This window comes from Dendrobates tinctorius, unplaced genomic scaffold (assembly GCF_039654945.1).
Source record: "Dendrobates tinctorius isolate UK_male_01 unplaced genomic scaffold, ASM3965494v1 ptg000084l, whole genome shotgun sequence".
Taxonomy (NCBI): domain Eukaryota; kingdom Metazoa; phylum Chordata; class Amphibia; order Anura; family Dendrobatidae; genus Dendrobates; species Dendrobates tinctorius.
Window position 1 is genome coordinate 2,512,991 of NW_027361752.1, and position 288,358 is coordinate 2,801,348.

General features: G+C 44.5%; 1 protein-coding gene across 3 annotated transcripts; it reads right to left on the bottom strand.

Annotated features, from left to right (window-relative positions):
- Nucleotides 1-393: 393 nt before the first annotated feature.
- ST3GAL6 (ST3 beta-galactoside alpha-2,3-sialyltransferase 6) lies at nt 394-171,912 on the bottom strand. 3 transcript variants are annotated; one of them, XM_073584401.1, is made up of 12 exons: nt 171,655-171,911; nt 121,759-121,888; nt 84,424-84,523; nt 80,062-80,133; nt 71,677-71,742; nt 54,083-54,183; nt 33,920-33,983; nt 32,623-32,718; nt 26,182-26,368; nt 9,610-9,747; nt 7,313-7,465; nt 394-4,492 (listed from the first exon to the last, which is right to left on the bottom strand). In XM_073584401.1, exons 2-12 carry the CDS (start codon nt 121,766-121,768, stop codon nt 4,412-4,414), a joined length of 1,068 nt encoding a protein of 355 aa, XP_073440502.1. In that variant the 5' UTR covers nt 121,769-121,888; nt 171,655-171,911; the 3' UTR covers nt 394-4,411. The 3 variants fall into 3 exon arrangements, with proteins under 3 accessions (XP_073440502.1, XP_073440503.1, XP_073440504.1); XM_073584402.1 differs by lacking the exon at nt 171,655-171,911 and adding an exon at nt 171,500-171,635; XM_073584403.1 differs by lacking the exon at nt 80,062-80,133 and having other exon boundaries at nt 171,655-171,912.
- Between the last annotated feature and the right edge of the window lie 116,446 nt (nt 171,913-288,358).

A 288,358-nucleotide genomic window follows, 5' to 3' on the forward strand; every position in this document is an offset into this window, starting at 1 on the left:
AAAAACCTGTTCTCTCTAGACAAATCACACATAATCTGCAGCAAGAAAACAAACGCAGCTAAAAATGACACAAACACACAAAGAAAACATCAGGAACTGCATTTTGAATGGAGCGTTCCTACTGCCAAGAGTGCAGGAAGAAAATGCTGTAAAAACGCTGTGTGCAAACAATAACCTACGGGTCATTTTTGCAGTTAGAAAAATTGCTTGTAATTAGTGCCAATCACCACTCATCTGCTTTCCATGCTACATATCATTTGTACGCAGGGTCATTTAGGCAACGTTCACTTCCCCTCAGTTCACATGTTTGCGTTGGCAGAAATCCTGTGTACATAATGGCGTGTGCTGCCAACAAGCGATCGTTTTTTATGACCCAATAAAATATGCATTCGATGACAAAAAAGTTTTTTTTTTTTTTAATTTAATGACTGGGCAGGTTTACAATGAGCAACGGGCAAATACAAACATCGGTATGAGACATTGTTCTGCTGATCACTTCCGTGCGTAAAAGGCCTTCCAGAGTGTGACGTGATCACATATACGGTAAATGCAGTCAGTGACAACAATCGTGAGCGCTCACTGCGGTTCAATGCCATCTCTCCTAATGTGCAGGAATTTTTAATAAACAATAACATATAGGGTGTAAAATCCTCCGTTCATACATTTACAATCAAAGTGTCCCTATAACTACACAATAAATCTCCTGTTCAGTTTACAGCTTAAAGAGACTGAATGACTGATCAAACCAAGTCCGGCCGTTAGGTGCATCATGGCGGGGCTGATCATTTATATACACCTTCCAACCTGCTTGTTTTCTCTGTATTGCCATCTCACCTCTTCTTTTGATTGCCAGCTCTGGCTTGATAGAGCCAGAGAAGGGCTAAGAGAAGTGGAAAACAAGTAAGTGGGAAGGGGTAGTTAAATGATTGGCCGCACCATATGCCGAGCGCCTGAACTTGGCTTGGTTTGAACAGTCATTCTGTGCTGTCAGAGTCCCTTTAAATCAGATATACATGAATGACAAAAAGGCAGATATAAGGATTCAGTCCCGCAACATGCAGAAAAAACTTATTGGCCTGATAATTCTGAGAGATATATATATATGTGATATTATAGAAGTGATGTCAAGCACATACAGTTGTGGCCAAAAGTAGTCACACCCCTGCAATTCTGTCAGATAATACTGTTTCTTCCTGAAAATTATTACAAACACAAATTCTTTGGTATTATTATCTTCATTTAATTTGTCTTAAATGAAAAAACACAAAAAGAATTGTCCTAAAGCCAAATTGGATATAATTCCACACCAAACATAAAAAAAGAGGGTGGACAAAAGTATTGGCACTGTTCGAAAAATCAAGTGATGCTTCTCTAATTTGTGTAATTAACAGCACCTGTAACTTACCTGTGGCACCTAACACGTGTTGGCAATAACTAAATCACACTTCCAGCCAGTTGACATGGATTAAAGTTGACTCAATCTCCGTCCTGTGTCCTTGTGTGTACCACATTGAGCATGGAGAAAAGAAAAAAGACCAAAGAACTGTATGAGGACCTGAGAAACCAAATTGTGAGGAAACATGAGCAATCTCAAGGCTACAAGTCCATCTCCAAAGACCTGAATGTTCCTGTGTCTACTATGCGCAGTGTCATCAAGAAGTTTAAAGCCCATGGCACTGTGGCTAACCTCCCGAGATGTGGACGGAAAAGAAAAATTGACAAGAGATTTCAAAGCAAGATTGTGCGGATGTTGGATAAAGAACCTCGACTAACATCCAAACAAGTTCAAGCTGCCCTGCAGTCCGAGGGTACAACAGTGTTAACCCGTACTATCCGTCGGCGTCTGAATGAAGAGGGACTGTATGGTAGGAGACCCAGGAAGACCCCACTTCTTACCCCGAGACATAAAAAAGCCAGGCTGGAGTTTGCCAAAACTTACCTGAAAAAGCCTAAAACATTTTGGAAGAATGTTCTCTGGTCAGATGAGACAAAAGTAGAGATTTTTGGGCGAAGGCATCAACATAGAGTTTACAGGAGAAAAAAGAGGCATTCAAAGAAAAGAACATGGTCCCTACAGTCAAACATTGCGGAGGTTCCCTGATGTTTTGGGGTTGCTTTGCTGCCTCTGGCACTGGACTGCTTGACCGTGTGCATGGCATTATGAAGTCTGAAGACTACCAACAAATTTTGCAGCATAATGTAGGGCCCAGTGTGAGAAAGCTGGGTCTCCCTCAGAGGTCATGGGTCTTCCAGCAGGACAATGATCCAAAACACACTTCAAAAAGCACTAGAAAATGGTTTGAGAGAAAGCACTGGCGACTTCTAAGGTGGCCAGCAATGAGCCCAGACCTGAATCCCTATGGAGAGATCTAAAAATGGCAGTTTGGAGAAGGCACCCTTCAAATATCAGGGACCTGGAGCAGTTTGCCAAAGAAGAATGGTCTAAAATTCCAGCAGAGCATTGTAATAAACTCATTGATGGTTACCGGAAGCAGTTGGTCGCAGTTATTTTGGCTAAAGGTTGTGCAACAAAGTATTAGGCTGAGGGTGCCAATACTTTTGTCTGGCCCATTTTTGGAGTTTTGTGTGAAATGATCAATGTTTTGCTTTTTTCTTCATTCTCTTTTGTGTTTTTTCATTTAAGACAAATTAAATGAAGATAATAATACCAAAGAATTTGTGTTTGCAATCATTTTCAGGAAGAAACTGAGTATTATCTGACAGAATCGCAGGGGTGTCAATACTTTTGGCCACAACTGTACAGGATATATAGGAACATTGGGTACACCAAGGGATGCAGGATAAGTGCAGATATCCGGAGTGCCATGCATCGGGGAGGCACAGATGGTTGATGGTAATACTGATAATGAATAGCTCCTTCTATCGATAATAAATATACTTGTTATTCTGTCTGACAATACTTCACACTTCCACTACTTTAAGGCAGTCTTGAATGAAGGCAACAAAAGGTCTAGAAATGTTGAGCTAGATAAAGCAAGGGCATCCACTAAACGACATCACAGTTGAGGAGTACCATACTTCTCACTTACACTAAGAAGGGCTCAGGCTGACGTCTGTGCAACATGATCCGAGTATGGACCGGCGGTGGTTCCCCCAACACGAACCGCTTCAATTAAATGAGGCCATCAAGCTTGGGTCAGGAGACCCGCGGCCTGTCAACACGTCAGCGTGCATCCTAATGGTCCATCTAGATTGGCCGAACACTGACGAGCTTTCATAGGAAAATTCATTGCTGTTTATCCGCTGGCGCAAACGTGCGATGATCATCCGACGAGCAGGAAATTTGCCTGTTCATTATCAATAGCCAATCGCCCACTGTACGGGGTCCGAAAGAATGGCCAAATGATCTGAAATGTTCTGTTCCCATCAGTTATATTCGACCTGTGTAAACAGATCACGGCGCAGGTGACCACTGACTTGTTAATAACTAGAACTCTAAATAGACAATGTATAGACAATCCTCTGGGAGCTAAATAGTCTGGGCTCCGGATACATTGCAGAAAACTCAAGAAAGGAGAAATAAATTACTCTAAATAGGAATTTCGCTCACAGAGCATTGCCCAGACCAGTGTTTCTCAATCCAAGTCCTGAAGATCAAGACCAACACAGATCATGTTTTAAGGATTTCCTTAGTATTTCACAGATGATGGAATTATCACCTGGGAAATACTAAGGAAATCCTGAAAACATGATGTGTTGGTGGCTCTGGAGGACTGGAGTTGGGGGAACAATGTCTGAGAACTACACATTTAGATTCCTCAACTTTCAGCTATGAATACGATTACCCAAATTCTGTAACGTTTTTAATATTGAACAATGTTTTCGGTCAATATCAACAAAACAGATCTTAAAAACGGCATCAAACCCGCTTCAGATCCAGTGACGGTTCACATTCAGTTCATGTGAACGGGGCTTTATCACACAATGGTTTTACCAAAGTTACATTAACTTTAATAAAGGAAAAATTAAGATGATTCAACAGATTTGATCCAAACAATTAATGACATGACTGAAGGAAACAAAACAAAAAACTATAATACATAATTGTTTTACAAAGTATTTTCATTACAGTCATATACAAAATGAACGGCATTGCATCTCCTTGTGCTTTAGGATCTGGGACAGTCCTCAGAAATAGTGGTTCAGGAGTCAACGCTGCAGTCTTTAGTTTACCCAACAACTCAACCATCCAGGTCCATACAGCGGGGTCAGCTGTGTGTAGTCTCCGGTCAGTCAGACACTCAACAGGCAAAATAAGACCTGGATCATTTTCACAAAAACCTCCTTGGTTTTTATTACAAAAAAAAAAAAAAAGTCCAAAATATATATATAAAAATATGAATACTGTACAGAAGAGTTTATTTGGTGATATTCCGGCTCTTGTTCATCTCTACGTCAAATTAGTTACTGTTTTGTGTTCAATAAGGTCTCTAAGAAACATTTGCTCTGCTGATATGTTGTGGTATTCATTCTGCCAAAGAAAAGAAAACAATGGATGAAAGTCATGTCTGTGACGTCTCACGGTATTAACCCTAATGATGACTAGAAAAATGAATCATCAGGTTTGACTCTGACTGTACACATTACATGTTGCCATGTGCTGCAGAATATGTGCAGCAGGGAGATGTAACATCATCAAGAGCCATCAAGTAGCCACAGGCCGCTCCTGCCTGAGACAGGGGGCATAAATACAAGGGCTGTGCAGTGGTCACAGGCCGCTCCTGCCTGAGACAGGGGGCATAAATACAAGGGCTGTGCAGTGGTCACAGGCCGCTCCTGCCTGAGACAGGGGGCATAAATACAAGGGCTGTGCAGTGGTCACAGGCCGCTCCTGCCAGAGACAGGGGGCATAAATACAAGGGCTGTGCAGTGGTCACAGGCCGCTCCTGCCTGAGACAGGGGGCATAAATACAAGGGCTGTGCAGTGGTCACAGGCCGCTCCTGCCTGAGACAGGGGGCATAAATACAAGGGCTGTGCAGTGGTCACAGGCCGCTCCTGCCTGAGACAGGGGGCACAAATACAAGGGCTGTGCAGTGGTCACAGGCCGCTCCTGCCTGAGACAGGGGGCATAAATACAAGGGCTGTGCAGTGGTCACAGGCAGCTCCTGCCTGAAACAGAGGGCATAAATACAAGGGCTGTGCAGTGGTCACAGGCAGCTCCTGCCTGAGACAGGGGGCATAAATACAAGGGCTGTGCAGTGGTCACAGGCCGCTCCTGCCTGAGACAGGGGGCATAAATACAAGGGCTGTGCAGTGGTCACAGGCAGCTCCTGCCAGAGACAGAGGGCATAAATACAAGGGCTGTGCAGTGGTCACAGACCGCCCCTGCCTGAGACAGGGGGCATAAATACAAGGGCTGTGCAGTGGTCACAGGCCTCTTCTGCCTGAGACAGGGGGCATAAATACAAGGGCTGTGCAGTGGTCACAGGCAGCTCCTGCCAGAGACAGAGGGCATAAATACAAGGGCTGTGCAGTGGTCACAGGCAGCTCCTGCCAGAGACAGAGGGCATAAACACAAGGGCTGTGCAGTGGTCACAGACAGCTCCTGCCAGAGACAGAGGGCATAAACACAAGGGCTGTGCAGTGGTCACAGGCCGCTCCTGCCTGAGACAGAGGGCATAAATACAAGGGCTGTGCAGTGGTCACAGGCAGCTCCTGTCTCAGACAGAGGGCATAAATACAAGGGCTGTGCAGTGGTCACAGGCAGCTCCTGCCAGAGACAGAGGGCATAAACACAAGGGCTGTGCAGTGGTCACAGACAGCTCCTGGCAGAGACAGAGGGCATAAATACAAGGGCTGTGCAGTGGTCACAGGCAGCTCCTGCCAGAGACAGGGGGCATAAACACAAGGGCTGTGCAGTGGTCACAGGCCGCTCCTGCCTGAGACAGGGGGCATAAACACAAGGGCTGTGCAGTGGTCACAGGCCGCTCCTGCCTGAGACAGGGGGCATAAACACAAGGGCTGTGCAGTGGTCACAGGCAGCTCCTGCCAGAGACAGAGGACATAAATACAAGGGCTGTGCAGTGGTCACAGGCCGCTCCTGCCTGAGACAGGGGGCATAAATACAAGGGCTGTGCAGTGGTCACAGGCCGCTCCTGCCAGAGACAGAGGGCATAAACACAAGGGCTGTGCAGTGGTCACAGGCCGCTCCTGCCTGAGACAGGGGGCATAAATACAAGGGCTGTGCAGTGGTCACAGGCCGCTCCTGCCAGAGACAGGGGGCATAAATACAAGGGCTGTGTAATGGTCACAGTCCGCTCCTACCAGAGACAGGGGGCATAAATACAAGGGCTACGTAGTGGTCTCAAGCTGCTCCAGCCCGAGACAGGGGACAAAAATACAAGGGCTGTGCAGTTGTTTCAGGCAGTTCCTACCAAAGACAGGGGGCATAAACACAAGGGCTGTGCAGTAGTCACAGGTCACTTCTGCAAGAGACAGGGAGCATAAATACGAGGGCTGTGCAGTGGTCACAGGCCGCTCCTGCGAGAGACGGGGAATAAATACACAGGCCGCTCCTGCCTGAAACGGGGCATAATATATACAAAGGAAGACGCAGTTTGTAGCATTTATGCAGCAGTTATTGGGCTGGAGTAATTTTCATGTTTTTTTAATTTTGTTTCTACATTTGGGTGAAAAAAACCTGATGTTTTACACACTATCCACCAAGTTTAATATTAGACTCAACTCATACTTCTCGCTTTAGTAGCCACAAGGTAAGGAACAAAAGACTGGATCTGGCCCTATTGAATTACATGGAGGCATTTACTGCTCATGCTCCGATTTGTGTTATCTACTGTATATGACGGTGTTATCAGTCATTGCAAAGGAGAAAGGAGGTGGTGTGCTGTGACATCACTTATTGTGAGTAGTGGATCATGTATTCTACCTTATACAGAGGTTTTATGAGTCATTGTACCAGAGAGGAAGGAAGTGAGCTGTGACATCACCTATTGTGAGTGGTGAATCCTGCTATCTACTGTATATAGAGGTGTTAGGAGTCATTGTACTGGAGGGGAAGGAGGTGAGCTGTAACCACGTATTGTGAGTGGTAGATCCTGTATTATCTATTGTATATGGAGGTGCTGATGATAATGAGACTGCTGAAAAGTCTTTACTATACATTGTGGTGCTGTTGAAAATTTCAAACAATATTGAAAATGATTTTATATTTGCTAACTTTTTGAATTTTAAACCTGATTTACACAATAAGCCAGTTTCTGATGGCACATTTCCTTGAAATACATGAGATTAGCTTTTAGATTTACAGATAAATTGCAGCCAATCTTTTACCTGAGCCATTACAGACATTGTCTCATTTCCATAATAATGGAGGGAACTGTTTAGAGAAGTCAGGTTGTATTTAAACCCTGCGATATGGACTTCATTGCATATGTGCAACGCCAGCGTGATTGCAATGATGCCAGTGGTTGGATGCTTTGGCTTCTAGAAAACAAAAGAACAAGAAGGAGACGGAGTTATTAATCCACTATCTGCAGCTCTACAACTATTGCCGGCAGATGGCGACATTATTGCACTTACTATTCCAGCTATTCCTTTATTTTTTCCTTAGGAATCTGTAAATACCTTTTGTAAGAAGTAATCACAAAATTTAGCTTAAAGTGGACGGTTCAGCTTTCCTGACATTGCTGCTTTAGGAAGTAGTGTCTTTTCTCAGAACGCTTCTCCCCGCTGTTCTTCTGTTACCTACAGTTCTAATCACTTGACTGATCTATCATTTATAGACTAGAAAAATTACATAGTCTATGGAGCGGAGTGGATTTCATTTATGTCAATCCATACACAGCAATGAAATGCTTTATTTGGTGCTCTATTATTGCAACACTTTCCACTAAAGGCAAAAATCACTGCAATAAAGCAACTATGAAGAAGCCATGATTCTTCTTTAGTTTTATTCATTCAGAAGTCTCCAGTATCACAGAGGTACCATAGTGCCCAACAGAAGAGTATGGGTGCGGAATTATGGCTCCATACTCCAGGAGGTTGTACAGAGCGGCACCTGGCCAGGTACATTAGAGGGCTGCTGTCTGCCAGCAGTTAAAGGGGTTATCTGCTACTTTGCCTTTTTTTTTTTTAGCAATGAGGCCAAGAACTTACCAGGAGGAAGTTGGTAACTATCTGGATGCTCTGCCCTGTGACTTCTCTGCCGGCTCAGAGCAGCGATACATGTGACCTCACATTAACAGAGCAGCTCTTCTTCTTCTAGGCAGCTCTGTTGATGGGGCTTCACTACTGAAATAACGCTGACTGACATCCGTCTCACTGCATTAACACACTGGAGAGAGAGCTGTCAATCAGCAAGCTATCAGCGGTTATATCCTGCCAACACAGCAGAGCGAAAGAGAAAGAGCTGCTCTGATGACGTGAGGACAAATGAAGCAGAGGCATCGCCGACAGGAGATAATCAGCAACTACCTGCCGGTAAGTTAATTCCATTGCGAGAGAGAAAAAAACCCACAAAGTCCTGATAAGCCATTTAATACACCGAATGACCCAAATCTGCATAAAGAAATTAGTTTTTTGTAAATGCCACAGAACCAGCCTCACATATTCTCACAACAATCAAAGACTTAATTCGCCTCCCCAGCATGTTTCACCAGACACTGGCTTCATCAGATCAAAGGGATATAGCCTCAAACCCCCTGATGAAGCTTATCCTGGTGAAACATGCTGACAAGGCTTCTGTGTGTGCTTTAGTCTAGGCATTCTGTGTCAATGGTGTTCTTAAAAAAAGTAACACTAATTAAATGTAAAAAAAAAAAAAAGGCAAACCATAGCACACTGCAGTTCTCCGCTGGATGCAGTAAAAAAAAAATGCACAATGACTTTTTCTATCTTAAAGCACCACTACAGCTGTTTTTTTTTTCACCGCTGGAGTGGTGCTTTAAACTTAAGTCCCCTGCCCCCAGCCAAATACTCACCCGCCGGCGTCTTCGCCGTTTTCAGCACCAGTCCGGTCCTGCGGACCCATCTTGTGAGCACAGCTTCTGGATGGCCGCAAGTCAGAAGCTATGTCACAAGCTCTCAATGCACATGTATGAGAGCCAGAACAAGGATCCCATAGACTTGCATTGAAGAATGACCTCTGGCTTGCTCCATGAAACACTGGAGCAGTCTGCAGGTCACAAACTACAAGAGACAAACCGGAACGATGGCGGAAACAGATCAAAATGCCGGAAGGCAAGTATCCGACAGGGGGCTTGGATTTTAAGCACCACTCCAGTGGTGAAATAAAAAAAAGAACACTTGAGTGGTGCTTTAATATTACGTATTGATATATTAATAGGATTACTTTTGACACTCTTTCTTGAGTTTCTAAACACAATGCAATATACATCACATATATGGTTTATTTATTAAGATTGAAAGTAATGTTTTGTTAATGGTACAGAAATAGGTGGATTTGCCCTTTGGTCAAATTACAATAAAGCACAAGTAACTCAACATGGCCAATTTAGTCACCTTCCTCCAAGGAATAGACAGCTCATAAGGCCTAATAAGTCCCAGGACATTAAGGCTGGTGAGAGCATGGGGGTAAAGAAATAACAGGGAGGAGAAGATGGACTTACTTCTGTCTTGGGAAAGCTTGTGGGAAAATTCAATAGATTTTGGGACACTTTTTTCAGTATGTAAGGGTTCAGGACTCGCATTTGATGAGGTTGGTAAATTAAGTTCATGGCAGGTTTTCTCCAAAAACCATAAGTGCTCTGCAATGAGAAAAAAAATGTATTAAGTCACAAGTAAATACATGGAATGGTAGCAAGAACAATACGTGTACTATTATAGTAAACTTTCTCCTGATGACACATCGGTTTTATCAAAAGCTTTTCTTCTTTCATGAAATAACATTCTCCACTTAGGCTATGTTCACACGTTGCATGTTTTGCAGCAGTTTATTTTTAATGCAAATTTTCAGCTGTTTCACAGTACCAGCAAAGGCAATGAGATTTCAGAAATATCATACACGCAGTTTGCTTCATCCTGACTATTGTCAAAGAGCTGTGTTTTTGCAGCGTTTTTCACCCATTGTAAGCAATGGCAAGTATAAAAAAAAGGTGCAAAAACGCAGATATCAGGTTTTGCTGATGAAGCTGAATCAGAATTTTTTTTATGCACTAAACTTTATCAGCATGCATAAGAGACAAGTGTACCCTGATATAAGCGCAGCAATAAAAACGCAGCAAATACTAAGCAAAACCTGCTTTTAGTAAGCAGCTTAACCCCTTAGGCTACGTGCACACGTTTCGGAATTGCCGCGGAAATATCCGCGGGAATTCCGGAATTCCATTACGTGGGAAATATGCGAGAAAACCGCATTTTAATTCCCGCCTATTTTCCCGTGGGAAAACTAGCGATTTGCAAGCGTAATTAGCTTGCAAAATGCTAGCGTATTCCAAGTGATTTGTAGCATCGCTTAGAGAACTGATTGACAGGTTGGTCACACAGTGTTTGACTAGTGTGACCAGCTTTTTACTACTGATGCTGCCTATGCGGCATCAGTAATTAAAAGATCTAATGTTAAAAATAATAAAAAAAAAAAAAAATCGTGTTTTTCTCACCTTTTGACGTCCCGCGCAGCGTTCCCGTTCTCGCGATGCTCCCTGCAAGTCCCGTTCCCAGTGATACATTGCACTAATGACCTTTGATGACGTTGCAGTCTCACGAGACCTCTACGGTGTCGCGAGACCGCGACGTCATAAAAGGTAATTGGCGCAATGCATCACTGGGAACGGGACCTGCAGGCAGCATCGCTGAGGCCTGCTGACACTGCGAGGGACGTCGGAAGGTGAGAATATGATGATTTTTTTATTTTAATTCTATTTTTTACAGTGATATAGTACCCACAGCCTGGAGGAGAATCTCCTCTCCCCCAGACCGTGGGTACCATCCGCAGATGTTCTGTTTACTTTTCGCATGGTGGGCATAGCCACATGCGGAAAGTAAGCAGAACAATGCATTCCTATGTGTGCGGATTTTCCCGCGATTCTGCACAAAGAATGATCCTGCTGCATATTGTTCCGCGATACAATTCCGCCACGGAAAAATCCGCAGCATTAGCACAGCATGTGCGGAATCACATAGGATTGCATGGGATGCTTTTTTCGCGTTTTCATGGCAAAATCGCGCGTTTAAAATCGCTGCGAAAACGCAAAAAAAACCACTACATGTGAACACAGCCTTAATGACTGGAGCTTTTTTCAGTTTTTCGTTTTCTGCTCCTCTTTTTCCTCAGAGCCATAACTTTTTTTTTTTTCCGTCATTATGGCCATGTGAGGGCTTATTTTTTGCGGGACGAGTTGTACTTTTGAACAACATCATTGGTTTACCATGCCATGTACTCGAAAATGGGAAAAAAATTCCTAGTGTGTGAAATTGCAAAAAAAAGTGCAATCCCACACTTGTTTTTTGCTTGGCTTTTTTGCTAGGTTCACTAAATGCTAACGCTGACCTGTCATTATGATTCTCCAGGTCATTACGAGATCATAGACACCAAACATGTCTAGGTTCTTTTTTATTTAAGTGGTGAAAAAAAATTCCAAAATTTGGTAAAAGAAAAAAAAAAGAAAAAATTGCACCATTTTCCGATACCTGTAGTGTCTCCATTTTTCATTATCTCTGGTCGGGTGCAGGCTTATTTGTTGCGTGTCGGGCTGACGTTTTTAAGGATACCATTTTTGTGCAGATACGATCTTTTGATCGCCCCCTATTGCATTTTAATGCAATGTCGCGGCGACCAAAAAAAACGTAATTCTGTCGTTTCTATTTCTTTCCCGCTACGCCATTAAACGATCGGGTTAATCCTTTTTTTTTTATTGCTAGATCGGGCAATTCTAAACGCGGCGATACCTAATATGTGTATGTATGATTTTTTTTTTATTGTTTTATTTTGAATGGGGCAAAAGGGGGGGTGATTTAAACTTTTATAATTTATTTTTTTCATATTTTTTAAAACATTTTTTTTAAAATTTTGGCATGCTTCAATAGCCTCCATGGGAGCCTATAAGCATCCACTACTCGATCGCCTCTGCTACATATAGGCGATGAGCAAAACGCCTATATCTAGCAGAATTACAGCATTGCTATGAGCGCCGACCACCAGGTGACGCTCATAGCAATGCCTGATCAACAACCATAGACCTCTGGTTGTTATGGCAACGCATCGCTAACCCCCGATCACGTGACAGGGGTCGGCGATGCGCAGTTCCAGCCCGGCGGCCGGAAGCACTGGTTAAATCCCGCTGTCAGCGGGATTTAACTAGTTAATAGGCGCGGGTGGATCGCGATTCCACCTGCGCCTATTGTGGGCACATGTCAGCTGTTCAAAACAGCTGACATGTCCCGGCTTTGATGCGGCTCACTGCCAGAACCCTCATCAAAGCGAGGGTACTGCCATTGGATGTATTATTCCATCCAATGGCAGTAAGGGGTTAAACTTTGCATTTTAAAAAAAAAAGCAGCAAAAACAGAATGTGTGAACATAGCCTTACTCTTCCTGGAAAAGTATGAATAAAATGACAACAGGGTTACAGAACTGCTCTTGTGAATGGGAAATGTCTAAATATAGTCTGGCACTGTCAGCAATGATTTGATTAATCTACAAACAAATCCTTTTGACAATGGTAAGGCTATGCTCACATGTTGTGTTTTTGCTGCTTTTTTTTAATGAAAATTTTAAGCTGCGTTTTATAGTACCAGCAGAGGCTAAGAGATTTCAGAAATCTCATGCACACACACATTGGGTTTTTTCCTGACCGAATTGGAAAACTGCTGTGTTTATGAAAACTGGAGCATGTCACTTCTTTACACCTATAGAAAGCAATGAGTAAGGGCAAAAACGTAACAAAAAAAACGCAGGTTGGATCAGGTTTTGCTGCGCTTCTGGAGCAAAAACTTAAAAGATGATGCTGAATGTTTTCGGGGCACTAAACCTTATCAGCATGCACAAGAGACAATAAAAATACAGCAAAAACAGCAAATAGACTGCAAATAATGCAGCAAAAACTTAGCAAACAAGCAGCAAAAAAAAAAATAAGCATCAAAATCTGCTTTTTGTAAGCAGCTTCTTTACTGCCAAGAAAGGAAGTTTTGCCCGCAGCAAAAAAAAAAAAAAAAAAATTGCAGGAAGCACACGTGAACATAGCCTGAGACATCCGCTTCTGAATTTATGAGAATTTCCTAAAGGAATAACAGAGGAACACTGTGCAGGGTTTTGTGAAAATACGATTCAAATGAATATTATGGGAAATACAACTAATTATTAGAAAGTCAGGAGAGCGACCTGAATAAATTGACTTTGACGCCGCTAGTCCTTCTATCACTTTAGTCTTCACTGAACTGGCCTAGATTCCTGTCTATCAACAGGCCGTAAAGGGGTTGTTCACTTTTGTGGACTTTTTTGTATATACTCAAAGGCATGTACAGTATTTGGGGCTAAAATATCCAAATATCCTTCATGCAATTGCGCATCATACATTTTTTTTTCTTTTTACTTTTAAATGCTCTTTGCTTTGCTCCACATTTGACTTTGATGTGGTCAGTGGTTATAAATAATCAGAGGGGAGCTCAGAAAAGGACAAAGATAAGAGTTATAAACTCCCCCCCCATCATTCAATCTGGATGAGCTTACTGACAGATTCTCAGTTAACTCATTTTACAGCTATTATTTGACAGTGCAACACAGAGGCTGTAGAAAAAAAAATGTAAACCTTTTGCAAAAATTATTTTTAGTTCCAAATGCTTGCATTTAAGTTTCAAAAAGGTGGACAATCCAATTCTTTTAAGAGGGTTAGAGAAGTGGAAAGAAATTAAGAGCATAATGCACAAAGAAGTTCTGCAGTAGCAAAGGACTGAAGTTTAAGATACACTATCCTATCCAAGCTGCTGCAGAACCTCACACGCTTAACTTCATGGCTACGGCAAAAACTCTACTGGAAGAGAATGGCAAGATGAGCGTCAAGCAAGCAGTCAATGACTGACGAGACACTCCTCGTTTCTTAAAAGAGGTACTGCAGCAGCTATGATGACAAAGGTTAAATCTGCAAATGAGGTATTCTTGAAGCTCAACGGACTTGATGCCAAATGCATTAATAATGGAAACAGACACTGAAATAAACTCTTTAATGACACAGGATGTAATACAGGAGATTAATTGGCACCGATCGTGTTTGCTCTTCAGTACGGGTAAACGGATCATGCAGGAGGCAAGACTGACTTGTTAAAACATGAAGTTTTATAGGACACGCTCACGTTTAGCATACCGTGTATAAATACACAGGGTGTTCACATTAGTGATGCAAACTAAGTAAACTGAAGTCAGCTAATGAAAGTTAATGCAGTTAAAGAAAAAAAAAATATATTTGAAAAAAAGGGAACGTCCAAGACAGAAGAAAATATGAAGAAATTTCCAGTTGCACTACAAGCAAGAGATTTCACACACTGCGCTCCGAAAGCAACAAATGTGAATATCCCAGCAATAAAGCGACACAGCAGAAAACAAAAAAAAAAGTGGCATTATCAGGGGAATGCAAAGATTTTTACAAGGTAATTAATTTAAGTGACAGTGTATGCATGCACTGGGGACAGTGGACATTAACGCAAAATTCACTTTTAGTTGGAATACAGACCAACAATAAAACACACTGTACCTGATATATCTCAAGCAAACCACCGATTTCAATGATAACCATGTAATACTTAATCTGACCTATGGAGGCGCTGCAGGGTGGGGTGCAGCAGTGGGATACTTTTTTTTTGTCTAAGGCATGAGCTGACAAAAGCCACCTCTCATCACCCCCATGTATCCAGTGCAGGCCGAGCCGGTAGCGGTGACTGTGCCGTCTGGATGTCACAGGACTGCTGAAGCCTGTGATTTGCTGCACTGATCATGTAATTCTCCGAGTCAGCACGCCATTGGAGAAACCTCTGATGATGCACTGTTCTAATCACCTGACCACTGCAACCAATCACAGGCATGTCCGGTACTGTGACATCTGGACATCGCTTTTGTAGCTAACGTGCCGCTTATTGGAGCAGCCAGCATTAAAGGGAATCTGTCACCTCATTTTTGCCCTATGAGCTGCGGCCACCGCCATTAGGGGCTTATCTACAACATTCTGTAATGCTGTAGATAAGCCCCCGATGTAACCTGAAAGTTAAGAAAAACGAGTCAGATTATATTCACCCGGGGGTCTGGTCCGATGGGTGTCGCCATCCGGTCCGGCGCCTCTAATCTTCATGCGATGAAGTCCTCCTCCTTACTTCTGCCGCGGCTCCAGCGCTGGCATACTTATCTGCCCTGTTGAGGGCAGAGTAAAGTACTGCAGTGCGCAGGTGCCGGAAAAGGTCAGAGAGGTCTGGCGTCTGCGCACTGCAGTACTCTGCTCTGCCCTCAACAGTGCAGATAAAGTACGCCTGCGCAGGAGCCGAGGGAGAAGCAAGGAGGAGGACATCATCGCTAGAAGATGGGAGGTGGCGGACCGGACCGCGACATCCATCGTACCGGACCCCCGGGTGAGTATAATCTAACTCGTTTTTCTTCTCTTTCAGGTTACATCGGGGGCTTATCTACAGCCAGCATTACAGAATGCTGTAGATAAGCCCCTGATGGCGGTGGCAGCATCTCATATCAGAAAAATGAGGTGACAGATTCCCTTTAATACATGTGGGTGACAGTGGGAGAGATTGCCTCATTTTGTTATTTATTTTATAATAGCTCAAGTGTTAAAAAAAAAAATGTTTAGCGCCAGGCACCAAGGCCTAGAAAGAACTGCACTTCTGCAATAAAAGACGACCTATCACCAGGTCAAAAGTTTTTTTCTCTTGACCATGCGTGTCTGAATAATTAGCCACTACCCTTGAAAGGAAAAAAAATAGCATCAAATAAAAAAGGAACTGTATTGTGGAATTAAAAACAAAAAATACCATGGCATATTCTGTAGCGCAACAAACAGAAATATATATACCATGTATATAGATAGATATATAGAGTGAGGCAGTGAGGGGGATCATACATGAGGGCCGGTATGTGTCCCCCAGGGTGTGTAGAGACACATATTAAACCCGCTGGAGCGAATTGTGATTACAGGACAAAGTAAAAGCGAGTGTGGATTTGGTCAAAGTAGTTGACCAAGTCAGTTTTTAGGAAAACCCGACATTGGCTTTTATTTTTAGAGGGTTTTGCAGGTTTGGTAGTGAGGTGAATCCCTCTCTCCACTCCGGGTTTTGGAAGTGGCTCTATGGCCACGATTCCATTTAACACCTTCATGACATGCGCCATATTAGTACTGTGCATGTTTTGTCTCCCCCTTTGATGTGGGCTCCATGTCGCTGAGCCCATATCTTTTCCAGCACGTGTCAGCGGTTTTGAACAGCTGACATGTGCCCGGAACAGCTGCGGGTGGAATAGCGATCCACCCGCAGCTGTTAACCCATTAAATGCCTCTGTCAAACTCGGACATCGGCATTTAACGTGCGCTTCTGGCAATGGAGCTAGAAATCTGCTCATCGGTGACCCCACGTGATAGCGCGTCACCGATGGGTCGGCATGAAAATCAGAGGTCTAATGCAGACCTCTATGGTTGTCAATGCCGGATTGCTATAAGCGCCGCCCGGTGCTTATAGCAAGGACAATTCTGCTACATAGAGTCAATCTGATCTTCGCCTGTATGGAGCAGAGCCGATTGGTTTACGGCACCTCCTAGTCTCCCATGGAGACTAATGAAGCATGCCAAAAGCCAAAAAAAAAAAAAAATGTTTTTAAAAATATTCAAAAAATAAAAAAATAGAAAAGTTCAAATCACCCCCCTTTCAAAATAAAAAAAAAAAAATCAAACATACACATATTTGGTATTGCCGCGTTCAGAATTGCCAGGTGACTATTAAAAAAAAAAAGAATTAACCCGATCGCTAAACGGCGTAACGGGAAAGTCAAAAATGCCAGAATTACATTTTTTTGGTTGCCATAACATTGCATTAAAAATGCAATAACGGGCGATCAAGACATCGTTATCTGTACCAAAATGATATCATTTATAAAGTCAACTTGGCACACAAAAAATAAGCCCTCATTCAACCCGAGATCACGAAAAATGAAGACGCTACGGGTCTCGGAAAATGATGCAATTTTTTTTTTTTTTTTTTTTTAAACAAACTTAGGATTTTTTTTTCCCCACTTAAATAAAAAGGAACCTATACATGTTTGGTGTCTATGAACTCGCAATGACCTGGAGAATCATAATGGGAAGAAGGGGAGCAAAAATCAGAAATGCAAAAATGAAAAAGGGCCGTGGCATAAAAGGGTTAATTCTATCAGTTTTGTCTTGGGGGTGTCAGTTTTTGGGTTTGCAAGCTGCAAAGCAGGAGGCTCTGTGCAACCGAGGCCTGTGTGAAGCTAACACAGAGCCCGGAACAACAAACCAGCTGACGCACCCAAGAGATACGGCGCTGCAATTGCCCGCAGCAGCGGGTTTGAACATGGACAGTTTGGAGAACCCGGCAGCTATCCGGAGGATATTGTTTACCTGTTCATGTGAGTTTTATGGAATAAAATACATTTTATGTTGCACTTTCTGTGGTCCATATATATACACACATACAAGTACAGACCAAAAGTTTGGACACACCTTCTCATTCAGAGAGTTTTCTTTATTTTCATGATTATGAAAATTGTAGATTCACTCTCAAGGAATCAAAACTATGAATTAACACATGTGGAATTATATAATTAACAAAAAAGTGTGAAACAACTGAAAATATGTCTTATATTCTAGGTTCTTCAAAGTAGCCAACTTTTGCTTTGATTACTGCTTTGCACACTCTTGGCATTCTCTTGATGAGCTTCAAGAGGTAGTCACCGGAAATGGTCTTCCAACAGTCTTGAAGGAGTTCCCAGAGATGCTTAGCACTTGTTGGCCCTTTTGCCTTCACTCTGCGGTCCAGCTCACCCCAAACCATCTCGATTGGGTTCAGGTTTGGTGACTGTGGAGGCCAGGTCATCTGGCGTAGCACCCCATCACTGTCCTTCTTGGTCAAATAGCCCTTACACAGCCAGGTGGTGTGCTTGGGGTCATTGTCCTGTTGAAAAATAAATGATGGTCCAGCTAAACGCAAACCGGATGGAATAGCATGCCGCTGCAAGATGCTGTGGTAGCCATGCTGGTTCAGTATACATTCAATTTTGAATAAATCCCCAACAGTGTCACCAACAAAGCACCCCCACACCATCACACCTCCTCCTCCATGCTTCACGGTGGGAACCAGGCATGTAGAGTCCATCCATTCACCTTTTCTGCATTGCACAAAGACACGGTCGTTGGAACCAAAGATCTCAAATTTGGACTCATCAGACCAAAGCACAGATTTCCACTGATCTAATGTTCATTCCATGTGTTCTTTAGCCAAAACAAGTCTCTTCTGCTTGTTGCCTGTCCTTAGCAGTGGTTTTCTAGCAGCTATTTTACCATGAAGGCCTACTGCACAAAGTCTCCTCTTAACAGTTGTTGTAGAGATGTGTCTGCTGCTAGAACTCTGTGTGGCATTGACCTGGTCTCTAGTCTGAGCTGCTGTTAACCTGCGATTTCTGAGGCTGGTGACACGGATGAACTTATCCTCCGCAGCAGAGGTGACTTGTTCTTCCTTTCCTGGGGCGGACCTCATATGAGCCAGTTTCTTTGTAGCGCTTGATGGTTTTTGCCATTGCACTTGAGGACACTTTCAAAGTTTTTCCAATTTTTCAGACTGACTGACCTTCATTTCTTAAAGTAATGATGACCACTCGTTTTTCTTTGCTTAGCTGCTTTTTTTCTTGCCATAATACAAATTCTAACAGTCTATTCAGTAGGACTATCAGCTGTGTATCCACCAGACTTCTGCACAACACAACTGATGGTCCCAACCCCATTTATAAGGCAAGAAATCCCACTTATTAAACCTGACAGGGCACACCTGTGAAGTGAAAACCATTTCCGGTGACTACCTCTTGAAGCTCATCAAGAGAATGCCAAGAGTGTACAAAGCAGTAATCAAAGCAAAAGGTGGCTACTTTGAAGATTTGAAGAACCTAGAATATAAGACATATTTTCAGTTGTTTCACACTTTTTTGTTAATTATATATTTCCACATGTATTAATTCATAGTTTTGATGCCTTCAGAGTGAATCTACAATATTCATAGTCATGAAAATAAAGAAAACTCTTTGAATGAGAAGGTGTGTCCAAACGTTTGGTCTGTACTGTATATAAATCTTACTTTTATTAGTCAAGTAGTTTTTAGTAAGTTTGCCAAACTAGTATACAGTTATAATGAGGTAACCAATAAACAAAAGGGAACAGAAAGGGAAGGGGTGGGGGAGAGGGAAAAGCAACATAGTGGAAAGAAAGAAAAGGTGGCAAAGGAGTCAATTGTCATTTAAAGTGTTCAATATTTACAGAGTGAAAGGGAACTTATGTAAGGAATGCTATTAGTAGCCCTGTTTGCCTGTCCTAGGCATTAATCTATACAGAAATGATTCATGACAGCCAGCACTCGAGATAAAAGCTCATGAGTTATGATGGATCTATGATAACCGTATTCAAAGCAACAACAAATCCATAATGGCATTACATAGGTACATAGTTACTACATAGGTACATAGGTTGAAAAAAGACCTCGGTCCATCAAGTTCAACCTCTCTCCAATTGTTCATTTTGTCACTAATTTAACATTGTCCAATTTGTCCTGAGTACGCTGACACCCCATATGTGGGAGAAAACTACTGTATGGACACACGTCGGGGCTCGGAAGGGAAGTAGTGACGTTTTGGAATGCAGACTTTGATGGAATGGTCTGCGAGTGTCATGTTGCCTTTTGGAGAGCCCCTAATGTACCTAAATAGTGGAAACACCCCACAAATGAACCCATTTTGGAAACGAGACCCCCTAAGGAACTTATCTAGATGTGAGGTGAGCACTTTGAACCCCCAAGGGCTTCACAGAAGTTTATAATGCCCGGGCATGAAAATAAAAAAATTGTATTTTTTCCACAAACAAGATCAATTAGTCCCCAATTTTTTTATTTTCCCAAGAGTAACAGGAGAAATTGGACCCCAAAAGTTGTTGTCCAATTTGTCCTGAGTACACTGATACCCCATATGTGGGAGAAAACGATTGTATGGGCACCCGTCGGGGCTCGGAAGGGAAGTAGTGACGTTTTGGAATGCAGACTGTGATGGAATGGTCTGCGGGTGTCATGTGCGTTTGGAGAGCCCCTGATGTACCTAAACTATTGAAACTCTCCACAAGTGTCCCCATTTTGGACACTAGACCCCCCACGGAACTTATCTAGATGTGTGGTGAGCACTTTGAACCCCCAAGTGCTTCACAGAAGTTTATAATGCCCGGGTGTGAAAATAAAAAAAATCATTTTTTTTCCACAAAAATGATATTTTTGCCCCCATTTTTTTTTCCTAAGGGTAACAGGAGAAATTGGACCCCAAAAGTTATTTTGCAATTTGCCCCGAGTAGGCTGATACCCTACATGTGGGGGTAAAACACTGTTTGGGCGCATGGCAGAGCTTGGAAGGGAAGGAGCACCATTTGACTTTTTCAACTCAGAATTGGCTGGAATTGAGATCAGACGCCATGTTGCATTTGGAGAGCCCCTGATGTGCCCAAACAGTGGAAACCCCCAATTATAACTCCAACCCTACCCCAACACACCCCTAACCCTAATCTCAGCCCTAACCCTAGCGGGAGAATGGAAATAAATACATTTTTTTTTATTTTATTATTTTTCCCTAACTAAGGGGGTGATATCGGGGGGTTTGATTTACTATTTATGGCGGTTTTTATGTTTGGCGGCTGTCACACGCTAAAAGACGCTTTTTATTGTAAAAATAGTTTTTGCATCACCACATATTGAAAGCTATAATTTTTCCGTACTTTGACCCACCGAGTCATGTGAGGTCTTATTTTTTGCAAGACGAGTTGACGTTTTTATTGGTACCATTTTCGGGCACATGACATTTTTTGATCGCTTTTTATTCCGATTTTTGGGACGCAGAATGAACAAAAACCAGCGTTTCATGAATTTCTTTTGGGGGGGTGCGGTAACATCGTTCCGCGTGCGGTAAAATTGATAAAGCAGTTTTCTTCTTCGGGTCAGTGCGGTTACAGAGATCCCTCATTTAGGTCATTTTTTTATGTTTTGTCGGTTTTATGCAATGAAAACTATTTTATATAAAAAATTATTTTTGCATCGCTTTATTCTGCGAGCTATAACTTTTTTATTTTTTCACTGATGATGCTGTATGGCGGCTCGTTTTTTGCGGGACAAGATGACGTTTTCAGCGGTACCATGGACATTTATATGCGTCTTTTTGATCGCACGTTATTGCACTTTTTGTTTGGCGGTATGATAATAAATCATTATTTTTTGCTTCGTTTTTTATTTTTTATGGGGTTTGCTAAAGGGGTTAACTAATGGGACAGTTTTATAGGGCGAGTCGTTACGGACACGGCGATACCTAATATGTGTACTTTTATTGTTTTTTTTTATTTCCAAAAAATGGATTTATTGGGGAATTTTTTTTTTTTTTCTAATGTATTTGGCGATTTTTTTAAAATTATTTTTACACTTTGTTTTTTTTTACTTTATTACATAGTCCCAGGTGGGACATCACTGTCCTGTGACAGATCGTTGATCTGTCACATCACAGATCACTGTGACAGATCAGCGATCTGTCAAAGGCACTGCTGCAGACTTCCTCATGCCTGCGCTTTGCAGGCACTGAGGAAGTCAGCTCCCTGCAGGCCCCCGGTCGCCATCTTGTATTCGGGGGCCTGCAGGGAAGGAGCCCCCCGCAGCAGCGCTGCACATTGCGCTGCCGGGGGGGGGGCTCAGGGAAGCACGGAGGGAGCCCCCTCCCTGCCGATGCTTCCCTTTAACCCCCGATACAACGCGATCATGTTTGATCGCGGTGTGCAAGGGGTTAACGTGTCAGGGCGGTCCGTGACCGCCCCTGACACATTGTGCCGGGTGTCAGCTGTGATTATCAGCTGACACCCGGCCGCGATCAGCGGCACTCACCACGTGGGCGCCGCTGATCGCGCTAGACGTACTATCCCGTCCATGGGCATAGGGGCCCGGGTCCAATGGACGACGTAGTACGTCTGATGTCAGAAAGGGGTTAAGAGGCCTATACTTTTTTTTTCCCTTTTTGGCATTGATGTATTTGTAAAATTTGTGGGAATTTATTTCAATGTCACTGGCAATTTGTTTCTCTGTGGATAACTTTGCCAGCTTAATTTCTTTTTTACATCTCTTACTTGGATCTTTATACTCCTGAAATGCTTTTTCTGGATGGTACGGTGACCATAAAGGCATTGCACACAGGGGCTTCTCACAAAATTAGAATATCATCAAAAAGTTAATTTATTTCAGTTCTTCAATACAAAAAATGAAACTCATTATATAGTCATTACACACAGAGTGATCTATTTCACGTGTTTATTTCTGTTAATGATAATGATTATGGCTTACAGCCAATGAAAACCCAAAAGTCATTATCTGAGTAAATTAGAAAAATTAATAAACACCTGCAAAGGCTTCCTATGCGATTAAAAAGGTCCCTTTGCCTGTTTCAGTAGGCTCCACAATCATGGGGAAGACTGCTGACCTGACAGATGTCCAGCAGGCAATCACTGACACAATCCACAAGGAGGGTAAGCCACATAAGTTCATTGCTAAAGAAGCTGGCTGTTCACAGAGTGCTGTATCCAAGCAAATTAATGGAAAGTTGAATGGAAGGAAAAAAGTGTGGTAGAAAAAGGTGCACAAGCCACCGGGATAACCGCAGCCTTGAAAGGATTATTAAGAAAAGGCCATTCAAAAATTTGGGGGAGATTCACAAGGAGTGGACTGCTGCTGGAGTCATTGCTTCAAGAGCCACCACACACAGATGCATCCAGGACATGGGCTACAAGTGTCGCATTCCTTGGGTCAAGCCACTCATGACCAATATACAACGCCAGAAGTGTCTTACCTGGGCCAAGGAAAAAAAGAACTAGACTGTTTGCTCAATTTTGCATTTAATTTGGAAATCAAGGTCCCAGAGTCTGGAGGAAGAGTGGAGAGGCCACAATCCAAGCTGCTGGAGGTCTAGTGTGAAGTCTCCACAATCAGTGATGGTTTGGGGAGCCATGTCATCTGCTGGTGTAGGTCCACTGTGTTTTATCAAGACCAAAGACAGCACAGCTGTCTACCAGGACATTTTAGAGCACTTCATGTTTCCCTCTGCTGACAAGCTTTTTGGAGATGGGAATTTCATTCTCCAGCAGGACTTGGCACCTGTCCACACTGCCAAAAGTACCAATACCTGGTTTACAAACAACAGTATCACGGTCCTTGATTGGCCAGCAAACTCGCCTGACCTTAACACCATCGGGAATCTATAGGGTATTGTCAAGAGGAAGATGAGAGACACCAGACCCCACAATACAGACAAGCTGAAGGCTGCTATCAAAGCAACCTGGGCTTCCATAACACCTCAGCAGTGCCACAGGCTGATCGCCTCCATGCCACGTCGCATTGATGCAGTAATTGATGCAAAAGGCGCCCCGACCAAGTACTGAGTGAATTTACTGAATATACATTTCAGTAGGCCAACATTTCGGATTTTAAAATGATTTTTCAAGCCGATGTTATAGAGTATTCTAATTTATTGAGATAATGACTTTTGGGTTTTCATTGGCTGTAAGCCATAATCAGCAACATTAACAGAAATAAACACGTGAAATAGATCACTCTGTGTGTAATGACTCTATAGAATATATACGAGTTTCACTTTTTGTATTGAAGAACTGAAATAAATTAACTTTTTAATGATATTCTAATTTTGTGAGAAGCACCTGTAGGTAATGTTACCATATAGGTACGGTGACCATGTGAGGAAATGCAGGACATAAGACACTACACAAATAAAAGTGAACTTTCATCAATAAATACAAAAAAAAAACGTAAGCGCTGTGGACTGAAAATTCTAGCACCCGAAGTGAAAGGTCGCTCCGGATCCCACATAATTAAATAGATAACTGCATTTTTACTAACTCCCTTATGTATATGCACCTTCTACTCGACTTTCTGACTGCACAGCAGGAGTCTCCCCATGTATAATAATAATTTTTATATAGCGCTAACATATTCCGCAGCACTTTACAGTTTGAACACATTATCATCGCTGTCTCCGATGGGGCTCACAATCTAAATTCCCTATCAGTATGTCTTTGGAATGTGGAAGGAATCCAGAGAACCCTGAGGAAACTCACGCAAACACGGAGAGAACATGCAAACTCCTTGCAGATGTTGTCCTTGGCGGGATTTGAACCCAGTCTGGGGGTCTCTCTCTGGCAGCACGGGAAGAGATGATGTCCTGTTCTTTGGTCCCCTAATTGCTGTGACAAATCTCAAGTCTCTGCAGTCTGATGACCAAAAAACAGGTCTTAACCACTATGAAGGGTGTGTCTACTACTGGACTACAGCTTCTTGACAGCTCACTCTGCAGCACAAAAAAATACTGCTTACATAACTCCGGGAGCGGTGAGGTTCCCCCAATCTCTGCAATTTGTCTTCTGGTGGTCATGTATCACAAACGTCACGTGACAGCTTCAGCAAATCAGCAGAGATGCAACGCAAAGATCAGAGGGATGGCACTGGACCAAGAGGGAGGTATGTTGTTTTTTTTAAACTTAATTCTTATTTCGTGCCGCAGAGTGTTAGGAAGTGGTTGTCCAATAGTGGAGAGTGTATAAGGCACTGTCCTTAATGCACCAAAGAAGATGTGTAGTACTAAGTTTTCACTAGCAGTCCCGCAGAAACGAATGATACAGAGGGTGACTATATGCACCACGGCTCCACTTTAGATGGCTGTTCTTGAGAGAGTTTGGGAGTTCCAGCAGTTAGGCTATGTGCACACGCTGTGGATTGGTCTATGGATTTTTCCGCACGGATTTAGCAAAATCCGCAGGTCAAAAGACCTTCGGTTTATCTGTGGATTAGCCTGCGGTTTTGCCCTGCGGTTTGACACCTGTACAATGGAGCAGGTGTAAAACCGCTGCGGAATCCGCACAAAGAATTGACATGCTGCGGATTTGAAACCACAGCAAATCTGCGCGGAAAAACCCGCAGCATGTGCACAGCGTTTTTTGTTTTGCATTGATTATAATGGTACTGTACAACGCAGCAGAAACTGCTGAGAATCCGCAGGGCCAAAACAGCTGCGGATCCGCAGCAGAATCCGCAGCGTGTGCATATACCCTAAGACCGCCAAAAGTCAGCAAGCTAACCTCCATCCTAAGCATAGAGAATAACTTGAGATTTTGGAAAAAAAACTATAAAAGTATTTCTGAATGGGTCCAGAAGAGAGAGGGGGATGATGATGATAATATGCTAACTTATCAGTCTGAATGATCCCAGCAAAGCACAAACAGATGAACGGCATACAAATCACCACATTAACAGACGGAGCTATTTATCTGAAGTATTGCGGTATATATTTCAGTCAAAAAACGGAGGTGCTTGCATGAAAAAACATGAATATTTCAACGTGAAGCGAAAAAAGGAGAACTATGCAGCACTCACCAATATAGCTGAAAAACTGTGCGTCTTTATTTCACATGAATTCCATCAATAGATACGTGGACATGCAGGACGGTAGAGGAATGCAAGGGGAGGGAGGTGCCGGACAACGGCCGTTGTCCGGCACCTCCCTCCCCTAGCATTCACACCAGGTGAGGGTGTTAGTTGTACAGAATGTGAAGGTTGCAGCTGATCAATGGCAGTGGTCACAAGATTCCACTGACCGATGTTTATGCCGGCAGAGCGGTGGCATGCAGAGTATAAATCTTTAGGGAGTGATTCCATTAAAAATAGTTTATTAGAAAATAACTTGTAGCATTTTATAAATTCAAAGGGTAGAGTCATAAAAGGCCAAGTTAAACGTATGACAAGTCCAAAAAATTTGCATGTTCATTTTGGCGAATTTGCTCTGCCCAAATTTTGCATACACGTCCTTATGTAAATAATTTCAAAGAACAAAAGTCAGATCAGCATCTACACAGCACACATGATAGTGTACTACAGTGTGCGCCGCCGTGTCACCACTCACTTACCACAGCTCTGTGTAACAGTAATTCTGACAACCATTTCACATCATGAGGCTTGAACATCATAAGCACCACTGTGGTGTTAGGATCATAGTGCAAACTGTCTGCAAAGATAGATTCTGGATAACATAGGCGGAAAGTAGTCTTTTGTCCAACATCATCTTCATACCCCAGGACAGGACCATCATTCATCCTTAGAAATAAGAAAAAATATTTTGATTATTTTTATAATATAAAATTTTATTATGACTTCCTTATAGGGAATGTGTAATCAGTAAGTTACTTATTTTGTTAAAGGGCCGTCTTCCCTGGTGAAATCTGATCATTAACCCCTTAGTGACGGGAGCTTAATGACTGGGCTATTTTTACAATTCTGACCACTGTCTCTTTATGAGGTTATAACTCTGGAACGCTTTAACGGATCCCAATGGTTCGGAGATTGTTTTTTTTGTGACATATTTTACTTCATGTTAGTGGTAAAATTTCTTGTATATGACTTGTGTTTATTTATGAGAAAAAAACGGAAATATGGCGAAAATTTTGCCATTTTCAACCTTTAAATTTTTATGGCCTTAAATCACAGAGATATGTCACACATTTCTTAATAAATAACTTTTCCCACATGTCTACTTTACATCAGCACAATTTTGGAAAAAATTTTTTGTTAGGAAATTAAAAGGGTTAAAAGTTGACCAGCGATTTCTCATTTCACAACAAAATTCACAAAACCATTTTTTTTTTTAGGCACCACATCACATTTAAAGTTATTTTCAGGGGTGTACATGACAGAAAATACTAAAAAGTGACACCATTCTAAAAACTAGACCCCACAAGGTGCTCAAAACCACATTTAAAGAAGTTTATTAACCCTTTACGTGCTTCACAGGAACTGAAGCAATGTGGAAGGAAAAAATTAACATTTAACTTTTTTTTGCAAAACATTTAGTTCAGAACCAATTTTTTTTTATTTTCACAAGTGCTGAAAGAGAAAATGAACCACAAAATTTGTTGTGCAATTTGTCCTGAATACACCGATACCCCATATTTGGGGGTAAATCACTGTTTGGGCGCATGGCAGAGCTTGCAAGGGAAGGAGCGCCATTTGACTTTTTCAACAAAGAATTGGCTGGAATTGAGCTTGGACGCCATGTTGCATTTGGAGAGCCCCTGATGTACCTAAACAGTGGAAACCCCCAACAAGTGACCCCAAAGTTCATTTTAATCAACAAATCTTGGAATAATAACAATTTCCACAATTGGATGTGTTTAAATAAAATGTCCCTGTGCCAAGATAATCTTATAAATGTGCCCCTGCTGTGTACTGTGTAATGGCCGTGTCTGACAGTGCAGGAACATGCTCTGATCATACCACAGCTCCTGGGCAGGGGAGGGAGGAAAAGAGTGTAAAAGCATTGCTTAAAAACAGGCAGTTCTTGTAAGGTCAGACACAGCCATTAGACAGACAGTACATTTCAGGGGCACATTTACAACATATCTCAGAACAAACTTTTTAACACATCCAATTGTGGAACATATTTTTAGCCCAAGATCTATTAAATCAAATGTACTCTGTTTGTGGGAACACCCCTTTAAAACCCACACCGATCGTCAGAATGGAGTACTTTTATCCCCTCTAGAATGGAGTGGCAAGCATTCATCTAGAATGGAGTGGCAAGCATTCATCTAGAATGGAGTGGCAAGCATTCATCTAGAATGGAGTGGCAAGCATTCATCTGGAATGGAGTGGCAAGCATTCATCTGGAATGGAGTGGCAAGCATTCATCTGGAATGGAGTGGCAAGCATTCATCTGGAATGGAGTGGCAAAGCATTCATCTGGAATGGAGTGGCAAAGCATTCATCTGGAATGGAGTGGCAAAGCATTCATCTGGAATGGAGTGGCAAAGCATTCATCTGGAATGGAGTGGCAAAGCATTCATCTGGAATGGAGTGGCAAGCATTCATCTAGAATGGAGTGGCAAGCATTCATCTAGAATGGAGTGGCAAGCATTCATCTAGAATGGAGTGGCAAGCATTCATCTAGAATGGAGTGGCAAGCATTCATCTAGAATGGAGTGGCAAGCATTCATCTAGAATGGAGTGGCAAGCATTCATCTAGAATGGAGTGGCAAGCATTCATCTAGAATGGAGTGGCAAGCATTCATCTAGAATGGAGTGGCAAGCATTCATCTAGAATGGAGTGGCAAGCATTCATCTAGAATGGAGTGGCAAGCATTCATCTAGAATGGAGTGGCTGCATTCAGGCTCGACGGCCGCTCCTCTCATTCTCTATGCGGCTGCTTAAAAAGCCAAATGTAGTGCTCGACCGCTACACAGGGAATGAAAGGAGAGGAGGTCATTGATGCTCTTTGCAGCTCCATTCTAATGGGAATAAAAGTGTTCCCCATTGTACCGATGGGTGTGGGTCACAGCGGTCAGACCCCCATTGATCTATATGCTATCACCTATCCTTGCAGTGACTGGTAAGCACATCACTATGTGGAAGGGTGATGGAGCCGGAGAAGCCGTTCGTCAACTTCCTATTCTGGCTCATGGAGTCCAGAGCCACACAGACCACCTCTATGATGTTTACGTCCTGCAAAAGGCTGTGTCACTACAAGCATTTTGGAGTTAAATACATGAAATCAAGAAACCTAAAATGTAATGATATTACAGGGACCACTCTGAAAAGTAACTGTATACTTGGCAGGAAACCTCCATTTTTCTTAAATATGTAACCAACACATTCCAAAGCGCAGTATATACAGGGTGGTCCAAAAGTAGGTGGACATAAAATGATAACATTTGTTTTTATCTATATATAAAATTATATTTACTGACACAAGCATAACATTGACAATTAAATTTTATTCTTCTGAACAATAATACAAAAGCCCTTAAGTTTTATCAACGCAGGGGCTCAAACCGTTTTCCATCACAGTTTGCACAGCTTTGAAGTCTGCCTCTTATGATTCCACAAACATTTTTGCACAAGTCTCTCTGGGTATTAATTTCTTGAAATGCATCTCTTATGTAATTTTTCACTGACACTTTTTGGTTTTCGACTATAAACTTTGTCATTGAGTACTCCCCCAAAATAAAAAATCCATTGGGGTCAAGTCTGGTGAACGTGCCGGCCAATCAAGTGGGCCTCTTCGGCCAATCCATTTATTAGGAAATGTTTCATTACCCTATTACACATACTGTCCACCTACTTTTGGACCACCCTTGTATATAAGAACCACATCAACTTCTGTTAGCAGCAGAGACAACCAAGAGCTGAACTCACAGGAAAACAAATGACTAACTAGAATATTTTTGGTCTGCGAGAGGAAATCTCAGCGCTCAGACCAAATGTCAGATACCTAATGTGGTGCCTGAATGGTAAAGATCAAAAACCTGCATCGCTGCAGTGCTAACCACCAACTAGCTTGCATGAGTCAATGTGCAAAAAGAGACGGAAGGTACTGGTAAAAATAGGATTATTCTACAAAAAACCCACACACTTAAAATAGACCAACTCTAATGCCCAAGAAATAATGGGAGCTGTAGGACGTACTCACACTGTCTTCTCGATGTACGTCAGGCATATGCACCAAGAGAGTGCACGGAGGCATCGGCAGAGGTTTATATTTCATTTTCATGTTGGTTAAATCTCAGGATGTGTCAATTTTAGGGAAAGTGTCATTAATTAAAGATCTTTTGTGAAAATCAGATTTTTATGTTCAACCCATTCCCATACGTCAATTTTAATTTTTGCTCTTTTGCTTTTAACTCCCCCTTATAATAACAGTAATAACTTTTTGACTTTTCCGTAGACATAGCGGTATGAGGGCTTATAATTTGTGGGATGAATTGCAGTTTTGATTGACACCATTAATTTTTTCCATATATAGTATTGAAAAATAGGGGAAAAAATTCCAAGTGGGTTAAATGAGACGCAACTCTTGTTTTTACGGTTGTTTTGTTCATTGAGATTCTTCAGGTCAGTATGATTATCGCGATACCAAATTTGTATAAAAAAAAAAAAAAAAAATTTAGAAGTTTTTTTTAAAAAAACATTTCTGAAAAACTTGTAGTTTTTTCTTTATCTACCAATGCACCAGTGTAAGGGCTTTAGTGCGGCACATTGTAGGTTTATTGGTACCATATTATGGCAATAAGACATTTTGAATGCACGGTATTGTACTTTCTGCAATAAGTGTGGTGACAAAAACATAGAAATTTTGGTGTTTCTTTTTTTTTTTTTCTTTTACTTTATAGCATTTACGTTAAAATGCAGACTTTTATTTAAAACCAAACGTGTTTGCTTATTCTCAAACTGGGAAAACACAGGACATGGAAATTGTTATTTTTATTTCTACTTCTGAGATTTAAAAAAGTTTTTTAGTTTTTTTCTTCAAATACTTTTCACTTTATTTTTAAGTCCTTCCAGAAGATCAGTCTAGCCTGTGGCTAAATTTCATACATGTACCAAGATGATGGTAGTGGGGACCATCAGTAGCCTAACAGCTGCGATTTAACACTGAAAAAGTTCCATCGGAAAGTTTCGAAATTTTTATCTAAATTATTAAACAATTTAAAGGGAATCCGTCAGTAGGATAACCCCTTCTATGCCGTCTAAATGGACAGGAAGGTCATAGGAAGCTGAATAAAATGATGCCTATATGTGTGTGATCCGATGTCTTATTCCAGAGAAATCTACATTTTTCTTATTTGAAAATGAGCTGTTAAAGGGAACCTGTCTCCTCATTTTTTGCATATAAGCTGTGGCCACCGCCATTAGGGGCTTATCTACAGCATTCTGTAATGCTGGCTGTAGATAAGCCCCCGATGTAACCTGAAAGATGAGAAAAACAAGTTAGATTATACTCACCCGGGGGGCGGTCCGGTCTGTTGGGTGTCGCGGGTCCGGCGCCTCCCATCTTCATGCGATGATGTCATCCTCCTTGCTTCTGTCGCAGCTCCTGCGCAGGCGTAATTCTCTGCCCTGTTGAGGGCAGAGCAAAGTACTGCAGTGTGCAGGCGCCGGGAAAGGTCAGAGAGACCCAGTGCTTGTGCACTGCAGTACATCACTCTGCCCTCAACAGGGCAAATCAGTATGCCTGCGCAGGAACTGCGACAGAAGCAAGGAAGAGGTCGTCATCGCATGAAGAAGGGAGGCGCCGGACCCGGACCCACAACACCCATTGGACTGGACCGCCCAGCGGGTGAGTATAATCTAACTTGTTTTTCTTATCTTTCAGGTTACATTGGAGGCTTATCTACAGCATTACAGAATGCTGTAGATAAACCCCTAATGGCGGTGGCCGCAGCTTATATGCGAAAAATGAGGTGACAGGATCCCTTTAAGATCTGTGGGCCGGACACTCATCTGCATGATACTCTGCCTCCTGAGATTATGTTTAATAAAAGGAGGAGTTACCAGTGTGATGTGTAATGGCCGCTCTCTGCTCTCCTGATCTCAGTGCAGAGCTGTGTGAGACTATACCTCACACATCTACAGTTTCCTCTCAGCTTCCATCTCAAAGGCAGACAGGGCTGCAACACAGCAGAGATGTGAGAGCTGAAACTGCTAAAGTGTGTGTTATGAGACAAAGTTCAGTTCTACTGTTCTGTGCTAGTTACATTTCTCCTTTTATTAAACATAATTCATGGAATCAGAGTCTGATGCAGATCAGTGTCCGGCCCATAGTCCATTTATAAGAAAAACTTAGATTTCTCTGGAATAAGACATCAGATCGCAGATATCAAGATCACATTTTATTCAGCTTCCTATGACCTACATGCCCATATAGATGGCTTAGGTGGGTTGATCCTATTGAAAGATTCCTTTTAAAGGGAACCTAGGAGCCGATACATGCTGCTGATGTACGGACAGCATGTATCAGGAACTGGCTATATGATTTTAGCCATGTTTATTTGAAAGATGTACTTTAAAAGATGCCGGGGACCAAGGCTGCATGGGACACTAGTTGGAAAGAGGGGGTTTTGGAAAATTCTTGCTGCCCTTAAGTGATGGGTCTCTTCCCGTGTATACTGGGAGAGACATGTCAGACTGACAGCGAGAAGCCGCCGAGGACCCGCCATTCCGACTATTCTCCCGTGCGGCTCAGTTCTTGGTGGCTTCAACAGTAAGTTTCTCTCTAAGAAGTCAAAGTCAAATATATACGTAGCTGAGATCATACACCAGTGACTGATATATGCTGGCCACGATTGGGGGCTGCATGTATCAACTGTCCGGTTCCCTTTTAAGGGTAACCGAAAAATTAAGTGTTCTGCCAATAACATGAAAGTAAAGCATATGAAAGAGAAGAGCAAACACCCATCCTCCCATCCATTACATTAGTTCCAGTCCAGTCCACTAAGACACAATATAATCCCCCCACATGCCTCCTGCCCACAAGTATAATAACGAGTGCTAAAATGAAACAGAAGAGTCGCTGTACCTTATTATTACATCATAAGCATCAATTTTCTTTCCTAGAGTGCTGTTTCGGAGTACGCCACCATTCCCGACAACAACACATTTCTTACAGGAAATACTGGAGGAGAGAAAACAAACAGAATTGTTCACGAGTTAATGAAATAAACTAATGGGCTCATCCTGAGTGCTGTTATTGGTCAACCTTTAGTGGACTGTAAATTGTCAATGGGCTGTTAAAACAGCGAGTCCATAGACCGTGCACTGTAAATGGCCCTGTTACTGATTGACAGCAGCATTTAACAGCCACCGGCAGCGCTCTGCTCACTGCTGTTGATGCAGATGATGGCCGCATAATATTGCCGGAGGCCTCATTCAGGCAGCCGTTTTTCACATACAAGTTCTATCCATATTTTTTACGGATAGAACACGTACCCATTATAGTCTATGGAGCTGTTCACATGTCCATGTTCTATGTGGACCATGTGTCCGCCACAAAATCACCGACGTTTTTGATCAAAATCACCCTTACAAGTGTACGTGTCCATGACAAAGCCTAGACGGCACATATTGCCATTTGAATAATGTCTGTTTTAAACATTTATAATAGAGATAGGAAAAGTTTAGCAATTTTATTTAACCCTTCATGACATGGCGATTTTCAGGCTTTTTTTTGTTTGTTTGTTTCCGATTTTTCCTCCCCTTCTTCCGAGAGCCGTAACTTTATTTTTCCGTCCGCATAGCCGTATGGGGGCTTGTAATTTGCGGGACGAGTTGTACTTTTGAATGACACTATTCACTCTACAGCATGGCGTACTGGAAAACAACAAAAAAAAATTCCAAGTGCGCTGACACTGCAAAAAAGTGCAATTCCAGAATTGTTTTTTTGCTTATTTATTTTTTTATTTAACATGTTCACTACATGGAAAAACTGACCTGGCAATAGGATTCTACAGGTCAGGACGATTACGCAGATACCAAACAAGTACAGTTTGCTTTTTATTTAATTGGTGAAAAAAAATTCGGAAATTGGTTAACGATTGTTAAAGGCTCATGATGGCTGATAAAAGCAACCATCCTCTTCCAGGAAAGATGCGAGCTCAGCAGGGCCACGACATATGATGTACATGTATGTCATATGTCATGAAAGAGTTAATTAAAGAAAACTAACACAGACTATAAAAACTGACACAGTGACCACACACTGGTGACACTTTGTCCGTGCTTTTCCGTAGGAGAAAAATCACTGACATCTGAATGAGGCCTTAACAATACTTTCAATAAATTAAAAGCGGAGCCCGTCTCCATCTGACGCTACTTACTTCCTGATCTCATCCGGGAGGTCACATCTTGGAAGCTTTTTCATTGCCACATCGAAATATCTTTCTGTTGAAACAGAAAAAATAAACATGAAAAATTCTGATGCCCGTAGTAACCCACAAGAGTATTTTATTTTTTTTACTATACAGCATTGGTCTCTGCTGGGTTTACGCTATTATTCTGTGAATATCAGACCTGTGATCCCATTATAAGAAATACCAGTGATTTTACAAGTCCCTATCCACACAGCAATCTTCTATTTACTATTTTGATCGTTCACAACCAAAATGGTTTGAGAGCACAAGATTTTTCAGGTTAAATGGTTAAAAAGGTCCCGTATTCCATGTAAAGGCTGGGCGCCAAGCACTTGCGGTGCAAACTGAATAGTATAAAATACAGGCAAAAAGAAAGCTGAAAACCTTGGCAAGTTGTGAATGAGGATAAAAAAAAAAACAAAAAAAAAAACTCGACGCAATGGATTACAGTCTAAAGAGGTGACAATCTCCTTTTTTTGAAGCATAACGTGGCCATTTGGATCAATTCACTTTGGGTGAAGAAAGTATATTGCACGTTGGTTTGGAAAGTATATCTACTAATATATGTCCAGATTCCGAGCCGCGCTGTAATAGAGCCATTATTAAAGAATAATGTGTGGTCTGTAATGAAGGAAATGTAGAAAAATAAATAACTGCACTAATCAATGACGCTTGACATTTCGGTTAGTCTGAGATTTTACTCCCGAGACGTGGTTCTTCCACTTTAGAGAACATTTTTTTTTTCTGTGCACAGTTCACAAAACAGACATGCTGGCATTTCATGGTATTTGGCTCCAGGTTACTATTCAAGTCTTGTGATCAGTTTGACGTTTTTTTGTATATGTAAGTAAGAAAGTCATATGATAACTGGGAAATTCCCGACTCGCATATCAGCTCACAAAAAACACCGCAGCTTCTTGAAAAGAAAAAAAAAAGTGAGATGTATACAGAAAAGAAATGCTCACCTACATGACAAAAGGAGCAGACGAACAATGAGCCCAACTTCATGCTCGAAGGCAGCCAATATGGCTGCAGTTGGTGTAACAGTTCTTACAAGCACGACTGGTCTACTTCCAACATGTTCAACTAGCGCTGAGATATGCCCCTAAATGAGACCCCCAGTGTGCAACCTCCATTATAAGATGCTTCCAGCACAGCTTTTTGCTCACCAAGTTATTGGCACTGATAAAGAAGCTTTGTATTGTTTTGTGCTTTTTTTTTTTCAGGGTCTACAGAAGGTCCTACAGGCTGGCCACCTTAACTAAGGTAAATCCAAACCAGACAACCCCAATAAAGTGGTTATGTCAAGTAATGCCCCCTCTTCAAATGGAAGCCAGTGATCAGGTCCAGCTTCTCTAAGTCGCCAGGGTAATCCACATCTTGCCAGACAATTCTACATGTAAAGGACAGCACAGAATAAATGTAGCATCACAAGTAGACACTGAATTATTGACCAACTTGGGCAAGTCAAGAGATAAGTGAACACACAACTCCATAAAGCTGGTTCCATAAATTTGATCTGTGCTGTCTGCAAGTATATGTATCTTCTAAGACTTCTCAGGCTTGCAAAATCCATTACAAGGAACCAAATATGTTAATGATTTCAATGATCAGAATAACCCCATTATTTTGTCTAGTATCATGCAGCTTTCATCTTATATTTATTCTTCAGCTCTGTAGTGTTCGATTTACTACTTCTCTAGAATATATCATGGAGGATAGTTTAGTCATTAGATTCCTAGGGTATTTGGTTTGAATTCAACCACCAAATCATGCACACCTGGAATGTTCTCCACTTTTCTGGTTTTTGTAGGTGTTATAGTGCTCTCCATATCATCTCCAAAATCATTGGTTTCCTATTAAATTAAACATATTTTGGACAGTTGAGAAAAAAATTGCAGGAAATTGTTCCAGCTGCCAGGTCATTAGTTCAGGTTCCGCTAAACCAGAGCCCTAAGAACCTCCTTCTACCTGTCAGAAACATTGGTGTCTTTTCTAATTAGTAGGTCCACCATGATGTAACTGATCATTGAGGTGTGATGCATGCATGATGTCACACCAGGTCTTCGTATCAGAAGAGGCTCTGGGGATGTCGGCAGGTGAGTCACAGCGACTCCAGTGGCCTCATGCAGCCCGCTATGCCATTGTGAGTGGCCACCAACTCTTTGGTCACCAATATGCTTGTCTGTACCTAGTGACTGCTCACATGCATTTTGGAGAGGAGAAAAATGAGGAATGGAACATGGCTCTGAAGAAGAGGTGGATAACAATGCACTGTGGCCATCTTTGGGACTCCCATACATTGGCAGAAGGAGGTCTCCTATCCCCTGTGTAGCTTACCAACAAAAAAATAGATGGAGCAGGAGTCCAGGAGTTGGTGGATGCTTTAGTCCAGGTCTGGGAGGAGATCCCCCAGGAGACCATCCGCCGCCTCATCTGAAGCATGCCCAGGCATTGTTGGGAGGTTACACAGGCACGTGGAGGCCACACACAATACTGAGCATCATTTTGACTTGTTTTAAGGACATTACATTCCACTTTAATTTTGTGTGTGACTCCAAGGCCTCCATTGGTTAATAACTTTGATTTCCATTGATGATTTTTGTGTGATTTTGTTGTCAGCACATTCAACTTTGTACAGAACAAAGTATTCAATGAGAATATTTCATTCATTCAGATCTAGGATGTGCTATTTGAGTGTTTCCTTTATTTTTTTGAGCAGTGTATATTATGACTGTTTAAAAATATTTTTGAATGAAGATTTATAACCATAGAATGTAGGCAACAAAATTCTCAATTCTGCACAATATAGTGCTAGGCAAAGCAGAAACAATGAACACAGGTGAAAGCGAATAGCTGGCGGTTTGTGCCAAATGTGAATCACATGGTCCATGAAACAACTGCACACACAGACCACAGTTTGCTCAAGGATCAAGTGGGTAAGTCACAATGCAACGTGCTGTATTGTCTATACCGTTTATAATGGGACTGTACTGGCTTGTTAGAGACTCTATGGCGGTATCAGGAGATAAGCAGTAAGCCAACAGTCAATGTGTATTATTCAACCTCCAGTTCCATATATTAATGGTTTTACCTCTTTTTCTGCACAGAAATAATACCAGACGTTGTCGGTGGCCATGAATAACCGGAATAATCCTGTTTTTGGCCTCATAAAAGGCCAAGGTGATGGCGTAAAAAGAAAACATTTCTCTAGGTGTTGGAGGATGTGTCACGAAATCACAGCAAACTCTATTCTTGCCTGGGTTTTCCACCTAACAATGAGCAACTCTACTTTGCATAATAGCATTTTATGGAATAACGACTTCCTAGGAATACAATATCGTGAAAAAATTGGTCTGTACTCAAAAAGAGTAAAAGTAAGCGAGGTGCCGATGAAGTAGGTTATTAACCTTGTAGAAATATCCACCGCACGCTCAAATTATCAATTGCAAAGTGATGAACACACATAGATGTGAGGCAAATAATATAAAACCAATAAAGTAGAAGCGACTGATCTATAGAGGACGTTTTGACCCGTCCCGGGCCTTTGTCAACAGACTAAAAAGTAAAACAATATTGCAATCATCCACAGTGTATAATACATATAAACAGTGCAAATTCAGGAAAAAATGAAGACTATAACTCCCTAAATACATCAGATCCACTCATACAGACTAATAGTCAGTCCTTCCCAAACATAATGTAGCATGTGGAAAGGGTTAACTTAGCCGCACACAGATGTATTTATAGGGTACCTGTTGGCTACTGTGCAGGAGTATAGGTCTAAGGCCAGGATCACACTTGAGAGAAACTCGCACGAGTCTCGCGTCTCAGTACCCGGCACTGCCTCTGGCAATTGGGACAGGAGTGCGCGGCTGCATGTATTTCTATGTAGCAGAGCGCTCCGGTCCAAGTGCCGGCGGCAGTGCCGGGTATTGAGACACGAGACTTGTACAAGTTTCTCGCAAGTCTGACCCCGGCCTAAGGGAGTTTCTTGCCTTATTTGAAGAGATGGTCCTCATTACAAATGACTATTAACCCTAGCATTGCCCACTACTTGACTATGGTTAATATAATCTCTGTGTGAATCACCAGATGAGAGATACACCATTAAGATCTGGTAATTAGGTCTTAGGGCCCAGGCCTGTATAGTGTCTATCCCGATTTGTTTCTACTTGGTTTCACAACTATTTACTGTATTTTTAGGCTGTGAGCACACGCTGCGGATTAGGTGCGGATTCATCCGCGCGGATTTTGTAAAATCCGCAGGTCAAAATACCTGCGGTTTTACCTGCGGATTGCTCTGCGGTTTTGCCCTGCGGTTTTTCATCTCCTCAATGGAGGAGACGGCAAACCGCAGCAGAATCCGCAGAAAGAATTGACATGTCAATTCTTTCTGCGGATTGAAAACTGCAGATAATCCGCGCGGAAAATTCCGCACCGTCTGCATTGCGGTTTTTGATTCCCATAGGGAATCATGGTACTGTACACCAAAACCGCTGCGGAACCGCAGCAAAATCCGCAGCGTGTGCACACAGCCATATTCTTCTTTTTGCTGGTTATTGAATAATCGGGAGACCCGATGAGGATTGGTGGCGCCACTATCGTGACCCTAGAGTGCCAGCCTGCACGGCTCAGATAGGGGTCGATATTGGGGTAAGATGCCAGCTATAGGATACACACAGACATTATGACCATGCTTTTGAATTAATTTCAAGCTTGGGAATGGGACTTGGTGTGTTTTAATCTCACTGGATTATTGGTTGTGTGTTCTTTAAGGGTATTTTTAATATATATTTAATAAATATTTTTTTTAAAGGGTAATTTACGTAAATTGGGATAATAACCTAGAAATTGAAAACAAAAAAAAGAAAAGACCTACAGGAGCGGTGTACAAGATATATGTTCTAACCTGGCAGAGCTCCAAGGACATCATTTTTGGACTTAAAATGGTTTTACCTTTTAACTCATCGCAGCGTGACACTACACTTTCCAAGTTATTGCTAAAAAAATACATATTCATTATTTTAACATAAAAGCTTCATATAAACCAAGCAGAAATGCAATCAGGCATCTGTTTGGGTCATTAATCTTGATCTTTGTAGTGCATAACAAAGTCCAAGACACCATGAAACTAAAGATTGTGGTGTAGTGACCACTGTGTCCGCTAAGGGGCGCTGTGTGGGTGTCCCAGGACGAACGGATAGCCTTGTCCAGAGTGCTAACAGGAGCAGGGTGCTAAAAGATCGTTAAGAATCTCAAGGTGGGTGGCCTTGGGATGGAGGCTTGCTTATGTGCTGATCAGCAGAGCTGATCTTTCGTTCCAATGTGTCAGGGAGAAGTCTCCAGGTAGCTGGTGAGATGGGCGGAGACCAGTTACCTACAAACCCACCCAGTGGGTGTGTTTAAGAACGCTATTGTAAAGTGTGTATGAGTGGTTGAAGGACCTGTGATGAGGTCATAGCCATATGACCCAGTGGGCGTGGCTACGGACCATATAAGGTGGCCTGGGTAGGTCACAGAGTGAATGCAGGGACCTGGTTGGTCCGTTGTGGAAGGTCCCGTCTGAGAGAGATGGGGCTGTCTGCCTGCCAGCAAGTGAACGCTGTGTTTAATGGCTGCACGTGCCTGATGGTTCCCTGGAGGGAATGTATGTCTGCAGTATGAAGAAGCAGCCATGAGGTAAACCCTGAGAGGGGATATAACTGTGAGGCTAAGAGAGCCTGCGTATGGTATAACCTGTGTGACCACAGGGATAACAGAGGGAAGCTCTGTCATGGACGCTATGCTGTTAACATGAACTTTATGTTGCTGGTCATGGTTTATGATGCCTAAATAAACCGCATGGACTGTGATTGTTTTTATGGAAAACCTGTGCCGGATGTGATTTATTGGCTGTCAAGCGAGTATCCCCTACCCGAATGACAGCGCTACCTTACAAGATGTAGAACAGCCAAAGTGCAATGCAATCCAAAAAAAGTCATTTCAAGCAGGTGTCAGATCCAAGCAGCAGGCACCACACTGAGCGGTGAAACAAGCGTGTAAGCAGGCCAGGTTTAGAGGTACACCTCCCTTCATCAGGGATGAAAAAAAGATCCAAAACAAAAGGAGACAAAATGGTAGTGGAATGGCAACAACAGCAGCAGAAACCACTGTGACTCGACATTTTCCTGAATGCGGCCACAGGGCACTCGAATCTAAACAGTCTGTGCTGCAAAAAGCTGCAGGAGGTAACAATGGATAGATTAAGACCTGCCACTCCAAAAAGGGGCGTTTAGGAATCCAAAAGGTATGAATGAAATGTCACTACCTAGAGCTGCAAGAGTTGCGTATGCAAAGTATGAATGAGTATATAAATTTAGAAGGTATAGTGTATAGATTTACTTTGCTTGGTTGCGCCGCTTTGCACTTTTTTGTACGATAATAACTTTCTTCTTCAGCTGTGAGAAAGGCTGGATTTTCTATTTATTTTTAATCACTTTTATTTTTTTTTTTGCTGTTGTAAAAAAAAAAATACAAAAATAAAAGAATATCAAGACTCTGTTTTAATATGGAGGACTTGCAGGCACAACAATTCCTTACTTGGCATACTCCGGTATCTTTGACAGTCCCATAGACTCAAAATGGAGCAGCAGGAGACACGGTCAAATGTTCTTCCATTCAAATAGGAGTCCTGTGCACTTCAGGGTAGATTTGGGACATGGTCCTCGCTTCACCATTGTTGCTCTGGTGCCTATATTTTGCACACACACATTGTCTGCTATATTCTCATTTCATCATACCTGAGGTTCATATATATGATACACACATAGCTCTGCTACATATACACCGCAAACACAGGTCTGCGCTGTTACTATTGCATGCATGGTTACTTCTGCTTCCTATATATTACATGCACACAGCTCTGCGGGCTACACATTACATGCAATCACACTTCTGTTTCCAACAAAATTGCAAAGGCAAAGTTATGTAATTTTGTTCATATCAGAGCTCTGTTTGCAATGTATAGACATCAGAGCTGTGTGTGCTTGTATTATGTATTAGTGATTAGGTTCTTTAGAAGGACTTAGATCTGGGGATTTATTCTGACGGAATATAGGCTGAACTGGATGGACAAATGTCTTTTCTCGGCCTTGCTAACTATGTTACTATGTAGGCTGCAAAGGTGCAAATGCATGTTGTGTGTTTGCAAAAAATAGAACCCTTTTTTAAGAGTGGATCAATTGCTTTGAAGACTTCAGAACGCCCCAAAAAAGTCTCCTAAAGAGAATTCAGTGAGGAGATTGGCACCATTGCAGAGCTTGCTTCAGAATTGCAGCAGGCAGGAGTCCGTGTATCTGCTTGCAAACGGAGGTGAAGGCTTTTGAAGGTTGACCTGGTGTTATGAAAGGCAGCAAAGAAGCCACTTCTCTCCAAAGAAAAGATTAGTGACAGAATGATATTATTCAGGAGAGAAGCTTGACTTTAACGAAGCCCATGCAGGCTGTTTAGGACTTCTGGAAGAATTATTGTCTGGAGAAGAAAAGGTGAGTAATACCATGAGTCCTGTGTCATGCCAACAGTAAAGCATCTTGAGACCAATCATGTGTGGGGGCTTTACATCCACGTAGTGGGCTCACTCACAATTTTGCCTAACACTGCCATGAATATATAATGGGATCTAAACCTCCTACAAGAGGAACTGAGTGATGAACCAGGAGCAAATTGGTGATGAATAATACATTTTCCAGCACGATGGAGCACAATATCATCAATCAAAATCGATAGCCAAGTCGCTTGATGAACAAAACAATGAACGTTTTGTTCCATGGCCAGGAAACTTCCTTGTTCTCAATCCGTTTGACAGCCTGTGTTCAAATCCTCAAATGGGTGGACAAACAAAAATGCAGAAATTATGGTCGACTTCAATGACTGGTTAGGTAAGAATGGGTTGTCATCAGTCACGATTTGGCCCAGAAGCGGATATCCAGGTGCCAGGTGGAAGAGCAAATGTCATTATTGAGTCCTTGCAAAAACAAATTAGTCTAAAAACTTCTGAAATGGTTACAAATGTAATTCAGTTCTTTATGAAAATCAGACTTTTGACTGCACAACATTGCAAACACAGCTCTAGACAGTCCTCAAAATTGGCTGAATTAGGTTAGGCTCACATTGTATTAGGGGCAATCCGCTAACGGGATCCGTTACATAGCGGCACTAACGCTATGTAACGTATGCGTTAGTGCACCCATTGCCCGCAATGATAGTAGCGCATCCTAAATCGGCATGCGTTAGCGAGTATGCGTTACTTCTTGACGCACCCTCGAACACGGTATGCAGCGTTTCTGGGTGTGTCTGGACTAGCGCACAGCGAACGGACCCGTTCGCTGTGCATAGACTGTATGGGCTAACGCATGGTAACGAGCCGCTACCATGCGTTAATGCATACCGTTAGCGCTAGGTCACAAAAGATGTAAAAAATGACATCGGCGTTAGCGCATCCATTTAACAGATCCATTAAACGGATGCCCTAACGCAATGTGAACCTAGCTTTATTCACATTGACCCTTGCTACCGGTTTTTACTCCTTTACAAATGTGTGTTCAGGAAAGTGTTTGTGGACTATCTGGAAATAACTCTCAGTCTGCCACAGCTATGGGTCTCTTCCCTGCTCTACAATACAGTGAGTGACCATTGGCCTTCTCATTGATGGGATTACCGGCACCAAAGCCCGGGGACAAGATTTATTGGGCACCAGGAAGGCTTGCTCAAATTCCTGGTGCTGAACAGATTCTTCTAAATCTGTTGCGTCAAAGCCTGGCTAGACGGCATGTGCGAGTCAAGTGCACATTACACCGTCATGGGGATTAGTAGTGTGGACAATAACTTTTTCCCAGCTGTGCCTGGCCCGACTTGCAATAGATCTTTATGTAATTCTTAGTCCCTGTTGACACTTTGCCTCTGCCCTGATAGTGGCCCTACATGGCAGGCAAAGATGGAAATCAGAATCATGCGACTTTGAACCATCAAATTCAGCTGTATGCATCTGGCATAGTAAATATTGGATGATGGGACCCATCAGGCATGCCTCATAAATGGGCGCACCATTAAGCATTGCAGCAATGCTTTCATTTCCCAATGCCACATCTTCTGCTTGGGTCTACTACACTCTTTAAATTTGCCTGTGCACACGTGGAAAATTTGTTGCGCTTTTTTCACATTTTTTTCTGCGCAGACTCGTCACAAAACCTGAAGGGTTTCCTGATGCCAGGAAAGTGAATGACAATCCTAAAGCCTTGTGCACACGTTGCTCATTTGTGACTTGCAGATTAAATCTGCGGGATGGCAATTCTTTTGTTTTTTGCTGCAGATTTCACTCATACTAACAAATCGAGAAAAACCTACAGGGAAAAAAAGCGCAACAAAAAAAACGCCTATTTTACGGAGCATTTTTCCTTCCAAGAGATACAAAAACGGTGCACAAATTGTTGCACCAAATACGAAACGTGTCCACATACCCTTAGTGTTTTACTTTGTGCATTACGTGTTCTGCTTCACTTATGTATTATACAGATAAGATAAAACCTAATAAACTATATATATATATATATATATATATATATATATATATGCGCATATCTACTTGGTTTACTATATATTCAAGGACGTTGACAAGAGTCATAAATGTGCCCGAAACTGCAGAGTCCTGTGGACATGTTTATACAGAATATGGGCTCCATACGGCACGTAGGATCATCATGACACGTGGTAAAGATATTCAGGTCTTCTCAATATCTATACTACAAACATTCTCAATAAAAAAAAAAGGAAGTGAACCTTTACTATTAACATTGTTCCTTCCAAAACGCTCTCTTTAATCTCGTCTCTTGGCGTCAAATGTCGGATTGGCTTCTTTTCCCGCTTATAATGTTGCCAGTGTCTAAATTCAGATTACTTATTACTTCAGGCTGATTAAAGCAACTTATCTCATTTCTTCAACACAGATTACGGAAAGCTGCAAAGGATGTGAAACCCAAGACAACCGAGGGAGGATTAGGGAACGTCCACAAAAGATGCAGAAAAGTCTCTCCAAAATACAAGTCTGAAGGCTGAATTATCTACCTGGCTGAATATTCCCCATGTAGCTCTCAATTCAATAAAGTTAATGAAAATTAATAGTCATATCAGATAATGTGGAAATGAACATTGATCCTGCCGGTATGTCCAAATACAGAAACCCTACAATGGTGTTAACACGGTGGCTCAGTGGTTAGCGGTGCAGCCCTGGGGTCCTGGGTTTTAATGCTACAAAGGACATCACTTGCAGTAGTTTGTGTGTTCTCCCCGTGTTTGCGTGGGTTTCCTCCGGGTTCTCTGGTTTCTTCCCACACTCCAAAGACATACTGATAGGGAATCTAGATTGTGAGCCCCAATGGAGACAGTAATGATGATGTCTGTAAAGCCCTACGGAATAGGATGGCGCTATATAAGAAAGTAAAATAAGTAAATCTTCACACACTTCTATCAATCATAGATACTAATGCCTTTGTACCAATCGTTCAGATAATCATGTCTAAAATTCATTCCGTGTACTAAACATTTATCAGATTTACAGCGTGTCACTAACAATCATCTTTTCGTGGCTAACACCTGAAAAAATATAAATATATATTGCTTTGTAATTTATCCAAATGACCTATATGAGCTTGCCTGTTACTGATGTATAAAATTCTGTGGCATACTAGTGGACTCTGACTACAAAAAGTCTCATTTGTAGTCAGATTTTAGCAGCAGAAATTCTTCTGAGGCTCTACAGACGCTTCCCTTCAGGATTTAGAAGGGAAACCAACCAAATCTACCACAAATGACAGACACTGGTAGCCGGTGGACCCCTTTGAGTTAAAATTAGCTTGTGTAATAGCTTCTGACATTTTAACAAGAATAGTACTACATACAGCAATATTCTTTCCATCACATCGGCCACGAAACAGCCGTAAGTCCTTAAACACACAATACTGTTCTCGCTAGTTCTTTGCTTGCAATTTTATTATTATTGAGAAATAAAATATTTTTTTTTTAAATAATTTTCGGTGACCGATTATTGTATGTAGTTTGTATAGTCGAGTCTCAATCAGTAATTATTCATACATATAGGAGGACAGCGAATATTATTTAAAATAACTGAATAATCTAAACTCGCCGTATTACTGTCTGCTATTCAAGTGATGTGTCCCTGATCTCCTCGCTCACCTTCTGTTTACTTTGGCTGAAGACATCCAAGCCCAATATACACCAGTGCTTTTTACCATAGAGGCCAGCGATTGCCTGCAGCGGTCACATGGGTATATGGTACATTTGGAGCCAAGGTAAACAGAAGACGAGTGTCAGAGATGAAGTTCTGGAATGACGCACAGTAAAAGATGATGTACATGTAAGACAATTACTTTAGATGTTTGGAGCTTCTTTTTTTTTTCTTTAAAGGGAAACAGTCACTATAACAATGCAGTCCAATCTGCAAACCCTATATTACAGATCAGGAGAAGCAGAGTACAATGATATATAATAGCTTTGTGAGAAAAGATTCAGTAAAACCTGTGTTTTCATCATTATTCTTCTGCTCTTTTTGGGATTTTGGGTCCAGTGGGTGGTCTTATAGTGACTGACGGCTTTCTATGCAGAGATAGCGGCCAGTCACTGATCGGACCGCCCACTGGACTGAAAATCCCATAAAAAGCAGAAGTTTTAATGATGAAAACAGGTTATTCTGAATCTTTGCCAGAACTACTGTAGAAAAAAAAAAAAAGACATGGACCGCGCGTGAACTATCTAAAGCCGCTAAGCAAAAATTTCCAAAACGGAACATGTGGTTCTGAATTTATCATTCTGATCAGACCATGAATGATCCCACAAAGAGGAGAAGTTTTAATGAATAAAACACTGATTATTCTCAAAAACCTATATATCAGTCTATTCAGCTCCCCCTGCTCTATAACATGGGGCCGGCAGATTGGAGGGGCTTTTCATAGAGTCAGATCCCTTAAGGGTATGTGCACACGCTGCGGTTATTGCTGCGGTTCCGCTGCGGTTTTGGCCCTGCGGAACCGCAGCAGTTCCGCAGACATGGTACTTTACCATGTAACCCTATGGGTTTTCAAAACCGCAGTGCTCACGCTGCGTTTTTTTCTGCGCGGTTTTGCTGCGTTTTTTTTTCCGCAGCATGTCAATTATTTCTGCGGATTCTGCTGCGGTTTCACACCTTTAACATAGTAGAGGTGTGAAACCGCAGGGCAAAACCGCAGGCCAAAACGCAGCAAAACCGCAGGTCACTTTACCTGCGGTTTTACCTGCGTTTCCGTGCGGAAAAAACCGCAGCGGAATCCGCAGCTTGTGCACATAGCCTTAAAATTCACCTGACTCTACAACCAAGACCGTGAAAATAGTATTGTTACTACTTGCATATAGTGAAAAGAGGACAGAAAACATACAAACTATAAAACAAGCATTATTTGATTTTACTTTTTTTTTTTTTATTTTCCATATATTAAAAGCTAAAAATCCCCTAAAGAGAAAAGCGGAACTTGATGGACCTAGGTAACTAATTACAGAGTGACGTTGGGAGGCAGTCCAAGGTGTTTAGGTCACCATTATAATCCCAGAGACACGTAGCAAAAAAAAAGCATCTATAATGTAATCTCTCATGTAAACTATGGTACATTTGTTGACTAACAGCATTGCTAAAGCAAGAAATACAAGAAATATGTCTTGATCACGAGACTTCTGTATAGCTCTGATACTATTACGTTCAATGCTGACGACAGCTCATATCAGCCGAAAGTATCATATAGGAGGGTCGGGTCAAATGTGAACGGAGTACAATGTACAGGACTGGTATTGGGACACTTATTGCTATATCAGATAGTATTAACCACTTAACGACCAGAGGTATTTTTCGTTTTTGCATCTTCATTTTTTGCTCCACTTATTACAAGAGCAAAAACGTTTTAATTTTTTGGTCAAAATGGCCATGTGAGGGCTTGTTTTTTGTGGGACAAGCTGTACTTTTGAACGACACCATGTTTTACCATGTTGTGTACTTGAAAACGGTCAAAAAAAATTCCATGTTCTGTGAAATTGCAAAAAAAGTGCAATCCCACAGTTGTTTTAACCATGTTCACTAAAAGCTAAAACTGACCTGCCATTATGATTCTCCAGGTCATTACGATTTCATAGACACCAAACATGTCTAGGTTCTTTTTTTTATATCTAAGTGGTGAAAAAGAATTCCAAAGTTTGCTTAAAAAAGAAAAAAAAAATTGCGCCATTTTCCAATACCCGTAGCGTCTCCAGTTTTCGTGATCTAGGGTTGGGTGAGGGCTTATTTTCTGCGCGCTAAGCTGGCGTTTTTAATGATACCATTTTGGTGCAGATACGACCTTTTGATCGGCAGTTATTGCATCTTAATGCAATGTTGCGGCAACCAAAAAACCGTACTTCTGGCATTTTTACTTTTTTTCTTATTACACTGTTTGACGATTGGGTTAATTATTTTTTTTTGATTGATAGATCGGGCAATTCTGAACACGGCAATTCCAAATATGTGTATGTGTGATTTTTTTTTATTGTTTTATCTTAAATGGGGGAAAGGGGGGTAATTTTAAATTTGGGATTTTTTTTATGTTTGTAAAAATATATATATTGGTTTTTTTTTTTTACTTTTGTCATGCTTCAATAGCCTCCATGGAAGACTAGAAGCTGCCATAAACCGAACAGCTCTGCTACATACAGGCGATGAACAGATCGCCTGAATGTAGCAGAATTACTCACTTGCCATGAGCACCAGGCGGCGCTCATAGCAATACGGCAGTGCCAACCATAGGGGGCTGGATTTCCAACGCGTTTGTCGGAAGCGCAAGTTAAATGCCGCTGTCAGAGTTTGACAGCGGCATTTAACGGGTTAACAGCCGCAGGTGGATCACGTTTCCACCCGCAGCTGTTAGAGGCACAGACATGTGCTGGAAAAGATGTGGGCTCAGCACCTTTACCTTATCTGTTGCTGAACAAAAAAAGTGAGGGTATCGGCAGAAATCTGCAGCAGAACCTCTTATCTTAGAAATACAGAGCAGCTTTGTGTAGGCAGAATTCGCATGTACAATAGAGTTAATCAGTCTTTATACTAGTTTTTATTTCCAGCATTGGGAACATTGTACATTGTTTACGAGTTCAAAAGATGGAGAAATGGACCGTATTTTTCAGATTATAAGACGCACTTTTTTCCCCGAAAAATTTGGGGGGGAAATGGGGGTGCATCTTATAATGCGGATATACCTTACCGGTCGTGGTGGAACAGGATCCCAGGGTCACTGCTGGAATGAGGGAGGAGGCAAGAGTGGCGCATTGCCGCAGGCCGGGATGAGGGGGTGTTCTAATGTGCACCGCTACGGGTGAAAATGGCTGCAGTGTTCTGTGGTGCGGGGGGGCTCGGCCAGGATTTTGTAAAAGCCTGGAGCCCCCCACACATCCATTACTGTGATGTGGTGACCTCCGGGGGGAAAATGGCCGCCGGGGCAGCGCATGCTCAGATTGAGAACTCAGCAACGAGATCTCAGGTGCCGAGATCTAGTTGCTGAGATCTCAATCTGAGCATGCGCTGCCCCCGGCGGATATTTTCCCGGAGGTCACCGCATCACAATAATCACAAAATGCTGGCGGAGCCCCCCAGCACCACAGAGCACTGCAGCCATTTTCACCCGTAGCGGTGCACATCAGAACACCCCCTCATCCCAGCCTGTGGACTGCAGCAACGCGCCACTCTTGCGTCCTCCAGCAGCGACCCTGGGGCCCTGTTCCACCGTGGCCGGTAAGGTATATCCACATTATAAGCCGCACCCCCATTTTCCCCCCAAATTTGGAGGAAAAAAAAGTGCGTCTTATAATCCGCAAAATACGGGATATAGTTTTTAACTACTTTACAGAAAATAACAAAAAATTAACATTGGGCTGTTCTAAAAAAATGGCAGTGTTTGCATTTGTCATTACAAACTCACAATATGTATTGTTTTGGTGGATTTAGCATTCCTGTGAATTACTAACCTACTATTTATTTATTTGTATATTCACAGTTTTTAGATCTGCTTCACATCTGCATTGCATGCACCACACATGAAATTCAGACATGTAAATTAGGACAGGACATCGCCTCCTTTTAAAAAAAGCCGTTCTGCAGCAGCTGGTGAGCATACTAGTAATGGTGGAGAGGGCACGGGGTGTTTTGCAGTTGTAAATAATTCATTGCCAAGCGTTGTGTGTTGTAAGAATCTGCTGTGGGCAGCAGCTAATCTGCACAGATTAGTAGCTAAGCAAATAATCTCTTATTACTGATCAGTGAAGTATGTTAATCTGCATTACAGTGAGAAATTCCTGGTATTGTGTATTTCACCACAAAATTGAGAAATTGCTTGGGAAAAACAAACAATAGTCTAAAAACTTTGAGGATGAAAATATCCTGCGAGCGGCAGATCCAGATGAGCGCAGATTGTACGGCTCCTGTACGTTGAATACTGTCATGGCTGCACGCTGTGGAGAATGGGTAATGTGTAGGGTTCCCTGGAGTAAGAGGGAATCTGTCACCAGGCTTACACTGATCTGAGGGCAGACGCTCTGTAGGGGAATGACGGACACGGATTACGGCAGTGTCACTTCTTTCTCAGACGCTATAGTTTTCTTGAAATCAAAATTGAAAAAGTTGCAGGACGAGTTCGGAGTCCTCACATTCATGAGCGCTGACTGACCGCTTTCACCATATAGCGTGTACAAAGGTTTAAAAGAAAAAAAACCCAGTTTTCACATTAACCAATTACATTTCTACTTCCCATTCTCCACATGGACATTAGCAGCAATACACCTACTCGCACCCTATTTATTTGTATAAAAACATCACCTGGGAATGCTCTGATCCGGGCATTGGTCATGGTGGCGGGTGCTCTGGTGCTAACCAAGTGTCTTTGGTGAGCTCGAATAATATGCTTGAGTCCCCGCGGCTGCTTGACAGCATGCATGGATTGCCTAACAAACAGACAGGGACTGCCCTGTACCTGCCGTAATGGTACTGCGATGAAGACCCGTCGGTGGCTGGTGTATATAGGAGACCGCTATTTTTATTGTATTATGCAATACTGTGGTACTGAAGTATATAGCAGAGGTGATCGGAAAATTGCAGGTTTCAAAGAAAAAAAGAAGAAAAATACACAGAAAATATCACAATTAAGGCCTGTTTCACACTTCAGTTGTTTGAGGTCAGTTGAAATCCGCCAAAGTGTGAAAAAACGGATTCACCGGATCCATTTTGTGGACGGATCCGCCAGTGTATGAAATTTAAAGAAACAGAACTCTGGAAAAAGGAGAGAGATATAGAGAGAGAGAGATATATAGAGAGAGAGATATAGAGAGAGAGAGAGATATATATAGAGAGAGAGAGATATAGAAAGAGAGATATAGAGAGAGAGATTTTTCGCCGTTGCAAGAACGGCATTTAGGGTTAAAATGCATGAGACGAAAGATCTTCCGGGCATGCGCATTTAAAAATAGCGGTTCCTCCGCTGAAAAAAACGTTCCTCTTTGTCCGTCTACTCCAGACGGCGGACGCTATAATTGAAACGGATCCGTCAAAAAACGTATGAAATGGACAACCATCAGTCATAATCCGCCGCTAATGCAAGTCTATGGGGAAAAAAAACCGATCTGCCAAAAAAAATGGCGGATCCGCTTTTTTCTAAACACGGCGGATTTTGACTGACGTCAAATAACTGAAGTGTGAAAGAGACCTAAGATCACCACCTTTTCCCAACTAGCAATAAAAAACTAATCATATTTGTTTTAGATGCATTCATAATAGTCCAATCAAAACATTAAAGTAACCCAAGTGATAAACACTGTAGTGAGAAAAAACAAAAAACACCAGAATACTTTTGTTTGTCGCAATTCTGTAAAAAAAAAAAAAAAAAAAATGCAATGAGAAGTTATCAAATTTGCCCCAATTATTTTAATTTTATGAACTGTAACTTTTTTTTCACTAAGTAAATGAATACTGTAAAATCAAACCCCAAAAAACAATAGCAGAATTGTAGGTATTTTTTTTATTTTTTTTTGCATTCTCCCTGTATTGGAATTTTTTTCCCCATTTTCCAGAACATTAAATGGTAAAATGAATGATGCCAGTCAAAACTACAACTCCTACTGCAAAAATCAGTCCTCATAGGACTATGTAGAAGGAAGGAGAAAAAAAAAAAAAAAAACAGTAATGGCATTTTTGGAGAAAAAAAATGAAAGCACGGAAAGGGATTAGAAAGTGGCATACCGCTGTTATCAGCATTTCTGTCACTACTTTATACGGTCAGGTAGGACAACATAATCTGAATAATACATATACAAATATCTGAACTGAATAAAGCTTTTCGACAGTGAGGGTGATCAATGAGTGGAACAGGCTGCCACGAGATGTGGTGAGTTCTCCTTCAATGGAAGTCTTCAAACAGAGGCTAGACAGACATCTGTGTGAGATGGTTTAGTGAATCCTGCATTGAGCAGAGGGTTGGACACGATGACCCTGGAGGTCCCGTCCCACTCTAACATTCTATCATTCCATGAATATAAACCTGGTGACAGATTATTCGGCGACTGCGGATACAGCAGTTGTATTACATATTTATGGAAATCATCAAAAGCATTCTCTGCTCAGGCTAGTGCACACGACAGACGAGTGTGATTCATCGTTTTGACAGATAGAACCACTATCTATGATATTCTGTGTGTGGCGCCCCTGAGGGTTCAGTTGCCACAGAGGTACTGCACCTCCTCCTGAGGTGTGGTACCCCACCATCCAGGTAGGTTGGAGGCTCCTGACCACGCTCCAACACTCGCACCCCACACAACACAGTAGTTCAGGAAAGCCACATTGCGGCTCCTTGCTTGGAGTGTAGCAGAGCACCTTTGGTGGTTCCCTGCTTGGAACACGAAACGTGCTGGGAGGCGGGTGGAGTTTAGAATACATAAAAGAGTGGGAAGGTTTAGAATTTCAGTGAGTTCGGGGTCAGTCAGTCAGAGAGACACTCAGAGAGGAGTGAGGAAAGAAGATCCCTGGAAGAGGGATGGAGGAAGGAGTGCTGCAGCTGCCTCAGTGATCAAGCTGGCACGGGAAAGGAAAGGAGAACGACGTTGAACAGAAACCTGATCTTCCATAAGAAGGAAACACTAGTAAGGAACGTAGGACTAAAAGGGAACAGAGGACGTGGGTTAGAGGAAGAACCCTGCCTAGTAGTTCTAAGCGCAAGGCCGGGGCCCGGTCCCCGAGGTTGTATGGACACTAATGGTTCTGCAGCAGACACCTTGGGGAGTAGTGGGCTGCAAAATGCATTACTCCCATCTAAGACTTGGGGGCACAACAGCAACATTGATAGTGAGCCGGGACTCAGGAGTAGAGAGTCCCCGAAGCAGGCTACAGCTGTCTGCCGTATAAGTAGAGTTCTTGGCAACATCGTCAGGAGGAACTCCAGTGTAACTCAGTACTAGGAGATCTTCACACTTAAAGGCAATATAGAGGAGACCTTCAGAAAGGTACATGTTGGCGGAGTGTTGGAAGGGAGCGTCCTATCTTGCCTGGAGGTCGACTGAGTCCCTGACCCGGAGGACACAGCACGGAGGCAGGCATCTGTGTGCACTACAGACTGTGAGTAAAGCTTTGGAACTACAAGCCCTGGTGTCCTCCATTCATCCCTGCGCCAACACACCTGGTACTGCTACATCTGGGTACCAGCTTCCACACTGCCCGCACCTCTCAGCTACCCCTACATCTACACTGCCCTGGGACTACAGCTCCACCTGTGGGGAGCTTCACCACCTTGGCTGCAACACACCAACAGTCACAGAGGATGTGCATGCAGCGTCGGCTTAACATCTCCCTTGCCGAACACCACAGGTGGCGTCACAAACTATTCATCAATTCTATTTCATTGTTCTTTCACCCCCTTTTGCCATGGAGCCCTAGGGCCACAGACCGGGTCACAGCTTCCGTGACAACTCCCATTGAGATCAACGGGCCCGGTGCAGAGTACCCCGATAGCCCTGGCCGGGGCGCTCCATGTGCACATATCTGATCTCGCAAAAATCAGAGTCAAGTCCAATTTTGATCAAAAATAGGTAATGCAAATCTAAGGCTCAGTGAAAAAAAACTGGACCGCACTCGGATAACATCCGATTTTCACAAACAGACAGAATGGAGAAGATGGAGACCCTTTTCTTTTTTGTGCGCCATGTCCGAGAAAAACTGATGCCACTCTATTAAGTCTGATCAGAGTAAGCGGTCCAGTTTTCTCAGATGTTGAGAGAACGGTTGTGTGGCCCTACTTTTAGACTGCCCACACACCCAGTAAGCAGTCAGCCGAAGGCTCGTTCGGCTGATGGACATCTCTCCTGACTGCTCCATAACATGCACACTCAGCCAAGAGAGCAAGTGCTTTCAACGTGGAGATCACAGGAAGCCACTGGTTTACACCTCTGGCAGAGGATTATCTCCTTTGGGAAATAATTGGGTGTTAGAATTTAACATGTCCGATTATTCTGTCAACTTTAGGGGGGCAGAGGTGAGACCCCTCTTAACATTAGATGATTAGCGAGTCTGGCCATGTGTATGGAGGCTTCTCGTAAATGAGAAACCACATAACACGTTACTTTCGGTAAAACCTCACACAGCAGACCTGTTGTAGTAACTAGTCGCAGAAGCGTCTGCAAACCATTTCACATGTGAACATGCCCACACGTGGGCTCCTGATCGTACGTGGATGCGTGGTTCTCACTACTTCCATATCGGAGCTGACTTTTGCCCAGGAATCCCAGTGTGGACCTCCATGCCAGTATAACAGCTGGTGGAAAGGTTGGCCCCACTGGGCTCTGAACTTACAGCTCCAAAAATAAGAATATCAGAAAAAGCCAGTCTTGGAAAAAAAAAAATCAACGTAATACAATCTAGGAACACAGACAAATAAGGTTAATCACATTATGATGTTCCAAAGCTACATACGTCCATGTTACTTACTAGGCAAAACTAGAATGTGTTTTAAATGTAGAGGGAAAAAAAATTACTGAGAAATGAAAACTTACCTCCTCTCCGGGTTCCATACGGGAGATCTATTTTGTTGCTGCCAAAAATTGCGGACTGTTTCCTGTAGTTTTCGCATAGAAAAGGCTCAATCTCAGACATGCTGTGAACGAAAGAATATGTCAGTGAAAGGTGGACAGTTCTGCAGGCACCAAGAACACATTCACAGCACCGTGCTCCCTCGCTCTTGATCAATATAGCTCCATTTTCTAGCTAATAACATGATATTTCTGGCTGTTTTCAGAAGACACTAGGTCAGTATTCCAGCTCCCAGCACACCAGACAGCCCCCAGGGGCGACCCTTTATAATCACCGTACTGTCAAGTGATCCTTCTAACAAGAAGGAATTGTTCAGAGCAGAGAGCCCTTTAAAGGGGTTGCCCCCTTTCAAAAAACCTTCGACCACGGCCTTAGTTTACTCACTGTGCCCAGGTCCAGCACCGAGTCTCTAGTTTCAGGAAACAACACATGTACAAAGGGTTGGGGTTTGATCTCTGTGACAATCTTTTGCAGGGAAGCATCTAATGAGCGTGTGCAGGCGTCATTGTGAAGGGAGGAGGTGGTGAGGTATGACATCGCCTATTGTGATCGATGTACTCTGACTCCTCAGCTGTGTATAAAGGTGTTATCTGTCATTATAATCCTGCCTCTGATGATAAAAAAAAACTCATGTAAACTATTCACACATACAATTTTTGTTGCATCTTTTTTCTCATCCTTTTTTTTTTCTTTAACAAAAAACAGGAAGTAGGAGATTAAGGTCCTGGTGTCCACTGTAAATATTGCAAGATTACTACGGTATTTTAGCCTTTTTAATTTACACCGACATGAAAAAAATTAAAACTGCCAAAAATCCATGCAACGCAAAATCCGGATTCAAACAAGAAGTCATTTTTTGATGAAAGCTTAGCTTTAATAATTACATTCCTAGTGCGTGACCCAATTATTTACACATGATGATGCACCGCTGAGAATTATGATCTTTTGCGATGATCAACTTAAGATTATTTCTCCTGATGAGCGAGCATTTGGCTCGTTCATCTGGTGATCGTCCGCCTGTTTACACTGAAAAAGATTATCGTGAAATGAGCGTTTGAGAGAAATTGTTCCCACTAATCAGTGTGAAAGCATCTTAAAAGGCCCACTAGAGGCGACAACACATACACTCAGCAAAGCAAAGATATTGCTCCAGAGCTTTAGCGGTTTCTTCTGATGCAATTTTTGAAGCCAGGATTGTGCGGCTATTATCTTTTTTTCCTAGGTACTTTTGTACTGAAAGCCGTAGTTCTGTCTTCCTGAAATCAAAGGGTGCTTCTAGTCAATACTGAGCAAAGGGTATGAATACTTATGACCATGTGATATTTCAGTTTTTCTTTTTTAATAAATTTGCAAAAATTTCTATATTTGTTTTTTTTTTTAGTCAAGATGGGGTGAAGAGTGTACATTAATGAGGAAAAAAAAATGAACTTTTTGGAATTTGCCATGTCATATATGTTCACTGTGGATTGTAAATACCGTAAATACTCTTTTTTTCTACATCAATTGAGGCCCAAGTCATAGATTATATACTACAGATTGGGCTCCTACTTGTGCACCTGCCGTCAGGAGGCATGCTCCACTACGACAGGTAATGCCGCCAGGAGAGCCGTGCTCCACTACGACAGGTAATGCCACCAGGAGAGGTGTGCTCCACTACGACAGGTAATGCCGCCAGGAGAGATGTCCTCTACTACTACAGGTAATGCCGCCAAGAGAGATGTGCTCCACTATGACAGGTAATGCCGCCAGGAGAGCCGTGCTCCACTACGACAGGTAATGCCGCCAGGAGAGATGTGCTCCACTATGACAGGTAATGCCGCCAGGAGAGCCGTGCTCTACTACTACAGGTAATGCCGCCAGGAGAGATGTGCTCCACTATGACAGGTAATGCCGCCAGGAGAGCCGTGCTCCACTACTACAGGTAATGCCGCCAGGAGAGCCGTGCTCCACTATGACAGGTAATGCCGCCAGGAGAGCCGTGCTCTACTACTACAGGTAATGCCGCCAGGAGAGATGTGCTCCACTATGACAGGTAATGCCGCCAGGAGAGCCGTGCTCCACTACGACAGGTAATGCCGCCAGGAGAGATGTGCTGTACTACTACAGGTAATGCCGCCAGGAAAGCCGTGCTCCACTATGACAGGTAATGCCGCCAGGAGAGCCGTGCTCTACTACTACAGGTAATGCCGCCAGGAGAGCCGTGCTCCACTATGATAGGTAATGCCGCCAGGAGAGATGTGCTCTACTACTACAGGTAATGCCGCCAGGAGAGCCGTGCTCCACTATGACAGGTAATGCCGCCAGGAGAGATGTGTTCTACTACTACAGGTAATGCCGCCAGGAGAGATGTGCTCCACTATGACAGGTAATGCCGCCAGGAGAGATGTGCTCTACTACTACAGGTAATGCCGCCAGGAGAGATGTGCTCCACTATGACAGGTAATGCCGCCAGGAGAGCCGTGCTCCACTACTACAGATAATGCCGCCAGGAGAGCCGTGCTCCACTATGACAGGTAATGCCGCCAGGAGAGATGTGCTCTACTACTACAGGTAATGCCGCCAGGAGAGCCGTGCTCCACTATGACAGGTAATGCCGCCAGGAGAGCCGTGCTCCACTACGACAGGTAATGCCGCCAGGAGAGTTGTGCTCTACTACTACAGGTAATGCCGCCAGGAGAGCCGTGCTCTACTACTACAGGTAATACCGCCAGGAGAGATGTGCTCCACTATGACAGGTAATGCCGCCAGGAGAGCCGTGCTCCACTACGACAGGTAATGCCGCCAGGAGAGATGTGCTGTACTACTACAGGTAATGCCGCCAGGAAAGCCGTGCTCTACTACTACAGGTAATGCCGCCAGGAGAGATGTGCTCCACTATGACAGGTAATGCCGCCAGGAGAGCCGTGCTCCACTATGACAGGTAATGCCGCCAGGAGAGATGTGCTCTACTACTACAGGTAATGCCGCCAGGAGAGATGTGCTCCACTATGACAGGTAATGCCGCCAGGAGAGCCGTGCTCTACTACTACAGGTAATGCCGCCAGGAGAGCCGTGCTCCACTATGATAGGTAATGCCGCCAGGAGAGATGTGCTCTACTACTACAGGTAATGCCGCCAGGAGAGCCGTGCTCCACTATGACAGGTAATGCCGCCAGGAGAGGTGTGCTCGACTACGACAGGTAATGCCGCCAGGAGAGCCGTGCTCCACTACGACAGGTAATGCCGCCAGGAGAGCCGTGCTCTACTACTACAGGTAATGCCGCCAGGAGAGATGTGCTCCACTATGACAGGTAATGCCGCCAGGAGAGCCGTGCTCCACTACGACAGGTAATGCCGCCAGGAGAGATGTGCTCCACTACGACAGGTAATGCCGCCAGGAGAGCCGTGCTCCACTATGACAGGTAATGCCGCCAGGAGAGATGTGCTCCACTATGACAGGTAATGCCGCCAGGAGAGCCGTGCTCCACTACGACAGGTAATGCCGCCAGGAGAGATGTGCTGTACTACTACAGGTAATGCCGCCAGGAGAGCCGTGCTCTACTACTACCGGTAATGCCGCCAGGAGAGCCGTGCTCTACTACTACCGGTAATGCCGCCAGGAGAGATGTGCTCCACTATGACAGGTAATGCCGCCAGGAGAGCCGTGCTCCACTATGACAGGTAATGCCGCCAGGAGAGATGTGCTCTACTACTACAGGTAATGCCGCCAGGAGAGATGTGCTCCACTATGACAGGTAATGCCGCCAGGAGAGCCGTGCTCCACTACGACAGGTAATGCCGCCAGGAGAGATGTGCTCCACTATGACAGGTAATGCCGCCAGGAGAGCCGTGCTCTACTACTACAGGTAATGCCGCCAGGAGAGATGTGCTCCACTATGACAGGTAATGCCGCCAGGAGAGCCGTGCTCCACTACTACAGGTAATGCCGCCAGGAGAGCCGTGCTCCACTATGACAGGTAATGCCGCCAGGAGAGATGTGCTCTACTACTACAGGTAATGCCGCCAGGAGAGCCGTGCTCTACTACTACAGGTAATGCCGCCAGGAGAGATGTGCTCCACTATGACAGATAATGCCGCCAGGAGAGCCGTGCTCCACTATGACAGGTAATGCCGCCAGGAGAGATGTGCTCTACTACTACAGGTAATGCCGCCAGGAGAGATGTGCTCCACTATGACAGGTAATGCCGCCAGGAGAGCCGTGCTCCACTACGACAGGTAATGCCGCCAGGAGAGATGTGCTCCACTATGACAGGTAATGCCGCCAGGAGAGCCGTGCTCTACTACTACAGGTAATGCCGCCAGGAGAGATGTGCTCCACTATGACAGGTAATGCCGCCAGGAGAGCCGTGCTCCACTACTACAGGTAATGCCGCCAGGAGAGCCGTGCTCCACTATGACAGGTAATGCCGCCAGGAGAGATGTGCTCTACTACTACAGGTAATGCCGCCAGGAGAGCCGTGCTCTACTACTACAGGTAATGCCGCCAGGAGAGATGTGCTCCACTATGACAGGTAATGCCGCCAGGAGAGCCGTGCTCCACTATGACAGGTAATGCCGCCAGGAGAGATGTGCTCTACTACTACAGGTAATGCCGCCAGGAGAGATGTGCTCCACTATGACAGGTAATGCCGCCAGGAGAGCCGTGCTCCACTACGACAGGTAATGCCGCCAGGAGAGATGTGCTCCACTATGACAGGTAATGCCGCCAGGAGAGCCGTGCTCTACTACTACAGGTAATGCCGCCAGGAGAGATGTGCTCCACTATGACAGGTAATGCCGCCAGGAGAGCCGTGCTCCACTACTACAGGTAATGCCGCCAGGAGAGCCGTGCTCCACTATGACAGGTAATGCCGCCAGGAGAGATGTGCTCTACTACTACAGGTAATGCCGCCAGGAGAGCCGTGCTCTACTACTACAGGTAATGCCGCCAGGAGAGATGTGCTCCGCTATGACAGGTAATGCCGCCAGGAGAGCCGTGCTCCACTACGACAGGTAATGCCGCCAGGAGAGTTGTGCTCTACTACTACAGGTAATGCCGCCAGGAGAGCCGTGCTCTACTACTACAGGTAATACCGCCAGGAGAGATGTGCTCCACTATGACAGGTAATGCCGCCAGGAGAGCCGTGCTCCACTACGACAGGTAATGCCGCCAGGAGAGATGTGCTGTACTACTACAGGTAATGCCGCCAGGAAAGCCGTGCTCTACTACTACAGGTAATGCCGCCAGGAGAGATGTGCTCCACTATGACAGGTAATGCCGCCAGGAGAGCCGTGCTCCACTATGACAGGTAATGCCGCCAGGAGAGATGTGCTCTACTACTACAGGTAATGCCGCCAGGAGAGATGTGCTCCACTATGACAGGTAATGCCGCCAGGAGAGCCGTGCTCTACTACTACAGGTAATGCCGCCAGGAGAGCCGTGCTCCACTATGATAGGTAATGCCGCCAGGAGAGATGTGCTCTACTACTACAGGTAATGCCGCCAGGAGAGCCGTGCTCCACTATGACAGGTAATGCCGCCAGGAGAGATGTGCTCTACTACTACAGGTAATGCCGCCAGGAGAGATGTGCTCCACTATGACAGGTAATGCCGCCAGGAGAGATGTGCTCTACTACTACAGGTAATTCCGCCAGGAGAGATGTGCTCCACTATGACAGGTAATGCCGCCAGGAGAGCCGTGCTCCACTACTACAGGTAATGCCGCCAGGAGAGCCGTGCTCCACTATGACAGGTAATGCCGCCAGGAGAGATGTGCTCTACTACTACAGGTAATGCCGCCAGGAGAGCCGTGCTCCACTATGACAGGTAATGCCGCCAGGAGAGCCGTGCTCCACTACGACAGGTAATGCCGCCAGGAGAGTTGTGCTCTACTACTACAGGTAATGCCGCCAGGAGAGCCGTGCTCTACTACTACAGGTAATACCGCCAGGAGAGATGTGCTCCACTATGACAGGTAATGCCGCCAGGAGAGCCGTGCTCCACTACGACAGGTAATGCCGCCAGGAGAGATGTGCTGTACTACTACAGGTAATGCCGCCAGGAAAGCCGTGCTCTACTACTACAGGTAATGCCGCCAGGAGAGATGTGCTCCACTATGACAGGTAATGCCGCCAGGAGAGCCGTGCTCCACTATGACAGGTAATGCCGCCAGGAGAGATGTGCTCTACTACTACAGGTAATGCCGCCAGGAGAGATGTGCTCCACTATGACAGGTAATGCCGCCAGGAGAGCCGTGCTCTACTACTACAGGTAATGCCGCCAGGAGAGCCGTGCTCCACTATGATAGGTAATGCCGCCAGGAGAGATGTGCTCTACTACTACAGGTAATGCCGCCAGGAGAGCCGTGCTCCACTATGACAGGTAATGCCGCCAGGAGAGATGTGCTCTACTACTACAGGTAATGCCGCCAGGAGAGATGTGCTCCACTATGACAGGTAATGCCGCCAGGAGAGCCGTGCTCTACTACTACAGGTAATGCCGCCAGGAGAGCCGTGCTCCACTATGACAGGTAATGCCGCCAGGAGAGATGTGCTCTACTACTACAGGTAATGCCGCCAGGAGAGATGTGCTCCACTATGACAGGTAATGCCGCCAGGAGAGCCGTGCTCTACTACTACAGGTAATGCCGCCAGGAGAGATGTGCTCCACTATGACAGGTAATGCCGCCAGGAGAGCCGTGCTCCACTACGACAGGTAATGCCGCCAGGAGAGCCGTGCTCTACTACGACAGGTAATGCCGCCAGGAGAGCCGTGCTCTACTACGACAGGTAATGCCGCCAGGAGAGGTGTGCTCCACTACTACAGGTAATGCCGCCAGGAGAGCCATGCTCTACTACTACAGGTAATGCCGCCAGGAGAGCCGTGCTCTACTACGACAGGTAATGCCGCCAGGTGTGCTCTACTACTACAGGTAATGCCGCCAGGAGAGATGTGCTCCACTATGACAGGTAATGCCGCCAGGAGAGCCGTGCTCCACTATGACAGGTAATGCCGCCAGGAGAGATGTGCTCTACTACTACAGGTAATGCCGCCAGGAGAGATGTGCTCCACTATGACAGGTAATGCCGCCAGGAGAGCCGTGCTCCACTACGACAGGTAATGCCGCCAGGAGAGATGTGCTCCACTATGACAGGTAATGCCGCCAGGAGAGCCGTGCTCCACTATGACAGGTAATGCCGCCAGGAGAGATGTGCTCTACTACTACAGGTAATGCCGCCAGGAGAGATGTGCTCCACTATGACAGGTAATGCCGCCAGGAGAGCCGTGCTCTACTACTACAGGTAATGCCGCCAGGAGAGCCGTGCTCCACTATGATAGGTAATGCCGCCAGGAGAGATGTGCTCTACTACTACAGGTAATGCCGCCAGGAGAGCCGTGCTCCACTATGACAGGTAATGCCGCCAGGAGAGATGTGCTCTACTACTACAGGTAATGCCGCCAGGAGAGATGTGCTCCACTATGACAGGTAATGCCGCCAGGAGAGATGTGCTCTACTACTACAGGTAATGCCGCCAGGAGAGATGTGCTCCACTATGACAGGTAGTGCCGCCAGGAGAGCCGTGCTCCACTACTACAGGTAATGCCGCCAGGAGAGCCGTGCTCCACTATGACAGGTAATGCCGCCAGGAGAGATGTGCTCTACTACTACAGGTAATGCCGCCAGGAGAGCCGTGCTCCACTATGACAGGTAATGCCGCCAGGAGAGCCGTGCTCCACTACGACAGGTAATGCCGCCAGGAGAGTTGTGCTCTACTACTACAGGTAATGCCGCCAGGAGAGCCGTGCTCTACTACTACAGGTAATACCGCCAGGAGAGATGTGCTCCACTATGACAGGTAATGCCGCCAGGAGAGCCGTGCTCCACTACGACAGGTAATGCCGCCAGGAGAGATGTGCTGTACTACTACAGGTAATGCCGCCAGGAAAGCCGTGCTCTACTACTACAGGTAATGCCGCCAGGAGAGATGTGCTCCACTATGACAGGTAATGCCGCCAGGAGAGCCGTGCTCCACTATGACAGGTAATGCCGCCAGGAGAGATGTGCTCTACTACTACAGGTAATGCCGCCAGGAGAGATGTGCTCCACTATGACAGGTAATGCCGCCAGGAGAGCCGTGCTCTACTACTACAGGTAATGCCGCCAGGAGAGCCGTGCTCCACTATGATAGGTAATGCCGCCAGGAGAGATGTGCTCTACTACTACAGGTAATGCCGCCAGGAGAGCCGTGCTCCACTATGACAGGTAATGCCGCCAGGAGAGATGTGCTCTACTACTACAGGTAATGCCGCCAGGAGAGATGTGCTCCACTATGACAGGTAATGCCGCCAGGAGAGCCGTGCTCTACTACTACAGGTAATGCCGCCAGGAGAGCCGTGCTCCACTATGACAGGTAATGCCGCCAGGAGAGATGTGCTCTACTACTACAGGTAATGCCGCCAGGAGAGATGTGCTCCACTATGACAGGTAATGCCGCCAGGAGAGCCGTGCTCTACTACTACAGGTAATGCCGCCAGGAGAGATGTGCTCCACTATGACAGGTAATGCCGCCAGGAGAGCCGTGCTCCACTACGACAGGTAATGCCGCCAGGAGAGATGTGCTGTACTACTACAGGTAATGCCGCCAGGAAAGCCGTGCTCTACTACTACAGGTAATGCCGCCAGGAGAGCCATGCTCTACTACTACAGGTAATGCCGCCAGGAGAGGTGTGCTCCACTACTACAGGTAATGCCGCCAGGAGAGCCATGCTCTACTACTACAGGTAATGCCGCCAGGAGAGCCGTGCTCTACTACGACAGATAATGCCGCCAGGTGTGCTCTACTACTACAGTTAATGCCGCCAGGAGAGGTGTGCTCCACTACTACAGGTAATGCTGCCAGAAGAGCCGTGCTCTACTACTACAGGTAATGCCGCCAGGAGAGGTGTGCTCCACTACTACAGGTAATGCTGCCAGGAGAGCCGTGCTCCACTACTACAGGTAATGCCGCCAGGAGAGCCGTGCTCCACTACTACAGGTAATGCCGCCAGGAGAGGTGTGCTCTACTACTACAGGTAATGCCGCCAGGAGAGCCGTGCTCTACTACTACAGGTAATGCCGCCAGGAGAGCCGTGCTCTACTACGACAGGTAAATACTATAAGACCAGGAGGGGCAAGAAAATTAGTTCAGTAGCACTACTCCAGCACTGCCATTAAAAAAAAACAACAACAAGAACAATGGAGTAGTGCTTTAAGTCAAAAGCAATAGCAGCTATATGAAAGAATTACACAGATTTTACAGCAGTAAAATGATAAGGAAAAAATGAATTTAGAAAATTTAATTTTACATTTAAAGAGGAAGTTTCAGTTGATATTTTTTCCATAAACCTTCAATTGGTGATGTTCCACTGATTTTGAAAGATTTTTTTTTTTTTTCTTTGGTGCCCCTCTTCCCAAAGCGATGATCCCAGGTAAAAAGGTGCACATTTTCCCTCCAACCAGCTGGGACTGTACCACAGAACTTACCTGCGGACACGGCCATGTTTGATTGGTCAGAATTAGAATAGAAAAAGCAAACCCTCACAGAGAAGTCCCGTGGTACTCGCCCAGTTGAGTGGAAGGGACAACTTGCACATTTCCAGGGAGCATAGGGTTGGAGCAGAAGAAAGAAAAGAAAAACTTCCAGAATCAGTGGAGCGGCACCTATGAGGTACTCGGCCTGAATGAAAAAACCCAGTGGAAGGAAGTGAAGAAAAACGAGAATCAGAGAACAATATCATTTACCACATCTTTTAATGACGGTTACTTAAGAAATCATTTACTGCAAAAACAACATAGTGAAATAAAATGTCACAACACAGTGTTACAGCACAAACTGGTATAAAACTGTAACGGACAGCACGACTTAGAACAGTCACGCGAGGGAACAGGAGACTTCGTAAAGCCCCGCTAAATAGGACACCTCATTGTGTGGAATGTGTGAGATAGGAAGGAGACCTGACAGAGCCAAGGTTACAACGCAGAACATTGTGATAACATTACAAAAGGTACACACACGAGTTGAGCAATAAGTAGAGGCCGAAAGCTCTTTATTGTCAGGCAATGAATATAATACGGCTTGGCAACAAGCCATCCCGCGTTTCATAGCACTGGGCTATAATAGCATCTATTGTTATGGTTTCAAAACTTCAGTTTAAAGATACTTTGTAACTTGCATCAGACGCTTTTTTTTTGTCAGGTTGATCAAAAATGGGACCGTTATTCCTGACTTTAGATGATGGAAACAAGCTATAACATACTTGTACCCGGTAACAGAAGTCCCCACAAGAATAGCGTCCTAAAGACCAGAGGCTGTCCAAACTAAACTGCAACCATATTCCATGCCGTCCCGACCTGAACATATGCCCAGTTCCAAAATGATGGTGTACCACACTGGCACAGAGCAGATTAATCACTGGAGATTTGTGATGTATTTTCTTCCTTACATTCTCTGCCTAAGGCCACGTTCACATGTTCAGTATTTGATCAGTATTTTACATCAGTAAACCAGGAGTGGAACAATCAGAGGAAAAGTCTAATAGAAACACATCACCACTTCTGTATTTATCACCCACTCCTGGTTTTGGCTTACAAATACTCATGTAAAATACTGACCAAATACTGAACGTGGCCTATCCCCATACATGCCATTGCCACTATAGACCATTGCATCTATGCATGCACATTGCTTATACTAGTCTTTTGGCAATCCATCAATCTAGCTTATAAAGCATCAAGCAACACTAATCAAAGGAAACAATAGGTTTCCAATCCAGTGCTTTCATTAAAATATGTAGCATATGCATATAAAAATCATTTTCTGACGCGTTTTGAGTCTGTATGAGAGTCACAGATCCTGAGAATCGTATAGACTCAAACCAATAGAAACCTATGCCATGCTGAATGCAACTGAACATGAAGATCAACAAGATGTGGCGTTGTCAGCTCCCCTGTAATTTCTGACCAAGGACGTCCCAGATGTGCTGGATGGGAGACGCTGCAGGCCATGGTAGCACATTTAGGCCACACAGGCTGCTCACTGCAGCATGAACAATATTTGGCCTGATGGTTTACTGTATAAAAATGGCCTCATGGGACACTTATGTTCCTTTGTGAATGCTTCTTCATAACGTCGCCTCCAGGACAACATCCGGCTGTCACTGCGCCCAAGGCAAAAGCAGGACTCGTCACTGACGAGGGTAGACCTCCATTCCAGCTTCCATTGCAGTCTAGCTCTGGACCATGATAGTCTTTCAGAGAAGTGGCTTGAGGTCAATGGCACTGTAACTGGATGTCTGACGCACAACCCAATGTTGTGCGAATGCCTTTTGATGATGTGGGGTTCAGACAGGTTCTCAGGATGCAGTGACGACACACGAGACTGAGTGTGATTTGGTAATTGGTAATAAATATTTATAAATTGGTGCCGCTGGGGCTGTGCTGAACAAATCAAATGGGCAACAACAAACTGTCCTCGCAGGGACTCAATAACATTTACAACACTTTTCCTTATACTAAATGTGACTAATCCGGCTAGTCCGGGTGTTGTAGGCCACGTACGGCCGAACTAAGGGTCCTTATTTCCTATGGACAACTTATCCTTCCAGGCATCGTTCAGGATCGCAGATGCGGCCGCTCAGAGGTCGCTGATGCGGCTGCCTTGACGCCCCGATGTCCCGGGATGATTTGGATTCGATGGGCCCTGGAGGATCTGAGCTGGTGGGGCACGACAGGCCCTGAAGAATCTGTGCTGGCGGGGCACAACAGGCCCCGAAGAATCTGTGCTGGCTGGGCACAACAGGCCCTGAAGAATCTGTGCCGGCGAGGCACAACAGGCCCTGAAGAAACGGTGCCGGTGGGGCACAACAGGCCCTGAAGAAACGGTGCCGGTGGGGCACAACAGGCCCTGAAGAATCGGTGCCGGTGGGGCACAACAGGCCCTGAAGAAACGGTGCCGGTGGGGCACAACAGGCCCTGAAGAATCTGTGCTGGCGGGGCACAACAGGCCCTGAAGAATCTGTGCTGGCGGGGCACAACAGGCCCTGAAGAATCGGTGCCGGTGGGGCACAACAGGCCCTGAAGAATCGGTGCCGGTGGGGCACAACAGGCCCTGAAGAAACGGTGCCGGTGGGGCACAACAGGCCCTGAAGAAACGGTGCCAGTGGGGCACAACAGGCCCTGAAGAATCGGTGCTGGTGGGGCACAACAGGCCCTGAAGAATCTGTGCTGGCGGGGCACAACAGGCCCTGAAGAAATGATGCCGGTGGGGCGCAACAGGCCCTGAAGAAATGAAGCCGGTGGGGAACAACAGGCCCTGAAGAAATGATGCCGGTGGGGCGCAACAGGCCCTGAAGAAATGATGCCGGTGGGGCGCAACAGGCCCTGAAGAAATGATGCCGGTGGGGCGCAACAGGCCCTGAAGGAATTATGCTGGCGGGGTGCGGTGATGACGCAGTCTCTAAATCTACCGTTCACCAGTCTCTGCCCAGAGTCCCTCAGCAAACCAGACGGGGGCCTCTACTGCCGCCTGTAGTGAGGTGGCGCCCCCTGGGGCCGGTGATGACAGGACCGCAGTTGTGGAAGAAGGCAGGGGGGCAGTGTCCTGACCGCTGTAATGGAATGGTCTATAGTCACAGCGGTCAGTGGAGGTCGTGGACTTGTCACAGCAGGACGGGAAACAGCGGGGGGCGGCTGTATGCGACCGTATGAGGGGAGCGGCCGCCGGTGCAAGGCTCTCACGTGTCACTAGTCGGTAAGTCCGCAGCTTTCCTTTCACAGGGCCCTGTTGGTCTCTCCACAACACTCCGTTCGCTCCCTCGGTCCTCTCTGTCTCACCCGACTTCTTATCTGTTGTCCGGCTCTCTGTCAACTGCCACTTCAACGCGCCCCCTGCTCCTGTTAAGCTTGCCCCGCCCCCTGTTTCCCTGACAACTTCAGTCAAGTCTTTTCTTTTACTGTCCTCCCAGCATCGTTCCCTCAGGAACCCTGATGGCGGTCCCCTGGGCACCTGCTCCTTCACTGTCTGGGAGTCCTCCTCCCCACAATGGTTTGTGTAGACACTGGACTTAGCCTTAGTATGTGACGTCTAATTTCATTACAGTACAGCATGGATCACTACGCTCCATTCCTTCAGTCTGAGATGACAATGTGGGCAAGACCATGAAGAGGCCTTCAAGACACCGGTCCTACTCCCAGGATTAAGTGTGAGGTAGCATAATGTAAACCAGCTGGACCCCTCTAGTCTTTATTCCAGGTACATTAAAGAGCTCGGTGTTACATTACTTTGATTGTGAAACCAGTTTTAAAAAAAAATTTCCCAGTGTCCCAGAAGCCATTTTTCAAGACAACAATTCCAGGCCTCATGATGCTCCTGATACGGTGTGTAGCCTGTGTGGCCTAAACGTGCTACAATGGCCTGCAGCACTGAGGACTTGTCTCTCATTCAGCACATCTCAGATGTCATTGATTGGCAATTACAAAGGGAGACGCCAGCAGCGGATCTTGATTATTTGTGTCTCAAGTACAGTCGGCGTGGCACAACATTCCTCAGACTACTAATACACTCATTGACTGTTGACATTGAAGTTAAGTGCGGGCATTTCTGCATTTTGCAATCATACTCCATACTGAAAAAAACTGATATTTTGAAAATTTTGCTTATTTTTCATTATTCGCATATCATTAACAAGCCTGTGATTTCCATAATTCCACAACTTTTCCATCTTCATATAGTAATTTTAGTGTTGAGAAGTCCATGAGGTTTCTATACACAGTACAGACCAAAAGTTTGGACACACCTTCTCATTCAAAGAGTTTTCTATATTTTCATGACTATGAATATTGTAGATTCACTCTGAAGGCATCAAAACTATGAATTAACACATGTGGAATTATATAATTAACAAAAAAGTGTGAAACAACTGAAAATATGTCTTCTATTCTAGGTTCTTCAAAGTAGCCACCTTTTGCTTTGATTACTGCTTTGCACACTCTTGACATTCTCTTGATGAGCTTCAAGAGGTAGTCACGGGAAATGGTTTTCACTTCACAGGTGTTCCCTGTCAGGTTTAATAAGTGAGATTTCTTGCCTTATAAATGGGGTTGGGACCATCAGTTGTGTTGTGCAGAAGTCTGGTGGATACACAGCGGATAGTCCTACTGAATAGACTGTTAGAATTTGTATTATGGCAAGAAAAAAGCAGCTAAGCAAAGAAAAACGAGTGGCCATCATTACTTTAAGAAATGAAGGTCAGTCAGTCCGAAAAATTGGGAAAACTTTGAAAGTGTCCCCAAGTGCAGAGGCAAAAACCATCAAGCGCTACAAAGAAACTGGCTCACATGAGGACCGCCCCAGGAAAGGAAGACCAAGAGTCACCTCTGCGGCGGAGGATAAGTGCATCCGAGTCACCAGCCTCAGAAATCGCAGGTTAACAGCAGCTCAGACTAGAGACCAGGTCAATGCCACACAGAGTTCTAGCAGCAGACACATCTCTACAACAAGTGTTAAGAAGAGACTTTGTGCAGCAGGCCTTCATGGTAAAATAGCTGCTAGGAAACCACTGCTAAGGACGGGCAACAAGCAGAAGAGACTTGTTTGGGCTAAAGAACACAAGGAATGGACATTAGACCAGTGAAAATCTGTGCTTTGGTCTGATGAGTCCAAATTTGAGATCTTTGGTTCCAACCACCGTGTCTTTGTGCGATCAGAAAAGGTGAATGGATGGACTCTACATGCCTGGTTCCCACCGTGAAGCATGGAGGAGGAGGTGTGATGGTGTGGGGTGCTTTGCTGGTCACACTGTTGGGGATTTATTCAAAATTGAAGGCATACTGAACCAGCATGGCTACCACAGCATCTTGCAGCGGCATGCTATTCCATCCGGTTTGCGTTTAGTTGGACCATCATTTATTTTTCAACAGGACAATGACCCCAAACACAGCTCCAGGCTATGTAAGGGCTATTTGACCAAGAAGGAGAGTGATGGGGTGCCACGCCAGATGACCTGGCCTCCACAGTCACCAGACCTGAACCCAATCGAGATGGTTTGGGGTGAACTTGACCGCAGAGTGAAGGCAAAAGGGCCAACAAGTGCTAAGCATCTCTGGGAACTCCTTCAAGACTGTTGGAAGACCATTTACGGTGACTACCTCTTGAAGCTCATCAAGAGAATGCCAAGAGTGTGCAAAGCAGTAATCCAAGCAAAAGGTGGCTACTTTGAAGAACCTAGAATATAAGACATACAGTATTTTCAGTTGTTTCACACTTTTTTGTTAATTATATAATTCCACATGTGTTAATTCATAGTTTTGATGCCTTCAGAGTGAATCTACAATTTTCATAGTCATGAAAATAAAGAAAACTTTTTGAATGAGAAGGTGTGTTCAAACTTTTGGTCTGTACTGTACGCACATATAATGTGTGTGTATATGCACATATAAATATAAAATATGCCCACATACAATCTACTTCTTTGACCTGTATGTTTATTTAGCAGTAGGGAAAAGTTTTATTTAGGGAATTTTGTAAATCTAGAAAGTAATCCGCTGACAATCTTTCTAAATTTCATCTTCTACATTGGTTTTGTTGTAAACAAACCCTTTAATCATTCATCGACAGTTCATCCCTAAAATGCTGAATCAATTATTCCCGTTTCTATTTCCTACAAAACACAGATTACCAGGAATTGAACAAAATAAGCTAACGTAGCAATCACCAGGAAAAGAAAGGCAATGACTCGTAAAACCATAGTGACCATGCACACCGTAAGAGAATTGTACAAAAAAAAAAAAAAAAAGCTGCATTGCGGGAATCCAGTGGAAGTAAAAATAAATGTTTTTCCTGCCAAATACCAATTTTAATGACTCAGAATATATATATTTTTTTTTTCCTTTCTCAGTAGGCTTACCCTAGGAGATGTTGCCCACGTGTAAAGGCCCCTTTACACTTAGCGATGCACCAGCGATCCCGACCACGATATGACCCGGTCAGGATCGCTGGTGCATCGCTAAATGGTCGCTAGTGAGCTGCCAAACAGGCAGATCTCACTAGCGACGCAGCGACACAGCAGCGGTCGTTACTTACCTTTCAGACACGGCGACCATGACGTCCTCCTGTCCGCGTCCACAGGTCGCTCGTCGGCGCCAGCAGGAAGCGCCAGACGAGAAATGGACCTGCACGATCAGCAATCGCCAGCGGGGGAGCCGGTCGGAGACAAGTATCACACATAGCGATATCACTAGCAATATCGCTGCTGCGTCACAAAACTGGTGACGCTTTAGCGATATTGCTAGCGATATCGCTATGTGTAAAACCCCCTTAAATTTACTTCTATTTATCACTCATGTCATGAAGCCAATCTCTATCTGCCATGGTGATGTGAACGCAATAGTGACGTCACATTACTCTGGTGGTGACCGGCCTTCGGACAGTAAATGGGCATGAAGCCTTAAGTGACAACAGGTCATGACACTTGGTTGTATATAAGAGCCATTGGGGAGTGCAGAGTCAGCCTTTGGTGGGAACTCTGTAAGGGTTAAATATTGAAATATTTGATAATTTTTTTGTAATACTCTGTAATCCTTTGTAAGACCATATGAGGAGTAATGAATGACTATAGATGTGGCAACACTTTGTTGTCTAAAGATCCCCATCTTTATGACATGGTCTAGTTTAGAAGAACCATTTTCAAATACCCTATAAGTCATGTAAGGTCACGACTAGTGATGAGCGAACGTGCTCGAATAATGTGTCAGAGTATCTTGGGCGTGCTCGGATAATATGTTTGAGTCTCTGCGGCTTCATGATTCGCGGCTGATAGGCAGCCACAACACATGCGTTGCCCTTTCGTGATGCAATCCCCGCAGGTGTTGCGACTCGCTAACAGATGCAAAACATGCAACCGCAGGGACTCGAACATATTATCCAAGCACGCCCAAGGCACTATGACAACACGTTATCTGAGCACGTTTGCTCATCACTATTCACGACATTTGTCCATTGCTAAAACACCAGCATCTAAGAGTGGCCTTCACTCCAGAGGAACATTAATGATTTTAATGGAAACTGCCATTGCTAATTTCACCACTAGTGGCGCTGTAAAAGTCAACACTAAACACCAACAATCAGCAAAGATTTCAACTTTTTTCTAATTCTCAGTATTGGAGCTCTTGTAATTGGTTTATAATCAGGGATCGTCCCAACAAAAGGGGACTGTCTGATGTGGACAAACCCGTTAATAAAACCAAGAATAAAACAAACATTTTAATTCAAGAAAATGGCTTGTATTGTTGTAATCCATGGTGACTAGCTGCAACTTCCAAGAGTGCAAGTACAGAATGGACTTTTTAACCTGTAGTAACGGTAGGCCCAGGATTAAGACATTGGTGACCTAACATGCGGGGATTGCCTAGTAAACAGGCGAGCAAGCAAATAGCGCAACTGCAAGAGAGACACAGATTTATGACATCCAGACTCTTGAGGATACAGGATTTTTGTAGGTGATGAAACACAAAATGACGACGGATCTATACAATGGACTTACTTCAAGAGGAAGTGAAACTTCTCATTGTAACATGACTTTATTTCTTTGATTGGGTCAGTGGGTAACCTGCGAAGAGAGAAACAAGTTTTAATCCACAATAAATCTAAAATTCACGTCTGCACACAACGGTAAACGTAAAAATGTACCGATCTAGAGCGATTTCTAACATTTGTCCATATTATTTGATTAACACAATACAAGGCAGGGATTCTGCACTGCTATATGTATTATTAATTATAATCTCAGAATGATTGTGAACACCGAGTAACAGCCATCACCCGAATTTGACACTTTTTAAAGAGGCTGTCCAGCAAAACAAATGTTTTCTATTGGGTATGAAATATTTTAATTCAACTTATAAAACGTTAATCAACAAATTTATTCTGTCCGAGAGGCTTAATAAAGTGTGCGCAGGAGCAAGCTGCACCAAAACCATTAAGGGGTGTGCGCCAGTTAGTGAAAGTGGTGCATCTTCATTTGTCGGCGGTGCTCAACAATGTCCTTCCTGGAGCAGCTCACTTTAGAGCAACCTACTTTAGTTGGTGAAGCTGGAAGGATGGGGCCAAAAGTAGCAAAGTTTTTGCAGAAATACAATTTGCGCCAAATGTTTGCAACATTTCAAAATAGTTTTACACCAGAATTCTGGTAAAAATCTGATTGTTGAATCTGGGACATAATCCTTTACATTTCTACTCTAAAAAGATCTTGAAATATTTTTCAGGAAATAGAAAAACATGGCCTCAAAGTAGGGTTGGATGGTGCAATTCCCTTACACAGGCAAGATCTTTACTTTTTTATTCTGGAAAACCGCTATTCATTCATTTTCCTATGGTGGAAGATAACTAAAAAGACATATTCAACCCCGGAGAAACTGTCGTCACAATACAGAATTCAAAGGAAATATAAACAGAAGCGGAGCGGCTCCTGAAGAAGTGACCCGCAATAATAATATTGTCAGTGTTCTTCAGCAGTGTTTAGGTAATGTGTACAAAGTAGTTAAAGATCAAGCAGGTGAAAGCCCTGTCCAAATAAACTTAGGCCCTATAATGCCTCCTAACGTCATCTGAACCGGTCGATAACCGCGGGTTCGGCATACAGTCTAAGGTAAATGGAGGTCTCCCAACTCTCCCTTGACAAATAATGCTGGGGGAGGAAGGAATCCAGCATGCCTGATTCCGGAATGCCAATCCTTTCATTCTCCACAAGATAAGCCACCACAAGAAGAGTACAGCAGCGGCTCTCTCGTACCAATGCTCGGCAGAGTGAGCGCTCCAGAATATGGAGGACTTGGGACAGACAGCCGCCAGCTGAACGTTTGCAGAGACATTGTTTGGCAACAGCTATCTACTGTGTATAGGGCTCCTTACTGTCTAAAAGGATTGGGGATGAAGATACACAGTCGGAAAAGAATATAAATTACTTGGCTCAGTTGAAAGTCATTTGATGAATTACTTAATAATTGGGTTTTTAAAGATTACTGGTAATAAATGTGTTATTGGTGAAGATAAAAAAAGACTGACTGTGACTAGGCATAGAAGACAAAGAAGGGAGTCCAAGGACAGAATTTTCAACGAAAGGGTGGAAGGTTAGACGTGCTCTATAAAGTGGAGCATACATGACCAAAAACTAGGAAACCCAGGACAGAATAAAGTCTATAGTAATAGACCGTGTCAAAGCCCAAAATAAGGACCGTGATTTCTGAACCAACCGTATGTCCCCTGACCCTCATAAGGCAGTCGAGTTTCTTGTCAGTGAAGAAAAAAAATCTGCAGCCTAAAAAATTTCAGCGAGACACAGGCAGCAAATAATAGAAAGCCCATTGACAACTGGGCATTGTACTTCCATGGCCTGGTTGTACACTTGGCAAGTCAGATTAGTCAGCTAGTAGTAGATCGGTGCTGCAGCATAAAGAAATGTTAAAAAGTGTGCTGAAAAAACAGGTAGGACAGAAGATTTAGTCCTATTCAGGAATCACTGAGGGCGGGTTCGTGGGTTCATCAAGTTAGTGGCTGCTAGTCTCCATTGTCACATCTGTGCTGTGAGAGGAGTAGTTTAGTGGAGAGCAATTTGCAGAATTAGTAGGGAGCAGCCTAGTAGAAGAGGGAAGCAGAAATAGTGGACTGTTGGGAATCTGTTATTTGGAGACACTGTATTAAGGGGAAACCAGTGCTACAAGGTGTAGGAGATAGTGATGATCAGAACTGTGTGATCACAGAACGGTACTACTACATGCCATGTGAAAAACACTTAACTTGCAGATATGGGGATAATCTGCTGGATACTAAAGAGCCTCATCACTGGGAGGAAAAGAACTTTAAGGGTATGTGCACACGTTGTGGATTCGTGTGCGGAATTTTCCGCGCGGAATCTGTTATTTTTGGCAGAATCCGCAGGTCAAAATCCACGCGTTTCACCTGCGGATTTAGTGCAGATTTGGCATGCGTTTTTACACCTGCGGATTCCTATAATGGAATGGGTGTAAAAACGCTCCAGAAGCCGCACAAAGAATTGACATGTTCACGGCGGTTTTTATTTCCCACAGATTTACATTGTACTGTAAATCACTGGAAAATCCACTGCGGATGCGCAACGTGTGCACATACCCTAATCCTCCAGGCAGCGTTCGGAGTTCAGTCATAGGGAGGCACCGATAGGCGTTTGCTCTTGAGGAGTGGGCCAAAATACCTGTCGAGGGGTGCAGAAGTCTCATCGACAGTTACAGGAATTGTTTGATTGCAGTGATTGCCTCAAAAGGTTGTGCTACAAAATATTAAGTTAAGGGCACCATCATTTCTGTCCAGGCCTATTTCATGAGTTTTATTTTTTAAAAATTCTGTGGAGCCATGGTTGAAAAGCAATGTCTGACTTTCATTCGTTCATTTTCATAGATTTTTGATTTACTATTACTTTTGTCAGATTCAAGGTATTTTTGTCACCATTGTGGGTTTTCTGTCATTAAACGAGGGGAACCAACAATTTTGACCACGTGTGTAGCTAGCAGATAAAACTGTTCTGTTTTACCCACTGTATTATTCTGAGATATGGATGGCTTAAATATGAACATGTACAGTAGGAGTAGGGTGGGCCCCTGAAGTAAATTCCACCTGTAGGCCCTAGTCCCCTCAGTCCGACCCTGACTACGTCTATGACACTGATAACTAATGTTACATTGTGTCTGTAACTACACCGTATATAATGAAAGGATGAGTGTTTTATTTTATTCCTTCTTCCACATTTGTTTACTAAAGGTGCTGACAACCTCTTTAAGGGGAATCTGTCACCAGGTTTTTGCTACCTCATCTGAAAGCAGTATAATGTAGGGGCAGAGACCCAGATTTCAGCAATGTGTCACTTACTAGGCTGCTTGCTGTAGTTATGATAAAATCCTTGTTTTATCGGCTTCAAATCTAGCAGTTCTCTAACTGCTGAGCGCTGTATAACCCCACCCACACCACTGATTGGAAGATTTGTCCGCTCTATACATGGGCAGAAAGCTGCCAAGCCAATCAGTGCTGGGTGGTGGGGTTATATGACGCACATGAATATGAAGGACTACATGGCAGCACAAAGGAAGGTTTACTAGTGATGACCTCCTGCTGATAAACAAAAGATTTTATCAACACCACAACAAGCAGGCCAGTAAGTGACACATCGCTGGAATAAATGTTTCTGTCCCTTCATCATGCTGCTATCAGACTAGGGGCAAAAACCTGGTGAGAGATTCAGTATTTAACTTATTATAGATTACGGTAATATATATGCAAATAATACACAATCATAAATACATAATACCTGCTGAAAATAAAAAGAAGGGTCATAAAACAGTACAGTAATTAGACTATGCTCTTAATAGCTTTCAAGAAGCTGTGTACCTAAGGGCAATATAACATAAACCAGGAAAGTTTTTTTTTTCTCCTATTAAAAGGTGAAAAAAAGTATCTCGTCCCATCAAGACAAGCTGTGTTCCGGTTGAGGGAAGTCCGCCGATTAACTGAATGCCGTGGGGCCAACTTCATAACCCCCTGCGTCATCATCAGCTGTTATTGCAGCTGCAAGTTCTGGCAATCCGTACATTTACACCACAGGGAAAATGTAGCTTACCCACATGCCAGCCTGCCAAATGAGTACATGGACAGACCAGATTAGGGATACTCTTTGCGAATATCCCTCCGATCTGGCTAAAAGATGTCAGAGAGGTGGTACTGATGCCCAAATGAGTCCAGCCAGAAGGAGGTTGTCTTGTTGAAACTTTAGACCAACATCAAGTGAGATTGCAGTAATTAATATTCCGATCCCCTAGGTGGATAAAACACGGACTATTCTTGGGTCCCGATCAGGAGACACAGCGATTGGGCCACGTATTGCCATCTGAGCACAGTCCGTGTTTCACCGACCTGTGAAGTCAGTCTTATGATGAGTGATCAGGAACACAGGACCTATGACAAAAGGTCTTTGAATCACATACAACTGATTGCATACATTACATATAAACATGCTCAGTAGTGACCAGTGCTGTGGGGTCATAGATGAGATGAATCTGTGCTGCACTTTATGTACATGCTCAGTAGTGACTGATGCTGTGGGGTCGTAGATGAGATGAATCTGTGCTGCAATTTATGCACATGCTCAGTAGTGACCAGTGCTGTGGAGTCATAGATGAGATGAATCTGTGCTGCACTTTATGTACATGCTCAGTAGTGACCAGTGCTGTAGGGTCATAGATTAGATGAATCCGTGCTGCACTTTATGTACAGGCTCAGTAGTGACCAGTGCTGTGGTGTCATAGATGAGATGAATCTGTGCTGCACTTTATGTACATGCTCAGTAGTGACCAGTGCTGTGGAGTCATAGATGAGATGAATCTGTGCTGCACTTTATGTACATGCTCAGTAGTGACCAGTGCTGTGGAGTCATAGATGAGATGAATCTGTGCTGCACTTTATGTACATGCTCAGTAGTGACCAGTGCTGTGGAGTCATAGATGAGATGAATCTGTGCTGCACTTTATGTACAGGCTCAGTAGTGACCAGTGCTGTGGAGTCATAGATGAGATGAATCTGTGCTGCACCTTATGTACATGCTCAGTAGTGACCAGTGCTGTGGGGTCGTAGCTGAGATGAATCTGTGCTGCACTTTATGCACATGCTCAGTAGTGACCAGTGCTGTGGAGTCATAGATGAGATGAATCTGTGCTGCACTTTATGTACAGGCTCAGTAGTGACCAGTGCTGTGGTGTCATAGATGAGATGAATCTGTGCTGCACTTTATGCACATGCTCAGTAGTGACCAGTGCTGTGGTGTCATAGATCAGATGAATCTGTGCTGCACTTTATGCACATGCTCAGTAGTGACCAGTGCTGTGGGGTCGTAGCTGAGATGAATCTGTGCTGCACTTTATGCACATGCTCAGTAGTGACCAGTGCTGTGGTGTCATAGATCAGATGAATCTGTGCTGCACTTTATGTACATGCTCAGTAGTGACCAGTGCTGTGGGGTCGTAGCTGAGATGAATCTGTGCTGCACTTTATGTACATGCTCAGTAGTGACCAGTGCTGTGGGGTTGTAGATTAGATGAATCTGTGCTGTACTTTATGTACATGCTCCGTAATGACCAGTGCTGTGGAGTCGTAGATGAGATGAATCTGTGCTGCATTTTACGTACATGCTAAGTAGTGACCAGTGCTGTGGGGTCATAGATGAGATGAATCTGTGCTGCACTTTATGCACATGCTCAGTAGTGACCAGTGCTGTGGGGTCATAGCTGAGATGAATCTGTGCTGCCCTTTATGTACATGCTCAGTAGTGACCAGTGCTGTATAGTCATAGATGAGATGAATCTGTGCTGCACTTTATGCACATGCTCAGTAGTGACCAGTGCTGTGGAGTCGTAGATGAGATGAATCTGTGCTGCATTTTATGTACATGCTAAGTAGTGACCAGTGCTGTGGGGTCATAGATGAGATGAATCTGTGCTGCACTTTATGCACATGCTCAGTAGTGACCAGTGCTGTGGGGTCGTAGCTGAGATGAATCTGTGCTGCCCTTTATGTACATGCTCAGTAGTGACCAGTGCTGTATAGTCATAGATGAGATGAATCTGTGCTGCACTTTATGTACATGCTCAGTAGTGACCAGTGCTGTGGAGTCGTAGATGAGATGAATCTGTGCTGCATTTTATGTACACTCTCAGTAGTGACCAGTGCTGTGGGGTCATAGATGAGATGAATCTGTGCTGCACTTTATGCACATGCTCAGTAGTGACCAGTGCTGTGGAGTCATAGATGAGATGAATCTGTGCTGCACTTTATGCACATGCTCAGTAGTGATCAGTGCTGTGGGGTCGTAGATGAGATGAATCTGTGCTGTACTTTATGTACATGCTCCGTAATGACCAGTGCTGTGGAGTCGTAGATGACATGAATCTGTGCTGCATTTTATGTACATGCTAAGTAGTGACCAGTGCTGTGGAGTCATAGATGAGATGAATCTGTGCTGCACTTTATGCACATGCTCAGTAGTGACCAGTGCTGTGGAGATGTAGCTGAGATGAATCTGTGCTGCACTTTATGCACATGCTCAGTAGTGACCAGTGCTGTGGGGTCGTAGATGAGATGAATCTGTGCTGCACTTTATGCACATGCTCAGTAGTGACCAGTGCTGTGGGGTCGTAGATGAGATGAATCTGTGCTGCACTATAGGTACCTGCTCAGTAGTGACCAGTGCTGTGGGGTCGAAGTCAGAGTCAGGGAAATTGAGGAGTCAGAGGTTTGGCTTACCAACTCCACAGCCCTGGCCGAAAGTCTCTTTTACAATATAAGTCTATGGAGTCTTGTTCTGACGCTCAATAGGCTTACACTGTAAAAGCCACTTTCGGGTTATGTAGAGCGCAGCGAGACCTGTAGAGCGGTGATGTCACAGAGAAGAGGAACAGAACAGTGAAGGATTCTGGTGAAGGCGGCGGTAGAGGAGTATATTAATACAGTCACACAAAGACATGTATTTAGTAAAAGAAAACAAAAAACTTCATGGCAAGACTTCTTTAAGTTGCGTGTGACCAATCAGTAATTTAGCCAATTTCTACAGCCAAATTGCATCTGTACACTGGTCTCACAAGTCATGCACATGCTGGTCTGAGAATGTTGTGTGACCAGTTTGGTTGTGTTGCCCGGTCCTAAATCGAGAGCATGTTAGTAAATCAGAAGTTGCAGTGAAAACCTCAAGTTTAGGCATTGTGATTGTTTTATACATAACCACGTCCACAATCATGGCAGTTTTTCTTATTTTAATTGATCCAACCGCAGACAGTCTTGATTAAAAATCTTTTACCATTTATTGTCTGAAGCTCTTCGTTAGCGCTCTCGCAAAAAAATGAGCTGACGTGCACATTACCGCCTGAACTGACATTAATGAGAAGTGAGGAATACACAGGAGGGAGTACCACTGCAGGACGTGACTACACAAGGGGCTTTTGTCAGCTGTAACCATGAAGGCAAACGTCTGCACAGGAGATTTACACAATAACGTCGATGTTTAATCAAGACTAGTTGGCTAATTGGACATGCCGTACACGTCTAAAGGCCCTGTTCCACATAACGATGTCCCAGCGATCCCACCAATGATCCGACCTGGATGGGATCGCTGGGACATCGTTAGCTGATCGCTAGTGAGCTGTCACATAGACAGCCCCACCAGCGATCAGGACCAGCGAAAGAGCTGGTTTCCAATGCAAACAGCAGGTATCTAAGAGCCGCTGCTCCTGGATACCCGCTATTTACATTGGAAACCAGTGTGCAGCGTCGCTGAACGCTGCTCTCCCACTGCCACACGCAACGATGCATGCTGGCCAGCGGGAGACCAACGATCAAAAAACGGCCCAGAACGATCCTGCACAATCAGCGATAGCCGGCAGGGCGGGTGGTCGCTGATACAAGTCACACACAGCGATCTCGCTGGCGAGATCGCTGTGGCGTCACAAAATCAGCGATCTCGCTGGCGACATCGCTGTGTGCGAGGGGGCCTTAAGGTGAGAACACCCCTTCGAGGCCCTAATAACATAATATTGCATATTTTGGTTAGCATTTTGCATTATTTATTTCTCTCTATAGGTTTTATTCCTGATTTTGGCTTACAAATACTGAAGCAAACGGTTCCCAAAATGTGCAAGAGTGAAGAAGAAAGCATGTATAAAAAAAAAAAAAAAAAAAAGCGAACCGTAGAACGTTAACCAATCAGAAAGAAAAAAAAGTAAGCTTCTGTATACCTATGGACAAATAGAAAACACACATGCAAGTAATGCATTCATCCTCAGGTAATTAAAAATAATAGGAAAAGAAAGGATTTTTTGATTACAAGAGTATTTTGATGAAAGGGTCTCATTGAATATACCTTATGGAATATCTCACAGATTCTGCAGTCGATGATTTGAGTGTGGTGAAAGTTTCTTGGGGCACAATGGACCTGCTCATAATTTCATAAGTGACAGAATTGAGACAAAGGGAAAAAAAACAGTTTTATAATTTGTGTTCACAAATCATTATTACAGATACATTAGTGAGTCAGAGGCACGTGTACCCCGGCCTAGGCACACATACAAGTGCTTCTCACTAAATTAGAATACCATCCAAAAGTGAATTTCAGTTTTTCAGTACAAAAAGTGAAACTCATATATTATATAGAGTCATTACACACAGAGTGATCTATTTCACCTGTTTATTTCTGTTAATGTTGATGATTATGGCTTACAGCCAATGAAACCCCAAAAGTCATTATCTCAATAAATTAGAATAAATAACAAACACCTGCAAAGGCTTCCTAAGCATTTAAAAAGGTCCCTTAGTCTGTTTCAGTAGGTTCCCCAATCATGGGGAAGACTGCCGACTTGGCAGATGTCCAGAAGGCAGTCACTGACACACTCCACAGGGAGGGTAAGCCACATAAGGTCATTGCTAAAGAAGCCGGCTGTTCACCGAGTGCTGTATCCAAAATATCAAGGGAAAGTTGAGTGGAAGGAATAAGTGTGGTAGAAAAAGGTGCACAAGCAACCGGGATAACCCCAGCCTTGAAAGGATTGTTAAGAAAAGGCCATTCAAAAATTTTGGGGAATAGCCAGCAGGACTTGGCACCTGTCCCTGCTGCCAAAAGTACCAATACCTGGTTTAAACACAACAGTATCACTGTGCTTGATTGGCCAGCAAACTCACCTTACCTTAACCCCATAGAGAATCTATGGGGTATTGTCAAGAGGAAGATGAGAGACACCAGACCCAACAATGCAGACGAGCTGAAGGCTGCTATCAAAGCAACCTGGGCTTCCATAACCCCTCAGCAGTGCACAGGCTGATCGCACCCAATGCCACGCCGCACTGATGCAGTAATGGATGCAAAAGGAGCCCCGACCAAGTACTGAGTGCATTTACTGATCATACATTTCAGTAGGCCAACATTTCGGATTTCAAAATCATTTTTCAAGCTGATGTTATAGAGTATTCTAATTTACTGAGATAATGACTTTTGGGTTTTCTCTGACTGTAAGCCATAATCATCAACACTAACAGAAACAAACACTTGAAATAGATCTCTCTGTGTGTAATGACTCTGTATAATATATGAGTTTCACTTTTTGTATTGAAGAACAATTAACTTTTTGATGATATTCTAATTTAGTGAGAAGCACCTGTAGGTCACTTGTCATGTGTTGGATGTTAGCAACATTTCACTTTAGAATTAATTTTACCTAGTTTTACTACACTTAAAGGCTATGTACACCTTGGCACAGGATTTTTTTTGTTTATTTGCATCACATTAAGCAACTTTTTATTTATTTCTAAACAGTCTTCATTAATAATTTTTCAACCAACTATGCAGCTGCAGTGCGTCTGTCCGTCCTTTATCTACCTGAGTGTCCTGCAAAAAATATTCTCAATGATAGAGAGAACAGTAGGGAGGAGGTTGCATATAGAACGCCAGTGGAGAGGGGGAAAAGTATGCACAGACTCAATGAGAGAAGAGAACACATGCTATAAATAAGGAGGAAAGCAAATGTAGTGGAAACAAGTGAGGGAAAAAAAGCGATATTGGAGCTGTGCTGACACATGATAGCCGCACCCTGAACACACGCAAACCTGACATCCAGTCTATATGATATGGAGAGGAACTAAGAGTAAAGTCTGACACCTGGATCAAGCCGCTAATTGTATCACAGGATCTGAAACTGAATGAAGACATAGAGATTGTAAACCTAGTGCAATATTTTTAACGTAAAAGTAAACCCATTGTTTTCCATTGCAAAGGTGCCCATAGCCTTTAGTTATGTGGAAGAACCTACAGGGGGTCTCTACAAAGCTTGCACATAGGGGGGATAGCGGACAAGTCAATGACCCTAGATAAACAAAAAGGGACACAGCAGTAATTAAGAGTGCAGCAGCTCCTCAATTCTGAAGATTTGGGGGCACCATTTCATTACCCAAAATGATAAAAAGAAAGGAAATATCAGTGTTTTCATTCAGGAAAATCTCTTGATGGGCTTATTCCAATATTGGAAGTTATTACTTATTCACAGGACAGGGACCTAACTTTTGGAATTGTTGGGATCCAACCACTTGTCCCTAGAAATGGCCACTTCACTATTCAGTCTCCAGGGGACTGCATGTCAACTCCGATCTGCTGACTAAAGGAGAACGTTCTGATAAAATGAGTAAAAGGTACAACAGGGAAAACTTGCATTGCAAGAAATACCAGAGCGTTTGTAAAAGGTCAGGGTAGCACCAAGTATAAAACATAGTACTTCATTTTTTGGTGACCCTGCATCTCTTTAAAAGCAATTCCATTTCTCAGTAAGTGAGTGTAAAAGTTATGCAGCAAAAACATATTTTACCAAAAAAAACAACGAAAGATATTAAAAATGAAAAACTGAAAATATATTTATGCTGAAAATTATTTTAGAAGCAATATGCTTCTGCAAAAGTTAAAAGTCAAACTTGCCTACGCCTACTCATACTGCCTTTGCTCCCATTCATTTTGGTGTACATAAGGTTTATGTAAGATACCAGGGCAGGTGGAAACCGAATGCAGGTACCAGCAGCATCAAAAACAGAGGTATCTCGGGTTACTGTGCAATTTTCTGGACACCTGTTTAACCCAATTATGGACAGAAAAAAAAATAACGCACAATGAAAATTACTGAGCCCTGAGTATTAGTTATCATACCCAGAAGCGTTGATTCTAGGGCCACGATCACACATCCACATGTGGACCATTAAGTCTAGATCAGGAGTGGGCCCAACATACAGAATAGGTAGTGGTTAGTGATGAGTGAACGTGATCAGATAAAGTGCTATCTGAGCATGCTCGGGTGCTAAAAGAGTGTCATCGGTGTACTCGAAAAATATGTTCAAGTCCCCGCAGCTGCATGTCTCGCGACTGTTCGACAGCTGCAACACATGCAGGGATCGCCTAAAACAGATAATACCTGCATGTGTTGCGGCTGTCAAACAGTCATGAGGCATGCAGGCGCAAGACTCGGACATACTTTCTGAGCACGCCGAAGACACTCTGTAAGCACCCGAGCATGCTCGGAAAACGCCTTATCCGAGCAAGTCCACTAGCAGAGGGGTTTCCATCTTTTTTGCTCCGTAGCCTCCACTCCTGGTTTTCCACGTCCAAACATTGATCAACATACTTATGTGTGAAGGTGGCCTAAAACTTAACATAATGCAATGGAAGTAGGAAAAAAAATGTATTGCTGCCTATATATAGTTGTGTAATAAGACTGTGGGAGAATTTCCTGAACGTGACTCGCTTCACTTCTCTAAAGAATTTAATTGTTAATGATACGAGCATTTGTGGCCCGTTTTTCCATGACCGTCAGTTCCTAATAGTCTATGGTTTATACCCCATTTTAGTTGGTTTACACTTCAATAAATTTGTGCCAAAATTTGGCAATGTCAGGGGATCGAGACATGACCTTTTGTCAGGAAACGTTGTCTAAACACATATCCAGTTTAAGGCATGTAAAGAGTAATTTTGCACATAAGCTGTAATTTTGGCTCTTTCGGCATAGTAAGTGTCCCCATTGTGTAATCTGGGATGTCAAAACTTCTGATCGTTTTAGTCAAAAAACTAAAATGCAGCGAACAGAATACAGTCAAATAGTTAAAGGGGTTTTACCATCTAAGGACTCGTTCACATCCTTAAAATGTTGACCTATCTTAGAAAGGGCAGAGACTGCAGGCCTAGACATGAGGGCTTTATGGGATCAGTTTTGGGATGCTTAGAATGTTTCTCTGTCTGCGTCTATAGGCACAGAGCCCACAACATTTTTATCATCCAAAAAATAAATGGCCAGACAAACCGATTTACGTAAAAACTAGTCATACAAAATGGCAATATCAAGAGTAAGTTCCTGAATGGAAGGAAATGTCTGGGACCTTTATTCCACCAAGGCAGTGAAGTCAGGAGGAGAATGGCTTGGCCATGTCTACATTTATGTTCTACCAGGGTGCGGTTATCTGTGAAAGGTGAAGGTCTCTTATGCTATTAAATCCGAATACGGAAACCGTTTAACATCACTAGAGCCAAAAATGAATGAATAGTGTAAAGCATGGTAGCAGCTAGAAATGGTGCAGGAGATGCAGCTACAGTCGGCACTGGATGAAAGAAAAGGGGGGGGGGGGGAGCATAAAATATACATTTTTTTTAATATAAAGTTTATAATATATTTTATCCTTAGGGGAAAGGAATAGCACTTACGTCGAGATGGTTTTCTTTTGGACAAATATATGAAGCATGAAATGGAGCAAAGCCGCAAACACTATTCCAACAAAGAGGAACTTTCTCATGACTAAAAAACCTAAAACAAAAGAAAACAAAGAGATATTGTTAGAAAAGCGTAACAGGGAAATCACACCCTGAAATCAGGGTCCAAGAGGATACAGCCATGTTGACACATACTGAGATCGTGCCAGATGATCCAGGTTCTCCATGAAGAGGTAGACATTTAGATCATTAGCGTGCGATTCCAAAAGAGACAACACACACAATGTACAGAAACCCCACTGCTTACATCTCTACAGTCCTGTATCACTAGACGTTGAAAATGTTCTCCGTCCCAATAACAGCAAAAAACTGGAAGGAAGCCTAGAGAGGGGCAGTGCAGTGAACTGTGGCCGCACACTTGCCACCTAATTTCGGAAGTACAATGAGCCAATTGACGGGATGTAGATATATCAGGCAAGGACTCCTTGTGTAAACGTGACCCGTGCAAACAAAGAAAACGTTTGAGCAATAAACTCTAGAGATGAGCAATGTTATTCATCCGCATGCCAAAGATACAAACAAAAGAGGCCATTAACCTTTTATTTTCTAAATAAACACTTATCTACAGGAAGCAAGATCACTTGGGGGGTACATACCCTCCATCAGTACACGGGAGGTGAGGGGCACCCGGCTCCTCCTCACTGCGGACACCATTACATGGAGCACATACCCTGCCCCAAATACGGTCATATATAAGGGATGCATGCCCCCTACAGCTTCATTTAGTGTCAAGAGGGCTGTTGGAAAGTCTGTCCGTACGATATGGTCAGAACCAAGTGTTCCCATCATATGGTCCTCCGGGTGGGCTGACTTTTATCGAATGTGTGTGCAGTGCATTGCCAAGGCTTATTTATATGTAACCACTACTACACACTAACTTTGTAACACTGATGGTGCACCGCTGTATTTAATTAAAAAAACAGACCCCGATATGATTTGTGCCTTGATATATATTGAATTAATCAGCTTCCACCTCAATAGTTTCTCTTCCTGCAGCGGCTGCAGACACAGGACACTGTGCGGCTGTTCCTGCTAAAACAAGTCATTTCTGGAAGGAAATGGGAGTAGTCAGCATAGGTGCAAGCAGCTGCTGCTAATATGGCACTAAACCTCCATCCCGCTGAGGAATAAAGAGGCAAGTGTTTGTCAGAAAAAAAAATAACGTGGCCAGTGCGCCAGTAACGTATCCAAAAATGAAGACCCGTCCTACAATCCTTATTATTCTTCTCGAGAAACAGTATTCAATGACACTTTAAGCAGATTCTCTTGCTACAAATTAAAACAGAAATTACATATGAAATTAAAAATATCTCTTAGACCAGATGAGGCTGATGTACTTGCTCTGAAATCATTTTAAGAATGACTTTATAATTCTCAAATTAAAAGGAGCACTTTATGGGTAAAGTGAAGGACAGACTCATCAAATGTGCATTTTAGCATCAGGGGAGGAAACATTAAAACATGGATTAGACAGTCATTCTAACAGCTTTTAAAAAATAAGGACACTGGCCTCACCGGGTTTTAAAGATGATTTACCGTAACTTTATGTGTCTCCAGACTTGTGAAATCTTGGGCAGGCAACGTGACCACAAGATTTGCATACATGCTGTCACGTGTCGACTAGACATGTGCGGCCTCATTCAATGCAAAGTGTATTGAGTGAGGTCGGACACAGGTCTAGTCTGAATGTGGCCAGAAGTATGCAAACCGCATATTTGTGATCACATGACCTCTCGCTCCTGGCGACTTCTCACAGTGTGCAAGTGCGCGTGATGTGAAGATTGACAAGCCTACAGGTACATAGAGTGCCTGCACAATTTCCGCCTAAGGCCGGACAACCCCTTGAAAGGGAATCTGTCACATGCTCTGAAAGCAGCAAGATGTAGGGGTAGAGATCCTGATTCCAACAATGAATGACATACATTACATTACTGTGTAACTGTGGTAGACCTTCGAGTTCTCAGAAGGTCTCAGAATGCGGAGCGCTGTATAACCCTGCCCAAACCCCAATTATGCAGCTTCTGTGTACACTCTGCATAGGCAGAAAGCTATCAGTTGTGGGGGAGAGTTCATACAGAACTCAAATATGGAGGACTATATGGAAGCAGGTTTACTAGTCCTCTAGTGATATTTTCCTGCTGATAAAACAACGATTTTATCAGAACTACACGGAGCAGCCCAATAAGTGACATCGCTGGAATCGAAGCTTCTGTCTCTCACGATGCTGCTTTCAGTATAGGTGGCAAAATAGTGATAACAGATTAACTTCTCAACCTTGGATAAAAGTCAAAGTCAGGACCATGGTCACCGTAAAAATGACAAAGAAATCTATCCCCGGCATTCGGATACAGATTTATTATGTTATTTGTCAGCAGTTCTATTTTTACGATGTCCCACCATAATACAGATCTCGTCATTTACACAAACCATAAAGCAGATAAAACTTTTACAAGTTAGCACATGTTTGTCATATGTCAACTGTTTTGTTTGGTTTCAATCCATAGGTTGTCATGCGTCCCCATGGAGAAGACGACACTTACACTGTGCAGATGAACTTTCCCGAGGCAATAAGAATAAAATTAGTTAGGAAACTGAAATCCAGCTCTGACACATGGACAGCCCAACATGACCCTCACTTATTAGAGGGGATGCGCCTCCGTACACTCCGTGCCTCTTACTCCAGCGTTGCACAGTATGAATGCCAGTCTTCAGAAATCTCTTCATTTTAGGTCACTCCAGGATTCACAGCATTACGTCCGCCAATACTATCTTTCCTAATGATCAATGTAACTGAAGACATTACCCCCTTGTAGGTAGGCACATTTTAGGCAGAAGAGCCACCTGGCTAATGGGGTTTATCCTCTTCGTCTATCAGAGATCATATTTCTAAAGCTCTAGCACACAGATGCAAACAAATGAGTCACTAGGTGTTAACCTGAAAGCCGCAAGCAATGTGAAGAGTAGCCAAAAAGTACAATAGAAATCCACAAAATGTTTTCCTTCTTCTATGGTCTTTGTTTGACGTTGGCTCTGTTGTTAGGGAGTACAGTGAACTTGCAGGCTAGACAAACATTTCATTTTAGAGCTATTGTTATTGTAGAAACAATTGTGCTCTGAGGCCGCCATACACATTAGATGGCTGCCAGCCATCTCGCCGGTCTCTGCCATACACAGGCGGGCTAGTTTAGCTGGGTGATTCAGCGTTCATTCAAGGCCCTTTGACACGGGCTGATGGTGATACAAACTGTATGGGAACAACCCGATTATCAAAGGGGTTGTCCACTACTCTGACTACTCCTTCTGAATCCCCATGTCCCCCCTCCCCCATTAAAATAACACCTATACTCACCTCCGGTGCCATTTCAGCGGTGGCGGCACTGGCTCTCACGGTGCTTAATGTCACGCGATCTCTGCGGCCAATCAGCGCTGGCTTCACTCTCTTACTGACATCTAGCTGCTTTTAATTTCTCCAGACATCTTCCTATTGGCCACAGGGATCACGTGACAATGTCATGCGATTCCCGGGAGAGCCAGTGCCGCGCCACTGCTGGAACGACGGCAAGAAGTGAGTACAAGTGTTATTATTTTACTGGGGGGGGGGGAATAGGGATTTAGAAGGGGTTATCCAAGCAGCGGATCATTCATCCCTTACGGGTCATGAATCAAAATCACTAATATAATAAGTTTCTGGGTCCATGAAAATCATGGACAGCACATGGAATCCACTCATGTGAAATCTGTGTTTTCAACATTGTAAAGGGTAGGAGAAGCTTTGCATTTGCCACTGACCAAACACTGACAAAATCCATGTGATTATTTCACGTTTGAAAAAAACAGACATGTGAATGAGACCTCAATGTCAGAAAGCTGTAGTCAAATATTCTATACTATGTGGTATACATTTATTTTTTTTTAGCATAGTCAGTGCAGACATGACATCACAAGATCGTAAGATCGTGGTGGATAGTTACTGACCTGACATAAGCATGATGAAACATTACTGTAATGTCCGCCACACTTAATCTCTGTGTAAGAAGTTATTACGCATTCTATGATGCAAAGCAGAATAGTGAGCTGTAGGTTTCCTCACAGGTGACTACAACCTCATCAAATCTAAGGTAACCAGACGGAATACCCGACTGCAGCCAGTCTGACAAGTACTCCGCTGTACTATGCTCAGGGACATAGGACACGCAAGCAATAGGAGTTTTAGCCAAAGCAAGTTTCTGTAATCTGAAAATACCTCGGCCCGAACTGCAGCATGAAGTTCTACTCAGATCTTCCCTTCTGTAAGTTTGGCTTGTTTCTTTCTCCCCAGCTGTCCATGACTTGCTGAGTCGGTGACCATGAGGTCCATACTTACAATAGACATAATGGCTGTGGTCATCACAAGTTATCCTCTGCCGCACTGTTGACCTGCCCATGCCTCGGCCAGCAAAATGGTGCCCAGCCACTGTGTAAACGGAGGACAGGTGCAAGCGGAGTGATATTTTTACTTCCCACTAGTCATATGGGAGTGACGCGAGAGTCGGCCATACATATGGAGTAAACGTTAAAATGTTATATCTCATGATATGGGGAAACTAATGTGGCATGTCAGATGGTAAGTACCAGGCTAACGTTTTCTACGTCTGTGTATCACAGAGGAGGCACTTGTGCACATTGTCAGCTGTCTCCTGCTTCACCTCCACACTCCACCCAGCATCTAGCACAAAACAGCGGGCCTACGGATTAGCAAAAAGCCAAGCGAAGCCCCGGTGTTTCCAACAGCAATCACAACAGTTTGCTTTTCAGTGAATTGAATCAGTCAGCGATGAGGAAGGCGCAGTTCCTGCACATTGTCCTCCTCCCGTCTCCTATAAACCTCTATATAAAGAGCTGCTGAGCTGTGATCAGAACATTGCGGTTCTCGCAAAGTAAACCGGCGCTGTCCGCTGGGAACGGTCGGAAATTTGCAATCTAGTCTTTCCTCCAATGAGTGTTCAATTCTCACAATCCTCAAAGAGGAAATAGTTTCTCTTCTGTCATCAGTTTTTATCAACAAAATCTCATTCACTTGGCACGGAGAAACCAAAGCAGCGTACAGTGATCGGTGGGTGAAATGTGCAGAACTGGTGCTAGGTTTCCACAACTTTTTTTTTTTGCCATTGCAAATTTTATGCTTGGAAAGCTCCTGTGTGAATGCATACGTTCACACTAGGTGTTTTTTCAGTGTTTTTTTCTGCAGCAAAACCTGATTTTTTGGCAGGAAAGAAGCATGTTTTCCATGGCATTTTTTGCGGTGGTTATGCTATATTTGTCTCTTATGCATGCTGATAAAATTTAGTGTTGGGGAAAACAAAGTCCTATTCCAAACCTGCGTTTTGGTGCGTTTTTTTCACCACCCATTCAAGTCAATGGTTGAAAAACGTTGAAAAAAGTGACATGTTCTATGTACAAAAAAAACCCACACACAGCACAAAATCCTGATGACAAAAAAAAACAATGGGTGTGCATGAGATTTCTGAAGTCTCATAGGCTTTGCTGGAACTGTAAAATGCAACTGAAAATTAGCATTAAAAAAATGCAACAAAAACGTCTAGTGTGAACTTAGCCTAAATGTTTTATTGATAGGAGATTCTATGGTACAGAGTACATAAAAAGGTCATTTCTCTCCAGTTAAAAGTCATAAAATCCCTTCCAAAATAGAAACATGGGCCCTCAGTACTTATGGCCATCAAAACAGATGTGACTTCGAGCTAATGATTCCCCAGTGTCAGAGACAGTACTGAATGGATGAGGAAGACGTGACATTTGGCGAAGTCAGAGCTTGTAAGGGTATGTTCACACGTGGCATTTTTGCATTGCCTTTGCCAAAGTATTTGGTGCAGCGTTTTACATTAGCAGCATAATCAATGACATTTCTTAATCTCACACCCAAGCTGTGGTTTTCTTTCTGCAAGGATTTTGAGCCCTGACGTGTTCCTGAATGGCAATTCTTTCAGCATTTTTGCTGCATTTAAATCAAGGAATGGAAAATGTCATTTAAAACGCTGCAAAAAAAAAAAAAAAAGCATGTATTCTACTAGTCTGGTTTTTGTTGTCAGAAAAAAAAAGTGTGAATGTGCCTTAATGAGAGACCATTATATTTGTTACCATTAGGGTAAATGATCCAAGTTACTGGTCTATTTGATGGGGATATTGGTCTGATGGGAATAGAGCAATTATTAACACGATTGCTTTGCCCCAGAACACCAGAAAAAGTGCTGCAAAAAGCCTTCTAAATAGTCTTCTGCCAGATCAAAGGTATGCAACGTCTGTTCTTATTTAATTCCTGCTGCTTTCCGGAGTTTTTTTTTTTTTTTTATTATTAAAAGTCCACCATACGGTGATAGATATTTGGTCACTTATATCTAGTCCTAACTTTATGGTCATTACTAGTGATGAGTGAGTGTGCTCAGATAAGGCGTTATCCGAGCATGCTCGGGTGCAGTGTCTTCGGAGTGCCTGAAAAGTATGTTCGAGTCCCCGCAGCTGCACATCTCCTGACTGGTCGACACGCAGGGATTGCCTTAGGCTATGTGCACACGTATGCAGAAAATTCCTAACTAAAAACCGGACTCCTTCCCAGGAAACGCGCGTTTGTTGCTCGTTTTTTTCCGGAGCATCCCCAGTCTCATAGAATAGAGTTAGAAATGTGGATTTTTCCACAAAATTAATGAGCATGCTGTGTTTTTTACCGCAATGTGTGTATTTTGTGGAAAAAAAACGCATCAATATGCACAAAAAGTGCAGAATTCATTAAAATGAATGGGATGCTTCTTGTAAGCGTTTTTGCCGGTAAAAACGCTTACAAAACATGAAAAAACGCTTACGTGGGTACACAGCCTAACAGGAAATGTGTTTTGCGGCTGCCTAACAAACAGGCAATCCCTGCATGTGTTGCGGCTGTCGGACAGCCGGGAGACATGCAGCCGCGGGGACTCGGACATATTATTCGAGCACGGTGAAGACACTCTGATAGCACCCGAGCGTGCTCGCTCAGCACTAGGCATTACATTTTAGGCTGCTCTGCATTATTACTTTAGTAAAGACCATAAAAATTACCTTCAAAGAGAAAAAAAAGGCCCAGATTTCTTGAACCCGCATAAAATCAAACATACTTCGGGGAACAGTGGGGTTAAAATAGGGGTAAAATTGGGTAAATTTTGAGGTGGTGACAGGTCCTCTTTAAACCAAACACGGCTGGGTCCTCAGGGAGTTAATATCTACTAAAGAACAGCTTTGTTTTCCTCTAGGTACAGGACCGTGCTGTAATTCCAGGTTGGCGGAGTTGCTTTTTTTCTGTTACTCCTATTCTATACAATGATGTTTCTGAGATTCTCCTGCACTTTGTGACACCGCTAACAACGCCTGAGTGAGCAAACATAGAGCAGGCAGTATGTACGGCTCCTGAAGCCGCGGTAGGGTCCGGATGTACAGAAGATGTAAAACACACCACACAACGTACACACACCACCAGACACACCGTACACACACCCCACCGTACAAACACCCCACACACACACACCCCACACACCATACACACACCCCACACACACACCGTACACACCATACATACACACACACCACACCGTACACACACACACCATACACACCGTACACACACACACAACAGACACACCACCAGACACACCCACACCGTACACACACCCCACACACACCACCAGACACACCGTACACACCATACATACACACACGCACCACACCGTACACACACACACACCACCAGACACACCGTACACACACACACACACACCCACCACAAACACACCCCACACCGTACACACACCCACCACACACACTCACACCCCACATGTCCAGCAGATACTGCACAGCACAAGGTGAGCATTGAGCAGAGGTCGCTGCACGGTATCTATGTGTATCATCTGCACTATAAAAAAAAAACCTGTACGTAATTTAGAAAGAGCGCAGATTCCCTTAGTCGCTATCAATTCCAACACTTTTTAGCAACAGAGCGGAGCAAGCCCTCATTCACACATCTGTCTTTAAACACATACGTGAAAAAAATGGTACCGGTGTCATCAGTGTTTGGTCCGTGTGTCCATTTTTGCTATATATTACAATACTGTGATCGGACAGTAAAAAAGTTTAAAAAAATAAATAAATATTACTGAAATGTGGGTAACGCAGACATAGAATAGCAAACAATAAGAATGCAGTTCACATCTTTAGGAGACCCTTTGGAGAATAAAAGCTGAATCCCGATTGGTTGTTATGGGTACGGTCTTTCTTTGCACTCGTTTTGATACATTTCCCCCAAAATGAAGGAGAAGAATAAAGTTTTTGGCTGCCACCGAACACAGTGATGGATATAAAAAGAGAATATAGGAGACGTCATACCCTCCACAGTCAGCAGTTTACAAAACCACCAGCGTTTTAAGACGAAAGAAAAGAACCGAGCCGAAATATCAAAACCATCTAGAAATAAAGAGTCTGCCTTTGTTGCCCCATATCAACCAATCACAGCGCAACTTTCATTTTACCATAGCGGCTTAAGAAATGAAATCTGTGATGTGACTGGTTGCTATTGACAACTGAGCCCCTGTTGGTTTAAAGGCCCCGTCACACTAAGCGATGTCGGTAGCGAGATCGCTGCCGAGTCACAACTTTTGTGACGTAACAGCGATCTCACCAGCGAGATCGCTGTGTGTGACAGCGATCAGCGAGCGGCCCCCCTGCCGGGATCGCTGGAAGAAACCTCTGGACATTTCTTTGGTCGCTCGTCTCCTGCTGGGCAGCACGCATCGCTGTGTGTGACAGGCGGGAGACCAGCGATCACATGTAAAAAATAATAAAAAAAAATATAGTTATTCTCACCTTCCGACGTCCCGTTCAGCCATCTTGCCTCTCTCCACGCTCCGGTCCCAGTGATCCTTTGCACGAATGACCGCGAGACTTTGTTATCCCTCGAGACCGTGACATCTCGCGGTCATTCTCGCAAAGGATCACTGGGACCGGAGCGTGGAGAGAGGCAGGATGGCTGAACGGGACGTCGGAAGGTGAGAATAACTATATTTTTTATTTTGATTCTATTTTTTACAGGGATGGCCAGCGATGCCGGGCGCTCGGGATCGCTGGTGAACCTGTCTGTGTGACAGCTCACCAGCGATCACATAGCGACTTACTAGCGATCCTGACACTGGTAAGCCGCTTAGTGTGACGGGGCCTTTAGGCAAGTTTTGACAAATGAGGCCCAGTAGCCCGGATTACAATATTACAATGGCGCTCAGCACACAACACTGTGGGAAAACGGGGAGAGGAGAAGATCTGGGGGGGAAGAGGAGGAGAAAGATTTGGTGTTACTATGGCGGGTTGTCAGACAGGTCCCAACCAGAACCAATCTCTTGAAGTCAAATGCATTTTTATTTTTTTTTTTTAGCTACAGCCAAAAGCGTATCTGGGTGGCTGAGAAATGATGCACGTCAGTCTAAAGCCTGTCCGGACGCCATATTTTCTTCTCCTCTGACCTTCCTATACACATGCACGCTCTAATGTGTTCTCAATGGGGGGTAAGGGAATACGCCACGGTCAGACACCCCCGGGTGGGTTTGTGGTGTATATCAATTACGGGACCGCTTTACTAAAGTGCCACAATCCAGGACGCTCCGGTTGTGTGACATCCTCTATACACAGAATCATCTGTTCTTCTGAGAAGGCCTCAGGCGCTTGGTAACTCATCTCACCATTCTTCTACAAACATGGGCTCCACGTCAGGAAGGTTCTGCTAGACCGGAGCCAACCGATGACCCGTATATTGTGCAAAGCTTCAGACATAGGAACAGCGGCTGAACGCATCCCATTTATGTAGTTCTGCAGCAGCTGAGCTAATCCTTGTACTACAGCCGTTGTGAATATTACAGCTTCCCGTCATATAGTTATGTAGCAATAACAGCAGTAATAGCGCCACTCCTTCCTGATCTCGGGGGGCTTCTACCGACATGCGATCATAGGAAAAACTGGAATAAGCTTTACAATTATATCAAAATATAAAAGGTCATTACAAAGACTTCCAGAAATCAGACGGCAGAAGTCTCCCGATGAGTCACATATTGCGCATTTGGTGATGATTTTCGGCAGGTAATATTTGCAGTATGTTACAGTACCAGCAAAGGGGAGAAGGGTTATCTTAATAGGGAACCTGTCAGGTTGAAAATGGTATCTGATCTGCAAGCAGGATGTTATAAAGCAGGTGGTGGTGGTGGTCAGATTACTGTTTATTTTTGTTCAAAAGGCTATGTAAAACTTACATACTAAAAATCCCTGGTGTTCATAGAGAGGAGTCCAGTGGGCGGTCCCTACTAGTGATTGACAGTCTTCCCTGTATGACTGCACGTGCATAGATAGCTGCCAATCACTAGTAGGACCGCACACTGGGCCCATATTGATACATGCACCGATGTTTTAAACAAATACTGAAATTTTTCAAACAAATCTATAAATCATTCTCAGCTTGTCCTTTTCTATCCCATGCTGCCTTCAATCTCATCCACACACAGTAATATGGCTTGGGGGTATGACAGATAAATTGACACGGACAGATAAATTGACCTTTAAAAGAGGGGAAAAAAAAAGAAAAGCAGTTTGATAAGTACCAGGTGCTTGTTTACTAGCTTACCGTGTTTACTTGCATTTATAGGTTTCTACAGTTTTGAGGGTTTTCATACTTATCTTTGTGACGATCAGTAGTTTACACCCCCCTCCAATAGTTTCATTATTTTCAGCAGCACACCCCCCATTTACATTATAAAATGTGCTGATGACAAACAATGACTTAATAAAATAAAGGATTAAATTGATATTTGATTGTTGAACATAACTGCACTAGGCAATGATTGTGACAGATCGTTCACCAGAATGACTGGCATTTTCAAATAACAGGCCACCGAAATAAATCAAGGTGGGTCTGAAAATGGGCTTGGGTAACTTTTAGTCCGTTTTCACAAGTAACATAAAAGCTGCATTATTTTTTGCTTCTTTTTATCTGCATGCTTTCTGATGGTGTCCACACCAAAATTAGCAATTACAATCCTCTCTGACTATCATGCTTTTGCTGCAGTATTTTGATGCGATTTCCCATGCAGATCTGAAGTAGTATGCCAGTGGTGAGGTCAGTAAGGTGACTGGGGTTCATCAGCTATGAACTCCGGTGACCTTACCTACATCAGCGCTACACACTGCAGGAGCATAATCACGCTCCTGTCTCAGTGTGTTCCATCTGGCTTGCTGAGCGGTCGCATCATTCCACCACTGAACAAACCATCTGAGCTGAAGTTCTTCGTAGGACAGCATCACATAGGGCTCATCTGCGGACAGGTGAGGAATATGGTGTTTTATTATTTTTTATTTTTACTGTAATAAGAGAGGGTTGGGGAGTTTTTAATTCAAATAAAGGACTGTATGTTTCTTTTTATAAAATGGACTTTACTCCGTCCTGTCTTTTAATTACATTTTACTATGGGGTTAGTAATGGGGGTGTCTCTCCATTACTAACCCCTGGACTTGATGTTAGCTGACATTACAAAGCTGACAAACTCCAAGACTGTTATCCCACTTGCTACTGTACCAGGGTAAGTGGAAATAGCAGAGTCTATGGGCCAGAATTGGCCCAGCTAATTGATGCCCCATTTCTGGGGCGGCTGAGGCCTGATGTTCTTACTCTGGGGTCTGGGAGAGGGCCAATATCCATGGCCACTTAGTAGCCTATTAACATCAACCCACAGCTATTTGCCTAGCCTTTGCTTGTTAGTAATTATTTTTTTGGGGGTGACCCCACATTATTTTTTTTTACTGATATACCATAATAAAGATATAAAAAAAAAGCTCATAAGGGCTATGAAAATAAAGTTTCCATATACATTACATGCCGTCTCCAGTGCCTGGGGTACCAGCAATGCCATCATGTCAACATGGGTAGGGCTTTAGAAGAACTGCCAATGCACCAACTACATAGATAACTATAGAATTATATCCTCAGCACAATCAGAAACTAATAATCACCACCTGACTGGACTGCGACAAATCTCTAAGAGTTATTTGCAAAAACAAGAAAAAGATTAAAAAGCCGGTACAATAAGGCTGTGTGCACATGTTGCGGATTTGCTGTGGATCCACCACTGCAGATCCGCAAGTGATTTACAGTACAATGTTATGCTATGGGGAAAAAAAATTTGCTGTGCACATGCTGCGGAAAAATCAGCGCGGAAATGCAGCGGTTTATTTTTCGCAGCACGTCGATTCTTTGTGAGATGCAGATTCCATGCAGAAAATTCCGCACAGCAATTCGCAACGTGTGCACATACCCCTATAGTCTACACTCACTGTCTGGTAACCAAATGTACTGAATACGATGATCTCAGGACACGGGTGTTCTGTGAACCTCGGATGACAGCACACAAAGACTAAGGGTATGACACACGTTGCGGATTGTGCTGCGGATTTTCCTAAATCCGCAGGTAAAATGACCTGCATGTTACCTGTGGATTTAGTGCAGATTTACTACCGATTTTCTGCAGATTTTCTGCGGATTTCCCCTGCCTTTTTGCACCTGCGGATTTCTATAATGGAGCAGGTGTAAAACCGCTGCGGATTCCGCACAAAGAGTTGACATTCTGCGGATTCAAATCCGCAGCAAATCTGTGCGAAAAAAATCCGCAGCATGTGCACAGCGTTTTTGGATTTACATAGAATAGAATGGTACTGTACAACGCAGCTGAATCTGCTGTGGATCCACAGGGCCAAATCCGCAACGTGTGCACAGACCCTTATACTTTGTTTATATACAACTGATAGATGACGTTTAGGCTTTTCAGCTGATGGGACAAACCCAGGACCAAGTAGCAGCCACAGGGCTAGACAGCCTTCATTCACCTGCAGGTTGTAGATAACATGGCACTGATCCAGCAGCTCAGCTGTGTGAGCACTAACAGAACCTCTCCAGGTAAAACAACCTGAACATTTGTTCTGTTGAAGGCTGTGAAACATTATAGCAGAGGTAAACCACAAGTGCTCCTGTAATCCACAGCGGCTCAGTTGTTAGTGGGATTGTCCAGGGACTGACACGTATAGTATAGTAGCTGCACAAATGTGAAGAAAAATGTTTTCTTTAGACTGCCACAGAATTGTTATTGATGAGATTTAAAAAAAAAAAAAAAAAAAAAGCTTCACTTTGCTGCAGTTTTGCAGTAATCAACAGCGTAGTGTGAATATACCACAAGCTGCTGAAACATTTTGTAATCCCCTGATAATAAAAACACATTGAACAAATGGGCATTTGATATCAATGTAAATACAAAAAGTAGTGACTCAGCAAAAAAATTTAAAAAAAAAAACCCACCATGGTTACTTACCGGTAGTCGCCTCACCTAAGAGAGGGATCCGCCTCGCCAGGACAGGAACCTACTGAAATATAAGGGGCGGCACCTCTCCCCCGCTTCAGTTGGCTACAGAGCATTGAGAGGACTTCCCGGTTAGTTACATATTTATCCAACGCCACATCACACAAATACACCATAGTAATGTGCACACCCATACGGTGAAAAAGGGGGGGGGGAAATATACGGGTGCTGTCATGGGTTCCGGAAAAAACGGCTACCGGTAAGTAACCATGGTGGTTTTCCCTTCACCCATGACAGCACTCCTGAGAGATTTTTGGAGACTTCGAACACCTTAGGGAGGGACCACCACTTGCAGCACCCTTCTACCAAAGGTTAAGTCAGCAGAGGAGGATAGGTTTAATCTATAGTGCTTAAAGAAGGTTGATGGTGAGGCCCAGGTAGCGGCCTTACAGATTTTCTCAATTGATACCTCTGTCTTTTCAGCCCAGGAGGTCGCCACGGCTCTGGTGGAATGAGCCTTGATGCCGTCAGGAATCGCAACACCACTAGCTGAGTAGGCTACACTAATGGCCTCCCTAATCCATCTGGCAATAGTCCCTTTTGATACTCCATAGCCCTTTCTGGCACCCTGGAAGGCTACAAATAGGGACTGAGACCTCCTCCACTGGCTAGTCACTGATATATATTCTAACAGGACCCTTCTAACATCCAGTTTGTGGAATTTCTCCTCCCCTGGGTTTTTTGGATTCTCACAGAAGGAGGGGAGGACAATCTCCTGGCTACGGTGGAAATCTGATACCACTTTAGGTAGATAAGCGGAGTCTGTTTTTAGGACAACCCTGTCCTGGCACACCTGGGTATAAGGTGGATTCACTGAGAGGGCCTGCAAGTCACTTACTCTACGGGCCGACGTAAGGGCCACTAAAATAATGGTCTTTAGGGTAAGATATTTTACCGGCAGTTGCTGAATTGGTTCAAATTGCTCTTTTGTAAGGGCTTTTAACACCAGGTTTAAATCCCATGGGGCTATTCTTGGTAATGGGATTGGTCTGGACCTATGGCAGGATTTAATGAATCTAGCCAACCATCTGTTTGCCGCTATGTTGCACTTATATAGTGCGCCCAGTGCGGACACCTGAACTTTAAGGGTATTTACCGCTAGTCCTAGCTGTAATCCTGCCTGTAAGAACTCCAAGATGGCCTTAATCGGAGGCTTTTGGTCTAACGGCTTCCCCAGGAACTGTAGAAACTTATTCCATGTTCTACCATATATGTTAGTTGTTACTGGCTTCCTACTTTTCAACAGCGTAGCCACCAACCCCGGAGAAAAACCTCTATCCCTTAAAAGTGACCTTTCAAATTCCACGCCGACAGATGGAATCCCTTGACTTGCGTGTGGAATATTGGACCCTGAGCTAGCAGGTCTGGGATCTCTGGTAGTACCCATGGATCCGAGAGGGACATCATTTGCAGCAGCGAGAACCAGGGCCTTTTCGGCCAGAACGGGGCTATTAAGATCACTCTGGCTTGATCTTCCCATATTTTCTTCACAACTGTTGGGATCAACAGGTACTGGGGGAAACGCGTAACCTAGTTTGAAATTCCACGGAATTTGCAGCGAGTCCACCGCCCATGGTTTTTCTTTTGGGTTTAATGAACAAAACCTCTCTACCTGTCTGTTGCTTTTGTTGGTAAAGAGGTCAACTACCGGTTCTCCCCAAAGTTGTACTATCTTCTGGAATACGAACTGATTTAGGGTCCATTCTCCTTGTCTTAGTATATTGCGGCTCAGGAAGTCGGCTTCTACGTTTTCTACCCCTCTTATATGTAGTGCCGTCAGGGAGAGTAGATGTCGCTCTGCTCTGTGAAAAATCTCGTTGGTCGCGTTCATTAAGGAGTGACCTTGTTCCCCCCTGGTGATTGATATACTCCACTGTCACTTTGTTGTCCGACATGATCCAGACATTGTGGCCTTTTAGATGGGGAATAAAGATTTTTAAAGCTTTGTTTACTGCCCGTAGTTCTCTTAAGTTGGAGGATGCGCTTTGCTCTTGAGGCCCCCAGGGTCCCTGGGCCGCCTGTCCCCTTAGGTGCTCCCCCCACCCCGAGAAACTTGTGTCTGTCAGAATTATATGTCGGACACTGGTCTGTGCCATAACATTCCTGACATCAGGTTTGTCCTGTCTAACCACCATCTGACAGAGTTTTTGATCTTTAAGGAAAGCTCCAGCCTTCCTTCCAAACGCCCTCTTAGCGATTTCTGTGGTGATAGAATTTCTGCCTGAAGTTGACGGGTATGAAATTGTGCCCACCTGACCGCTGGAATACATGCTGTCAGGGTGCCTAGTAAGGACATTGCGCCTCTCAGGGTCGTGTGAGGTTGGTCTAGGGCCGCCAAAGTCATATTCCTCACCTTTTCCATCTTGGCCTCTGGTAACAGACAAGTTTGTTGTTCCGAGTCCAGGATGAACCCTAGAAAAATTTGTCTCTTTAGGGGTTGTAGTTTTGATTTTTTGATGTTTACCATCCACCCGAGTTTCTGTAGGGTATTTGTTACCCTTTCTACCTGCTCTGTGCAGTGATGTTCTGAGTTGCCCACTATTAGAAAATCGTCCAAATAGGGTATTATAATTGTGTTGAGGATTCGGAGGAAGGCTGTCATCTCCGCTACGACTTTCGTAAACACTCTCGGGGCTATGGATATGCCTAATGGAAGAGCTCTGAATTGAAAATGTCTGAGATTGCCCTGGATGTAGAGAGCTAGTCTTAAGTATCTTTGATAATCTGGGTGGATCGGGATGTGATAATAGGCATCCTTTAGATCGACTACGGCCATAAAACAACTGTGGTGTAGTAGTTTTATGGCCGAAGTTACCGATTCCATTTTGAAGGTCTGATTTTCTATCCACTGATTGAGGCCGCTGAGGTTTATAATTGTTCTGAATGACTGGTCCGTTTTTTGGTTTTTTTTTTTATCAGGAGAGGGGTGAGTAGAAGCCCGTTCTCTCCTGTCTGCTTGGGACTTCGGTCAGAACGCGTTTGTCTAGCAGACTTAAGATTTCTGACTTCAGGGCCAATTGTTCCTCTATCCCCTTCCTGACGGGGGTCACCACAAATGATGCTCTCGGCCGCTGAAAAAACGGGATTTTGAGGCCTTTTCTTATAATGTTTAAGATCCAGGCATTGGAAGAGATACCTTCCCAGGCCTTGGAAAAGAGAATCAGTCTCCCCCCTACCGGGATGTCGGCGTCATTGTGGGGATTTTTTTGAGGATGAGGTGGCTCCCCCCGAACATGAATCCGGACTCCTTCCTTTTGTCCTCCTATCTTTTCCTATCCCCCGGAGGACGGCCCCTGTTGAATTTTCCTCTCCGAAAGGACGGCATTCTTTGATCTCCTGGAAACCTGGGGAAGCCATTCTTTCTATCACTTGCTTTTTCCAAGATGTCATCTAGATTTTTCCCAAATAAAAATTGACCATCACACGGAAGAGAGCACAACTTAGCTTTAGACTGCAGGTCTCCTGGACAACCTTTAAGCCATAATGCGCGCCTTGCGGCGTTTGATAACCCTGCTGCTCTTGCCGTCAGTCTCATGGAATCGGCGGAAGTGTCGGCCAAAAAAGCTGCTGCTCCGTGTAGAAGATACATATCCGCCAGAATTTTTTCCCTCGAGACCTTTGAAGCGAGTTTCTCTTCCAGCTGCTGTAGCCAAATCATTAAGGAACATGCTGTGCAGGTGCCAACTATTGCCGGTTTTAGCCCTCCTGCCGCTGCTTCCCACGTCTGTCTTAGGTAAGAATTCTCTATTTTATCTAGCGGGTCTCTAAGCACACCTGAGTCTTCCAGGGGCAGGGCCGATTTTTTTAGACGACCTAGACACTGCTGTGTCAATCTTTGGGACTTTGTCCCATATCTCCGTGTCTTTATGTTCAAAGGGGTATCTCCCTTTTAGAGGAGGAGGGAAGTGCTCCTGATCTTTCAGACTTCTTCCATTCTCTTTCAATGAGTGCCTCGACTTTCTCATTGACTGGAAAGGTGTGTTTCTTTCTTTCCTGTAGACCCCAGAACATGACGTCTTCCAGAGACTTAGCCGTTTTTTCCTCCTGTAGGCCCATGGTTACTCTAATGGCTTTGAGGAGAGCATCCGTACCCTCTACCCGAAAACACGGCCTGCCAGCCGTGTAACTATCCGAGTAGGAGGAGGACAGGTGTTCGGCCTGATATACAGCCGAGGAGGAGTCTGAGGAAGAACTAGGGGAGTCTTTCCTACTCTTTTTCTTTAACAACACTTTAAGGGAGCCTTCCACCTCAGACCTGATGACCGATCTGAGGTTAGTTGCAAAGCTTGGCGCCTCCTCCGCCATGGTTCGCTGGATACAGCTGGCGCAAAGGTCCTTCTGCCAATCTCTCGCTAGGGGGATCCTACATATGGCACAATCCCTATTGTTTATCTTGCTCCCTGCTTTTTTGGCCTTTTCCTAAGGAAATTATCACACAAGAAAAACCCTATTAACAACATATTAACATTCATGGAGATCACTCACCACCCATAAAGTCGGGTACCGGACTCTGAGGCTGTGGTGGAGCACGTGACCTGTGCTCTCTGGACATCGAGGAGTCTCCCAACCTCCTCCTTTAAATAGGTCCGTCCCGGTGAATGTTCTTTCTCCCCTCCCCCCTGCGACCGCCGGGCCAACCGCTATTCTTCTTAATGCAGCCGGCGTCACACCAGGCGCCATCTTGCCGTCGCCTCTGTGACGTCATCCGGCGCGCTCCCAGGATGCCCTGCGCCGCTGACGTCAGTGGCCGGAAACCGCCCCCCGGCTCTCCCTGTCATGTCGTGAGGGAGAAGGTTCGGGACACGCGCTGGGGAGGGAAGCACGGACGAGCGCCCCAGACCACTGAGGCCGCCTAGCCGCACCCGCACGAACCCGAAGCCTGAAGGAGGACCCCGGGGACTGCGCTTCCAGGAGACCGACGGCTGGCACTGCAGGTAAGCCAACCTGCTCTTCCCGCACCAGGACGACCCTGGGCTCTTCATCCATGATAGGTACCGCCGCTGTCAGACTGGGATTCCCTTCCTTCCCTTCCTAGGACAGGAACCCAACTGAAGCGGGGGAGAGGTGCTGCCCCTTATATTTCAGTAGGTTCCTGTCCTGGCGGGGCAGATCCCTCTCTCAGGTGTGCTGTCATGGGTGAAGGGAAAAAAGGCAGTTTAAGATAATAGATGAAATGTCAATGGCTTCTCAGCTATGTGCGCCCTCAAGCTATGTTCAAATGCAGCATTTTTTTCTGCGGAACACTGCATTTTTTCAGGTGCAGATTACATGAGTGCTTTGTCTACAGCACTTATTTATTTTATTCACCAAATATGCATTAAAAAACAATGTAAAATGTGCTTACGGTGGGTTACTTCTGCATGCCCTCATTGCTACCTAAAAAATATAAAAATACAGTAAAAATGCTGCAAAAAAACCAAACAGAAGTGACATGCTGCAGTCATAAAAAAAAACAAGTAGATGCAGGAGATTTCTGAACACTCACAGCTTTCGCTGATACTTTTTTTTTGTGTACACAATGCAGCAAAAAAAAATGATGCGTCTGAACATAGGCTCAGTGTATGTGCAGACATACATGACGATACTTGTTTTTTAACAAATCCTGAACGGGAAGAAAAACACCGTTACGTCAAGTTCGTGCACGATTTATTTCGGTGCCAAGAGCTGAAAGCAAATTATCTTGACTCTATTGGCAAACAAACCTTATTTCTGAATTTTTACAGAGGGATTGTTGCTTTGAGCTATAGAAAGTCTGCTAAACCTATTGCTCAATATCTGAGCGACTGGGGTACAGAGAACATATACGAGTCTAGATAACCTGTATACCGGTGATATAAAATTGCTCTCTTGTTTCACAGAGAAAACAACTCGAGCATTGCATCAAAATAGTGTTTCCATAGCAGTTGCCATTGCTATTCCATATACTGAATAAATGTAGTCGCACATAGATTCTTCTAAAGCTACAAGCCACTTTTCATCCCTAGGAGTCACTAAACTGGTCATGTGTAACTGGAGAAAGTGGAGGTAAAAAAAACGCTCTGCCAATAGGAAAGAATACAGTGGAAAAACCATGAAGGTGACAATGCGTTCTTTTTGTCTGACAACGTGTTTACGAAGCACACTTGCTTCTTCATCAGGACAAACCATGTGGCTTGTCCTGATGAAGAAGCAAGCGTGCTTCGACACCACATGGCTTGTCCTGATGAAGAAGCAAGCGTGCTTCGACACCACGTGGCTTGTCCTGATGAAGAAGCAAGCGTGCTTCGACATCACGTGGTTTGTCCTGATGAAGAAGCAAGCATGCTTAGAAACCAGGTGGTCTGTCCTGATGAAGAAGCAAGCATGCTTCAAAACCAGGTGGTTTGTCCTGATGAAGACACAAGCGTGCCTCGAAACCAGTTGGTTTGTCCTGATGAAGAAGCAAATGTGCTTCCAAACCACGTGATTTGTCCTGATGAAGAAGTGTGTTTCGAAATGCGTTGACAGACAAATAAAAATAGCATTGTCACTTTCACAGTTTTTCCACTGCATCCTCTCCTTTTGGCAGCACAGGTTTATTTCCACTTTCTCCAGTTGCACGTCATTTCCTTCTGTGGATATGCAGCAGTCAAATTCTCCAGTGATTACAATGGTTGTGCCTTTCACGACTCTTGAAGGTGAGCATAATCTTTGCTTTTTACTTTCTCATTTTTAACCCAGATAAGAATCTATCACCCTCATTATCTTTACAGTTTTCAACTACACTGGTCATGGCCAAGCTCTCTTTTCAGATTCTGATCTTATGTGGGTTCAGAGAACTGGTAACTTTCAGACAAACAAGTGCAAATTCTATTCACAGTGAAAAGAGGAGGAACACAAATAGGAACTGGGCATTTTACAAAACAGTGAAAAAGGACATCAGTAATAAATTAGCATAGCACAGTCCTCAAGAACAAAGAAACAAGCAGTAATAGGATTAGCACACTCACTAATGACACACTTCCTCCACTGAGGGGGAAGGACAGTACACACCACTTACTGCAATCCTGCTGATTCTGTAACAATAGGTTCACAAGTAGCTTTTGTTATGCATTCTTTTCTGCTTGAAATATATGTCCAGAAAACCAAACTGAAAATTGTGTTTTTTCTAATGGATTTTCTTACGTTTTTTTGTGCTTAGCCAAGTTTCTGACAACAACATTAAAAAAAAAAAAAAAAAAAAAACTACAAATCAACATCTCAAAATGTCAAAATCTGAAACATTTTATTGTTACTTTGTGAAATATGCTATGGAAAAAACAAATCAAATACATTACACGTTAAAAAGTCCTTCGCGGTCACCTATGTTCAGTGGTGTCATTCTCCATTACGGTATATTAGCTCCTGTTCAAAACTAGTCTTTTTGTTATACGTTTGGCTAACAGCTCCTGGTGCAGACAGATGCCCAATGTGTCACCATGACCCCATGAACCCAATGTATGTCAGCAGTGTATTTTAGGTATACATCTGCCCATGAACAGCACATTAAAAAAAAATAATGTATAGAGTCAATAGCAGACACACTGCTATACACTGACGCCCGTCGGTGGCGCCCAATGTTACCTTTGGAAGAAGGATAAAAAGTGACCACAGCCTTACCTAGTGGCACACTGCTTACAATGGTTTCATGAATTAAGGAAACAAGATGTTTGACTTCCATAAAATGCAAAACAAGAATCAATTTGGCCAGTGACATGGTTTGGCTAATGCAATTTTAAAAGTGTTTTTCCATAATCCAAAGTAACACCTATCCACAAAAGCTCTCAGAAGTCAGAAACCCCCATAGATAATAAAATGACAGTATAACCTCAGTCTGTGTGCAGAACACCAGAGGATCCACCTTTTATTCATGCGAAACCAATGCATCATTAAAGGGTTTTTTATTTGTTAAAGATGAGGGCTAATTTCACATTATTTCCAAAATATACACAATGTTAGGACTCAGCTTTTCTTGCCGGTTTGATGGGTCATCATCATTTGATCGCTCATATACGATTTCCATATTTGTAGTCACCTGCCAACGAGCTAATTTTCCCACTTCCATGTTAAAGCATTGAGAGCAGCAGTGAGAGAAGTTAATGACAAATGACTACAAGTAGGCAAAATCACATATGCATAACTGTACGACGACGGATCAAACCAGCAAGTAGAGCAATCCTAACAGCGAGTATACTACACAATGTTAGACTTCGACTTGATACAGTTTTACCTGTAGACAGGGGTGGATTAAGGGTAGCCAGGGCCCGGGGCAGTTCAGACTCTGTGGGCCCCCCTCGTCACGTGACGGGGGTCACGAATCGTAGAGCCACACTCTACATAGAGAATAATGGAGCCTCCAGCACCGACCTCCACCCGCAGAGCCACACTCCACATAGAGAATAATGGAGCCTCCAGCACCGACCTCCACCCGCACTCCACATAGAGAATAATGGAGCCTCCAGCACCGACCTCCACCCGCAGAGCCGCACTCCACATAGAGAATAATGGAGCCTCCAGCACCGACCTCCACCCGCAGAGCCGCACTCCACATAGAGAATAATGGGGCCTCCAGCACCGACCTCCACCCGCAGAGCCGCACTCCACATAGAGAATAATGGGGCCTCCGGCACCGACCTCCACCCGCAGAGCCGCACTCCTCATAGAGAATAATGGAGCCTCCAGCACCGACCTCCACCCGCAGAGCCACACTCCACATAGAGAATAATGGAGCCTCCAGCACCGACCTCCACCCGCAGAGCCGCACTCCACATAGAGAATAATGGAGCCTCCAGCACCGACCTCCACCCGCAGAGCCGCACTCCACATAGAGAATAATGGAGCCTCCAGCACCAACCTCCACCCGCAGAGCCCCACTCCACATAGAGAATAATGGGGCCTCCAGCACCTACCTCCACCCGCAGAGCCGCACTCCTCATAGAGAATAATGGAGCCTCCAGCACCTACCTCCACCTGCAGAGCCGCACTCCTCATAGAGAATAATGGGGCCTCCAGCACCGACCTCCACCCGCAGAGCCGCACTCCACATAGAGAATAATGTAGCCTCCAGCACCGACCTCCACCCGCAGAGCCGCACTCCACATAGAGAATAATGGAGCCTCCAGCACCGACCTCCACCCGCAGAGCCACACTCCACATAGAGAATAATGGGGCCTCCAGCACCGACCTCCACCCGCAGAGCCGCACTCCACATAGAGAATAATGGAGCCTCCAGCACCGACCTCCACCCGCAGAGCCACACTCCACATAGAGAATAATGGAGCCTCCAGCACCGACCTCCACCCGCAGAGCCGCACTCCACATAGAGAATAATGGAGCCTCCAGCACCGACCTCCACCCGCAGAGCCGCACTCCACATAGAGAATAATGGGGCCTCCAGCACCGACCTCCACCCGCAGAGCCGCACTCCACATACATGGCTGCTCTCAGTGCTCGGTGCTGTGCGCACAGGACCTGTGATGAGGTCACAGGAGGGGAGGAGTCAGGGGTCACATGATCGGGGGCCCTGACACCTTACCTCCTGTGATCTCATCACAAGCCTTTGCACGCTACCAGCAGCATCAGCGTTCACGCTACTTGTAGATGCTGCTGGTAGCAGAGCACATAATGCCGCCCCCACGGTCACTCACGGTCACTCACTTATACGATGGACTACTTGCTAGAGATGGGGTGCACCTTACGAAGACTGGAAAGCAGGTATTTGGAAGTCGCCTTGCTACACTTGTAAGGAGAGCTTTAAACTAGAACAACATGGGAAGGGAAGCAAAAGACCAGAAAAAGCCATACACCTGACAAATGCTACTGAGAACTCTGCTATTAGAAGTGGAAAGGAAGAACAAAGACGAAAGAATCTAATTAAAAAAAAATATTGGAGAAAGAGAAACCAATCACAAACTAAAATGTTTCTATACTAATGCACAAAGCATGGGCAACAAACAAGGAGAATTGGAACTACTAACACAGGAAAAGAAATATGATGTCATTGGAATCACTGAAACTTGGTGGGACAATACACATGATTGGAATACAAGACTAGAAGGATACAACTTATTTGCAAGAAACAGACTTGATAAACGAGGAGGGGGTGTCGCATTGTATGTTAGAAATGCGTATATCTGCACAGAGATTGAAGCTTCAGAGACTGGGAGTTCTGTGGAAACTGTTTGGGTAAGAATACAAGGACAGAACAATGGAAAGGACACCATTGTAGGCATTTACTACAGGCCGCCTGTGCAAGCTGAATATATGGATGAACTCTTTATGCATCAAATGGCCAAGTTCTCCAAAAAATATGACATAGTTGTCATGGGAGATTTCAACTATCCAGACATTTGTTGGGAATCTCTCTCAGGCAAAACTAACAGGTCAAGGAAATTCTTATCCTCTCTTGCTGACAACTTTATCTTCCAAAAGGTAAAGGAGAAAACAAGGGGAACTGCTACCTTGGATCTAATCCTTATAAACAGGGAGGAAATGGTTGAGGAGGTAAAAGTGGCTGGGACCCTAGGAGGTAGCGACCATGCTATTTTAGAATTTTGGATAACTAGAGGCGGAAGACCTGTGAAGACTCAGACGTCAAGGTTAGAGTTCAGAAAGGCAGATTTTAAGGGATTCAGAAAGAGAATTGGAGGGATCCAATGGCTGGATATCCTTAAAGACAAAAATGTCCAGGAAGGATGGGAAATCTTGAAAAATGAAATTCTCAAAGCACAGTTGTTAACAATTCCGAAAACAGGGAATAGGAAGCATTTAAGGAAACCAGGATGGATGAACACAGAACTTAAGCACATGCTAAAAAGGAAGAAAAAAATGTTTATAAAATGGAAAGAAGGAGGCATATCTAAAGAAGAATATAATGCTGTCTGCAGAACCTGCAAGGCACAAATCAGATTATCTAAAGCTGAAAATGAATTGAGGCTTGCAAGAGATGTCAAAAGCAATAATAAAGGATTTTGGGGATATGTCAAAAGTAAAAGAAAAGTCAAAGATGCTATAGGATTTTTACAGGATGAAAATGATGAAATGGTAAGACAGGATGTTGAGAAGGCTGAACTTTTAAATTCCTATTTTGCATCTGTTTTCTCTCAGAAAGGAAATGTAACATCAACTGTTATTCACTGTCCTATTAAGGGAATAGAAGAATCCAGGATATCTATAAACAGAAAGATAGTGAGGAAACACTTAGCTAACCTAAATGTATTCAAGTCTCCAGGTCCAGATGAATTACACCCCAGAGTACTGAAGGAGATAGCAGAAGAAATTTTTGAACCCCTCTCCATAATCTTTGAAAATTCTTGGAGAACAGGAGAAGTGCCAGAAGACTGGAGAAGAGCAAATGTTGTTCCTATCTTCAAAAAGGGGAAGAAGGTGGTCCCAGGCAACTATAGGCCGGTGAGTCTGACTTCTATACCAGGAAAGATCTTTGAACAAATTATTAAACATGTATGTCAATACCTGGATAAGAATGAAGTGATTAAACAGAGTCAGCATGGGTTTGTAACTAATAAGTCATGTCAGACTAATTTAATTTCCTTCTATGATGGTATTACTGATTGGGTGGATCAAGGAAATGCTGTAGATATAGTATATCTTGACTTCAGCAAAGCATTTGACAAAGTCTCTCATACAATCCTTATTGAAAAAAATGACTAAGTATGGAATGGACAAGGCAACTGTTAGGTGGATTCACAACTGGCTTAGTGATCGGACCCAAAGAGTGGTCGTAAATGGCTGCACATCCAGTTGGAAGAATGTCTCAAGTGGGGTACCACAGGGCTCTGTCCTGGGCCCTGTATTGTTCAACATCTTTATCAACGATTTAGATGAAGGAATTGAGGGTAAACTGATTAAATTTGCTGATGACACAAAGCTAGGAGGGATAGCTAATACTAGAGAAGAGAGAGAGAGGATTCAAAAAGATTTAAATAAACTGGAGAAGTGGGCAGCAACTAACAGAATGGTTTTTAACAGGGAGAAATGCAAAGTACTACATCTGGGCAATAAAAATGAAAAAAGCATATATAGAATGGGAGGAATAGGGCTAAGTGACAGCACATGTGAAAAAGACTTGGGTATACTAATAGATCACAGACTGAATATGAGTCAACAGTGTGATGCAGCAGCAAAAAAGGCAAATGCAATTCTAGGATGTATTAACAGAAGCATACAGTCTAGATCACGTGAAGTAATTATTTCCCTCTACTCCTCTTTGGTCAGACCTCATCTGGAATATTGTGTCCAATTTTGGGCACCACATTTTAAAAAAGACATCAACAAACTGGAGCAAGTTCAGAAAAGAGCGACCAGAATGGTGACCGGTCTGCAAACCCTGTCTTATGAGGAAAGGTTGCAGGATTTGGGAATGTTTAGTTTGCAAAAGAGAAGACTGAGAGGAGACTTAATAGCTGTCTACAAATATCTAAAGGGCTGTCACATTGTAGAAGGATCAACTTTATTCTCATTTGCACAAGGAAAGACTAGAAGCAATGGGATGAAGCTGAATGGGAGGAGACACAGATTAGATATTAGAAAAAACTTTTTGACAGTTAGAGTGATCAATGAGTGGAACAGGCTGCCACGAGAAGTGGTGAGTTCTCCTTCAATGGAAGTCTTCAAACAGAGGCTGGACAGACATCTAACTGGGATGATTTAGCGAATCCTGCTTTGAGCAGGGGGTTGGACCAGATGGCCCAGGAGGTCCCTTCCAACTCTACGATTCTATGATTCTATGATTCTACCACTGAGGACGTGAAGTGCTATCCTGGCAGTGTGGTGTCTGAAAGGCAGCGGTATAGCGCTGAAACACATTGGTACAAAAACCTTATCTAAAGCTCCAAGGCACCTAATTACCCAAAGAGCAGCCCACCTAATGCGATTCTCTTCATTCTGGTAGATGCCTATTTCAAAGCCCCCTTTGAGTATGATGGAACCCCCACAGACAGTGCAATACCCCCACAGTGAATTCCCCAGTTCAAGCACAGTACAATGAGTGACCACAGCTCCCTATATATGAGATGGCCCCCACAGCTCCCTATATATGAGATGGCCCCCCACAGCTCCCTATATATGAGATGGCCCCCCACAGCTCCCTATATATGAGATGGCCCCCCACAGCTCCCTATATATGAGATGGCCCCCACAGCTCCCTATATATGAGATGGCCCCCACAGCTCCCTATATATGAGATGGCCCCCACAGCTCCCTATATATGAGATGGCCCCCACAGCTCCCTACATATGAGATGGCCCCCACAGCTCCCTATATATGAGATGGCCCCCACAGCTCCCTATATATGAGATGGCCCCCACAGCTCCCTACATATGAGATGGCCCCCACAGCTCCCTATATATGCATATGAGATGGCCCCCACAGCTCCCTATATATGAGATGGCCCCCACAGCTCCCTATATATGAGATGGCCCCCACAGCTCCCTATATATGAGATGGCTCCCCACAGCTCCCTATATATGAGATGGCCCCCACAGCTCCCTACATATGAGATGGCCCCCCACAGCTCCCTATATATGAGATGGCCCCCAAGAGCTCCCTACATATGAGATGGCCCCCACAGCTCCCTACATATGAGATGGCCCCCACAGCTCCCTACATATGAGATGGCCCCCACAGCTCCCTACATATGAGATGGCCCCCCACAGCTCCCTACATATGAGATGGCCCCCCACAGCTCCCTATATATGAGATGGCCCCCACAGCTCCCTACATATGAGATGGCCCCCACAGCTCCCTACATATGAGATGGCCCCCACAGCTCCCTACATATGAGATGGCCCCCACAGCTCCCTACATATGAGATGGCCCCCACAGCTCCCTACATATATGAGATGGCCCCCACAGCTCCCTACATATATGAGATGGCCCCCACAGCTCCCTATATATATATGAGATGGCCCCCACATCTCCCTATATATATATATATATGAGATGGCCCCCACAGCTCCCTATATATATGAGATGGCCCCCACAGCTCCCTATATATGAGATGGCCCCCACAGCTCCCTATATATGAGATGGCCCCCACAGCTCCCTACATATGAGATGGCCCCCCACAGCTCCCTACATATGAGATGGCCCCCCACAGCTCCCTATATATATATGAGATGGCCCCCACAGCTCTCTATATATGAGATGGCCCCCACAGCTCCCTATATATGAGATGGCCCCCACAGCTCCCTACATATATGAGATGGCCCCCACAGCTCCTTACATATGAGATGGCCCCCACAGCTCCCTACATACAGTGGGGCAAAAAAGTATTTAGTCAGTCAGCAATAGTGCAAGTTCCACCACTTAAAAACATGAGAGGCCCCCACAGCTCCCTATATATGAGATGGCTCCCCACAGCTCCCTATATATGAGATGGCCCCCACAGCTCCCTACATATGAGATGGCCCCCCACAGCTCCCTACATATGAGATGGCCCCCACAGCTCCCTATATATGAGATGGCCCCCCACAGCTCCCTATATATGAGATGGCCCCCCACAGCTCCCTATATGCCATATATTGGCCCCAATACCATGTCACTGCACGGTCAGACACAACAGGGGCACACTTATAAGATTATCTCAGCACAGGAACATTCCCTCCCATTCAGGTGGCTGGGGATCGGTCTTGACCCTCATGTTTCTACTAACATCAATTACTAGCATGTCTGTAAGGCTGGGTTCATACTGCATTTAGGCAGTCCGTTTGATGGACTGCGTAACACCACAGCATAACGCGGTGTAACGCAGTCTGTTAACGCTGCTATTGCCCTCAATTGTCGGGCGCATCGCAACGCATGCCGTAAAGCGGCATGCGTTCGCGACGTGCCGTCAGTGACGGAGCCTCGGACGCGGGCTGCAGCGTCTGAGGCTCAGTCACCGCTAACACAGATGAATCATCAGGGCTAGCGGGTATAGCATAACGCGATCGTGTTATGCTATACCGTTTAACCAGCCCGTCAACGCTATGCGTTGAACAGGCTGCTTAACGTAATGTGAACCTGGCCTAAAGCATATCGGAGGAGCACAGGTACACTTTACAAGGGATGTGATCTCTGGGATAGATCTCCTTTAACTTGGAACATGCAAAAGATCTGACTCGTAGAAATATTTTTTTTTCTATATATGGTAATTTATGACTGTATGACTGAAAATAAAATATTTAAACTGAAATTGTTTTTTCCGGAGCTCAAATGCCGGTAAAGTGCGAGTTTCGTTTTTCATTTACATTTTTCCATTGCACATCATGAAGAGCCGGATGTGGTCACTAGAGCATTAGTTATAGGTATTAAAGACATTTTCTTACACAAGTTTTTAGACATTTATTAATCCAGTTACTATCAGATCCTCCTAAAGGTACATATGAGAACAAAAATATTTGTGACTGCTGCAGTAGTGGCTGTATGCAGGCTTGGACTGGCCCACAGGAGAACCGGAGAATCCTCTGGTGGGCCACCACCCTCTTATATGGGGAGTATTTGGCCCAATAAACTTCATTTTATTGCTATGGAGTTTCGTGAATGAGGATAAAGTCATATTTTCATGTAGCTGAAAAGTGGAGCCCTGGAGCTGATGTTACTGGTGGGCCCTACATTGGCTATCTGTGCGATGCTCTAGTCTGGTCCAATTTGCGGAGCAGATAGTGCACGAGAAGAAAGTCACATCTGCGATTTACTTCACGTATCAAACAAAAATGGAATTCAACTACGATGGTCTCTGACCACAAAAAAAAAAAAGACAATAGGTCTCCATTTCTTTGCAGTAATTATCCTCATCCTGTATACGGTATTGTACCTGCCTATATTCCTAGCCTTAGGCCTCTTTCACACTTCATTTTTTTTGCATCAGTTGAAATCCGCCAAAAAGTCAGACAAGCGGATCCGTTCTTAACTGATGTCAACGGATGGCCCAGGATCCGTTTTTAGACGGATCCTGCAAACGAGGAAGTTTAAGGGAAATGCTGTCCGGGAAGGAGAAAGAGAGAGAGAAAGAGAGAGAGAGAGAAAGAGAGAGAGAGAGAAAGAGAGAGAGAGAGAAAGAGAGAGAGAGAGAAAGAGAGAGAGAGAGAAAGAGAGAGAGAGAGAAAGAGAGAGAGAGAGAAAGAGAGAGAGAGAGAAAGAGAGAGAGAGAGAAGAGAGAAAGAGAGAAAGAGAGAAAGAGAGAAAGAGAGAAAGAGAGAAAGAGAGAAAGAGAGAAAGAGAGAAAGAGAGAAAGAGAGAAAGAGAGAAAGAGAGAAAGAGAGAAAGAGAGAGAAAGAGAGAGAAAGAGAGAGAAAGAGAGAGAAAGAGAGAGAAAGAGAGAGAAAGAGAGAGAAAGAGAGAGAAAGAGAGAGAAAGAGAGAGAAAGAGAGAGAAAGAGAGAGAGAAGAGAGAGAAAGAAAAAGAGAGAGAAAGAGAGAGAAAGAGAGAGAAAGAGAGAGAGAGAATTTTTTTCTTGTCCGGCACCCAGAAAGAATTTGGGGTTAAATCAGTGTCTGGAGGATCCGCCAGAGAAAAAAACATTACAAGCTCCGTTTTGAAATCTTTGAGGATGGTGACGGATAGCAACTTTTGGCGGATCCTCAAAAAAAACGGATGCAACGGACAGCAATCCGTCACAATCCGCCATTAATGCAAGTCAATGGGGAAAAAAACGGATCCTCAAAAAAAATTGAGGATCCGTTTTTTTTTTTTCAAAACCTGGCGGATTGTGACTGATTGTAAAAAACGGAAGTGTGAAAGAGGCCTTACCATTCAGTGTCAACTATTTTCCTAAGATCATCCTTTTCACAGGATTGCCAAGACTCTATCCTACTGAAATTTTCACATTTTAAGGTTATATGTATGCCACATCTAGTTTCCAGTACATTTTTTTTTTGCAAGTGGGTTTTACAGCACATTACTTATTAACCCACACTTTTACATACATACATATATGTATTTGTATCTCTTTTCACATACTATTACCGTATATTAATAGTACGTAGGTATCTTTCATGTACAGTTTTTTCACTTAAATTACATTATCTATTGCTCAGGCGTTCACTCCACGTTTCCGGATTATATTTTCTAATCCTCTTATTCACTTAATGTAGTGGTCTCATGATTAATAAAATTGCTCATTTAGTTAAAATTGTCCCTAAATATAGCATACCCGAATTCTAGGATACCGCATTCATTATTTATTTTATATCTTCAGTCACATACAGGTCTCCTTATTGCAGCAGGCAAGCGTGGACTCTCTTACTCTCTTTGTTTAGTTTGCAAAAGAGAAGACTGAGAGGAGACTTAATAGCTGTCTACAAATATCTCAAGGGCTGTCACATTGTAGAAGGATCAACTTTATTCTCATTTGCACAAGGAAAGACTAGAAGCAATGGGATGAAACTGAAAGGGAGGAGACACAGATTAGATATTAGAAAAAACTTTTTGACTGTTAGAGTGATCAATGAGTGGAACAGGCTGCCACGAGAAGTGGTGAGTTCTCCTTCAATGGAAGTCTTCAAACAGAGGCTGGACAGACATCTGACTGGGATGATTTAGCGAATCCTGCTTTGAGCAGGGGGTTGGACCAGATGGCCCAGGAGATCCCTTCCAACTCTACCATTCTATGATTCTATGAGTTAGGACTTGTACACTAGTGATGAGCGAGTATACCCATTGCTCGGGTTTTCCCGATTATTTTGGCGTGCTCGGAGATTTAGTTTCTGTTGCTGTAGCTGCATGATTTGCGGCTGCTGGACAGCCGCAAATCATGCAGCTGCGTCGACAAAAACTAAATCTCCGAGCACATCCAAATACTCGGAGGACACCCGAGCAACGAGTATACTCACACATCACTATTGTACACACATTTCCAAGTCCAGTGCGCAGACCCGATCTCACTCGGACCTTCCCGATGTGCTCACATGGGCCGGCGGCATCTCCTGCTGTTTAGCAGCGGTGGAACGCTTACGGTTGAGGTGCAAAGGAATAAGCTCCATTTTTGGAGTGTGTTTTGGCTGACGCATGGGCCGTTGATGACGGATGTTATACACAGTCTCATATGATTGGCTGGCGGTTCTAAATATACATTAACCTTGTAGTCAAGATTAGCCACGCCTCCTGATGAAGACATTTGCGAAATGCGCGTAGGGGCGGCAGGCAGGTGTCCAGTCACTTGAAATTACCAATAAGTAATTGCACAGTATTCTCTTTATTGTGGCACTCATAGGGCTCTATATCATTGGCACTACTACAGCACTTTACTTTTTCTACTGATTACATCAAGCCCTTGCTGCACTATTATATGGTCCTTTGGAAGCACTATTTTGAGTTGTGGTTATCTTATATCCGCTAGGCATGTTTTAGCCTTAATTCTTATGGCGGTCTATATATTCTTCTTGGCCACATTCATAACTCTTCCATTGCATTCAATCATATTGGAGAATTTAACTACTGGTTCTTTATGTTTAACCCCTTAGTGACGGGGCCAATTTTTTAAATTCTGACCATTGTTAATTTATGTGGTGATAACTCTGGAACGCTTCAACAAATCCCATTGATTTTGAGAATTTTTTTTTTCATGGCACATTATAATTTATGATAGTGGTAAATTTAGGTTGATATGTTTTGTGTTTATTTATAAAGAATATCAGAAACTTGACAAAAATGTAAAAAAAATTGCAATTTTCAAACTTTGAATGATTATCCGTTTAATCCAGATAGTCATACCACACAAAAACATTAATAAATAACATTTCCCTCATGTCTGCTTTACATCGGCACCATTTTTAAAATGCTAGTTTATTTTGTTAGCCTTTTAGGAGGTTTAAAAATGTAGCAGCAATTTTTCATTCTTTCAAGGAAATTTACAAAATTTAATTTTTTGAGGGACCTATCCAGGTTTGAAGTGACTTTGAGGGTCCTAAACATTGGAAAACCCCAAACGTGATACCATTTTAAAAACAGCACCCCTGAGATATTGAAAACTGCTGTCAGATAGTTTATTAACCCTTCAGGTGATTTTCAGGAATTAATGCAAAGTGGTATAGCAAGAATGAAAAAGTGTTTGTTTACCACCTACATGTCGCTGACTTCTGAACTGACCGCGGCGGTATATCCAGGAGACTCTAAGGCCGCTATTTGGCCATGAACTTCTATTTCAAACATCAGGACCACACAATCATGATCTTGGTGTGTCAATTAGATTAAAGTGGAAGCCCCCACAATCTATTAACCATTTGATTTAGTCACTTTTGACAGCAGCAAATAAGGGGTTAAACAGATATGGACAGTGAAAACACTGATCATTTGTGATACAGCAAGTTGTCAGCTATAGTGGACAGCCGACAGCTGCTGGATTGTCACCTGTGTGGGGATGATATTCTCTTATATCTCAGGTCAGTAAAAAGACGTATCGGCTGTCATTAAGGGGTTAATTGTGGATTCCCCATTACTCCTGCTACGGCAGATTTTACTCTGCTATTTTTTTCACTATATATACATTTTGATTGAAATAAAAGTATTAATTGGTATAAAATACTCTTTTTCCTCTTTGTCTGTACTGGCTAGTTAGGGGGTCGGTAGTACTATGTGATTTATATTGAGTTATTTACCTACATTAAGCTCATTAATTTGGGGCTATCCTTAAGTGTTTAATTGGGTTTTACAGTTGTAGCACTTAAAAAAAAAAAAAATGTTTACGTGTCAAAAAAGTGCCAATCAAAAAATGCGTGTGGTTTTGTACATTTTTTTTTTCCTTTAAAGATTCTGTCACCACATTTTTGCCACCTAACCTGATATCAGCATAATGTAGTCAGACACACTGATACCAGCGATGTGTCACTTACTAGGCTGCCTGCTGTAATTTTGATAAAATTACTGTTTTATAAGCTGTAAAATATCACTAGAGGACTAATAAACCTGCTGACACGTAGTCCTCCATATTCATGAGCTCTGTATAACCGCTCCCCCCACCACTGTGAGCATAGGCAGCATTCTGACAGCGTTTACAGAAAGCAACCAATCAGTGGTGTGGGCGGGGTTACACAGAGCTCAGCATTTAGAGAACTGCTAGATCTGCAGCAAAGAAAACTGAGATTTTATCATAACTGCAGCCATCAGCCCAGTATATGGCAACTTGCTGGAATCAGGGTCTCTGTCCCTATATCATCCTGTTCTCAGATGGGGTAGCAAAAACCTGACAAAATATTTCAATTACGGCTGCCTTAACTGCTCATGTAAGTATATCCTAACTATTGATCCACAGCTGCGGACCAGGGAAATGAGTGACAAGTATCAGGTTGCTGCCTCGCCAACAAGTTCTTCATGACTGATACATATGCATGACGAAAAAAAAAGCTAATGCCGCCTGTAAAAGAAATCCTGGTGCCCTAATGAGAGAATTCATGTTGAGCAGGAAGATAAACATCAATTATGAAAGCGTTCTAATAAATTTACAAATCAAACAAGAAGGCGTCCAAAATCTCCAACCGATTTCACTAATTTTTGGCACAGAAAGAAGTAAAAGTTTTTAACTCCTTCACAACCGACAGCGGCATTTAACAAGCGCAGACAGAAGTACATTATTGATCCAGCCCATCGGCTTCCCCGTCACGTGAGCAGGGGGGCACTGATGGGTTGTCCCGACAGTCGGGGGATCGTCTGGAGACCCCCTCCGCCTGTCACCACGATCCACCTGTTAACGCCGGACCGTGGCCAGCATTCATAGGAGATAGTGATTTTTGCTGTTCATAGCAGGGCTGAAACACCACTATGGGTAGCACAGGCGATCGGACGATCGCAGCTTCAAATCTCCTAAGATTAGGAGGACTAATTAGTCCTAAGGGGACTAATTAAATGCAGTAAAAAGGCTGAAAAAAAGTATTGAAAAGTATTAAAAAAAATAAGTTCAAATCACCCTCTTTTTCCTCAATTAAGAATAAAACAATTTGAAAAACAAATAAATTACACATATTTGGTATCGCTGAGTTCAGAAATGTCCAATCTATCAAAATATAAAATAAACTAATAAAATCGACAAACGACCCAATGAGAAAAAAAAAAAAAAAAAAAAACGAAACAATTACGATTTTTTTGATCGCCGCGACATTGCAATAAATGAAATAAGAAGTGATCAAAACATGGTATTTACTCCAAAACGCTGTCAGTAAAAACGTCAGCTCAGGGCGCAAAAAGTAAGCCAACACATTGCCCCATATCACGAAAAATGAGAACGTTTCGGGTCTCGGAAAATGGCGACAAAGGGAAATTTATTTTATTTTTTTTCAACAATTAAACAATAAAAAAAAAAAAAAAAAGAACTATACATGTTTTGTATCTGCGTACTCATACTGACCTGGGGAATAATATTGCGTGATCAATTTGACCATATATTGAACGTAGTAAATTTAAAAAAAATTTAAAAAACATTGTGAAATTGCATTTTTTTTTTTATTTTTTATTTTGCAATTACACCACACATGGGATCTTTTTTTTTTTTCAAATTTTCCAGTGTTCTATGTGGCAGAATGTATGGTGTCAATGAAAAGTACAACTTATCTAGCAAAAAAACAAGCCCTAATATATTTTTTTTTATATAAAAATAAAAAAAGTTGTAACATTGGGAAGAAAGAGGAGGAAGAAACAAAAGGAAAAAAAAAAAAAAAAAATCACATGGAGGGGTCAATAAAAAGTGGCAAAATAAACGTACACATAAAAGCTTTGGTTTTGCTTTTGAAGGCCAAGAAAATAAAAAAAATGTTAGTTTCCATAAGATTGCAACAAGTATTACGAGGCGCTAATGTCAGCCCTTCTGCTGGCGGACAGTTTTGCACTATTGTCAAGAAAATAAATCCTAAATAAAAAAAACAAAAAAAAACGTATATATCATACTGTACCCCGATACTAATAATATTTGTAGACACCGGTAATATTGATACGGAGCAGTAAATTATCCCCTCTCCACAGCACAGTTGAAAACCGATATAAATAGTGGGGGGTCCGACTACTGGAACCCGCTGCAATCACAAGAACCAGACACTATCACCATTAGAAAGGAGATGCACTGTGCATGCCCGACCGCCGCTATATTCATTCCTTTTGCGGCCTCCAACCTGTGCGCCATTTTGTAACGGGGATAAAGTTAATCTGCAGGATAATAAAGTTTTGGGACATGACTGAATCCCTTTAAGTGGTTGAAGGATAGTAATGAGAGCACGAGCCAATCGCTGCAGTTACAGGTGGATGTTGGCGATGTAACATCGGCATCGCAGGATCAGCTCTTCGGCCCCCCCACCTACCCGGTTTTTCCCCCTCTGAATTTCCCTAAATCCTAAAGTAAAAAAAGTGACCCTAAACCTCAAATAAAGATGCAGATGGTAACGACACTTCCCTAAAGGTACTGTCACACTTAGCGATGTACCAGCGATCCCGACCAGCTGTATGACGCGGTCAGGATCGCTGGTACATCGCTAAGTGGTCGCTAGTGAGCTGCCACACAGGCAGATCTCACTAGTGACATCGCTGGGGACGGGGGTCGCTACTTACCTGTCACACCAGGCGATCCTGCGTCATAGGCAGGAATAGCCGTCCCCGAGTCTGACGGCGAAGTGACGGTCCGGCGCCTCCTAGTGGCCGAGACCGGAACAGCAGGCCCCGAGTCTGATGGTGACGTGACACCAGGGATCACGAAAAATCTAACAATTTTTATTCGTAAACAAAAAAATTAAAAACACTTAAAGTCCATGATGATGGACTATGACAATTGATCCATAATAATAACCATACAAAAAAGTTCATGACAATAACATCTGAGCAAAACTGATTATATATATATATATCTCTCTCTATCTTTATTCTCAAGTATAGACTATGCAACTGTATTGTGCTATTTTTTTGACCCCCTGGTATCTTGTGATTTCACATATGTATGTCTTTTTTAATCATTGATTTAAAAATCACTGATGTCTGAATGAGCCCAAAGAGTTTGTTCATACTGATTTTTTTCAGAAGTATAAAGTAGATAGTAGTAGTAAAGAAAAAATAATGAGGAATTTAAAAACCACCAGTTTTGATTGGAGAGTTGAAAAGATTCTGCTCTGAAAACAATGAAATCTTAGTTTTCCCTCACCCTCATATCTCATAGTCTTAAGGTACTGTCACACTTAGCGATGTACCAGCGATCCCGACCAGCGATATGACGCGGTCAGGATCGCTGGTGCATCGCTAAGTGGTCGCTCATGAGCTGCCACACAGGCAGATCTCACCAGCGACATCGCTGGGGACGGGGGTCGCTACTTACCTGTCAGACCAGGCGATCCTGCGTCCTCCCGCCCGGCTCCACGCGTCGCTCATCGTCACAGCAGGAATCGCCGCAGGAAGCTGACGACGAGATACAGTCCTGAACGTTCTCGCGCGATCAGCGATAACCAGCGGGGGAGCCGGTCGTAGGTAAGTATCAGACACAGAGATATCGCTAGTAATATCGCTGCAACGTCACTAGTTATAGCGATATTGCTAGCGATATCTCTTAGTGTGACAGGCCCTTAAGAAACGCAACTTCATAGAATAAATAAATGACATATAATGATACATCTCACATAACCATATTGTAAATGACCTCACCCGAGCCTGAAATTACTTCTAAGGCTTTTGTTCACATCTTGCAGCAGCTGCGTTTTTTTTATTTTGCCACAAAAACGCACCGTTTACAAGAATATTTCCGTAGATTTCACATTTATCGAACTATACATTTTTTTCCCCATATATTCTGATTTTTAGATTTCATGTGCAACAGCAAACCCAATACAAAAGGCACAAATCTACATATATGTACCTTGATACATGATATCGTCTCCCGCGACCCGTATGGAACGGCTAATCTGAATCAGTCAAATCCTCATGGCAGTCTTTGGACCTCCCATTCAAAGCAGAAAACGTCCACATTGAACCGCACTTTCTGGACTCTAGAAAAAAGGAAGGAAGAAAAGAAAAACATTAAGATCAACAACCGTCATCACCTTCTACAGAGTACATTCTGAGGAACTAAAATGTCAATAGTTATCAGGTTTTGAAACTGCCAGGTAGAAAAGAGGGGCGCAACATACAAGTGTACTATGGACAGGCAGTGTGAGTGCAGAGGTAGTGTAGCAGAGCTGACAGTGCTAGGAGAGCTGATAGAAGCATTTGTAATGTGACACAGCTAATCTCAGCTGCACTACCCCTCCCTCCACACGGACTCCCTCCGAAGTGGAGGGAGAAATCGGGGATACTTCTTTATACATAATCCCTGGAGTAACATCAGAGGGGGTCCTGACACTTTGATCGGAGACACTTCCTTGGGAGTTTCATCTCTGCCGCCTGTTGTAAGCCTCGGAAGAAGTATTCTGGGACCTCCTCTTCCAAGACTACCTAATTTTAAAGTTAATGCTTCAAGTGGCTTTTGTAAAGTATATCTCACAGAATGTGCAGCAACATAGTAAAGATGTTCGACCCATAACTATGTACACAGAAAATAGAATAAAAAAATGAGATGAGCCTCCTCACTTCTGCATCGGAGGATCAGCAAGAGCCAACGTAACAGATTCCCTACTTTTGTACAAAAGAAATAATGAAGTATTACTGTGCAATATTATCCAGCAAAATGATGGATACCATGACAGAATTCTGATTTTTGGCTCATGTACCTTAATGTAGCCTTAAAAGCAAAATTTACATACAGGCACTACATTTCTGTTAGGAACAGGGAGTAAATGCAGATCTTATTCTGACCGAAACCAGAGAGGTAAAATAACAATACTGCGCTTCCATTCACGTGCTTTCCACATAGAGCGAGTTTCGTTTGCCTTCTAGGCCATGTTGACACACAGTCTAAAGGCTGCAGGTTATTTTTTCCCTCCTGCTTTTTATCTGTATAATTTCTATAAGTGTCTGCACAATAATACAGAATGAAAATCTTCTCCGATTATTGTTATTTTTTTTATGGGGGGGGGGGATTTTTCTTTTCCTAATGAGTTTTTGGTGCAGATTTCAAGCAGCATTGTTTTAATACAGAAAAACTTTGATTCTGCACTTAAAAATGCAACTGCCCTTTTTTACATACTGGTATATTTTTTTTTTCCAGGTTCCCCATAGAAGCCTAGAGGGGAGGAAAAGAAAAAAAAAGCACCAAAACCGCACAGTTCAACAGCGTCTTTAGATGCACAATGGGCTGGAGCTTTTCATTAAATCACATCCACTTTGCTTGGACGATTAGGCCAAGGTCACACTAGGCGTTTTTGCAGCTTTTAAGGCTATGGGCCCACGTAGCGTTTTAAAACGCACAAAGAAAACCGGACTCCTTCCCAGAAATCGCGTGTTTTTTCCGTGCGATTTCACCGCGATTCTGTTCGCGATTCTGCCGCGTTTTTCTCAAGCACTTTCCAAGCGATTTGAAGCATCGCTTGGAAAGTGATTGACAGGTTGGTCACACTCGTCAAACATAGTGTTTGACAAGTGTGACCAGCTTTTTACTATTGAGGCTGCCTATGCGGCCTCAATAGTAAAAGATAAAATGTTAAAAATGATTAAAAAAAATTACTTCCCGCATGTGGCTATGCCCACCATGCACGAAGTTAAGCGTCTCATGTGCGGTTGGTACCCACGGTGTGGAGGAGAGGAGACTGTCCTCCAGGCCCTGGGTACCATAACCCCTGTAAAAAAAAAAAAAAAAAAAAAAAAAAAAAAAAATCGGGGTATATTTACCTTCCGGCGTCCCGCGCTGCATTCCCGGGCCTCAGCGTTCCCAGCGATGCCTTGCGAGACCTGTGATGACGTTGGTCTCGCGTTACTATAGCGATCTCTTGAGACCGCTAGAGTCACGCGAGACTACGTCATCACAGGACCTTGCCGCAAGGGATTAATGGGAACGCTGAGGCCCGGGAATTCAGCGCGGGATGCCGGAAGGTAAATATACCCCTTTTTTTTTATCTTTTTTTTACAGGGGTATGGTACCCAGGGCCTGGAGGACAGTCTCCTCTCCTCCACACCGTGGGTACCAACCGCACATGAGACGCTTAACTTCCCGCATGGTGGGCATAGCCACATGCGGGAAAGTAAGCGATTCTCATGCATTCCTATGGGTGCGGAATCGCGGCAATTCTTTGCGATTCCGCACAAAAGAATGATCATGCTGCGATTTTTTCCACGATGCGATTCCGCCGCGGAAAAAAGCGCAGCATTAGCACAGCATGTGCGGAATACCATAGGAATGCATGGGGGGCGTTCTGTACACGATTTTTAAACGTTTTTGCAGCGTTTTCGCACCGAAAATCACGGCAAAAACGCTTAAAAATCGCATCGTGGGCACACAGCCTTAATGTATTTTTTATGCAAATAGAGGATGTCACTTCCTTCAGCATTTTTCTCAGTGTTTTTTTCAGCATTTTTTACCAATTGACTTGAAAGTGTGGTGAAAACACGCTGAAAATAATAAAAAAAACACACCAAAAGCACAGGTATCAGATTTTGCTGCGTTTTTTTGTGCCCGAATCCTGATTCTATAGAATAGGAATTTTTTTTTTTGCAATACTTTAGTAAAATCAGCACAAATCTACCATGCCAAAACCACAGGAAAAAAAAACACACACAAAAAAGCAGAAAACACACAAGGAAAGCATGTTATTTTTACTGTAGCTTCTTACTCACCTAGTGTGTACTTACCCTTAAAAACAAAAAATTTTCTGCACAAAAACCGCAGCAGAAAAGAGTGCTGTATTTACACAATGTTGGACCATGGCCTTAATCTGGAAGCACACTGTCACCTACATTGACCCTCAGCCCTCTGATATTAACAGCAGAAACCAGAGATACAGGGGAGAAAGTCAGAAAAGCAACATCCTTGTACTAAAACCTGCTGGAAACTGGATGACCACACACCCAAAGCAGAAATGAAGAACAGAATGATATTAAACACATGTGGCTTTGGAACCAGAAAAAGCAATTTTTTTTTTACATTGAGAACACCAAATACATTTACTCCCTCAAATACTCCACCCTTCCCAAGAAAAAACATTATGTCACAATCTCGCCTTCTTTCTAGAAGAAAAGCTCTTTTCACAGAGGTCGATTTGTGAGCTGCAGGAGCTCACTATGTACCAGAACAGTGACCTATACACCGCGAGAGTGACACTGTGACGTGCGCAGTCAGTGACCCTAGGGACGCAAGAATGCTCCGAGGGTAAAGACATGCGAATAGGTAAAGATCGCGACACTGATGTAAAACCTTCTTTCTACATTCTGCTTCTGGATCAGTGCAGAGGATACATACAAGATGCCAGAGGTCCTGACACCCCAGACACGCAAAACCAAGGATAAAAACAATGAGAAAATACCCTGTGGTGTCTTATCAAAAAAGGGCAAAATCCATCCCACCACGACAAGGTTTAGCCAGTCGGGACAGTCTCTAACTCTAGAACTTCCTTTTACTATGTGCCATGAGGCCTCATAATAGACGAGATCAGAGTGGGGACCTACACCTGGCCATTTTGCACCTGCCCGTGAAAAGCTGTATAGATCCACAGCCCAAAAAGGGGGAGCCACCTCCCTATATGTACAAAGCACAAGGAACCAAAGCAAACGCGAAGAAATGAACCTGCACACCCGTGGAAATAAGTGCAATGTGTAGCTGCACATTCACACTGCAGCTATTAGCAGACAATAATAATAAATTGTATTTCTATAGCGCTGACATATTCCGCAGCACTTTACATTTCAGTGGGGATTTGTACAAACAATAGACATTACAGCATAACAATAATCACATAGATTATAACAAATACCAAGAGGAATGAGGGCCCTGCTCGCAAGCTTACAGTCTATGAGGAAAGAGGTAGACATGAAAGGTGGGTGGTAACAGTTGCCCTGATTGTATGGACCAGCCATAATGTTAAGTGTGTAACAGTACAGGCACAGAGGGCTAATGGAGGCATAAAGCATGTGGGAACATGATGCGGGGAACCTGGTTATGGTAAAACTTTTGGCTGTGCCACACAGGGATAGATTAGGTTAATGTGTTGAGGCAATAGGCCAGTCAGAATAAATGCGTTTCAGGGCACACTTAAAATTGTGGGGATTGGGGACTAATCGTATTGACCAGGGAAGTGCATTCCAAAGAATTGGCGCGGCACATGTAAAGTCTTGGAGACGGGAGTGGGAGGTTCTGATTATTGAGGATGCTAACCTCTGGTCATCAGCAGAGCGGAGGGCACGGGTAGGGTGGTATACTGAAACAAGGGAGGAGATGTAGGGTGGTGCTGAGCCATGGAGGGCTTTGTGAGTGAGGGTAATAAGTTTATACTGAATTCTGGAGTGGATGGGTAGCCAGTGTAATGACTGGCACAAGGCAGAGGCATCGGTGTAACGATTGGTGAGGAATATGATCCTGGCTGCAGCATTCAAGACAGATTGGAGAGGGGAAAGTTTGGTAAGAGGGAGACCGATTAGAAGAGAGTTACAGTAGTCGAGACGAGAATGAATAAGAGAAACAGTAAGAGTTTTTGCAGACTCAAAAGTAAGAAAAGGTCGAATTCTAGAAATGTTTTTGAGGTGCAGATGACAAGAGCGAGCCAGTGATCGAATGTGGGGGGCAAAGGAAAGCTCGGAATCAAGTATGACCCCAAGACAGCGGACATGTTGCTGGGGAGTAATAGTGGAGCCACACACAGAAATGGCAATGTCAGGTATAGGTACATTAGTAGCGGGAGGAAACACAAGGAGTTCAGTCTTTGACAGGTTCAGTTTCAGATATAGTGAGAACATGATGTTAGACACAGCGTTTAGACAAAACCTAGAATAGACAAAATGAGCGTACAACCTGTAGTAAATAAATATGCAGATAGTAATAGCACATGTAAATAATATAGTACTTAGACTAGTTTAATGTAAAAAGCGCAAAAGCCATCCCACCATAAGACCCGATTATTGGGCAATCCCTGCATGTGTTGAGGCTGCCTAACAGCCGAGGGGACTTGTATATATTATTCGAGCATGCTCTAGATACTCGGCTAACAGTCTAGCAGGCTCTAGATACTCGGCTAACACTCGAGCAGGCTCTAGATACTCGGCTAACACTCGAGCAGGCCCTAGATACTCGGCTAACACTCGAGCAGGCCCTAGATACTCGGCTAACACTCGAGCAGGCCCTAGATACTCGGCTAACACTCGAGCAGGCCCTAGATACTCGGCTAACACTCGAGCAGGCCCTAGATACTCGGCTAACACTCGAGCAGGCTCTAGATACTCAGCTAACACTCGAGCAGGCTCTAGATACTCGGCTAAGAGTTGAGCAGGCTCTAGATACTCGGCTAAGAGTCGAGCAGGCTCTAGATACTCAGCTAACACTCGAGCAGGCTCTAGATACTCGGCTAACACTCGAGCACGCCCTAGATACTCGGCTAACACTCGAGCAGGCTCTAGATACTTGGCTAACACTCGAGCAGGCTCTAGATACTCGGTTAACGGTCAAGCAGGCTCTAGATACTCGGCTAATAGTCGAGCAGGCTCTAGATACTCGGAAAACACTCGAGCAGGCTCTAGATACTCGGAAAACACTCGAGCAGGCTCTAGATACTCGGAAAACACTCGAGCAGGCTCTAGATACTCGGAAAACACTCGAGCAGGCTCTAGATACTCGGCTTACGCGCGAGCAGGCTCTAGATACTCGGCTTACGCGCGAGCAGGCTCTAGATACTCGGCTAACAGTCGAGCAGGCTCTAGATACTCGGGCTCTAGATACTCGGCTAACACTCTAGCAGGCTCTAGATACTCGGCTTAAACTCGAGCAGGCTCTAGATACTCGGCTAACAGTCTAGCAGGCTCTAGATACTCGGGCTCTAGATACTCGGCTAACACTCTAGCAGGCTCTAGATACTCGGCTTAAACTCGAGCAGGCTCTAGATACTCGGCTAACAGTCTAGCAGGCTCTAGATACTCGGGCTCTAGATACTCGGCTAACACTCTAGCAGGCTCTAGATACTCGGCTTACACTCGAGCAGGCTCTAGATACTCGGCTAACAGTCGAGCAGGCTCTAGATACTCGGGCTCTAGATACTCGGCTAACACTCTAGCAGGCTCTAGATACTCGGCTAACAGTCGAGCAGGCTCTAGATACTCGGCTAACAGTCGAGCAGGCTCTAGATACTCGGCTAACAGTCGAGCAGGCTCTAGATACTCGGGCTCTAGATACTTGGCTAACACTCAAGCAGGCTCTAGATACTCGGCTTACACTCGAGCAGGCTCTAGATACTCGGCTAACAGTCGAGCAGGCTCTAGATACTCGGGCTCTAGATACTCGGCTAACACTTGAGCACACTCGCTCATCACTACAGAGAATGTTTCGCTGGAAATGATGAGTAACCCATCTAACAGCGCGTTGTATCAGTCTGATTCCAAAGTTCTCTCAATATTCCGAAGAAAAGGCTAATCTCACGAAGGCTTGGTCGCCTGCCATGCTGTACACATCATGCTTTATTGTGGCAGCAGAGCTGAACTTTGCATATGTAATAAGCCCTTATTATTGCACAGCTGGCGAGTTATCAGTTTCACAAATGTTTGATTCTCTGTAGTCAGGAAGATATGTAGGTATACACGTTGCTGTTCATTGACAATTATTTTCCCTAATGAGTCATATAGAGCTCCCGGTGTGGCTTAGTTTACCCTGTGCGTTGCCTGCAGATCACATTGTGCAATGTCAGGCTAGTGCTGCCATTCGGCACATCTCACTGGAAGAAGGGGCTTTACTTGGAATAACAAGTCTGTCACTTGTCTGAAAACATAACATTCTCCTGTAGTGCTAGCAAACTGGAAGCAGCGCTTACATCGTGACATCATGTCTGGGTATACATGACTGTATCCATGGCTGTAATGCCTCCTGTAATAGCTGCAGTTTGTCATCTTGTATACATTTTATGGAGATGCAATATATATATAATTCACAAGTACAAAGCACAAAATCAAAGAGATTTACAGGCAATTATCACATGACTCTGGAGGGAGGACGCAGATACTGCTTACCTACAAAAATGAGTGAACTTTAATAATCATTTGAGGGTCACGGCAATCTTAGCGAAACACTTCATGTCAGAACGGCATCCAGCATCACTGCCAGAACTGCACCCAGAGCTATTGTAATAAAGTGCCCGGAGAAGCCGTTTCTGGGTTCAGTCCCGTGGTTTGATCTTCCCATCAGTGATTTTGTGGGACCGAACGCCTGAACATACTGAACAAAGCGTCCAGTTAAATTCAAGAACTCCTAAAATAAACTGCGTAAAGGCGAGGCCAAAAGGAGCTCCCAGGTCTCATTATTTCTGGCCGTTGCGATTTTCAATTTGCTCGTTAAACAATCACTTGATTTTGCCGATGAAATTATAGTTCTCTCTCAAAATTGCAGCAACTAATGGTGCTGAGGTGTACGGCTACAACCTGGCGTCCCTGTATGACCATAGTGTATTCATAAGGCAGGGCCAAAATGGTGGGCAAAAATGATGCAAAACCCACATCCAGCCACAAAACATGCAAGGATTTCCCGACATATACATGCAGGCTCGCAATACTCGGTGCATATCCGAGCACTCTAGGCAAACTCGGAAAAACGAGCACTTGCGCTCATCACTAGTAGACTGGCAATAAGGCCGGAGTCACACAAGCTTATAACATCCAATGAGATGTGCTAATGACCCTCGGCTCCAGCTCTGCTGTGAGCGTGATCCGAGTATCAGTGCTCCGATCCGCTCGCATCAGAGAGACACAGCACAGGTGCAGAGAAGGAGGAGGAGGAGAAAGTAATTTCTCCATCTCCTCCATTGCCTGTCTTGGCACATATGGGACTGCACTGGGATGACATCCGATTGCAGTATGGGTGCCAAGATGCACCCACATTACGGCCATTTGCATGAATCGCATGCAGTTTTAATGCATCATCAGATCACATAATCGCATCCTTACTACTGAAGTAACACAGGAACGAAGACACAAAATGTAAGGGTGTGTGCACACCACTCCTTTCTTAGATGGATTCTGCCTGAAATCCACCTATTGCGAGAAAAAGCCACTAAGGGAAAACGACCACTGACTTTCCAAAAGTGGCTTTGCCTAGAAAAACCTTGAGGGTTCCAGCAACGTCTTAACATTTTAATCGTTGGTTGCACATATACTAATGGTAGGTTCACCTGGAGCTTTTCTATTTTTCTGTGGCAGACGAATCACACATGATATTTAAGAGAAATCCAACCAGGAATCCATGTGGACTTGGACAAAGTTTTCGGTTCTGAGGTTTTTTTTTTTTTTTTTTTTTCTTTTACTCGCTTTTGAATCAGTACTTGATCCATATTATGATTTAACAAGTCAAAATTCACGTATAAAGAAAAAAAAAAAAAAACAACAAGTGTGAACACAGTAACAAAAGTTGTGGGTAAGAAAGAGTAATTCCCCCCAAAAGGCTCAACTCAGTTGACGCTATGTGTAGTCAAAATCTTAAATAAATTCTTATTGTTTAATATTTTACTTGGAGTGAAAAAACACAAACAAAAAAATAATAAAAAAAAAAAAAAAAAAGCAGCTAGATTTATCTGCAACCTGTCACTCATTGTGTGTATTTTAGATTTCTTTTGTTACATGAAGCTTTTGCAACAAAGTCTATACATAGCACAGTTCACCGAGAAAACAAGTGGCTTCAGAGGAGATAGCAATTGGAAAACTCAGCATTCCGGCAAAACATTAGAGAACTGTGTTCTCCTCTTTCTCTCCAAAGGGCAGCACATCAAGATTTCCTCTAACGTTAATGGACACGTAGCGCCGATATGGCATGGCTACGGTGTATGTAGGCGCCATCAGGTGATTTACAGCTGCAGCACCTGAGACCGCAGATTATATGGCAGGAAGCACAGAGGACGCTAGCTTTGTGTATATATATTTATATGCACACACAGCTTAGTAGGATCAAACACTTGATTTTCCCTGTATGGGAAACGCTCTCACAATAGCCGTGCACAGATTTTTCTTTTTACTTCAATTATTTTTATTTGGTTTTAACAACATTGATATGAGAAGAAAACATTCAAGAATAACCATAAAAAGTGGACGGCTGTTAATATTAAGTCATCGCTAACCATTACAATATGAGTATAAATTAGCTTCATGAGGCCTTAATATAAGATCTTACATGAACCAAATAATCATGAGTGTGCTGGAGGAATGCAAAGAAGAAAGGATGGTGGAAAGAGAAAGAATGGGAAGGAAAATAAGTGGGGGGGGGGGGGACAAAAAACAAACAAACATACAATTTATAGAAACCAGCACTTCAGAGGCGACCACATCTACCACGACATCCTATTATTGGCCAGTAACCAGATTGCCAGGTCATTCCCCTCACTGAATAAGAGCCAACATGTACACTGGCAATGAAAAGCTTTGAGGCGATTGTCTACATGTGCAATAATATTTTCCATTTTCATTACATTGTTAACCTCTTCCACCCAAAGTGGGAGTTTTTGTGTATTTTAGGTGATGTGGAATAATTGACTTTTGAGCATTGGAAGTATAGATAATTTGTGAAAGACTATGAATGCTTTTTTTGCCAATCCGCCTCTGAAATTTGACTACCCAATTCCTTCTCCCAAGCCCCTCTAAAGGGTATAGGGTCATTGCAGGTGTTCCTTTGGATATACAACATAGAAGTTTACTACAAGGACTTACTTGAGTGACTAAGGTTTCAAACAAAGGTTCCTTTATACTAGTCAGAAATAAGCCAGCCAGAGCAGACACCTACCTGATCAAGAGCCACCAAAAATACTGGAAATTAAGGAAGAGAGTCCAATCCCATGCCTCAATCTAACCCCTGCTGATCTGTTGCAGTTAACACATAAGCCAACTCCTGAAGAAGGGGCGAAACCTGGGTCATCAAACGAGGGCATTATGGACCCAACCTAGGTGATACAGCTGAGATTAAGGCTAGAGTCACACCAGTGCATGCTATCGGCTGCAAGAAGCTAATGACACTCAGCTCCAGCTCTGCTATGAGCGTGATCCGAGTGTCAGTGCTCTGATCCTCTCTCAGGTGTGGAGGAGACAGAGAGTAATTTATCCATTTCCTTCTAGGCCTGACTCGGCGTATATCGGACTGCACTGGGTTGTATAGACTTGTATGGGTGTGAGCCTCTCCCCGCTGCCAATCGCAGCATGCTGCCATTCTTCTCATGCAGAATCAGCACGAAAAAAACAATCACAGATGTGAGCTGCCCCATAGAATAACACTGGGCCGAGTGTCATTAGATAAAACATAACATTCGGCCCTGTTATAATACACTAGTGTGACCCCGGCCTAAGACTTGCTCCCATGTTTGCAAAAAGTGTTGTGTGAGTATTCGTAATTGTTCATGCATTTTGTCGCTCCAAGGTAGAGACGCTGGTGCACAGAATTAATTAGGAATACCTAGGAGCTGAAAATAGCTGCAGCAAAAGAAAAGTTCATACAGAAGGCTTCCCATTTCTACTGGGGATGACCGGCACCTTCACGGTACAGCAAAACACTGAAGAGCGTCTTTTTTAGCACATTGGGAAATCAGTCGTATATTACAATAGACAGCAGCAGAATTAAGGGAAGACTTCACCAAATCTTATCTACATGCTGTGTAACAAATAGTCAGATCAACTTGTGGTGTGGATCTCCAATCCGCTTCATGTCAGATATAAGCAGAAAGTCTCAAGCATTTGCAAAACAAAATCCACAACAAAGACTGCATTATTTGCTGCAGATGTCACTACTGCGAATTCTCCAGTGCAGAAAAGACGCAGCGTACAAGTCCCATAATTGAGAATTCGCTATATTTTGCGTATACAGCTGCCACTATAGACGTTTCTGGGATAACGACTAGATGCCATAATGCAGTGTAATCAGTGAGGCTGACAGCCTTGAGAGCAGGCAACCTGGTCTCTGATCCAGCTACATGATGCCAGAACTCTGGGTCGGAGTCTTCCCCAAAGGATTTTTGAACATGAAGGTCCTCATACACATGAGAGTAAAGTCAGCATAACAAGCAGATACCGGCAGACATTATACGGTAATGTGTACGGGGGCCTCCCAATTCTTCCTCCACAAAGGGGAGAGAAGGATCTGGCATGCAGGATTTCTAACCCATCTTTTTGTTTTCTGAGAGATACAGTAACTCCCCGCCAGAGAAGTCTGACAGCGGCTCTCTAACAGGGGACACTGCGGCACTAAACATATGGAAAGATAGTAGTCAGTCAAATGGCTGTTATTTAATGTGCATGATGGGCATTACCTGTACAATCTAAGGCTGCGTGCACACTGTGCCTGTACGCTCAGCACACATTACACATTAGGAGCTTTTTCCTGATGTTAACTGCAATGTTCCCCTTAGACCCACATTCACCAGACAAGGTTACAACCATGTTCTCCCGGCCCTCAGCCCGGCACGTACAAGTCTGAATACACAGTTATACTATAGAAGAAAGTGTTTTCCTATATGGAGGGACACTGCAAAGAAGGCACCAGACAGCGGGCACGGGCACAGACACAGGGAGGAAAGACGACATTCACACGTTCTCCGAGTTACCATCTCAGAATAATGGACAGATTCTGTTTCTCAGGCGTCATCCTAGTTGCATCCTATTTGCTTCCATTGTTCCCCATGCCTTTTTCTCACTGAAGCACAATGTGTGAACGTCTCCATCCATTGACTCTTAATAGTAGCTCAGTTTAGAACAGATGAAACTCAGAAGATCTCTGGAGAACAAGATGTCTTCAGTGTGTCCTCCGTTTAATACCATTGCCCATAGACATTAATCGCCGAGGTCTGATCCACAAAATGGAAGAACATAGGACATGTTCGGCACCGACTGGACGTTCGGATCTGTTATTAATCAGGTGTGTGTGTGGCTCAATGAAACTATGCACCAGGACGCGGCACACAGGTGTGTGACTGCACAGTTATACCGGATGACACTGAAGACTTTGCACTGCAGAAATCCATCTGCTTTTAACCAATACATCGATAAGAGTCAACGGATAAGGCTGGGGTCACACCAGAGTTTCACATCCGACGCGAGATGACAGAGGAGAAAAAAAATGGGAGCAACTTGCATGACACGGTGGCTCAGCTGGAGTCCTGGGTTCGAATCCCACCAAGGACAACATCTGCAAGGAGTTTGTGTGTTCTCCCCGTGTTTGCGTGGGTTTCCTCCGTGTTCTCCGGTTTCCTCCCACATTCTAAAAACATACTGAGAGGGAATTTAGATTATGAGCCTCATCGGGGACAGTGATGATAATGTGTGCAAACTGTAAAGCGCTGCGGAATATGTTAGCGCTATATAAAAATAAAGATTATTATTATTATTATTATTATTATTATTATTAAAATAAAGATTATTATGACACCTGGGAACAAAGAAATTGGTCTATTTGTCGCCTATGGTCACACTAAATAAACTTACTTCCAGCCTAAGGCTCACTAAACGTCAGAAAATTAAAAAAAAAAAACTTTTTTAAAATCGATTCATGCTGCCAACACAACGGGTACATGTAGTTTGAAGAGCCAGCCAGAAACTATAGGGAGAGACAAGACTAGTTTGGTGCTACCCTGGCCGGCTTCCTCCCCTGCCTGACAGGCTTCTCCTACGACCCAACAGTAAAATAACCTCTCTAGAGGTTCTGGGAGAAGGCCGGCCCTGCAAACTAACTTGTCATAAACACCGAAGAGTTTCAGAGAAAAATATACCTGGCAGCAATGGGGCAGCCAGGCTCGGAGTGGTGCCGCCCACGGTCTGGGCAGCATAAATCTAGTGGCAGGTTCCAGTTAACAGCTGACATTTTATGCCATTTTAATAGCAGAAAACATTATGCTAACTCTAAAGAAAGAAAATGTACGGTCGACCTCTGACAAGAATCCATTTAGCAACAGATGTGAGTGCGGGAATTCATACACGACGGCTTTCTTTCCCTAATGGCTCTGCTACATGTGACTCACTCCGAGCTGCAGTGATTGTATCGGTCAGGAAGGAAGGAAGGAAGGGATGGATCGCGCTTTTCCCTCATGCTGAAATCAGTGTTCGGTATTACTACTATATATCCTTCAACACCTGACGAAAAAAGAAAAAACTGAAAAATTCAGGTTTCTATTTTATAAATATTCTTAATGTGTAGTTATAATTTAGTATTAGGATTTCCGCTGACATCTCAAAATAACTGCATTGTATTGTGCAGACGGTAAACTATTTTCATTTGCGGATATCGTGTGGGGCTGGGGCAATGTCACCGCTGCCAAATATTGCAATACTGGGTGTTCCTTTCATCCCATTTTCCTGTCCAACCTGAGGACCATCAGATGTGGAGACTAGTGATGAGCGATTATACTCGTTGTCCGGGTTTTCCCGAGCATACTCTGTGTACTCCGAGTATTTTGCCGTGCTCGGAGATTTAGTTTTCGTTGTCTCAGCTGCATGATTCCCAGAGGTTATTTGGGACTCTTTAAAAATTTGCCGCAACTTTGCTCCAGTCGTACCCCTACCCCAGGGGCACTATTTTGCAAAACCTGTGACTTGACAGCAAAGCGGTTCAAAAAGAGTTCAAGGCAGGGGAAAAAAAAAAAAAGAGAGAGAACATTTTTGACGTTGCACCAAATTCATGACTCACTTTTGAAGAATTTGGGGCCAAAAGAATGGCAACTAACACAACAAGATAAGAAAAAAAGGCAAATGATGAATCCGGGCCAAAAAGGATTCTATTTATCAGAATAAGGACCATACAAGAGACCCTTTCTGGTGTCAGATGGAGGCCTCCACAACTGTACCACCTCTGTCTATAGCTGAGCTCATAGTTATGGGGCGGATTGATTTAGGCTGGGGGCACAAGTAGTGTTTTCGCGGCGTTTTTAAACACGCGATTTTGCCGCAAAAAAAAAAAGCATCCCATGCAATCCTATGGCATTACTCACATGCTGTGCTAATGCTGCGTATTTTTCCGTGGCGGAATCGGATTGCGGAAAAATACGCAGCATGTTCATTCTTTGGGCAGCACGGTGGATAGCACTGGAGTCTTGCAGCGCTGGAGTCCTGGGTTCGAATCCCACCAAGGACAACATCTGCAAGGAGTTTGTATGTTCTCCAAGTGTTTGCGTGGGTTTCCTCCGGTTACTCCGGTCTCCTCCCACATTCCAAAGACATACTGATAGGGAATTTAGATTGTGAGCCCCATCATCCACAGTGATGATAATGTGTGCAAACTGTAAAGCGCTATATAAAAATAAAGATTATTATTATTCCTTGTGCGGGATTACGTGAATTCCGCCCACATAGGAATGCATTGTTCCACGTACTTCCCGCATGTGGCTATGCTACCATGCAAAAAGTAAGCGGAAAATTTGCGGATGGTACCCACGATCTGGAGGAGAGGAGCTTCTCTGCCAGGCTCTGGGTGCCATATCCCTGTAAAAAATAGAATTAAAATTAAAAAAACGCTAGTTTTTCCACGGGAAATACACGGGAATTAAAAATGTGGATTTCTCGCGTATTTCCCTCAGCATGGAACTGCGGAATTCCCACGGAAATTCCGGACGTGTGCACATAGCCTTAAAGCAAGTCTGTCTGCACAAAATGACTGTTCAGACCAAGTAGAGGCGCTGGGTGCACCCTTAGCATTGCCGATCACTTCAGTGCATCTTACCATCTACTTGTGTCCTCCGCAGGCTCTGGTAAAGCCAGCTCTGTCAATAATGATATAGTGGAGGGCAAGTTTGTGCTGACGGGCACCCTTTAAAATGTAAGGAGGGCAAATGCATTTGGTGGACAGCCTTTAGTGCCTACTCCCAAAGGATTGAGCATGTTGATCAGTGGGGGGAAAAAATTGGCTAATTGTTCTACTTGGAGCATTTTCACAAAATGTCTAACAATGTAGGGCAGCCATCACAATAGCCATCGCCAATAGCAATGACAAAGAAAGCCCACAACAGCTTTGTAAAAAAAAAAAAAAAAAAAAATTGACCTTCAACCTGCGTGTCTCAGGCTGCTGTAAAACAACGACTCCCACCATGCAACCAGACATCTGTCAGATCCACATGCTGTAGACCACTGGTCTAGAACATCAGCTGAAGTGTCAGGTAACCAGGAAAGGCAAAAGAAGTCTTTGTTACGCTCAGGTCAACAAGTGAAACGACAGGACTTCTGGGGATCCAGCTGAACACATCAGTGATCTCAAAGAAGCACAAGGCCTCAAGGGACCTCTACGGCTCAATAATCAGCTGGAAAGAAGAAATGGCAACATCACACAACGGGCAATGCTGGCACGACTTACTGTTAGAAGTACAAGCACATGTCCTTCGCGTTAACCACAACCATAAACAGGATGTGGTAAAGTAGAAAGTAAAGACTCAACCTTTCTTCTGTAATTACACCCGTCCGCATGGCCATTGCAAAGTATAACAAGTGAAGACTGAACTTCAATTAGTTGTTTTTTTTTGCTTAAAAAAAAACCAACATTAAATGGATACGTCCAGAGTGTTGTCTTTTATTAAATAGGCTTGGCAACCATAGAAAACACACTAATATCCACCCACCCCATGTCCAGCTCTGCCTCTCTGGTCTTTGCTAATAGGTCGCCACTTCTTAACAGTAGTACATGTGTCTGCCGCAGCCAATCACTGGGCTCAGAGGAGGCGCCGCGGTAGCATGACACATGCACTGTAGATGTGACGTCACTGCTGCAGCCTGTCAAAGAGCAAAACAGCATCGGAGAGGCAGTGCTGGAGGAAAGCAGGGCAAGTTTTCCTGCGTTTCTTATCTGCAGCCCTATAATAAATATAAAATTATTCCCAGACAACCCCTTTTATATGGATTCATGCACAGGCCCCGATTCATCAAGACTGGCATTGATGGGGCGCGTTTGAGTCAGAAACTACTGATTCATCAAGAGGCGAAACTTCTGAGTGGTGAGTGAAAGTCAATGGAGCCAGAGAGAGAAGGAGAGAGAGCGAGAACGCGAGCCACCGAGAGAGCGAGCCACAGAGAGAGCGAGCCACAGAGAACGCGAGCCACAGAGAACGCGAGCCACAGAGAACGCGAGCCACAGAGAACGCGAGCCACAGAGAGAGCAAGAGTGTCCGGTTAAGCAGACATTCAGAAAAATCTAGAGCTATTAATGTTCCACTGGGAAAAGTTTTTATGACATGCACACATATAATCAGGGACAACCTCTTTATGACAGGTTAGACCTCAAGATCTACACAGGTTAAGCAAAGTTAATTATTTGTAAAGTTTCTCTGCATTATATATAGAGAATACCTAATCAGTAAAGGCTCAGAGACCAGAGCACTAATGCACGGACTTGCCGTCACTGAGCATGACAGTTTCATGTACCGTATTTCTATGACATTGTTTGGCCCCGATGAAGCACCATTGTGCGGGGAAACGTCCGTCTTGTACCTGCATTCTCCTGCACCCATTTTTTTTTTACGATTTTGCAATACGGTTTTATAGGACAGAGAGCGCCACCTTTCCTCTTTTTGAAGTTACATTTCTATGACGTTGTCCGGCTGCCACTCCGTGAACTACACTGAAGAATCACAAAAAAAAAAAAAGAGGTCAAAACAGAAACAAAGACCATTTTGGATTTTGCGCAAAATCAATGTACGACCCCGTGATATTTTGAAGATTTTGGCACAGAAAAATGACAACGAATAACACAAGGCAAAAAATAATGGACATTAAAAAAGAAAAAGAAACACACACAAATGAATCCTATTTCTATCCACAGTCATAGAGCAGCTAGTGCTGGAGACCGTGGAGACTTCCCAAAGGCACCACGTATGTAAATATGAGATACGCAGTCACACCGCTGTCGTGGGCGCTCACTACATTTTGGGTGACCATTTTAAAACAAAACAAAAAAAAAAATGTAAATTGAAAAAAAAATATGTAAAAAAAAGTGGAATTCACTTTTTTTTTTGCAAAATGCAACAGATTCAGGAGACCATCCGCTTTATCACATTCAGGCGCGTGTGTAGGAAGCCATATCACAGCTCAGTTTAGGCACAGGGCAGTAATAGCAGTGAATGAGGCCTGGGAACTAGCAGCCAGAAATTGGGGCAGTCCTCCATACATACAAGCTGCGCCGGTGTGCTATTGTGACCTACATGTTACGGGATGACTGCTGCTTATCCTAAGCGTTTCCTATTATTTCAGCGCCGGTCACATACATGCTGTAGCATGCTTTCTTCTCGTCTAGCCATGCTGGATCGTGTCAGCATAGCTTTATGACAGCTTCTCTTTACAGACCAGTCGCACAGACATTGTGAAGGATCCTGTATGCTGTAAGAGCACATGGACGAGCGTCTCCCAACAGGGTCATACGACATAGGAGACCATTACATAGAGAAAAAAGCCACACAATGATCTTCACACAAAAATAAAGCATATTCCTATATAATCTCTGTACGGGCAGCGCTGGTTGGTCTGGTGGGAGGGGACGCCACGCACGCTTGATATGTGAAATCATCTCTGCCAAGTACCAAACATTCCCACGAGAATTGACGGGAATATGGAGCTGTAAGATAAGGCATGCTATAAAAAGAAAGAATTGCAGGGCAGGCTTTTATCTGCAAAAACACATAATAAACTAAAGTATCTGAGCCGCTGTGCTATCTGTAGCAGTACTTGCTGGCAGCTGATTAACACTATTACTCACTGGTGACCCCGCTATCATATATACCAGTCCATCCTGGTTCATAGAGCACTGCAAAACCAGTTTCTGTCAGCCAGATGTTAAGTCTCAGTCCCTAATGGCCAGTGATTTATACAGTATCAGTCACTAGGTTATAGAGAACCAGTAACTGATGACCCCTGAATAATATAGAACCAGTCCCTTCTGACCAACAGGGCATTACAAAACCTCTGGCTGATGGCCAGATGTTTGCCCCTCCAGTTTAATCACCATTGGATTATGGAGAATCACTCCATGAGGTTCAAGCAGTCCATGATAGTCACCTTCAGATGATTAAAAAAAAAAAAAAATAGAAGGCAACCCAAACATGACAGCCTAAAGAGCAACTCTCGATTTAATTACTACATGAATCAATATTTGACGTGAAAATAAACTTTGTGGCGCATCTTTGCTTTTTTGTCCTCCTGGACTGATACAGTTCATTCTCAATTCACTCGTAAAAGCTCTCCACAGTGGGTGCAGACTTACTATTACTGAGAAAGAAGATGACAGTTGGTGCTCATCATGTTCTATGGAGAATTGGAGCGGAATGTCTGTGTCGGCCTCTAGATCCTCCCCGCGCCATATAGTTTTAAAAGCACCAACTGTCAGCTCCTCTCTCAGTAATGGGGAGTCTGTATACACTGAATACAGGTTTCATAGATTTTGCCACCGAATTAAAAGCAAAATATCAGTCCAGGATAAGATGGAAGCAGTTTTTCTTGAATATATATCTATCTCAAGTTACTTTTTTTGATGACTGTCAATATCTTATTGATGGGGGTGATTCACCTGATCAAAGTCCACAAGGGCGAAACGCGTTGTTTCTTTTATATCAGTTTTTATTGCCTATATTTATTTTATTATACATTGCTTATATTGCACCATTAATTCCACAGCGCTTTACTTTTCAAAACATTTTATTATTATATTATAATAATGATAACATAGTAGACTCAATGTCTGCATAATGTGGGAGAGGGGTGGGGGGGGAAGAGAAGGGATGGAGGAAAGAGGGAAGGGGAAACAAATCAGAGAACTTTGGTTCATGGTCAATACCACGTTCAAAGAATAACATAAGAACAATAATACAAATAATTAGTTCAAGTGAGTAATTGGCACATTATATGATATACAATACCAAAATCTGGCTTCTAATTAAAGGGTAGTTTCCTATGTAATGGGTGTAGGAAAGATGTGATGCCACTTAGACCATTTCGTATTAAACTTTGAAAAATGATCATTAGCCAGAGCAAATTTAAGTTCGTATGCTCGGTGTTGAGGCATGATATCTATGATGTGGCCACAGTGCTTTACATACTTTATCATTGCTGTCCCCATTGGGCTTAATCTAAATTCCCTATCAGTATGTGTTTGGAATGTGAGAAGAAACCCCCTCAAACAGGAGGAAAACATACAAACTCCTTGCAGATGTTGACCTTGGTGGGATTTGAACACAGGACCCCAGCAGTAAAGCTGGAGTCACACATAGCGACTTACCAGCGATCCCGACAACGATATCAACGTGTCAGGATCGCTGGTAAGTCACTATGTGATCGCTGGTGAGCTGTCAAACAGACAGCTTCACCAGCGATCAGCACAGCGATGCCAAGCGCCCAGCTAATAATACCCAATCCATCATCAGAGATATGTTATTCTTTCAGTTAGACAACCCGTTTTTGTCAACATTGGGTTAAGGATCCTCAGAAGAAAGCTCCCCGAAATATCTTTGTAATTTATCGATGGAGTGACACCCAGCATCTCCGCTGATCCACTGTTACCGCCGGTAGCAGGTGAAAGTTCTTATATTCTGCTGGAACTCAGCAGCTCCATCATTACTATAGTGGAGGCGGGAGGGTAAAGCAGATTCTCCCCATATTCACTTGAAAAGTAGTGAGCCGCCACTGTAGAAATGACAGATCCGCTATGTTCCCGCAACTTGCGAGAACTTCCGTCCGGCGCCAGTAACAGCGGATCAGTGGGGTGCCGGGTGTCGCATCCTCACCAATCAGATATTGATTGCCATCAAATATAAAACAAAGTAGTGGCCAGCATTTTCATCTGAAAAACAGCACCACAGTGGAACACAGGTCATGAATGGTATTGCAGCTCAGCCATTCATTTACAAAGCTTTCTATATAAAAAAAAAAATATATAATTGCAAAACTGAAGTGCTGATAAGAAACAAGCCTACTCCTTAGTTTCCGCACTGATCCTCTGCGCCAGATTCATTATCGTTATCCATCAGTGATTGTGAAAAGCTGCCTAAAGGCAAGACGTAAAAAAATGCAAGTGTTCACTGGCAGTGACTCATGCACAGGGTCTGCCATATTACTGCCCCCCTTCGTAACAGATCTGTAATAAGGCTCCCATAGAAAATACAGAAGAAACAAGGATCCAGGTATGTGTAAGATGGATTCCTTTATTATCAAAAAGTTAAAATAACAAAAGAAAAATAAATGCACACCAACTAGCTACACTGTAATAGGGCGACCTGGGGTCTAATCAGACGCGTTTCAAGCACTACCAGGAACCTCGACAGAGCAGTGGCGTCGATCACAGCCTTCCGTACAGATTGTTCCTTGAAAAGTTGAGCTGGTCTTTTTCCTTTTACAAGTCCCATAGAAAATACATGGGGCCATATTGTGACACAGTGCGGCTCTGATTTTGTATAACACCATGCAGATGTTTATCTTTTCGGAGTTTGCATTTTCCACTTGATTTTGTATTATTAACAATTTTTTTTTTAAAGACAAAGGGCAGATGGCAAGTAGCAGGGAACACAGCAGTCAGATATTTTAGCTGTACGCTAGCAATACAAAACCGAAGTCTATTGTAAAGGCCCCGTCACACTAAGCGAGATCGCTAGCGATATCGCTTAAGCGTCACTGGTTTTGTGACGCAGCAGCAATATTGCTAGCGATATCGCTGTGTGTGATACTTACCTCCGACCGGCTCCCCCGCTGGCTATCGCTGATGGCGCGAGAACGTCCTGGGCCGTTTCTCGGCGGCGGCTTCCTGCTGGCGCCGACGAGCGACGCGTGGACGCGGGCGGGAGGACGTCTTCATCGCCGCGTCTGACAGGTAACGACTGCTGCTGCATCGCTGGTGAAATCTGCCTGTGTGGCAGCTCACTAGCGACCATTTAACGATGCACCAGCGATCCTGACCGGGTCGTATCGGTGTCGGGATCGCTGGTGCATCGCTAAATGTGACGGTACCCTTGGGCAACAAACTCAATTGCTGCAAAATAGCAAGAAAGCTAAAGCAATTAAACATGCAAAATGTTGAGTGCAGAAAAGCACTGCAGACAATCAGTTTCTGGTGAAGGTTCTCGCTCGCGTTTCCTTGCAGTTTAGAGCCCTTTGGTTTAGTTACGGAACAATCTGAGAAGTGAGATCTGTCATTGAATACAAGGAGACCTGACAGTAATTACACAAGGGTTTCTGCTTCACTTTAGCACACAATGTGTGAATGTTTTCTAGGGCAAAGACCCAACATTCACTATAAACACAACATTCTGTACAGAACCTATCACCTTTGCGGTTTTAGTCGATACATGCAGTCTCCAAAAATAACTACTTGAGGCATCGAAGCCCCATTCTATTCCTCTTTTCTTCCTAAAATGGAAAAATAAATTGGTATTTAGGTGCTGAAGGTCACAGGTCTGCACAATGAAAAAATTAATCTTCTGCTCTTTTTGGGTCCAGTGGGCGGTCCCATCAGTGACTGACAGGAGTCTTTGTATATGTGTGCACACGGAGACACCTGTCAATCACTGAGAGGACCGCCCACTGCACACAAAATCTCATGGGGCCTGCAGATTGGACGGCATTATCACGGTCACAGCTTCCCTCTAATATAGAATCATTTGTAATCATGAGCTTATCATTTTCCAGTTGAAGATCATATTCTAAGATACAAAAGTTTTCTCGTTTAGCAAGTTGTGTTTTTTTTTTTGGCAACAAATTAGAAATTTGCTGTTCGTTACACAAGGCTGAACATTCAGGCCTCGTTACTTAGAGATTAAATCTTTACACCATATTACACCAGAACTGCAGAGTTTGAAGCCGTCAAACTTATAGGTATATAGATACTAAGGGACAGATTTAGGGTATGTGCACACTTTGCGGATTCTGCTGCGGATCCGCAGCTTTCTTCTGCGGTGTACAGTAACATTCTATTCTATGTAAACCCAAAAACGCAGTACACATGCTGCAGATTTTTCCGCGCAGATTTGCTGCGGTTTTGAATCCGCAGCATGTTAATTCTTTGTGCGGAATCTGCAGCATTTTTACATCTCTTCCTTCAAAGGAATCCACAGGTGTAAAAACGTAGGCAAAATACGTACAAAAACGGCACAAAATCCGCAGGAAATCTGCACTAAATCCGCAGGTAAAACACAGGTCATTTTACCAGTGGATTTAGCAAAATCAAAGTGGAAAAATCCGCAGCAGAATCCGCAACATGTGCACATACCCTAAGACCGGCTTCCGCACACAAATCTTAATATATATATATATATATATATATATATATATATATATATATATATACATATACATATAGTGTTTGTTTTTAAAGATAAATTAGAAAAGCTCAATTTACTTTCCTTTTGCCCCAGTCAAAATAAAATAAAACAAACATTTGGTTATCGCCGTTTTCAGAAATGCCTGATCAAAATATGAAAAGAAGTAATCTGATTGCTAAACAGTGTAATGAGAAAGAAAAAAAAAATCTCCAGAATAATTTTTTTTTTGGTCGCCACAACACTGCAATAAAACGCAATAACGGGTGATCAAAACATTGTATCTCACTCAAAATGGCATCAAAAATATCAGTTAGTCATGCAAAAAACAAGCTCTCACCCAGCCCCAGATCACAAAAAATTGAGATGCTACGAGTCCCGGAAAATGGCGCCATTTAATTTTTTTTTTTTCACCACTTAGAAAAATAGCCTATACATGTTTGGCATCTGCGAACTCATAATGACCTTGGGAATCATGCTACCGGGGCAATTTTAGCATTTAGTTAACATGGTTAAAAAAAAAAAAAATGTGAATTTACACTTTTTTTCAATTTTACAGCACTTTTTTTCCCATTTTCCAGTACACTATCTGGTAAAATCAAAGAAGTCGTTCAAAAGTTCAACTCATCCCGCAAAAAACAAGCCCTCATATTAACAGAAAATAAATTTACACCAACACAACAATGACTCTGGGAAGATGGGGAGCAAAAACTGAAATTTCCAAGGTGGTGAAGTGGTTAAGGCACCGATCTGAGTAACAAACACACCTTGATGAATCAGGCCCTCAAATTTGAGAGTGAGTAATCAGAAGAACTGGGTTCCTAATCTCTCAGAGCACTCTACAGCAGTCAGGGTTAATTAGAATACATTGTCGCACATGTTGCTTAATTACCGTATATACTCGTGTATAAGCTGACCCCCCTAATTTTGCCACAAAAAACTGGGAAAACTTATTGACTCACGTATAAGCCTAGGGTGGAAAATGCAGCAGCTACTGGTAAATTACAAAAATAAAAAGAGATACCAATAAAAGTAAAAATAATTGAGACATCAGTAGGTTAAATGCTTTTAAATATCCATATTGAATCAGGAGCCCCATATAATGCTCCATACCATTCATGATGGGCCCCATAAGATGCTCCATACAAAATACGCCCCATATAATGCTGCACAAAAGATAATAATTAGAGTTGAGCGACTTTGGTCGGATCGGGTTTCGTGAAACCCGTATGAAACAAAATAAGTTTCAGATGAAACTCGTCCGACTAGAGCAAAACAAAGTCGGAGTTTCGTCCAAAACCCGACCCCAATGCAAGTCAATGGGAAATAAAAGTCGGACGAAACTCCGACTTTTTTTGCTCTAGTCGGACGAGTTTCATCTGAAACTTATTTTGTTTCATTCGGGTTTCACGAAACCCGATCCGACCAAAGTCGCTCAACTCTAATAATAATGGCCCCATAAGATGCTCCATAGAATAATATGCCCCATATGCTGCTCCATAAAGGTTATGGCCCTATAAGATATTCCATAGATTATGCCCCATATGATGCTCCATAGATTATGCCCCATAAGATGCTCCATAGATTATGCCCCCATAAGATGCTCCATACATTATGTGCCATAAGATGCACCATAGATTTTGCCCCATATGCTGCCGCTGCTGCAAATAAAAAAAAAAATTACATACTCACCTCTCATCGCCGGGGGCCAGGTGCCAGTGTACTGAGCAGGCGGAGACAGGTGCCGGTGTCACCGCTGGCTCAGGGCCCCGTCACCTGCGATATTCACCTGTCCCCGGTCCATCGCTAACTACGTCATTGCGCCCTCTGCTGCCTGAACGTCACTAACAGAGGACAGAACGGTGAGCAGCGACGGACCGGGGACAGGTGAATATTGCATATACTTACCTCCTCCTGGCGCAGTCTCTGCAGCCCCTGCGTCTCCGGCAGCTCTTCCTTCCTTCAACGGTCATGTGGTACCGCTCATTAAAATCATGAATATGCGCATATTCATGACTTTAATGAGCGGTACCACGTGACCGCTGAAGGAAGACTGGGAGAAGCAGGGGGGGCTGCAGAGACATGCCAGGGGGGAGTAAGTAAGCCCTCTGACACCCCCCCGCTCCCCCTCCCCCACCGACCCCCGGTATATGACCCTCGTATAAGCCGAGAGGGGGACTCTTTCAGCCCAAAACAAATGGGCTGAAAATTTCGGCATATACGCGAGTATATACGGTAAACCCCATCCCTGTAATCAAACCTAAGCGTATCAGTTTTTAGATCTGAGCCTCAATGCTTACTATATACAAGTGCATCTCACAAAATTAGAATTTCATCAAAATTTATTTCAGTTCTTCAATACAAAAAGTGAAACTCATTATATAGAGTCATTACAAACAGAGTGATTTCAAGTGTTTATTTCTGTTAATGTTGATGATTATGGCTTACAGCCAATGAAAACCCAAAAGTCATTATCTCAGTAAATTAGAATACTTTATAACACCGGCTTGAAAAAAGGATTTTACAATCTGAAATGTTAGCCTACTGAAATGTATGTTCAGTAAATGCACTCAATACTTGATCGGGGCTCCTTTTGCATCAATGCAGCGTGGCATGGAGAATGGAGGTGATCAGCCTGTAGCGCTGCTGAGGGGTTATGGAAGCCCAGGTTGCTTTGATAGCAGCCTTCAGCTCGTCTGCATTGTTGGGTCTAGTATCTCTCATCTTTCCTTTCTCTTGACAATACCACATGCAGGGGTTGGACAAAATAATGGAAACACCTAACGTTTTGGCATCATAATCTTCGAACATGTTATAAACATGCAAACCGTGACATATGGTAATGTTTTGTAGTTGATAATTTGTGTTATGTGATATGTGTATGTAAATTAACTGTTTTGCAGAACTGTAAGAACATTGATCAAAACCTGATACCAATGGCAGACCTCTCGGGTTTTCAAAGAGGCCAAATTCTTGGTGCTCATATGGCAGGCGCTAGTGTAACAGAAAGTGCCCGAATGATTGGCGTGTCAAGAGGTACTGTCTCCAAAGTAATGACTGCGTTTGAAAGAGAAGGAAAAACATCCGCAGCAAAGCACAGGTCCGGCCGAAAGTCGAAGTAGACAGAGAGAGACCGTCCGACTCTAAAGCGAATTGTGAGAGAGGATCGCAAGACCACGGCTCCGAAAATCACTGCTGAGCTCAATGAACACCTACAGAACCCAGTTTCCACGAAAACTGTTCGTCAGGAGCTGCACAAATCTGGATTCCACGGAAGAGCTGCAAATAGAAAACCGCTGATGTCAATGACAAATGTTTCCAAGCGTTTAGAGTGGTGTAGAAACCTCCAGAATTGGTCCCTCGAGAAGTGGAAACATGTGATATTCTCAGACGAATCATCGTTTACCCTATTTCCGACCTCTGACCTAGTGCACGTCTGGAGACAGCAGAAAGAAACATTCCATCCAGACTGCCTTCTCCCAACCGTAAAACATGGTGGAGGTTCTGTGATGATCTGGGGTGCTATTTCATGGAGATCCGCCAGGCCAATGATATCCCTTCATGGAAGAATTAACAGCCGCGATTATTTAGGCATTTTGGGCGACCAAGTGCATCCTATGGTTCAAGCACTGTTCCCGGAGGGGAACGCCATCCTTCAGGATGATAACGCACCAATTCATACAGCTAGAATCGTTAAAGCATGGCACGAGGAACATTGTAATGAAGTTGAGCATCTCATCTGGCCCCCACAATCCCCAGACCTCAACATTATTGAGCATTTATGGTCGGTTTTAGAGATTCAAGTTAGACGTCGATTTCCGTCGCCATCGTCGCTCAAAGAACTGGAGGGTGTTTTAAATGAAGAATGGGCTACAATTCCTTTGGAAGCAATTCACACCTTGTACGAATCCATACCTCAGAGAATTGAGGCTGTAATCGCCGCAAAAGGTGGACCTACACCATATTAAACTAACTTTTGTTGATGTTTCCAGGTGTTTCCATTATTTTGTCCAACCCCTGTAGATTCTCTATGGGGTTAAGGTCAGGCGAGTTTGCTGGCCAATCAAGCACAGTGATACTGTTGTTTGTAAACCAGGTATTGGTACTTTTTGCAGTGTGTACAGGTGCCAAGTCCTGCTGGAGAATGAAATTTCCATCTCCAAAAAGCTTGAAGCGATCTAAAATTTCCTGGTAGACGTCTGCGCTGACTTTGGTTTTGATAAAACACTAACTACACCAGCAGATTCTATATAGGTGTAACCATGTATGTCTACAGTGTCATATGCGCCCTGGGGATACATCTGTTGAATACAAAAGAAGCTTCCATCAACACGTACGCCACTCACAGAGTAAAGAAGTGATGTAGCTCCATTGTTAAAAATTCAGTAAGAAGCAGTCTAGGCAATAATGATTAACCAACAGAACAACCAATAAATACCTAGACACCTGACGATAAGCGGCTTCTTCCAGTCAGCTCTTACAAGCAGGAGGCAGGGCAGCGAGGCTGACATTGCATCTCACAGAATACACTGGACAATCTGCACATAGCACTCACAGACAGCATGGACATCCAGTGCGTGCTGGGGTATATTAGGCCTCATTCAGATGACCGTAAATTACCGTACATACACGCTGTATATGAGATTCACGGGCAGAGAACATACCTATTATTAAAGTCTATGATATTAATCAAATGTCTGAATTATGTCGACCACACACAAAAAAAACAACTCCTGGGAGATATGTCAGTTTTTGATCTGACTCATGAAACTAAATGTCCCATTCACAGATGTATATAGGTCCGTGAGAATCATTACAGGGTTGTTTTTGGGTTCTTTTTTAAATATGTGAAAGATCAGATACAGTAACCACTGAAACCGGAACCAAAACTGATGAAATGCAAATCAAAACATCGATGGACGACAGTCCGTATTTGAACATAGTAATAAAAATCAAGGCGGTCTGAAAGAGTCCTTGCTGCCAGATATGGTAGGGCCCAAGCCATTATAACAACACTCTTTTGTATATAGATATTTATTATGCGGTGCTTCTATAGCGCCATCATATTCCGTAGCGATTATTATTTTTGTCTGTGTTGGAGAAGGGGCAGGGAATTTTTTTTTTTTTTACATAATAGGAACGTTCGGCACTGGGTCCAGATAGGAGGGGACAAGAAAGCTGCCAGCGGGGATTTCTGTCCTGTAGTTCACACACAAAAGACCGACATCCTGTCGACCATAGGCAGTTTCTAGTATGACAGATTGCATTTTTTTTTTTTTAAACCGTAGTACTGTCCACAGGTGTCTATAGCGCCTCCTACTGTATGCAGGAGGCAGTAAATAAAATCGAAGATTTTGAGCAAAGCTTCTAACTTCATTTCTTGAAAGGCAAGTTCCTTCCGAGATATATACTTGGCTGTTCTCCCTAGTGTCCACACACAGACACGCGACGTGCCCAGGCCCAAGCAGACAACAGGCAATGGAACCTTTTCTCACCTCGGTGACAATTATAGCGCTAGCTAATCAGAAGACATTTGGGAAATCATCCATTTTGCCACTATGGTTACACAGATCCAGAAAAGGAACATCCAATCACTATTTAACATTAATATCAGAGTATTCTCGAAGAAGAAAAAGCATAACAATAATATATTCTTTGAGGTTTTTAGTTTTGTTTTTTTTACTATAGATTAGTTGCAACAAAAGATAAAAAGGGACAAGGCGCCTCATATACACAATAAACCCAATATTTATTTATTTTACTCATTTATATAGCACCATTAATTCACTTTACACACATCATCATTGCTGTCCCCGATGGGGCTCACAATCTAGATCCCCCCATCAGTAGGTCTTGGTAATGTTGGAGGAAACCCACGCAAACACTGGGAGAGCATACAAACTCTGTTCAGATGTTTTCCTTGGTGGGATCCGAACCCCAGCGCTGCAGAGCAACAGTGCTAACCACTGAACCATCGTGCAATAGGAGCTGGAAATATAGGTAGATTACTGGAGGAAACCACAAAGACACTATAATTTGTTATCGAAACGTATGCTGTGGAGTATGTTGGCGCTACATAACCAATAAATGTATAAACAACAACCAGTAAACAGGCATACGAACATAAACAGGGCACAGCAGAGACCATATATATATATAAAAACACACACACTGTATAATATATATACACACATATACATACACACACACACCTCTGGATCAGTTGGGATAGGATATGGGTTTAACTAGATGGACTTAAAGTCTCCCTTCAACCTTAATAACTATGTTACTATATATTTTGTATATATATATATATATATATATATATATATATATATATATATATATATACATACATACATACATACATATACACACACACACATATATATATATATATATATATACACACACACATATACACACACACACTGTATAATATCATACATACATACACACACACACTGTGTATGTATATATATATATACACACATATGTACATACATACATACATACATACACACTTAAGGTAAAATACATTTCCAATCACAACTTCTGCCGACAACGTTTTCGGTTTGCTAGGACTTATCAGAAGTCAGACCCTCCATGAATACTTGATCCCCTTTTTAAAATATGTCGTCATGTATAAACTCTTTTAGGCTGTGTGCGCACATTACGTATTTGCTTGCAGACATTTCTGCATGGTTTCTGCATCTCTTGGTAGCAAAACGCTGCGGAAAAATTGACAGCGCTTTTGGTGCATTTTTTTTTGCATGCGTTTTTTCCTGTACATTCAATGGGTCAAAAACGCAGGCAAAAACACAGAGAATTGACATGCTGCAGAAAAAAAATAAATAAATAAAATAAAAACACACACAATGCACATACACACGGAAATTTACTGATCATGTGCACAACACTTAAGGATTGTCAATGAATAAGCTTGAAAAGTATTCCATTGCGGTTATGGTCCATTTATGGGTGGAAAAAAACGCATCAAATACGCAACGTGCGCACATAGTCTAAGGCTCCGTTCGTATGATGAGTTTTTGACGCTTATTTTTCCTGCGTCAAAAATGCAGTGTCTTTACAGTTCCAGCAAAGTGGATGGGATTTATAGAAATCTCCTGCCTGCTGTGCTTTCTTTTAATCCACAGCACGTCAATTTCTATTGTGGATTCACTGAGTTTTATGTGTGGATTTTCCTCACAGACTTGCATTTGATGCAGAAAATATGCAGGTATAAACTAAACATACGTCTAGTGCATTCCCATTGTGGAAATGCATCAAAAATGCTTGTAATCGGCACCTAAGTTTATCAGCAAAGTTTTGTCAAAGCCAAACCCAGGAAATACAAAGAAGCTAAGAGAACACCACACCAACAAGAGCCAAAAAACACCAAATCAAAAACGAGATAAAAATGCATTTTTTTTAAAAAAATGTAAAAAAAAAAAAGCAAAAACGCAAGTAAGTCAATTTAAATAATAGGTTCAGAAATTCTACTGCCTCAAAAGCTCATCGCGAGAACGTTGCATTGAACTACAGTTTTCAAACATTGAAGCATTAGTAATCTGCATCCGTCCCACTATAGTGGCTATTGGGGACACTCATTGGACGTGACAGGTTCCCTTTAAAGCGAACCCACCAGGTTTGACCGATATGCGATATTGCATTCTCTAATGCTGCATATATGCCCCCAAACCAACCTACGAGACAAGAAAAACATCTTTTATGATGCTCACCTGCGGGGCAGTCCAGTCCGAAGGGCGTCAATGGTCTTGTCCAGCGGCTCCCTTCTTCTTGCAATGCCTTCCTCCTTCGTGTGGATGGTGCATCTCTACATCATTCACACATCATTCACAAGAGGCAAGAAAGAGGAAGGCATCCCAAGAAGAAGGGACCAAGACCAACGACGCCCCTGAGACCGGACCGCCCCGCAGGCGAGTATAATAAAAGCTGTTTCTTTTCTTGGAGGTCGGGTTGGGGGCAGATGTACAGCATTACAGAACTCTGTACATCAGCCCTGAGAGGTGATGGCCGTGTCTCATGTCAGTCAAACCTGGTGACAGGTTCTCTTCAAGCTTCTATTTAGCAGCACTTTTTGCCTATTACATAAAGCAAAAAAGTTACCAAAAACCAAACTACATTAACTCTATTAAACTATTGGCCCCCAATTCATTATTGCACTTTTTTTTTTGTTTTTTTTTTGGTCTTTTTAGCACATTTTTCATTGGCAGTGTCTATTACTACTTTAAAGTCTATTTTATATGTGCTGGCTTTTTTTTTTATGTTTGCCATTATTGGAAAAGTTTGGCGCTTCCTGATGTGTTTGGCCGAGTCACCAATTGTGACTTTTAAAAAAGTTACAACATTTTTGCAAAAATATCCTACAGGTAATCCCTTGCAACATTTTAGCTTTTTGATCAAAAAAAGGAAGAAAAAAAAAAGTAAGACATTTTTGATTTTACATAAAAAAAAAAAAATCCTGAACCAAATGCATAATTTGGAAGAATTTGGTACACAAAACGTCAATGTATATTACATTTAAAAAAAAAAAGTCTGATTTCAAAAATATTACACACGATGAATCCTTTATAGCAGAAAACTGTTCAACTCCATAAACCAACTTTTAAAAGTTATTGCTTTAAAATTTAAAGAAAAAAGAAAAAAAAAAAAACTTATGACAGAGAGAGGCTTTATCCTTTGAACACTTTGGCGTTATCCACTTTATTTTTGTTAAAAGAGGCCTTTGACAATATCGTGGACCCACAGACATAAAAGGGACAACCATTACTAGGACAACCGCTTCTTCATCAAAATGCTTGGCCCCCATAAAATAATTAAGCTTATACTCCCCTCCTGTGCCGGCGCCGTTCCTGCGGTGTCGGCACTCGCTCACTACAGGGCTTTTGTGCGGTGTTGTGACATGTGACGCCAGCACCCAATCAGTGCTGGAATCATTATCTCCGCATTCAGACAAATCGAACATGATTGGGCGCCGGCGTCCCAACAGCAGTACGGAAGCTCCGGTAGAGTGAGTGCCGACACCACGGGAACGGCGCCAGCACGGGAGAGGAGTACAGGCTTTATTATTTTATGGGGGCCAGGAGAGGGGTACGAGAAGAAGTTGTCCAAGTAGTGGGCAACTTCTTTAGTTCCTTGCAAGTCATGACACTGATTAATTGCAAGGTCACATGCTCTTGCGTGTTGTAGATTTAGCTTCAACACCTGGATCAGATCCCTTTGTCGTTAAACATTAAAACTGGGATATTCAGAAACCTTACAGCAATATCAGTCTGCTTTTGCCTCCTATCATGAGGGAGGAGTTATGATAGATCAAGCGATATCACCAAAAGTTACCGAACCACAACCGCCTACTTACGACTCTTATGTAAAGGAGTGCAGGTAAGAACATGTGACCCTACAAAACAGATTACTTTGCATGTCAATACAAAAAATGAAATTTAAATAGGAATATATTTTCCATGTCAAAATCTTAGGCATGCCACATGTATTGTCTCGAGGATTCTTACAGTCTGCGAGGAGAAAAGCACTTCTCTATTAACCCAATGCAGTTTCAATCTCAGTCTATGGGCGCTGTGCTCCATGTTACGTGGCCCAGTATATTAGGCCATGTTTGCACAGTCAAAACGCTGTTTTTTCTGCCTTTTTGTCACTTTTTGGGTGCATTTTTTAACTACGGTGCATGTTTAATAAAGTTTATAGTAGCCACCAAAAATACAGCATAAAGAAAAAGAAAAAAACACTGCCAACAAACAGCGTGTGAGAATAGTGAGCAAGAGGACTGCACGAGAAAAGGTTACCAACCCGACTACAAATTGATCACAAATTGGGGATTCTGCAGAACTTCATCAAAAGGTATTTAAGGAGTTTTTCAGGCTCCAAAAAGGATAACCTACTACTGGATGACTGATAACTGTTAGAATGGTGGGTGTCCCACAGTTAGGACACCCAACGGTAGTAGAGGGATGTTCCTTGTGCTGCCCTGGCAGATGGGTGCTTGGTCTAAAAAATTGAGTTGACCTTTATGTAAACGTATCAGGACAAGCTATATCTGAATGCTGCGGTTTCAACACCGCAACAATAATTACAAAACGAATTGTAGAAAGGCCCCATAGATGCAACGGTACAGGAAACTATGGACGTCACATGAGTCAAACCACAGGACCGGTCTGACGCTATAAAGACAGCATAAAACCACTCCCCAGACAGGTCTGTACAGAACATAAAAGAGCAGCTTTATAATATCAGAGAAGTGCTTGTTCTACATTAAACACAAAATAAAAATAAAAACAATGTAATTGGCTTAAAATATTGACAAACTTTCTGAAAGTAACACAATCAAAAAGGAGACCAACAGCAAACTACTGTAAGGCTATGTTCACACGCTGCATTTTTTGCTGAGTTTTTTTAATACAAATTTTAAGCTGCCTTCTACAGCATCAGCGAAAGCTATGAGTTTTCAAAAATCTCATGCACACATTGTTTTTTTTTTTCCCCCTAAAATGGAAACGCAGAAAAAAAAAAAAAAAAATTGCAGGCATCAGGTTATGCTGCAAAAACTTCAGGGAGTTGCATTTTTTTTTATATGCACTAAACTTTATTACCATGCACAAGTAACAAATGTACCAGAGAAAATCACAGCAAAAAACTGCTTTTTATAAGCAGCTTCATTACTGCCAAGAGAGCAAGTTCTTCCTGCAGTAAAAACACAACTTGTGAACATGGCCTAACTGGAAAAAATAAATAAATTAAAAAAAAAAATGACACAGTCTTAACGCAACTATAATTTTACTTATTGGGTTATTGCGATTTTGCAAAAATGACCTTTACAGTTCACTGACAGTTTTCTATCAGTTGATTAAGGATACTTTCAGATTTCCGATTTGTAGCATCAGGCGCGATGCGGCAAAAAATGTAAAAACCGGATCCGGCTCCTGTTGCCACTGGATCTGGCTTTTTTCCCATAGACTTACATTATCGCCGCATTGCGCCTGATGGCCATGTGGCGTGTCCGGCTTTTGCCGGAAACGGCAAAAAATGCCAGTCCGGCGTCTGCAAAAAAACGTTCCATGCAACGTTTTTTGACAGCGCCGGACCACTTTTTTGCAGCGCGCATGCGCGAAGACTCTTTCTCCCTCTCCCTCTGCTGCACCGTATCAGGCGGGCTGCGGCTTCTACCGGATCCAGTTTGACAACTTTTCGCCGCAGCCCGCCGGATTTAAAATCCAGAAATCTGAAAGTATCTTAAGAGAACAAAAATGTATCATTTAAATGTAAGAATTTATCCTGACTTTATAACTGGACATCAGAGTGCAGCCGGCACTCCACCCATGGAAATTCCCAGTGTGTTAGATAACCCTCCCACCATTCACTTTATTCTTTCACTCCTTTATTGTTATTACAACACACACATATAACATAGCATACATACCGTACACACGGCCTCACTTGCACAAATACGGATCAATCGGTTTCGATAAGCCAAAAATAATAAATTGATGGGATCCGCCTATCCTACCAGCGTGGCAGTCTCTCTCGTATTTACAGCACCTTGCAGGCTTGTCCTCACCTGTTTTTCTTTTCGTTTCTTAAGCGGCCATTCACGATATTGCAGCACTGATCCAATGAAGTGAATAAAAACACTAATCTTAGTCCGCCACTAAAAAAAACTAAATGCAGTGCGAGCACGAAGCATTCTGCAAGCTGCTGTAACCACTGAAGAGACTGCAGTACTCGCATGAAAGTCAGACACCACACATCTAATATTGATGGCTTAAGAATTATTAAAAGGCTGGATAACCCCTAAAATTAAAAAAATACATCATTTAAAACCAAAGACATTGCCCTCTGTGAAAGGAAAACTCCTGTCCTTTAGGTTTTACAATATACGCCACTTTAATGTTGGCCATTTACTGTTCATTAGTTAAAGGGGTTTTACAACAAACAAAAGTTAATTTTAATCAATAGATCTTGGAATAATAAGTTTCACAATTGGATGTGTTTAAATAAAATGTCCCAGAGATAATCTTATAAATGTGCCCCTGCTGTGTACTGTGTAATGGCAGTGTCTGACCGTGCAGGGACATGGTCTGTTCATACCGCAGCTCCTGGGCAGGGGAGGAAGCAAAAGAGAGTATGCAGACAGGACAGCACGGGATCACAGCTGATTCTTTTCGTGAGATAAAGCATTTCCCTGCCTGTTTTTAAACAATGTTTTACTTCAAAAAAAGAATAATTTGCAATACCATTCTTCCCCAACTGATCAGTCACAAGGAATGATATCACACTTTCCCCGGGTATTGAGATGTGAGATGCGTGAGTTTCTCACAAGTGTGACCCCGGCCTAACAGTAACCTACAAAGCCATCCGTAACTTTTCTCCTCCATACATCTCTGAACTAATTTCCGATCCTCCCAAGACTTCCTTCTCTTCTCCGCACTTGTTTGTTAATCACCTCCAAGACTTCTCCTGAATATTCCCCATTCTCTGGAATTCTCTGCCCCAACATGTCCAATTATCCACCACATTTGGATCCTTCAGACAGAACCTGAAGACCCATCTCTCTTCAAGGAAGCTTACAACCAGCAATGACCATGTTGCGTGCGCACCAAAGCTGTGTGTAGAACCCTGTTTCACTGCGCACACGCGGCTCCACACGATCAACACTGAGCAAGCGCGGGATTGTTCAAAGTGGATTGTGTGATGTCGATGCAACCCCAGGAACATCAACTATTTTCGTGTTTACTCGGACTCCTATGACTAAATGACCAAGCATGATCTAATATAAAGTGCTTTTTTCACATAATTAGACAGCAGTTAACGGAAAAAGAAAGACGTTTTAGTGATGCACATTACATCACTAACAACGGACTAGGGACAGTTTCCATGCTAAAAAGGACATATCAGGTTCCATTTAAATTCACGAGTGCTGAACCTTGTAGACTAGTCACGTCCACAAACTATGAACGTGCTCACTCGCATCGTAAGGGTATAAAAGCTGCCTAATTTATACATGCTGCAAATATTTCCATGAGGATCTGTGGTCCGTGTGGAAAATAGCCCAGGTGCACAAGCACATAGGCAAATGCTGGTCCGTGTAGAGTCCACTGCGCTGATGGACATCATATGGATTGGAAAATATTCACAAGCACGCACCCTAAGGGTATGTGCACACGTTGCAGATTAGTCTGCAGAATTTTCTGCACAAAATACGCATCTCTTGGCAGAAAACGCTTGCGCATTTCCTGCGGATTGTAATGGGTTTTTGTGTGCAGATTTGTTAGCTGGTATTGGATCTGTCAAAAGTCTCCCTTGTGCTTAGAGGTTTTTTTTTTACATGCGTGTTTGATGCTGCATTTTTTATTTCTTTTTGGTAAAAAGAATCCTACCCACTTTGCTGGAACTATTAGATGCTGCGTTTTTTATGCAGCAAAAATACACAGCGTCAAGAACTGGGAAAACAGCACACGTTGCAGATTTGGCACATTTTTGCCATGCAGATTTGCTAACAAAACCTGAAGCAATCCTGATGCCAGCAAAGTGAATGAGAGACCTAATGTGTCCTGCACACGTTATGTATTTGTGACTTGCAGATTTCCTGCAGAAAATAATTTGCAGCATGTCAATTCTCACCATTGACCTCACTCAAATCAGTCAAAAAACGCACATAGCGTATTTCCTGCACATAGCCTTTAGATTAAAATCCTTCCCTTGTTCTTCATCTTCAGTAACACTAGAATATTACTGAACTGTGGTTTAAACACATCTCCATCAAAATAGAAGGCAAAAACACTTAGGGCAGTTTCACACGTCCAGATAATTCCGGTACCGGAAAAACCGGTACCGGAGCTATCCGTGTCCATATGAATACGTAGGCCATCCGTGTGACATCCGTGTGCTATCCGTATGTCCATGTGTGCTGTCCGTGTGTCCGTTTATTGGAAAAATTAGTTTCAATGTTAACCCTTTGACTTTTAAAAACACACAGATCGCACACGGACGCCATCCGTGTGCGGTACATGTTTACACGGACCCAATGACTTGTATGAGTCCGTGTGATCCGTGCTGTTGCACAAAAACGGACATGTCAGCGTGTTTTGCACACGGTCCGTGAAAACACGCTGACATCTGCATAGACACATTCATTAGAATGTGTCTACGTGTGTCAGTGTCTCCGGTACGTGAGAAAACTGTCACTACACGTACCGGAGACACTGACGTGTGAAACTGCCCTTAACCGGTTCCCGAATGCCTACTGTAAATAAACGCTGGTGCTTGCGGGACTTTGTGCTTCACCGACATTTGATTACGGTACATCTGTCAGTCTTATTAAGCATGCGTTAAAAAGAACGGATGGCCATAGTTCTGAAAAGAAGGACACTGGGGAACAGATGCCAGAGTTCTCTGCTGTCACATTATAGTGAATGGATCCCTCGGGGATTTCATCTGAATCGCGTCACTCAGAGATTTAGGGTATGTTCCCACGGTCAGTAAATCCTGCGGGTCGGATGCTGCGTACATCAGCAGCGTCAAACCCGCAGTGGCCAGATGTTACAGCATAGTGGATGGGATTTCAAGAAATCCCATCTCCACTATGCATACTGAGATACCTCCGGCTTCCCTACATAAACGGACATGCGGCACGCCTTTTCAGACTGCAGCGTAAACTTCCCATAGGATTTAATTAGATGCGGTAAACCGAATTATCTTTATAGTCACATGCGTATTAAGTGCGGGAATGCAGCTTACAACACATGTGAACTAATTTAAATAAAGGTGTACCTTGTGCCACAGCCGGAAGTTTGCGTCCACTGCAGTGCTCACGATGAGCTAACCGCGAGAACTTCCGTGCACGGTGTTATCTCCGATCACTTGCCAAGTTCTCATGATCAACTGACCGTGAGAACTGCTGTGCACGTGACCACCGGGGACCAAATTATCTACGTTGGTCATCTTCAAGCTCCGCTGTATCTGGATGTCAGCCTGGATGGTGGCATAATGACACCGTTAAGCCAAAGGCATCCAGATGGAGCAGAGCTGGACTCATCGTGGGACAGTACGTATATCTTCTTGGCGGACAGGAATGGTATACTGTTGTTTTAATTCTATTACAGGAGATCGAGGGCTTCGGTGGAATAGGCGATGCAGTAAGAATGGTTTAATTAAGATTATTAAAGGAGTCTGTGTCACTATTTCAATTAAAGAACTTTATTCTGGCTGTGTCTTTATTTACCATACAACTATAGGATTAGTAATGGATAGGTGTCTTACAGACGCTTCTGCATTACTAAGCCATGGGCTTGATGTCACTAGACAATACAAAGGTGACATCAACCCCACAAATATGAACCCCACTTGCCACCGCTGCAGGGCAAGTGGGAAGAGCCAAGCAAAGCACCACAATTGGCACATCTTTGGATACGTCAATTGTGGGGCGGCTGCAGGCTGCTATTTTAAGGCTGGTGAGCGCCAAAATCCATGGACCTTGCCAGCCTGAGAATGCCAAGCCACAGTTGTCTGCTTTTTCCTTGACTGGTTAACAAAAATAGGGGGACCCTACGTTACTTTTTTGGAGGGGATCCCACTATTTTTGCTAACCATCCAAGGTAAGCAGACTGCTGCAGCCTGGTATTATCAGGCTAGTAAGGTTCATGGACACTGGATCCTCACCAGCCTGAAATACCAGTCCCAGTAGTCTGCTTTACTCTGGCTGGTTTATAAATATAGGGGGACCCTACGCTACTTTTTTAAAATTATTATTTACCGTATTTACTAAAAAGGGGGCCTCTCTCTGTGCTTTCCTCCACTTCCTGTGTCGTGTACGTCCGGCTGTGTCACAAAATTCACTATTATGTAAATTAGTACACATGTGTAGTAAGCTGCGTTCCCGCACTTATGTGACTATGAAGATAATGCAGTTTTACCGCATCTAATGAGAGTGTATGGGTAATTTACGTAACATAACATTAGATAACGTTACATAAATTGACATGCTGCGGTCTGGAGAGACGCTCCGCATAGCCGTCTCTGCGGATGAACCACGGGCATTGGTGCACACATAGTGGGCAGGGGATTTCTTGAAATCCCATCCACTATGCTTCACATCTTAAAAAACACACGCAATGAAAAAATGCATCAAAAACGCAGGTGAGAAATAGAGGGAGGTTTTTTATTTGCCAGAACGGAAACTGCAGCTGAGGATCCGCACAGAGTTGACATGCTGTGGAAACTAAAGCGTTTCCGCAGCATGTGCAAAGCGGTTTTTGTTTTGCATAGGCTAAAATGGTACTGTACACCACATGAGAATCTCCACACAAATCTGCAACGTGTGCACATACCCTTAAAATGGTATCACTTTTGGGTATTTTCTGTCATATAGGCCCCCCAAAATGACTTCAGAAATGGTTTTGAAAATTTTGTAGGAAAAATGAAAAATTGCTGATCAACTTTTAACCCTTTCAACTAGACATGTGGGAAATTTTATTTATTCACTTTTTTCTGATATATCTTTCTGGTTTAAGGGCATAAGAATCAAAAGTTTGATATTTAAAAAAAATACCAGTCATGTTGAAGAAATTTTACCATGATCATGAAGTACAATGTGTCACATAAGAACAGTCTCTGAATCAGTGGGATACATTGAAGCGTTCCAGAGTGATTACCACATAAAGTGACACTGGTCAGAATTGTAAAGTTTGGTCTGGTCACGAAGGTGAAAACAGGCTCAGGGGTGAAGGAACTTAAAGTGGTTAGGAATTGTTCAATAGCCTGAACATATGAACAGCCATTTATTTTAACATAAATATATATATGTTCATTCTTTTGAGCGTTTTCTGAAAATTCCAATTGAAAAAGATGTTGTGTGCACATACCCCTAGGCTAACAATTGTAGAATAAGGAAAAAATAAAATTAAAAAAAAAAAATCACTATAGTTTTATGGAAGACAATGATAGACTTGTGTTTGTACACAGCAAGAAGAGGCCGAGCTGCAGAGGGAGGGGAGAAAGGTATCCTGAGCCTATGATAAGACAGGAGGTATGTCTCAGACTACCCTAGACTCCCTTTAGACACATCACAACTCTGTCTTGATGGACATGAGCTAAAAAAAACAGCAGGATCTGAATAAAATAATCAACAAGAACAGTAAGGCTGCGTTCACACGTTGCGTTTTTTTGCATGGGGATGCTGTTTTTTTGCATTTTCGCGGCAGTTTTCAACGTGCGTTTTTGCTGCGTAAACGCAAAAAAACAGCATCCCATGCAATCCTATGGGATTCCGCAATGCTGTGCTAATGGTGCGGATTTTCCCGAGGCGGAATCGCGTCGCGGAAAAATCCGCAGCATGCTCATTAATTTTGCGGAATTGCAGCGATTCTGCACTGATAGGATTGCATTGTTCTGCTTACTTTCCGCATGTGGCTGTGCCCACCATGCGAAAAGTAAGCAGAACATTTGCGGATGGTACCCACGGGCTGGAAGAAAGGAGACTGTCCTCCAGGCTCTGGGTACCATAATCCTGTAAAAAAAAAAATCGTCATATTCTCACCTTCCGATGTCCCGCGCAGCGTTACCAGGCTTCAGCGATGCTGCCGGCAGGTCCCGTTCCCAGTGATGCATTGCGGCAATAACCTTTCACTGGGAACAGGACCTGCCGAAAGCATTGCGATGATCGGGAACGCTGCGCGGGACGTCGGAAGGTGAGAAACATGATTTTTATTTCATTATTTTTAACATTTGATCTTTTTACTACTGATGCTGCACAGGCAGCCTCAATAGTAAAAAGTTGGTCACACTCGTCAAACACTATGTTTGACGAGTGTGACCAACCTGTCAATCAGTTTTCCAAGCGATGCTACAGGTAGCTTGGAAAATGCTAATGTTCTGTAAGCTAATTAAGCTTGCAAATCGCTAGTTTTTCCGCGGGAATTTAAAATGCGGTTTTTCCACGGGAATTCCGTAACGTGTGCACATAGCCTAAGGGTATGTGCACAGGTTGCAGATTTAGATACGGATCCGCAGCGTTTATGGCCACACGGATTAGCATCAAATCTGCAGTGCACAGCCAATGTAAATATATGGGAAATGGAGATTTGTTGTGCACATGCTGCGTAATAATCCCATACAGGTAATAACTTGCTTATAAATTCTGATCCTCTGACAGGACAGTAGCTTTAGTAGAGTTGAAGGGATTTAATCGTTTGATCATAATAAGATGTCATTCAGAAAAATTATTAAAGTCAAATTTACAGGCGGTTCAACAAAGTCTAACCCCCAATGATCCCGAGAATCAAGGGGCCACAAGCGAATTCAAATGAACACTCAGGGAGGAAAACAATATTTAAAGTTATGTTACAGAATAACAATGTACCTGTAAAAATTAGATGTTACACTGGCTTTGTATGGCATCTGTGGGTTTTTTTGTGCACCCATAGACTCCAATTTATGGCACAAACTATTGCAGGCTGCAGTTTTTTCAGAAGTAGATTCAGTCCATGAAAATAATTTAAAAGCGAATATATGAATTACATTGGTCCAAGTGTATGTTTTTTGTTTCATACAGCATTGTGAACAAGTCATCACTGTTATGGGAAAAATCCTTTAGATTATTAAAATAAAAAGGACAGTCACGGCCACGGTAGCAGGTCCTCCACCCGCTTCTCTATAAAAAGAAGAAGCCAAAATAAATGTGCATGTACAGCCTATATAAACAGCTCACATGTCGTTATCGGCGCAACACAGTTCCTGTGTGTGTGTGCTCGCAATCTTTCCATTCCCAGGCATTCTGGCAGCTGCTAGTGTGTCATGGGTAGAATTCTCATTCCCTGCCTTACGGATCCCCAAAGGTATTATATTTGCCTTTACAAATAGAACATAATGTGGCAAAAACAAACTATAAACAATACATTTCTTGTTTAGGATTTCTTGGACCTTTGTAACTTCCACAGTTTTCCAGGGCCACTGAATGTTAGATCTGCAGCGATTCCTTTGTGCTCCCCTATAATGCCATTGCAGACACTATCGCAAATAAGCCAAGTGGCAACACCTACAATGATGGCCATTTCACAGAAATTTCACAAGGCATGGTTAAGGTGCTCACACACCTTTGGTAGCAAGTGCCGAGAGCACCCCGCTCGCTCGTCTAAGAAAAACATGTTGGTGTCTTCAATACGTAGCTGGCCGAAACCTCATCTCCCAGGAAAACAAAAGAAATGGATGTAATTCAAAAGGTCAGGAGACCCCCATACACATTCGATAATAAGAGTCAGCGAACTAACATCATATAAGCCTATGAGGCCCTTAGTTCTGGCAAGGAATTCTGCCTTCATGCTTGGAATTGCGCCCGGAACCCAACCTGGATAATAAGGTTCTATGCGATTGTGCGAATAAGCGCCAATCGCTGTGACTAATTATGATCGAATATTTGATTTAATTTCCTCTTTGTCAACAAGTAAGGTAGAAGGCAAGCAAGCACCCTTGCCAAAGTCATGACAAAAGACTCTCCTGCTGCATGGCACTATTGTATAGAAGTAATCGTAACAGAAGCCAAAACTGTCAGAGGCCAGGAGGTCAGTGATATATGACGCAAAACGTCCATTATAAAGATCAATGAATGGATGATGCATCATAGAACAGACAAACTAGCCACTTAAGGGTATGTGCACAGTCACGGGGCGGATTCTGCTGCGTTGTACAGTACCTTTATTTCCTATGGAAATAAAAAAAACGCTGTGCACATGCTGCGGATTTTTCCGAGCGGTTTTGCTGCGGTTTACAATCCGCAGCATGTCAATACTTTAGTGCGGAAACGCTGCAGTTTCACACCTCATGCATTATGAGGTGCAAAACCGCAGATAAACCGCAGGACTTTAATCCTGCGGATTTATCTGCGGTCTTTACTACAAAATCCGCAGAGCCAAAAAAACTCTGTGTGCACATAGCCTAATACTCTAAGGCTGTGTGCACACGCTGCGGATTTTGCTGCGGTTCTGCAGCGGATTTGGCCGCTGAGGACCCACAGCAGTTTTTGCTGCGGTGTACAGTACCATGATTCCCTATGGGAATCAAAAACCGCAGTGCAGACTGTGCGGAATTTTCCGCACGGATTATCTGCGGTTTTCAATCCGCAGAAAGAATTGACATGTCAATTCTTTCTGCGGATTCTGCTGCGGTTTGCCATCTCCTCCTTTGAGGAGATGAAAAACCACAGGGCAAAACCGCAGAGCAATCCGCACCACAATCCACAGCGTGTGCACACAGCCTAATAAAGCGAGCTGTAAGGTGTAATACATTGTTCGTCATCCAGAAGCAGAATTACTCAGAAATTGCTGAACAGGATGTACACTGCCTACAAGTAGTATTCAACCCCCTGCAGATTTAGCAGGTTTGATAAGATGCAAATAAGTTAGAGCCTTCAAACTTCACACAAGAGCAGGATTTATTAACAGATGCATAAATCTTACAAACCAACAAGTTATGTTGCTCAGTTAAATTTTAATAAATTTTAAACATAAAAGTGTGGGTCAATTATTATTCAACCCCTAGGTTTAATATTTTGTGGAATAACCCTTGTTTGCAATTACAGCTAATAATCGTCTTTTATAAGACCTGATCAGGCCGGCACAGGTCTCTGGAGTTATCTTGGCCCACTCCTCCATGCAGATCTTCTCCAAGTTATCTAGGTTCTTTGGGTGTCTCATGTGGACTTTAATCTTGAGCTCCTTCCACAAGTTTTCAATTGGGTTAAGGTCAGGAGACTGACTAGGCCACTCCAACACCTTGATTTTTTGCCTCTTGAACCAGGCCTTGGTTTTCTTGGCTGTGTGCTTTGGGTCGTTGTCTTGTTGGAAGATGAAATGATGACCCATCTTAAGATCCTTGATGGAGGAGCGGAGGTTCTTGGACAAAATCTCCAGGTAGGCCGTGCTATCCATCTTCCCATGGATGCGGACCAGATGGCCAGGCCCCTTGGCTGAGAAACAGCCCCACAGCATGATGCTGCCACCACCATGCTTGACTGTAGGGATGGTATTCTTGGGGTCGTATGCAGTGCCATCCAGTCTCCAAACATCACGTGTGTGGTTGGCACCAAAGATCTCGAACTTGGTCTCATCAGACCAGAGAACCTTGAACCAGTCTGTCTCAGAGTCCTCCAAGTGATCATGAGCAAACTGTAGACGAGCCTTGACATGACGCTTTGAAAGTAAAGGTACCTTATGGGCTCGTCTGGAACGGAGACCATTGCGGTGGAGTACGTTACTTATGGTATTGACTGAAACCAATGTCCCCACTGCCATGAGATCTTCCCGGAGCTCCTTCCTTGTTGTCCTTGGGTTAGCCTTGACTCTTCGGACAAGCCTGGCCTCGGCACGGGAGGAAACTTTCAAAGGCGGTCCAGGCCGTGGAAGGCTAACAGTAGTTCCATAAGCCTTCCACTTCCGGATGATGCTCCCAACAGTGGAGACAGGTAGGCCCAACTCCTTGGAAAGGGTTTTGTACCCCTTGCCAGCCTTGTGACCCTCCACGATCTTGTCTCTGATGGCCTTGGAATGCTCCTTTGTCTTTCCCATGTTGACCATGTATGAGTGCTGTTCACAAGTTTGGGGAGGGTCTTAAATAGTCAGAAAAGGCTGGAAAAAGAGATAATTAATCCAAACATGTGAAGCTCATTGTTCTTTGTGCCTGAAATACTTCTTAATACTTTAGGGGAACCAAACAGAATTCTGGTGGTTTGAGGGGTTGAATAATAAATGACCCTCTGAATAAACTTTTCACAATTTAAAAAAAAATTAAACAAAGAAATAACATTCTTTTTTGCTGCAGTGCATTTCACACTTCCAGGCTGATCTACAGTCCAAATGTCACAATGCCAAGTTAATTCTGAATGTGTAAACCTGCTAAATCTGCAGGGGGTTGAATACTACTTGTAGGCACTGTATATGAACTTTATAGGGTGGAGATCAAGGTGCACTGCGGACCCATGCCCTACTGTCTCATGCGAAGGCACAACATTTTTTTGACCGTTAGAGAATCTATGAAAAAAATAAATAGCAGCCATATTATATACTGCAATATGGAGGCACGTCACAAGCAACCCTGTCATATATTGCGATATGGAGGCTCATCATAAGCAACCCTGACATATATTGCGATATGGATGCTCATCACAAGCAACCCTGACATATATTGCGATATGGATGCTCATCACAAGCAACCCTGACATATATTGCGATATGGATGCTCATCACAAGCAACCCTGACATATATTGCGATATGGATGCTCATCACAAGCAACCCTGACATATATTGCGATATGGATGCTCATCATAAGCAACCCTGACATATATTGCAATATGGAGACACATCACAAGCAACCATGTCATGTATTGCGATATGGAGACACATCACAAGCAACCCTGACATATATTGCGATATGGAGACACATCACAAGCAGACCTGTTTTATATTGCAATATGGAGACACATCACAAGCAGCCCTGTCATATTTTGCGATATGGACACATCACAAGCAACCCTGTCATATATTGCGATATGGAGACACATCCCAAGTAACCCTGTCATATATTGCGATATGGAGACACATCACAAGCAGCCCTGTTTTAAATTGCAATATGGAGACACATCACAAGCAGCCCTGTCATATATTGCGATATGGAGACACATCACAAGCAACCCTGTCATATATTGCGATATGGAGACACATCACAAGCAACCCTGTCATATATTGCGATATGGATGCTCATCACAAGCAACCCTGACATATATTGCGATATGGATGCTCATCACAAGCAACCCTGACATATATTGCGATATGGATGCTCATCACAAGCAACCCTGACCTATATTGCGATATGGATGCTCATCACAAGCAACCCTGTCATATATTGCGATATGGATGCTCATCATAAGCAACCCTGACATATATTGCAATATGGAGACACATCACAAGCAACCATGTCATGTATTGCGATATGGAGACACATCACAAGCAACCCTGACATATATTGCGATATGGAGACACATCACAAGCAGACCTGTTTTATATTGCAATATGGAGACACATCACAAGCAGCCCTGTCATATTTTGCGATATGGAGACACATCACAAGCAACCCTGTCATATATTGCGATATGGAGACACATCACAAGTAACCCTGTCATATATTGCGATATGGAGACACATCACAAGCAACCCTGTCATATATTGCGATATAGAGACACATCACAAGCAGCCCTGTCATATACTGCGATATGGAGACACATCACAAGCAGCCCTGTCATATACTGCGATATGGAGACACATCACAAGAAACCCTGTCATATATTGCGATATGGAGACACATCACAAGAAACCCTGTCATATATTGCGATATGGAGACACATCACAAGAAACCCTGTCATATATTGCGATATAGAGACACATCACAAGCAACCCTGTCATATATTGCGATATAGAGACACATCACAAGCAGCCCTGTCATATACTGTGATATGTAGGCACATCACAAGCAGCCCTGTCATATATTGCGATATAGAGACACATCACAAGAAACCCTGTCATATATTGCGATATGGAGACACATCACAAGAAACCCTGTCATATATTGCGATATAGAGACACATCACAAGCAACCCTGTCATATATTGCGATATAGAGACACATCACAAGCAGCCCTGTCATATACTGTGATATGTAGGCACATCACAAGAAACCCTGTCATATATTGCGATATAGAGACACATCACAAGCAACCCTGTCATATATTGCGATATAGAGACACATCACAAGCAGCCCTGTCATATACTGTGATATGTAGGCACATCACAAGCAGCCCTGTCATATATTGTGATATGGAGACATTACTTGGTCTAAAATGAAGACACAGTGCAATACAAGTACCATACCTACTGCAGACCCAAGGTGAAATCTGTCTCAAGATCATGACTACACAAGATTAGAGTTGCATTGCACCATAATATGCCACTATGAAATCTATTAACTCATACTGTAACTTCGTTTTATCATGCATCACTTCTAGAGGAAAATATCTTCTGTTAGAACCAGTGCTGTGGAGTCGGTGTCCATTTTGGTGGAGTTGGTATAAAATGGAGAGAGTCTGACAATATGTAATAAATTGGGTACAGTAGTTCAATGTGGGATGAGGTGAAAATGTTTTCATAAGAATTTGGGACCACTGCAACCAATCACTTATACAAGCTAAGACATCATCGATGCAGCAGAAAGCATCAGAACTGTAGCAGTGAATATTCGGGAGGAGAGTGTACATTTTTTATTTTTTATATTCTAAGCTCTTGTAGAAAAAAAAATTTCCTTGAAGGTGCAACTATTAGAGTTGAGAGAATTTTTCAATATTCGGAACGGATTTCGATAGAAGAATATTGTATTTGTTACATTCGCCGAACAAAGCCAAACAAAACTGAAGTAGAAATGAGCGAATATGTTCGGAAACGATCGTCAAACATAAATTCGGCATGGATAGGGTACCAATATGGCAAATTCGGATTCGGTGATCATTTCCGAACATATTCGCTCAACTCTAGTCACTGTACTTGTATAAACTCTAGTTCGGCTGACAGCTATTCCTCCTGCAAACTCACCCGAGCATGCATGTGTTCTCAAAAGGGATACGGGCCCATCATACACTTCTGGTGGCAGTTTATCTCCTCAAAGAACAATACATTGAATTTCACTCAATCTGTCCAGTCCTTATATAAGGCCAGGGTCACACTTGCGAGTGTGATGAGAGAAACTCGCGCATGAATACCAGGCACTGCCACCGGCACTTGGACCGGAGCGTGCGGCTGCATGTATTCCTATGCAGCCGCACATTCCGGTCCCGAGTGCCAGCGGCAGTGCCGGGTATTGATGCGCGAGTTTCTCACATCACACTCATAAGTGTGATCCCGGCCTAACCCTGATATCGGCGATCAGGGAAGAGATGGCACATATTCCATACACGCGAGATGATCAGCCTGCTCCACCAAAATAGGCAGGTTCAGCTGACATTTGTGCACGGAGTTTGGCACTGTTAGACTGTGTGCGCATGATGAGTATTTGGTGCGTTTTTTGACACTTCCAGTTCCAGCGAAGCGGATGGGATTTATAGAAATCTCCTGCCCACTGCGCTTTTTTAAATCAGTGGAAACTGACCTGCGGTGTGTGCTTCAAAGCCGCAATATGTCAATTTCTCGTGCAGGTACGCTGAGCTTTATGTGCAGATTTTCAGATTTTCAACATAGACTTGTATTGGATGTGGAAAATCCGCAGGTAAAAAAAAAAAAAAAAAAAAAAAAAAGTGTTTTTAGTGCGTTTCCGCGGTGGAAACATCAAAAATGCACGTATTCTGCAAGAGTCATCAAAGCTGGAGGTATAAAAAAAATAAAAAAGCAGTTTTATTTAAAGCCTGACATAGTAAGAACAAAAACATGATAAAAACGCATATTAAAAAAAAGCACTCAATAAAAAAGTGAGAAAACGCAAGTAACAATTTAAATAGGTGCAGAAGTTCTGCAGCGTCAAAAACTCATCGTGGGAACGTAGCCTCAGGGATTTTGTGTGCAGCAGGGTATGTGATCATTTTGTTTCTTGTAGGTTTTATCATAGATGTGTGAATGTTCGGAATGGACTCACGTACACAGCAGGTGCTGGCTGCGTTTTACTGCCGACACCGCCTAACACAAGCAGATCAGAGCTAGCTGTGATATCTGTGGTTTCACGACCAAGCGATCGCAGTGGCAGCCATTTTTGTTACAAAATTCGGATTTCTTTTTTTTTACCCCTAAGATGTAAAAAATGTATACACGCAAGTTAGGAAGTCAACGCAATTGTACTAACCCAAACAATTATATAGCGGTTAAGATCCCCCCCCTAGATTTTCAGTATGGCTCCTCTTCAAAGTAAAGAGGGAAAAGAAAAGAAAACTGGCCCCATCGGGAAGGGGTTAGGGTTGCACACTCATGATATCTGTATAGTCTGGAGAGCACTGGGTCAATGTACTTTGGATCACTTGTAGGACTGTTGCACAATATCAATCAGCTGGACTAGACAGACAGATCGGGGAGGTAGGCTATAGACGTAAACTGTGTGCTGGCACAAAGGGGCGAATATAGCTGGTCAGCAAAAAGGGAGTAAAAAAAAAAAGTATATAAAAAAATTTCTGCTGCATTTTCTACCATCTATATGAACATTTTTTTCATATTTGTCTCCTGTACCTTCAGGTTTTCCTATCAGCTAAATACCCACAATGACTATTTGGTACATTTTCTTGTGCACAAAAAAAAAAAAAAAAAAAGCAAAATACTACAGTTTCAGCAAAGTGTATGAGACGCTGTTTGCACACACCCACATTTTTTTTCCTGAAGAGTTTTTTTGTTTTTTTAAATTGACATGGGCCATCTTATATCCTGCGGCAAGATTTTCAAGATCATGTTGCAAAAAATAAAAAAAAATAAAAATTATTCAAAAGGGACAGCAAAGTGGATTTTACAATGATTAAGATGACCATTCAAGGATTTTATTTTGCAGAGTAAATCCGCTTCAAACCGCCTTCTAAAAATAAAATTTAACAAAAAAAAAACAAAAACCTGAACCCAGCTTTATGGGTATCTGCAGTTTTTCGGAGGAGTAAATATAAACATTTCCCATTCTTCGAGGAATCCACTATAGGAAACGCAGCCTTTTTTGTATTGTTTGGAGGCTTTTCCTGGAGGAACGTTCCCCCTTTCCACCCCAGTTGGGGATGACTTCCACAAGGAGCCCACCTCAATGAAGTCATACGTCACTGTGTTGGGAGAAAACAAACAAAAAAAGCCCAGAAATCCCTCCCTGCAGGAGCAGCAAAGCGGATTTCCCATTTGCACGGATAGGGAGAGCATACCAGGCGGTTTTTGTGCATTTTGAGAAGGAAACTCAACACAAATCCTCAAAATGACCCCCCAAAATCCCACCGTGCAATGTGGGGGGAAGCAGCGACCATGACAAGGACTCAGCCCTTCACCAGCAGCAGCCCGGGCTCCGCACAGCTTGTGACACTGGAGGCCATTCATAGCTCGTCCCCTGGGACCTGCAGACAAAAAGCTCGGAGACAGCGCTCCTCTCTCCATGCAAACAATGGAGCCGAGAACCAGAGACCTTTCCCCCAAAACTCCACAAAAACTCCACAAGCCCCAGCGGAGAAGAACTCCGCCATACTGGGGGAGGCTGACAACAACTGCACCGACTCCGGGAGGCCAGGAAGCCCCTCACCGCTGCCACAGGGACAGGCATTAACCCATCGGCCGCCGCCGTCCCGGACTTGGTTGCGAGGGGATGAGGTCGGTTTCCACAGAAGGGGGGATTGAGGGACCCATGCTCCCGGTCAGGGGGGTCTCGGGCTGTGCAGCCCATGCAGTAATACTTACTCGCTCTGCAGATGGCTGTGTGTGCACTTATCCGCTAGCAGCAGGGAGACGAGGAATGAGGGAGGGCGCCGTGCGGAGTCTGCACGCCGGGACGGAGGGAGGCGCCAGCGTCTGGGGGAGGCCGAGACTGTGCCGGGACAGCCGAGAGTGGCAGGAACTCACACAAAGGGGGGATATCCTGCGGGGGCAATGCGGTGCCGACATGTGCTGCTGGCCGTGTACAAGGCAGGAAAGGACGGAGCCACCTGTGGAGTGTGGTGGGCAGCAGGAACCCTCACAGGGAAGGCCGGTTTACACTGGGAGATGCTGAGGGGATTTAGGGGTCAAGTGAGGCGGTTCTGAGGAGGTCTTGGCACTTTTTGGGCAATGTGATATAGCTTTTAGTGCTTTTGGGGTGGTGTGAGGTGGCTTTAGTGGTATTGGGGTGGCGTGAGGTGGCTTTAGTGGTATTGGGGTGGTGTGAGGTGGCTTTAGTGGTATTGGGGTGGTGTGAGGTGACTTTAGTGGTATTGGGGTGGTGTGAGGTGGCTTTAGTGATATTGGGGTGGTGTGAGGTGGCTTTAGTGATATTGGGGTGGTGTGAGGTGGCTTTAGTGGTATTGGGGTGGTGTGAGGTGGCTTTAGTGGTATTGGGGTGGTGTGAGGTGACTTTAGTGATATTGGGGTGGTGTGAGGTGGCTTTAGTGATATTGGGGTGGTGTGAGGTGGCTTTAGTGATATTGGGGTGGTGTGAGGTGGCTTTAGTGGTATTGGGGTGGTGTGAGGTGGCTTTAGTGATATTGGGGTGGTGTGAGGTGGCTTTAGTGGTATTGGGGTGGTGTGAGGTGACTTCATTGCTTTTGGGGTGGTGTGAGGTGGCTTTAGGGCTTTTGGGGTGGTGTGAGGTGGCTTTAGTGGTATTGGGGTGGTGTGAGGTGGCTTTAGTGGTATTGGGGTGGTGTGAGGTGGCTTTAGTGGTATTGGGGTGGTGTGAGGTGGCTTTAGTGGTATTGGGGTGGTGTGAGGTGGCTTTAGGGCTTTTGGGGTGGTGTGAGGTGGCTTTAGGGCTTTTGGGGTGGTGTGAGGTGGCTTTAGTGGTATTGGGGTGGTGTGAGGTGGCTTTAGTGGTATTGGGGTGGTGTGAGGTGGCTTTAGTGATATTGGGGTGGTGTGAGGTGGCTTTAGTGGTATTGGGGTGGTGTGAGGTGACTTTAGTGGTATTGGGGTGGTGTGAGGTGACTTTAGTGGTATTGGGGTGGTGTGAGGTGACTTTAGTGATATTGGGGTGGTGTGAGGTGGCTTTAGTGGTATTGGGGTGGTGTGAGGTGGCTTTAGTGGTATTGGGGTGGTGTGAGGTGGCTTTAGTGGTATTGGGGTGGTGTGAGGTGGCTTTAGTGATATTGGGGTGGTGTGAGGTGACTTTAGTGATATTGGGGTGGTGTGAGGTGGCTTTAGTGGTATTGGGGTGGTGTGAGGTGGCTTTAGTGGTATTGGGGTGGCTTTAGTGGTATTGGGGTGGTGTGAGGTGGCTTTAGTGGTATTGGGGTGGTGTGAGGTGGCTTTAGTGGTATTGGGGTGGTGTGAGGTGGCTTTAGTGATATTGGGGTGGTGTGAGGTGGCTTTAGTGATATTGGGGTGGTGTGAGGTGGCTTTAGTGGTATTGGGGTGGCTTTAGTGGTATTGGGGTGGTGTGAGGTGGCTTTAGTGGTATTGGGGTGGCTTTAGTGGTATTGGGGTGGTGTGAGGTGACTTTAGTGGTATTGGGGTGGTGTGAGGTGACTTTAGTGATATTGGGGTGGTGTGAGGTGGCTTTAGTGGTATTGGGGTGGTGTGAGGTGGCTTTAGTGGTATTGGGGTGGTGTGAGGTGGCTTTAGTGGTATTGGGGTGGTGTGAGGTGGCTTTAGTGGTATTGGGGTGGTGTGAGGTGGCTTTAGTGGTATTGGGGTGGCTTTAGTGGTATTGGGGTGGTGTGAGGTGGCTTTAGTGGTATTGGGGTGGCTTTAGTGGTATTGGGGTGGTGTGAGGTGGCTTTAGTGGTATTGGGGTGGTGTGAGGTGGCTTTAGTGGTATTGGGGTGGTGTGAGGTGGCTTTAGTGATATTGGGGTGGTGTGAGGTGACTTTAGTGGTATTGGGGTGGTGTGAGGTGACTTTAGTGGTATTGGGGTGGTGTGAGGTGGCTTTAGTGATATTGGGGTGGTGTGAGGTGGCTTTAGTGATATTGGGGTGGTGTGAGGTGGCTTTAGTGATATTGGGGTGGTGTGAGGTGGCTTTAGTGATATTGGGGTGGTGTGAGGTGGCTTTAGTGGTATTGGGGTGGTGTGAGGTGACTTTAGTGATATTGGGGTGGTGTGAGGTGGCTTTAGTGGTATTGGGGTGGTGTGAGGTGGCTTTAGTGATATTGGGGTGGTGTGAGGTGGCTTTAGTGGTATTGGGGTGGTGTGAGGTGACTTCATTGCTTTTGGGGTGGTGTGAGGTGGCTTTAGGGCTTTTGGGGTGGTGTGAGGTGGCTTTAGTGGTATTGGGGTGGTGTGAGGTGGCTTTAGTGGTATTGGGGTGGTGTGAGGTGGCTTTAGTGGTATTGGGGTGGTGTGAGGTGACTTCATTGCTTTTGGGGTGGTGTGAGGTGGCTTTAGGGCTTTTGGGGTGGTGTGAGGTGGCTTTAGTGGTATTGGGGTGGTGTGAGGTGGCTTTAGTGATATTGGGGTGGTGTGAGGTGGCTTTAGTGATATTGGGGTGGTGTGAGGTGGCTTTAGTGGTATTGGGGTGGTGTGAGGTGACTTTAGTGGTATTGGGGTGGTGTGAGGTGACTTTAGTGGTATTGGGGTGGTGTGAGGTGGCTTTAGTGGTATTGGGGTGGTGTGAGGTGGCTTTAGTGATATTGGGGTGGTGTGAGGTGGCTTTAGTGATATTGGGGTGGTGTGAGGTGGCTTTAGTGATATTGGGGTGGTGTGAGGTGGCTTTAGTGATATTGGGGTGGTGTGAGGTGGCTTTAGTGATATTGGGGTGGTGTGAGGTGGCTTTAGTGATATTGGGGTGGTGTGAGGTGGCTTTAGTGGTATTGGGGTGGTGTGAGGTGACTTTAGTGATATTGGGGTGGTGTGAGGTGGCTTTAGTGGTATTGGGGTGGTGTGAGGTGGCTTTAGTGATATTGGGGTGGTGTGAGGTGGCTTTAGTGGTATTGGGGTGGTGTGAGGTGACTTCATTGCTTTTGGGGTGGTGTGAGGTGGCTTTAGGGCTTTTGGGGTGGTGTGAGGTGGCTTTAGTGGTATTGGGGTGGTGTGAGGTGGCTTTAGTGGTATTGGGGTGGTGTGAGGTGACTTCATTGCTTTTGGGGTGGTGTGAGGTGGCTTTAGGGCTTTTGGGGTGGTGTGAGGTGGCTTTAGTGGTATTGGGGTGGTGTGAGGTGACTTTAGTGATATTGGGGTGGTGTGAGGTGGCTTTAGTGGTATTGGGGTGGTGTGAGGTGGCTTTAGTGGTATTGGGGTGGTGTGAGGTGGCTTTAGTGGTATTGGGGTGGTGTGAGGTGGCTTTAGTGGTATTGGGGTGGTGTGAGGTGGCTTTAGTGATATTGGGGTGGTGTGAGGTGGCTTTAGTGGTATTGGGGTGGCTTTAGTGGTATTGGGGTGGTGTGAGGTGGCTTTAGTGGTATTGGGGTGGCTTTAGTGGTATTGGGGTGGTGTGAGGTGACTTTAGTGGTATTGGGGTGGTGTGAGGTGGCTTTAGTGGTATTGGGGTGGTGTGAGGTGGCTTTAGTGGTATTGGGGTGGTGTGAGGTGGCTTTAGTGGTATTGGGGTGGTGTGAGGTGGCTTTAGTGGTATTGGGGTGGTGTGAGGTGGCTTTAGTGATATTGGGGTGGTGTGAGGTGGCTTTAGTGATATTGGGGTGGTGTGAGGTGGCTTTAGTGGTATTGGGGTGGCTTTAGTGGTATTGGGGTGGTGTGAGGTGGCTTTAGTGGTATTGGGGTGGCTTTAGTGGTATTGGGGTGGTGTGAGGTGACTTTAGTGGTATTGGGGTGGTGTGAGGTGACTTTAGTGATATTGGGGTGGTGTGAGGTGGCTTTAGTGGTATTGGGGTGGTGTGAGGTGGCTTTAGTGGTATTGGGGTGGTGTGAGGTGGCTTTAGTGGTATTGGGGTGGTGTGAGGTGGCTTTAGTGGTATTGGGGTGGTGTGAGGTGGCTTTAGTGGTATTGGGGTGGTGTGAGGTGGCTTTAGTGGTATTGGGGTGGTGTGAGGTGGCTTTAGTGGTATTGGGGTGGCTTTAGTGGTATTGGGGTGGTGTGAGGTGGCTTTAGTGGTATTGGGGTGGCTTTAGTGGTATTGGGGTGGTGTGAGGTGGCTTTAGTGGTATTGGGGTGGTGTGAGGTGGCTTTAGTGGTATTGGGGTGGTGTGAGGTGGCTTTAGTGATATTGGGGTGGTGTGAGGTGACTTTAGTGGTATTGGGGTGGTGTGAGGTGACTTTAGTGGTATTGGGGTGGTGTGAGGTGGCTTTAGTGATATTGGGGTGGTGTGAGGTGGCTTTAGTGATATTGGGGTGGTGTGAGGTGGCTTTAGTGATATTGGGGTGGTGTGAGGTGGCTTTAGTGATATTGGGGTGGTGTGAGGTGGCTTTAGTGGTATTGGGGTGGTGTGAGGTGGCTTTAGTGGTATTGGGGTGGTGTGAGGTGACTTTAGTGATATTGGGGTGGTGTGAGGTGGCTTTAGTGGTATTGGGGTGGTGTGAGGTGGCTTTAGTGATATTGGGGTGGTGTGAGGTGGCTTTAGTGGTATTGGGGTGGTGTGAGGTGACTTCATTGCTTTTGGGGTGGTGTGAGGTGGCTTTAGGGCTTTTGGGGTGGTGTGAGGTGGCTTTAGTGGTATTGGGGTGGTGTGAGGTGGCTTTAGTGGTATTGGGGTGGTGTGAGGTGGCTTTAGTGGTATTGGGGTGGTGTGAGGTGGCTTTAGTGGTATTGGGGTGGTGTGAGGTGACTTCATTGCTTTTGGGGTGGTGTGAGGTGGCTTTAGGGCTTTTGGGGTGGTGTGAGGTGGCTTTAGTGGTATTGGGGTGGTGTGAGGTGGCTTTAGTGGTATTGGGGTGGTGTGAGGTGGCTTTAGTGATATTGGGGTGGTGTGAGGTCGCTTTAGTGATATTGGGGTGGTGTGAGGTGACTTTAGTGGTATTGGGGTGGTGTGAGGTGACTATAGTGGTATTGGGGTGGTGTGAGGTGGCTTTAGTGGTATTGGGGTGGTGTGAGGTGGCTTTAGTGGTATTGGGGTGGTGTGAGGTGGCTTTAGTGGTATTGGGGTGGTGTGAGGTGGCTTTAGTGGTATTGGGGTGGTGTGAGGTGGCTTTAGTGGTATTGGGGTGGCTTTAGTGGTATTGGGGTGGTGTGAGGTGGCTTTAGTGGTATTGGGGTGGCTTTAGTGGTATTGGGGTGGTGTGAGGTGGCTCTAGTGGTATTGGGGTGGCTTTAGTGGTATTGGGGTGGTGTGAGGTGGCTTTAGTGCTTTTGGGGTGGTGAGGTGGCTTTAGTGATATTGGGGTGGTGTGAGGTGACGTGCTTTTGGGGTGGTGTGAGGTGACTTTAGTGGTATGGGGGTGGTGTGAGGTGACTAGTGGTATTGGGGTGGTGTGAGGTGGCTTTAGTGCTTTTGGGGTGGTGTGAGGTGACTAGTGCTTTTGGGGTGGTGTGAGGTGACTTTAGTGGTATTGGGGTGGTGTGAGGTAACTTTAGTGCTTTTGGGGTGGTGTGAGGTGGCTTTAGTGGTATGGGGGTGGTGTGAGGTGACTTTAGTGCTTTTGGGGTGGTGTGAGGTGGCTTTAGTGGTATTGGGGTGGTGTGAGGTGGCTTTAGTGGTATGGGGGTGGTGTGAGGTGACTTTAGTGGTATTGGGGTGGTGTGAAGTGACTTTAGTGCTTTTGGGGTGGTGTGAGGTGGCTTTAGGGCTTTTGGGGTGGTGTGAGGTGACTTTAGTGGTATTGGGGTGGCGTGAGGTGGCTTTAGTGGTATTGGGGTGGTGTGAGGTGGCTTTAGTGGTATTGGGGTGGTGTGAGGTGGCTTTAGTGGTATTGGGGTGGTGTGAGGTGGCTTTAGTGGTATTGGGGTGGTGTGAGGTGACTTTAGTGCTTTTGGGGTGGTGTGAGGTGACTTTAGTGGTATTGGGGTGGTGTGAGGTGACTTTAGTGGTATTGGGGTGGTGTGAGTTGGCTTTAGTGGTATTGGGGTAGTGTGAGGTGGCTTTAGTGGTATTGGGGTGGTGTGAAGTGGCTTTTGGGGTGGTGTGAGGTGGCTTAGTGGTATTGGGGTGGTGTGAGGTTACTTTTGGGGTGGTGAGGTGGCTTTAGTGGTATTGGGGTGGTGTGAGGTGACTTTAGTGCTTTTGGGGTGGTGAGGTGGCTTTAGTGATATTGGGGTGGTGTGTGGTGACTTTAGTGGTATGGGGGTGGTGTGAGGTGACGTGCTTTTGGGGTGGTGTGAGGTGACTTTAGTGGTATGGGGGTGGTGTGAGGTGACTAGTGGTATTGGGGTGGTGTAAGGTGGCTTTAGTGCTTTTGGGGTGGTGTGAGGTGGCTTTAGTGCTTTTGGGGTGGTGTGAGGTGACTTTAGTGGTATTGGGGTGGTGTGAGGTAACTTTAGTGCTTTTGGGGTGGTGTGAGGTGGCTTTAGTGTTATGGGGGTGGTGTGAGGTGACTTTAGTGCTTTTGGGGTGGTGTGAGGTGACTTTAGTGTTTTTGGGGTGGTGTGAGGTGACTTTAGTGGTATTGGGGTGGTGTGAGGTGGCTTTAGTGGTATGGGGGTGGTGTGAGGTGACTTTAGTGGTATTGGGGTGGTGTGAGGTGACTTTAGTGCTTTAGGGCTTTTGGGTTGGTGTGAGGTGACTTTAGTGGTATTGGGGTGGCGTGAGGTGGCTTTAGTGGTATTGGGGTGGTGTGAGGTGACTTTAGTGCTTTTGGGGTGGTGTGAGGTGACTTTAGTGCTTTTGGGGTGGTGTGAGGTGGCTTTAGTGGTATTGGGGTGGTGTGAGGTGGCTTTAGTGGTATGGGGGTGGTGTGAGGTGACTTTAGTGGTATTGGGGTGGTGTGAGGTGACTTTAGTGCTTTAGGGCTTTTGGGTTGGTGTGAGGTGACTTTAGTGGTATTGGGGTGGCGTGAGGTGGCTTTAGTGGTATTGGGATGATGTGAGGTGGGTTTAGGGCTTTTGGTGTTGTTTTAGTTCATTTGGTTTGAAGTAGATTGAGGCTATGTGCACACGCTGCGGATTTGTATCTGTGGATCCGCAGGTAAAATGACCTGCCAATGACATTTCAATTCTTTCTGCGGATTCAAAACCGCAGCTTTTCCGCAGTTGAAAATCCGCAGGATGTGCACAGCAGAATATAAATCCCATAGACTGTACTGTACACTGCAGAACTGCTGCAGATCCGCAGCAAAAACCGCAGCGTGTGCACATAGCCTTAGAGGTTTTGTGGTGCTGGGAAGTGGTTTTAGCATGGTTTATGTGCCATAAGGTGGCTTTTTTGCTTTTAGGAATGGTGTGAGGTGGCTTTTTCTCACCTGGAGGTGTTTAGATGATTTTTTAACTTCTGGGGGAGATGCCCTTGACAGTTCAAAATTAGAGGTGGAGACATACTGATAGGGAATTTAGATTGTGAGCCCCATCGGGGACAGTGATGAAAATGTGTGCAAAATGTAAAGCGCTGCAGAATATGTTAGCGCTATATAAAAATAAAGATTATTATTATTATTAGAGGTGTATATACGACTTTATTTTGCAAGGCTAATTTTTTCAATTTGGCCTATGTACAACTTCTTTATAGCTTTGGGGAGCCAGACTGTTCAAATATTTGACAATTCTGTCTCTTTTCATTTTTTTTTTTTTTTGCATTAATCATACAGGATAATATAGTTTTATAGTATAGCCTGCAAATGCAGAGATGCCAAATATGTTTATATTTTAGTTTTAAAAGCGGATTGATTTAAGGAGGCTGAGACGGATTTCACCCTTACGAGAAACGATAACTGTCTCAAAAAGTTAGGTCCAGAAATATTCCTACAGTGTCCGAATCTCCATGATTTTTCCTCTACATACCGCTATTTGGTTTAAAATTAAACAACTGAGATGCAATTGAAGTGTAGACTTTCAGGTTTAATTAAGGGGGTTGAACAAAAATATCTTGTGAAACGTTTAGGAATTGCAACCATTTACTTTTACAAAGTCTCCTCATTTCAAGGGCTCAAAAGTAATTGGACAAAAGGTTCTTTTTTAAGGGTATGCACACGTTTCGGATTTACCTGTGGAATTTTCTGCGCGGATTCTTCCTCTCTTGGCAGAAAACGGAGTTGAAAAACCGCACGGATTTGTATGCGTTTTCGTAAGCTAAATAAAGATATATTATTTAACAAAAAAAAAAGAATTTTGATGTAATTTCCTTGTCCAACCTCTTTTACGTACTCCATTGAAGACCATAATGTCATCAAATATCATGTTCAAATATGTTTACACACACAAAACAAATATAAGTGAATATTTTTATATATCTATATAGATATATAATGCCCGACGTTTAGTAATGAACATAATAAAATGGTACATAAAGAGTTAAATAAAGACACAATCAATCTGCGTTAGGCTGGGGTCACGCAAGAAACTCGGTGTCCTGAACCGACTGCGTGTTGTGATGCGAGCACAGTCCATGTTCTTCAGAAGTGTGAAATTGGCCCTATCCACAGGATTGGTGATTACTTATTGATTATGGGGGTCCGACTGCTCTGATATGCAGGATAGGACACTTTTATGTCCATTAGAATGCTGTGGTAGTGCGCATGCACGACTGATGATCCTTTCATTCTCTATGGCCTTGCTAGAAAAAAAGCAAAATTCTGTTCAGCAGCCCCATAGAGAATGAATGGAGCGGTTGTTGAGCATGTGCGCTGTGGCTCCATTCTATTAAAGAGAAGAGTGCCCAGTTCTGCTGATTGCTGCAGGTCCCCCACAACCATTAACTTACGGTATTTCCTATCCTGTAGATAGCTGATAATGTATTTTCAACATTTTAACAACGCTATCATTGCATTTATTTAACCCTTTTTTGACCTAATTTGGACCCCAATGAGTAAACTCTTTCGTGACCATTCTTTCGTTTAAGCTTGTACTGTACCATGCAATACTTCAATATTGCCATCATTGTCATTTCGTCATTCTCCTATTAAGTCCTGCCTGCGTCCCACCTCTCTGTGTCTTAACCGTTTTGATTGTGTAATTGTTGTTGACCTCTATGGGGTTAAACTTCCTATATAGCAATGCAGGTTAAGAACTGTGAAGGCTACCTAGATCATGTAAACATATATTTGTGTAATGAATTCATCCCTTTAACCAATATGCTTTTCTGGCCAACCTTTTGCCTGCACTGACAAATCGTGTGAGCGAGCTCTGATACAAACATCAGCACAAACCCACTTGTTCTATTCAGAACTTCGGTTGTTACAAACAGAAGGTTAATGTAAGCAAATGAGAAGCTTTTATACAGTTGGATTTATGATGGCGTGCGTTCCTAAAGTCAGTCATACCCGTTTATATTGGAGTGATTGGCCCGCAGTCTAATGTATATGGGGCCTCCCGACTCTACCCTGGAAGAGGAAGTCACAGGACAGACGCATTAGACTTGCTCGGGCAGCACACTGGCTCATTGGTTAGCACTGCAGCCTTGCAGTGCTGGAGTCCTGGGTTCAAATCTCACCAAGGATAACATCTGCAAGGAGTTTGTATGTTCTCCCCGTGTTTGCGTAGGTTTCCTCTGGGTTCTCCCGTTTCCTCCCACATTCCAAAGACATACTGATAGGGAATTTAGATTGTGAGCCCCATCGGAGACAGCGATGATAATGTGTTCAAAACTGTAAAGTGCTGCGGAATATGTTGGTGATATATAAATAAAAAAAGAAGTGATTATTAATATTACTTGCTTCATTTCAACGACCTATACTTTTGTTCTCCCAGGAGATGAGGAGTCAGGTAGTGGCTCTCTTATATAATAGATGGGAACACTGCATTCCTGTGTACGGGAGGGAGTCGGGAGATGATAGCTGTCTGCCGACAGGTTATTAATTTTTAACCATCGTAGTGGCTGTGAGACTTCATGATTTCCACCCAGCCAAACCACATCTCTCACTTTGCACTGATGAGGGGCAGTACCCCGAAACACAGTGTCTGTAAATTGAGATTCTGGTTTTGGCTTTTATCCTATGCTGTGACAAGGCTTGTTTGTGAGTGGATATTGACTTTTAGGATTGCTACTTCCAATAGGTGGCCCTAGAACATGTTAACTAAATATCGTACGTTATTTTCATGCACTATGCTATTTATTTACTGCAGGGTATTTACTCATTGTGTTTGTCTTTGTTTTTTTTTTTTTTTCTGTTTAATGGCTAGTGTGAACATGCGCTCACATGCTACTTGCACATCAGTTTATTTCCCAGTTCATACCTTTTGGATATAAAGGTGTGGCCTGCCTTTCTTTTGAGCTGGGCACTATTGATGTAGTTTCCCTCGGCTGTGTGCCAACTGGTTGGGCTCAGTCCTTCTCAGCCCTTATCTACGTGCATGTCACTTGACAAACAGTAAGGTTTTTAATATTAGAGTTTGGGCCCTGTCACACATAGCGACTCACCAGCGATCCCGACAACGATATGAACTTGTGAGGATCGCTGGTGAATTGCTACATGATCGCTGGTGAGCTGCCAAACAGACAGCTTCACCAGCGATCAGCACCAGCGACGCCGAGCGCACGGCGTCGCTGTGTACGTTAGTTACCAGCATGCTGATGCAGGGAGCTGGTAACCAAGGTACACATCGGGTTTCTATGCAGCGCGCAGCACTTAGAAACGCGACGTTTACCAGCGCGCTGATCGCTGGTCGTTGCTCTCCCGCCAGCCACACGCAATGATGTGTCCTGGCCAGAGGAAGACCAACGACCTAAAAAAAGTCCTGACCTTTCATGAACGATCAGCGATACCGGCAGGGGGGCCGGTCGCTGATAGCTGTCACACACAGCGATCTCGCTGGTGAGATCGCTCTTGCATCACAAAACTTGTGACTCCGCAGCGATCTCCCTAGCGAGATTGCTGTGTGTGACGGGGGCTTTAGGATTGTCCCAATTATGGTCACAGTGGAATGGTGGGATGGCTTTCGCATTTTTTTTTAAATCAAAAAACACATTAGCTAAGTACCGTATATTATTTTCATGCACTATGCTATTTACTGCAGGGTATTTAATCATTATGTTTCTGTCTTTGTTTTTTTCATGTAAGTGGCACTAGAGCTCTAGTCCCCTTCCTTTCTGAAGACACAATTTTCATCATTTCTTTCACATAAAAATATATACCGTATATATTTGAGTATAAGCCGAGTTTTTCAGCACATTTTTTTGAGGGGGCCATGCAAACTAGGATGGGGATGAGGAGGCCATGCAAACCAGGATGGGGATGAGGGGGTCATGCAAACCAGGATGGGGATGAGGAGGCCATGCAAACCAGGATGGGGAGGAGGGGGTCATGCAAACCAGGATGGGGATGAAGGGGGTCATGCCATGCAAACCAGGATGGGGATGAGGGGGGTCATGCCATGCAAACCAGGATGGGGATGAGGGGGGTCATGCCATGCAAACCAGGATGGGGATGAGGGGGGTCATGCCATGCAAACCAGGATGGGGATGAGGAGGCCATGCAAACCAGGATGGGGAGGAGGAGGCCATGCAAACCAGGATGGGGATGAAGGGGTCATGCAAACTAGGATGGGGATGGGGATGAGGGGGTCATGCATACCAGAATGGGGATGAGGGGGTCATGCATACCAGGATGGGGATGGGGGGTCATGCATACCAGGATGGGGGGGTCATGCATACCAGGATGGGGTTGAGGGGGTCATGCATACCAGGATGGGGGGGCATGCATACCAGGATGGGGATGAGGGGGTCATGCATACCAGGATGGGGATGGGGGGTCATGCATACCCGAATGGGGATGGGGGGGTCATGCATACCAGGATGGGGTTGAGGGGGTCATTCATACCAGGATGGGGGGGCATGCATACCAGGATGGGGATGAGGGGGTCATGCATACCAGGATGGGGATGAGGAACAATGCATACCTGGCTTATGCTCGAGTCAATAAGTTTTTGTGGTAAAATTAGGTGCCTCGGCTTATACGCGGGTCGGCTTAAACTCGAGTATATATGGTATATCTTTTAATCACCTCAACAAAAGACTACATTAACAAATCTGTGTGACATATGCTAGTGCAAGCTGTTTTTTTTTCTTGGACTTCACACTAACCCATAAAATTTCATTGATCCATACACACATCAGTTTGAATAAGGCTGCTTTCACACATCCGGCTTTGTGTCTCTGGCGCCGTGCGGCGAAAAGCCGTAGGGGCGGATCTGGGATGTGCCGGAGACACCGGATGCCTGTGTGGCCGGATACGGTGGCACCCACATTTAAAAGAGCAGCGCGAGACTCAGTCTCCGCGCATGCGCTCTGAGAAAAACCGGTCCGTCGCTGTCAAAAAACGTTGCAGCGAACGTTTTTTGCAGATGCCGGACGGCTACTTTTTGCCGTATCCGGCAAAAACCGGATGCGCCGCATACCCATCCGGCACGGTGCGGCGACAATACAACTCTATGGGACAGTTTTTTTTTGTTCCAAATTTCGCCGCATCGTGCCGGATTAAAAAAGCCAGATGTGTGAAAGCAGCCTAACGGATCCGTATGTCCGACCCATGAGACTCCAAGCATGTCCTACTCTCATCCATTTTGCGAAGTAGACTCTGCTTTTAAAGCCTATGGGGATCCGGGTAAAACGGATGACACATGAAAGACAGACTTTGTGCTTCGGAAGTCCATCCAAATTTTTATCCATTTTTCATCAGATCCATTGGTAGAAGTCAATTGATAAAAAATAAAGTTCAGACCAGCCAGTCTGCCTGCGTCAGTGGGAAAAAAGGGATAAGACACAAAACAGCTAGGATGACATTGGAGGAAAAAAATCATTCCATTTATCCAAATGGTAACAATCACACTAATGTGTGAATGTAGCATTAATTAGGTATTTATTGCTGAAATTCTTAGAAAATGGTACTTATTTATTTTTTTGTTTATGCATTTTTAATAAGAACATATATACAAGTGGTAATAAGCACACTTGGCTCATGGAATCATTTGGTCCAAATCATTCTGTGTAACAAGAAACAAGACATCTTGGTAAGACTGTTAAAGGGCAAAATGAATAATAACTTGCTTACAGATCTTGTCAATAGATAAAGTCCTATAAATCATTTATACACAACAGTTGAACTTTGATATTGGAAACAGTTGTTCCGCCCAAACTGTAAATACAGTAAATCTATCATACCAGCATGCCTTCATGTCCAACAGTATGCCTCCACCCCACAAACAACACTGCTTAATTACACCGTTCAACTACTTAATGACTTCTTAAATATCTCACTGTAGCCAGTGAGACATGCTTGGAGTTTCTGTGGACTCAAATGCCGTTAGAACAACCTTCCTAACAGAGAAAATCAGAAATATAAAGCATATATTATCATAGCACTCCATAAATATTTCATCTATAATCCTCAAGAGACAGACTTGCGGTGACAAGACTCTGGGAGTGTAATAGAGCCTGATAAGAAATTACATTTGAATAAAGTAATCCCTAAAGCTCACAACTGAAGACTAATATGAACTCGCCACTTCCTTCCAATCCCCGTCAGATAAAGGCCCCGTCACACTAAGCGATATCGCTAGCAATATCGCTATAATGTCACTGGCTATGTGTGATACTTACCTCCGACCGGCTCCCCTGCTGATTATCGCTGATCGCGCGAGAGCGTCCTGGGCCGTTTCTCATCGTCTGCTTCCTGCTGGGATTCCTGCTGTGGCGACGAGCGACGCGTGGACGCGGGTGGGAGGACGTCTTCATCGCCTCGTCTGACAGGTAAGTAGCGACCGCCGACCGCTGCTATGTCGCTGGTGAAATCTGCCTGTTTGGCAGCTCACTAGCGACCACTTAGCGATGCACCAGCGATCCTGACCGGGTCATATCGTTGTCGGGATCGCTGGTGCATCGCTAAGTGTGACAGTACCTTTAGACCAGTACGTCACTTATCTATTTAGGGTGCATTTACATTGCTCATTATGGTGGCTCAGTGGTTAGCATTGTAGCCTTGCAACACTTGGATCTTGGGTTTCATTATCACTAAGAGCAATTACTGCAAGGTGTTTGTATGTTCTCCCCATGTTTGCGTGGATTTCCTCCGTGTTCTCCAGTTTCCGCCCACACTCCAAAGACATACAGATAGGGGGTCTAGATTGTGAGCCCCAATAGGGATAATGATGTGTTGGGAGCGAGAAAAAGCTGTATAAGCAAGTAAAATAAATAGGTTTTATAAGGTCGTAATTTCTGTTTTCATACCCTTCTGTCACTCCAGTATTATGTTCCGTAAATGTATCCCATCTGAACCTGGCCTAAGGGTGCAGTCAAGCAAAGATCACATCGTAGTGCACGGACTGGCTGGCAGCTCATCTCTCTCAGCTGCAAAGAAATATATACCAGTACTGTCACGCTCGGGTCAGGAGAGCTGCCGGCCAGTCCAAGCATTGCGATCATCATCCATGTTATACGGCAGTCTGACTGCGCCCTTAGGCTGGGGTTACACTTGCGAGAAACTCGCACGAGTCTCGCATCTCAACACCCTGCACTGCCGCCTGCACTCGGGAACGGAGTGTGCGCAGGCATGTATTTCTATGCAGCTGAGCGCTCCAGTTCGAATGCCAGCGGCAGTGCCGGGTATTGAGATGCAAGACTTGTGCGAGCTTCTCGCAAGTGTGACCCCGGCCTTAGGGCCCCGTCACAATTTTGTGACACATCAGCGATCTCACCAGCGAGATCACTGTGTGTGACGGGGATCAGCGACTGGCCCCCCCTGCCGGTTATCGCTGATCGTGCTCGAGCGGCCTGGGCCGTTTTTCGATCGCTGGTCTCCCGCTGGCCAGCATGCATCGCTAGAGATAATTGTTAAGCCTCCTAAAATCTCTAGGGAGATTCAAATTCTCCCCAATACTATATACACCTTGTACCTTGTTTTACAGTACCATATAGCTGATGGTATTTTGGGTACATTTTCCCAAAAATGAGGAAGTATGGTGGAAGAGGCCGTGGAAGTGGGCGGGGGTTGCCAGCTGGTACTGATGGTGGTGGTGCATCTGCTGGTAGTGGCAAAAGCACAATAGCACCTAAGGAAGGAGGTGTTGAGCATTATACTCACCTTCCCTCTGCTCCCCGTGCAGCGTCCACAATTGTGATGCATTTTATGACGCAGTGTTACACTTTAAGCCACACTCCTTTTCTGTTAAGATGTAAGCAGGTTGGGGGATGCAGTGACAGGCAGAAGGCATAGCAAGGGTTAACCAATTGAACCGCATTAATTTAAAAAGGGATGAACTCCTTGCAGGGAGATGAAGAGTTAAATGGAAGAATATCAGTTCTACTATAAAGGATATGAAGCGTCAATAAACAAAACGACAGCAGTTCTTTGGTACACTTAACGTGTCGGGGGTCCTTCAGGTTGTAAGCACTGCTTGGCGGTTGATAGCGCTGAGAACGGCTGTCGTGGTGCTGGTCCAATGAGATTCTTTTGACAACGGCGGGCCGTCTTCTGGCGGCAGTGGTTGGTGTCCGTCACCTTCCGCTGAGCCCCTAGTCCATGAGCATATGCGGCTGGAACAAACAAGGCCACAACATGTTTGGGTTTCACCGTGGGCGAGCAGGAATATGCTGGTAAAGTGGTCCACAGTCATCTTTCCAGCACCTGGTTCTCCCTCTGAGGCACGTGCGCTGTACTCACGGTTGCGGCACTCACAGCACCCGCTCTCTGCTAGATACCAGGTATACTGCGCTTCTCTCTGTAGTCCCCGCTGCTGTCGGCGGGAGTCCCAGAACGCAGGCCGGTGCAGTCCCATAGCTCAAGGGACGAAGCACACCTTTCACTGTGCTGCGCGCTACCTGTTCCCGCCAAGGCTGACTGTTTCCGCGCGTGCTGTTGCTGTGGCCGCTTAGCCACACCCCCTGCTTCCGAATGCAAAGGTCTGTCCGGTCTCTTACTCTTTCCCCCAGACAACAGAGGAGACAGCCCCGACAGTTCTGGATCCAGAACAAGACAGGTACCCACGGCCCGGTTCTCCTCCTTACAAAGACATGCCCCTTTTAAAGTGGTCACACCCTCTTCTCAGACAAGGTGCAAAAAGTGTCTAAAACACCTAATGACAGTGTAGGTTATGAAAGAAAGAGCGCAAAGGGCAGTAACATGTTTTAATTCCTTTTATTACTTTTTATATTTGTTTTAGTGAGCAGTTCTTATGCAATGCATCTGACACTGGGTATAAATCCTAATATATTCTCAAATTGAGTTGTAAATTCCTAATATTGGAATTTTACTAGGAAAGAATATCACATTTTAGGTCTGCTATTCCTTCTCCTCCACTTGCTGATTTTAAAAACCATGACTGCAGTGCCTTTAAAAAGTATTCATCTCCCATGAATTTTTTCACTCTACACCCACAAATCTAAATGTATTTTATTTGGATTCTATGTAATATACCATACCAACACAAAGTAGTAAACATTTGTAAAGGAAATGATACATGATATTATAAATATTTTAAAATATAACTCTTAAAACTGTGACATGAATTTGTATTCAGCCCCCTGTAATCTGATAACACTAAATAAAATCCTGAGTGACATATTGCCTCCAGAAGTTACTTAATTAGTAAATTGAGTCTACCTGTGTGTAATTTATTCTCAGTATAACTACTGCTGTTCTGTGAAGGCCTCTGAGGTTTGTTTGAGAACATTATGGATCAAACAGCATCGTGGAAACGAAAGAACACACCAAACAGGTCAGGGATAACGTTGTGGAGAAAAGTAATCCAGGGTTAGATTATAACAAATATAGCCCAAGCTCTTAACATCTCATAGATCACTGTTCAACCCATCATCCAAAAATGGAAGGAGTATGGTAAAACTGCGAACTTACCAAGACATGGCCGTCCACCTAAACTAACACACCAAGGAAGGAAAGTACTAATAAGAGAAGCAGTCAAGAGGGCCCTGGTCACTCTGGAGGAGCTGCAGAGATCCACAACTCAGGACAGCTAATAGTCGTATACTCCACAAATATAATAAATGGTCCTCCAAAGTATTGACTTGGGGGGGCTGAATACAAATGCACATCACAATTTTCTAATTAATTATATTTTTTGAAATATTTAGAAAATAAAACCATTTATCATTTAAGTTTGTGGGTGTAATGTGAAAATATGAGGAAATGTTCACAGGGTATGAATACTTTTTCAAGACACTGTAGTTTATACTGCCATGACCTTTCCTATCTATAACTCTGTTAGTTCTAGTTCCCAGCTGACTCTGGAGTAATGAACCATTAGTAAATTACTAATCTGCTAATGCCTATTTATTTGTCCTACAAATAACATCTCATTGTATATAAAGTACATGTTCCCTTGAGGCCGAGAATTCGGCACCAAAGATAATAATACCGTTATACCTTGCCTGAAGGAACAAATATTTAAATAGAATATTTACCGGTAAGTCTACGTGAGGGCACAAAACTAGGAGGCAGACATAGATTATTATATCTCTATACCTGGCTGGTTTTAATAGGATTATGATGAATGTAAAACTGAATCATGTCAACTGGAACTACACATTATTCCTTTGTGTTTTCATGTTCCAATAACAAAGGCGTCACTCATTTTCATCTTTTACTTATTTTTTTCCGTTACAGGTTATTATTCTTAGCAATCTGTCAGATATTAGTTACAGTTGAAACCAGACGTTTACATACACTATATAAATAGACTCACACTCATGTTTATCTCAATATCTGACATGAAATCAGAATAAACCTTTCCCGTTTTAGGTCAATTAGGATTACCATAATTACTGTATTCATAATTGCCAAATGCCAGAATAATGGGAGAGAATGTTTTAAGGCATTTTTTATTACTTACTGCAAAGTCAAAAGTTTACATACATAAAGATTACTATGCCTTTAAACAATTCTGGACTGCCCATATAATGATGTCATGTGTTTGGAAGCTTCTGCTTTTTGACAGCATCTGAGTTAATTAGTGACACACCTGTGGTGTGGATGTATTTTAATGCACACTCGAAACACACTACTTCTTTGTGTAGCATCATGGGAAAGTTTCAAGAAATCAGCTAAGATATCAGCAAGACAATTGTGGACTTCCACAAGTCTGGCTCATCCTTGAGGACAATTTCAAGATACCTGAAGGTGCCTCGTTCATCTGTACAAACAATTATACGCAAGTAAAAACAAGATAGATATATCTAGTTATCATACTGCTCAGGAAGGAGATGGGTTCTGTGTCCCAGAAATGAACATGCTTTGGTCTGACATGTGCACATCAACCCAAGAACAAAAGCAAAAGATATTGTGAAGATGATGGCGGAAGCTGGTAAGAATGTGTCAATATCCACAGTGAAATAAGTATTGTGTCAACATGGGCTGAAAGGCCACTCTGTCGGAAAGAACCCATTACTCCAAAAGAAACATAAAAAAGACAGATTAATGTTTGCAAATGCACACAGGAACAAAGACCTTAATTTTTGGAGACATGTCCTGTGGTCTGATGAAACTAAAATTGAACTTTTTGAGCATAATGACCATCGTTACGTTTGGAGGAAAAAGGAAGAAGCTTGGAAGCCTAAGAACACCATCCCAACTGTGAAACACAGGGGTGGCAGCATCATGTTGTGGAGTTGTTTTGCTGCAGGAGGGACTGGAGCACATCACAAAATAGATGGCCTCATGAGAAAATAAGATTATGTGGCAATACTGAGCAACATCTCAAGACATCAACCAATGATGGTAACAAAGTGGCTTAAGGATAACAACTTCAATGTTTTTGGAGTGGCCATCACAAAGTCTTGAACTCAATCCTATTGAAAATTTATGGGCATATCAGAAAAGGCCGGTGCAAGCAAGGTGACCTACAAACCTGGATCAGTTACACCAGCTTTGTCAGGAGGAAAGGGGTCCAAATTCCGATCAACTATTGTGGGAAGCTTGTGGAAGGATATCCCAAACGTTTGACCCAAGTCATTCAGTTTAAGGGCAATGGTACCAAATACTAATGAAATGTATGTAAACTTTTGACTTTGTAGTAATAAAAATACCTTAAAACATTCTCTTTATTCTGGCACTTGGCAAATATTAATAATTATGGAAATCATAATTGACCTAAAACATGAAAGGTTTGTTCTGATTTCATGTCAAATATTGAGAAAAACATGATACATATGAGTCTTTTTATATAGTGTATGTAAACTTCTGGCTTCAACTGTATGTCTCCAGGTGATATTTCAACCACACTTATCTATGTGTTAGCGGGCACCATCTAATATTTCTGGGATTACCTTATGCATACCTGTTTGAACATAATCAACAAAAAGTGTATACAAAAGCCAGGTGTGACGACCCTCTGCGAATCTGGGCTGCAGTAGGACCTGCGCCCTGAGTAACCCCGAGACCCTTAACCCCTATACAGGGATCTGGAATTGTAGCAAGGCCCAGGGGGTAGCTGTCTAGAGGAGCAGTGGACCAGAGCAGGACGGCCGCCAAGGGGTTAAAACTAAAACCCGTAATCGTGGTCTGGAGGCAGGAGTCGGAGGTCGGCGGGCAGCAGAGGTACAAAATCAGCAGACAAATGAAGGGTCTAAAGTCCAGGCCAAGGTCAGTAAAAAAACAGGAGGGCAGCAAAGGTACAAAATCAGGAGGCAGGAGAAGGGTCCGGAATCCAAGCTAAGGTCAGCGTCAAAAATCGGGAGAGAGGCAGAGGTACAAAAACAGCAGGCAATAGAATGGTCAGAAATCCAGGCTGAGGTCAGAGTTAACTATAGCAAATCACACAGTGGCACGCAGGGGAACCAAGAATATATCCGGCGGCTTGCAAGACCAGTCCCAAGGTATTTGAGGGATCAGGTCATCCCTCACAGGTTCCCGGACTGATGATGTCATTAGGACCGCCCCAGGACTAGGCCAGATGGTGATGCAGTAACCCCCTGATGACTGACAGAGGGGCGGAGCCTGCGCCCACCAGATGCCTACACAGGAGCCCCTTCTCTGTCACCACCATCACCCAGGGGGCGAACCATGGCGCCTCCTAGTGGCCGAGACCGGAACAGCAGGCCCCGAGTCTGACGGTGATGTGACACCAGGGATCACGAAAAATTTAACAATTTTTATTCGTAAACAAAAAATTAAAAACACTTAAAGTCCATGATGATGGACTATGATGATTGATCCATAATAATAACCATACAAAAAAGTTCATGACAATAACATCTGAGCAAAACTGATGATAAATATATATATATATATATATCTTTATTCTCAAGTATAGACTATACAACTGTAGTGAAACCTCCACCAGGGGGAGCTGGTGAGGGAAGAGAGGTTATACACTAAGAGCAGCAACCCTGAGCAACAGCACAGGTGCCACAGGTAACGAGAGAGAATAGTCAGACGAACCGAGTCAGAAACTAGCAGGAGCAGACGTACCAGAAGGAGCAGCAAAACACGTAGTCAAAATACCAAAGCCGAGAGTCAGAAAGCCAGAACATGAGCACGGGGTCCAAAACGTGAGACGAAATACGTGGTCGGGGTACAAGCCAGGGAGTCAGATGCCAGAGAGGGAACGTAACAGCAGAGACGAATACCAAGAGACGGGGTCAGAAATCAGTCCGGGTCATACACGTGAATCAGTGGCGTAGCAACTGTTTGTGGCGCCCGGGGCGGTCGAAAAATTTGCCGCCCCTTTGGTCAATGATAATCCGGATTCCGGAAGCATCCGAAGAGCCCACACTACACTCAAAGATATAATTTTTAGTCTGCTACTAAAGGTACAGTCACACTTAGCGATCTACCAGTGATATGACGCGGTCAGGATCGCTGGTACATCGCTAAGTGGTCGCTAGTGAGCTGCCACACAGGCAGATCTCACCAGCGACATCGCTGGGGACGGGGGTCGCTACTTACCAGTCAGACGTGGCGATCCTACGTCCTCCCGCCCGGCTCCACGCTCGTCGCTCGTCTCGCCGCAGGAAGCTGACGACGAGAAACAGTCCTGGACGTTCTCGCGCGATCAGCGATAATCAGCGGGGGAGCGGGTCATAGGTAAGTATCACACACAGCGATGTCGCTAGCAATATCGCTATATCGTCACAAGTTATAGCGATATTGCTAGCGATATCACTTAGTGTGACAGTACCTTTACTCTGCTGTTATTATTTCTAAATTTCTAGACTTTCATCTTCTTGCAGTTCTCTATATATACACGGGTATAGGATGTGTATGAAATCCAGCAGACCTGTGTATGCGGTCATACATGATGAGAGAGGAACCCCGGCCCCTGCACTCGGCTGGGGGCCACCGTACGGCTGTGTACTTAAGGAGCATCCCCAGAATGACAACCGATGGCGGCGGTGTGACATCACATCACTACGACCATTAGGACGGCTAGATGAGGTCTCCACCATCATCATCTACGACGCAGGACAGAACGTGAACACTGCAGATGATTGGTGGCATTGGACTGGCTGCAGCGGTCACGCGACACCCCTTCCAGACATTGATGACCATAGATTGCCCAAGACTCTGCTGTGAGCGTGATGAGCGGCGCTGATCCAGGGGGCAAGAATAGGATTTGGGGGTCTCGGCTTAATTATTCCACCTTGGACCCAACAATAAGTGATGGAAATCCCCTTAAACTGTGATGTAGAGATGAGGAGACCACCCAGCACAGGCCTCACTATCAGGGGGCGCAGAGAATTGCCCCATTTATATCACATCAGGACTACAACCCCCAGCAGACACCCCCACAGTAATGTGCCTGCCCCACACCCCAGGACGCAAGTAATGAGGGGCAGAGAACTGGTGACAGTACAGACCCCAAGGAGCCCTTGTGGGGTCCCAGACGAGGACTGTGGGCTGTCAGTGTGTGCGCCCACCTCCACCTGCCCTGCTGTACTGGGCACAGGAATGGCGCTGGTGTCGGGCACTCACACACCACCGGAGACCTCTCACCTAGTCAGACGGCGGCTCCGCCATGAATGAATGGGGCCTCGGCCCGTCCTCCCGGGAAGGCTGCCAGCGTCCCCACATCCTCCACAGCCCCCAGCGCCGAAGCCGCCTCAGTACCGAGGAGCAAAGGCTGGAGGGGGCGGGACGCTGCTGAACGACGTCACAGCCCGCCCCTACTATCGATGGCGAACAGGCCGCTCTGCTCAGCCTCATGTGCCCGCACACAGGCCGGCCCGATGCTGCTGCACTGTGCCTCCGCGTTTCTTCCACAGAGGAGATGAATTGCTGCTGCTGCCGCGCCGCCCCCACACACGTGCCGCCTGGGGCGGACCGCCCCCCCCGCCCCCCCCCCACGCTACGCCACTGACGTGAATATCAGTCAAAGGCAGGAGGATCACCAGGGTACAAGGGTCAGCGGCTCTAAACTGCAAGCTTGAGCTATCACTAACACTGGTCAGCAGGCTGTGAGGGATTTAAATAGCCCAGCTAGCTCCAGAACGAGGCTGAGGAGATTAACCCCCGCATGACCAGTCCGGAGTGAAGACAGCAGAAGATAAACTCCGGACTGGACCATGACAGTACCCCCCTCTCAATGGGGGGCCACTGGACCCCCAGGCTTCCCTGGATGACGAGCGTGAAAGGCCCGGACCAACCGATCCGCATGGACCGAACGCGCCGGCACCCATGACCGATCCTCAGGACCGTATCCTTTCCAATGGACCAAGTACTGAAGTGAACGACGGAGCATACGAGAATCCACCACCTGTTCCACCTCGTACTCGGTCTGCCCATCTACCATAACAGGTGGCGGGTGCGAGTGAGACTCGTCAGAGGAAGGCACCGAGGGCTTCAGAAGCGCTTTGTGGAACACATTAGTAATCCGTAATGACGGAGGCAACCGCAGGCGAAAGACCACAGGATTAATCACCTCTAAAATCTCATACGGACCAATAAACTTGGGACCCAACTTAGCAGAGGGAATTCTCAGCCTTATGTTTTTGGTGGATAACCATACCTTATCCCCCACCTGATAAGCCGGCCCCACCGAGCGTCGTTTATCTGCAAAAAACTTATATTTGTCCTGAGCCTCCCCAATGTTTCTCTGAACTTCCCTCCAAACCTCCTCCAACCGCAAAAAGGCTGAATCAGCCCCTGGACACTCCGAATCTAGTCTGGAGAATTCACCAAAATGAGGGTGAAACCTGTAGTTGCAGAAGAAAGGAGAAGTACCAGTAGACTGATTGACACGATTATTGAAGGCGAATTCTGCCATAGGTATCATAGAGCACCAATCATCCTGTCTGGATGTGACAAGACACCGCAGGATCTGCTCTAAAGACTGATTGGTCCTTTCAGTCTGACCATTGGTCTCGGGATGGTAGGCCAATGAAAAGGTCAGACTGATGCCCAGCCTTTTACAAAAAGCTCTCCAGAATTTTGACACGAATTGCACCCCTCTATCAGACACCACACTGACAGGCACACCATGCAACCGAATCACATGCTCAATGAACAGCCCAGATAGAGTCTCAGCATTAGGAAGGCCCGTTAAGGGTACAAAATGTGCTTGTTTGCTGAACCTATCCACAACTACCCAGATCACGGTTTTGCCATTAGAGGGTGGGAGATCGGTGATAAAATCCATGGACAGGTGAGTCCACGGTCTATCCGGAATTGGCAGTGGCACCAATTCCCCGGCCGGACGGTTGTGGGAGGCTTTAGCGCGGGCACAAGTTTCACAGGAGGACACAAAACCAGTGACGTCAGAAGTCAACGAGGGCCATCAGAACAGCCTAGTGATGGCTTTATGAGTGGCCGAGATTCCTGGATGAACACTCAGAGCTGAGTCGTGGAACTCCCGAAGCACTTTTAACTGATACTGGACAGGCACAAAGAGCTTATTTTCAGGTATGGACGGAGGAGCAAGAGATTGGGCCTCACGAATCTCCTGCTCCAATCTCTGGGACACCAAAGCCACCACCACCCCGCGCTGAAGAATGGAGGAAGGAGGCTCCAGAGGCGATACCGGATCTAGGCTGCGAGACAAGGCATCCGCCTTCACATTCTTGGAACCTGGTCTGAAAGTGATGGAAAACTGAAATCGGGAAAAAAAAAGTGACCACCTTGCCTGTCTCGGAGTCAGAAGTTTGGCGGATTCGATGTAAGACAGATTCTTGTGATCTGTAATGACAGTGATACGATGGACAGACCCCTCCAAAAAATGCCTCCATTCTTCAAAAGCCAATTTAATGGCCAACAACTCTCGGTTACCCACATCATAATTCCTTTCAGCAGAGGAAAATTTTTTAGAAAAGAAGGCACAGGGTCTTAAGTTAGTTAATGTGGTGGGCCCCTGGGACAACACAGCCCCCACTCCCACCTCAGAGGCATCCACTTCTGCGATGAATGGTTTAGACAAGTCAGGTTGCACCAGTACCGGAGCAGTCATGAAACGTTCTTTTAACAAAGAAAACGCCGCCACAGCTGGAGCTGACCAGTTTTTAAGATCCGCCCCCTTTTGGGTGAGATCAGTGAGGGGTTTGACCACTTGAGAGAACCCCTTGATGAATTTTCTATAATTGGCGAAACCCAGAAATCGCTGAAGACCCTTGAGATCTCTGGGTTGCACCCAATCCACAATGGCCTGTACCTTCCTAGGGTCCATACGAAACCCCTCAGCGGACAGGATGACCCCTAGAAAGGACACTTCTTGAGTAAAAAATGAACACTTCTCCAATTTGGCAAAGAGTGAGTTCTCCCTGAGCCTCTGGAGAACCGCATGAAGATGACCCATATGACTTTGTCTATCAGAAGAATATATAAGTATATCGTCAAGATAAACAACTACAAAACGTCCAATAAAATCAGAAAAAACATGGTTAATGAAATTCTGGAATACCGCTGGTGCGGTAGTCAAACCGAAGGGCATAACCAAATTTTCAAACAGACCCTCAGAGGTGAGAAACGCAGTTTTCCATTCATCCCCCTCCCGCATACGAATGAGATTGTATGCTCCCCTGAGGTCCAGCTTAGAGAACCACCTGGCCCCCGACAATTGATTGTACAAATCAGGTATTAGTGGGAGAGGGTAGGCGTTTCTTATGGTTATTTTATTCAGTTCTCGAAAATCGAGGCATGGGCGTAAACCACCATCCTTCTTTTTTACAAAAAAGAACCCCGCTGCCACGGGAGAGACAGATGGCCGTATATGCCTTTTACGGAGGCTTTCATAGATATACTCCTTCATAGCAGCCCGCTCAGGGCCGGAGAGATTGTACAGCCGGGCTTTGGGCAATTTGGCACCGGGAACAAGATCCACGGCACAATCGAATGGGCGGTGTGGTGGTAGAACCTCAGCCTACTTTTCGGAGAACACATCCTTAAAACCCTTTAGGTACTCCGGAATACCCTCCAGGTTGACGGATGACATAGACACAGTAGCAAGACAATTTTCAGAACACCCAGGTCCCCATTTAACAATATCCCGGGACCCCCAGTCAATAACTGGGTTATGCCATTGCAACCAGGGAAACCCTAACACCAGGCCAGCAGGGAGGTTATCCAAAACAAAGCATGACATGCGCTCCTGGTGTAGGGCCCCCACCCTGAGGGTAAATTCTTTAGAACTGAAATGGAGACCATCCTTAGTGAGTGGTGTAGAATCAATAGCCACAATTTTTAAGGGAGTCCCCAACCTAACTGTCCCTAATCTACAGCGAGCCACCAGCTTAGAGTCAATCAGGTTCAGGGATGACCCACAGTCTACAAAAGCCGAAGTATGGAAAAAGCCGTTCTCAACACCAAGTTCCACCTTTAGCAGTACTCTTGAAAAGGAAGAAAAAGGTACCTGAGAGTCTGGGTGACCGCCACGATTATCACCCAGACTCAGCCGCTTGTTAGTCGGAGGACAGGAGGGGCAGTCTTTTTTCCAATGTCCGGGATCTCCGCAGTAAAAACACAATTTTCCATCACGTCGCCGTCTCCGCTCTTTCTCCTGGGGGTTGGTGGCTCCCACCTCCATAGGTTCAGATGGAAGCAAAACATCAGGGTTAGCAGGGAAAAACGGAACCCCTCGCTGAGTAACACCTCTCTCCCGCAGTCCCCGATCCATACGGATAGCCTGAGTCATAGCCTCCTCCAATGAGCTGGGAGGTGGATGGAGAGCCAGAGCGTCCTTCAAGCAATCCGACAGTCCCTTCCTGAACAGACATCTCAGTGCGGAGTCGTCCCAAGACACCTCAGTGGACCATTCGGCTGAGTGCTTCCCTTGCCCCAGACCCAAAATAGTGTCCTCTGCCACCCTAACACGGTCCGGTTCATCATAGATAAGTCCTAGGGCCTCAAAGAACCTATCTACCGACATCCGTTCAGGGGCAGTAGGGGGCAACGAAAAAGCCCAGGATTGGGGACCCTCCCTAAGTAAGGAGATAACAATCCCCACCCCCTGAGTCTCATCCCCAGACGATCGGGGTCTAAGAGAAAACCATAATTTACAACTCTCCTTGAATATATGAAATTTATCTTTTTCGCCAGAAAATGTGTCAGGAAGTTTAACTGAGGGTTCAGGAGAGTGCAAGATAACATCTACAGAGTCACCTGGTGGACAAACAATATGAGAGGTGTTTCCCTGCATGGTCTTAATAGTCTCAGTCAGTTCTTTCTGTAAGAGGGTCTGAGACATGACAAGGGACTGATGATTCACAGAAAAGTCCTGCGCCATGTGCGTCAATCTGGACACTTGATCTGCCAAGTTATGCAGCAGATCCATGGCCAAAGAAAAAAAAAATGCAAAATCCCGTTTAAATGTGTGGTTAGTGATAATGTAGTGAAACCTCCACCAGGGGGAGCTGGTGAGGGAAGAGAGGTTATACACTAAGAGCAGCAACCCTGAGCAACAGCACAGGTGCCACAGGTAACGAGAGAGAATAGTCAGACGAACCGAGTCAGAAACTAGCAGGAGCAGACGTACCAGAAGGAGCAGCAAAACACGTAGTCAAAATACCAAAGCCGAGAGTCAGAAAGCCAGAACATGAGCACGGGGTCCAAAACGTGAGACGAAATACGTGGTCGGGGTACAAGCCAGGGAGTCAGATGCCAGAGAGGGAACGTAACAGCAGAGACGAATACCAAGAGACGGGGTCAGAAATCAGTCCGGGTCATACACGTGAATATCAGTCAAAGGCAGGAGGATCACCAGGGTACAAGGGTCAGCGGCTCTAAACTGCAAGCTTGAGCTATCACTAACACTGGTCAGCAGGCTGTGAGGGATTTAAATAGCCCAGCTAGCTCCAGAACGAGGCTGAGGAGATTAACCCCCGCATGACCAGTCCGGAGTGAAGACAGCAGAAGATAAACTCCGGACTGGACCATGACAGCAACTGTATTGTTCTATTTTTTGACCCCCTGGTATCTTGTGATTTCACATATGTATGTCTTTTTTAATCACTGAATTAAAAATCACTGATGTCTGAATGAGCCCAAAGAGTTTGTTCATACTGATTTTTTTCAGAAGTATAAAGTAGATAGTAGTAGTAAAGAAAAAAATAATGAGGAATTTAAAAGCCACCAGTTTTGATTGGGGAGTTAAAAAGATTCTGCTCTGAAAACGATGAAATCTTAGTTTTCCCTCACCCTCATATCTGATAGTCTTAAAGTCAATCTAGACAGTGTTGGCACTGACTACTGGCCAAGTTGACATCTGTGTTTTTTCCAAGAACACTGACATGATCAAAAGAAATTCCAGGAGACAAAAATGTGTGTTGTGTTTAGTTGCAATTATTTTGACTCAAGATGGTGCAAACAGTTATTACGTTTAATGGGCCAGTTACTTTTTCTCATGGATGGTATTGGTGTAAGATAACTTAACAGATCCTAATAGGTGTCAATTAGTTACAGAGGTTTATAGGGGCCTTTGCCCTATTTGGACAATTATATAGATGTTCTGTAAAAACAAATTAAATAACCCTTTGCTCTCTTTATGAAATTTGTTAACGACTGATGAATCATATTCTTTTTTTCAGGAACTCATAAATGTCAAAGCACATTATTTTTTTTCCCAGCGTTTAAGGATTCTCTTCAGTAAATGGCCATAGACATCACTGACATGGAATTTGTGTATTTGGCAGGGGTTACATAAAGTTTATGGGGTTCTCCTGTTATTAAAAGGGTAACATTGCAAAGTGTTTGTACAACAGGCAACATTGCAATTTACCCCTTATTAAAAATAATCTCCATTAACAAGCATGGAGGGTGTTTAAATTCTATAGTTTACAGCTCATTGCCGAGCTTACCAGCCACCTCTATTTTAAGAGATGGCCAGAGACCTAGGCAAGGAGCTTGCACTCTTTGCTTCAGAGCTTCTAAACCAGGGGTCTTAAACTCTTCATGCAGCCCTCAGGCATCAGAGCTCTCATGATGTTCGTGGCCCAGTCCTGGGGGCACCAAAGTCAGCAGTTCTTTTCAGTTGAATGTACGTCCTTAGACACCACCTCAATGCAAAGCAATACCAATACGAGCCACTGGTCAACCAGGGGCTGGCAGCTGATGTCGGCAGTCCGGCGAGGGCAGCGTGTGATGTCACTGCAATGCGTCACCCAGGCTGCGGAGGAGATGAGGACGATGTTCTCTGAGGGAATGGAGGTAAGGTGGGAAGGATTTTTTTAATGTGTATGTGAAGCGTGGCAAAATTGGGGAAATTACTACAAGAACCCAACCAGAATGGAGACATTACTACAAGATAGGGACAGGATGGGACAGTTCTACAAGATAGGGACCAGGATAGGATGTTACTTCAAGGTGAGAACATTACTACAAGATGTGGACCAGGATGGGACATTACTACAAGAGGAGGAAGATATTACTAAAAGATGCTGACCAGGATGGGGACATTACCATAAGATGCTGACCAGAATTGGGACATTACTATAAGATGCGGACCAGGATGTGACATTTATACAAGATAGGGATCAGGATGGGACATTGCTACAAGATGGGGACATTGCTACAAGATGCTGACCAAGATAGGGACATTACTATAAGATCCTGAACAAGATGGGGACCTTACTACAAGATAGAAACCAGTATGGGACATTACCATAAGGCCGCGTTCACACGTTCAGTATTTGGTCACTATTTTACATCAGTATTTGTAAGCCAAAACCAGGAGTGGAACAATCAGAAGAAAAGTATAATAGAAACACGTCACCACTTCTTTGTTTATCACCCACTCCTGGTTTTGGCTTACAAATACAGATGTAAAAGCCTTTAATATCATTGTTTATTCTTATTTTTTCGGCTAGGGGCTCTATGGCAAGCACAAATAGAAGGGGGGACAGGGGGCACCCCTGTCTCGTGCCATTGGTAATGCGAACGGGTCGGAGAGGAAATTGTTTGCATAAATCCTGGCACTAGGACCCGAGTACAAGGCGAAGACTGTTGATAGAAACTTCTCGTCAAAGCCAAATCTAGCGAGAGTTGCTTTTAAGTAAAGCCAGTTTAGCCTATCAGACGCCTTCTCGGCGTCCAGTGCCAGAAAAGCAGTTTGGGTTCTCAGGTTGCTCGCTAAATTTATCAGATTCAACACCCTTCTAGTTCCGTCTGAGGCCTGGCGGCCCTCTGTAAAGCCTATTTGATCATCCGCCAACAGACGTGGAAGGATGTTTTTTAATCGGTTTGCAATGATCTTTGAGTAGATTTTAATATCGCTATTTATGAGCGATATTGGCCTATAGCTCTGTATCCTCTCGGGGTCCCCCCCTCCTTTGGAATCATGATAATTGTTGCCTCTAGCATCTCCTTTGGAAGGAAAGCCCCGAGAGGATGCCAGATCAAAGATGGAAGCCAGCTGTGGAGCCAGAACCTTTGAAAAGGATTTATAGTAGTCTCCAGAGAAGCCATCCGGCCCTGGTGATTTTTGGGACGGCAGTTTCTTGATAACGTCAACAATTTCTCTCTCTGTAAAGGGGCTATTGACATTATTCAAGTCCAGCTCATCGACTCTTGGTAGATCGATACTCTGTAGAAAAGAATCTACAAAATTCGAGTTAACCACCAGTGTTTGGGGGTCGTCTTTCAGGTTATAGAGATTTTTAAAGAATTCTGCAAACGAGTTGACAATGTCCCTAGGGTGAGTTTTGGGGTCACCCGAGGGAGATACTATCTTATTTATTCTCCTTTTAATTCTTTCTCTTTTTAATCTCCTCATCAGAAACCTGGTAGGCTTGTTAAGAGACGCATACGATTTGTACCTAGATGCTTTGATGACTGCATCATATTCCTGGTAGATTTCAGATCTCAAACTCTGTCTAAGTCTCAAAATCTCAGTCTGGACGGTCTGGGAAGGAACTTTTAAGTTTGTTTGTTTTTTCTCTAGATCATTAATTTGGGCCTGTAGGTTTGTAATATTTTCCCTATTTCTCTTCTTATGTTTAGAAAGAATTTGCATAAGACACCCCCTCAGGACCGCTTTATGGGCGTTCCAGACCGTGAACTGATCTACTTCACCAGGTACGTTTTCCTTGAAGTAGTTTAAGAGAGTGTTTTCTATCTCTTGTTTGTACTCACTCTCCAGCCCCTGACGAAGCCACCTTGCGGTGGCGACACGCGTCGGGCACTCCACAAGCTCCCCCATGTGTTGGAATGTTACCAGGATAGTGCGGGCAGTATCTTTCATTCACCTCCTGTGGAGCATTTTGCATCTCCATTGTTAGATGATGCGTGGTATGGTTTCTAGTCACTTGGGCTCTAGTTCAGCCTGTCCATTTATTTCCATCTGCACTGTTGCTGCATTGCTGGATAAGGCTTGAGTTCATATTTTACTTTTATATATTGTAACACTTTTTAAAAAAGTGTCTTTTAGGGCATTTTTGAGGCATTTATATTGATTGTGAATGTTTGATTTCATTGTTCACTATTTGTTTTAATTGTGTCTCTGATGCCTTTCTCTTATTACCAGAGCGCTGTGTTATGACTTTTAATTGTTTTTATATGGTGTTGTTCATGGTTGTCTAATAAAATTTATTATATTTTTTTTGTGATCCCTGCTTTTCTTTGGTCAGTAGCTTTTCTACTTCTATACAGTTCATTCCTGGCACCAGCCATATGTTCTCCCATCCTGCCCTCATGAGTATCCATTCTGCCCCCCATGTGATGTCCTGTGATCCTGCCCCATCTGCCTCATGATCCTGCCTCATCTGCCCTGTGATCCTGCCCCATCTGCCCCGTGATCCTGCCCCATCTGCCCCGTGATCCTGCCCCTTCTATCCTGTAATCCTGTCCCATCTGCCCTGTGATCCTGCCCCATATGCCCCATTATCCTGCCCCATGTGCCCCGTGATCCTGCCCCATCTGCCCCGTGATCCTGCCCCATCAGTGTTAGGGACGCCAGAACGCACTAAATATTAAATAACAGAAAGTGCATTCACCACCCGGGGTCCACCGTGCAGAGGTGTTAAGCTGCTGCTATGTAATGGCAGACGCGCTATATGGCGGTATAGCACACATGGGTTATACATCACCCGATGTGCACTGGGGAGCTCTGTTAACCTCACAGAGACGCCTAAAATATAAATGCTGAGCCTGTTGACCTGACAGGTCTCAGCGGTGTGCACACACGGTATACGGTCACAGGACTGGGCCCAAGACTCAGGGTCAATGTCCGTCTAGACCTACTGTGCATGCGGCGTCGCTACCGCGGAAGCCAATAAGTGCTGCTGACTGCAGCGCGGTGACCGACTCAGCCGCCACACGACAATGCCCAAGAGGGGGTGCATTGTCGGACGCTAGTGCTGTAAGACGTGAACTGTGGCCTGTAGCGTGCCACTGACTGGCGCTGACTCTATGACTAAGTCCCTATCCACACACGTAATATCAGAGGGAGGGGATCTTAATGAGTCATTCGCAGGCACATGCATTCATCATCATTCACACAGATAGCAATTAGAGTCTATACTAGCGCATGGCTGAGCGGCCATGCGGGCCTTTTATAGCCGTGCACTTCTGGGACCTTCCAGATCTCTGAGATGGACCAATCAGATCAGGAGAAGGACCTGAGCACGTGACTCCCGATCTCCACTGGGAGATCGTCTTGTGAGCATGCCCAGTAGCGCGGCGAGAGGACTTAGCCTCTGGAGTGGCTTGCTGCAGAGCAGGCTGCGCTACCATTGCTGGTCCAGAGGTGGCAGCAACAACCAGACCCAGAGAACTGGTCTGAGCAGGGCGTCTGGATCGCCGAGATTGCTGTGCAGGTCCCTGAGAGGTCGGAGGGGAATGGGAGACCCCTGGCTGCATGGCTCTGGATTCCTGCTGTGCAGCTGCAGGAACCCGACGCCTAACAATTGGTCTCCATTGTATCCATCATGCACCATGTGTTTACATCCTGCCCCTTGTCTCTGTCCTGCCCCATGATCCTGCACCATGTGTCTCCATACTGCCCCATGATCCTGCCCCATCTGTCTCCATCCTGCCCTATGACCCTGCCCCATCTGTCTCCATCCAGCCAATGATCCTGCTCCCTGTGTCTCCATCCTGCCCCCTGTGTCTCCATTCTTGCCCCATGTGTCTCCATTCTTCCTCCTGTGTCTCCATTCTTTCCCCTGTGTCTCCATTTTTCTCCTTGTGTCCCATTCTTGCCCCCTGTGTCTACATTCTTTCCCGTGTCTCCACTATTCACCCTGTGTCTCCATTCTTCCCCCTGTGTCTCCATTCTTTCTCCTATGTCTCCGTTCTTCCCCGTGTCTCCATTCTTGCCCCGTGTCTCCATTCTTGCCCCTTGTGTCTCCATTCTTCCCTCTGTGTCTCCTTTTTTGCCACTTGTGTCTTCATTATTCCCCCTGTCTCCATTCTTCCCCTTGTGTCTCCATTCTTGCCCCCTGTGTCTCCATTCTTCACCCTGTGTCTCCATTCTTCCTCCTGTGTCTCTATTATTCTCCCAGTGTCTCCATTCTTTCCCCTATGTCTCCCATCCTGCCCCGTGCCACTTTCATTAAAAAAAACTTTCTCCTTACCTTGCCACGCTCCTGCAGCGATGCTCTTTCTGTGCAGTTCAAGCACGTATTCGCCGGCGAATGACAATGAAGTTATACACTGGCCACATGCACGCTGACGTCAGTTGCCAGCCTCCAATTGGCTGGTCGCTTTTAACTATTGGCAATAGAGTTTAACTGAACCTGCGTCTGAGACACAAGTTCAATTTCTGCACTGGCAGAATCCTGCCGCTGGGGCCCTATGACCAGAAGAGACGGGGCCCAATGCATGCCCCCTCAGGCCCCATACGCTAGTTAGGGCAGTAATGCCCTGATGACATTACTTCTGTTGAGTGTAACATCCCGGCCGACATCACTGCATGACTTCCCATCCAACACCAGACAGATATACTGACTTGCTGTCATGATCTGCTGAGTTCGTGGGATCAGGTAGTTTAGAGGTTAATCTGGACAGCCTCACTCTGAGATTCTGGGAGGCTTTTTATAGCCTCATTGTGGGCTCACTACTTGTCGCTTATACTCAGACCCTTGGCCGAGTGTGTGACCCTGGTGTGCTTTGTGACTGTGATACTTTGTGCTTGCTTGGTTTTGATCCGGTTCTGTCCCTGTTACGAGTTCTGCCTGTTCCTTTTGTACTGCTCTGCTATTACCGTGTATGACTCTTTTGCCTTGGACCTGACTACTCTCTGACTGCCTCCCTTGTACTGCATTGCTATCTCTGTGTATGATTCATTGCTTACGTTTTGACTATTCTCTGCTTGTCCCTCTGGTACCATGCCGTCCTCCCAGTGTGTGACCCCCGTGACCCCCGCTTGTCTGACCTGCGTTTTCATAGCCTTTGCTCCAGGATTCCTGTAATAGAACCCTATCCTGCAGCAGGACGCTAAGCCACGCCACCTGTGGTCACATGATCGTAGGTCCTTGTACTGCTAAACTACTTTCAGTGTCGCAGGTCCTGTTGTCTGAACTTTCCCTGCAGTATCGGACCCCGGGTCCTCCCGTAGTCAGGATGAGTTACCCTGTTCAGCCGCGGCAGACCGCCGGCGCTGGCAGGATCCTGATACTTGCTCACCACTCCATGCCATGCGGTGAGTTCTTTCCTCTGTATGCTTATGGTGGCCACGCCTGCCCTTCCTGATTCTTAAAGAGACAATGTGCATATTCCTAATGTGTCCCTGGCTTATTACTGGGAGGTGTTATGATTGGGTCACTGAGGAGGAAAGCTAGACCAAGCTAAGCCACAGAAAACCAGAGAGGTTGGTAACTAAGCGGATTGCAGACCCCTGATCCTATCCACACAACTAGCAGTAGCTGTGGAGCGTACCTACAATGATTCTAGACGCCTCGACACAGCCGGAGAACTAAATAAGCCTAAAGCAAGAAAGGGGAAATCTAAACTGCCCCAGAGCAGACCGCAAAGGAATAGATAGCCCCCAAACATATTTTGTCGGTGAGACAAGATGAAAACACAAACGCAGGTAGGAAAATAGGCAGAGCAAACGATGGGGCCCAAACTAACTAGACGGGACAAGAAAGGAAAGACACTGTCTGCAATCACGCAAAAAACCCTGCAAAAAATGCCCAACACGTCTGATAGAAAAACTACTGAAGTCACTAGACTTCGCCCACTATATCAGCACTCTGGTGTATTCTGAAAACAGAGCAAAGAGAGGCCAGTCTAATAAGGGACAAAAACAAACTGGCACAAACAATAACATAAGGATGGAAATTCAGCACAGCCCCAGCCAGGGCTGGCTGACCACACAAAACTGAAATAGACAAAACCAAATCAAATGTGAACAATAGCAAAAGAACACTTAGCTTGAGCATGCAGGGACTGAGCTGGATACTAAGACCTCAGGAGGCAGGAAAAAATCACCAGCAGGGATAGAGGGAGTCGGCTGTCTTATATCCAGTCAGAAACTCCCAATGTCCAATCGTCCTCCTCATTATCAGGTGACAGGCCTCTGTTAATTAGATCAGCTCCATTACTTCCTGTAACCACCAGAGGGAGCCTGGAAAGAGAACTCGTGACCCCTCTGTCAATACAACCATCTCCACTACCTTCACCAGCAACCAGAGGTAGGCCAGAAAGTGAATTCACAACAGGGAGGCACCTGGTACATACGGCATCTTCACCAATGGGAAGATGCCTGAGCATCATTCTCTTTCAGACTGTGTTCAACTACTGAGTTGCCAGGTCCTGTCCTGTTTCTGTTCTTGTTTCTGTCACCCCAGGGGCTGCATACCCAGGCCTGTACCCTGAGTATGTACCTGTACCTGACCTGCCCCCACAATCTGTCAGCCGTGCCTGCCTGCCAGATTGTCAACCGTGCCCGCCTGCACCGGTCTGCCTGCACATCACCCGTGTCCACCAGTATTTGCCTGTCAATACATCATCTGAGCCAGACAGTATATCTACAGTACTTGCCTGCACCTGTTGTTACAGTGTCCTGGGCCCCTTGGGGTCAGCTGCTACTGCCAGATGCCGCCCTGGAGTGACACCTGGCAGCTACCTGCCACACACGTCTGACCTTACCACTAGACGCTCCAGCGAACACCAAGGTAGCTGCTTAGTCATGCCCCTCTGGGGTAAGTCTGATTTGCGGCACATTGAAGCCACAACCCTCGCTCGCGCCAACCAGTATGGACGTGAGCGTTACATAGAGCATACGCCTTGTCTCTGGCTGTTGGGTTCACATGAATTGTACTATTTATGCTCTAAGAACATACAGTTCATTTTTAACTTATTTTCCACAGCAGTAATGCAGTTCCAGTGTCATTTGTTCAAAGTTTACATACTATAGTGTTTCAGAGTACAGCTTTAATTTGTTAATTACATATAGAGTGACTCTCTTAGCTTGCACCTGTTCACATTTGTGTTTCTGTTTGGAACTGACCATCAGTCTTTTGATATTTGTATTACCAATATATGACAAAAATACTAAAAATTTGGATGACTGCGAGGATTATTGTAGAAAAAAATATTTTATTAATCAATTTTTAAATAGATGTTAAAAGATATATGCATTAGACACACAAATCCAACAGAACACAAAAGGGAATATAGACAATCTGGATAGGGATACCATGTTCTAAGAAAATTTACATGAAGGTAACCTCTCCAACTTCCCACTAGAAGCAAACCTCTCCAACTTTCCAACCAGATCTATATTTGTTCATCAAGGATATCAGGAATTTTGAATACCGGGCAGCCCTTAATGACAATACTGTAGAGAGATTTAACCTTGTTTGGTATCCTTGGGATTTCTTTTGGGCCATTTTTAATATGTGACCTCTATCAGATGGATATTAATAGGTCACAACATTCTATTTCATATCCCTCCTTTTCCTTTTGTCTGAGTCTATGTATTTGTTCGTTCGTGAACTTTTACCCTTTATAAACTTGAAAATGTTTAACTCAAAGTTAAAGTATTATTATACAACAATATTGGTTGACAACCTATAAATGATAGTGAAAAATTTAAAATGGCATTTTTTTTCTTTTCCTGTAAAAATTGAAAAATGTATTTCAATAAAAATTACAATTTTAAAAAAAAAAACATCAGGAAGCAGTAATACCGCATGAATCCCTAAAGGCAGGCAGCCACCTTCACCTCGTGTTTTCCGCTTCATCATTGTGCTTATCTGTCTTCCGTGAAGATTGTCAGTTGTATGATATTTTACAATTTAATGAAATTTTGTCAAAAAAAATTGAAGTTTTTGAACTTTCCCCAGTTTGTATAGCAATACTGACAAAGACAACAGCTCAGTCTAAGGCGTGTGAAATATCATCAAATTCAGTCAATGGCCGTGAAGTATATTGGAAAGCACAAAGAGAAGTTTGCTGATACGTACACTTTGGAGTAGCAAAATGTTGCTGAAGAAATATTAATAGAATGGCAATTTGTAAATGTTCATCAGCATTCATAGCATTTAAACACCAATCTATGATTATTTAAAAACATAAATTCCCAGTATTTGTAGCAATTTACATAGATATTTAAAAAAAAAAAGATTATGTTTACAAATACATTACATATCTTGTACTGATCTAGTGTTGAAATTCCAGAGCTGCGCTCACAATTTGGAATGAAGGTTTCAGCTCTGAACCTTATTGGACCAATAATCTTGCAAATCCTTCTGTAATGCAAAAGATGCAAGGTATAATTAGTAAATTACATGCCTATTTACACTCTAGCAATTTACCTATCTAGAAATGCATTCAAGCCCCCCGCACAGGACTTCTATCTTAGGGTACCGTTACACCTAGCGATGCACCAACGATCCCTACCAACGATATGACGCGGTCAGGATCGCTGGTGCATTGCTAGGTGGTCGCTAGTGAGCTGCCACACAGGCAGATCTCACTAGCGACATCGCTGGGGACGGGGATCGTTACTTACCTGTCAGACGCTGCGATCCTGCGTCGCTCGTCGGCGCCACAGGAAGCCCAGCAGGAAGCGCCTGATGAGAAATGGTCCAGGAGCTTCTCGCGCGATCAGCGATAGCCAGCGGGGGAGCCGGTCGGAGGTAAGTATCATATGCAGCGATATCGCTAGCAATATCGCTGCAACGTCACAAAATCGGTGACTTTACAGTGATATTGCTAGCGATATCGCAGTGTGTAACGGGGGCTTAAGTCCCAGATAAACAGGATTTAGAAGTTCCTTTGAAAAGGAACACAGCCGGAAAGGAGCAGAAATTGATCCCAAAGTTTCATACTTTGGACTTAAGGTACTGTCACACTTAGCGATGCACCAGCGATCCCGACAATGATACGACCTGTTCAGGATCGCTGGTGCATCGCTAAGTGGTCGCTAGTGAGCTGCCACACTGGCAGATCTCACCAGCGACATAGCAGCGGTCGGCGGTCTCTACTTACCTGTCAGACGAGGCAATGAAGATGTCCTCCCGCCCGCGTCCACGCGTCGCTCGTCGTCACAGCAGGAAGCCCCAGCAGGAAGCTGATGACGAGAAACGGACCAGGCCGTTCTCACGGGATCAGCGATAACCAGCGGGGGAGCCGGTCGGAGGTAAGTATCACACATAGTGATATCGCTAGCAATATCACTGCTACGTCACAAAACCAGTGACGTTATAGCGATATTGCTAGTGATATCGCTTAGTGTGATGGGGCCTTTACAGACCTTATTTTTCAGATCTCTGTGGCAAATGTGAATAAAAATAAAATAAAGCAATTTTTAATACACACAGATATATAACCATGTGATAATGTGTAGATCCAACATGGAAAGGCTGTGGCTAACATGCTATTGTTGAGAAGGTAATTGAAGTCGGAAAAATGTCTTCATTGTTGTGGGGAATAATTGCCTATACTACATTGACGGTCATCTCGCAGCGTTTCATTTGTGATTTTCTGACAGAACCATGAAGTTAAATGGCTTCTCTGGGACTTTTATATTGATGGCCTCTTCTTAGGATAAGTAATCAATATATGAACACTGGGGGTGCAACACCAGGTAATCCGGTCAGTCAGCTGTTCCCAGTGCAGGTGGCGGACAGATGTGTGCAGTTGTGGAGCTACACAGCTCCTCTTCAGATCAATAGGGTGCGATTGTGCAGTACCCGTCCACGGCCATTATACTGTGGATGTGCATCTCTGTAGTTCTGCTCCCAACTGAGCACATCTATCAGCCGCCAGCACTGGAAACAGCTGATCAGCAGGGTTACTATCCAGAAATTCCAGGACAGTTCCTAAAAATGGGGCACTTTTTTGCCCTGTCCATAAAAAATGTAAGTTTCTTTTTAATCTGAAGAAACTTATAGAAATTATTTTGAGTAAGTGTCGTCATTTTACAGGTCACAGCGAGCGTGGCTGATGTCGTTATTTCAGAATGATGGGATGCAGACATGGATCACTTCTAATCATAATGATTTATTATGGTTTTCCAATGTGTTCCTTAAAAAAATAATGCCTGCCTGTAATTTTTAGTTAAGTTGTTCAGAAAAAAAAAAAAAAAAGTGATGTTGGCAACCCTGCTGATCTGTGGGGGTGCGAAATGTCGTACCTCCACCGGTCAGATATTAATGACATATTCTAAAGATCGGCAATCAATATAAAAGTCCAAGACAATCCCTTTTAAGTTCAACCGCTGATTTGCAATATGTTTGTCAATCGGCGATCCTTTAAAAGACCGCACAGAAGGATCAGTAATAAATCAGTCAGGGCTCATAGGCTGCTATTGGTCACGGCAGTGCAGGTGCTTTTTGTAGATGAAGTGCTGCCAAAAACAATGATGTTTTAGGTAAACCAAGATATCATTTCACCTTCGCTTTGCTCATTAATTGCGTGATCACCAGGCTGTTTACACTGCACGATTATCTTGAAATAAGCTTTCCGAAGAATATTCCTCATTTTCCGTAATCGTGCAAAGTAAATGGACCTTTAAATTCTCTTTGGAACATGGAAGACACGAATGCTTCTTTCATGCATACATTCCATGCATACTTTATATTTCTCATGGAAGCTTATCTGATGCATATTTATTTTTCACCTTGGATTGGTTGTGCTAGAAAAAGCTTGTATCCTGCCAGCTGAAAGCATGATATAGGCGAGACAAGCAGATGTGGACGGCGGTTCTGCAGTCACACGTCCTCACAGGATGAAGTCAAGGTCAATGACATTACTTGTGTGAAAAAACAGATTTTACAGTAACAGGGGAAGACTCTGCTCACATGGCCGTGGATTCAGGCATAAATTATTACAGATGGACAATGGTGAAGTTTCTCCACTTCTTCAGAGTGGGTCATGTAGCTGACCCTAACATCTGGTGTTACAACAAAAACTTACATTTTAATCCTTTAGCATAAAGTCCCATCTGAGATACAAATGCAATGCAGTTTTACATAAAAAAAGCATCATTAACTATCAATATCTGCATCAGATAAACAGCAGTTTCACATATAAAACTTTGTAGCACTTAACAATAATTTTGAAAAACACACGATTTTCCAATTCTCTGTAAATGAAGCTGAACCATTGTAAGGGATTATTCACACATTAGATATTGCACTGCACGGCTTCAAATGAAATGTGTGACTTATGAAAAGGGAGAACTAGCAAACCTTTTGTTTAGAAAGGGGACTCGATATCCCTCCTTTGGCTGGAGTCACACCAAACGATTAAAAAATCGGTCCGATTTTTACGGTACGAAATCGCACAAAGATTTCTTGTCCAGGGATCCGTCTGTCATATGAATTTCCGGTGATGAACCGATTTTGTTCGCATCTAAGGCCTGTTTCACACTTCAGTTTTTTGTTTCAGTTAAAATCCACCAAAAAGGCGGAAAGCGGATCTGTTCCTAACTGATGTGAACGGATGCCACCGGATCTGTTTTTTTTGACGGATCTGCAGAATGAAGAATTTAAAAGGAACCGCTGCTCGGGAAGGAAAGAGAGAGAGAGAGAGAGAGAGAGAGAGAGAATTTTTTTCTCTGTCCACCAGAAATGATTTTAGGGTTAAATTTCCTCCTGACTTCATTCCTCCGGGCATGCGCTGTATAAAAATGCGGATCCTGCAGTAAAAAAAACGTTACATGGTCCGTCCAGGCATCTCGGCGGACGCAAAAAAATTGACGGATCCGCAAAAAAACGGATCCAATGGATGGCCATCTGTCAAGATCCGCCGGTTGTGCAAGTCAATGGGGAAAAAACATCCGCCAAAAAAAATGGCGGATCCGTTTTTTTGCAAAAACGGTGGATTTTGACTGATGGTCAAAAACGGAAGTGTGAAACAGGCCTAAGCATCAAATTGACATCCAATGCCAATGCCTGATGCTCTTTCCTGTGACCTGGAGAAGTCTTGCGATTTTATCGCAAATCACACGTGTGGTGCGTTTTCAATGCGATTTTTAATCGCATCCATAGACTTGCATTGGCGAGTCCGATCCGAAAATCGGTGACAATCGCAGCATGCTGCGATGGTCTCGGTCTGAGGAACGGATCCGATAAAAAAACGCATGATGGGAGCAGCACCATAGAATAACATAGGGACGACTGCAATGCGATTTTTTATCGCATTGCATTCGTCCGATTTAATCGCTAGTGTGACTCCGGCCTTTGTGTTTTAATCCCTTGTCATCCTGAAGGTTTCTCTGCCATCAGTGAATTTGTGCTTACATTGAGCGGTTGAATCTGAATCATTGTCACATCATAGCAGACCTGTGTAAGATGCGGGCAGCGGGTGCTTCATAGTCTGCAAAATCCATAGGTATAAAAAAAATAAAAAAAATAGATTATGACAATGTGAATACGCACAAAATAAAGACACAAGTGATACAAGCAAGAATTGGTGAGTTACACAAAAATGGTAGGGAAAAGCCACATATAACGTCGGGTTATAACAATGTAATTTTAAGGCTAGTGTCACAACACTGTATCTTCTCTCATCTGAGAAAACCGGTCCCATTGACTTGCATGACCGAGTGCGATCAGATTTACAGATGCAATTTGAGCATGCTGCGATTGGCACGGTCCGTAGAATACGGGGGAGAATTATTCGGCTGTTGGGAGCTGCCCCATAGAGAATCATTTGTCCGTGTGTAATGCGTGCTTTTAACGCCTCACACTCGTCCGTATTCCTCTCTAGTGTGACCCCAACCTTAGACAGACTTGGTCCGAGGGAAAAATCGGACACGTGCACGGCCCCAAAGAGTGCGATCCGTTGTTTTATCAGATCGCACTCGTACCAAAAATACGGTCGTCTGCATGAGCCCTAAGTGTTCATTGTTATGTATTCATATATTTTCTTGGTGACACAATCTCATGGCATGGTTGTGCACAGCAATATCTCACGTTTCTATGCTGTATATGTTTTAGTACAATCACTTCTCCATTTGTCACTTTTGTGTCTCCAATTCTTGTTTGCATCGTTTGTGTTTTTTTTCTTAGCGGATTCACATTCCTGTTGTCTATTTATTTTTTTTTAGGATATGGTGCACATTCATGTTACACTGGTTTATTACAATGTTTCTATTGTTATTTTGACTTTATTTTATATTTGGCTTTTTCCCGAGAATGTGGCTGTCTCAAGCTCCTGATCATGTCCTCTCTTTCTAGCAATCACCCGTTCTTCCTGGTGTCCTGCCTTTATCTGGACCCGTGATTTTACCTGATCAGGTGACCTCGTGGATCACTTGACCTATTTCTTACTGTTGACTTGCGATATCCTTATCAATACATCCAGCATTGGCACCTTGGTCATTGTGCGCTTATTATTTTAATCTATCTAATTGTTGCTCTTTTGCTGTTGGTTGCATTATACTTTGAACATATTAGTTGATGGCAGCCTACCACCACCAGACAAAGCATGTATAGCGAAACGTATGGTGGGAGTGGCAGGTCCATGGTTCCCTACTTCATCACTATTATATTACTTCCTTTTTCACATATCAGTTTTCTTTGTGGTTGTGTTTATGGTCTAGAGTCACTATGTACAGTTGTGGCTAAAAGTATTGACACCCCTGCAATTCTGTCAGATAATACTCAGTTTCTTCCTGAAAATGATTGCAATCACAAATTCTTTGGTATTATTATCTTCATTTAATTTGTCTTAAATTAAAAAACACAAAAGAGAATGAAGCAAAATCAAAGCATTGATCATTTCACACAAAACTCCAAAAATGGGCCAGACAAAAGTATTGGCACCCTCAGCCTAATACTTGGTTGCACAACCTTTAGCCAAAATAACTGCGACCAACCGCTTCCGGTAACCATCAATGAGTTTCTTACAATGCTCTGCTGGAATTTTAGACCATTCTTCTTTGGCAAACTGCTCCAGGTCCCTGATATTTGAAGGGTGCCTTCTCCAAACTGCCATTTTTAGATCTCTCCACAGGTGTTCTATGGGATTCAGGTCTGGACTCACTGCTGGCCACCTCAGAAGTCTCCAGTACTTTCTCTCAAACCATTTTCTAGTGCTTTTTGGAGTGTGTTTTGGGTCATTGTCCTGCTGGAAGACCCATGACCTCTGAGGGAGACCCAGCTTTCTCACACTGGGCCCTACATTATGCTGCAAAATTTGTTGGTAGTCTTCAGACTTCATAATGCCATGCACATGGTCAAGCAGTCCAGTGCAAGAGGCAGCAAAGCAACCCCAAAACATCAGGGAACCTCCGCCATGTTTGACTGTAGGGACCGTGTTTTTTTCTTTGAATGCCTCTTTTTTTCTCCTGTAAACTCTATGTGGATGCCTTTGCCCAAAAAGCTCTACTTTTGTCTCATCTGACCAGAGAACATTCTTCCAAAATGTTTTAGGCTTTTTCAGGTAAGTTTTGGCAAACTCCAGCCTGGCTTTTTTATGTCTCGGGTAAGAAGTGGGGTCTTCCTGGTTCTCCTACCATACAGTCCCTTTTCATTCAGACGCCGACGGATAGTACGGGTTGACACTGTTGTACCCTCGGACTGCAGGGCAGCTTGAACTTGTTTGGATGTTAGTCGAGGTTCTTTATCCAACATCTGCACAATCTTGCGTTGAAATCTCTTGTCAATTTTTCTTTTCTGTCCACATCTAGGGAGGTTAGCCACAGTGCCATGGGCTTTAAACTTCTTGATGACACTGCGCATGGTAGACACAGGAACATTCAGGTCTTTGGAGATGGACTTGTAGCCTTGAGATTGCTCATGCTTCCTCACAATTTGGTTTCTCAAGTCCTCAGACAGTTCTTTGGTCTTCTTTCTTTTCTCCATGCTCAATGTGGTACACACAAGGACACAGGACAGAGGTTGAGTCAACTTTAATCCATGTCAACTGGCTGCAAGTGTGATTTAGTTATTGCCAACACCTGTTAGGTGCCACAGGTAAGTTATAGGTGCTGTTAATTACACAAATTAGAGAAGCATCACATGATTTTTCGAACAGTGCCAATACTTTTGTCCACCCTCTTTTTTATGTTTGGTGAGGAATTATATCCAATTTGGCTTTAGGACAATTCTTTTTGTGTTTTTTCATTTAAGACAAATTAAATTAAGATAATAATACCAAACAATTTGTGCTTGCAATCATTTTCAGGAAGAAACTGAGTATTATCTGACAGAATTGCAGGGGTGTCAATACTTTTGGCCACAACTGTATTTGTGTGATTAGTGGGTGATGTATTTGAAGTCCTGTTCTCTCTCTGTAGGAATTTTTTCCATGCCAGTCTTCCCACTACTTCAGCTCTATTTATTTTGGTTTTATACTTTGTCTATCCACATTTGTTCCCCTTGTATCTATAACTATGCCTTTAATTTGGTATGCCTTTTGGGTGTGTATTATTCATACATGGTATTTTAAGGCATTTTTTCCAGGTGTATCCCCCTAAAGTCTCTCTTTTGTTTGTATGATTTATGTCTCTCAGGCTGGGCTCACATAGCGTTTTCTCCCATGCTAGGTGGCCCAGTCTGGGCCTATGGTGGCCCAGTCTGAACCTACATCTGAACTCCCTTTAAAACGGGATTTAGGTGTACAATGATTCAGATGGAGTGACAGTGTGCTCTGTCGTGCATCATTGTCGTCCGTATACGTCAATTGTGGTGGGCAGCAAGATGTCTGCTACGTATTGGTACCAACCTCAACTTGAAATATATGACTGAAAATGATGCACGGCAGGGCTCAGTGTGACTCCATCTGCATCATTATAGTAAATGACCTCGTAGGCAAGTGTTTCTCAACTTCAGTCCTCCAAAGCCACCAACAGGTCATGTTTTCAGGATTTCCTTAGTATTGCCTAGGTGATGAAATTAATGCTTGATCATGAAATTATCACCTATGCAATACTAAGGATATCCTGAAAACTTGACCTGTTGGTGGGTCTTGACTGGAGTTGAGAAATACTGCCTTAGTCAAATACGTTCAAATCCCGTTTTATGGGTGGTGTTCTGCCCTCTCAATATAGGGCAATATGTTTGTATTTATGTGCTGGTTTAGTTGCTATAGCACCATCTATTGTGGCTGAATTTATAGCAATTTATAGCCTGTGTCTTTAACAGCAGACAGACTGCTGCATTGTGGGACTGAAGCAAGGTATACTGGGAAGAAGAAGATTACATTTTCTTCTGTGTACTTCATAGGACACACGTGTTTATTTGTCCTCCTGTAACTGTCCAACTTGAGTTTGCGGTAAAGCATATCTGGTAAGATTAAATAATATCTCTTTTCTTGCAATGCAGTATTGTACAGAGATGTGATTAACTAATAGCAGCCAGTGCATAGATGTGATTAGACCATGTAAAGTTTGCATCACGCTGTATTCTCTACTGTTGATTGTAAGTGTTAGCTGTGTGATTATTGCCCAATATTTACCTATGTCGTTCGTATTCTTATAGTTTTACAGCATGTTCTATACCTGTTCACCAATAAACAAGCTAGACTACAGAAAACAGTCTGCTTATTTGGAGGACAGAAAATGGTTTATGCTATATACTAGATTGCACACCGTGTCAATGTGTATGAAGGCAGAACAGGTTGTGCAAATGTAAGCCCAGACAGGGCCGCTGATTGTAGGAGAAAACACTACGTGAACCCAGACAAATGGTGCTTATAGGCTTTGACATATGAATTGTGGCCATAAGTACTATAAACTTAGATAGACATAGAACACTATGGTGATTCAAAGTTTGTTTAGTAGAACCATGAAAGGTTCAACTACGGTATATGGACCCTAATACGGACCCTAAAATGTGACCAGATTACAGCGATCTGAAGCTGGCATACCTAGTGCTGAATGCTTCTATTAATAAAACACTTGGGGGTTTTGTGTCCAAACATAGCAAAAAATGTCACCAAACAGGGATCAAATGAATCTGAAATAACCATGATTTACTTAGCTCACAAAGTGGGAATGTGACTTTTCCTTGCTCTGCAACCTTTGACATTAGAGTCTTGTGATGGAGGTTTCAGCCATTTATGTCATGTGACCCTCAACATCACAAGATAATCACTTGAACTGACTCATTCGAAACCGGATTCACAGCATTCAGATCACATTAACGAAAAACTGTGTTAGAATTTATAAATATGACTGATTTTATATAATGGCGAGTATGCGTTCAGAAATTCTACATGAGTATGACTATCACAAATTTGTTTTAACCAAAAATAGTTTAAAAACAAAGAATTTAGAAAAATGTTTTAAAATAGTGTTTGCCATGTTTATTAGTATTATTATTAACTATTTATATAGCACCATTGATTCCATGGTGCTGTACATGAGAAGGGGTTACATACAAAATACAGGTATCACTTATAGTAGACAAACTAACAAAGGTAGACCAGTACAGAGGGAGGAGGACCCCGCCCGTGCGAGCTTACATTCTACAGGATTATGGGCAAGGAGACAATAGGTTGGGGGGTTGCAGCAGATCCGGTGGTGTTGGGGGACAGTGTGGTCATTGCAGGTTGTAAGCTTTCTTGAAGAGATGAGTTATCGGGTTCCATCTGAAGGATCCAAATGTGGTGGATAATCAGATGTGTTGGGTCACAGAATTCCAGAGGATGGGGGACATTCGGTAGAAGTCTTGGAGGTCATTAGGTGAGGACCGAATAAGTGTGGAGGAGAGAAGGAAGTCTTGGGAGGACCGGAGATTGCGTGAGGGAAGATGTTTACTACTAATAGTAATTGTATCAGACATGTGGACCAACATAAAAGAAAATTCACTTCATGGTTGGCTGGTGAGAGTGGAAAAACAAAATACGGTCAGTGTTAAGGCTCGCATGCATACAGTGCATACACTGCCCCCTGGGGTGCAGAGTGTACATTAATGAGAAAATAAATTAACTTTTTTGACGTTACCAAATGGCTGCAATGAAACAAAAAGTGAGAAATTTAAAGGGGTCTGTGTTCACATGTCAGTGTAAAAAAAAAAACAAAAAAAAACAAACAAGATATGTCCTTTTTTATCTAAGTCACTGATCAAAATTCCCCATAAAAGTCTATGAAAATTGCAGACAGCGGTGTGTGTTTGAAAACTGCAACATGTCAATTTCTTTTACTTATACGCTGGATTTTATGTGTGAATTTTCTCAATCCTGTATTAGGTGTGCCCAGGTTCTGGCAAGTCTCTGCGGGGTAGCAGAGACTCACCAGCGCCTGTGCAGAGGCAGGATGAAGACACTCAGGGCCGTATTTGCCATTAGGCACCCGTGGGCACGTGCCTAGGGCGGGACTCTGCGGCACCTGAGCAAGGGTTTTTTTTTTCAGTCCGGGGTCGGCCCTCTCCCTCGTCCCCCCCATCATACTCACCTCCTCCAGCGGTGCCTGCGCTGCGCCGATATCTGTTCTTCCTGTGTGAGTGTGCGGTCACGTGGTACCTCTCATTAAGATCATGAATATGGATGCCACTCCACTTTCATAGGGATGACGCCCATATTCAAGACCTTAATGAGCAGTACCACGTGACCGCGCGCTAACACAAACAGGAAAAACTAAAGATACCGGCGTCGGCGGCTCCTGGCTAGCAGAGAGACATGCAGCAGCAGGGACCGGACCAAGCCACTACTCAGGTGAGCCGGATGGAGAGTGAGAGGTGGGGAGGGTCTTATAGTGAGCGGCGGGGGGAGAGAATGAGCTGGGTGGAGAATGGGGGCGGGGGGAGAATGAGCCAGGTGGAGAATGGGGGTAAGGGGGGAATGAGCCAGGGGGAGAATGAGCGGAGCCTGCACTGGGGAAGCGGGTGCACGGGGGAAACGGGCGCACTGAGGAGATGGCTGCACTGGGGAGATGGCTGCACTAGGGAAATGGGTGCACTGAGGAGATGGCTGCACGGAGAAGGCTGCACTGAGGGGATGGGTGCACTAGGGAGATGGGTGCACTGAGGAGATGGCTGCACTGGGGAGATGGCTGCACTAGGGAGATGGGTGCACTGAGGAGATGGGTGCACTGAGGAGATGGGTGCATGGAGATGGCTGCACTGAGGAGATGGCTGGACTAGGGAGATGGGTGCACTGAGGAGATGGCTGCACTGAGGAGATGGTGCACTGAGGAGATGGCTGCACTGGGAAGATGGCTGCACTGGGAAGATGGCTGCACTGGGGAGATGGCTGCACGGAGATGGCTTCTCTGAGGGGATGGGTGCACTGAGGAGATTGGTGCACTGGGGAGATGGGTGCACTAGGGAGATGGGTGCACTGAGGAGATGGCTGCACTAGGGAGATGGCTGCACTGAGGAGATGGCTGCATTGAGGAGATGGCTGCACTAGGGAGATGGGTGCACTGAGGAGATGGCTGCACTGAGGAGATGGGTGCACTGGGGAGATGGGTGCATTGAGGAGATGGCTGCACTGAGATGGGTGCACTGAGGAGATGGCTGCACTAGGGAGATGAGTGCACTGAGGAGATGGGTGCACTGAGGAGATGAGTGCATGGAGATGGCTGCACTGAGGAGATGGCTGGACTAGGGAGATGGGTGCACTGAGGAGATGGCTGCACTGAGAAGATGGGTGCACTGAGGAGATGGGTGCACTGGGGAGATGGGTGCACAGAGGAGATGGCTGCACTGAGGAGATGGGTGCACTGAGGAGATGGATGCACTGGGAAGATGGGTGCACTGGGGAGATGGCTGCACGGAGGAGATGGCTGCACTGGGGAGATGGCTGCACTGGGGAGATGGGTGCACTGGGGAGATGGGTGCACTGGGGAGATGGGTGCACTGAGGAGATGGGTGCACTGAGGAGATTGGTGCACTGAGGAGATGGGTGCACTGAGGAGATGGCTGCACTAGGGAGATGGCTGCACTGAGTAGATGGGTGCACTGAGGAGATGGCTGCACTAGGGAGATGGGTGCACTGAGGAGATGGGTGCACTGAGGAGATGGGTGCACTGGGGAGATGGGTGCACTGAGGAGAGGGCTGCACTGAGGAGATGGGTGCACTGCGGAGATGGCTGCACTGGGGAGATGGCTGCACTGGGGAGATGGCTGCACTGGGGAGATGGCTGCACTGGGGAGATGGCTGCGCTGAGGAGATGGCTGCACTAGGGAGATGACTGCACTGGGGAGATGGGTGCACTGAGGAGATTGGTGCACTGAGGAGATGGCTGCACTGGGGAGATGGCTGCACTGGGGAGATGGCTGCACTGGGGAGATGGCTGCACTGGAGAGATGGTTGCACTGGGGAGATGGCTGCACTGGGGAGATGGCTGCACTGGGGAGATGGCTGCACTGAGGAGATGGGTGCACTGAGGAGATGGCTACACTGGGGAGATGGTTGCACTGGGGAAATGGCTGCACTGGGGAAATGGGTGCAATGAGGAGATGGCTGCACAAGGGAGATGGCTGCACTAGGCAGATGGGTGCACTGGGGAGATGGCTGCACTGGGGAGAGGGCTGCACTAGGGAGATGGCTGCACTGGGGAAATGGCTGCACTGGGGAAATGGGTGCAATGAGGAGATGGCTGCACTGAGGAGATGGTTGCACTAGGGAGAAGGCTGCACTAGGGAGATGGGTGCACTGAGGAGATGGCTGCACTTACGAGATGGGTTCACTGGGGAGATGGGTGCACTAGGGAGAATGGCAAAAATCGCTGATGTGAAAGTAGCCTAAGGCTGTATGCACGCGTTGCGGATTCTGCTGCGGATCCGCAGCGTTTTTGGCCCTGCGGATCTGCAGCAGTTCCGCAGACATTGTACAATACAATGTTATCCAATGGGATTTCAAATCCACAGTGCACATGCTGCGGATTTTTCCATGCGGATTTGCTGCGGTTTCAAATCCGCAGCATGTCACTTCTTTGTGCGGAATCCGCAGCAGTTTTACATCTGCTCTATTGTCCAGGTGTCAAACCGCAAGGCAAAACCGCAGGCTGATCCGCAAATAAACCGCAGTTCTTTTGACCTGCGGATTTTCCCAAATCCGCAGCAGAATCCGCTGCGTGTGCACACAGCCTAAGTGTCTGCATTAGTCATACTCACCAATGGGGGGGAGGCAGCACTAAAAGTGCCTAGGGAGGCATAAACTCTAAATACGGCCCTGAAGACACTGCCCATAGAAGGTCGGATAAGTCACTCATAACCGCGCGACTGGACGGCGCATGCATGGGATTACGGCGAGGGCAACTGCATGTCACCGATCAGTGTGACGTGTACGGGAGGTGGGGTGCCACTGTAATGAAGAGAGGAGGCAGGGATTTCTTCCAGGCACCGCACGCCCCAGAGCCTAGAAGAAATCCTTAACATATAACATTAAAAGTGCATTTCTCAACATCTAGACCGCAGCTATGATACAGATAAGACTGGTTTAACCATTCTATTACCTGTATGCCCATACTAATAGCTTAAAAGCGTCCAGGTGGTGACAGATTCTCTTTAATAGGTGCAGAAAATCTGAAACATTAGAAGGTCACCAAATACTCACTACTGGTGTGTTGCCTAAGAACACATTCATATGTTCAGTATTTGGTCAGAATTTGACATCAGTATTTGGTCAGAATTTGACCTCAGTATTTGTAAGCCAAAACCAGGAGTGGAATAATCAGAGGAAAAGTCTAATAGAAACCCGTCACCACTTCTGGATTTATCACCCGCTCCTAGTTTTGGCTTACAAATACTGAGGTAAAAAACTCACCAAATACTGAACGTGTGCATGTGGTCTACTACTCGAGATGCTAATTTTCCATTGGCGTGTATGCCCCACGTGCATGTACCAGTTTTGCACAGACGAATATTGAAGTCAGCTAGGTTTTCCATCACCAGAAACAATAGTTCGATTTGCTGCGCAGGCGTTGTATCTTAATATCCTGACCAAAGCAGAGTGGCTTCTTTGTACACTCCCTCCGCTTGGCACTCGGCACCTTGGACTTAGCTGCACCCCTGATTGCAACAATTAACATTAATGTTTGCTCGTCATGGTCAGTGACGTTAGTAAGAATATCATTTTCTCATAGTCGTATCTGGTGCTATAATTGCTGCAGAAAGACTTGTTTTCGTCAATGTAGTCAGACTTTCATGTTCAACTGTCGCCCTGCTGGGAATTGGGATGTTGCCAGTCATTTGCACAGTATTCTATTTCAGATCTTTCTTTTCAGATCACTTTGTGCTGGCGTGCAACCCAGGTATTTGCACATTATAGATAGATCACACTTCTTAAAATAAACAAATTAGGACTTAGTGTTTCCATTTTACTATTTGCTTCTATGTCTTGCGTCAATCACCTTCTTGTTTTACAATTATGTTCTTTCGTTCAGTGCAAAGTTAGAAAGTTTATGACAGCCTAACAAAACATAAATTTGTTTTACTCTTTTACATAGCACCATAAATCCCACAGCGCTTTACAGACATCATCACTGTCCCCATTGCGGCCCGCAAGCTAAAATGCCTATCAGTGTCTTTGGAAGATGTCAGGAAACCGGAAAACCCAGAGGAAACCCACAGAAACAAGGGGAGAACATACAAACTCTTGCAGATGTTGTCCTTGGTGGGATTTGAACCCAAGACCCCAGCTCTGCAAAGCAAGAGTGCTAACCACTGAGTTGCTCTAAGGTGTAATACGACATACAGGGTCATCATCAGGGCATTACTACCCTTACTGGTGTATGGGGTTGGTCAGAGGCATATCTAGGGTGGATCAGCCGGGGCATGTGCCCCGGGCGCAGCCGGCAGGGCAGTGCAGTCGGGCTACCTAATGCAGCGGTCCGCAGTGTCTCCCCCGGTGGCAGCATTCTGCCGCCCCCCGGCTGGTAGTCGGTCGTTCTCTGTGTCGGCAGTCAAGCTGACAACAGGCACACAGAGGCTGCAGCCCGCTGGCTGCCAGTGATCAATTGTACTCGCATCCTACAGACGCGAGTACAATTGAAGCTCTGACCGCCGGGTTAGAGCGACGCTAACAGCATGATCATGTCATGTGATCACGCTGCTGACTCACTTGCTGGCGATGCAGAGACGCAGATGGGCGGTAAGTGCTCCAGTGGAGCTGAAGACTCTGAAGATTAAGTGCATGGTGGGGATTTAATGTGTAGGTGGGGATGGGGGGATTTATTGTGTGTGTGTGTGGAGATTTGGGGGATGGTGGATTTAATGTGGAAGGGGAGATTTGGAGGGGGATGGTGGATTTAATGTGTGGGGGGAGATTTGGAGGGGGATGGGGGTGTTTAGTGTGTGTGGGGAGATTTGGAGTGGTGATAGTGGATTTAATGTGGGTGGGGAGATTTGGAGTGGGATGGTGGATTTAATGTGTGGGGGATATTTGGAGGGGGATGGTGGATATAATGTGGGTGGGGAGATTTGGAGGGGGATGGTGGATTTAATATGTGTGTGTAGATTTGGAGTGGGAATGGTGGATTTAATGTGTGTCAGGAGATTTGGAGGGAGATGGGGGACTTAATGTGTGTGTGGAGATTTGGAGGGGCATGGGGGGATTTAATGTGTGTGTGTGGAGATTTGGAGGGGCATGGGGGGATTTAATGTGTGTGTGTGTGTGTGTGTAGATTTGGAGGGGGATGGGGGAGTTAATGTGTGTGTGTATATTTCGAGGGTGATGGGGGATTTAATGTGCTTGTGTAGATTTGGAGGGGGATGGGGTTAATGTCTGTGGGAGATTTGGAGTGGGGATGGAGGATGTAATGTGTGGGGGGAGATTTGGAGTGGGGATGGGGGTGTTTAATGTGTGTGGGGAGATATGAAGTGGGGAAGGGGGATTTAATGTGGGGGAGATTTGGAGTGGGGATGGTGGGATTTAATGTGTGGCGGGAAATTTGGAGTGGGGATGGGGGTGTTTAAAGGGAATCTGTCACCCTTTTCTTTTGACTATCAGCTGCCGGCATTGACATCAGGGGCTTATCTACAGCATTCTGTAATGCTGTAGATAAGCCCCCGATGTAACCTGAAAGATAAGAAAAACACGTTAGATTATACTCACCGGAGGGGGTGGTCCGGTCCGATGGGTGTTGCGGTCCGGTCCGACGCCTCTCATCTTCATACGATGCCGTCCTCTTCTTTCCTTCCTGTCGTGGCTCCTGCGCAGGCATACTATATCTTCCCTGTTGAGGGCAGAGCAGAATACTGCAGTGCGCAGGCGCCAGACCTCTCCCAGCGCCTTCGCACTGCAGGACTCTGTTCTGCCCTCAGCAGGGCAGAGCAGTGCGCCTGCGCCGGAGCCACTAGCATGGGGAGACAGTGTAAGGGTACAGCCAGGACGGGACAGTATACCAAGGAGGGGGAGTGTGATGACAGACTACAGTATGGAGACTGGGCCCTATGGGGGGACACAGTGTGAGAGAACAGCGTGAACAGACTACAGTATGGAGACTGGGCCCTATAGGGGGGACACAGTGTGAGAGAACAGCGTGAAGAGGGGGGTCGATATGAAAAGGAGAGGTCAGTATGAAGAGCATGTACTTTAAGAGGGACTGTGGGGGGGGTCATATTTTGAGCAGAAAATATGGTGTGGGTTAATTTTTTTATTCAGGAGCATTATAACGACACTTCTATCTTTAAGGGCATCATGTGGAGATTTGCTGCAGAAGACCGGAGAAGGTGGAAGTCTGCAGAGACGAGATGTGGATGAGAAAACTCATCATGGGGTCTGGACAAGATGAAGGAAAGAAGCAGAACAACTCCAGAGACGACATCTATAAGGTACCTGGATGTAAATATTATTTGTGATACTGACTAATTCTCATGTTTTTATTTATGTTAGGAGCATTAAAGGGAATTTGTCACCTCACTTTTGGCCTATGAGATGCAGCCACCGCCATCAGGGGCTTATCTACAGCATTCTGTAATGCTGTAGATAAACCCCAGATGTAACCTGAAAGATAAGAAAAACAAGTTAGATTATACTCACCCGGGGGGATGGTACGTTCCGATGGGTGTCGCAGCCCGGTCGGGCGCCTCCCATCTTCTAGTGATGACATCCTCCTTCTTACTTCTGATGCGGCTCCTGCGCAGGCGTACTATATCTGCTGAGGGCAGAGTAAAGTACTTGTCACGCCGCCTGTCACGTCGCTCTCACCTGGGGGCGGGGCCATGGGCCCGACATCACCTCTTCCAGTGCCGCGGCCGCTCCAGGGGACCCGTCAGGTGCGCACGCACACTTCTCGCACTTAGTTCCATGTCTGTACAAGGTTCTTTGTGCGCACACGCTCTCTTCTCTGCTCTGCCTCTGGTCATGTCCTCTCTATGGTATTGGAGGACCTGACCCGGAAGTCCTAGTGCTCATGTGCTATATCAGGCTACCTCTTCCTATGGGAGGTGCCTTATTATTGTTGTGCTTCCTGGCTTGGTCTGCCTTGTCCTTGCCTGGCTGTGCATTGTATTCGGGTCCTCTGCCTTATGCTCTGTTGTGCCTCCTGGCACATGCTCTGTTCTTGTGTTCTGCCTTATGCTCTGTCGTGCCTCCTGGCACATGCTACGTTCCTGTCATCTGCCTGGTGCTCCGTTCCTGTACTCGGTCTAAAGTAGTGCTCTGCTCCTGCACTGTGTTCAGTCGTGCCTCTCGGCAATCGTTCTGCTCTATGCTCTGTTTTGCCTCCTGCACACCTCCTACCTAGCCTTGCGTTCTGGTGTGCTTCTCTGCGCACCCTCTGTCTAACTCTGTACTCTGATGTGCTCCTTTGCATGCACCCTGCTTTGCTCGCACCCGGGCGTGCTTGTCTGTGCATGCCATACTTGCTCTCGTGTACCTGCTGCAAGGTACACCTGGGGTGGACCCGCTAGACCGTGGCAACGAACCTCCCGGGGGCGAGCTGACCAGGTGGACCACCCCCTATACAGGGAGCGTTTGGGGCAAGCCCGCGGGTAACTATTACCACGGCAGCTGGTACCCTGGGAAGTAACGACAGACAGACAGCTAGAGCCGAGTTGGGGATACAGGACTGACGGTACCGGCTGGGAACCACAGGACAGACGGGCACGGCTTAGAGACACGAGACAGGTGGGCACGGCCTGGAGACACAGGACAGGCGGGCACGGCTGGGAGACACAGGACAGGCGGGCACGGCTGGGAGACACAGGACAGGTGGGCACGGCTAGGAGACACAGGACAGGCGGGCACAGCTAGGAGACACAGGACAGGCGGGCACGGCTAGGAGACACAGGACAGGCGGGCACGGCTTGGAGACACAGGACCTAGGAGAGAGGAAAAATGGAGAGGTGAACGAGCAACGGATGGACAGGACGCGATAGCGTGCATAGAGGGCGGCCAGAATCACTAGGGAAAAGCAGTGATACTCAGGCACCGCTGGCAAGAAGAGGCGGCCAGATATAGGGGCTAGTAGGAGGACTTCCGGGTCGTGACCTAAAGTGGAGGAGGAGCAGGCGCGCGTCCTCAGGAGGAGGAGGAGGAGGCGCGCGCGTGCCCTGGCACAGTATGTGCGCGCGCCCGCCGAGCAGGAGGGGCGGGAGCGTGCACCCGGCGCGGTCCGGAAGACCGGACGGAGGAGACCGCCGGACGGAGAAGAGGAGCCGGGGAGGACCGCGGAGAAGACCGCGGCCGCCGGCGCAGAGGGGAGCAGGACACCGGAGGATGGGTAAGCTGCGGCCGGGAGGAGGCAAAGAGAGGAGTGCGCGGCAGCCGCCGCGTGACAGTACCCCCCTCCTTACGCGCCTCCCTCCGCAGTCCGGAAAAAAACTTAGCCAAGATTTGAGGGGCCTGGATGTTCTCTTGGGGCTCCCAGGACCTCTCCTCGGGACCAAAGCCCTTCCAATCAACCAAAAAAAAGGTTCTCCCCTTTTGCTTCCTCATGGCCAAAATATCTTTAACCTCAAACACATCGTCTGCGGAGACAGGCGGAGGCGAGTGAGGGGCCTTAGAAAGGAAACGATTGAAGATGACTGGTTTTAGCAAGGACACATGAAAGGCATTAGGGATACGGAGAGAGGCAGGAAGCCGTAGTTTGTAGGAGACATCATTAATACGGGACAAGACCTCAAAAGGTCCAATATAACGGGGACCCAGTTTATGGGAAGGGATCTTGAGGCGAATAAACTTGGAGGCCAGCCAAACTTTATCACCAGGGTGATATGGCGGAGCATCCAGGCGTCTTTTGTCGGCGTGTCTCTTAACTCTGTTACGTACCAACTCGAGAGCGGCCTTGGTCTCCTGCCAGATCCTGGAGAATTCCCCGGTCAGAAGGTCAGCCGCCGGTACACCCGAGGCAGGGGGAACCGGAAGAGGTACACCAGGATGTTGCCCGTAGACGACAAAGAAAGGGGACTTGCCCGAAGACTCACTGACGTGGTTATTATAGGCGAACTCAGCCCACGGGAGAAGTTCAGCCCAGTCGTTCTGGTGCACATTGGAAAAATATTCACCAAGCACTGATTTGTCCGTTCGGCCTGACCGTTGGACTGGGGGTGGTAAGATGAGGAGAAGTCGAGAGTGATATCCATTGATCTGCATAGGGCTCTCCAGAAGCGAGAGGTGAATTGGACTCCTCTGTCAGAAACAATATGTTGGGGCAGTCCATGAAGACGGAAGATGTGCTGAACGAAAATCTTCGCCAAGGCTGGGGCCGATGGCAAGCCGGAAAGAGGAACGAAGTGTGCCATCTTAGAAAACCTATCAACCACCACTAGGACGACAGTACAGTTGGCAGAGTGGGGCAGGTCCGTAATAAAGTCCATGGCAATGTGTTGCCAAGGGGACGAGGGTACTAGAAGCGGGTGTAGAAGACCAGAAGGCAGCTGCCTAGGCACCTTGATCTTGGCACAGGAGAGACAGGAGGCGACGAAATCCCGGACATCCTGGGGAAGAGTCGGCCACCAGTAGTAGCGGGACACCAGGAGAAGTGTCTTCTTAAGCCCGAGATGGCCAGCCAGCTTGGAAGCATGTCCCCAGTGGAGGATTCGTCCTCGGTCCTTCTCCAGCACAAAAGTCTTGCCAGGTGGAGGTGAGAGAAGAGAAAGTGGTGCCACCGTGATGAGCCGGGATGGATCCAAAATATGCGTTGTTTCCTCTTCGACATCTGCGGGAAGGAAGGACCTGGACAAGGCGTCAGCTTTGAGGTTCTTGTTGCCTGGGCGAAAATGCAGATCAAAATCGAATCGAGCGAAGAACAGAGACCACCTGGCCTGGCGTGGGTTGAGTCTCTGTGCAGACCGAAGATAAGCTAGATTCTTATGGTCTGTGAAGATTGTGAAGGGATGTGCGGCGCCCTCCAATAAGTATCTCCACTCCTCTAGAGCTAACTTGATGGCCTGCAGTTCTCGGTCCCCAATGGAATAATTCCGCTCTGGGGTGGAGAAGGACTTGGAAAAGAAGCCGCACGTAACGAGCCTACCGGAGGAAGATTTTTGAGACAAAACCGCTCCAGCTCCAGTTGCAGATGCATCCACTTCGAGGACGAACGGTTTGTTGACCTCAGGACGATGGAGTACGGGAGCCGTGGCAAATGCTCGTTTCAGAGATAGGAAGGCCTCCTCTGCTTCAGGGGTCCAGACGTGCGGGTTGGCTCCTTTACGAATCAAAGATGAGATAGAGCCGGCCAATGAGGAAAAATGAGGGATGAACTGCCGATAATAATTTGCGAAGCCAAGAAATCGCTGAACGGCTTTCACCCCTTGGGGACGTGGCCAGTTGAGCACGGCAGAGACCTTCACCGGATCCATACGCAGGCCGGAGTCGGAGATGATATAGCCCAGAAATGGAAGGGAGGACTGTTCAAAGGCGTACTTCTCCAATTTGGCGTACAGGCGATTCTCCCTCAATCGGAACAGTACTCGGCGGACATCTCTTCTGTGGGTGGACAGATCGGGAGAGAAGACCAGGATATCGTCAAGGTACACAACCACACTGGAGTACAGAAGGTCTCGGAAAATGTCGTTCACAAACTCCTGAAAGACTGCGGGGGCGTTGCACAACCCGAAGGGCATGACGAGGTACTCGTAGTGTCCATCCCTGGTGTTGAAGGCGGTCTTCCATTCATCTCCGGAGCGAATACGGACGAGATTATAGGCTCCACGGAGATCCAATTTAGAAAAGATTCGCGCCCCTCGTAGCCGGTCGAACAGCTCGGGGATGAGAGGTAGAGGATATCTGTTCTTGATGGTAATCTGGTTAAGACCTCGATAGTCAATACAGGGGCGGAGAGACCCGTCCTTCTTCTTGACAAAAAAGAAGCCAGCCCCAGCGGGAGAAGATGACTTTCGGATGAAGCCTTTGGCCAAATTCTCTTGTACATATTCAGACATGGCCTGGGACTCGAGTGGGCTCAACGGATAGATTCGCCCCCGGGGCGGAGTCGAGCCGGGTACAAGCTCGATGGGGCAATCATATTGCGGGTGTGGTGGAAGAGCCTCTGCCTCTTTCTTATCAAAGACATCCGAGAAAGCCCAATAGGCCGAGGGCAAATCCGCAGGGCCCGAGACAGGAGACGAGCATTTGAGGGGTTGTACTGGACGAAGACATCTAGTTTGGCAAACGCAGCCCCAGCGAAGAATGTCTCCGGTCCGCCAATCCAGGACAGGTTCATGCATCCTCAACCACGGAAGACCCAGGAGCAAGGTGTGGGATAGAGACGGCAGCACGAAGAAGGCTATTCTCTCACGGTGCAGGACCCCAATCTGTAATTCCAGCTCTTCAGTGACCAGCGTAACGGTCTCGCGCAAGGGAATGCCGTCGACTGAAGCTAACTGCCGGGGAACCTCCAAGGACCTAACAGGTATCCCCAATCTCTTCACCGCCTCGAGTTGGATAAAATTACCAGCAGCCCCTGAGTCAATATAGGCTAACTCCGAGAAACGTTTGGATCCCTGGATAAACAAAACAGGAAGGGTCAAAGGTAGAGAGGTGTCGAAGGCACCTAGGGAGGCCTCTCTTACCTGTCCTAGGCGGAGGAGTTTCCCGGCCTCACAGGGCAGGAACGTAGAAGGTGGGAAGCACTGCCACAATAGAGACAAAGACCATGAGTGAGTCTCTCCTGGCGGCGTAGCTCTGCGGGCCTGAGTCGGTCAACCTGCATAGGTTCAGGGGCTGACGCCGAGGTGGAAGGCCGAGAGCGGGGAGGACTGCGTGTCGGAGGAGAAAACCGAGTGGGTCTTCTCTCCCTGGCGACCTCGCGGGAACGCTCCCGGAAACGCAGGTCAATTCGCGTTGCCAGCGAGATGAGATCTTCCAAAGACGTAGGTGTATCCCTGCCTGCCAACTCATCTTTGATTCGGGGCGACAAGCCACGCCAAAAAGCCCCTACTAGAGCCTCATTGTTCCATCCTAGTTCAGAAGACAACGTACGGAACTGGATGGCGTACTGTCCCACAGAGAGAGCACCCTGGCGAAGGCAAAATAAGGACTCGGTGGCGGAGACCAGACGGCCGGGTTCATCAAAGACCTTACGAAATGTCTCCAAGAAGGTTGCGAGCTGGGAGACTATCGGGTCATCTCGCTCCCACAAAGGATTCACCCAAGCCAATGCCTCACCCTCTAAGTGGGAAATCATAAAGGCCACCTTGGCCCGGTCGGAGGGATACTGCAGGGATGCCAGCTCGAAGTGCAACTGGCACTGGTTAATGAACCCCCGACAGAGTTTGGGATCTCCACTATAGCGTGGGGGTTTGGCCAAGCGGGGCGAGGGCTGAGAAGCTGCCGCAGGTGCAGGGACAGCGGCCGCCGTCTGTAGAGCTAGAAGGCGGTTATCTACAGAGGCTATGTAGTTCAAAATATGGGCCTGGGTGTCACGCTGCTGAGCAAGCTCCTGCTGTAAGCCGGAGATTTGGGAGGCAATCCCCGGATCGGAGGTTTGCAGAGAAGAAAGTCTGGACTCCATTGACTTGAGGAACGACATGATCCTCACCTGATTCTCACGAAGGAACAAAAGTTCCTTTTGGGTCGGGGTCGGGATACCAGCGGGATCCATGGCCTGAGTATTCTGTAAGGTACACCTGGGGTGGACCCGCTAGACCGTGGCAACGAACCTCCCGGGGGCGAGCTGACCAGGTGGACCACCCCCTATACAGGGAGCGTTTGGGGCAAGCCCGCGGGTAACTATTACCACGGCAGCTGGTACCCTGGGAAGTAACGACAGACAGACAGCTAGAGCCGAGTTGGGGATACAGGACTGACGGTACCGGCTGGGAACCACAGGACAGACGGGCACGGCTTAGAGACACGAGACAGGTGGGCACGGCCTGGAGACACAGGACAGGCGGGCACGGCTGGGAGACACAGGACAGGCGGGCACGGCTGGGAGACACAGGACAGGCGGGCACGGCTAGGAGACACAGGACAGGCGGGCACGGCTAGGAGACACAGGACAGGCGGGCACGGCTAGGAGACACAGGACAGGCGGGCACGGCTTGGAGACACAGGACCTAGGAGAGAGGAAAAATGGAGAGGTGAACGAGCAACGGATGGACAGGACGCGATAGCGTGCATAGAGGGCGGCCAGAATCACTAGGGAAAAGCAGTGATACTCAGGCACCGCTGGCAAGAAGAGGCGGCCAGATATAGGGGCTGGTAGGAGGACTTCCGGGTCGTGACCTAAAGTGGAGGAGGAGCAGGCGCGCGTCCTCAGGAGGAGGAGGAGGAGGCGCGCGCGTGCCCTGGCACAGTATGTGCGCGCGCCCGCCGAGCAGGAGGGGCGGGAGCATGCACCCGGCGCGGTCCGGAAGACCGGACGGAGGAGACCGCCGGACGGAGAAGAGGAGCCGGGGAGGACCGCGGAGAAGACCGCGGCCGCCGGCGCAGAGGGGAGCAGGACACCGGAGGATGGGTAAGCTGCGGCCGGGAGGAGGCAAAGAGAGGAGTGCGCGGCAGCCGCCGCGTGACACCTGCCTTGCACTATCCTGCATCTAGCGCACTCCCGTGTACTCGTCCTGTACCGTCCTGTACCCTGCGTGTCCCAGTATCCACGCTTTGCACGTTCCTGCAGACAGACTCACTTGTGTTTCCTGTGAGCCGGCCACCTGGTGCCAGCAGTTGTGTTACTGTGGGGAGGAGGTATAATCTAACTCATTTTTCTTACCTTTCAGGTTACATCGGGGGCTTATCTACAGCATTACAGAATGCTGTAGATAAGCCCCTGATGGCAGTGGTCGCATCTCATAGGCCAAAAATGAGGTGACAGATTCCCTTTAAAGGGGTTGTCCAGGTTTGTGATGAGTCTGCAGTCATTCTTGTGACTGCAGACTTCTGAATTCACACAGTGCTCACTGCATGCTGACAGGATTCTCTGGTGTTGGCGATTTACATACATGCGGTCACATGCTGACTAGACATGTGTGGCCTCACTCAATGAAAATGAATGGAGCAAGGTCGGGCATGTCTAGTTGGAATATCACCAGAAGCATACAAATCACATACTTGTGCTGATGGAGCGCCCCACTAGGGCCTAGCGGGGTACTCGGTACCGGGCCCGTTGATCACGATGGGAGTTGTCACGGAAGCTGTGACCCGGTCCTTGGCCCTGGGGCTCCATGGCAAAAAGGGGAGGAATGAACAATGAAATAAAGTTTATGAATAGTTCGTGACGCCACCTGTGGTGTTCGGCAAGTGAGGTGTTAGGCCGACGCTGCATGCAGATCCTCTGGGACTGGTGGTGGGTTGCAGCCAAGATGGTGAAGCTCCCCACAGGTGGAGCTGTAGTCCCAGGGCAGTGTAGATGTAGCAATGGAGGAGAAGTACAGGCGGTGTAGAGGCCGGTGCCCAGATGTAGCAGTGCGGGGTGTAGTGATGCGGGAATAAGTGGAGGACACCAGGGCATGTAGTTCCAAAGCTTTACTCACAGTCTGCAGTTCACACAGATGCCTGCCTCCGTGGTGTGTCCTCCGGGTCCTGGGCTCAGTCAACCTCCAGGCAAGATAGGATACTCCCCTCCAACGCTCCGCCAACATGTACCTTTCTGAAAGTCTCCTCTATAGCGCCTTTAAGTGAAGTACTCCTAGTACTGAGTTACACTGGAGTGCCTCCTGACAGATGTTCCCAAGAACTCTACTTGTACGGCAGACAGCTGTAGCCTGCTTCGGGGACTTCTTACTCCTGAGTCCCGGCTCACTATTCAAGTTGCTGTTGTGCCCCCAAGTCTTAGATGGGAGTAGTGCATTTACAGCTCACTACTCCACCGGTGTCTGCTGCAGGACCTTCAGTATCCATACAACCTCGGGGACCGGGCCCCGGCCTTGCGCTTAGAACATCTAGGCAGTGTTCTTCCTCTAACCCACGTCCTCTGTGTTCCCTTTTACTCCTTTGTTCCGTACTAATCCCTCTCTCTCATAGAAGGTCAGGTTTCAGTCCAATGTCTTTCTCCTTTCCTTTCCTGTGCCAGCTGGCTCAGATCACTGAGGCAGCTGCAGCACTCCTTCCTCCATCCCTCTTCCAGGGATCCTCACTCCTCTCCGAGTGACTCTCTCGCACTCACTGACTGACTGCCTGACTAAACCTTCCTGCTCTTTATGTATTCTAAACTCCACCCACCTCACAGCACGTTTCGTGTTCCAAGCAGGGAACCACCAAAGGTGCTCTGCTACTCTCTAAGCAAGGAGCCGCAATGTGGCTTTGCTGAACTACCATGTTGTGTGGGATGCGAATGTTGGAGCGTGGTTAGGAGTTCCCACCTTACCTGGATGGTGGGGCACCACACCTCAGGAGGAGGTGCAGTACCTCTGTGGCGACTGAAGCATCAGGGGCGCCACATTGACATGACTGTTCATCGGCAAGGGAGAATCCTAAAAGTGTGCAGTACATTCGCTGTGAGAATTCAGAAGCCTGCAATGTCAGAATTCAGCTCTGCAGGTTCCAGTAGTCATTACATGGACTCTTCACTCATATGAGACTTTCATACTTATGGTCCTGTGACAACGAGCTTCTCTTCCTGCTTCTCTCAGTTTTTCACAGATCATTGAGAGCATTAGGGAGAGCAGCTCATCGGTACATGACTAAGTGTGCAAATCGCATGTGTGCTGATGTGGGGCAAACTGAATTCTTTCCCCCGGATGCCAGAAAACCTAGATACACCTCTGAGCCTGAAATAGGGGGGCCCCGACTGACTGAGACACGCTGCCCCCCTTCTTTTGCTTCTGCTCACTGGGCACTTTAAAATACACTTTATTTGTGAACAGGGGTGGAATTCTGTCGCCTCTGCAGAACCAGTCGCAGAACTGGCAAAAATATGTTCTCCGGTCCGGTTCTAATGTTGGCATCTGCGCTCGCATGTGTCTCTCAGGGGGCACCACAATCCTCCTGCAGTAGGAGCACTGTGCCGCCCACTGATATTTAACACTCTGTGCAGGCTTGACAGGAGCAGTTCTGACATAGGGTATGATCACTCACCCCAGCCTGCAATCAGCAGCAAAGCCAAGAGTCAGGCAGCCGATCCCTCCCCTCTAGCAGCGTCACAGCTATGAGACTGTGGAACAACATGGAGGGGCAGGGCTAAACAGAGAGGGTGGAGCCACAGACAACCACTATATGTCCTCTCATCCTGACCATCACATGTCTCCATCCTGAGCACCATAACTCTCAATCCTGTCCCCCCATATATCTCCATCCTGTCCCTCCATAAGTCTCCATCCTGCCCCCATATTTGTCCTCTCATCCTGACCACCATATGTCTCGGGTCAACCGAATTACAACCAGCTCCCCGATCAGGTTCTGTGTGCCACCTATTTTAACTGAATGTGTGCCCTCGGTCCGGGCCCCTTTCCTCACGAGTCTGGGCCCCCTCGTCTCCGGGCCCCAGAGGCGGGATTCAGCCATTCGCAAAGAACTGAACGTGCAGCCTCACTTTGGGCCCCTCGCCTCACCAGTCCAGGCTCCCCTCATCACCGGGCCTCAGGGGCAGGATTCAGCCGTTCGCTCAGTAACTGAAAGTGCATCCTGAAATGCACATTCAGTTGAAATCTATTGTCGAGCAGGTCCGCTTCCTGCTCGGCAATAGGAGTCGCCTGTCAATTAGGCTCCGTTCCCACGATCAGGAAGTAGCAGCACTTTGGATGGAGTGTATTTTCGCTGCATCCAAAGCACTGCGTTCTAATCACGCAGGTAAATCCACATGTTATCACTGAACTATGCGGATTTACAGAATCCAAATACATTTCTATTGATGAAGTTTTTAGCATCTCCGCAAGATAAATTGACATGCTGCGGCTCATAAACCACGTCCGCGGGTGATCCACAGGTGCACATGCACACGTAGTGGACATGGGATTTTAGAAAGCTATGTATAAATATGCAGCATCAAAACCGCAGCAATTCCCCTGATCTTGGGCACGCACCCTTAGAGGCCGGCAGATCATATCGCCGGCATATAGTGTCACTGTCATGCACCAGTGCCTCAAATGGTTGAGGAAGCGGACACCTCTAGACCGTGGCCAGGTAAGGAGAAACTTTTTTTTCACTGAAATCTGCAATATGGAGAGACATATGGAGTGGGGGCAGAGTGAGAGGACATACATGGGGGTAGGATGGACACATATGGGGGCGGGAGAGAGACATATGCAGCCAAAATAAGAGGACATATATGGGGCCAGGATGAAAGGACATACAGGTGCATCTCACAAAATTAGAATATCATCAAAAAGTTAATTTATTTCAGTTCTTCAATTCAAAAAGTGAAACTCATACATTATATAGAGTCATTACACACAGAGTGATCTATTTCAAGTGTTTATTTCTGTTAATGTTGATGATTATGGCTTACAGCCAATGAAAACCCAAAAGTCATTATCTCAGCAAATGAGAATACTTTATAACACCGGCTTGAAAAAATGATTTTAAAATCCGAAATGTTGGCCTACTGAAATGTATGTTCAGTAAATGCACTCAATACTTTGCCAGGACTCCTTTGGCATCAATTGCTGCATCAATGCAGCGTGGCATGGAGCACGGAGGTAATCAGCCTGTGGCACTGCTGAGGTGTTATGGAAGCCCAGGTTGCTTTGATAGCAGCCTTCAGCTCATCTGCATTGTTGGGTCTGGTGTCTGTCATCTTCATCTTGACAATACCCCATAGATTCTCTATGGGGCTAAGGTCAGGCGAGTTTTCTGGCCAATCAAGCACAGTCATACTGTTGTTTTTAAACCAGGTATTGGTCTCTTTGTCAGTGTGGACAATGCTGTGGAGAATGAAATCTCCAACTCCAAAAAGCTTGTCAGCAGAGGGAAGCATGAAGTGCTCTAAAATTTCCTGGTAGACGTCTGCGCTGACTTTGGTCTTGATAAAACACATTGGACCTACACCAGCAGATGGCATGGCTCCCCAAACCATCACTGATTGTGTAGAGTAGGGCCCGGCCAAAAAATCTACCTTGTCGTGGTGGCAGCTTAATAAAATCTTTTGGCCAAAATAAAAGCTGATGGCAATGTACTGTATATGATCTGATTTTCAATGGGAACTGTTAATATGTGATTGCTGGGGACGTGGTGCACAAATTAAGTTTTTCCAAGAGGGGGCGTTGGGACTGTGGAAGGTTTGAGGGGTGGAGGCGGAGCTAGGATGGAGTCTGGGCGGAGTCTCAAGGGGGCCCGAAAATTTTGCCAGTATGGGGCCTTAAAATTCCTGGTGGCAGCCCCGAGGAGATGCTGTAAAGAGAATAGCCAGCTTTCCCAGACCTGGAGGATTGAATAGAATATTTAGGAGAAAATATTCACTAGATATTATAGAATTCCTGAAAGCAGTAGACTGTGCTGCCAGATTTCAATTTATAGAAGATTTAAAAGTATATTTGGATGGATTTGTGTACATGGCCTATCTTTCATATAATATAATAAAGCTTTTTTAAACAAGAAAAAGTGAATGAGGGAATAAAGGGCCTGGAAAAAGGTATTTTGGTGCCCTAAGCAGATGAAGCTGATCGCGCCCCCACCCCACCCCTCAGCCGTCAAGCAAAGGAATGGGTCAGAGACTAAGGTATCAGGACCCCTAATACACACCTCTCTGATGGGTCAGGTATGAAGCTCTGACAATCACTTCCACTGGAATTGTTACCTTTTTTTACTTTTGTTGCTATTTTTTGCTGAAAAAGTGGTGTATTTTAAGGGAATGCAATTTCAAAGTAGATATAGAATAATTCATTGTTTGTAAACCATTTACACAATACAAGGGAAAAATAATGATATTCATCGCTGACATCCCAAATTTTAACCCCTTTACCCCCAAGGGTGGTTTGCACGTTCATGACCAGGCCAATTTTTACAATTCTGACCACTGTCCCTTTATGAGGTCATAACTCTGGAACGCTTCCATGGATCCCGGTGATTCTGACATTGTTTTCTCGAGACATATTGTACTTCATGTTAGTGGTAAAATTTCATTCAAATAACTTGCGTTTATTTGTGAAAAAATCAGAAATTTGGCAAAAATTTTGAAAATTTCGCAATTTTCCAACTTTTAATTTTTATGCCCTTAAATCACAGAGATATGGCACACAAAAAACCTAATGAATAACATTTCCCACATGTTTACTTTACATCAGCACAATTTTGGAACCCAAATTTTTTTTTGTTAGGAAGTTATAAGGGTTAAAAGTTGACCAGCGATTTCTCATTTTTACAACACCATTTTATTTTTAGGGACCACATCACATTTGAAGCCACTTTGAGAGGTCTATATGATAGAAAATACCCAAAAGTGACACCATTCTAAAAACTGCACCCCTCAAGGTGCTCAAAACCACATTCAAGAAGTTTATTAACCCTTAAGGTGCTTCACAGGAATTTTTTGAATGTTTAAAAAAAAAATGAACATTTAACTTTTTTTTCACAAAGAAATTACTTCAGGTCCAATTTTTTTTATTTTATCAAGGGTAACAGAAGAAATTGGACTGCAAAAGTTATTGTGCAGTTTGTCCTGAGAACGCTAATACCTTATATGTGGGGGGGAACCACATGTCAGAGCTCAGAAGGGAAGGAGTGCTGTTTGACTTTTTCAATGCAAAATTGGCTGGAATTCAGACCGGACGCCATGTCACGTTTGGAGAGCCCCTGATGTGCATAAACAGTGGAAACCCCCCACAAGTGACCCCATTTTGGAAACTAGACCCCCTAAGGAACTTATATAGATATGTGGTGAGAACTTTGAACCCCAAAGGGCTTCACAGAACTTTATAACGTACAGCCGTAAAATTAAAAAATCATATTTTTTCCACAAAAATGATCTTTTCACCCCCAATTTTTATTTTCCCAGGGGTAACAGGACCCCAAAAGTTATTGTGCAATTTGTCCTGAGTACGCCAATAGCCCATATGTGGGGGTCAATGACTATTTGGGTGCATGGGAGAGCTCGGAAGGGAAGCAGCGCCATTTGACTTTTCTGGCTGGAAGAGCACTTTGAACCCCCAAGTGCTTCACAGAAGTTTATAATGCCCAGGCGTGAAAATCAAAAAATCATATCTTTTCCACAAACATGATCTTTTAGTTCCCAATTTTTTTATTTTCCCAAGGGTAGCAGGAGAAATTGGACCCAAAAAGTTGTTGTCCAATTTGTCCTGAGTACACTGATACCCCATATGTGGGAGAAAACTACTGTATAGGCACACGTTGGGGCTTGGAAGGGAAGTAGTATCATGTCATGTTTGGAGAGCCTCTGCTGTGCCTAAACTGTTGAAACCCCCCACAAATGACCTCATTTTGGAAACTAGACCCCCCAAGGAACTTAATTAAATCAACCAATGATCCAAAAATAACTTGTGTTACTAAAAGTACTAAAATCCAATAACTGTCACTCAAAACTCTACTACAAGAGAAAAAGTGAACAGAAAAAACACAAGAACCAATAATAATAGATTGCAATTTTATTAAGAATATCACAAACAATCATATAAAAAATCTTTTTTAGCAATTGCCTACCATTAATAAAAGAAAGAAATAAGGCAAGGACATCATTAATCACAGTACATAATGAGGGATCAATTATACTAAGTAGCGAAAAAACTCCACCAGTGTGAGATGAATAGTAATCAAGAAAACAACACCTCTAATCTACTCATGCATAAATCCCAATAAGCATATAAAAAAAGCACTGCATGATTTGCCTTAATGCGTATTTTTTCCACAAACATCATCTTTTAGTCCCCAATTTTTTTATTTTCCCAAGGGTAACAGGAGAAATTGGACCCCAAAAGTTGTTGTCCAACTTGTCCTGAGTACGCTGATACCCCATATGTGGGGGTAAAAAACTGTTTGGGCGCATGGCAGGGCTTGGAAGAGAAGGAGCACCGTTTGACTTTTTCAACACAGAATTGGCTGGAATTGAGATCAGACGCCATGTTGCATTTGGAGAGCACCTGATGTGCCTAAACAGTGGAAACTCCCCAATTCTAACTCCAACCCTAACACCAACACATCTCTAGCCCTAACCCTAACCCTAGCCCTAACTCTAACCCTAGCCCTAACCCTAATGGTAAAATGGAAATAAATACTTTTTTTTTATTTTATTATTTTTCCCTACCTAAGGGGGTGATAAAGGGGGGTTTGATCAAGAGAGCCATAGATGAATAATAGTCAAAATAGGTAGAAATAGATATTTTCCCTAAAGTGTTATCAAATATTATTCAATAAAGAAAAAAGGTTTAATGTGCATATACAGATAATACGTCACTGAAAGTCCCAAGTAAAAAAAATGCAGATGATGGCTTTCACCTCACAAGAAAAAAAAACCTTTATTATCTCATAGCACATAATAAAATTCAAATGAGGAGGTTACAGGCAAAAAACAGCAGGCTACAGACAATTAGTGTCTATTGACACTTTTACTACTTGGGACTTTGACTTTGGATAATGACAGAGCACCACTGATTATCACTAGTAATGAGCGAGTATGCTCGTTACTCGAAATTTACGAGCATGCTCGGGTGTCCTCCGAGTAGTTTGGGCGTGCTCGGAGATTTAGTTTGTGTCGCCACAGCTGCATGATTTGCGGCTGCTAGACAGCCTGAATACATGTGAGGATTTCCTAACAAACAGGCAACCCGACATGTATTCAGGCTGGCTAGCCACCGTAAATCATACAGTGCAGCGACACAAACTAAATCTCCGAGCACGCCCAAACTACTCAGAAAACACCCGCGCATGCTCGTAAATCTCGAATAACAAGCATATTCTCTCATCACTAATTATCACAACAGCTAGATATGTGCATCGACTACACCTGGCATTTATGGGAGGAGGACTCTAGTGCCAAGCGGGTTCCTTATTGTTTGTTCTCGTACAGATTACATGAGCATACAGCATAACGGTAGCTCCTGTACCTGCACCATCATGGGGTTGTGTGAACCCTTTAGTAGCAGACATACAGCATATGAAAACAAGTGGTTAAAGGGGTGACCCTAGAAATACTGCTAGGATATGACAAAATATTATCATATTTTGATTTAATGAAATATTTATATTGGAAAAGTATTTGGACAAGTGGACACTATGTGATCCTTTGTCAGGTTCTGTTTCTGGAGTTTATTAATGTGTGTGCCTGATGTCTAGGCTACGTGTGGAAATACTCATTGTGCCCAAGTTGAGTCTCATCTATCCCTTTACAGGATTGAGTTGACACAAATGCGAATCCACTTTGGCATTAGCTATAACCTGATTTCCATCCAAGATAGCATACATGTCTTCCTAGGATTGTATAGGGTGTCCGATAGCTGTCATACACCTTAGAGATAGCAGTTCTTCCTTCTAGCCTGGAAACAAACGACAACACGTCTTTTACTGGAAGGGCTAAATTCTGCTCATTCTTAGTGGGGCACATGAAGACTCCATAACTATCACATTGATTCTGATTCTATCTATTGTTTCCTTGTTAGTTAAGTCAAGTTCTCTCTAAGGGCTCATACTCACTTCAGAGACACTCGCATGATTCTCGTGCAAGTCTCTCGCATGAAAACCTGGCACTGCTGCCGACACTGGGACAGGAGCGTGCGGCTGCATAGAAATACAAGTAGCCGCATGCTCCGGTCTGAGTGCCGGCTGCAGTGCCGGGTTTTCATGGAAGAGACTCGTACGAGGATCGTGCGAGTCTCTCGCAAGTGAGTACGAGCCCTAAAAGCTTCTATTGTTGTGTGACATATTGCTTTGGAGTGGTTGCATCAATCTTGTAATATCTGATCTATCCTTTTAAAGATGCTAGTCCAATTGTTTGCACATGAATCAGAGATTCAAAACAAGAAAACACAAAATGACAAATTTGCAAAAATACTCTGCAGTAAAAAACATGATAATAATCAGCAAGTGCTGTGTAACAAATACAGGGTATTTAGTCGATACGTTTTTTGCAAAAAATGTATACCAAGCCGCTTTACCACGTCACGGTAACCCTTCACGAAGCAGTCCCTATCTAATGTATTTAAAACCTGAACATGTGAACAGTGTCTAAATGAACAGGATACAGACAGGCGCCTCCTAGTATATGGGCTTGTGGTGTAAGACAGCTCATTTATGTGCATGTCACACAGGAGAGGGGTGGGGTCTCCGAAACCATGCTTAGCAAGGAAAAAACGGATTAAAAACATATATGTGACATGCACAAGTGTGAACAAGTTGGTCAGACAATGCTCACACCACCCAAAGGCTGAAACACAACAAGCCCATATACTAGGAGGCGCCTTTCTGTAGAGTATTTTTGCAAATTTGTCATTTTGTGTTTTCTTGTTGTGTTTCAGCCATTGGGTGATGTGAGCATTGTCTGACCAACTTGTTCACACTTGTGCATGTCACATATATGTTTTTAATGAATCAGAGATTGTAGCGCTGACCTTTTATTTAGTTCTTTTTGAAAACTGTTTCTTTTGTTCTGCTTTTCATATTGCAGTCTTTCAAGTGTCCCTGTTTGTGGCATCTAAAACATGCTCTGCTTTGTTTCTTGTGTGACCTTGTTACTGTCGTTTTTAAGAGCGATTCCACTGTCACCTTCTGTGAAGTCCTGCACAAAATCTTTTCTTCTCTGGTGTTCCATCAACTAGCGCTGTGTTTGCAAACTCTGACGTAAGCTCTGTACAAAAACCAGCACACTGTATGTGTAAATGTAACACCCCTTTAGTGCTACCACGGTACACAAAGTGTTATGGGGGTCTCACCTCTCTAGGGCGCTGTGCCTCCACCTGAATGTTGATTGGAGCTCTCTCTCTGGGACTGCAGAAGGACAGGTATCTTCTGCCAGGGGCTGATTCGGGAAACCCCTGTCACAGCTCAGTACACACACTCAGGGAACAGGAGTAAAACCGTTTAACAGGTTTATTGCTGTGCAGTAGAATTGAGGTGGGTTTAAAGGAATAACATACAATACAAGTAACGGTGCTCTATAAAAGTCATATAACATAACAGTCTACTTCTACTCCGACCCTGCAAATATAGCGTAGCAGGTTCCCCCTCTTTTGTATTAACTCAGTCCAAATGTTGGGGCCCAGTTGCCGCGGATGTTGGCGCGCAAATTAGAACCGTTGGTGCACTTAGATGAATATTACTGTGAATAGTCTGGGTTGTAGTGTACTTACTGTAAATAGCGCTGGTAGAACCACAAGTCTCAGAATGGCACCCACTGTGTGTCTCAAACGGTCGGAGGGTCCTCTGTACACCAACTGGGGGCGGCAGGATTTAGGCCTTTATGCGGTGGGAGTGCCGGCAGAACTCTCCGGGTCTTTGATGTTAATTGCCTCAAAGGTTGACAGAACCGTGCTCTCTCCAGCAGCACGGGTATCTCAGCAGGGGCCACCACACTCTGCAGCATAGAGGAATGTAGATCCACACCGCTCCGTCTCTCACAGCAAGCTGCCACGCTCCTTCTCCTCTCAACATTTACTTTCACTTCCTGCCCAGCTCCCTCCCTCAAGTCCCTTCTCCTTCAATCCACTCTCTCTCCTTCTATCCTTCCAGGCCGTGTCATCTGACTGAAACAAGGGTCCCTGGGAATTGTAGTCCACTGCCGCTCAGGGGAAAAACGGTTAATGTCTGTAGGTCCCTGTTTAACAGCAGCTGCAAAACTCTTCTTAGTGTCTGTAAGCTCCAGTATACCGGTAGCTGCTCTGACAGTTCCCTGTGCAGGTGTTACATTCTCCCCCTGGTGAGTCATTGAAAGTGTCCCATCACGATATGAGGACTCACCACCTGAAGCATGAAGGGGGGGTTAAGGCATCCTGACTAAAGGGGGTTTTACACAAAGCGATATCGCTAGCAATATCGCTAAAGCATCACCGATGTGGTGACGCAGCAGCGATATTGCTAGCGATATCGCTATGTGTGATACTTACCTCCGACCGGCTCCCCCGCTGTCTGTCGCTGATCGCGCAGCTCCATTTCCCGTCGGGCTCTTCCTGCTGGGCTTCCTGCTGGCGCCGACGAGCGACGCATGGACGCGGACGGGAGGATGTCAGGATCGCCGCGTCTGAAAGGTAACGACCGCTGTATCGCTGCTGCATCGCTGTGAGATCTGCCTGTGTGGCAGCTCACTAGCGACCATTTAGCGATGCACCAGCGATCCTGACCGGGTCGTATCGTGGTCGGGATCGCTGGTGCATCGCTAAATGGAAAGGGGCCTTTACACCAAATTTACATGTACACAAACCACCACCTGGACACATGGGAAATCCCAGGAAACAAGGCCAAGCACAATTTGAATTAGGGTGTATCAGCCTGGGGACCTCAGTGGTATGTCCCATTCTATCATAGGTCAGCATCATGGGTGGCCTAGTGTGTACCGAGGGGGCCCCTCCTCAGCCCCCGACTCTTGTCTCTCCAAAACGGGCTCCTCCGGATGGATCTCTTCATTCAATAAATGTCCATCTTCTGAACTCTCCTCCAATTTTGGGCAGAATGCACTAACCTTCTGACAAATGTCCTTTTTCCGTGTTTCCACTTCAGGAGTCTGGTTTACAGGGCCCGCGCCTATGGGGCATGGGTCCTCGGTCCACCTGTAGCTCCATTGACTGTCGGTTTCCCATTCATCCCCAGAATCGCTGTCACTTCCTCCTGAGGCAACCCCAAGCTGGGGCGGTTGTTCCCACCTACGACTTCTCCTATTGCACGGACGGGTGGTATGACCTCCTTGGGTTGGCAATGGTGGTAAAGGGATGTTTTTCCCACAGGCAACAGATGGTGTTGATGATAGGTTTTGACAGCTCCGTCCCCTTTCTCGGGTTTTACTTTGTAGGCCGGGACACCGGGCAGCTTCTCCATCACCACATAGGGGTCAGGACACCACCGATCAGCAAGCTTGTGCTTCCCAGGAAGGCCCAGAAGTTTGATAAGGACTCTATCTCCAGGCAGTAAAACTTGTTCTCGACGTCTACAGTCATAGCAAGTTTTATTTTGCCTCCCTGGCCAACCAGAGGCCTGCTCTGCCAATCTGTAAGCTTTTTTTCAAATCTTCTTGTAGCTGGGACACATATTTTAAGTAGGTCTTCACATCAAAGGATGTCCCAAAACTAATATCCACTGGTAGCTGGGCTTTTCTTCCAAACATGAGGAAATAAGGCGAGTATCCAGTTGACTCATTTGTGGTGCAATTGTAGGCATGAACCAACTGACTCACATGCCTGCTCCAGTGTCCCTTCTTCCTGGGATCCAAAGTGCCTAACATGTTCAGAAGGGTACGGTTGAACCTCTCAGGTTGAGGGTCCCCTTGGGGGTGATATGGGGTGGTTCTGGATTTCTTGATCCCACAGATGGCGCATAGCTCCTTGATTAGTCTACTTTCAAAATCTCTTCCTTGATCGGTATGGATGCGGGCTGGCAGCACGTAATGTACAAAGAACTTCTCCCATAGTGTTTTTGCCACAGTAATTGCCCTTTGATCTTTAGTGGGGTAGGCTTGGGCTTATTGGGTGAAATGGTCAGTGACCACTAACACATTACTGACATTGCTTTCTTCAGGCTCGATGGAGAGGAAATCAATGCACACTAGCTCAAGTGGGCCATCACTGGTAATGTTCACAAGGGGGGCTGTTCTCAAAGGCAAGGTTTTTCTCAACACACACCGGGAGCATGATTTGCAGTATTCTTCAATATCCGCTTCCATCCGAGGCCAGTAAAATCGGTCGGCCACAAGACCCGTGGTCTTCTCGATGCCAAGATGTCCATGATCATCATGCAGGGACTTCATGACCATCCTCCGAAATCGGGTGGGTAACACCAGCTGTCTACGGACTCCTCCCTTCTGGCGCTTTGCCTCCTGGTATAGTAGTCTGTTTCTTACTACTAGCGACTCTAGCTGCCGAGTCAGCAGGACAGACTCCTGTGTTCTTAATGCATTCTTTTCGGGCCTCCAGTCCCTCTTAACCCACCATCGGACTACCCGCACCGACTGATCCTCCTGCTGTACCTTTCTAACTTGATTAAGAGTCAGTTGAGGAAGAGAGTCTGGGGTTACATTTGTCACTCGGCAGTACAACAACGGGAGCGCTTCACTGGATGCTCCCAAGAGTTTAGCACAGCACTGCATAGGGAGGGCATTAGTTTGATGTCTATGGCACAGAGTCTTCACCTGAGAGGCGGGGACCTCTATCCATCCTCCCTCTTCTTCCTCAATTGAGAGTTCCCTAGGCAGGTGAGAGAGGGTGTCCGCATCAATGTTACTGATCCTTGGTCGATATTTTAAGCTGAAATCGTACATAGAGAGTGCGGCAAGCCACCGGTACCCCCTGGCATCCAGTTTTGCTGTGGTTCTCACGTAGGTTAATGGATTGTTGTCGGTATGAACCACGAAGTGTACCCCATAGAGGTAGTCATGCAGCGTGTCCACTACAGCCCATTTCAGAGCCAGAAACTCCAGTTTGTGAGCTGGGTAGTTGCATTCACTGGGAGTCAAACCTCAACTAATGTAGTAAACGGGACGCAGACAGCCATCATGGTCCTGGTAGAGAACCCCTCCTAGTTCATCGAGAGAAGCATCTACATGTAACACATAGTTTACTGGGGTCTGCATAGGCCAACACTGGAGTTTGGGTCTAACATGACTTCAGGTTCTCGAATGCCTCATCGCATAAAGGTGTCCATCTTTCCCCAAAAAGTTCATTAACTCGGAAGTAGACCCTCTTTCTTGACTTTGAGGAGTGGGCTGTCCTCCCGGAAGGGGGATACCCTTGGGTAAGGGCAGTTAACGGCTTCGCAATCCGAGAGTACTGGGGTACAAATCTTTGGTAATATCCACAAAATCCTAAAAAGGACCTAAGCTCCTTCAGTTTGGTGGGCTTAGGCCAGTTTACAATGGCCTCCACTTTGGCGGGATCGGTGGAAATTCCTTCTTTGCTGAATATATGCCCCACATATTTCACAGTCATCTGGCAAATCCGGCACTTGTCAAGAGACAACTTCAACCCAGCCTCCTTCAACCGATCCAGCACCTTGAACAACCGCTGGTTGTGTTCTTCCAGAGTCTTCCCAAAAACAATAAGATCATCTAGATAAACCAGGACCCCACGTAAGTGCATGTCCTCCACTACTTTGTCCATACATATCTGAAAAGTGGCCGGAGCACCTTTCAGTCCTTAAGGCAGTCTCTGAAACTCGAAGAAACCAATGGGGCAGATAAAAGCGGTCTTCTCTTGATCTTCTTTTGACATGGGTATCTGATAGTAGCCACTCCAGAGATCTAGCACAGAAAACCATTGGTTCCCTTGCAGACAATCCAAAGCTTCATCGATTCGGGGCACAGTGTACTGGTCAGGGACCGTACGTTTGTTCAAGGTACGATAATCCACACACATCCGAATAGCTTCTTTTTTTTCCGAGCTATCATGATAGGGGAAGCATAGGGGCTACTAGACTCTATGATGACTCCTGCGTCTAACATACCACGTAGATGCTGCCTGACACCTTCGATATCCGCCGGGGCCAATCTTCGGGATCTCTCTCGGAAAGGCTTTTGATCTTTCAACCGAATGCGATGCTCTACTCCTTGGGTGAGGCCCATGTCCCATTCACCCAAAGAGAAAACTCCCCCCCGCATCATCATGCCATCGATGACCAGCCTCCTTTCTTCTCCTTTCAGCTCACTTCCTTCAAAACAAGGGTCAAAGCTTTCAGGCTGTAGTTCCCTCTTCTCCTCCTCCATTCTCACATAGGCTTCCAAACAGACTCGGTGGATAGATAGGGTCTGCGAGTAATTTTCTCCCCCAACTTCCCGACACCACTGAGCTAACATACGGAAGATGTTAGCATTTGTTCCCACTATGACAGGTGTTGGTCCCTCATCTGCCTCTGCCTCCGGGCAGATTAACGCTATGATGGGAATCTTTTTATCCACTCCAACAACAGTCTTTGGGAATCGTAGTGTCACGGACATGTACCCTCTGTAGGGGTAGCTGTGCTTACTCAGTCCCCACACCACGAGTCCAGATAACGGTTTCAGAGGCACGTTTGATAAATATCTTTTATACCATCCTTCGAAGATGATGGACACTTGAGACCCTCTCTCCAGCAATACTGTACAAGGTTGACCATTGATATATGCAGGGACATGTGGGGCTGGTCCCACAAAACCTTCAGGCAGTGTTTTCGATGAAGCACTATTGGATGGGGTGGTAGAGTAGGTCTTAGCTGCTGATGGGGGCGCAGTATGGGGTTCTACTGGCCCCCTTTCCTGTTTCCCGACTGCCTCTGAGTGTGATGGGGAAGATGTGAAGAGTTCTTTGAGCTCCACCTCTTCGGATACTGACGAGCTATATGGCCTGGACTCCCACAGACAAAGCACCTTTCTGGTTTCCTACTCTTTACTCTACAGAGGTCATCATTCTCACTTCCTGAAACCAGGGTTTGCTTCTCGGCTATCTCCGCAGAACTTTGTAGCCGCTATATTGTCTTGGCCTGGGCACTTAACAATTGTGTAATCTGCTCCCCCTGTTTCTCAATGACTTTCAACAGTTCCATCTCTCGGCAGTCGGCTGCTGGCTTCAGGGCAACAGTAGTCACCCGAGGGGATGTCTTCTCTCTTGCGGCCAAAATAACCTCCTCCTTGCGAACTTCCTTAAGCAGCTCATGAAAAGAACCAGGAATCTTCTCTCTATCACAAGACCTGGGCAATTGGATCATGCGTGAGAGGTCCTCTGAGTACTTGTTCCAGACGACACTGATCAACTTCTTTAGGGCTGACTCCACCTTTAGATACTATTCTATGAACCAGCTTGTCTAGTCGGTATAGGTAGTCGGACATCTTCTCATCTGGCAGTTGGTAGGTGGTACGGAGTTTATAGGGAAGATCAGTAGCATCTTCAGGGAATCCAAAAGCATCTTCTGAAGCACTCATATAATCTTGATAAGTTGCTTGTGGCTTGCTCCACCAAGCAGCCTGCACCACTTCCATAGCAGTACCCCTCAAACTTTCTACTATTCTCGGCTTCTTTACGGCATCAGTGCACTGCCACTCTTCTAAGCACAGTAAAGTGATATCCCTCCAAGTATCATATCCTTCTTCTCCAGCAGGGGTGGGGAGGGCACCCGAGAAAGTTCTTAAGACTACGGTAGTTCCCTTCTGGCTGCATCTTTGCAAACTGACTGACTAACTTTTCCATAGCTGTCATAAGCACATCAGCAGGGGCCGCTGTCTCTTCCTGACTGGCTTTAAGTGGAGTAGGGGGCAGACCTACACTAGTCTTTCTAGGCTGAGTGGTTGATTCCTGTTGCCAGGTCTCCACTTCGGACTCAGTAGGCCAAGTGATCTTCCATTGTCGACCATACTCTGGGGGCACGGCTATCATGGATGGGAAATATTCTTTCCTCAAGATCTGCCCGGTTGAGATCAGGGCTGTGGGTAACTGTCCCCCCTTTTCCTTCCTGCAGTCAACCACTTTAGGGTGGGCAAGTTCAGTGAGCCGGTTAACTATTTTCAGTATCTCTTCATCAGACGCATCACGGAGCTCACCACTCACTGCAATGCTTTGTTTAGCTGTAACATCCACCTCTTTGCACCACAAATACACTTCTTGCTCTGTTAAAGTCTCCATAGTAAATACTCCTGTGTTAGTTCTGGGATCTCAGCAGTGCCTCCACTGTAACACCCCTTTAGGGCTACCACGGTACACTGGGGGTTATGGGGGGTCTCACCTCTCTAGGGCACTGTTCCTCCACCCGAATCTTGATTGGAGCTCTCTCTCTGGGACTGCAGAAGGACAGGTATCTTCTGCCAGGGGCTGATTCGGGAAACCCCTGCCACAGCTCAGTACACACACTCAGGGAACAGGATTAAAACCGTTTAACAGGTTTATTGTTATGCAGTAGAATTGAGGTGGGTTTAAAGGAATAACATACAATACAAGTAACGGTGCTCTATAAAAGTCATATACAAATCACAGTCTACTTCTACTCCGACCCTGCAAATATAACGTAGCAGGTTCCCCCTCTTTTGTATTAACTCAGTCCAAACGTTGGGGCCCAGTTGCCGCGGATGTTGGCACGCAAATTAGAACCGTTGGTGCACTTAGATGAATATTTCTGTCAATAGTCTGGGTTCTAGTGTACTCACTGTAAATAGCTCTGGTAGAACCACAAGTCTCAGAAGGGCACTCACTGTGTGTCTCAAACGGTCGGGGGGTCCTCTGGACACCAGCTGGGGGCGGCAGGATTTAGGCCTTTATAGCAGTGGGAGTGCCGTCAGAACTCTCCGGGTCTTTGATGTTAATTGCCTCAAAGGTTGACAGAACCGCTCTCTCTCCAGCAGCGCGGATATCTCAGCGAGGGCTGCCACACTCTGCAGCATTGAGGAATGCACACCGCTCCGTCTCTCCCAGGAAGTCCCTCCTCCTCCAATCCACTCTCTCTCCTTATATCCTTCCAGGCCGTGTCATCTGACTGAAACAAGGGTTCCTGGGAAGTGTAGTCCATTGCCGCTCAGGGGAAAAATGGTTAATGTCTGTAGGTCCCTTTTTAACAGCAGCTGCAAAACTCTTCTTAGTGTCTGTAAGCTCCAGTATACCGGTAGCTGCTTTAAAAGTTCCCTTTGCAGGTGTTACCTAAAGCAAACTGCATCGCAAAATGACAGCAACATAGTTGTCTTTTATATCCTCACCCACTGATTTCAGTTTCTGTTCAGCATTGTATGTATGCGCTCCTGTATCTCCTTTGCAGTTTAATTTCATACACATTCCATAACAGGAGTAACTAGGAATTTAGACTGGATCTCTCATGCAGTTTTTGAAGCGCATCCCACATGCCTTTAGCAGCTATCTCGTGTTTTATGTTGGTCAGCAAGTCATCCTCCATAATAAGCTTATATTGGCTTTCCCCTATTTGTTTTTCTTGTCCTAATCTTGATTATTAATCTGTATTCTTCTGTAGTGATAACCTCCCAAGTCATCTCCGTAACATTTCTCCTTTAAACTTTCCATAATTTTTCTTAGGCAGGTGGGGAAAAATTGCTGCAAAATAGCAATGCTTTCAAAGACAGAAGTATTAGTAGTTTATTTTTAACAGTAAAATGCAAAGTAAGAGAACAAAAGCGAAATCTAAATCAAATCAATATTTGATGTGATCGCTGTTTGTATTCAAAACAGCATCAATTCTTCTAGGAACACTTGCACAAAATCAGGGATTGTGTAGGATTATCATCCTGTCTCACCAAACAGGTGATAATGATCTACATTTCCATATGAAACAAGCTCATTAACTTAAACAGAAACAGCTGTGTAGGAGGCTAAAAACTGGATAAGGAACAGCCAAACTCCACATCAAAGGTGAGGGTGTAAAAGTAAACCAAGTGAGAAAGAGCTCCATGGGAAGAATGTCACAACACATATGCAGTGGGGGAGAGGTGTTCAACTTACCTCTGGTAGTTGTGCATGCCAGGCACAACACTGAAGCCAAGTTGTGAATGATGGCAGTCCGGGAAATCGTTCCGCCCACTCCTGGCGTCCTGCAGTGAAAAATGAAGAAAGGTAGGCGGTGAAGATCCACAAGGCGCCATGCTCTTGTCAGGTCAGATATGAAAAGTCGATGTGCTCAGCACACAACGCATTTCAGGGACGATCAACACACAACGCATTTCAGAGACGATCAGCACACAACGAATTTCAGGGACGATCAACCTTGTAATGTCTGATCTATCCTTTTAAAGATGCCAGTCCAATTTTTTGCACAAAGTTCAGAGATGTATTTAGTTCTTTTTGAAAACTGTTTTTTTGTTCTGCTTTCCATATTGTACCCTTCACCCTTCATCAGGCATTAACAAAATGTATACCACGCTCAGTGCTTTAAAGAAACAGGCACTGACGTGATTGGTTGATAAATAATTGCATACAGGCATTAAAAATCATGAATATTCATAAAATTTACATGATTACAAATCATATAAGACAAAACAATATTAATAATCAATAACATTCTAATCATTAATTGTTAGAAAGAGGATAAAATAATAATAAATAATAATAATAAGTTGGTACAATTCAAGTACTCCTAGGATCCCATCCCCCTGGGCGGCTCCACTAGATCTGTATCAAAAATCATTTGGCAGGATTTATTTGTGTTTATAGACAGAACCCATAAATGTAATACTATTATTAATCAGAACCTCATCTAGCCAAGTTACATGATGTTCAATCAATCGATTGTCATGGTCACGTGTGTCTGGACGCAGATGTTTCCGTAAGGCGAACCCATAACACACGTGACCCTGGAAACACCGCCTCCAGAGGGGCGCATTTAAATAATAAAACGTGCAGGTGGATACGCCGCCTCCACCTGGCGAATTTGGGAATTACACGTTATACATAAAATCTGGAAACCCCGCCTCCAGTACGGCGAATTTAAATAATAAGGGGGACCTGGGAAACATTAACAGTGGTGGGCCCTGCGATAGGGAAAAGGGAATTGGAGACCTCCTGAGCTCCCCTGAGCCAGGGTCCCTGCACTCCTAACGTTCCCTATGCCGGTTTCGCACCGGGCGCCGCACGCGTACCTCTACGCCCTAGCTCGCCCTAACCCTAAACCCTCACTAGGGAATAGGTCGGTGCGGAGACTAATCCCACCACTGCACTAATAACACACATGAGGAAAGAGACAATACAGGGGAAACACCACTTAGCTTTGCTCTGTTGCGTGCGCTCCTAGCAACAGAGCCCACCACCTGCGTGCGTCTTCTCCTCCACCCGGATCCATCACCATAACAGGATCCTGTACCATAGTGCTGCCTAGGAGCAGAGTCCACCACCAGTTGCTGCAGCTTAGTAACAGAGTCCCAAGGATGAGTTCAGCTTCTGCCACGAAGTCAAGCATGCTTGAGTCCAGCTCAGCAGCCAAGTCCCACATGGTGAGTGCCACTCTCCATAGTAGCCAGTCCACCAGTCCATGCAGACACTTCCTGCTGACACCATCACTGCGACCCCACCACGCCATGCCAGCCCTTCGTCCAGACACCATAGCTGAAACACGTCCCCCCTGGCTAAGCTGTGCAGGACTCCTGACCAGCTCCATCCTTCCTCCAGGCTCTCCAACTCAAAGTGAAAACAAACTCACAATATCACAGGCAGTGATTGCACACCCCTAGCACACCTTTATAGGGTGTCACACCTGATCCATAATTAAGTGCACAAAAACCTAAAGTGCAATACCACTAACCACCACCGGGGACAGTCAAGACACCTTGGAACATTCCAAAGTAAAAAAAGTTCACCCAGTGCAATTTAAAACTGTCAGATCATGACATCGATGTGCTCAATACTAATGCTCAGACCTTCTGGATGCAAAGTAGCCAAGTTATATATCCAGATGGACTCTCTGTTATTCCCCCTCTGTATCTGATTCGGACTGGTCTCCGGTATCCGTTATATGTTCAAGAATTGTCAAACGTAAATTATCAGACCTATTTTGGTGATACATTAGGAAATGCCTCAACAGGTTGGTTACTCCATTTTCAATGTTGTGCCTGTGGCCGTTCATTCTGCTGTGAACCTGCTGCGTGGTGTGTCCCACATATTGGTGACTGCACCCACATTCCAATAGGTGGACATCGAATGAGATGCCACAAGTCAGATATTGGCAAACCTCAAAATTTTCTCCAGTCACGTTAGTGCCTGTTTCTTTAAAGCACTGAGCGTGATATACATTTTGTAATAGCCTGATAAAATAACGGATTGTCCCTGAAATGTGTTGCATGTTGAATAAATCAACTTTTCTTATCTGTCCTGAGTGGTTCCTGATTTCCAACACCCACCTTTCATCATTTTCCAGAGGTGAGGTTGTGGAAAACAGTTTCATGCCACAGGCCACACACCATTGCAAGACTGAGCACAGCAACAAGACACAAGGTCTCTCCCAGGCAAAGATTTCAAAGCTAATGGATGTGCTGCTCAAGTTGTTTCAATGTTGAGGACTGTAGATGCAGTAATTGGCCAAGGAAACTTAGTGCAGCGGATGAAAGACACATCATGCTTACTTCGCTTCAAAAGCAGAAGATGCCCGACCAGTGGGAACCAGCTAAACACACTTAACTGATTTTCATGGAACAATTGTAGCTAAAAAGCTACACCTTCAACATGGAAACAAGGCAAAGCGAGCTCAAATATGCCCAAAAACATAGGAACTGGGGTGCAGGAAATGGTAAAAGAGGCTCTGGACTGTTGAGTCAAATATGAAATATTTGGCATTAATAGAAAGCAGTTTATTTAGCCAAGGCTTGTAGAGCCATACAATAATCAGTATCTGTAGGCAACATTGCAGCATCGTGGGGGTTCCTTGTTCTTAGTTCAGTTAACTCAGACAGCTCTGGTGCTATTCTAATGGATATCTTGCTACTGACCCGGCTTTATCCTAACTTTGTCTTATCGTTAATTCCTCATGATTCTGACCCCGGCTTGTTGGAATCCACTCTTGATTGACCCCTTAATATCCAACCCTAGTTTCCTACTGACTTTGGTTTTATCTAATGTTTCTGTATCTGGTTTTGTCCCACCTGATACTAATCCCGCTTTCCTTGACCATACTTGCACTGGTCTCGCACCTCCGGCCAGAAGCCACTCCATGGATACAACCCAGGGACCTCTTTTGTAAGTCTATATTCCTTTATGGGCATTAAAAGGTGAACAAAAGTGTTTGCTCTGGGATCCACCAAAATCTGCACAATAACATTTGAGTAACAGAAAAAAAAGGTAGAGAGGAGAGAGTCCTGTGAAAGAGTAGGGACCCAGAGAATAGACTTGTCGCTTCACAATAGTATTTGAGCTTTTCTTCTTCTTTATGTCTTCACATATGTACAGCATCTTGTATTTCCTGACAATGAATATCTGAATTCGGAGATTAATGTTTGTGAAACAATTTCCTTTTCAGTGACATACATATGGAAAATACATAGCAATGCTGAATATAAAGAAACTCACACAGTATGCAAACAAAGCCATAGGCTAATCTGTCACCCCCTTGGATGTACCTACAGTAACCCTTGTTCCATCACACTGCTGCTTGACCAGCTCTCCCCTCACCTACTGTATCCTCCCCCATCCCTTTTAGACTGTGAGCCCTCGCGGGCAGGGTCCTCTATCCTCCTGTACCAGTTGATGACTCATTGGTGACTCATTTTCTTCAGAATATTGCACATGTTTTTATATTATGTGGTATCCTTTTCACATGTAAAGTTACATGGAATAAATGTCGCGCTATATAATAATATATATATAATAATAATAATATGGGCATACAGATAGGAGGTGACAGGTGCGCAAGTGAAGATCGGAGGCAAAGTTCTCTTTCAGGCACCACATGCCCCAGAGCCTGGAAGAACGCTCTAACATAAAGGATTAAAAGATGATTTCTGCAGAAGACTGCAGATATGAGGCACAGTTATGACTGTTTTAAGTATCCTAGAAAATGTATGCCCATATTAATAAGTTAGGTACATACAAAGGGGTGAAAGATTCTCTTTAATATTGTTGTGGTGTAGGTAGGTAGCTTTACTATTTGTCCACTGACATTTTTGTTTTCCAAATGTTTTATTTGAGTTTCAATAAATGGGGAGGATGGGGGAGGAAAGATGGGGAAAAGGGGGGGGGAGGGAAAAATGTAAAGGGAAAGAAGGAAAAAGGAAGGACAATAAAGTCCAAATATAAAGAAGACAAAATTAAACAAGTTAATGCAGAAGCATATTATGCAGTGAATTATTACAAAGGTAGGTATTTAAGCATATAATATATTAATATATATGTTCCAAAGACCCAAACACAAGGGGCCTTAGGCAGGCGCACTCTGGGTGAAGACTTAAGAGAACAACTCCAGCCATCTAGACCATTTCCTAGAATATTTAGAAAATTGATTATGCACATTCGCAAATTTCAATTCAAAAGAATGATGAAGGCTAAGTTTGTCTATAATTTCATTAATTTGTGGGGGTTTTGGGTTTTTCCAAAGAAAGGCAATACTATGTTTGGAGACTAGTAAAATATGCATAATCAATAGCCTGTTAGAAGTATCAATTTTGTCTGCGTCCAGAGAAAGAAGGGCCAGACGAGGAGACAAAATAAGTCGTGTTCCTAGGATAAAATTGATAAGGTTAGAAATCTTTCTCCAAAAGGGAACAATTTTGGGACATTGCCAAAATATATGCAAGATATTTCCTGGCCTTCCACAACCCCTCCAACAGAGCGGAGAATTGTCAGGGTTGATTCTATGAAGTCTAAAGGTACTGTCACACTTAGCGATGCACCAGCGATCCCGACCAGCGATATGACGCGGTCAGGATCATTGGTGCATATCGCTAAGTGGTCGCTAGTGAGCTGCCACACAGGCAGATCTCACCAGCGACATCGCAGGGGTCGGGGGTCGCTACTTACCTGTCAGATGAGGCGATCCTGACATCCTCCCGCCCGCGTCCACGAGTCACTCGTCGTCACAGCAGGAAGCCCAGCAGGAAGCTGACGACAAGAAACGGCTCAGGACGTTCTCGCGTGATCAGCGATAACCAGCGGGGGAGCGGTCGGAGGTAAGTATCAGACATAACGATATCGCTAGCAATATCGCTATAATGTCACAAAACCAGTGACGTTATAGCAATATTGCTAGCGATATCGCTTAGTGTGACAGGCCCTTAACGGGGGTATAATACCATCTCGTTAAAAGCTTGAAGTGGGTCTCTTGTAGTGATAAGGAAATGAAAGAGGCATACGAGAGGGTACATGTTCAAGGTCAGAAGGGTCAATTGTCGTGTGCAATTCGGTTTCTCATTTGACAATATTTTGAGTCTTTACCGCTTCAAAGCTATTGTTACACCATTTGTACGTGTATTCAAAACTCCAAAAAATATTATGATCTATACTACAAATAAGGTTAACTGCTGGTTCAGAGAGTCTCGGGTAGATAGTAAGGAACTCATGAATTATGTCTGTCTTTGAGGATAACATATTGTAATAAAGCAGGGGTAGTAGATTTAAATCTTTCCTTGAGTTTATTGTAAGGTGTACAATTAACGCCATCGTATAAATCTTTAATTTTTTTTAAGTCCAAGTTCAGACCAAATGGGGTCAATGGTCTGATTAGACGCTTGAAAGATAACTGATAGAGCCAGATTTTTTATTGTGACTTCTTTGTTAGAGTCTCTTTTTGGAAAAGAAAATTTTTTCCAAGCTTCAGAAATAGCTTGAAAAATCGGATGAGAATTTGTAATGAATTTTTTATGGAGGAGTTGGTTCACAATTAGTAGGTGAAGAGGTTTATAATTATTAAAGCACAGTTCTAGTTCATGCCAAGCTGGTGTCGTATCATGAGGCCACCAGTATGAGCTTTGTTTGACTAAATTTGCAATGTAATAGGCCGTAATATTTGGGGAACCAGCTCCACCATAAGATTTATGGTTGTATAGAATATTTTTTGCTATTCTGGGTCTTTTGTTATTCCATATAAAGGAGTTTAATGAGGCTTGAAGGTTTGTGAGAGAGGAAGTGGGTATTTTTAAAGGCAGTGAGCGAAGTAGGTATAGGATTTTTGGGAAAATATACGACTTGACCATCATGATTCTTCCCTACCAAGAAAGCCCATCATCTCTAGATGTACGGAATTCATTAAAAAGCTTTTTAGTAAGCAGCTATAAGTTTATTTTTATTAGAGAGTTTACATTTTTGCCGAATTTTAGGCCTAGATATGTCAGCCCATCAGTGGCCCACCCCCAAGGTGAGAGGCCCTCAATTTCCTCTTGGTCTGATCCTAGGTTAAAGCCAAGTATTTTGGATTTTGAGAAGTTTATTTTAAAATAAGAGATTTTAGCAAAAGTCTGGATTAAGGTTTGTAAGGCAGAGATAGAGTTGCTTGGATCTGTGTGGGTAAGAATAATATCATCTGCATACAACGCTATTTTAAAATCTCTGTGCAAAGTTTTGATTCCTGAGATCTTTGTGCTGTTCCTGATTAGTTGGGCCAGAGGTTCAATAGCTAATGCAAAAAGCAATGGTGACAATGGGCAACCCTGTCTGGTCCCATTAGCTATATTAAACATAGAGGAAAGATGATTGTTGGAATAAACCCTCGCACCAGGGCCGGAGTACAAAGCCATAATACCTTTCGTGATCTGAGAAGCCATTCCAAATTTTTTGAGAGTTGCTTCGAGATATGACCAATTAAGGCGGTCGAACGCTTTCTCAGCATCAAGAGAGAAAGCAATGGCCCTGAGTTTGTTCGAGGAAATAAGCTTAATTATGTTAATGAGTCTTCTCGTACCATCTATGGATTGTCTTCCTTTGATGAAGCCTATCTGATCATTGGAAATTAAACTCAGGAGGAATTGATTTAGTCTTTTGGCCAGGATCTTTGAATAAATTTTTACGTCTGTATTGATGAGGGATATATGTCTATAATTAAAAATTTGGCTAGTGTCAGAATTTGGTTTTGGGATTACGATAATTGTCGCTTCCAGCATCTCTTTAGGAAATTGACCTGTTTGGAAAGCTGAGTTAAATACTTTGACAAGGTGGGGGGTTAATATATTACTAAAAGACTTGAAATAATCATTACTAAACCTGTCTGGGCCAGGTGATTTGAATGTTTTAAGTTTGTTTATGGTATCTAGGACTTCTTGTTCACTGAAGGGAGAAGACAAAAATGATAAGTCTTCAGGGTTAAGCTTTGGAAGGTTCATGCTGGAAAGAAATGATCCAATCTCTGAGGTAGATGGCTGCATATTGTGGTTGTCTTGGTTGATATTGTACAGATTTTTGTAATAATTGGCAAAAGCTCCTACAATATCTTTAGGGTGGACCAGGGATGTACCATTAGAGGAAGTTATACTGTCAATTCTATTCCGTTTCCGTATATTCGTAATTCTGTTTGACATGTATTTTGAAGGGCGATTTATAGATAAGTAATGTTTGCATTTTGCTGATCTAATAGCGGAGTCGTAAAAATTGAATATGATTTTCCTTAACTGCAACCTGAGATCAGTAAGTTCTGATAATACAGCTTGTTTGTTAGAGGAAACAGAGGATAGACATAGTTCCTCTTCTTTAGATTTAATAGACTGTTGTAGGGTAAGGATATTATCCCTATTAATTTTTTTTTGTCTGGAGGAAATGTAAATCAAGACTCCCCTCAACACCGCTTTGTGAGCATTCCAATAGGTAAATGGATTGAGGAGGTTTGATTCGTTTTCACTAAAATAATTTTGTAAGGCTGAGCTGATTTCAGATTTGATTGTGGGGTTAAATGCAGCCGTGACAGGCGGCTAGTCTTCTCACAGGGCTCAGTGACGTCAGTCCCTGCTCATAAAATATGCAACAGGGGAGCCGGCAGCTGATACACGGCACCTCTGAAGAAAGGCAGATCACCCCAGTGGAGCTGCACAGGAGCGGTGGGGAGTGGAGGTGACATAGAAATAGGCACAAATCACAGACTATTTTGTGTCCTTCCGCCTCACAGATCTGTTATGACAGGAAAAATGGCGTACTTGAGATAGGACGTTGAGATGAAAGAGATCCCTCCGCAGCCATTATAGCTCCCGCAGCCTCTCACAAAGCAGGGGAATATAGCTAAATTAGGACACCCTGGGACTTCCAAAGGGTCTAAAACAGACAAGAGGAGATTCCAAAAAAAAAAAGTCAATGTCTTTTAATTATGCAACGAGAGAAATCCTGTCAGATTAGGCACAGGGTGGGGACTATTTTGTATCCTTCCGCCAATCAGCTGGTATATGACAGGATTTTTGTAAAAAAAAATCTCCAAAAGACAATAAAAAATCTTTACAATGTGGTAGACAAGCGTGGAGATACTTTTTCTGAGGACAAGGACAGCCGGTGGGTAATGGAGGGAGCAGGGAAAGGATTTTTTCACTCTCGGTTCAAAATGGTGTCACCTTGCAGTAAAATGGCGGGAAAAGGCCTCAGATTTCAAAAATATCTTTTTTAATGTCCAAAGCTCAGACAAGGGGTATCAGAATGTACCTCTGAGTAACGAGAAAACAATCCTTCCGTGGGTTATCGAAGAGAGCGATTTTCTTTTGCTTTTTTTTCGCTTTAGGAGATGCCTCCTCAGAGATCCTGAGCCGTGCGTGTTACACCATCGTCAGCTCAGGCCACGCCCCCGTCAACTGACATTTTTAACAATGGATTATTGTACTCAATATTGCAATGAATATATCTATTTATTAGCCTTGTATATACAGTATTTCTCCAATGGCCATTTAGTAAACTACCTAGGTTGTTTTTTTTTTCCATCATCTCTGTACTGTCAGGAACAGAAAGTGGTATGATTCATCTATGCAATTGATTTGTGTATCGTGTTTCCATTGATTTTTTTTCTGCATCATATTTACTCCCCACTCACTTGTATTTTACTGGTTTTATTCATTTATTATTTTTAGCAGTCATCCAAGTGCAGTTCAATGGTTTCTACGCGCTTATTGACCTGCATGGCCACGTACGATCTAACATCTAACATTGGTCCGATGTTTTGTCAGATCACAATCGGACCGATAATACTGTTGTCTGCACGAGCCATTAGAGTAATCTGTTTATTTCTCCTTAATGGTTTATTCATACATTGATCAATCACTCAAGGCAGTTTCAGTGGTGGATAGTTTTGCCATTGTCCCATTTATTTAAAACAACCACATTCAGTTTTATGGAACCAATTTTCAATTATAGAAATTTCTGCAACATGGGAATTCACCCTAAAGGGAGTTTTCTGTTCTTAAAAATCATTTTTTTTCTCTGGGATTTTCACCCTTTGTAATGCATAATGTGAAATCTATGGCAAAATTACAATAATAACGGCACCAATTCTGCAAGCAACTCATGTTTGCAGCAAAATTGACACCAAAGTTATTTCGAGAGAATTTACTTGCCTTGTGGATGTTCAGTACCTGAAGCGCCTGTGAAATTCCACGAGTTGCTGCTGTCTCTTTCTCCTAGTGATTAGTTAGAGTTCTAGGAGATACACTCATACAAATTACCTATAAATGTTATTAATCATGATGATGCATGGACCGTTTTGCAGGAGTTTCTCAACACAAACATTTATATTACGTGGAATTATGGAATCCAGTCTGCACTTATACTGTGCACTGGAATGGTGCAAATATCTGGGCCTGGCTTCCCAAATGCATATACAGGTGCTTCTCACAAAATTAGAATATCATCAAAAAAGTAAATTTATTTCAGTTCTTCAATACAAAAAGTGAAACTCATATTATATAAAGTCATTACACACAGAGTGATCTATTTCATGTGTTTATTTCTGTTAATGTTGAAGATAATGGCTTACAGCCAATGAAAACCCAAAAGTCATTATCTCAGTAAATTAGAATAATTAACAAAAAACTCCTGCAAAGGCTTCCTAAGCATTTAAAAAGGTCCCTTAAGGGCATGTCACACTAAGAGATATCGCTAGCAATATCGCTATAACTTGTGACGTTATAGCGATATTGCTAGCGATATCTCTGTGTCTGATACTTACCTACGACCGGCTCCCCCTCTGGTTATCGCTGATCACGCGAGAACATCCAGGACCGCTTCTCGTCGTCTGCTTCCTGCGGCGCTTCCTGCTGTGACGATGAGCGACGCGTGGAGCCGGGAGGGAGGACGCAGGATCGCCTGGTGTGACAGGTAAGTAGCGACCCCGGTCTCCAGCGATGTCGCTAGTGAGATCTGCCTGTGTGGCAGCTCACTAGCGACCACTTAGCGATGCACCAGCGATCCTGACCACATCATATCGCTGGTCGGGATCGCTGGTACATCGCTAAGTGTGACAGTACCTTTAGTCTGTATCAGTAGGCTCCACAATCATGGGGAAGACTGCTTACCAGACAGATGTCCAGAAGGCAGCCATTGACACACTCCACAATCAGGGTAAGTCACAAAAGGTCATTCCTAAAGAAGCTGGCTGTTCACAGAGTGCTGTATCCAAGCATATTAATGGAAAGTTGAGTGGAAGGAAAAAATGTGGTAGAAAAAGGTGCACAAGCAACTGGGATAACCCCAGCCTTGAAATGACTGATAAGAAAAGACCATTCAAAAATTTGGGGGAGATTCACAAGGAGTGGACTGCTGCTGGAGTCATTGCTTCAAGAGCCACCACACACAGACGTATCCAGGACATGGGCTACAAGTGTTGCATTACTTGTGTCAAGCCACTCATGACCAACAGACAATGCCAGAAGCATCCATCTTAGCTGGGCCAAGGAGAAAAAGATCTGGACTGTAGCTCAGTGGTCCAAGGTGTTGTTTTCAGATGAAAGTAAATTTTGCTTTTTATTGGAAATCAAGGTCCCAGAGTCTGGAGGAAGAAGGGAGAGGCCACAATCCAAGCTGCTTGAGGTCTAGTGTGAAGTTTCCACAATCAGTGATGGTTTGGGGAGCCATGTCATCTGCTAATGTTAGTCCACTGTGTTTTATCAAGACCAAAGTCAGCGCAGCCATCTACCAGGAAATTTTAGAGCATTTCATGCTTCCCTCTGCTGACAAGCATTTTGGAGATGGAAATTTCATTCTCCAGCAGAACTTGGCACTTGTCCACACTGCCAAAAGTACTAATGCCTGGTTTAAAAACAATAGTATCACTGTGCTTGATTGGCAGCAAACTCGCCTGACCTTAACCCCATAGAGAATCTATGGGGTATTGTCAAGAGGAAGATGAGAGACACCAGACCCAACAATGCAGACGAGCTGAAAGCTGCTATCAAAGCAACATTGGCTTCAATAACACCCCAGCAGTGCCACAGGCTGATCACCTCCATGCCACGCCATATTGATGCAGTAATTAATGCCAAAGAAGCCCCGGCCAAGTATTGAGTGCATTTACTGAACATACATTTCAGTAGGCCAACATTTCAAATTTTAAAATTATTTTTCAAGCTGGTGTTATAAAGTGTTCTAATTTACTGAGATAATGACTTTTGGTTTTTCATTGGCTGTAAGCCATAATCATCAACATTAACAGAAATAAACACTTGAAATAGATCACTCTATTTGCAATGACTCTGTAATATATGAGTTTAACCTTTTGTATTGAAGAACTGAAATAAATGAACTTTTTGATGATATTCTAAATTTGTGAGAAGCACCTGTGTATAAAAAAAGGCTAGCTGTTACTCGTTAAAGATGTAGATTTATTAAATAAATTATCCACTACTTTAACATTGATGGCTCTTAGGATAGGTTATCAATATCTGATCAATGGGTGTGCGACACCCGGTGCTCCCACCGCTCAGCTGTTCCTGGTGTTGGCTGGAGGTGCTCAGCACAGCTTTGTGGACTGTATAGTGGCCGCGGTCAGGTACTGCATATCTGCCCCCCTATTCAAATAAATAGGGGGCGGATGTGCAGTACATTGCAGCAGCTGCTATTCTGCCTGCTGAGTTGTACAGCTCTATAACTGAGCAGTTTCACTTGCAGCCAACACCTGGAACAGCTGATCGGCAGGGCTGTCGGGTGTCGCACCCCCACCGATCAGGCATTGATGACCTATCTTATGGATAGGTCATTAATGTTAAAGTAGTGGACAACCTATTTAAATCCAATCAAGCATCATACATTCATGACTCATTTCGGCTTTTCCTGAACTCTTTTTGAAGCAGTATACTAACGAAAAAATAGCTCAGAATTGAAATAGTCAAATAGGCACACCCACTTTACATCACTTCCATATAATAGCCAATGAATGGACTATTCAAAAATTTACAGAAAAATATCCCAAATTTTATATACAATAAATGTATCTGTGCGAACAAAACAATATATGAACAGCAATATAGACCGCTGGACGCCTAACTGCAAACAGATGCGGGTGCCACACATATGGTAATGGCGCTGCTCACATCATCGTGGGACCTGGAGGATAGTACCGTGAAACCTGCAGTGATGGAGGAAGCTCGCCAAATCTACAGATCGCCGAATTGTGAAAACAGAGGGCTGATGCGTGTGAAGGCCCAGAACCTTCTTCCTTCAGCTGACCCGCGATCCTGGGACGACACATCTCAGCAGGTTCGTTCAGTGTCCCAGACACCACTGTGACATCACTCTTTACCAAAAGAGCAGAGGGCCAAAAACAGATAACTACATGGAGACAATCCCAGTACTTTTTTGATGGGGATGAACATGGCATAGAAGCAACCCCTTATGTATATCAATTTGCCCAGACTTATAAGGTTGAAACACTAGAGGAAGATAATGATTTAACTCGGACCTATGTGTCCCAACTGCAATCCACAGTCATTTCACAACACAACGCCATCTTTGGCTATCAAAAACATCTGGACGACCTGGACATTAGGAGTTGCAGTGATAACATTAGGGTCCGAGGACTCCTTGAACAAGCAGCTGAAGAAAATCTTCCAAAGATCCTGCAGACTATCTTTAACAATAGAATGGATGCACCAACAGCCCGTGTGATCAAACTGGAGAGAGCCCGAAAAGATCCACAACATCCTCAAATGTTGTGTAACGGATTACAGGTTCAAGGAAAAAATAATACTTCATGCCAGGAAGCAGCGAGTCATTGAATCTGATGGAGCCCATCTTCAGATTCTCCCTGACCTTTCCTTGGTCACACCCCAGAAACATAACTTGTTTCTCCCTCTTTTAACCACTCTGAGAGACAATCAGATCCTATACAAATGGGGGTTCCAATTCAACCTTACAGAGACTTAACAGATGCAACCTGTATGGTCTTTTACTTAGTCTCAATGACGATAAGGCGTTTGATCAACTGAAATAGAAGTTTTTTTTTGCTTCTTTGGACATATAAAGCTTTTTGGCTCTATTCCTCCAAGCTATACATGCTCTTTATTCTTCACATACTGCGGTTGTCAAACCCCCTCACACCTCCTCTTCACGTATTAATATTTTTAATGTCCCCTATTCCCCTTTTGTCTGTGCTCTTCATAGAGCCCTTGGCCTCTAAAATAAGGAATAACACCAACATTCAGGGATTCCCAGTAAAGGGAAAGGAGTTTATGTTGTCTTTTTGTAGACAACACTCTTCTCACGCTATGCAATCCACAAATTTCCTTATCCAACCTACATACTACTTTAATGGAGGTCAATGCACTTTCAGGATATAAGGTTAACACTAGAAAAACAGAAGCTCTCCCTATTAACCCATGTCCAAATTCCCTTGGAAAGACACTAAACTCAGTTACCTTGGTATCTTTATAACTGGGTTTTATGAGTCCTTAGATAGACATAACTTCCCCAACTTCTTAATTTACTACCTTCCAAATGGTCTAAACTTCCCCTCTCAATTTTTGGGAGATCAGCTGCGTGTAAAGATGACCATCTTTAGACCTACAGATGACTACCCATTCCTGCTAATAGAAATGGGACAAAGCGGGACAAATGACACTGCAATAAAGGACCTGGAAAGAATCTGCAGTGACTTTGAAAACTTAGGTAAGAAAGTGAAAGAACAGGGAGCGCAGGTGGATGGCCATGGAACAAGGAGGTGGAATAAGATTCTGCAGGTGAACAACTGGCTACGTCGATGGTGCCATCTGCAAGGATTTGGATTTCTGAATCACGGAGTGAATTACCTATTTGATGGACTACTTGCTAGAGATGGGTTACACCTTACAAAGACTGGAAAACATGTATTTGGAAGTCGTCTTGCTACACTCATCAGGAGAGCTTTAAACTAGAACAATGTGGGATGACAACAAAAGGCCAGAAAAAGCCATATACCTGACAAATAAGATTGAAAACTCTGCAATTAGAAGTGGAAAGGAAGAACAAAGACTAAAAAATCTAAATAATAAAAATATTGGTGAAATAGAAACCAATCACAAACTAAAATGTTTCTATACAAATGCACAAAACATGGGCAACAAACAAGGAGAACTGGAACTACTAACACAGGAAAAGAAATATGATGTCATTGGAATCACTGAAACTTGGTGGGACGATACACAAGATTGGAATACAAGGCTAGAAGGATACAAAATATTTGCAAGAAACAGACTTGATAAACGAGGAGGAGGTGTCGCATTGTATGTTAGAAATGCGTATATCTGCACAGAGATTGAAGCTTCAGAGACTGGGAGTTCTGTGGAAACTCTTTGGGTAAGAATACAAGGAGAGAACAACAGAAAGGACACCATTGTAGGCATTTACTACAGGCCGCCTGTGCAAGCTGAAGATATGGATGAACTCTTTATGCATCAAATGGCCAAGTTCTGCAAAAAATATTACATAGTGATCATGGGAGATTTCAACTATCCAGACATTTGTTGGGATTCTCTCTCAGGCAAAACTAACAGGTCAAACAAATTCTTATCCTCTCTTGCTGACAACTTTATCTTCCAAAAGGTAGGGGAGAAAACAAGGGGATCTGCTACCTTGGATCTAATCCTTATAAACAGGGAGGATACGGTTGATGAGGTAAAAGTGGCAGGGACTCTAGGAGGTAACGACTATGCTATTTTAGAATTTTGGATAACTAGAAGAGGAAGACCTGTGAAGACCCAAACTTCAAGGTTAGATTTTGAAAAGGCAGATTTTAAGGGACTCAGAAAGAGAATTAGAGGGATTAAATGGCTGCCATATGACATACTATTCGGTCCATGTGCCCTGGGACTTAATTCGCATGGACGGAATAGTACGTCATATACGATCAGCCGCGCTCACGGGCTGTTCTCTAAACTAAACGATAGTGAGAGACTGCTTAGCTAACAAATTAATTCAAGTCTCCAGGTCCAGATGAATTACACCCCAGAGTACTGAAGGAGATAGCAGAAGAAATTTTTTAACCACTCTCCATAATCTTTGAAAATTCTTGGAGATCAGGAGAAGTCCTCGAAGACTGGAGAAGAGCAAATGTTGTTCCTATCTTCAAAAAGGGGAAGAAGGTGGAGCCAGGGATCTATAGGCCAGTGAGTCTGACTTCTGTACCAGGAAAGATCTTTGAACAAAGATTAAACAACATGTATGTACGTACCTGGATAAGAATGAACTGATTAACCAGATTCAGCATGGGTTTGTAACTAATAAGTCATGTCAGACTAACTTAATTTTCTTCTATGACAGAATCACTGACTGGGCGGATCAGGGAAATGCTGTAGATATAGTATATCTTGACTTCAGCAAAACATTTGACATAGTATCTCACAATGTCCTTATTGATAAAACGACTAAGTATGGAATGGACAAGGCAACTGTTAGGTAGATTCATAACTGGCTTAGCGACCGAACCCAAAGAGTGGTCGTAAATGGCTGCACATCCACTTGGAAGAATGTCTCAAGTGGGTACCACAGGGCTCTGTTCTGGATCCTATATTGTTCAACATCTTTATCACTGATTTAGATGAAGGAATTGAGGGTACACTGATTAAATTTACTGATGACACAAAGTTAAGAGGGATAGCTAATACTAGAGAAGAGAGAGAGGATTCAAAAATATATAAATAAACTGGAGCAGTGGGCAGCAACTAACAGAATGGTTTTTAACAGTGACAAATGCAAAGTACTACATCTGTGCAATAAAAATGAAAAAAGCATATACAGAATGTGAGAAATAGGGCTAAGCAACAGCACATGTGAAAAAGACTGGGGTATGCTAATAGATCATAAACTAAACATGAGTCAAAAGTGTGATGCAGCAGCAAAAAAGGCAAATACAATTCTGGGATGTATTAAGAGAAGCATACAGTCTAAATAATGTTAAGTCATTATCCCCCTCTTCTTCTCTTTGGTCAAACCTCATCTGGAATACTGTGTTCAGTTTTGGGCACCACATTTTAGAAAAGACATCAACAAACTGGCGCAAGTTCAGAGAAAAGCGACCAGAATGGTGACCAGTCTGCAAACCATGTCCTATGAGGAATGGTTACAGGATTTGGGAATGTTTACCTTGCAAAAAAGAAGATTGAGAGTAGACTTAATAGCTGTCTACAAATATCTCAAGAGCTGTCACATTGTAGAAGGATCATTTTTATTCTCATTTGCACAAGGAAAGACTAGAAACAATGGGATGAAACTGAATGGGAGGAGACACAGATTACACATTAGAAAAATATTTTTGACAGTGAGGGTGATCATTGAGTAGAACAGGCTGCCAGGAGAGGTGGTGCGTTCTCCTTCAATGAAAGTCTTCAAACAGAGGCTGGACAGACATGTCTGGGATGATTTAGTGAATCCTGCTTTGAGCAGGGGGTTGGACCAGATGACCCAGGAGGTCCCTTCCAACTCTACCATTCTATGATTCTATGATCTTACCTAAATTTCTATATATGTTAGAGACCCTGCCTGTTCCAGTCCCGCATCAGTATTGAAGAAATCCCAAGCAGATCTTTTTTTCTGGGGACATAAACGCCATCATATAGCTAAATCAGTCCTTTTTTCCTCAAAAATGCAGGAAGGCTTCTCCTTTCCAGATACTGTATCTGGTGATAGTATTTGGCAGTACACCTTTGAAGAAATGGTCAGAAATCTAAAAACTTTGGATAGCCCATATACATCCTAATTTATTATTAGGGTCAACTGCAAAAATAAATCCTACAACATCCTTGTTGGGTTCTATGTTATTTACACAAAATATTTGGAGGATAGGTATCAAAGCTTTCCCCTGATCTCTCACAGATCCCCTATGATCTCATTCCTTTTCACACCTTCAATAGAGGATAGTCTCCCTGGAAACATGGCAAAACCATGGTTTCAAGCCCGCTTATTTTACTACACAGATATAGTGGACCCATTTACTAGAAATATTCTCCATTTCTAAACTATTAGGGAATGGTATAAATTCCAAGTACTGCTTTTTTCTCCTATCTACAAAATTTGCCACCTAGCACTGACTACATAAAAGCTCAATATTCTCTGTTCCTTCCCCATTTGAACATCTTTGTAAACAAAACCCCTCAACAAAAGGTCTTATCACAGACATAATATGGTATTTTGTCTTCTCCTCCTTCTGATTTTCCTCTTAGATATGCTTACATGGACAAGTGGGAGAGATATCTGAGTATGGAGCTTTCTCTCACTCTTTGGCAAGTCATCTGGTCTAGAGTGGCTAAATCATATCTCTATACAACACAAAAGGAGAACAATATAAAATTTTAATGCATTAGTGGGTCGCCCTCCCAGGGCTGTGGGGTACTCGGTAGCGGGCCGGTGTCAGGGGGAGGTGTCACAGTGGCGGTAACCCGGTCCGTGGCCCTGGGCACCCAAGCAATGGGGAGATGTAGTTAATGGTAGAATAGTTTGTGATGCCACCCGTGGTGTTTGGCAAGTAAGATGTTGAGCCAACGCTGCGTGCAGATCCGCTGGGACTGGTGGTGAGGTGCAGCAAAGATGGTATAGCTCCCCACAGATGGAGCTGTAGTCCCAGGGCAGTGTAGGTGCAATGGATGTGGAGAGGCACAGAATGGTATAGATGCTGTCACCCAGATGTAGCGGTGCTGGAGGTGTTAGCGACGAATGAATGGAGGACACTAGGGCTTGCAGTTTCAAAGCTTTACTCACAGTTCGTAGTACCCACTGGTGCCTGCCTCTGTGCCGTGTCCTCCGGGGTAGAGACTCAGTCAACCTCCCGGGCAAGTCAGGGTTCTCCTCTCCAACACTCCGCCAACATGTGCCTTTCCTGAACGACTCCTCTATTGTGCCTTTTAGCGTGAAGAATTCCAGTACCGTAGTTCTCTGGAATTCCTCCTGTCAGATGTTCCTAGAACCTCACTTGTATGACAGACAGCTGCAGCCTCTATCGGGGACTCCTCTCAGAGACCTGGCTCACAAATCGGTTGCTGTTGTGTCCCAAGTCTTGGATGGGAGTAGTGCATTTACAGCCAACTACTCCACCGGTGTCTGCTGCAGAACCATAAGTGTCCATACAACCTCGGGGACCGGGCCCCGGCCTTGCGCTGAGAACCTATAGGCAGGGTTCCTCTTCCAACCCACAACTCCTCTGTTCTCTTACTCCTTCGTTCCGCGCTGCTCCTTCTCTCTCTTATGGAAGCTTAGGTTGCAGGTCTACGTCTTTCTCTTTCTCTTCTCTTTCCCGTGCCAGCTGGCTCAGATCACTGAGGCAGCAGCAGCACTCTCTTTCTAAACTGAACTCAAACTGAACTCAAAACTTAACTTCAGAACTGAACTTCTCTGGGACTCACCCCAGACTGACCTTCTATCAGACTGACCTCCAATTCTAAACCTTCCCCCTCTTTTATACTTACTCCACCCACCTCCCAGCACATCTCGTGTTTCGAAGCAGGGTTCCACGAAGGGTGCTCTGCTACCCCTGGCCTGAAGCTGCTAGGCGGACCTACTGAATTATCCTGTGTGTGGGATGCAGGTGTTGGAGTGTGGAAAGGAGTTCCCAACTTACCTAGGTGGTGGGGCACTACACCTTAGGAGACGGTGCAGTACCTCTGTGGCGACTGAGCCTCAGGGGCGCCACATTAGTACCACACAGCAGATTTGGCATAGCTTTTTTTTCCCTCTACATCAGACCAATGCTAGAGATGCTTATGAGCGGAGGAGTGATTACCGCACATATTCTGGGATTATCCACTAATCTCTCCTTTGTGGCTGAAGGTGAGAGACTTGATCTCACAAATCTTGGGTGCTAAGGTTCTTCTAGATCATCTGACTTACCTACTCAATGTACTTCCATGCTCTATGTGATAGCATCCTGCTAGGCTGATCCTCTATATATTAATAGCGTCTAAATGCCTAATTACCTTCCACTGGATAAACAGATCTTCTCCCACCATTAATGAACTCAAGGCGAAGATCAGGGAGACCGGGCGGATTGAGAATCTCACCGCATGTGTTAGTAACCAGCTCGAGTCATGTAACCGTATTTGGGCTCCATGGGACGACTTTGTCACCAAGTTAGCATAAGAAGATGTTGTACTGGTTTTCCTTCTTCTGTTTCTTCCTTCCCTCTCCCCTCTTTCCCTTCCCCCACTCTGCAGTTTTATTGATTGATTATTGCTGTTACATTGGATAACATAGGTATCACTCCATTCATTGCACATTGAACTTTATTTGGCTTTGGTCAACAACTCATTGTCCAGTGAAATAATAATGTTTTATAAAGGCCCCGTCACACATAAAGATGCACCAGTGATCCCGACAACGATACGACCTTGTCAGGATCGCTGTTGCATCGCTACATGATCGCTGGTGAGCTGCCAAACAGGCATCTTCACCAGCGATCAGCACCAGCGAGGACGCTGGTATCTAAGGTAAATATCGGGTTACTAAGCGGCACGTGTCACTTAGCTACCCGATGTGTACCTTACAAACCTGCGTGCTCGCACCGGGAGCTGCCAGCACGCAGGTTTCTAAGGTACACATCGGGTAACTTAGTGACGCGCGCCGCTTAGTAACCCGATATTTACCTTAGAGACCAGCTCCCAGCGCCTGCTTAGAGTGCTGGGAGCGTCGCTGATCGTTGGCTCCTGCCAGTGGGGGAGCAACAGTGAAAAAATGGCCCAGGCCGATGCTGCACGATCAGCGATAGGGCCGGTCGCTGATCTCCATCACACACAGCGATCTCGCTGGCGAGACCGCTGTGGCGTCATGAAATCAGCGTTCGCGCTAGTGAGATCGCTGTGTGTGACGGGGCCTTTAGTTCCTAATTTGTGTTGACTAAATGCATAATTGGTATGTGAAAGATAAAAATTGTTAAATAAACAGTTAAAAAATATATAAACCTGTATTCTTTTAGTTAAACTCTTAGGCCGGTGTCACACTAGAGAGGAATACGGACGAGTGAGAGGTGTTAAAAAAACGCATTGCACACGGACCAATGATTCTCTATGGGGTAGCTCCCATCAGCCGTATTTTTGTTGCGTATTTTATACGGTCCGTGCCAATCGCAGCATGCTGCGATTGTCAGCGTACTACTACCGTAGTACGCCAATGCAAGTCTATGGGTGAGCAAAAAATACGCATTACACATGGACCACACATGTGACTTGCGAGAAATACGCAGGACTTCTCCTGGTGACAGGAAATGTTCCAAGCAATTATCAGGAAGCTTAGACATGCTAATTAGCTAAAAAAAAACGCTCCAGACATCCAGGAAGTACGCCTCCACGGAGTATAGCATCATGGCACCCTACCTGAATCTGAATGTGGAGATGCTAATTGTTCTTGTGCAGGATCGCCCGGAATTATGGGACCAACGGGATGCACATTATGCCGACCGGGCAAGAAAGGAGGCTGCATGGAGGCGCATATGTCGCCAAATGTTCCCTGATTTTGGTGATCGGCCGCGTGAGGAGCAGCAACACATAAGTGCCCATAAATTATGTATGTAAAATTACCTGCCATCAAAAAATTATTTTACAAGTAGGCCCCCCACATCCTGTGCTTCTGATATTGGGCTCTTGTGGCTTGCACATTATTTTTGGACCCACTGTGTGACCCTGAGAGAATTTTACCCTGTCTCCAAGCTCCTCATAATGCCTAGCAAAACCAGTTTAAAGAGTTGCTACTTGCCACATGAGCTACTGTGACCCTGTGCATCTGGCCTGATTGCACCAATGCTATGCCACCCTGGGTAGAACTCACACCGTAGTAGGCCACATGACTTTGATATTAGTTCAAAAACTTGTTTTAGGCAAATTGTAATTTTTCATTCTTTTATGTCACATTGCAGTCGAAGATGTGATGAGACCCTAGTGCAGCATCCGTGACCAGTATCGCCGTGAGCGCCAGCAGCGGGCAAAAAGTGGTTCTGCGTTCCCCACGAAGCGGAAATATCTTTATTTCGACCGCCTGTCGTTCCTCGCTCCAATTATGGATCTCAGACCGAAAGTATACCAAAAACACCACATGACACAAATGCTTTATAGGGCCCGATCCAAATTTTCCTTTTTCTATATTTTATATTTAATCACAGAACTCAGTCTAACCTCACTGAAAGGGAGACAGGGTCTGATTCAGAGGCCATCCTCGATCCTGTAGGTGGAGGGGTTGAGGTGTCTGGCCCATCTTGTGACCTTCCACGGAGCCAGGCCCAAGTGACTTCTCCTGCTCGACCTGAGCCTGCCCTAGAACCTGGCCCTCCACCAAAAACACCACCACCAGGAACAGAGCCACTACAAGGACCGTCAGCTGCAGCACCACCCGACATCCAGGATTAACAGGGCAACAGCAGCAGCCCAACTGTTGGGCTAGAGGGCTCCCCCGAGCCTGCTGTGCCATCCCGGCGAGGTAGACAAAGGTGCCATATCCCTGCCACTGATACCAGGACCAATGTGGATACAGGGGACAAAAATTATGTTACCAGAGTTGCCACTGATGATGGGGAGGAGGCGTACTCACACAGCCTTGCCTATTATCTTCGTTTCCTTCCCCGTGAGGTGCGGCTACGTGTGCGAGGATCCATTCAGATCCTAATTGACGCAAGCACCCCCCCAATACCCCTTATGAGGTGTTTGAGTTTCTGGAGAGGTGGCAGCTGTCACCCAGGAATCTCATGCGTCTTAACCCACACCACCAAGTGCTTGCTCAATCAGGGTCTGAGGATCCTCCTACACGTGGGCCTACACCTCACCCCCTTCCCCCCTACCATCATTGGCAACATCATTCCCAAATGTCAGGGTATAACCCAGCACACCAATATGGCCACTTGTTCCCAGCCAATGTTGGAGGCTGGTCCCAATCTGGTTGGGGACGACATGGCCATTTTGGTGGTTTAAATTCACGGCCCTACCAGCCCCAACAGGAGAGTCGTCTCCAATATCATAGTGCCCAGTATCCACCTCAAGCCCATGAGCCAGACCACTACCTCCATCATGGGCAAGAGTATGCCCCCACACAGGCCGAGGGACAAGTTGGCCAAACTAGCCATCAGGCATCACAGGCTGGGCTGCCGCCTTCTACCCCCCCTACATACTACAATTTATAAGTTTGTGTGTTTTTTTTTGGTTAATGCTGTATTGTAACATTTTAACATTTTTTTTTGTTCTAAGGCCAATTATGGCCATTTTGCTAAATACCATATAGCTCGAATAAGGTTTCACAAGGCCTTCAAAAAAAGGATACATGAAAAGTTTTCACTTTCAATTGTTGTTGTCTCTATCAATGATGCACTTACATCACAACATGCTGCCATATGCTTACACAGTTATTTAGAAACAGAGAAAAGACATAAGGGGTTGTAATATACATAGTTTCCCAAAGGCCAAAAAGAAAAATTTACAACATAGACACAGCATGCTCTTGCCAAGAAGTTTCCCCCTCAGGTGACATAAAGTAATTTGTGAATATATCACGCACTTTGAGCCCAGAGAGCGGTCTACGTTGAGGGTCGATAGGTGGTCTCGCCCTATGTACATTGTCTGACCCACGCACAACACCAGCAGAGGAGGAACAATCATGTATCCTGGTGAAGTTATGAAGAACGCCACATGCTTTAATTACTTAATTTATATTTTGTTCACTCAGCTGAATGGCAGACTGTAGGACCCGCCATTTGGCCCAAAGAATGCCAAAGGAACACTCCATCAGTCGCCGAGCACGTGATAGGCGCAAGTTAAAAATTCTGCGCCGGTGGTCCAGGTTGCGCCGGGGATATGGCCTCATGACATTGCGCGTTAACTGAAATGCCTCATCTGCCACAAGGACATAAGGGAATGATTCTTGAGTGGAGCCTGGTAGCTGGCGTGGTGGTGGTAGATCCAACTGGTTGGTGCGTAGCCGCCGACCCATAATGGAAGTATTGAAGACTCTAGAGTCTCCCGTTCTTCCATAGGTCCCAATGTCAACAATTATAAACTTGTATTGAGGGTCGGCCAGAGCCGAAACAGAAAAGTATTGTTTATAATTGAAGAATTGGGAGCCAGAATTCGGCAGCTTACGCACCCGGATATGTTTGCCATCAAGGGCCCCAATACAATTAGGAAACTGGCATTCCTCCTCAAAGTCCCTTGATATCCTCAACCAGTCTTCTATCCTGGGCTGGGGCATGACGAGTTGATCTAGTCTTGACCATATTTGACTACATGTCGACCTGACTATGACAGAAATGGTAGATCTTCCAATGAGAAACTCATGGTGGAGGGCGGCATAAGACAGGCCAGTGGACAGGAAGCTGAAGAACAACAGAAATGGAACATTTTAGAATGCACAAATTAACAAAACACCAGGTACATACATACCAAACTTGTTAGTGATTCATATCTACTAACACACATATATTTGGTCGCACAATCACTACGTGATATTCAGTACATATTACACATAACATTCTGGTCTGTAAGTTTATATATATCTGGAATAAGATGAGGGCAATAAACTTAGGAAAAAAAAAAAGCATACCTTGGGCAACACATCATGAACATAGAGAATGTGGTTGTGTAGTACATAACGTAATGTGAGTAGAAGTTGCTCCTCTGCAGATATAGCTTTGCGCATCCTTGTGTCCTGAAAGGTTATCCCAGGGCGCACTGTCTCCAAGAGTAGATCAAATGTTGCAAGGTATTGGTAAAATTTTTCCGGATGATCCCGCAGAGAAGAATAGGGGCGGTGAAAATGACCTCTTGTGAGTCGTTGCCTCAAAAGTGGATGGACCCACATGCATCTCCTCCTCCTCAGGGCCACAATCACTGGGTATGGCTGGCCAAAGCGGCGGGACAAAACCCAGTTGAAGAGAACACGGTCAGTTGGGGTGAACTGAAGTGTGTCTGACATGTTTGCTAGCAACCACCAAGACACCAACACAAGCACAACACCAAAATGGGCAGATTGGAGGCTGCCACCTGATGTTGAGGCAATAAATAGGGTTGGTGCTGATGATTTAAATTATGTGCAGGCCTCAAAACCGTTAAATGTCCATTTTGCGAGAAAAAAACGCTATACGGATCACATACGGATTACATACGGATGCTTACATGAGAAAAATATGCGGCTACACCCTGACAACGGATGACATACGGAGCACTATTTAGGGACCATTTATGCATATTACGGCCGTAAAATATGGTCCGTATTTCTCTACGTTGTGTGTGACTCCAGCCTTAGAGGAAAAGAAGAAACCACATATCGGAAAAAGAAGTCTACAGTACTTGAATCTTATTTGATATTCTCAATTCAGACCTATACCTATAGGTTGCGATGTCTGCATCTTGTGGATAAAGAATGCTTCTCATATTTTTAGGAGGTGAATATTATCACCTCTGCACCTGGGTTGTTGTACTCATTCCAGGCTGTAAATACAGATGCCGTAAATCAAAATGAAGTATGGAATCTTATTGAAGGCGTTTCCCATCATACATTATTATAGCACAGTAATTTTTGTTTCGCAGTAATTTGGTTGGAAAATTGCTGACAAATTAACATCTGCAATTTGTGTCAGGTTCCTTTTTTTGTTAAAAATCCTTAATTTTGTCGATTAGAAAAAGGTAAGCTGATCATGATAAATTGATGGGGACTGAAAAAAGTGTAACGGGGCCAGGGTGTCAGTCATGGCGAGAGGTGTTCGTGTTATTTCTACTCCCTGACGCTCCCCTACATAAAGAAAAGAATGTCCATTTTGTGGTGTGCTGTGTGTGTCAAGTGTTTCACCCACCTGTGGGTCCTTTTCAGACACACACAAATATAATCAGAGTTCTTGTTCTTTTCTAATAAAACTTTACTCAACTTAGGCTCCTTCATAACAGTTAGGCTATGTGCACACGTGCAGAATTCCGCAACTTCCTGACACGGGAAATACACTAGAATTCCGCATATGTAATTCCCACGTCTTTCCCGCGTTTTAACTAGCATTTTGCAAGCGTAATTAGCTTGCTGAATGCTAGCGTTTTCCAAGTGATCTGTAGCATCGCTTGGAAAACTGATTGACAGGTTGGTCACACTCGTCAAACATAGTGTTTGACAAGTTTGACCAACTTTTTAATATGAGGCTGCCTATGCGGCATCAGTAGTAAAAAGATCTAAAGTTAAAAATAATAAAAAAAAAATAAAATAAGGTGTTTTTCTCACCTTCCGGCGTCCCACGCAGTGTCCCCGATCCTCGTGATGCTCCCGGCAAGTCCCGTTCCCAACGATGTCTTGCGACAATGGCCAGACCAGTACCTGTAACATATGTAAGTTCAGGAGATCATTATTCCCATAGATGACTAGCGTTTTATATGCAGCAACATAATGAGATTTAGGGTATGTGCCCACGTAGTTCTTAGGTGCTGCGTATTTCTCCCCGCGGATTTTGTAAAATCCGCAGGTAAATTTCAGTTCAAAAGACCTGCGGTTTACCTGCAGATTAGGCTGCGGTTTAGCCCTGCAGTTTATCACCCCTACAATGGAGGAGATGGTAAACCGCAGTGGAATCCGCAGAAAAGAATTGACATGTCATTTTTTTCTGCGGATTTGAAACCGCAGCAAAACCGTGCGGAAAATTCCGCAGCATGTGCACATAGCGTAAACTGGTACTGTACAATGCAGCAGATTCTGCTGCGGATCCGCAGGGCCAGGAGCGCTGTGGATCCGCAGCAAAATCCGCAGTGTGTGCACATACCCTTAGGGCAGTTTCACACGTCCAGATAATTCCGGTACCGGAAAAACCCGTACCGGAGCTATCCGTGTTCGTGTGTCCATGTGCATACGGAGGTCATCCGTGTGACATCCGTGTGTTATCAGTATGTCCGTGTGTACCATCCGTGTGCTGTCCACATGCTGTCCGTGTGTCCGTGTTTTTGAAAAATTATTTTTAATGTTAACCCTTTGACTTTTAAAAACGCACACGGATCGCACACGGACAGCATCCGTGTGCGGTACGTGTTTACACGGACCCATTGACTTGTATGGGTCCATGTGATCCATGCTGTTGCACAAAAACGGACATGTCAGCGTGTTTTCCGTGAAAACACGCTGACACCTGCATAGACACATTCATGAGAATGTGTCTACGTGTGTCAGTGTCTCCGGTACGTGAGAAAACTGTCACTACACGTACCGGAGACACTGACGTGTGAAACTGCCCTTAAGTAGCTAGTTTTTCATGCAGCAAGTGAATGAACATTCCTAATGAAACCGAATCACACCTTCTTTTTTTTTCTCTCAGTTGTGACTTGGTAGGTGCACTGAATATAGGAATAGGACTGTGCTTTTTCAATATGGTGGCTAGCATTTATTTGCAGCAGACAACTATTGGCACTTTTTTATGCACTTTTCCTGCATATTTTGCACACAAAATCAATTTTATTGCATTAAGCACTTTATTTTTCTGAGGTATAGGTGACTGGAATTTATATTAAATAAGTGAATGCTCATTCTGAGTGGCATTATACACCATTTTCTCAACAGTGGATTTTTGTGCATTTAATAAAAGGCTGTGCTTTTTTCAATAGGGTGGCTAGCATTTTATATGCAGCAGACAATTATTGGCATCTTCTTGCATGTAGCACTTTTTTCATTGTGAATTTTGCACATAATCTGTCTATTACATCAAACATTATATAATAATTTTTGCTATCATCATTGACTTTTGTGCTTATTCCCTTGTTTATTTTATGTATTGAGTAAATAATACATTTTGAAGAAATTTTATTATTATGCTTTTTGCCTCTTTTTCTGCCATTTACTAATGGTAGTTATGGTTTATGTTTTATCCAAATGAATGATATGTGCAAAAACGGCAGTTGAGCTGGCTGAATGGGTACTTACAAAGTGACATTTGGATATAACAGTGCATTTTTGTAGCATGGGAAAGTTTCTGAACATTTTCCCACGCTGCCAAGTTCCTCGCAGGTCAGGCTGCGATTCTGTGCATGCCCAGTGACTACAGCGCTAGTCATTGAGGCTGCGCAGACTCTACGCCTGACCCACGGTGAACTCGGCAGCGTGGGAAAATGTTCAGATATTTTCCCACGCTACAGAGTTCATCTCCAGTCAGGCTGGGAGGCTGCGCAGGCAGCTTCTCAGTCATTCCACAGTGGGTTACAGCTGGGCCAGTCGCATTAGCACTGCTCCTGCTTGTAAACTATTTAACCTCTTGATTTGGTTTGCGGCATGGGACTTGACTGTACGGCGGACAGGTATGGTATATTGTTTCTTTTTTTTTTTTTTTACAGGAGAACGATGGCTTCGCTTGGATTGGGAGTGTAATAAAGATGGAAAATCTGTGTGTTTAATTATTTCATTAAAAAAGACTATTCTTAATGTGTGTGCTTTTGTTAACCCTTTCATACTATTGGATTAATAATGGATAGGTGTCTTATTGACACCTCTCCATTATTAGTTGGGCTTAATGTCACCTTACAATACAAAGGTGACATTAACCCCTTATTACCCCATATGCCACTGCTACATGGAGAGAGGCTAAGTGCCAGAATTGGCACATCTTACAGATGCGCCTTTTCTGGGGTGGCTGGGGGCAGATGTTTTTAGCCAGGTGGGCCAATAACCAGGCTATTAATATCTGCCCTCAGTCACTGGCTTTCCCTCTCTGGCGCAGAAAATTGTGCGGGAGCCCATGCCAGTTTTTCCCGTGAATACATTCTTTTAGTAAATACCTACAGGTCCCACATTTTACACACACATACTACTAACACAATTAGTCACTGACATATATAAATCTAAGTGTTCTGCAATGGTTTACTGTATGTAAACCATGTCTCCCATCCTGTCGGGTTCTCTAAAGGTTTTATAGAAGCCGACAATTGAAATATTGCCTATTCTCCTATCTATATCTCTATGAAATACCATAGAAACATAGAATGGTAGTGTTGGAAGGGGCCTCCTGGGCCATCTGTTCCAAACCCCTGCTCAAAGCAGGATTCACTAAATCATCCCAGACAGATGTCTGTCCAGCCTCTGGAGATTTCTATTGAAGGAGAACTCACCACCTCTCATGGCAGCCTGTTCCACTCATTGATCACCCTAATCGTCAAAAAGTTTTTTCTAATACCTAATCTGTGTCTCCTCCCATTCAGTTTCATCCCATTGCTTCTAGTCTTTCCTTGTGCAAGTGAGAATAAAGATGATCCTTCTACAATGTGACAGCCCTTCAGATACTTGTAGACAGCTATTAAGTCTCCTCTCAATCTTCTCTTTTGCAAGCTAAACATTCCCAAATCCTGTAACCGTTCCTCATAGGACATGGATTGCAGACCGGTCACCATTCTGTTCGCTCTTCTCTGAACTTGCTCCAGTTTGTTGATGTCTTTTTTGAAATGTGGTGCCCAAAACTGGACACAGTATTTCAGATGAGGTCTGACCAAAGAGGAGTAGAGGGCAATAATGATTTCACATGATCTAGACTGTATGCTTTTGTTAATACATCCTAGAATTGTATTTGCCTTTTTTGCTGCTGCATCACACTGTTGACTCAGTCTGTTCAGTCTGTGATCTATTAGTATACCCAAGTCTTTTTCACATGTGCTGTTGCTTAGCCCTATTCCTCCCATTCTGTATATGCTTTTTTAATTTTTATTGCCCAGATGTAGTGCTTAGCATTTTTCCCTGTTAAAAAACATTCTATTAGTTGCTGCCCACTGCTCTAGTTTATTTATATCTTTTTGAATCCTCTCTCTTCTCTAGTATTAGCTATCCCTCCAAGCTTTGTTTCGTCAACAAATTTGATCAAATTTATATATATACTGTATGTGTGTGTGAATGACACACTATATATATATATATATATATATATACCTATACTGTGTGTATACATGTATTCTATCTATTCTAAGCTGTCAGTGTGATTTTACTGTACACCGCACTGAATTGCCGGCTTTTCTAAGGACACCGGTGCGTATTTCTCGCAAGTCACACGCATGGTCCGTTTGTAATCCGTTTTTTTCTCGCACCCATAGACTTGCATTATCGAGTCTCGGCCGTAATACGGTGCAAATTACAGCATGGTGCGATTTCTCTTGCATGTGTAATATGGAAAAAAACGGATGATGGGAGCTGCCCCATAGATTAACATTGGTCCGAGTGCTATGCGATTTCTCGCATAGCACTCGTCCGTGTTTCTCTCTAGTGTGACGCCGGCCTTATCAGAACTCTCTCTTTGTAAATGGATGGTAATCAAGAAAATACAAATAGGTAATGTCAGACTATATAAATACACAACAGCAGGAAGCATTGCATGTACTGGATTACACTTGTGCTAGCTTTCATCACTACTCACAAATATTTATTGAGCTGTTATCTGTCACTAGTGTTTTATTTGATTGCAAGATAAATATGTTTTAAAAAAGTATGTAGTGTTGCTGTTGCTATGATGTGGCTTGTCATCTACTACAAGAAAATACAATTACTTGCACACACAAAAGCATTTCGAAAAATGTTACTCTAGCCAAGGAGAGGATTGGAACAACATTTCTGGAGTAAGAAATGCTACCACTTTTGATAAATTTGACAGACAGGACACTAGTTCTGTCTTGTGCAAAAAATTTGTGATTTTTTTTTTAAAGCAATTTACACTAGTTTTCTGGCCTAAGCACTTTGATGAATCAAGGCCATAGACTTTGAATGGTGCAGAACCATACATGTGCGCATCTTTCAAATTGTAGATATTGGATCTCCGTAATGGCCCTTTTAGGTTATATCTACCATGAGATTTCGGAGCACAAACTCACCAAATCCGCCTCAAACACATGAAGTTTTTGCTCATTTTTCACTCCAAAAACTCAGCAAAAAGAGTCAAATCATAGACTTGCAAGGTGCAAAAATCTTGTGATATTTCAAAGCTTTTTACACCAGAATTCTGGTGTAAAAAGCTTTGAAATATCACAAGATTTTTGCACCTTGCAAGTCTATGATAAAATCTTGCAGCTTTGGCGGTCTTATGCCATTTTCACCAAGCGCTGACAAAATGGGTGGAGCTAGGATGTGACAAGGTGTGGCAACCTCAGACAAAGTGCTGGAGTGAAGAAATGTTTTGCTGATGCTATTGGCTTCAGTGACTTTAAACCCAGAAGTTTTTTTCCAGCACATAAGTGTTGAGAGGGGTTAATCAGCCATCTTGTTTAAGGGCTGGGTTTAGTGGACAACCATAGAGTGGGTGGGAGGTTGTCCACCTTATCTTCACCTCTGGGTGTCGCCTGGGGGTTAAAAAAATTAGGTATTAGAGGCATTCAGTGCTCAGTGTGTTTTGGAGAGAGTAGCTCCAGGAAAGTGCTTGTGTTGGTGCTAAACTGAACCATGTGTATGGACTGTGAGATACCATTTTATTTTGTTTTCCTATTATGCCCAAAGGGCCTTGTTTATTTTACTTCACCGTGGTTTATGCCGCATGTACCTAATAAACCAGTGAAGGACTTAAAGAGAGAGTGTTCCCGTTTCTATCTCCGTATACTGCTTAGTTAGCGGATCTACCACACCCTGTTCATCAAATTCATGATGTGCGGCCGTGTTCCTTATACCTCAAATCTTCCTTCAGTCCCCATCTTGTGTAAGATTTGTGGCAAAGCAATTTTCAGATGTGCTGGATTCATGAAGAGGCATGTACCTATTGATGAATCAGGAATGTCTGACTCCAGTATTCCTCCTCATCAAAACTGGCATAAAAAATTGAGGAATCAGGGCCTCATTGTGCATATACCCCGGTGAGCAAATATGAGAAAATGTGTCCATATACAGTGGGGAAAAAAAGTATTTAGTCAGTCAGCAATAGTGCAAGTTCCACCACTTAAAAAGATGAGAGGCGTCTGTAATTTACATCATAGGTAGACCTCAACTATGGGAGACAAACTGAGAAAAAAAAATCCAGAAAATCACATTGTCTGTTTTTTTTTTCATTTTATTTGCATATTATGGTGGAAAATAAGTATTTGGTCAGAAACAAGCAATCAAGATTTCTGGCTCACAGACCTGTAACTTCTTCTTTAAGAGTCTCCTCTTTCCTCTACTCATTACCTGTAGTAATGGCACCTGTTTAAACTTGTTATCAGTATAAAAAGACACCTGTGCACACCCTCAAACAGTCTGACTCCAAACTCCACTATGGTGAAGACCAAAGAGCTGTCAAAGGACACCAGAAACAAAATTGTAGCCCTGCACCAGGCTGGGAAGACTGAATCTGCAATAGCCAACCAGCTTGGAGTGAAGAAATCAACTGTGGGAGCAATAATTAGAAAATGGAAGACATACAAGACCACTGATAATCTCCCTCGATCTGGTGCTCCACGCAAAATCCCACCCCGTGGGGTCAGAATGATCACAAGAACGGTGAGCAAAAATCCCAGAACCACGCGGGGGGACCTAGTGAATGAACTGCAGAGAGCTGGGACCAATGTAACAAGGCCTACCATAAGTAACACACTACGCCACCATGGACTCAGATCCTGCAGTGCCAGACGTGTCCCACTGCTTAAGCCTGTACATGTCCGGGCCCGTCTGAAGTTTGCTAGAGAGCATTTGGATGATCCAGAGGAGTTTTGGGAGAATGTCCTATGGTCTGATGAAACCAAACAGGAACTGTTTGGTAGAAACACAACTTGTCGTGTTTGGAGGAAAAAGAATACTGAGTTGCATCCATCAAACACCATACCTACTGTAAAGCATGGTGGTGGAAACATCATGCTTTGGGGCTGTTTCTCTGCAAAGGGGCCAGGACGACTGATCCGGGTACATGAAAGAATGAATGGGGCCATGTATCGTGAGATTTTGAGTGCAAACCTCCTTCCATCAGCAAGGGCATTGAAGATGAAACGTGGCTGGGTCTTTCAACATGACAATGATCCAAAGCACACCGCCAGGGCAACGAAGGAGTGGCTTCGTAAGAAGCATTTCAAGGTCCTGGAGTGGCCTAGCCAGTCTCCAGATCTCAACCCTATAGAAAACCTTTGGAGGGAGTTGAAAGTCCGTGTTGCCAAGCGAAAAGCCAAAAACATCACTGCTCTAGAGGAGATCTGCATGGAGGAATGGGCCAACATACCAACAACAGTGTGTGGCAACCTTGTGAAGACTTACAGAAAACGTTTGACCTCTGTCATTGCCAACAAAGGATATATCACAAAGTATTGAGATGAAATTTTGTTTCTGACCAAATACTTATTTTCCACCATAATATGCAAATAAAATGAAAAAAAAACAGACAATGTGATTTTCTGGATTTTTTTTTCTCAGTTTGTCTCCCATAGTTGAGGTCTACCTATGATGTAAATTACAGACGCCTCTCATCTTTTTAAGTGGTGGAACTTGCACTATTGCTGACTGACTAAATACTTTTTTTCCCCACTGTAAATACTCATTCCGTATTATCTGCCCATTTATACAGGATGGCCGTCACCTGACAAATTAGCGAAACACTCAAATGTTGGCTGTGATAATTTCTATGCATGCATAAAAGTCATCACTTTTGGGTTAACACGGCAATGATTTTAATGCTGGCATGAATGGTTTAATCCCCCAATGAATGAGCACTTTGCTAGTTTGTCTGGTATTTGTTGTCATGTGACTGTAGACTTTTGAATCCTCACACTGCGCACAACGCATGCCATCAGGATTCTCTGATGCTGGCATCAAGACCAGACGGTCACATGCCACAAGAGTGCAATTTGCATACTTCCAGCCAATTCCAATAGACGTGCTTGGTTTTGCTCAATACAAGTAACTTAATGGCATGTTAGCACATGTGGAAAACTATAGTAAGTTCTGCTTAAAGGCGTGATCACTGGGGGTCCAACTGCCAAGGCCCCGAATCCGAGAACTTGGCTCTGAAGGAAACAGAGGTTGGACATGCACACTACCTCTCCATTCATTCTAATAGGAACGGAGAAGATCAACCAAGTAACTTGCTTGGCGCTCCCTTTAAGAATGAATGAAGTGGTAGTGTGCATGATCGCCATGTGCTCCATCCATTCATTGGGATCAATGGGAACAACAGTGGTTGGAACTCCACAGATAGGGATATTGTGGATGGGGAATAACTTTCCCATCGTTTAAACTTGAGAACTCCTCATTAGTACAAGTAGATATAGTTAAAAATGAATACCATATTTAACTGTAGCTATGAAGCATAGAACAGGAAAGAGAAAGTGCTTACCGAGGATATGGCCTCAGACAGCGGAAATCAGATGTAAAAAGGCCCTTGGGCTGCATAAGAAACTGTGACCATTACCAATATTCCAGTTTTAGTACATGTGTATCTTCTTAATAGCGGAGGTTAATAGAAACAACAGCTAGTTCTGTGGATGTAACCCGTGAGTTAAAAAAGTATATATTGTAAGGTACACATAGGTAACTGAGATCTAGGTTAAGACATGTGCAGAGTAGAGTTAAAAAATGAAACGTGATATACACATAAGAACCGATGGTTAAATCTTTACGGCTTTCTGGCAGATATAAGTACTGTTCTGTTGGCGGTTTCTTGGAAATAAAAGTAGAATTGTTGGTGGGTAATACCCACAGGATGCGGGCTGGTGGCAGGCAGCTGTATAAAAGATTTTTCCGGAGCACTGTGACAGACGCTCCTGTTGCCCCTTTCTCCGGTTGGTGCACGAGTGTGGAGATCTCGTGGTAAGGACCTGCAGCGTTCTCTGAGCCAGCAGGACCTTGCGTGACGTAGGCGGTCACATGACGCAGTATTGAGCGTGTTATGGACCAATTCCTTCCAACACGTTTCGGAAATGCTCGGTTTCCTTCATCAGGAATGGTCCATCTGTGGTTAGAGCTGCCTTTTATCTCGTAGGGTGCATCATGTGATCAAAATTAGTAGAATGCAAACAATTCTATTTCACTTTTAAGACCCTTTGGAATAAGAGAGTCTAAATAAAAAGTCCACCCGCTCTCTGCACGGGACATCTGCTTGATAAAGTCCCCTTTTCTCCAATATTTACAGACAATTTGAAGACCTGTAACTGTGGTACCTTGGGTTTATCCCCATGATGATCCAGATAATGTTTGGCTAGAGGGTGTCCCACAAGTTTGTTTTTTATATTTCTCAATTGCTCAGCTCACTTTTTCTAGCATTTTATGGACGTTTTGTACGTCCTACGTACATTTTACCACAGGGGCATCATAATGAATAGATGACCCCAGGTGTGGTACAAGTGATTAAATCCTTAATACTAAATTTCATACTGCCATTAGAAACACCGTACTGTTTCACTGTTTTCAGTGATTTACATGACTTGCACTTAGGGCATGGATAAAAGCCAGGCAAATTTCCTGGAGTTTGAGGGAAGTTTTTTTTGTAGGATTATGATTCTTTGCTTTCCTGTGTATAAATTTGGGATATGTTGGTAATTAATCTCCTATTACCTTATCTTCTTTCAGAATCCACCTGTGTCTTCCTACAATTTTCCTCAGGATATGAGTATTAGCATTAAATTGAGTGATGATGGGGACATATTCCCTGATGGTGGATTCTGTGTCTTTTTTAGTTCTGCCTAGAAGTAAGTTTCCCCTTGGTTGATTTTCCACTACCTCTCTGACATTCAATAAGTGATGGCTATGATAGCCCTTACTGATAAATTTTTTTGTCAATGAATCAGCCTCTACATTAAAATTCTGACTTTGTGAACAATATCTATATGCGCGTATATATTGGCTCTTAGGGACATTTATAAGCCAACTAGGCAGGTGGCAGCTGTCCATGGAGATATAATTATTAGAATCTGTAGGTTTATGGTATGTGCGGGTGTGGATGATTCCCTCTACAAAAATATTTAAATCTAAAAAAATTATTCTGTACGTTTATGAATAAATTGACGTTAATATTTCTGATGTCAATTAGTAATGATTGGACAGTGCCGGGATATGTAGGGACACACCACAAACTAGTAACACCCAAATGTCAATTTATTTACACATTTCTAGGAGAAATAACAGAGGAGGGCTACAATGCAGAGTTCTAAAAGATGTTATGTCATGGGGAATACAAGTATTTATTAAAGTAAGCATGTCAGGAGAGATGACAGGTTTTCTTTAAGTGTGGAGTAGCTGTTGTCACCACAGCTTCATCCAAGGACAAACAATGTTTTTCTAGGAACGCTGCCATCTAGAAGGTCATGGACCTCTTTGCAGAGCGGCTGTTTGGAGCTCTGCAAATACCAACCCCCAGAAATCCAGAGCTTAGTCCCAAACAGTGAAGTACTGTACAGTCTATATCACTACTGAACCTCTACAAGAGAAGCCAGACAGCGACTGTCCACTATATAGGACATCCTGGATATGAGTGACACCTTGTATTGTCCTGAAGTCAGTCCCTGTCCTCACTATAGCATAACTCCCAACCATCCTAGATGCACTGTGATGGGATCTGTCACATTTCCTCCTCGACCTGCTCCTGCTCTGTCTGATCTTGTCACATGTCGGTGTAATAATCATTCTGATAGCAGCGTTGGTGATGGGGAGACTTTGGGACCACAAGGTTTATGTGATGCAGGCTATTTCCAGCCAGTGCGACTAGGCTGGCATGGAACTGTTGTGCCATCCAGTTTGGAAGTATAGGTGTTGCCTTTTTTGAGTAAGCAGCTCCCTGCCTTTGCCAGTAGGACCTTAACTCACCACAATCTAGTAATACTCCCTGCTTACTGCTGGTAGCTGCTAGATATTATTTTGTCTCCTCTGGTGCTGAACCTGTGGGTTCAGCTCCTGCTTCTTGATAGGCCCCTCATAGTGTCTTAGCATGGGGGTCCATGGGGGATTGCACAGACCCTAATATTTTCTTGGTATTCTCCTTTCTACCCCTCCCTCTTATTTATATTTCAATGGTTAACACATGTATGTAGTTATACTTACCAGGTCATCCTGGTCAGTTGTAGAGACACAAGCAGGTTAAATCCAATTTCTACCAGCCTTTTGTGCGGTCCTTTCTTTAGTAAAGGTTTTGTCAATCTGGAAAATAGCAGGAGGAATTTATCTATTTAAGCCTCAGTTCTGGAATCAGTTGGCTGTTATGAAAGGGTCACCGAGGAGGATAGCAGGCCCAGGCTAAGCCACAGAAAACCAGAGAGGTTGGAAACTAAGCAGATTGCAGACCCCTGATCCTATCCACACAACTAGCAGTAGCCGTGGAGCATACCTACAATGATTCTAGATGCCTCGGCACAGTCGGAGAGCTAACTAAGCCTAAAGCAAGAAAGGGGAAATCTAAACTGCCCCAGAGCAGACCCCAAATGAATAGATAGCCCCCAAACATATATTGTCGGTGAGATAAGATGAAAACACAAATGCAGGCAGCAAAATAGACTGAGCAAATGATGGGGCCCACACTGACTAGACAGTACAGGAAAGGAAAGACTCTGTCTGCAATCACGCAAAAAACCCTGCAAAAAGTCCAACACGTCTGATGCAAAATCACACTGAAGTCGCACGACTTCGCCCCCACTATATCAGCACTCTGGTATATTCTGAAAGCAAAGCAAAAAGAGACCAATATAACAGGGGACAAAACAAACTGGCACAAGCAGTAACATATGGGCGGTGATTCAGCACAGCCCCAGCCGG

Bases quoted from the DNA above. Each gene is read 5' to 3' on its own strand.
- ST3GAL6 (XM_073584401.1), bottom strand. The intron at 54,184-71,676 runs GTAAGTCCATTG...TTTCGTTCACAG, and splicing joins AAGTTTCACTTCCTCTTGAA to CATGTCTGAGATTGAGCCTT. The intron at 32,719-33,919 runs GTAAGTAGCGTC...TCTCTCCTCCAG, and splicing joins CTCCCGGATGAGATCAGGAA to TATTTCCTGTAAGAAATGTG.